Consider the following 287,322-nt stretch of genomic DNA (forward strand, 5'->3'; position numbering starts at 1 on the left):
AAGAGCCCCCCTTTCTCCTAGAGCTACCGAGCTGGTGGGATGGAAGCCCAGAGCATCTGGGGGCACCGCCACTCAGATACAGCTTACCTGAAAGTTAAGCCAACTCAGAACCAAGTGATGGGGATGAATTCCAGATTCCACCATTTGAGCCCTTAAATGCAGCTAGGCCTGGACTTCTCAGTCACTCGGGCCAAGAAACTTATCTTTTTCTTAAACAAGTTTGAGTTGAGTTTCTCTTGCAGCTGAAAGAGTCCAGATGAATAAACACAGGGAACCAGAACCACCACGCAGATGGTGGGGAAGCCACTGGGAGGATTTGAGCTGTCCACTAGAGGCACCGCTGAAGCCCACCTGGATCTCTGGAGAGGCCCCTTTTTGCCCACCAGAGACATGGCAGACCCCTGTCCGAACAACACAGATAGATAACGGCACAGAGTTTTCTTTAACTTTATCATTTATAAAGCCATACAATGCATTGCAAAGAAACAAAGCAGCTGTACAGGAGTGGGGACGCGTCAGTGTACAATACATCCATGTCCAGGATAAGGAGCATACACCAGGATTTATACACGGTGGCAGCGGCTATAGGCACGATGATACAAAATATAAAGTATATTTCCATCTATATAAATACACAGCTGGGGTGGGGGAGGATGCTGGGTGATCTTGTTTCTCCCGCAGAAGGCCTGGGAGGCAGGGAGGGTGGTGGGAAGGGATTTCTTACATTTGTTCTCAATGATGGGTCTGAAGGGAGGAGAGAAATGGGGAAACACAGCCTGCACACTGATGTGCTCTCACACACACGCACAAACAAAACACAGACACAGGAGAGTTTCAAACAGCTTAACACTGATTGGAAAACAAGCTTGGGACATCCCTCTACAGTAACTCCACTGCTGGCAAGAGCCCAGGCGTGGGATATGAACAGAGGTCCTCCAACATTTTGGACATTTGAGGACAGAGGGGCCAAGAGGGACAGATCTGCCCGAGGCCCCCACCCTGCCCCTCTGGGTGGCCCACTTCTCACCTGGGCTATCGCTGAGACTCCACCAATTGGTTGCCCTACAGGCCTCACCTCCCGACTCCCCTCACTGCTGGGCGACATTGAATTTGAAGTTCCATTGCCCAGCACCTCCAACCCCGACTCCCAAGTTCCCTAAAGAAATGAGCAAAACACACGTACACACATACATCCACACTTGCACATGCGCACACACGTCCTGTGTTACCACTGGCCAAGGAAACGCGAGTCTCAGGATTCCAGGGCCTGGACCTGGGGTAAAGGGCTGCTCTGGGACTCTGCCCCCCAACCTCTTGGAGGACCCCGAGTGTGGGGGCAGGATTGGGTGTCTCCCTTGACTCACAGGATCTCCCCAGGTCCTAAAGCTGGGAAAAAAAAGTGGGAGAAGATCCAGGAGGCAGGGGTGGTGGACAAAAGTAGGAGTGAGACTAAAAAGTGGGAGTGAGACTAGATTTGATCACACTCACCACCCTTCTGTGTCCCCTGGACAGCATGCTCCCCTGGAGCCCCTGCACAGGCTCATCAGAACAAGGCAGAATCTCCTACTCACCAACCTCCTGAGAGCCCTTTATAGGGGGATCACACTTGTCCAGGAGGGCTGCCCCTCCTGCTCTCACACAACCACTGGCCCCACCATCCCTCTCCTGGCCAGTCTCAGAAGACCCAGGGATCCTCAAAAACCAGGGGAGAAGGAATCCTGGCCATTGGTGTCCACAGCTTTCAGAGCTACTGGAGGAGACGCTCAGATGAGATGGGTCAAAGGCCTTTCCCAAACTTAGGATGTGATGTATCTGTCCCTTAAGCGCCTGGCTAAATAAGAGAGCCAGAACACCGTGATAGCAGGCTGATCAAACCGCTCACTTCCTCCCTGTTTTCCTTCTCAGGTCCCCTCTCCATTGTTTTCTCGCCCAGTCCTTCCCTCTTGCTCCCTTTGGGAAAAAGCCACGTGGAGCTCACTGGGCCCCTCCCCCAGCTGAAGGGACATGACCCTCCTCTGCCCTCTTCCCTCCAGACACCCAGCTGGACAGCTGGTGGCAGCACGGGACTGAACCTGCTGGGGTCTGCGTCGCTGCGATGTCCATGACTCCCCGGCTCTTTGTTGCCCATCTTCTCCCAGACCCTTTCCCATCCCAGACCATGTTCAAGGCCAGACAGCGCTCTCCTGGCTGACACACAGATTCAACAATAAACAACAGTAAAATAGATTCAGGGAGGGAGAAGACAGAAGAAGATAAACATTTACAAAATAATAATTAGTAAAAGTGCTTGCTTTTAAAGGAAATCTTTGGCAAGAATACACTGCAGTGCGGAGTGGTGTGTGTGCGTAGGTGTGTGCATGGGTGCACAGCCCCCCGTGACACAGGAGGGCTCTGGTGCAGGGCCCAGAGGTGGGGCCACTGTGGGGACTGGGGAACCCTTCCCCATCATTCGCCTTGAAAAGCCACACTCTCAGAAACTGACTCCTTCCGCAAGGATGCTGGGAGTGAGTCACCAGCTTTCTGGCATGAATGGGTCCTCCCGCAGGGGCACACATGGCTCAGGCTGGAGTGGAGGGGCTGGCCATGCATGCAAGGTGGGCTGTGGTGGGTGGTGAGGAAGGGAAAAGTGACTGTGAAAGCTGACCCCAGACTCAGTCCTGGGCCCCAGCCAGGCTGCTTGAAGGGTCTGATACACCGCCCAGCCTCAAGTGTGGACAGAACATCCATGCCAGGAATAGGCTCCTGGGCTCTCCAGTGGGAGATGAGATATTTACAAAGGAAGGGGATGGGAAATATCTCCTATCTTGGAAGATAATTGGGGTTTGCTAGGGAATGAGGAGAGGGGGAAACCCAGATATTTGGCTTGAATAACTCAGAAGGAAGAGCACTTTGGAGGGACTTTGGTCACCAGGCACAAGGTTTCACTCTGGGAAGCAGGGGGTGGCCAGTGGGGCCTCTGCCCCGCTCTCCACCTTCTGCAGACACCCTCCTTTCCAACTCCCTGAAACAGAACGTCCACACTGACACAGCTCCTTGGCGGAGAAAAAATACAAAAGGCACACACGCACCTATGTGTGCCATACACACCCATGTCCCCGCATGCTCACACACTCGCTCAGGTCTGCAGAGGCAGGGACAGCTCCCCACACATCCTGGGAGCTGACTGCTGGGCCCCTGGCTTGCTGAAAAGTAAGGGGGCCAAAGGGTGGGACATGTGCAACCCCTCCCAATGCTGAGCCCCACACAGTCTAGGGAAGGCCAAGGCCAGGGCAAGGAGACCCTGGCTGCTCCAAGAACAAAGGCCCCCTACACTTCAGGCTTTACTTACACATATAAAAAAGGATAGGAATTGGTTCATCCCCAGGGAAGGCAATAAAGCAATATGGAAAAACAATAAATACTTCTTGTCAATTTACCTATTCTTTTTTTAACCTTTTCTTACATTTTATTAGCTTACAGATTCTGTCAGTATGTCTCATGTATATATTATATAATATTTATATATCAGTACAATGCCTCTCTCTAGGGGACTCCCATAGGCTTAAGAATGGAGTCCTGGTGAATTTTCCATTCTGGCTTAGAGTTCTTAAATGGTGGTCAGGTGTTTTCCCAACTGTCCAGTGGACCTTAGGCCCTTTGGCCCAAGTGCAAGCCTTCTGCCCTCTGCTGCATGGGCAGCGTGGCTCAGCTAGGGAAACCAAGGCAGAAAGGGTGACAGTGAGGCTTTGGCATTGTAGGTAGGCGATGTGGTGTACAGGCAGCAGGCCCAGGAGCTCTGCTGAGGTCAGAGGGTGCCTGCAAAAGCCAGACCCTAAAACACTTACAGAGGGGAGGATAAGGACTCCAGGTTTCTGGCCGGAGCCTCGCTGAGCAGAAAGTAAGTTCCCCAGGGTGAATTCCAACACAGGGACCCTGCAGAATAGAACAGGGCTGGGCAGAGCAGCAAGACTCAATCCCCAGCCCCCAAAAAGGCATCATGCAGGTAAGCAGGTCTGAGATAAGGCTGGTCCAGGGGCATGAAACCCAATAACAAGGCTGAGAGTGGGAGCTAAGGCAGAGTCCAGGGCCCCAGCAGGAGCAACTTGCCTTTCTTGCTGCTGAGCCACATGCCTTGGGGAAGACACCCCGAGCTCAACAGCTGCCTGTTCTGACAGATCTCTTCCTATGGATACACATATCTCTACCTCCTCAAACCAAAGCTCCAGGCTTCTGGCCAAGGCAGGACAGGGCGATGCCATTGCAGACCCTCCCACTCCTGCTGGGGTCTTTGTAGAGGAGAAGGGTCTGGCGGCACCCAGGGTCACTAGAGTGCAGGTGCAGGCACCAGGAGAGAGCCTCTGTCACCCATAGCTTGGTTGTTTGTCCCTCCCCTGCTGCGCTGCCACCGCCAACCCTAATCTTTGGACAGTATGCATGTGTGTCTACAAACACATGGGACAAGGACAAGCCGAGCTGTTTATAATTCGAGTGGATAAAGGCAGATCTAGATCAATGTGTGAGGATGTGGGTGCAGACACACACCCACACGACAATATAGTGGAGGCACAGCAAAGAGACCTGAGGTGCCTTGGGTCTGAGATACTTTCAAGCGAACAAGTTCTGCCACTTGATGTCCCACGGTGGCTCTGTTTGGTTTGACAACCTACCCTACAGGTGGCCAGAAAAAGATTCTCCCAGCTTGATTTCCCCTTGCAAAGCAGTTGAGTTAGGGAGACAGAGCTTTTCCATTCCCCCAAAAAATGTGGATTCCCAAGGAGGTTTGTTCCTTCTCTTTTGAGGACATCCATCTTCTTAGGGGAGGGAGGGGTGTTAGGTGGACCTGGTTAGTTTTGGAGGCTTTGGGTTTTTGCAGTTTCCATCTACCCAGGGGAATCCAAGTTCTTCTCCTCCATCTTTTTCTTTCTCTCTCTCTCTCTCTCTCTCTCTTCCCCCTCCCCTCTGCAATTCACTTCCCTCTCCCCACGTTGCACTTTCTTCTCTCCTCCGAAATTGGCCCAAAGTCCTCCTTCTGGGTTCAAGAGTGGTCAGGATTCATGGGTCCCCTCCCCACAAGCCCCTTCCCCATGGCACTGGCCCTGGGCAAGGGGCAGGGTTCATCTCTTTTGGCCGGCATTCAGCATGACCTTGGAGACGAAGTTGACGATGGCAGAGGCCGGCTGGTTGGGGTCAAGCTCAGCAAAGAGGTGGCAGGCGTTGTCCGTGGTGCTGCCCTGCTTCCGGGCCACGAAGCCGAAGAGCCTGCAGGCGGGAGAGGGCAACGGGCATGAGGGGAGGGCAAGTGGAACCCCAGGAGGTGGACAGCAGCCCAGGTGAGCAAGCTGGTCTCAGGCCAACCTCTCTTCCCCATCCCTCCAGTAGGCCTCAGCATCAGGGACTCGGAGAGGTGCAGAAGAGAATCCTCTGTGCACTCCCCTGACCACAAGCCAAGTCCTAGAGACAGTGTCCCACCTTGTTTAAGGGTGGGCAGAAATCCCCTTTGAAGGGGTGCGAGGGGAGCTGCAGAGGATTGACAAGGCTGGATAGTGAGGGGTGGGGAGGAGACCAAAATAAAATGGGAACATTCCTAGACAGGCCTCTCCCCTCCCATCCCAGCCCTACCCCTACTGACTGCTCTTACACACAACACATATGCCAATCAGGAAAGTGCTGTCTGCCTGCAAACGGCTCAGCCTCCTCAGACACCACAAGGTCAGGGAGACAAAGGTCAAGTAGTTCACACCCCTCCACACACACACACTTATTCTTCCTGGGCTCAAGAACCTTGGAAGCCAGAAAATAAAAGGGAAGGTGGACCCCACACCCGTTCCCCACCCCCAACCGCAGGACTGGAGTGACCCAGCGTTCTCTTTGCAAAACAGAGTTAAAAATATGAGGGCAGAGAACAGAATGTGAGCTCAGGTCCCCTCCCAGCCAGCATGTTGCTAATTAGAGCGAGATGGGGAAATGAGGACAGCTGGAGATTCCTATGAAAACCCCTCTCCCTACCGCAGGACCACGGCAGCTGAAGTTAGCAAAGGGGGATTCTGCTGGTCCCTGTGTGCCTGTGTGTACAAACCACCACACACATGCACCACACACATACACACCATCACACACACCACCACACACCACACACACACCACCACACACACCACACACACACCACCACACACACACCACACACACCACCACACACACCACACACCACCACACACCACACACACCACACACACCACCACACACACCACCACACAACCACACACACCACCACACACACCACACACCACACACACCACCACACACACACCACCACACACACACCACCACACACACCACACACACACCACCACACACCACACACACCACACACACCACCACACACACCACCACACACACCACCACACAACCACACACACCACCACACACACCACACACCACACACATCACACACCACCATACACACACCACACACCACCACACACACCACACACACACCACCACACACACACCACACACACCACCACACACACCACCACACAACCACACACACCACCACACACACCACACACCACCACACAACCACACACACCACCACACACACCACACACCACACACACCACCACACACATACCACCACACACACACCACACACACACCACCACACACACCACCACACACACCACCACACACCACCACACACACCACACGCACACCACCACACACCACCACACACCACACACACCACCACACACCACACACACCACCACACGCACACCACCACACACCACCACACACCACACACACCACCACACACCACACACACCACCACACACACACCACACACACCACCACACACACCACCACACACCACCACACACACACCACACACACCACACACCACACACCACACACACCACCACACAACCACCACACACCACCACACACCACACACACCACCACACACACACCACCACACACACACCACCACACACACACCACACACACCACCACACACCACCACACACACACCACACACACCACCACACACACCACACACCACACACACACCACCACACACACACCACCACACACCACACACCACACACACACCACACACACACCACCACACACACCACACACCACACACACACCACACACATGCCACCACACACACCACACACACGCCACACACATACACACCACCACATACATACACACCACACACACACCACACACACACCACCACACACACCACACATACACCACACACCACCACACCACACACACCACCACACACATGCCACCACACACACCACACACACACCGCCACACACATACACACCACCACATACATACACACCACACACACACCACACACCACACACACACCACACACCACACACCACCACACACCACACACACCACCACATACATACACACCACCTGCATACCACCACACACCACCACATACATATACACCACCACATACACATACATACACATCACCCACACACCACCACACACATGCCACCACACACATACCATCACACACGTACCACCACACACACCACCACACACATACACACCACACCACCACCACATACATACACACCACACACACTACCACCACACACACACACCACACACACCACCACACACATACACACCACCACACACATACACACCACCCACACACCACCACACACACACACCACCACATAATACACACCACACACATACCACCACACACACACCATCACGCACACCACCACATACACACACCACCCACACACCACCACACACACACCACCACACACATACACACCACACACACCACCACCACATACATACACACCACACACACCACCACCACATACATACACACCACACACACCACCACCACATACATACACACCACACACACCACCACATACATACACACCACCACACACATACACACCACCCACACACCACACACAACCACCACATGCATACACACCACACACATACCACACACACATCACGCACACCACCACATACACACACCACACACACCACCACACACATACACACCATCACACACCACTACGCACACACACCACTACGCACACACACCACACACCACACACACACCATCACACCCATACACACCATCACACACACACAACACACATATCACCACACACATACACACATCACACACATCACCACATGCATACACCACACACACACCGCTGCACACACCACACATACACACCACACACATACCACTACACACACATATACCACACACACACAAACCATGCATACATACATATACAGACCACACACATACACAACATATACACACCACACACACAACACGCACACAAACACAACATATACACACACCACACACACACACACACACACACACACACACAATCCAGCATTTCCTACAGCTCTGCTCCTCCAGTCTTGTTTCAGGGGCCAGGAGCAACAGGGCCAAAGGCCTGGGGTAATGCCCAGGTAGTGGGGGAGCTGGGATCCACAGGGCATCCCCCAGCACCTCCCTTTCCCAGCTGGCTCAGACCCTGAGCAGGGGTGGGGGTGGTCCTGGCAGAGGGAGGAAGCATGCCAGCCCTGGCTGCGGGTGTCTACCAGGATGGAGACCTGGCAACTGCACCTGACTGGAGCACCGAGCCTGCCCTCCCCTGATATTTCTTTCAGCTGTGGCTTCCAGGCTCCTGCAATAGCCCAGTCCTGTCATCTGCCACAAGGAATAGATCCAGGCAAGAAGCCTCAGCCCGCAAGGGCAGGAGGAAGCACTTGCAAGATCCCAAGATCTAACATCTCCTTGAATTTTGCACATGAGATCCCTGGCTGGCCTCAACTCGTCCCTGTCATGATTCCCTGTTAGCCCACTGCCCTGCTTGGCCTCTCCCTGTGGCCTCTGCCCCACCCATCAAAGCTTCTTCAGCAGGAGGCTCAACTCAAAACCAGCTCCTGAAGGAGGAAAAGAGGGATTTCCAGGCTTGGGGGCCCAGTTCCCTTCTGTCCCTGACCTTCTCCCCTCGCAGGGCCCTGTGGTGAGTGAGCACAAGCCCCTTCAAACATGAAGTTCCAGCCTGCCGCTGTGGCCAGCAGAGACACGGGAGATGCAGGAACTCAAAGCACTGATGACCCTATGAAGCCTGGACAAGGCTGAACCCCACCATCCCACATGGCCTCTCCTAAGCTACCATCACTGACCATGTGATAGACTAGTCAGTCCATTCATTCGGACTGAGGCATTCTCACTAGCCTCCTCCTGCCTCTGCTCTTCCAGCCTCCATTCTCTCATTTCTTCACTCAACAAATATATACCACCTCCCCACGTGTCAGACATGGCCCTTCCCTTGGGGAGCCTGCAGGCTGGTGGCCATGAGGCCCCTCCCCTGAAATAGCCCCTCCTACTCCCATTCTCATTTTGACCTGTCCAAATTGAACCTGTCTTTGAAGACCCGTCCTTAAATATCTGCTCTTTCCACCTCTCTGAGGTGCTGATGTGTTCTCCTGCATGAGCTCCCCAGACGTAAGCTGAACTCTCTTGCTGCCTCTCCCTCCCTTGCAACTGTCATTTTTTTAACAGTGAACGTTTTGTTTTTCTAAAGCAACCTTATATGAAGTCTGCATATATAAAGGTGAAAGCAGTATTTTACAGCTATAAACAGCAATCCAAAAGCACGACATTTACCTATTATAAAGTCAATCAGTGAGGATAATAGGGCTGTTGGAATAATCCTGACAAAGTGAAAAGTAGATGACAGATCATGGTGATAGTCTCATGTCAGCTTCAGACCCCAGGTTATGCCTATATTTTGTTTGGTTTTGTGATTGTGAAAAAACCCTAGTTACTGCTGATAGACAACTGCAAAGAGCAGCAGAGCTTTCCCTCCCTTCTGAACATCAGGTGCAATCCAAGGATGCTAGGATCCTTGGAATACAGTTTGAAAATCACAGAAGCATCTTAGTGCTATTTAGACATCTGTCTTATCTGCTGTGCCAATGGGCCTCCTGAGGGCAGGGTCAGAGACCCAGGCAGGATCTGAGTCCCTTGGAGGCCCCTAGGACATGTCTGCTGGATGGAGGAATCCACCCGAAGGTCCCAGGGCCATCCCCAGAATTCAGACTTTCTGGGCTCCCACATTCTGATAAGGCTGATTTGCTCGGCCACAAGACTCACAGGAAAGCCCACCAAAAAAGCAAGAACAGAAATAAAGGCAGCTAGAATTGGGGCAGAAAAGATCATGTAAGCAATCTCTGACCCATTTCCATTGCTTCTAATAAGACTGTTTTCTGTCCACTTCCTGCCATCCCTGCTGCTTCTAACCCTGGGAGAGTGAAGGCAGCTGGACCAGACGCTGGGCCTCTGGCCTCGAGGCAGGACAAGGCAAAAGGCCTGGAAGCCTGGTCAAGCTTCACTCGGAAGCTGAGTGACCTTGGCACAAAGGTTTTTGCTGCTCTTTCCCTACCCCCAGCCCTGGTTTCTAAATGTGCCCCGTGCTTCCCTCACTGTGAAGTACAAAGGCCAGCCTGCTGGGCAGGGGTAAGAAGTCACACTTACTTAGCAGGGGCACCACCCTCTGTTTTCATCCACCTGTGGAGAGAAAGTGGGCTCAGGGTAAATCATCGTACTTTCTCCCTAGAGCCCAGCCCCACCCATGCCCAGACCCTCTACAGGAAGGTCTGGGGACAGGAGCTGCCCCCCATTCCCCCCCAATTCCCCCATTCCCCCATTCCCCGGGGACAGGAGCTGCCCAAGATCACACAGATGCATTCAAGGTCGAGAGAACACTGCAGCCTGCCTCCTGAGGGGCTCTCCCCATCATGGAGAGGAGAAGCAGATTCAAGGTCAGGGTATGGCAGAGGGGGTAGCAGTGGGCACTGAGTCCCTGGGAGGGTCTCCATATCTATAGTGGGAAAGACTCAAAAGATGCCCAACACGATTACTCACACATGGGCAGACCTTCCAGCTGAATGGAGAATGTATGCACATGCACACACACACACACACATGCACATGCATGCACCCACACAGACGTCAGTGTTAGCTGTGTGGGAGAGAAGCTGTGTACAAGAGACTTACTTTCTTTCCTGTGGATCCAGGTCACAGAAGGTAACAGTGTTGAGAGGGTAGTGGCGTCTGAAAAAGAGCCTGCAGAACAGACATCAGATAAACAGAGAATGAGTGCTGAAGGGGCTGCTTTTCCCCTCCTTCCACCAGCAGGTCAGGCCACCTTTCCACCATCTGTGGCTATCGCAGGTCCACACAACTTCTCTCTTATGAGCAAGATGGCCTGAGCTGTTGACACTGGTGACCCAAGCAATGTACAGAGACAGATGTGCCATAGAATCATCCCAAATGCTAGGGGCTGGGGAAGGAAGAAACTGGCACTGAGGAATAGGAAATGTGGGGAGGGGCTGGAAGAAGAAGCAAAGAGGCCAGGGACACTGTTAGGAGAGAGTCCAAGTGGACGGGCTCTGCTCCTAGAAAGCAGGTCCTTTTTATCAGTTGTATTTACAGCCGTATACCCAATGCTGGCAAATTCTCATAGAAGGATGGATGAATGGGTGGATGGATAGATGAATGGAGATACAGATGGATGACGGGAAAAACGGGTGGTAAGGGATAGATGAGGGATGAATAAATGCAGGGATGGATGCATGAATGGATGGATGGATGGATGGATGGATGGATGGATAGGTGCATGGATGGATGGATGGATGGATGGATGGATGCATGGATGGGTGCATGGATGGGTGCGTGGATGGGTGCATGGATGGATGGATGGATAAGTAGCTGGGTAGATGGGAGGTAGATGCAAGATAGATGGATGAGAAGGTAGATGAGCAGTTGGGTGCAAGGAATCAATCAATTGGTAAATGTGTGGGTACACGGATGAATAGATGAGTCACAGGAAGGAGAACCCCACCCAGGAGCAGGCAGGGGAGTCTTACTTTCTCTGGTTGTCAGTCAGAGTGATTCCCTGGGCAGAGACTTTGAAGTGAACGATGGTGGCAGCTGGCGTGGGGTCTGCAGCCAACGTCTCAGATGTGGCTTTAGAGATGGCCTGTGGCCCAGTGAGTGACTCCATGTCCACAGAGTTGACGAAGAGCACATTGCAGGCTGGAAGAAACCAACCCAAGGGGGAGTCATGGGAGCTGGCGTGGGTGAGGACATTAACCCAGATCCATTCTTCAGGGAGAAGGTAGCAGATAAATTTCAGGCTAGCCTTGAGCCAAGGCATCTGCACATAGAAATGTGATCTTCCCAGAGACGTTTGGGCCTGGAGAGACCTCCAGCCTGCAGGTGCAGGAGGGGTCAGGGCAGGAAGGCAGAAAGAGAGGCCTGGGCATGGGTACAGTTTCAGGTGACCACTCACCTGCCCCTTGTTTCAGCAGGTCTGCAGTTGAGTTGGCAGGGCCGGAGCTATCTTTCGATTCATCTGTGGGGTCTAAGACAAAAATTCAGTAGGAATTAAAACCCTAGAGCTGGAAAGAAGCACAAGTTTGGCTGGGCTGAAGGTGAGCTCTGCAACTCTTTGGCAGAAGGAACGCTGCTTTTCATACCAGACCCTGGCAGTCAGCCCTGAGTTAGGCTCAGTCTGAACGTTTGATGATTGCTCTAAGCAGCCAGCACACTGGTTGTGAGCTCTGGAGTCCAGCAGAACTGGGCTCAAACCCTCACCCCAGCACTTACTAAGTATCTATAAAACAAAGACGATGATCATGGTACCCACGTCACTGGGTTTTTGAGTGACTCCATGAACAGCTTAGCCAGTGCTTAACATAAAGCAAGCCTTCAAGTGACAATTGGCATTGCTGTTATTGTTTTGCATTGATATATCTTTGTGTAGGTCAATAAATCCCCTAATTCCCCTAATTCATTAAACCATTGATCCAGCATAACTCTAATTTCAATATTAATAAGAATTGAGTGATGGACATATTAGCTTGATGTAACCCACAATGTATGCATTTATCAAAACATCACATTGTACATGGTACATAATTTTTTTTTTTTTTTGGAAACAGAATCCTGCTCTGTCACCCAGGCTGGAGTGCAGTGGCATGATCACAGCTCACTGCAGCCTCAAACTCCCATGCTCTAGCAGATTATCCCACATTAGCCTCCAGAGTAGCTGGGACTACAGGCATGAGCCACCATGCCTGGATAATTTTTTTACTGTTTTGTAAAAACAGGGTCTTCTGATCTTCTACAGGCTGGTCTTGAACGCCTCACTTCAAGCAATCCTTCCACCTCAGCCTCCCAAAATTCTGAAATTATAGGCATGAACCACCATGCCCAGCCAATATTTGCATTTTTTAAGAAGTCCCCGGGATATGCTGACACTGCCGGTCTAGGCCCATACTTTGAAAACAACAGGTTTATACAATCTAAATATTAAACAGTTTTTTAATTGCTGAACTACAATGGTAAATTCCATAGGAATATAATTCAATTCGTGTCTGAATTGTCATTGGTTAATAGTGCTATTTAAGTTGTATTTGAACTTATAAGCTAATAATATTGGTCCATTACCATTAATAATTCAATGAACTGAATTGGATAAGTAGAAATTGTCCAAAAATACTGGCGGTGTTATGTGTGGGCATAGCCCCAGGAGCTCCAAGAAAGACTAGAAAAAAATCCTAGGGCCACAGCCTAGGAGCGCTTCTGAAGGTCCTATTGTTGAACAGACAGAGTGGGGAGAAGGCAGCCCAGACCTTTCCGAGACCTTGCACTGCGGGTGAGGCCAGTGACCCTCAGGTGGGCCCTGTGTTGCTGAGGGCTGGGCAGTAGAGGCCTATGCTGGGAGGAGTTCTAGGTGCCCACCTGCCATGCTCCAGGGCTGATGCGCCTCCATGAGAGAAGCTAAACACTCCTTCCCTAGCCCTGCTGTCTCACTCAAATTCTCATCCTGCATGTCCTCATGCTCTTGGAGTCCATTCCAACTTCCCACAATCAAAACAGGACTTGCTCTTCCCTAACAGCTCAGCATCCCCTTAGTCAGGGAACACCCTCCCAGCACACAGATTAGAAAGTCTGGCGACATTTAGGCACTGCCTTCCCTTTCCTGAGGCTGCTCTCTCCTCTCCTCCAGACCAACCCCCCAACACCTCAGTCTGCCTCCCCACTCTCTTCCCCAGATGCCTATCTCATCCTCCAGGACATGTCTCCTGTCCCCTACTTCTGTCTCCTGTCATCCCTGGGACGACGTGGTCTGAGGATTCCATATGAATTTCTTCATATGGAGAGTTTTCCTGAACAATCTGGCAAGTCCATTTATGTATGTTCCTGGAGTCAAGCTTTTTCATAAATTTTTTCTTCTTTTTTAATAGGAAGAAAAGGAGAGTAGTTTTGAGTTTCTCCAGACTGGCAAAATGACATGTGTCCTCCAGCCCTGGCCCATGTCCGGAGTGGCTGGCAGGATCAAGACATGACAGGGGCCAGCTCAAGGGTGTGGGTGGTGATCCAGGAGTCTCACGTTCCTACCTCGGTTTGGAATGACCAGCTTGCAAGGCAGGGCCAATGGGATGATGGAGTGCTGGTAGACCAGGGCAGACAGCGATCCTGTAGGGAGGCAGACGGCATGTCATGGGCAGTGATACTGGAAGCCAGAAGGGAAACCTCCACCTCTACCCTTACACCGATACACACAATCTTCCACTTCTTTATTACCTCTACCTCAACCCACCACCAAAGCTGAAAATTCACACCCTCTTGTTTAACAAGATCCAACAGAGAAGATTCCCAAGGTTCACTCTCGCAGTCATAAAGTTACCTAACAACTTTCCTTTGCAGAAAGTTCCTCCTAACATCGCTCCTAATGCACCCCAGTTACTGGGGCTCCTCTGAGAACAGGGCAGAAGGATCAGAGAATTGTGGGATCCAATCCCAGCTCAGTCACTTCTCACCTGTTGGTTCTCAGGTAAATGTAACTTTGATGACTCTCGTTTTTTCATGTGTCAATTCCTCCCTATTACGGAGGATGACCCCTACCAAACAGGATGGTTGTGAGGCCAGATGTGATAGAAGGTGCTGAGACTGTGACATTCACATGGTAGGTGGTCAATTAAGGCAGCTGATTTTACCATTGTTACTCCAGTTATAATGATAACAAGTCCCAGCTGGGTAGGACAAACACAGACTGCAGTTTAGCAGAGTTAGGAGCCGCACTGCAGAGGGAGAGAAGCCTCCATTCATTTTCTCTGCTGAATTTATGACAAGGGTGACTGGCAGAGCCTGTCAGCAAGAACTTGGGGTCAGACCCCTGGAGGAACCCAGGACAGGACCAAGACTCAGGCCAGACTGTAGAGATGGGGGCAGGGGGACAGCTCACCGAAGTTTGGCTCATTGGGGCAGCCCTTGAGCTTGACTCCTCTGGGGCCAGTCTCTATCAGAAAATGCCTGACCAGCTCATGGGTCATGTCTCCTGGGACAAAGAGAAAGAAATGAGGCTCAGTCCCTTCCCATGGCTTCCTCCCACCACCTCCCAAGACTGCTTCAAAACTTCCGCAGTGTGCGGGGCCAAGATGGGAGAAATGACTGAAGAGACAACGTGGCTGGAGCCCCATGGACTGCAGAGCCCACTGCTGCTCTCCCACCCCTCAGGAAACACATGGCAGGCACCCAATCGTCCTGCTTTCCCAATCTCTGACCCCAACCATCACCAAGCCCAAGACGCCCTCTTCCGAAGAGCCTGATGGGAGTTAAGGTCCTGCCCAGCACCCTGGGTCCCTCCAGCACCTCCAGGTTTAGCGACTGTAAAGCTCACCTGGTCCTGAGCCCCATTCTGGGAGATGAGGTTACCTTTTTTATTCTGCTGCATGATGGTTGGAGGTGGCGAAGACACCTTCATGGCCAGCCCGTACGCGCCTCGGAAGGAGTGACTGTCCCGGATGATGAAGGCCCCCGGCTCCTGGTCCTTGAGGAGCGCGATGGCTGCATGGGGAAGGGACAAGGAGAGAGGAGGAAGCAAGACCTTGGTGGCGCTAGTTTTACTTAAGTCTCACTGAGCCTACCGACCTTCGTTCTTTCTTAGGTGAGACGAATTTTCTTTAAAGTTAAAATTTAACTACTCCTACGGGTCTTCCTGTACTCAGGTTGGCAAACTTATTCTGTTGGGTTTTTATGTTTGTTTTTGTGAGACCGGGCCTCACTCTGTCACTCAGGCTGGCATGCAGTGGCACAATCATGGCTCACTGCAGCCTCGACCTCCTGGGCTCAAGTGATCCTCCCACCTCAGCCTCTCCAGTAGCTGGGACCACAGGCCACTATTCAGTGTGTGCCATTTTGCCTGGCTCATTTTCTTTTTCTTTTTTGTAGATTCAGGATCTCACTATGTTGCCCTGGCTGGTCTTGAACTCCTGGCCCCAAGTGATCCCCCTGCCTTGGCCTCCTGAAGTGCTGGGATTATAGGTGTGCACCACCACACCTGGCTGGCAAACTTACTCTGTAAATGGCTGGAGAGTAAATATTTCAGGCTTCGCAGGCCATGCAGCCTCTGCTACAACTACTCCACTCTGCCACCGCAGCAGGACAGCAGCACAGGGAGGATGCAAGCCAGCAGGTGTGGGGGCGCCCCAGTAAAACTTCATTTACAAAAGCAGGCAGCATCCAGATTTGACCCATGGGCTGCCGTTGCTGACCCCTGTCCCACACCCAGCCTTCCCCTGAGAATCATTCCTGTATTCCCAACTTTGTTCTCTCTCCCTGTAAAATGCAAAAACCTCCCACATCAGGCAGACAGAGAGCTAAGGTTTCATATTATCTTAGCAGACCTTTTACTTTGCCCAGGAAAACCAAGGCTTTGCTGTTTTTAAGAACCCTTCCAAGAGGTGTCTACAACCACTGCTTCTGTGTTCCCACACTTCACTGCAGGAAGTGCTTCCTACTGTCCAACTTCAACCCCAGCCCCCTCTGTGATGACCCCCTGCTACAAAGAGGACTGAATTTGCCTCTGTTCCTTGCCCAGGGAAGACACAGCAGGCCTCAGCCAGCTATGACCTCTGATGCACCACAGAGCCCAGCACTCACCCTGCTCCCTGGAGATCTCAGGCTTGTACCAATACTTAGAAGTGTCCTGGACAAACTTCACTTTAGCCCGCGTCTCCGGGCTGTTGTCTAAAGCAGGAGAAGGGAAGAAAGTGTTATGGGTTAAATTGTGTTCACCCAAAACATACATCAAAGTACTGACCCCCAGTGCTTGTGAATTTGACCTTATTTGGAAATAGGGTCTTTGCAGATGTAGACAAATTAAGATGAGGTCACACAGGATTAGGGTGAGCCTTAATCCAGTATGCCTGTATGCCTGGTGTCCTTACAAGGAGAGGAGACAGAGATACACACAGGGGAGAGCACCATGGAAGGTGCAGGCAGAGACTGGGGTGATGCGTCTACATGCCAAGGGACACCAAGGATGCTGGCAGCCACAAGAAACTGGGAGAGAGGCCTGAGACAGATTCTCCTCTAGAACATCAGGAAGGAGCCAACCTTGCCAACACCTTGATTTTGGACTTCTAGCCTCCAGAACTGTGAGAGAACACATTTCTGTCATTTATAAGCCACTAAGCACATGGTCCTTTGTTATGGCAGCCCCAGGAAACTGACATCAAAAGCCGATGTCCTCGAACACAATGCGAACACAGTGGAAGGGACCTTCGGCCTCCTCATCCATCCCCTATCCCCTGCCCGCCATCTGGGTGGCTGAGCCACCTCCTGGTGGAGGGCCTGGCACTGCATTCCCACAGAGCCCACTGAAAGCCTTCCTCCACCCCGTGTCCCCCTTTCCCTAGAAGACTGTGACTAAAGCCTTCCTACAGCTTTTCTCCCATGGCCTAAAACACTTGCTTCTAGAACCTTTCTCCACAGGTTCAGTTTCTCAACTTCAGCATACCCACCATGAAGATGAGGGCAGAAAGATCCATTTCTGCCCCCTTTTCCCCAGGCCTCTCCTCACTTTCCACAGGGAAAGCCTATGTTCTGCATCACATAGAACAAAAAAAAAATCACTTCTCTTTGGATCAAACAGGTGATGGCTGGCCTAGAATCTAGAGGCCATCTACTGCATGTCAGGCACCCCACTTCTCAGGCAGACAACACCCACACACACCCATGCCCAGACTCTGCAGACCTTGGGAATTTGTCATAGAACATTAGATTCCGGAGGGAGCTCAGACAGGACACAGTCCAACTGCCTAATTTTACATAAAATGAGAAATTCAGAGATGAGAAGTGACTTGCCCAAGTCACACAGATGGTGACCTTGGTAAGAGGCCCTAGCAGTCAGTTTAGGACCAGCTAAACTGTATCTTCCTGTCTAAGCATCAGGATGTGCGGCCCTCACTCTCAACCTCTTCCTTCAGCTTTTGGCACCAAAGAAAACACAAAAAGGGAGGGAGAATAGAAAAAGATGAGGATTCCACATTTTTCCTCTCCTGTCTTCAGAGACAGAAGTTGGCATGAAAGACACTGCAAAGTTAAGAGAGCAGATCAGGAGACACAAGTTGTGTCTCCAGTGCTTAGTCAATTTCAACCTATGATTTACACTCCCTTATGCTTCTGGGATCTGTCTCCGGGCGAGCGTGAGGGGAGAGGTCAGCTCCCTTTCCTGGCAGCCGTGTGCTAAGGAAGGTCTCTGGGTTAGGCAGCTGGGCCATGCAACTGCTGCCGGCTGCCTTTCTCTGTCTGAAGCCCCAGGCCCCACTGCTGCCGTGGCCTGTTTAACGAGCTGTCAGAGGCGGCTGCAGTCCCACGTGCCTTCCTGTGTTGACTCCAAAGGCTATTTTAAGCAGGGAAGATGGTGGGAAACAGGAAGTGTCCCAGCTACTAGAAGTTTTGCATCCTTCAAGGAGAGGGGCTGGGAACCAGATGTCCCTGGTGGGCGGCAGGAAACAGGGGGTGCAGGGTCATTCTAGGTGTCCTGGCTTGGCAGGCTCAGGGCAGGACCTGAGAGTGACGCCGGGAGAATCTAGGCAGCTGGGGCCATCTGAGGCTGCCCAAAACATTCTAAATCTGCCTCAAACGTCCAGGGCCACTGTGCACACAGTCAAGTTCAAAGTTGGCCTTTGTGTTTAGACAATGAGCTTTCTAAGTAGAGGCAAAGGTGGCAAGTTCTGGCGATAAGTGAAGAATTCACTGCACAAACCTGCATGAGTTTCGATGAAGTTGGGTCTATGAGGAGTGCCAGGCACTGTGGGCCTGGCAAAGGTATGGAGATCCAGGTTTGGAAGGCAGGTTTTCAAGGTCATGCTAAATATGACCCCCAAGATATGGACACATGATAAAGACAACTCCAGTGATGCTTGAAGACCATTAGTTTTGGGGTGGCGTGGCCTGGATTGGAAGCCTTGGCTCTGCCATTTCTTGACTGTATGATACTAGACAAGTGACAGAGCCTCTAAGCCTCAGTTTGTAAACTGGGGTTAATAATATTAATACCTACTTGACCAAGTGGCCAAGAAGCTTAAATGAGACAGTACTCAGCTCAGAGCCTGGCACACAGCATGTGCTCAATGAGTGGTAATGGCTATGAGGACGATGATAATCATAACAGTAATACTATTCATTATGATTTTTATCATCCTCATCTGTATCCACATCCTCATCTCAGCATCCACAACCACAGCACACGTATCGTAAGGATACCTCCAACTCTCCTTATACGGATAAAGAAACTAAGTCCCAGAAGTCAGTGATTCACCCAGGGTCGTCTGCCAAGGGAATGTCAGAATAGACACTGGGATAGATATTTCACTCTTGTACTTACTTCATCAGCAGGAGAGGTGAAAATGGAAGGGGGAGAGGCCCACCTGGCATGGAGTACTTGGAGAAGTCGGGCAGAGTGTGGGAGAAGGAGATGGTGCTGCCCCCGCTGGGACTGGACATGCCACTGGCGACAGGCGAAGACACCTTCCCATTGATGGTGGCATAGTTGGGGAGGCTGCCTGCCCGGTCTCCCACTGACATCCTTCGCTTCTCTGGCAAGGCTGGTGTTGGGCTCCCTTGCCGGAAGGCTGCGGAGTCTGGTGACGGGGAGGTGGCAGGGCTGCTCAGGGCAGGGTAGTAGGCAGGGGAGACAGGGAAGGAGGGCGTGGAAGGAGCCTGGTAGCCAGAGGCACTGCTCTGCCGGGACAGTGTGGGTCTCCGATCCTCGGGGGTAGAATAGCCACCATAGGCCACATGCCGGTCCAAGCAGGGGCTGCCGGGAACCACAGATCCAGACCCTCCGAGGTGACGGCCCAGGCTGGGGCTTCCAGGGCTGGCTATTGCATTGCTATGGAGACCGGAGGCCAGGTTGCCTTGGTGAGCCCCAGGGTGCCGGCCCAGGCTGGGACTCCCCGGGGTGGTGGCCACATTGTTGTGGAGGCTGGAAACCTGGTAGGCCCCTGCTGGGTGCCGACCCAGGCTGGGGCTCCCCGGGGTGGTCGCTGCACTGCTCTGGGGGCTGGAGACGGTGCTACCATGGAAGCCAGTGCCTGGTGGACCCATCATCTGGCGATGGCTCAAACTGGGACTGCTGGGGGCAGCCATGCTGGGATTGATGGCCCGCCGACCAAAGCCAGGACTAGGGGGAGTGTTGGTGCCCACTGTTCTGTGGCGCGCCTGAGGGCTCCCAGGCACCGTGTGGACGCCAGCCACACTGAACTGAGCTCGGGCCTGGCTTTCCGGAGAGGAGCTGAAATGCTGAAGTGAGTAGTCGGGGCTGCTGTAGCTACTGCCCACAGTTGGGAGAGGAGAAGAGCTCTGGTAGTTTCTCTGGGCAGACGGGCTGGGCTGTCCCAGGCTGCCTGAGCGGAAGCCAGACTCCAACAGAGGCTGGGTGGGTGTCCGGGGACCGTGGTCACTGCTCTCTCCCGATGGGAAACTCCCCACTGAAGTGCTGCAGAGAGATGGCAGGTTGCGATGTCAGTGGACAGAACTGAATGAAGGGTGGATTTACAGCAGGCTGTCTGCCCTCCCTCCAACCATGAACAACAGTAAGAATGGGCCCACTGGCAGTGCGGAAGGACATCAGGGTTTTATACGTTACCTTACAGAACCATCAGAAGAAGAAACTGAGGCTCAGGGAGGTTAAGCAGTAGGCTTAGTACCACACTGCTAATAAAAGACCAGGGTTTCAACTTAGCTGTGTCTGATTCCAAAGCCCATGTCTTCCCTACTGCACTATGCTCACTCCTGAGCTATGTCAAAGTGAAGAGCCCTCTCCTATCAAACTGGAGGTGGCTGTCATGTTATAGCCTCCAGCATCACAGAAGTTCCCAATGGAGTTTCCTGGCTCCTGTTCCTACTGGGAGTAGCCCTGCCTTGACTCAGTTTCCTCAAGTGTGATATCATCATCCTCAAACATTGACTGAGAGTGCTAGAATTGGGCTTTCACTCCTAGATGGCTCCAAAAAAGCAAAGACAAGGAATCACAGGGGAAGGTTTCACATCAGGGGATTTGAGGTCATTGTAAGGTCTGCTCTCCAGCCACTGGGGATGTGGCCACCAATGGAGAAAGCTGTCTTGCGTGGTAATGAGGCTCCTGTCATTAGGAGCATTTAAGCAGAGGCTGACAGACCTATTGGCCTGAATGTTGTAGAGGGAATTTCCTGCATTGGGAGGTTAGATGAGATGAGCTCAGAGGTCACTACCAATTCTGACTCTGAAACAATTCAGTTCAGAGGAGACTATACCTGGGGTAATTGCCACAATCAAAGGTTCCCTTGTAAAGTTAAGTCTAGGTCTGCATGGAGTGACATATGAAAGCACAGCAGTAAAATGTGATGGCCAGTGAGTTTTTTTGCTTGTTAAAGTTTTTCCATGTGGAAAATGACAGGACTGGATTAGGTGACCCTGACTCCTTCTAGACCCAAATTTCTATCCATCTATGGTGAGAGAAACAAAGGTTGACAGGGGCCTTACATAAACTAGTAGCTGTAGGGAGGGAGCAGGCAGGCTGTGCAACAGGAACCCCCCATGGGGAGAGGTCCTTACTTAGCCAATGGGCCAAAACCTGGAGCTGCAGGCTGGAAGGATCTTGTTGTGGGCTGGCCCTCCCTGGGCCAGGCTGGATAAGCTCAGGTTCACGGGGTGATATGAGGTTTTGGTCGGGGGTGTGCTCTTGGGCCAGGCAAGAGCCAAGGGCAAGGAGAAGGTCAGGGGCCAGGCTAGGGCAAAGTCTACCTTGCATCCCAGAAGGGGCCAAAGCAGAAGGCCACCTCCTGGTATAATCCAGAATAAACTGGATTCTGAGGAGTGGGAGACAGAGCCAGGCTGAGCAGGGTGAGAGAAGGAGACACTAAAATGGAGTTCTGGAAGGCTAATCCCAGGGGAGAAAGGCTAGCTTCCTGGAAAGGGCCAACACTTCAGCAGGAGGGATTTGAGTGAGAAACAATGAACAACTTCCTAATGCCAGGGCTCACTGAATGTCAACAATGGTTGGCTGGGGCAACTTAGGAAAATCCCCTTTCCTTTAAAATAGGAAATGCAACCCTCGGCCAGAGTCAGGCCTCCTGAGCAACACAGGCTGCTGCCTGTTAAGAGGCTGGGGAAGGGGAATGCTTGGCTTAGAATCCAGAAGACAGTTGCCTCTGCTCATCTGCTCCCCTAGTCCTCCCATGGTGCCCCCACTTGCAGGGGAGGCTCAGCATTGAGCCAATGTAGACTGTGCAGCAAACTGGACCCACTGGGCCTGGCAGGGGAATTTGCAGGCTCTGTGACATCCCAGGCTAGGGAGGGCAGTGGGCACGGCGAAGAAGGGATGGTCAGGGCAGAGTCTCCCCTCCTGGGGGCGACACCTCCTAGGTCCTCCTCCTTTGCCTGGCACTCGATGCCTTGCCTGAGCTGATGGCAACCCTCCTTTCCTATGCCGTCATCCCATCTCTTTGTCCCCTCCACCTTCACCCCCACTACACCAGTCAAGCAGCTCCTTGCTGCACCCCTCCACTAAGCCTGTCAGCAGGGACTGTCACCCACCTCTAGGCTTTCATCTCTGTATGATGCACTCAGAAATATGGATGCCAGCCATCCATCCACCCAGGCACCCCCTAATGGCAGGCCACATGCCCTCAGCCTCACACTCCCAACATGGCCACAGCCCAGTCCTCTGTCCCTGCTGGGCTGTCCTTCTGGAATGCCCTGTCTCTCTTTCTTCATCTTTCAACATTCTGCTACTTCCTCTACACCCTTCACAAATGCCTCCAGCCCTCAGAAATCCTCCCTGCATCCCTAGCCAGAAATAATGGCCCCTTGTTCTGAGCTCCAAGCCCTTCACTCATGTGTGGGCTTTGGGCCCATCTGACTCTCATCCTGTGCAGGGAGGGCGCCATGACGCAGGTCTGGGGCAGAGGATAGAGATGCGGGCTCTGGAACCACACGCTTCCACCTGAATCTGATTTCTGCCACTGCTTAGCTGTGGCACCTTTATGCCTCAGTTTCCTCTTCTGAAAAGTGGGAACAATAATAGTGCTCACCTCCCAGGATTGCTGCGAGGATTAAATAACTGCATAAAGCACTTAGCAAAGTGCCAGGTACCTAGGATGAGCCCACTACATAAGTCATTACTGTTGGTAGATTTTCAACTTGGGGAAGGACTTTGCCACATTCACCGTGGTACCCTTCACTCCTTCCAGCGCAGTTTTGGATGGGCGGAATTGAATGCGGCCTGGGAATTATAGGTCACTGGGCTCCCCACAGGATTCAGCGCGCAGGACATGTGCCCTCAATGCACCTTGATGAACTGGTTTGCAAGGTGCCGCCATCTGGGTATGCTTTCTGCCTGTCCACGCCATAGGCAACAGATCCAGGAGGCCTGACCCATCCCGTCCCAGTCCCAGGCCCAGATTCTCATCTCCCACCCACTGCCCCTTCCCGGCTTACCTGTCAGCACTGAGGATGGGGCTGCTGGTGGAGAGGGGGCTGGGGGAGACAAAGGAGCCACCCAGGGTCCCGTTCCTCAGGGGTATCTCGTGGCCATAGGCCTGGGTGGCTGGAGCGCTAAAGCTCTTGGGCTCAGAGTCCTGAGCTCGGGGTCCAACCACCGCTGTCCGTGCCACAGACTCCACATAGCTCCGGGGCTCTGGAAGGGGCAAGAGGACAGAGACACTGAGCACAGATCCACAGGGGTGCAGTGCAGGTCCCACCCAACCTCCCCTGGAACACAGCCTCCTGGACTCCTGCCTGGGAACATAGGAATAGCCCCCAAAGGACAGGCAGGGCTCCTGCCTGCCCAGACCCACCCTGCCCTGCAGTGACCTTTCACCAGGGCCTTGCTCAGAGGAGGGGGCCCTGAAATGGATCGCAGGCCCCGCCTCAGAACATGGCCATCAGAGACTCTTCCCTCCAAGGACTAGGAGGCTGTCCATAGCTGGCACCCCCTTTGGCTGCTCTCTTTCTTCAATGATCTTGCTCAGCACCCAGGCCCTTCCAGGTTCTCCTGGTGCCACTAGAGTCTGGGGCCCTACAGCGGGCCCAGAGGTCCATCCCTGCCTTGCCTGTATCCCAGGACAGTGCCAGAGTTCATGTGAGCTCCACCCCCTGCCCAGAATCCAGAAACAGCCTTGGCCACCTAGCAACAGGCCTGCACTGGTGAGTCTTGCCCTGTGGGGCTGCTGTAGACTCACCAGCCCCTTCAATGCCAAGACACACCCACCCCTCTCTGCCTGACACACTCAGCATTCCTCTAGAGACTGGCATCAGGGAACCCCATTCCCAGGCGGAACTCAACATTCCATCGCCCACCTCTGGCATTCCTGTAGCACTGAGCAGTTTACAGAGGACCTCATTATACACGGCACTACCTGGTGTTCAAAACAGCCTAAGAGGGGGTGGGGGACACATGCTAGAAAAGGCCATTTTACAGATAAGGATGGATGCTGAGGCCCGACAAGGGAAATGACTAGGTCCCCAGATGGCCCGACTCCCAGACCAGCACCTGCCCAACTCCTCTACGGCCTCTGAGGCCAGCTCCCGAACGAACTCCGCTTGAAAGAGGAAGAAGCAACAGAACGCTCTTGTTTACCCCGGGCCATGATCCGGGAGGAATGTCATTCCTACCACCTCCAAATCCCACCCTGTCCCTGTCTTACCCAGGAGGAACCTGGCCTGAGTACAGAGCCATACTGCCCACAACTAAGGCATCCACTGAAATCAGCCTGAGAAACTGAAGAACCAGAGTCTGTGCATCCCTCAGAAGGCCAGGCCCCTGCAGCCCCTGCTGGCCAAGACTGCAATGGTCAGAGTTGGAGAAGAGCCCCCTCCTCCAGGTCTCCTCCAGAAGACAATGCAGAGATCCCCTAACCAGGGCCAGTACACTTTTTTGTAAAGACTTAATAGTAAATATCTTAGGCTGTTGGGTCAGGCTGTCACTGTTGCAACTATACAACTCTGCTGTTGTGGTGTGAGAGCTTACATAGACAATAGGACAGTGTATGGGCATGGCTGGGTTGCCATCAAACTTTCTTTACCAAAATAGTCAGATCCTCCAGGTCCCTCCTCCAGGTCCCTCATGGGTGACAGGCCTGGGGTCCAGCTAGCTGAAATGCAACCTTCCTCCCCTTAGCCCAAAGAAAACCTTAATTTGGAAGGAGCCTAGTCACCAGGGTGCTAGCAGGGTGCTTCCAGCCTTTGCTGCATAGGGGCATGGCCTCCGTGGAGTGGCTTCCGGGGTGGCCCTCAGGTCTGACATCCTACACCCAGGCCAGAGGCCTCTCTGGACACCGGAAGAGGATGGTCCCTCAGCACAGGACCGTTTACAGAGCAGGACCCAGAGGCTGCAATGGAGTCTGCACACAGCTCCAGCCACAGCCTGCCCGTCTGTCTTTTGTCCCCATACAGAACCCCCTCCACCCAACAGCAAGACAGTGGACAAGGCTGGGGCAGTTTGTCTGCAAAGAGGCAGGCACGGGAGGTCTATTCTAGGTAGCAGGCACAAGGTGATGTAGAACCAGGCACCTTGGCACCCAAAGCTGGAATCCATGTAGGCAGTGCCAGCAAGGCCTCCTCGAAAGCCTCCCTCAACCAGCCCAGGCCACCCACCCCCCTCGCAGAAGGCCCAGGCCAAATTCATACCAAAGGCATGGATTCTGTGCCACCCAAGCACGAGGCTCTGCTGGAACTAGAAGACAATGCAGATATCCCCTGACCAGGCCCAGTACACTTTTTTGTAAAGACTTAATAGTAAATATCTTAGGCTGGTGGGTTAGGCTGTCACTGTTGCAACTACACAACTCTGCTGCTGTGGTGTGACAGCTTACATAAACAACAGGACAGTGGATGGGCATGGCTGGGTTGCAATCAAACTTTCTTTACCAAAATAGTCAGTGGACAGGATCTGACCAGCTGCCACAGTGTGCTGACCCCTGATCTAACCTATCAGGGCTGATCTCCTCAGCCCAGAGAGGTGGAGCCGTGTGCCCAGGACACATGGATAATTAGTGGCAGTGAACACTAGCACCAGAGTCTCCAGACTCACAAGCTGGCTCTGGGTGACCTAGACAGGGCCCATAGGCTCACAGGACACCCAGAGCTGGCTCTATCCAGCACTTCAGCCCATCAGGCAGAGAAGAGCCAACTCCATAGGGCTATTCCTAGTGATAAAAAGAGCAAACAATTATACAGGAAAAGTAGGATTCGGGGGATGTAAGTACCTTGCCCAGGTCACAGCTGGCAAGGGGCACAGTCAGCCAAGGAACCCAGGCAGTCTGGCCCCAACCTGCCCTTACCCACTGCACATACAACCCTCTGCAAGTCGGGAAGCCAATAGTTTCAGTGAGTGTCTTTAGTCTTGGGCAACTGGTAACCCAGCTTGGGAGAAGAGAACATCAGAGGGAGTCTCACCCACAGCCATGCAAATGACACCCAAGATCAGAGTCCACCCTCCCCTCCCGTCTCTTGCCACCCTAGGTCACTCTCTGAAAACTCTTCCCAGACCCTTCCAGGCACTCATAATGGCTACACCCAGGTCCCCACGGCTCTCGGCACCACCTCTCTCCCAGCCAGGGAGAGAAAGCCACTCTTTGGCTGCCCGTGGGCTCCCAGAGCCTGCCTAGCTGATCTGTGTGCCGAGCCCTCACACAGCACCTGGCACACAGCAGGCCCTCAATCTGCATGTGCTCCACAAAGTCACAGAAGCATGATCCTTACCCTCCAGCCCCATCCAGAGACACACAGTAAGACCTCAGAGGCACACATCCATTTTTCTCATTCCCTGAAGTTCAAGTTGAAACCTATGTGAATGACACTGTGAAGAAGGTCTGTGCTCTTCTCCAATTCACTGACGTCACTCCTGATCTACTCTCTACCCTGATCTGCATCCCTGAAGGCAGACTTTTATTTACTATGTCATCCAGACCCCCTTAGTCTCTGGCTCAGGATAGCTTTGGCCTTTGGCTAGTAAGGAGGGACTGGCAGGGTATGAGAGGGAGGGAGAGAGAAGGGCAAGGTGCCAGTGGCTACATCCCCTACCCACCTCCCTCTAGCCACACTCCAGTCAGCAGCCCTGCCCTCCAGCTCCCTCCTGGTTCCTTAGGGCCTGGGAGGATGGCTCCCTGCTCCTGATAGGGAGCACTCGGGGTGCTTTACCATCCCTCACTGCTCTGCCCAGACCTTTTAAGAGTCCATCAACTGTCCTAGGTTGCTCCATTGGAATGAACCATCAGTTTCCCACCAGGCCCCTGACCCACACATTAGGTAAGCAATTCACATTGTCCTACGCTCCACCCTTTTAAAGAAGTACAGGTACCCCTGCTAGCAACAGTAAAACTGAGATAAAGTGGGCCGCACCACCCCGTCCTGTAGTCAGGACACAGCCAAGCCTGTGGCTTGCGGGTGCTTACTTGCCATTAGACAAGGCTGGGTCTACTAACTGCTTCTGGCCTAAACACAGGCACCTGAGCTGCAGCCTGGGAGTCTGAGGGTAAGATTGCATGGAGGGCCCATGGGACAGTGTATTAGAAACCCTGAGATGGCTCGATAGGATGGCCAAGTTCTTAAGGCAACAGTCCCATTGGCCCCTTCAGCTCCTAAACTGCAGAACACCAGAGGAGTTCTCAAGACACTGGGAGTCTGAACTTGGGGAACAGGATGGCTCGCCCAGGGAGAAGCAGCAGCATCCATTCTGACCACAATGTTGGAAACAGCCCTTGTGCATTGGGTGGCCAACCTAGCCAAGGCCACTCAGACCCAGCCCCACCTGGCCCTGCCCTCACCGGGCCCCCACCTCCTTTCTCCTTCCCAGTGCATCCTCTTCCTTGGCCAGCTGGTCTGCCCTCCCACTGCCACCCCTACCTGCCCCTTCCAGTCCCAGATCATGGGGTGGAGATGAACGAAGCCCTTCCATACAATCTCTACTCCTCATGAACCCAGAGCAGGAAGGACCTTTGAGAAGTTATTTGATTTCCTGAGTTCATCTCCAGAACTGTTTAAAACCCATCTTCAGGGCTAAACATTAGTTTTCCCAAGTTTTCAGATGCAGATTTCCATAGTGAAAATGCTTCCTTTTTCTGTCTATTCCCTGGCTCTTTCTCTCTCTCCCACCCCAGGACAATATACTTCTACTTGCAAGCTCTCCCCTCACCCACCACCCGTGCACTTACTAGATACTTTCTGGGACTCAGTTTCCTCATCTGCAAAGTGGGAATGAGGATACCCACCTGCCCAGCTAGGATCAGGTGAGAAGAGGCAGGAAAGAAAGTTCTTCCTAATTCTTTCCTGCCAATTCCAGGCCCAGTGTTCAGAACCAGCCCTGCTGCTGCCCCCGCTGCTCCTAGCCGCCCATCCCTGCCTTCCTCCACTCCTCACTCGCACCACCTCTCCTGCTGTTTTCCTCCTTCCCTCCAATCCTGGAGCAGCTGCATCAGAGGCTACAGGGAGCTGGGCAGGGCGGGAGAGGTGGGGACAGGGAGGGTGCTTCATGTAGAACATTCCAGGAGCCCAAACCCTGCCAAGTGGCTGCTGGCGGTGAAGAGCAGCTGCAGCACAGGGTGACTTGGGCTCCTCCGGTCTGGCACTGTCAGCTCCTTGTCCACACCCTGAAGTGCATTTTCTGTCTCCCCAAAGACGCTCTTTGCTTGGAGAGAAGGGGCACACCCACCCTAACTAAAATCAAGACATGTGGGTGGGAAAGAAAGAAGGGAATATGGAAACCCCCAGGTCCCAGATCTAGAAGCTCAAAAGTTAGAATTCCAAACATTTTAGATTGAGCCACATGCCCCCTCCTCCCAGCCCCCATGACATCCTATTCCTACCTCAGCTCAGCACTTTTGCCTAGTATTGAAATGTCTGTTGGCATCACTCTCCTCACCAGCTGCCTTAACACATCCTTATATTCCCAAAGCCTGGCAAACAGTCAGCGCACAAAGTATTATGAATAAATGAATCAATGCATGAAAGAATGAATGAATGTAAAGTGTTTCACACAGCGCCTGGGACATAGCAGACATCCCTCAAATTATTCTTTTCCCCAAGCCGAATAATCCTGCCTCTGGCCATTTTTGCCTCACTGGCATTTTTTTCTGAATTTCCCATCAAAGTATCAGCAAGGAAATCAAGCAGAGCCTCAGAGGGTTAGCAAAGAATGAGCTTTAGTCTGACCCGGGCAGTGGCACATGAGTCAGGAAATAAGGAACTGGCTGCCCACAGCTTTGCTCCCTGCCCCTTCCCTGCTCCACTCCCCAGGCCACGGGCAGCAATTCCAACTCCCACGCTGGAATCCCAGGGCACGGTGCCTGCAGGCAGGAGAAGGACTTTGAAATGGCCACTTGAGGAAGAGACAGGAGACCAATAACTCCAGTCTGGCTCCATTACCTCCTAACTGTGACCTTGGGCAGATCCCCCAACACCACCCACAGTGCTGATGTCAGCTGCATATCTGTGACAACGATGGGTGTGGCTGAGTTAACCCCTAAGAACCTTCCCCTCCAAACTCTGTGGCTCTGGCCAGAGCACTTGGGGCCCTGTAAGATGAGAGTAACTCAGCAGGTGCAATTGGCAGATAGTTCAGTCCTGTCGAGGCCCACGCCCCTGAAGTCACCCCAGAGTGAGAGACGCAATCACCAGGCTCTGCCAGCTTGCTGGATAATCCACCCCATGGCCCTTCCCACTGGAGAGTGTTCGAGATACCACGGGTCTGTTAAAGTCAATCAGCTGCGAGGAGAGCTGAGAGCCTATTGCGTGGTCCGGCATCTGAAGCACAGAAACGTTGGCTCTGAGCTCCAGCTAATTCTAGACTCTCTCTCCCAGCTCCTGCCTTGCCAGGACCAGCAGTCAGCCTCCAGCTTGGGAGAAAGCCCTTTCCCCAAGCATGAGGCTGCAGGGGAGCAAGGAGGGGCCGTTCCCAGCAGAGGGAAGCATGCTGTGGTCCACCTGTTCTGTCTCTGGAAGCTGCCCTGTTCTGCAGCCCCTGAGCAGCCTGATGCCGTTGCCCAAACCCCAGCTGGTCAGGAGAGGGCAAAGTCTTCTGGGGAACTCCAACCCTCCTACCTGGGTGACAGCAGATTTAGAGGAGCACAGGCCATCCCCGCTTAGGGGGTGGAAAATCAAGGTGGTGTGGTCAAAGGAAAATGGGAAATAGGCCTTAGAAAACCAGCCAATCGGCCTAGGGCCCAGGTGGGAAGTCAGAACACCTAACCCATCAGAACTGGAAGTGATCACAGCACCCACCTTGCCCCATCTTCCTGAGGGGGGGATGCCAGTGCCCATAACCACACCCTGGCCTCCCGCCCAGGCTGGCACCCACTTTGTTTCACCTGCTGGTTTGAGTCCTCACTCGAGTTCTGCTCCTAGTGTGTCCAAGGCCTCCCACCTGATTATGCCCCCTCTCTGCTTCCCTGGTGCCCAGTGCAGGGCTCATCTAAATCAGGGGTTCCTCTGGGACCCATAGACATGCCAACTCCTTGAAACTGCTTTTCAGAATTACGTGCATGGAAATTCCAATGCATTATTGTATACACGGTGAGTCCATAGATTTCCTGAAACACGCAAAGTTGTCTGAGATCCCCAAAAGACAGACTTAGTACTTTCTGTGTTGATAGGAAACCAGGCAGGGCTTCCAGAGGGCAAATCGTGGCTCTAAGATGGGGGCTCTGTGCCAGGAGAATTATCCCCCCAGGGGACACTGGCAATGTTGGAGACATTTTCGATTGTCATGACTGAGTGAGAGCTACTGGCATCTAGCAGGTAGAATCCAGGGACACTGCTAATCCTCCTACAGTGCACAGGGCAGCACCCACAACAAAGAGTCATTCAGGGCCAGGCACAGTGGCTCACACCTGTAATCCCAGCACTTTGGGAGGCCAAGGTGGGTGGATCGCCTAAGGTCAGGAGCTCAAGACCAGCCTGGCCAACATGGTGAAACCCCATCTCTACTAAAAATACAAAAAAAAAAAAAAATTGCTGGGCGTGGTGGTGCACGCCTGTAATCCCAGCTACTCAGGGGGCTGAGGCAGGAGAATTGCTTGAACCTGGGAGGCAGAGGTTGCAGTGAGCCGAGATCGTGCCACTGCACTCCAGCCTGGACAACAAGAGCAAAACTCCATCTCAAAAAAAAAGGCGTCATTCAGGCCAAAACGTCAGTGGTGCCAACGTGGAGAATCTCTTCTCTGAGAAATGCCTGTGGAGCACGCCCTGGGAAAGGGGATCTGAGTCCCTCCCTGTCTACCTCTATGAGCTGCTGCACACCAGGCAGGCTGGTGCAAATGGCGCTGGGAGAGGAAGGTGCAAGAGGAGCGTTTTGGTCAACAAGGTGGCACTGCAGGAGCCCCCAGACACTGGCTGTGCCTGAGCCAGCACCTGGCAGCTACAAGCTCCCCCATCAGGACTCAGGAGGTGTCCAGGGTGGTATCTCATCACCAAGCGTTGGGGGACAGGAAGGCCATGTGCCTGGTTGCCTGAGTCCCAGTGAGGAAAGAGAGCTGCCTCCAGCCAGCCTCTTCAAGCCCTGCGTGAAAAGCCATTTCCAGACCCAGAGAGCAGGAAGCCACAGCAAATGCCACTTACCTTCTGACAGCCTGACCACTACCTTCCCCTCATCTTCCTCTGAGGGAAGACGAGAAGAGAGGTGGGAGGAAGGAGAGGCAGGAAAGAAGGGCAGGTGGTGAAGATGAGGAAGAGCAAAAAAGGAAAAAGAGAGAAAGAGATTAACAGGGATTATTTCTTGAGAAAGAGAATCTGTGGAGAAAATGGAGATGGGAAAGCTGGGGTGAGGCCAGGGCCGATTTGCGCTGTCCACAGAAGGACTCCAAGGGGAAGGCCGAGGCCCACCCTGCAAAGGACCCCAAGGCTCCGAGGCATAGTTGAGTCCCCGGCTCTCAGGAGCCTGAGCCCCTCACAGCCCCTGTGCCCAGGGCTCTGTGGGCCGAGTGTCAAGCAGGAGTGTGCTGGCTGGTGAGAGGCAGCCCCCAGCCCCCTTCTACTGATCCCCCGTGGCTCAGTGTCCCTGGCCATGCCAACACTCTGAGTGGGAGGCTATGCCCAGCCGCGTGGCTTCATGGGTCACAAATGCATGCCACTGCCCACCTACCTGGCTGGATCCGTCTTCTGGTAACTAAGGAAAAAAGTAAAGTTGACCCCAATAGCCCCCACCCAGCCCTAAAACCAGAGTCCAGGGAGCAGCTTTCTGAGTTCAGTGGCCCCACATGGCCACCAAGGGCCCAGGGAGCCCTGTCTCCCTCCACCATAAGAAGGAGAGGAGCTGGGAAATGGGAGGAGGAGGTAGGAGGTGTGAACCTGGGGTGGTGTCTGCTCAGAGGAGCACCTTCTCCCAGACAGGCCCAGGGCCCTGCCCTCTACCGTGCCAACAGGACAGGCTGTTTGACCCCAGGGAGGCCAAGCAGCCATCCTCCTTCCTTTCTCAGAGCTTGGGCTGCTCTCCTCAGCAGCAGAGTAAGATGCAGCCAGCATCGGGAGTAGGGATGGGGGATGAGCACAGGCCAGGGAGAGTCAGAAGCCCGGAGGTGGCAGGTCCTTTGACAGTCAGGAGAAGACCTGGGCTGAGGGCAAGGGGATCGAGGAAACGGCAGGCAATGATGGCCACTGCTAGTCATGGGTTTCTCTGGTAGGGTTCTGTGGGCCTGAAGAGGCAGACCTAGAGACCACTCTGAATGCCAAGTGATGCCTCGTGGATGCCAGGTGAATTCACCTGAATGCCAGGTGAATGCCTGTGATGCCTCGTGGATGCTCAGAGCAGAGCCAGCTGGGCTGCCAGCAGAGGCCCTGGCACACAGCAGCAGGGGCGTGCTTCTCTGACTCTGTGTGTGTGTGTGTACATGTGTATGTACCCAGGTGTGCATGTATGTGCGCCCATGTACGTGTACCCGAGGGCCTGAACACCTAGAATGTGTGGCTTCCAGCAGAGATCTCAACACCATCAAGGAAACTGAGACCAGGCCTCCAAAGCCCCCAGCTAGAGGAGGCTGGGAGTTGTGCAGACTCCACAAGTCAACAGACAGGAAGGCTGCAAGGAAATCTGTCACCCCCAACCCCTACACAGAGAGCCCCAACCCAGGCCTGACATCAGTGTGGGCACAAAGCTGGCTGCTGACCAGATTCTGAGACCCGGGTTTCTGTCCAGAATCACAGGAGTCCTCCTCCCCCTGGCCCCCCTCCCCATCTTCCCTCTTCCCAACTCACCTCCTGTGGGGTGCAACAGGATGTCCGCTGGGTTGTGGGGTTTCAGGCCCAGAGCAGACAGGGGTGTCTTGGCCAGACCCGGGGGGGACCGCACTGTGCCAGGAAGAAGAGGGGAGACACGGGGAGTGAGAGGTGGGCAGGAGGGCAGACACGCCAGGCAGGTGAGGGCACGCTTAGTGAGGGCTGGGGGGCTGGAGACGGTGCCGAGGAACCACCCTGAGGCCCAGCGCTTTGGGCTCCACTGCCCTTTCCTGCCTCCGTATTTCTCTACATTTGAACAGTTTAAAGGATAAAGGGAAAGACTCAGGAAATGGCAACCTTGCCTGGCTCTGGCCCCAATCTTGAGAGAATCATTTCCACCCCTAGGCCCTTAGCTTCTCGCTGCAGTCCCTTTACTTTGCAATGGCTTATACCACACACGCAGGCTTTTGCAGCTGTCTCTGACCTTCTCTATAATACTCTCTCATCCCTCTTCCTACCCTCACCCAACACACACACACACACACACACACACACACACACAGACACACACAGTCCATTTAAAACATGTACTTGGATGGATTCAGAAGAGAACAGAAGAAAATTGGGCCTCAGGATGGCACACCCTGTAAAGGACAGAGACAGAAGGAGATAATGGGCCAGAGCCACGCCAACCCTGAGACCTCAGGCCAGCCCTCGGCCAAGCATGTCCCTTGAAAAGCCCAGGAGGAGAGAACTTCTCAATGTGGGGCTCTGTCCCCCCAAACCTCAGTGTCCTGGAAGGAGGAGAAGCCTATAGTCTTCTATAGTGGGTGCCAAGAGCACCCACTCCCTACGCGAAGCCTGGGCTCCTCCCAGGCCACCCATCTGGGTTACAAGTGTCATGTAACACACAAGGTCAGAAAGGGCTGCTGGCTTTTTCCCATTAGCCAAGAACCTGGCCAGATTCAGAGCTGATCTGCAGGGTGGCTGTTATGCCCGGTCACGAGATACCTGGGTGGCAGCTGCCATGTCTCCTGACACAGCTCTGAGAAGAAGTTAAAAAATGAACTCTGTGTCTCCTATCAACGACATTGGGAGCCTGCAGAGACCACAGCCCCAAGGATACTCTGCCTGCCGAATGGCCTTAACAGATTAGCTGTGGCCCTCAGATGCCCAGGAACCACCAGCAGCAAATGCTCCACGACCCTCCCTGCCCCTGCTGCTTTCCCCAAAAGACAGTCAGACCTACAGGAATCTTACAACAATGAAAAAATACACTCTCTCTCCATGCAAGCAACATACATAACTCATTTGTGCAGGTAAACACCCACATGCACGTGGGAACAGGAAGATATCACAGGGGTCCAGATGAGTGGCACACCCCTGCCCTTCACCCTCACTCTGTCCTTGGATGTCCAAAGAACAAACACAGCATAGGGGACAAATGGGTACAAACATACACCTCCAGGTATGGGATAGCTCTAGGCCTCATGTCTCCGTCTATCCTCCCTCTGTCTTTACATAGACACACACACAAACACACACACACACACATAGACACACACAGATTCTGTTTCTACCACCGCCACACCCCCTCTTCCCTGTCATGGTGTCTTGCTCATAGACACTTATCAAACACTTATTAATGTTTGTCAAACCAATGGCGGTTGAATGAAATTAATTATGAAATAATATGCCTGGCCTCAGAGACGGTCATTCATGGAATAACCACGAAGCAGCCCCAGCCCACAGGTACGCGCATGTTTAACCAACTGGTGCAGCGGAGGCGCAGGTGGGCCCGTGAGGAGGTGAAGCGGACGAGAGGACCAGACAGGGCAGGAGCTCTCTCTTGGTTCCTCCCTTGTTCACCTCCAGCTCCTGAATTCCTCGTTCCCCCAGTTCCTGGGCAATTGGGCCCTTCTGCTGAGGCAGATGAGTGGGCGACGCTAAAGCCAGGCAAGTCTTTTGCTTCCTGAGAGAAAAATTCCACACGTTTCTCCACCTTCTGTCTTCTCTCCCTAACCCTGTGTGTCTATGGAACCTCTGACTTCTCACCGAGGTACCCATGGCTGGCCAAGAGGAGGGAGAGAAGAAGGCAAAACCCAGTTCTAGCACAGCCCAGGTGGCTTCCACCCAAGGCAAGGTGATGTCCTTTCCCTGGCCATTTACAGCTCACAGTGAATGGAAGCAGATGTCACCGTGGAAAGTGAGAGAGGTTCCCCGCAGTCACAAGAGGCTGCAGAGCTGGCTCTCACGTAACCTGCTCTAGGCTCACCCTGTCCAGCACAGCAGTCACGAGCCACACATGGCTGCAGAGCCGTTGCAGGGTGACCAGTGTGAACAGAGACATGCCATAAGTGTGAAACACACACAGGGTTTTAAAGTATGAAAAAGAACACAAAACATCCCGTTCTTTTTTACATTGATTATATGTTGAAATGCTAATATTTTAGACTGGGGTTAAATAAAACATATTAAAATGAATTTCACCAGTTTCTTCTTACATTTTATAAGAGATTGTAAAATAGCTCAATATTTTTATTGACTTATTTGCCTATTGAAAGGATATTTTGGATTTAACAAAAATGTTATTAAAATTAATTTAACCACTTTCCTGTTATGCTTTTTAATGTGACTACTAGAGAATTTTAAATTATAAATGTGCTCATAGTATATTTCCATTGGACAGTACTGCTCAAGGGAGAGCCACAGCTTCCTGGGGCCGCCAATCAGTCACAGCTTCAGCCTCCTCATGCCCAGGATGGCAGCCAACACAAGTTCTGTTGGCACAGGGGCCACATACATTGCCACATTCCTCTCCAGTACAGGACAGCCAGCCCCTAGGGGAATGCACAGACAGCTCCAGTTCTCCCTCCTCTCACCAGGGCCAGTGGATAGCTTGAGCCAGGCCCAGCCAACCTGATCCCTGAACAGCACCAGTGTCTCCTTCTCGTGCTGACCCAGGCCTCTCCTGAGTACACTGAGTCCCTTGCGGCCTGGTATTAATCCATCACTTCCTTCCCCACAACCACCTCCTCCAGTTCCTCTTCATGTCTCTTCTTCTATAAAAAGGAACACTGCCCCATGCCTTGGCTCATTTGGGTCTTGGCTTTAGATGGATGTGTCTCTGTCCTTTGGGGATCTGCCTCCCCAGTAAGTGTATAGGGGCTGGGGGCTAAATGCCTCTGCCTGGAGGCCAAGGATGGATGAGCTGGGGGCTCTCTCAGCCTGAGGGTCCTGGGTCCCTCTCTCCTTGGTAGAAGCTAAATAGGTTGCCTGGAATGGAAGAGGTGTCTGGATGCAGGAGAAATGGAGGTCAGAAACAAAGTCAAAGTCAAGTCACAAAGAGTCATGCTAAGATGGTAGGGTCTTTTGAGTGTGGACGTAAAAAGACTCAAAACAAGTAAGAAAACTCCATAATGTGGGAGCCCAGAGTCCCATGGTCACTCAGTCTGGACCCTAAAACTGGGGCGGCTGCACCCTTAGATGTGTGAGTGTGGACGACGGAGAAGACAATGGCCACAAGCAATGGAAGAGAAGGGGCCATGGGGGTGAGGAGCAGCACGTTCTGGCCCCACCTGGGGCACTGTCACCCCCAACCCTCAGGCCTGGGGCACTCCCACAGGCAGGGTTGAGCTGAGGGACTGGAGGGGACACAGGGAAGACGAGCTTTACAGGGAATTCTTACCCCCACTGGGCGGTGGGCTGCTCGGGGAGGTTCCCTCCATCTCCTCGAAGGCCTCCTTGTAGCTGTGCAAATGGGGCTGTGGGAGAACACAGGGGAGAAAAAGAGGGAAACCATGAGAAGGAGAGATTTCCCCTTCAGATGACCTGAGGTATGAGGACAGTGAGTTAACCAGCCCCCATATCCCCTCGTCAGCCTGGCTCCTCACTGGTGCTCAGGGCAGGAGACAGGTCCTGCCACAGGCAGGAGAGAAAAGATATCCACAAGCCACTTCTATCCAGAATGACTCATTAGCCTGGCTTTTATAGGCCAGTACACTCGCTCCCTCAATGTGGCCCATGGACCACCTACATCTGAATATTCCAGGGCACACATTTAAAATGCAGATTCCTGGGTCCCATCCAGATCTACTACCCTGAAATCTCTGGAGGTGGATTTGGGAAGCTACAGTTTTAACAAGCTCCCCATTGGTTGTTACTCATGATGAAGTTTGAGACTCACTGCCTCCAACTACTGAAATGTCTTAGAAATGCAAATCTTTTGGAATGAAAATTAAATCTCCTGAGAAAAACCTTATATCTGCAAAGGGTCCAAAAATAATTTTGCCACTCTCCAGGATCTAGTTTGGAGTTTTGAAATTGTGTTCACCTATATCATCCCCAGGATTCTTACCACCTTATTAAGGCACTCTCTCTAGGAATCAAAAAGGAAACTTCAATCTCAATATTAATGCAAGAAGTGGGAACATAGAGCTATTTAATGGGCCCCAGACTCCACATGTCAGAGAAGAGAGTTTGGGTGAGGACGTAGGGGGAGACAAATCACTGAATATACTGATATCAGTGCCAAGTTGACCATCAGGTTTCTGGAGATTTAAAGTGGGCACCACTACCATCCATAGCCCCAAGATACAGCTTAAGGACTCACCTCTTTGGGCCGCCCTCCAGGATTGAGAGCGATGGTAAGAGCCAGCTCTGGGGAGACACACTGGACAGGGGAGCGAACCCCAGGGCTACGAGGGGATGTGGCTTCTGGAGACTGGTTCTCATACTGTCCATCACTGGCCGCCCGCCTCCGCAGAGGGGCTGGGGGTTCTGCAGGCTGCTTCTCCCGAGCCTGTACCCCTGGGAGGAAAGCAGGGTGTAGAGGACAATGAGCATTTTTGTGTAAGAAATGATCAATCGGCCTAATCCCATCAGAGAAGGCAGTGCCTCCTAGCTCAGAGGCCATGCTGGGGCTCGCCTGTCATCCCCCATTGTCTTCCCCTCAGCCCTCCTGGGTCCAACTCTGTTCACACCCCAGGTTTTCTCGGCAGGAGAGGGGATCTGCTTAGATTGGCTCAGACTTCACCAGGAATCTCTCCACACAGAGCTGAGACCAAGAACACAAAGGACTGATACAAGAAACAGATGTCAACTACTTCCAACCCCTGGAGGCGGAGGGCCAGAGCTTCCAGACAAGGGAGGGGAGGTGGAGGGAAAAGACAGTCTCCAAGGCAACTGCATCAACCAACCAGCAACATCAAGCCTGTGGGGAAGAACTCTTGGAAAGGGCTAAATTGCATCATCTTGCAAATGGTGCTCCCAAGGAGAAACAAAGACATGACTAAGCCTTGTTACGAAGTCCCCAGCCCCAATTGGCCTCTGGGATATTTTTGGCTTTCTCTGGGGTTCCCCAACTTCATCCGGTGTACCGCTGAACCTCTTACCAACTCCCCTTATACTGGCCCCTTAGCTCCCCGCCCCCTTTTCCCTGCCCCAAAGATGGTGGCGGATCCCACCATGTCCCTCCCAGCTGAAGAGCAGACAGAGAGAAGTCGTGTGCTCCATCTGCTTTTCTGTACTTCCCATCCCAATCCCATTCCACAGGCCTGGGGATGCTGTTAATCTCACCCTCCTTCCTTCCCACTCCCTCTTCCCACAGCTGGGCTGAGGCACGGAATCCATTGCCTCATTGAGCTGGCTCCCAGAATCCTAGAAAACTCACTTCCTGGGTCCCAGAGGCCAAGACCCAGCCTGAAGCGTGGGTTTCTGGTCTTGAATATCTTCTGGGAAGAGATTCCCAGCCCTGCTTTCACCACCACTAGGACTTAACAAAGGCCTCAGGTCACATGGGTCAGCGTGTGTGCACACACACTGCACACACACTGCCAGCCCCTAGGAATGTGCCAGTACAGCCAAGCAGAAATCACCCTCATTCAGACAGAAACATCTTCTGCCATCCACAGTGAGGACTGCATGTCCCCAGGCACGCCCCCCAGCACCCCCAGTCTGGCACAGCCACAAAGCCTGCCATAAACAGCGCCGCCTGGGAAGCCTTCCTACTTGTCATGAACAGCAGGCTGCCGGCTGCCAAGCCTACGGGCAGACACACACTTACACTCACATAGGCACAGCCACTCTGAGACATGCCCTCATACTCTCCCATAATCAGGGGCTCCCATAATCGGGGGTGGGGGGCGCATCAGGAGAGCAGCAGGACTGGCATTTGCACATTAAATGCAGAAAGTACCGAGTGGTGCCCTGAGTCTCCGCTTTGGGCTCTTTATTAATCAGGGGCAGCCCTGCTGCCATCTCAGCTAAGAAAATAGCGCCCAGGATGGGGACAGTAAACTAGACTCTGACCTCACTCTGCCACTTACAAACTGTTCCACTTAAAGCAAACAAGCCCCACACCTTGAAGAGCCCTTATTCGCAGAACAGAAAAATAGGAGTCCCATTAGACCCAGCCAGAGGCTGCCAGGAGCATCTACCTGAAGGAAAGAAGGGTGTGGTTTTGGGAAGGGTGGGCAGCTTGCTGCAACCCTGCAGCAACCCCAGGCTCCCAGGCCTTAGCTCCCCGGAGCCCCCATCCCACTCAGGTCTCCTGGGCAGCTTGGACCAACACTGCCACTGATTTCATTCCTGGCAAAAACATTAGAGAGAAACAGACATAGCCATTGATTTTCTAACAATAATTGTGACAGAAGAAGCCCATTTGGGAGACGCTCTTGGGGTTTGGAACTCAGTTCAGCCCCAAGGTTAAAATAAATGCATTAGGGCTGGTCTCAGTTCCGGGCTCCTCTGCCCCCAGCAGCTCTTTCTGGCAGATCCCTCTGCCTTTTCAAGGGGTGGCCAGTTTCCCTGCTTGGGGATCTGACGTTTGCCGTTAAAAAATAGATCTGTTTGCATTTGAGGCACCGAATCTCCTGGACAAACAAAGAACATTCTGCCCAACCTTCCCAAAGCTTTCTCCACGTTCAGAGGCCACAGATGCCTGCAGCAGCTTGGGGTGCAGGGGGCACCTGACATCCGTAGAGAATGTGAGATCCTGGCATGAGGCAGTCAGCCATCTGAGGGTGAGCTGCACCTTCCCAGTCCTCTCTCCATCACCACCAGAATGGCACGTGGGAGCATTCTGACCAGAGGCAGGGAAATGGAGGGAATGACCTCCAAAGAGCTAAGGAGCTGCAGGGCAGTGCCTCCCTCTGCGGAAGGGTAAGACCCTGCATTCCACTCCCACGGGGCCAGCCCCTCCCACTGCAGAGCACCAATGGCCCCATGGCACCAATGGCCAGTCAGGGCCACTCACATTCTTTGAACACAGTGTCCCACTGTTGTCCCCCTTGGCAAGCCCAGATCCGCCTGGAGTGCCTGGAGAGACATGTTCCCTCTCTCTTGTCTTGCTCTATGGGAGGGGAGACTGGCGTGGCAGAGGGGAGAGAAGAGAGCCCCATTGTTCCTTAGCCAAGCTGGGGTGTCTGGACACAAGCTGACAACCAGTGTCATGGAGAGAACACCCTCTCTCACGTCCCAGAGGCTGACTGATAATAAAAATAGGCCTGCTCTCCCCACCTCCCTCCCTCCCGCCACCACCCTCCACCCCAGGACTTTCTCAGTCTTTGGCCCCATTCTCTCTCTCAGGGCCTCTGTCTCCTACACCCACCCAGGCAGAGGCAGGTGCCTTGCACAGACACACATGTGCATGCTTGCATGTACATACACACACACACACACACACACACACAGCCTAACAGAAATGGCAGCAGGACACTGGGATGATGGGGGTACATAGTGGGGCCACTGGGTCACCCTCAGAATCTCTAGGGCCAGCCCCTACCCCAGCAGGAGGCCGTGTGGCCAGAGGAAGAAAGGAAGAGAAGCTCCCAGGAGGCTGAGAAGGCTGGGGTACCCTTATGAAAACAAAGTATCTTTAGGACCCTAACACCCTATGTTCAAGGAGCCCTGGGCGTTCTCTAAGGGCTGCTTCATACACGGGCATCAGGCCTTCCCCACAGCCCTGCCAGGATGAGCAGTTACCCCAGCCCCAGGGTTCCACACAGGCCCCCAGACCTGAGGAGCAGGGCACCAGAGCAGCCCCCTTCCCAGGGAGGCGTCACTCTTCTGCCAGGACAGTGCTGTGCTGGACAACAGCTCACTCCAAGGCTCCCCTAGCATGAGCCAGACTGGAGGCAATTAATCCCCTTCATCTGACACACACACGCACACACACTCACACGCACACTCGCACACCCTGCAATTCTGGGAGCTGTAGCCCTGACACAGACCGATACATGTACTTTGGCAAAGCACTGCTGCCCACCGCCCCTGGATCATGCGACGAGTACCCTGGTGTCAGGCTTCATGATGTGCCTCCTCTGCACCCCCCAGACTGGCCACTGCCACCCTCACAGACCCAGCTCTTCTTTCCAGTCTTCTGATTTCCAAAAGACTGGATTCCTCAGGTCCAGGTGGCAGGGCTGGGTGTCCGACAGCATGCCTGGGGCTCCGGAAGCGAGGGGATCCGGGAGGCCACCTGCTGGGCCAGGATGCCAGAAAGCCACACGGCGATCACACTAGCAGCCCTAGGGCAAGCCATGCCAGCTCCTCTTAAGGCAGGCCCACCATCCCAGAACCTGCCCCTACCCAGGCCCAGTTGAACACTACACTCCCCACCACTGGGCTGAGAGAAGGGCAGAGGAAGAAGAAAGGAGGGAGGGGCGGTTGAAGGGAGCAGTCTGCTAGAGCCATCTCCTGATCATCCCTGGACTGGGAGAAGAAGGGACCATGGAGGCACCAGATACTGACATTGGGAATCAACAGTTCCCATTGCCCCTAGGCCTTTTCCTGGAGCTGCTCAGGGCCATGGTGTAGGGCAGGCCTGAGCATGGCATCTTCCCTGACCCAGCCTCCAGGGTCAGAGGAGCAGGGGAAGGAAGAGGTGATTCCCTGGCCAGGGCTCAACGCCTAAGGGCCTGCGTGTCCCAGAGGCCAGGGGTAGATGTTAGTGGACGGCATCATTCTCAAATGAACTACTGTGACCCCAGTGAAGCATCCACAAGGTCCGGGGCATGTCAAACCACCGTTCAAAATACACAACAGGACAGGACTATCATCTGTCCACTTCTCAGATTGGGAAATTGAGCTCTAAATAGTTAAGAAACTTGCCCAAGGTCACACAGGTGGTCTCAGGCAGGGCCAGGACCCCAACCCAGGGCTTCTGACTCTTGGCCATGGGATCAGAGATTAGGAGTGGGACCAGAGGGGGTACACTGTCCCCAGGGTGTGCCATGCTCAAGAGTGGACAGAGCAGCAGGGGCTGGGGCACCACTCTGTGTTGTGTCTGGTGGCCCCATGCAAAGCTCAGCCTGGCTCCTGCCGAGACCTAGCCCTGCAGCCCAGGCAGTCTGGCCAGGGTGGCCGGAGTGCTGGACTGTCCAGAGCCCTCCTGAGCACCCTCATTGCAAAGGCCTGCATCTCCTCAGGGGACCCTGAATGTTAGTCGAGTTATTCCAGGCATTGTTCCCAGCAGGCAAGGCCAAGGCTAGCATGAGGCCCATGTTCATGCAGAAGTGAGCTCTGGCTCATGCAGACAGGAGGGAGAGAGGGCTAGAGAGAGGAGGAATGGAGAAGTAAGTGAGGAGACAGAAGAGAGGATAGTGAGAAACAGGGAAGGAGAAGGAGAAACAGATGGAAACCAGAGAACAACAGAAGAGGGAGAGGAAAAGACAGAGAGAAGGAAGAAGGTGGGAAAGATTTGGAAGGAATAGCACATGAAGAAGGAGTGAAAAAGAAACTGATGCTCAAAAGTGGGCCAAAGAGCTGGAAAGGGAGAAGGGGGAAGGAGAGCCACCCACCAGAGAGGGAGGAAGATCGGAGCCAGTGGAGAGGAGGGGGCGGGAAGCTGCCACTGTGTCCGATGCCCTGCAGCCTGGCGTTGTATGCTGCCCACCCCCCACCCCAGGGGAGCCAGCAGGGAGTGGGAGGCAGGCAGGAAGGGAGGATATGGGGCAAGGCAGGCACCCCACCAACAGCACAGGGAACAGATGGACATGGGAAACACAGAGAGTGCAGGGGACGGGGCATTAAACAGGACAAAACAAAACAAAAACAAAGAGAAAATCAAGATTAGTTGGTGTTCTGACTCTGGTATCTGGGCACACACTGGAGGGAGGTGGGGAAGGTGTCAGACAGGAAGAGAGGGGGATCCAAGGTCCTGCTTCTCCAAAAGGCAGATGGACCTCCTGCTGGCCAGCACCACAGCGTTTCCCTCTCTTCTAACCCCAGGGTGGAAGCAGAGGTGCCATCGTGGGACCAGGAGAATTCACGCATCCCTCACCTGCTGCCATAGGCAACAGGCCTGTCCCTGGACCACCCATCTTTTCCTGGGCACCTGCCTCTCCCTGGACCCAGGTAACACACCCAGCCTGAGCCCAAGGGTCACCCTCTCTCACACCCTGGCTCCTTACCACAGCCATCTGAGTGATCCTCTTTCCTGGGGAACCCCTTGTGCTTTTCTGCTCTGGCCCCCAGCTTCTGGTCATCACCAGAAAAGTCCTTAAGATGAACCTTCTCAGATGCACTAGAAGGACCTGCTATGTTATCCTTTCCTTGCCCCTTGTTGACTTCTAACCCACCTTCACACCACAGGGGCCACATGAGTGGCCAACATTGCCCCTGCCCTGGCCCCCAGAGTTCAAGCTATGTTACCTTTCCTCTCCTTCACAAGCTGCTCCATGCCAGTTCCTATGCTGGTTCCCTCCTCCTGTCTGTAGCCTCGGAATGTGGGAGGCTTCAGGACTCCATCCTTGGGACCTCTCCTTACCTGTCCTCAACCCCTCGGTGACATTGCCCAGTGCTATGCTTAATCTGGTATGTACACGTCAACAATTCCCATATCTCTAAGTTCCAGCCTCTTCTCCTTAAACTCCTGACTCATTTATCCAACCACTGCAGATGTTTCATGGTCATCTCAAACTTAATATGTCCAAAAGTCATGTTTCTAGTGTTCCCCTGAAACCTGCTCTTCATAAATTGTTACCCATCTCAGTAAAGAGCAACTCCATTCTTTAGTTGCTCAGGCCCCAGACCTAAGCGTTGTCTCTGACTTTTCTCTTTCTCTCTCATTCCATGTGTAATCTATCAGTAATCTTGTTGGCTCTACCTCCAAAATATGTCTAAAATCCGAGCACTTCTCCCCTTTCCATGGCCACTGCCCAGATCAATAGCAGCAGCCACCTAACTGCTCTCCCTCCTTCCATCCTGCCCACCCTGGTCAATTCAGAACAAGTCAGATGATGTCACTCTTGGGCCCAAATCCTTCCTAAGGCTTCTCATGCCACACGGAGTAAAAGCCACCATTCTTACAATCACCTCAAAGACCCTCTGTAAGCTGTCCCTGTTCCCATTTCCTCTCTGAACTTGTGTCCTGCTATGCCTCCCTTGATCACTCTACTCCAGCCATGCCAGGCACACTCCTGCCTCGGGGCCTCTGCACTTGTTGCCCCATGGGGCTCATCTCTCACTGCCCAGCCCTGATCATCCCATGTAAAGTGCAGCCAGCCACCCCCTACCTCTCACTGCTTTATCTCAATGGCACGTATCACCTATCTGACATATCCTATGTATATGTGCTTATTTGCTCAGTATCCATCTCTGCTGTAAGGGCAAGGATCTTTATTTGCCACCATTTTCACAAAGCCTAGACTGGCAAGCAGCACCCATTAGAAGTTCATGTCGAATCGAATGATTGAATGAGCCTTGAACTCATCTCCTATTTTCAGAACAAAATGTAAAAAAAAAAAAAACACAAGAGTTTTCACTTCAAGCTCCCAAAGCTTGACATCAATATTTCCCTCTATCTTTATCTATCCTTTATTCTAATTTCATGAAGAGGTATCTCACCTCCTGGTTGAGCCTAATTTACCTACATGGGCTCCTAGGCCTGTCCCCTCTTACCTCCTTAGAGACCTTATTCTATCAACTTCTTTCTTTCTCTTCTTTTTCTCATCCTTCCTCCCCCCATGTCCAACCTACTCCTCTCCTCTTCTACATACAAACATTCTCATGACTCTTATATTTACAAAAAAGTTCCCAATCACTCACTATCCTCTTTAGCTACCACTCTCTCCTCTCTTATCACAAAACCACTCAAAAGAGTACTTGGCTTGCTGTCTTCACTCCTTCTCCACTCATCCTCAATCCCCCACAGTCTGGTTTCTGTCACCAACACGCACTAAAAATATGCCTTTGATGTTTTACACAGGGCTGCCTAATTTGCAAGCCCAGTGGATTTTCTCAGTCCTCCTCATGATCTCTTCAGGCTGACACTGCTAATCTCCTGCCCTTCCTCCTTGAAACCCTTTACCGTCTTGACTTCTATGATGACATGCTGTCCTGGTCTCCTGCCACCACCCGAACACTCACTCTCAGCCCCTTTGCAGCCTCTACCTCCCTTCATGGCCATTCCATCCTAAGTTCTTTTCTCTCCAAGCCCTCTGACATTGAGATCTCACATACACCCAAAGCTTTAACCATCACCTTTGTGAGAATGATTCCAAAACCTGTAGCTCTTCCTTTTCTTTCACACTCAATTCCAAAGTTCAGCTGCCTTCCATATGTCTCTCCCTGGAGGCTCCACTCTCCCCTCAAACTCAACATGTCTAACACCAAGGCTTCATCTTCCACCCAACGTCCTCCTCCTGCCTTCCTGCTTGTTAACAGAACCATCATTCTATTTCTATTCATGGAGCTCAGAATCATTTTTGATGATCCTTCTCCCTCATCCGCTCCAGCCAATCAACACATAAGTGCATTGGTTTACCCCCACAGTATCCACTGCATCATCTCTTCATTTGCATTCCTATGGTCAGCACCCTAATCGAGCCCCGCATCACTTAGGCTATCTAATAAGCTCCTATCATCTCCTGGCTCAAAGTCTCTCCCATTTATTGTCCTTCCTGCCCAGACCCACCAGACACATCATCCTGAACCTCAGCTCTGGTCATGGCATGTTCCCCCCATGAAACCACAGGAATGGCTTCCTACATTGCTGCCAGGTAAGATGCAAGCTCCTTAGTCTGGTATTTAAGATCATCCACAGACAGACCCCAGGCTACCTATCCCGACTGTCACTCACACAGACCATATGCTCTCAATCTACTTGCCATTCTCCAAACATTTTCTATGCTCTCCTGTCTTCACTGTGAACCCTCTCTGCCCAGTGATCCCATTTACTTTCAAAATCCTATCCATCTTCCAAGGCTCAGTTTAAAACCACACTTAACACTGCCTTCCCCATCACTAGCTGATAGCGATCGCTTCACCTCTCTCCTGCAGAGCTTTCTCCTTATCTCTCTTATTACAAAAGACTATTTTAAAGTTCCAGTTCTTTTTTCCCCCTATTAAACTCTAGACTCCTTAAGGATAAGATCCATATCTGATTTCCAACATGTATTGAAATCTCCACCTCTAGAGACATCTGAGATCAGTCCAGTCACAGAATCAGGGACATAAGATAACTCAGTTGGACTCTCCAACTCTGACTCTTATTTCTTTTTCTTGTCTTATTGCACTGGCTAGGACATCCAATACAATGTTAGATGCAAGTGGTGATAACAGACATCCTTATTTTGTCCCTGGCTCTAATAGGAACGCTTCCAATGCTCCACAGGAAAGTGTGATGTATGCTATAAATTTCTGGTCCCTACCCTTTATCAAATTAGAAAACTGCCCCTACCTTCTCCTCTACAACTTAAGCTGGAATAAGGCACAAGGGTGATTGGATCAAAGTGGAATAAACCAGGGACTTGAGACTGAGGTATGGAGGACAGCCAATGGGGAAAAGGCAGACCTGGGGGAGGAAAGCCAGGAGAAACCAGATCAAGTTCATGGCCATGAAGAGGTTCTCCCACAGATCTGAGCTTCCTAGGTTACTCATGTCAAAGTGTATGTTCCAGCTTCTTACGGCAGAGATGTAGACAGAGCAGAAAGAAGTAGTGCTGAAATCTATCTTCCCTGCCTCCCAGACTTTTCCACACATTGATCTTGTCTGTCTGCCTTTATCTACACAGGCACTGCAGATACCCTGAAAGGCTACTAAGGAAGTTACTCATGCAGGACCTGCTGACATAAATTCTGTCATAATGACAGGGCTTGAACCAAAGAGGCAACTTCATAGACCTGGGAGCCAAATATAACTGTCCCCTCTATACATTTCATCCCTTCTCTTGAGTCACTCCCAGTTGATGGAGGAAATGGCAACAGGGTTAGGGAATGGGAACATTGTGCCAACAGTATCCTTCCCTATCTATGATTTCATGGCAGCCAAAGCCTGAGAGGCTACAGAATATGGAAGTTGACAGTCAAGCCTTCGAAAGCTGGTAGGAGAGAAAGGGCTAAAAGGCAGTCCACTACAAGATGGGCATCCTCCCAGGGCCATTAGGGTTATGGCCTCCTCTTGAGCAAGCTCCAGGAGAGCTGCATGGAAGGGTTCTTGCAGGGGAGGAAATGTATTCTGCTCCCCCAAAGAGAAGGCTCCTGGATCCTGCCCCTCATTAGACTAGCATGTCACTATTCTTTAGGCCACCACTCCAACCTTGCAAAATATTGGGAGAGGAATTAAATTCCCAGGGAATTCAGAAAGCCCCATCCCTCTCCCCTCAATAAAACCAAGAAGAAAAGGATCTCTGCTGACAAAGCCAGGGGGGTATCTTTATCTCAGGGGCCCAGATGTGGGAGAAGGCAGAAGTCAAAGCCCATATGGACCACCCATGGAGCGTTTCATCCGAGGTTAAGAACTGCCCATCCTTTGTTCCGATGCTCAGGTAAAAGGAATTGTTACTGCTAGGCCAGCTCTCTATGGGAGGTGAGGCTGATTGCCAATTTCCATGGTGTAAATACTCCTGCAATGGCCAATTTCAAGCTATTATACCAATAGTGGAGCTGGGGACTCTGCTCTGCTCTGAAGTATAGGAGCAGGGAGCCTGTGTCCCCACACCAGGTCCTGAGCCAGCTGGCCTGCCCCAAGCTGCTTCCCTAAACCCACGGTCCATCTCCAGGGAGGGTGTTTCCTTCCCTCCCTGCAGCTGGCATGGTGACTCAGCTTCCCCTAAATTTAGGAAAAGGGGTGGAGGACAGAGACAGCTGCCCAGGCTCCTCTCCTCCTCGCTGAGCTCCCACCACCCTGTCAGCTGAGGGGCTGGCACAAGGTCCACCCAATTCCACAGTCTCTGGTCCACCCCTGTCTGGGCTCCACCTCCAGAATAAAGTCATCCAGCAGGTTTTCCTGCCAAGTTCAGCCACCCTTGTGGAACGGGCATAGGCTTAGACCAGTGGGAAGGGAACCTCGCAGCTGTCTCTCCCAACATGGCCCCGGACATGCTGTCACTTCTTGCCTTTGTCTCCCCAAAAGCTCTTCTGAGTGTCCCACTTTCCTCTCTCCCAAAAGAGAAGCCCACTCTCTGATAGGAAAAGGAGCTTTGTCTCTCAGCACCTACTTCCCATACAGGGCTGGTCCTCAGCAAAGACTAACAGGAAAACTGACTCGGAAGGGGAACCTTGGCCTCCCTGCCCCAGCAGATAGAGCCTAAGGGCTTGAGGATACCCTCTCGGACTCTTTCATGGCCTCTAGGAGTGGGACCTAAGAGGGAATTTGAGTCTACAAAGGCCTCCCTCCAGCCTTCTCCACGTCTCCCCCAAGGAACTAAAGTCTGAGGACAGACAGCACGACAGGCAATTGCAGAGTCTCCTCTCTGTCTAGAAAGTCTGTACTCCAACCCCAAAGTCACCACCTCCTGGAAGCTTTCCCTGACTGCCCTAGGTGGTAAGCTTTGCTTTCCCAGGCTCTGGGATCTTGGTCCCACCTCTGTCACCGTACACATTACTCTCTAATGAAATCATCTGTCTGTGTATCTGTCCACTCACTAGACTGTAAATTTCTTGAGGGCAGGAATTGCTTGACATTGAACTTTGAAACTTGGTGTCTGGCTTGGTGCCTATCAGACAATGAATGCAGGAAGGGCTAACTGGCTAGCATGTAGGCTCCTGAGAGCCTCCTCCCACCAGTGAAAGCAACATCTGCTTAGGGGTCATGGCTGGACCTGCACCTCCCCCCAGCAAGACCAAATAAGGAAGGGGTAGAAGGAGTCAGGACTGAATACCTCTTACCTGCTACCCTGTGGGCCACCAGCCCTTCTAAATTCAATGGCTCCTCCTCTGGAGTCCGGGAGGGGTCTGAAGTCGCTTCCTTTGGTGAGAGCAGAGGCTGAGCAGTGAGGCCAGGGAGAGAGGCTGGGGGTTGCTGAGGCCCTGGAGGGCTGTGGGTGGTAGGAAGGAAGGCAGGCAAGGAGGAAGAGGCTGGGCTCTTTGAATGGAAATCCTGGTTAGGCCCAGCCAAACATGGCTGATAGTCATAAGGTGAGTAAGACCTGCCAGGAGGGACAGACTCCAGAGAGGCCCGTGGGGCTGGCTCAGGGGTTCCCAACGAATGCCCACTGGGGATATAGCCAGATCTGGACTGGGTCAGTGGATGGGACTGACGGGAGGATCCAGAGAGGGGCTGGGAGGAGAGTGGAGAAGCCCCTGGCCAGGCCCCGGGGACACTCTGGGACTTGTGTAGTGGGGCAGCAGCGGAGGCTGGCTCCAGGTCCAGCATCAGCATGTTGAGTGTTTCGATGGACTGTTCAATCTCCTGCTGGGAGGCTGCTCGCGGGAACTCAGGGAGACTGGGGATGGGGGTCTCTGCCAATGGCTGAGGGCTGGGCCTGCTGGCTACAAGACTCTCCAAGTGGGCTCTTTCCTGCTGGCGTGGAGGTGGGCGAGGCTGCTGCTGCTGCTGCTGCTGCTGCCATGAATTCAGTCCCCTTTGCACAGCCTCCCGGCTGCTTCCCCCTCGGACCGGAGCTGGGGGCAGCTGGGGTTCAGCTTCCGAAAAGGATTGAGAGCGGAACATACCGCTGGGGTCATGGGCATAGTGGGAGGTGGTCACTGGCTGTGGCCAGGCTGGGTGGGGCCCCTCCCTCTGGTAGCCAGCTAAACCCTCCTGTGCAGAGTAGGAGGGCCGCATGGGGGCCGTGTGGCCAGCATGGGCAGGCCCCGCCCGGCTGGCAGACTCGTAGGGGTAGCCTCCTCCATTGACCATAGGCTCCATGGGGTAGGACTTATCCAGACCATTGGTCAGTGGGGACAGGGCCTCTGGGTAGCCCCCCTCACTGGTGTTGGTGACCCCGTCCAGAGAAGAGAGTGTGCCCATGCTGCCCGCACTGTGACCATCCTGGTTTGGCAATTCATCGTCCAGGATGTCTGTCTCCCGCTCAGATGCTAACGCCCCACCATTGACATGAACCTGGGCTGGGACAACGTGGCGTCCAGAGGAGGGCACAGCCGAGCCCCCTGCTGGGCGGGACCTGAGGTGCTGGGTGTGGTACATGGCGCCTTGCTTCTCTCGCTCTAAGCCAAAGCCACTCAGCAGGCGGTCCAGCTCCCGCTTCTCCTGGGGACTCAAGGCAGCAGTGGCACTGGAGGCCCCGGGGACAGGCTCGTCGGTCTTGTCGGTCTTGGTGGAGGCTGTGGAGTTGCCCGAGTCGCTGCTCACAGAAAGCGTGTGTTCCACGTGGTTGGGGGTGGCCGACAGTGTAGGACGTGTGGCATTAACAGCCCCGGTGCTGCCGTGCAGGGAGTCTTTCTTCTTCACCTTAGCATACAGGCTCCCATCTAGTGGCCCCTGCGTGTGTCCCACCACCTCTGCAAGGGACAGAGCCGGAGGGGAGACAACAGACAATAGACATTAGCGGGAGGCAGGGGTATCATCCACTCTGCCAGAGAAAGAAGCTAAGAGCTCCCATGCCCTGCATCCTAAAACCTCCTCTCACCACCCTGAGGTGGGGAAAAGGGGAGATGACAGAAAGACCTCTACCCCAGGCTTTGGGGCAGAGCCTCACCAACACTCAGCTTCAGGGCCGGGCAGTGGAGCCCAACACTGAGCAGGAAGTGCTGGGGGCAAATCGCTCCAGTCCCAAGCCTAGCTCTGGCATTTCACCAGCTTCCTGACCAGAGGCATGAATAACTCTCTGAGCCAGCCTCCTGGTCCATAAAATGGGGATAATAATAGAATCTGGTTGAACCATCTGAAATTGCCAATATTCATTAAACACACTGTGCTTTGAGTTTAAACGAGTTGACACATGACATGCTGATACCAGTTCCTGGCACGTGATGGGAGTTCAACAGCTGGGAGCCCTAACCATCACCATTATGAGTATCATTAATTCCTGAATGACCATTTCCAAAGCATCCTCAGTCCCCTCCGCCACCCCATCTCAAAAAGTCTCACCCCTGCTTCGATGTCTGGAGTTCCCACTCTGGATTAGAGGCAGAATGCCAGGAGAGTAGCCATTGCCTTGAATGCCCATAGAGGTATCAGCATGGACGGCCAGTCGCCCCGAGGATAGCCTTTGCCCACGGAAGCAGGGGGAGAACCCAGGAGGGCAGTAGGGTGCAGCAAAGGGCCCCACCATGCCCAAGGTGGTGGTGGCAGGGAGGCTGAAGGCAGAGCTGGGACTCTCTAAGACAAGCTTGCCCTCAGCTAGATTTGTCTCCAGCTCAATGCAAAGGATGTGCTAGAACCATTCAGAGATACAATGTCATTCATGCTGCCCACTGCCACATTTCCAGAGGCTCCTCCCAGCTCCTCCCCAGCACTGCCCACTCCTGATGGACCCCTACCCCTCCACCAGCAAGCTCAGCCCATACCACTCAAGACTCCAGGAAAGGGACGCGGGTCCAGGGAAGGTATGCCGGGCAGGATCACAGCAGGTCTGCAAAGACGAGCGTCCTGATCCCACTGCTCTGAGCCAGCCCAGGGGCCCCTGAAGAACGGGCCAAGGTGGGGCTCAGCCAAGCCAACAGTCCCTGTGCCAGAGGGGACACGCTTTTCCTATGCTGGAGGATGGGGGGCATATAGGGTGCTGATGCAGGGGGTTCAGGGACTAGGGCAGGAGGGGAAGCATCTTAGGGATCGTGAACACAAAAACAAGATGTCTTCATGGGGGAGAGGGTCCTCTTGTCTGCAGACAGCTCTGAGGACCCCCCTGAGCAACACTTTCTCTGGAAGGAAAAAGTGAGCGCTGGGTGGCTCGGGGCCAAAGGGCTGACTCAGGAATGAAGAACTTCCCCGCCCAGAGGAACTCAGTGATTTCACACCCTGTACAGTCAGCAGCCCAGCCGCCAGCCCCGACAGACACACACACACACGCACCTCCCCTTACTCTAATCCAGGCTCTCCGCTAGCAAGGAAAAAAGCCCCCTCCCAAAGACTGCACTAGCTCCAGCCAGACACCAGCAGTCACACACCGAGCCAGACAAAAAGACAGTAAAAGATCACCCAAATCAGAAACACCCAGGCATGAGCACACACTAGGTGCCACACAATGCCAAGAACCACAGTCAGACAGCACCGGCATGAACATGTACACACAAATACCAACAACAGTGACCACCGTGCAGTGAGCACAGTGCAAATGCCAACACTTCGCCGGGCACTCTACACGTGCATCCTCTCTAGCCATCGTCTCCGAGCCAGACAGTATTACACCCATCACAGCAAGGGAGAAACTGAGCCTCTGAGAGGGAAAACCATTTATGTGCCAACAATGCTACCTGATAAAGCCAAGATTTAAAATCAGAGCTAATTTCCTTCAAACAGTATGTAATTTTTATTATGCTACACCTCCCTCATATCACAAACACACACACACACATACACACAAATTAGAATAAACACATAACAGGCAGGAATACCCCCAAATAAATACTTAAAGCCACAAATATTTCAGAAAATACAAATGTTCCTACCATGCCCAAGGATCAGCCCTTAGGCCAGAAGTGGCAGCCTCTAAAAATAAACACTCTGACAGAAGCCCATGGCCAAAAACAAGTGATCAGACACGACCACAAAACAGGAACATCCCAATCAACATACACACACACAGACCACAGGCCAGCCATGTTACAACACAGAGAACTGGCACAAAGATGCTCCACCAGGCACTTGCATCCCTCTACACACACACACACACACACACACACACACACACACACACACACCCCAGGGACTGGATGCCCTCCTCATTTACTGACCTCTCCAGATCCACCCCTCTGCCCCCAGTTTTCCCCAAGGCTTTGGGACCTCAGCCAACACCAGCCCCAGACAACACAGGACCAAAGTATTGCAGCAGCCCAGGGCCCAGGGCTGGGGGCTGGTCTGAACTGAAAAGGGGTTTTGGCTAAAATACATTCTGAATCTCCACCAACCTGGCCCTGTGCCTAGACCCCTAAAGGCTGCTAAGATGCAGGACCAGGCACAGCTGCCTCTTCCAACCCCCTATTATCATTGTAAAGGGGTCCTCTCCCTGTAGGATGAGGGAGGCTGACCTTCATGCCCACTCTCTCCAAAGAACTGAGCTCCTTGCTACACAAAAAAGAAGAGACCTCAGCCTGGCATGGTGACTCATGCCTGTAATCCCAGCACTCTGGGAGGCTGAGGCAGGTGGATCACCTGAGGTCAGGAGTTGAAGACCAGCCTGGCCAAAATGGTGAAACCCCACCTCTACTAAAAATACAAAAAATTAGCCAGGCGTGGTAGCACATGCCTGTAATCCCAGCTACTCGGGAGGCTGAGGCAGGAGAATCGCTTGAACCTGGGAGGCAGAGGTTGCAGTGAGCCGAGATCACACCATTGCACTCCAGCCTGGGTGACAGAGCAAGACTCCATCTCCAAAAACAAGAAGAGACCCCAGCCGCCTGTTTCTAGGGGGCAAAGCACTGAAGACAGGAGCCTCTGATGCACTCATAGCTCTGGGGTGGTTCTCTTGAGGATGGGGCCCCTTGGACAAGTTGGCCGAAATCTGAAGAGCTGGCTTTCCTTCTCACTGTCCCTAGAAAGCTGCAGGCCCCCTCCTGGGCCAGGGCACCCCCTCTGCCACCTACACTGTGAGGTGCCAGAATTTCCCTCCTGGACCAGTGATCCCCTCCATCCTTTGTGCCTCCTCATCCCCCACGTTCATGCTCATGTGGTCTGAGAAGTGGGGAGCTGCAAAGCAAAGGCTGGTGTGTCCAGTGGCTTCCCCACTTAGACATGTTCCATAGTGAGAGCCATGGGGGCAAATTCAAATCAGAAAGCACATAGGCCCCTGCAGCATCTCAGTCATGACTAACAGAAAAACTATGAAGGCATCCCCCAGGCAGGAGAGAGAATTGACTACCTGATATCTCAGCCCTTCCTTGCCCCTGTGGCCAAGCCCCACTCTGCATCGATTTTGAAAATGTCAATGTTAAACTTGTTCTGTCATGTAATCTATCCCCAAGTGGGCTCCTGTTTGCAGCAACAACATCAGGAACAATCATAGCCAAGCCACTAAGGCATAGTAAGAAAATCGAACAGATGCAAATTGTTTAATTAACTCCTGTTTGCTAACTACAAATGGAAATGTCTCTTGGCCCCAGATTGCACCCTCCAGGCCACTCAGCACCTTTGCTGAGTTGTCCTCTTCCTATCCAAGGGAGGTTTTGAGAATACCCAGGCTGATCCCAGGCCTGTCCCGCCCTGATGAGGACTCTGCTGAAACCCCAGCATAGCAGCAGGATCTGTGGAGCACGTGCCCCTCCTCCTCCCACCAGAGACAAGACAAAAGTCCCCCAGCCCCCACTCCGGCACACACACTCTCATCATTCCCTTCTCGCCATCCACCACGGCCACATTAGAGCTTTTTACCGGGACCACAAGAAGCCGGAACACAATGTTGGTTTCAATCCATCAAGGCAGGAAGGGCAAAAGAGAGACAGGGGCAGAGAGGACAGGAGTGAAATAAGGTAGAGGAGGATAAGAGAGGGACTTAAGGGAGGCTGGGGAGGTGACTTTACGGCTCTTAATCTGAGGGGTCTCCAGAGCCATCCTCTTGAAGTCCCAGCAGCCACAAAGGGAGTGATCAATTCAGGGGAATGCATCTCAGATGAGAGGAGGCTGGACATCCAGAACAATGGGGCATGGGCTAGAGGGAGGGGTCTGCATGTTTGGGGGCTGTGGGCATTGTCACGGGTGACAATGGAGTGGGATAAACTGAAGCAGAAACACAAGCTGCAGGCGGCCCCAAGTGGAGAGCTCCAGGCCCCAAGCCCAGCCAGCCTGGACATCTGCTCTTGTGGGCTGAAAGGTCCAGTGTCCTGCCCATTCCTCTTGGTGGTTGCAAAACCCAAAATCTCTCCATGGCCCCACTGTCTTTGTCTGAGGATGTCTCCCTGCTCTTCTCAGCAGCTGCAGAGAGTTCCAGACTCCACCCTCGATGCTGAGCTTGATTGCACCACGGGGCCTTTATTCCAGGGCAGCCATAATCCAGATGCACGAGTCATGCTTTTGGAAAGCTCTGAGGAAAATCCCCAGCTGACTAGGGTGTGCACCCACTCCCCGGGGCTCCCTCCCAGAAAAGGGTGCAGAGATGTGTGCGGCACTAGCCATGCAGCTGAGGCTGGGATGCAGGAAAGTAAGGATGCAGCCATCTCACACACTTAAAAAAGAACGAAGGAAACAAATAGGGGATGTTAAAGTCACACGGTTTCAGGGCAGCTGTTTTCTAATTTTGATGTTCACAAGAACCTCCTCTGGAGATTGTTAAAAATCTAGATTTCAGGACCCTATCCCCAAAGACTTCCACTCAGAGGCCTGGGGTGGGGCCAGGAATCTGCATTTTTGCCAGCTCTCCAGGGGTCCTGGCACACACATGGCTGGAGGACATCTAGAGAAACCCGCCCCAGCTGATCAGCACTTTGGGCTCTGAGATCAAGAAACCCCACTTCTCTTCCTCATGAGAAGTAGGGAGGTTTAGCTTATTTAGATGTTAGGACAGACGGCCCAACCATGAAGAATAAAAGGTGCCAGCCATATTGACTGCAAGAAAGGAGTCACCTTCATTGGCAATGACTCAGTGAAGACAGACCCTTCCCTGTCAGACCAGCAGGTAGGTTTTGAATAGTGAATGAGTTACTAAGGTTTTCAGGATGAGTCCCTTCATGAAAAAAAGTCCTTTGGGTCCAAGTCCAGCAAATAACAATTCATTAAAATGCATTACCCAGAGCCGTGATGACCACCCAACGTGGGGGAAAATCAGTGCCATGCCAATAGGAAGAAGCACCGTGCCTACCCCAGACATAGGCAGTTTGGAGGCAGACTGGGCAAAACTCCTTAAAAGGAGGAGTGGGGAATCCAAGGCCACGTGCATCTGAGAGGTAGGTGAGCTTTGATGAGAAGTGAAGCTTGGCCAAGAGCCTGCCCAGAGAGCAAGTTCTGGTTGCATTTTCCCTTATCCACACACTCTGCCCCAGCCATGGGAAGAGGCAGGAGAGGCTATGGCTGGGGCAGGCACCAGGACAGGAGGGAGGGCTGGGTCCAGGAAGGCCACAAGGGATGGCTCTGGAGAGGAGACAGGGAAGTGCGCCTTCCCACCCCACCTCGGCAGCCAGACACACCAGCACTCAGAAACACAGCTGCCATCTTAATGGCCATATCAGCTTGCATTGACCACTTACCCACTCACAGCCTGGCCTGCAGGCCTGTCAGGTGAGGATTTGAGTGTGTGTGTGCAGCTTTGCTGAGTGATAGCACTCAGGAGCTAAGGCTCTTAAGCTAGACCTGGCATATCCAAGCACTCTCTACTTTTCCTCTCTCCATCCCCTGCTTTACATTTCAACAGCTCTCATCACCCACAGGGTAAAGCCCAACCCCCACGCTGGAAATGTCAGACCTTTTCCCAACAGGCCTCTGCCTACCTTCTGAAGCCTCACTTCCTTGTCCTCCATACCCAGAACACCCTCCACTCTACTCCTACTCAACTCTTCATATGCTCTTTCCCCTCTGTGCATGCTGTTCCTTCCATGCAATGCCCTTCCTCATCCTGCCCGTGAAACTCCCAACCTCCTGGGCAAATGCTTTCAGACTCAGTTCGAACTTCCCTGGGAAATTTCCCTTAATCTAACTTCTTCCCTACTGTCCTCCAGACTCAGGTAAACCTCTACGGTGCTCCTGTTGTCCCTTGTAGACATCTCTACTGTGACAAGTCACCCACAGAATGGTCATTACTGATGTCCATGTCTGTCTTCCCACTTTGCTGAGAGCTTGTTGAGGAAGAGCCTTTATCTCTCTCTCTCTCTCTCCCTCTCCCCAGGGCCGGTTCCCAGACGGTGCCATCCACAATGTGGTCTGTGTGAATGATGCCTCTTGAAGTTCAATATGTAACCTGCATGGCTGTACAGAATGGCCCTAGAGAAGAGTGCTTGTTCCATAAATGCTTCTTGCATTACACCGAGTAGCCGAGAAAGCTTTATGTAGTTCTGTCAGCCATTGAGATACTCTTCTTTCACCACCACCCAGTGAAAAATCAGGGGTTCTAGGTGGACCCCGAGTTTCTCCCCAAAGGTGAGGGAAGAGAGTCAGTGCAGCCGAAACATGAAGACATGTATTCCTCATATTCTGCAGCAAAGGCTGAGCATGGTGGAGGTCCCTGAGCCAGAACCTACCCCATGGCATCCCCTACAGACCTCTCCAGCTACACTCCAGCCCAGTGGACATTAACTTCCCTAGACCCAGGACCCCTGGGAGATCTGGTGAAATAAGGGAGTTGATGAACACCCCAAAATCCATCTGTGGATCCCAAGATACAACATATGCATCGAAAAGTTAGGGTGCTGTCTCTGGGGATCCTCTCTGTCACCCATGACTTGCATGGAGAATGCCAGGCTCCATCCAGGGGAAATGGGGCGGCACACTGAGTGGAAGCTTTGCGGCTGTGGGAGCCTAAGAAGTGGCTCAGGGTGCTCCACTGGGTTTTAACCTGCCAGGGGAAGTGATGTAAGGAAGGCATGAGGGTACAGAGGGCCCCATGGAGAACCCCAGCATGTGGCTCCAGGAAGACCCCGACCTCCTGAAACATCCTGGCATTGGTGGCAGGGACTTCCTGGGGCTCAGTCTGTGACAGTCTTGGCCTCCACCCATGCCAGCTTCCCTTCCCACAGACAGCTGGGGATTGAGGCAGCCCTTTGTTCCCCACAGCCTGCAGCGAGCTCTGGAACTTTCTCAAGGGGAATGGGCTTCCGCAGGGGCTCTGAAGATCTGCAGAATTAGAGGTTGAAGAGAAATCCCGGAACCTCTGAAGGAGAGCCACACAGAGGAGACATGGCCTCTGAAACAGCAAAGAGGGCAGGTGCCAAGGGCAGCCCAGGAGACTTAGGTGCACGTTGGGAACACGTAAAAAGATTTTTTGATAAAAATAGCTCCAGAGCCCACAACAAGCACAGGGCCTTGGAACCCTGTGGGCAGGGACAGACCAGTCCATGAGTGACAAATAGACACCTGTTTTTCTTTCCATTTAATAGCACACACCTTCAGAAAGTGAACAGGAGAGAACAAGATTTTTCTCAGGGCTGTGCTGTCAGTCTTGTCGCAGGTGGCTTTGTCCTCTAAGCAAGTGACCTCACCAGTGTCACCTACAAGCTTGCCTCTGGACCCAGGGAGGGTGGACCAGCTGGGCTTCTCCTGGCCACCTTCCCATTCTGCTGAGTCCAAGAAAAAAAGAGGGAGGCTCAAGGTCCAAGACCCACACGGAGCCCAAATCTCAATGTCAGCCTGTGGCCTTGAAGATGGAGAAAGTCAGCTTCAGACTGAAATAAAAAATAGAGCCCCTCCCACCCACCGCTGCCTCTGCTGCTCCAGGCCCTCTGGGGGACAGCAGAACTGGGATCTCCAGGGCCCGGGAGGTTGGCTCAGCCAAGAGAGCTTTTTAAAAGCCCTGGGGCTTTCAGAGCTGAAGGGCCTCAGGGGAGTAGTTAATCCCCCTGCCCACCCCTCACTTTATAGGCTGACAATGAAGCTCAGCAGGCTCAGGACCACCCAAGGTCACCCGGCAAGGAAGTACAAAACCGACTCCTGGCTCCCTATTCAGTGCTCTTGTCCCTAATGCTGCTTCAAGGTGAAGATGGCTGGGGCTGGGGGCATTGGAAGGTGGACTCTCCAACTATGTCTGTGGACCCAGAACCACAGGACAACATAATATATGGTGCTTCTGTCAAGCGATGATGATAAATGTGTCCCCGGACCCTCCTTAGGAAGGACCCGTGGCAATTGTCCCAGGTATCTTCTTACTTGAATTCATACCATGCCCTCCATAAAAAGGGAGTAGGAGCAGAAAACCTGATCGTGACCTTGACTTCAGTCCCGAGAGACCAGGGGCCTGGAGGGCAAGTGATCTGCCCTGCCCTGGATGGCCCACGCCTGCAGGGCAAATGTGAATTCTCAGACCCAGCCTCCTGACTCTGGCCTGGCCTGTGTTCCCCCCAGCCTGAAGCTATAACCCGAGCCTGGCACTCCCACCCCTACCCTCAGCCTATACGGGCAGCAGATATCACAGGCACACTCAGGATGGTAAAAATAGCTCCAGAGCCCACAACAAGCTGAAGTCCTTCTCTGCCAGGCCAGGGTGCCAGCCTGGGCACTCAGAGATCCCTGGCTAGAGGAGAGTCAAGCTGCCAAAATCTCTGCCAAAGTCAGGAGAAAGCCGTGAATGGGAGCCCACAGGAGGCCGGTGGGGAATGGTGAGCACTGGAGGTGCCCCAAAGCTCAGGCCAAAGATGCAGGGAGGGGGCGTCCTGAATAACATCTCACCAGGCTATCCATGCATCCACCTCATTCCCTCTGCCCACCCCATTCGCGCACAAGACGAACCATTACCCCCGCAAGACTTAGGACAACTCAGACACACGGCCCCCCCACCAACCCAGATACCCTCGCCCTGAAAGCTATGGCTCTTACGTGTCCCAGAAGCAAGTCCAGGAAGGGGACCACCAGGCCCGTCACATCCACATCAGACAGCAGCACAGCGGGCCACAGCCCCGCTCAGCCACAAGCCCTTCCCAGGTGGGGTCGTGACACAGCCTGCCCCTCCACACCCTCCCAGCACAGAAGCACGAGCACCCCAGCCCAGATCCAGCAGAAAGCCACACAAGAACACTCACAGGCAAAACAACTGCCCAGCAGACACTTACCCTCTGGAGGGAGGGAGGGAGAGGGAGGAAGCAGAGGGAAGCCTGCTCTGTTTTGATCCTGGTGCCCCAAGTTCCCAATAATTCCTACATGGCTGCAGCTCCAAGTGCTGTCTGTGTCCTACTCAAGCTCCCTCCGACTGTCAGGGGTGGGAGGAGCCAGTGCCGCCTGCCTGCCCATGTACACACACACACACACATACACACACACACACACACCCCACTCCCTCCCTCCCTCCACTCTCCTGCGCGCTCTCTCCCCAGCTCAGCTTGCTCTGCCTCACTCTGGCTTGTAGGAAGCCAGTGGGATAAAACTGTCTGTAATTTCAGCCAGCTGGGTCCCCAGGGCTTCACTTATCATCCTGCAGCTATGCAGTTCTTGAATGACATCACGGTGGCTTCCCAAGCCCTTCACTCCCACCGGCCGGGAGTCAGGAAAAGTGGCCAGCCCAGTCCAGCTCCAGCCCCAACCCCAGCCCAGCCCCAGCCCCAGCCCCAGCCCCTGCTCAACTCTCACCCAGCACAGTCTAGCCCAGCTTGGTCCCAGCACAGCCCAGCCCAGCCCCGCCGGGTCCCAGTCCAGCCCAGCCCAGTCCCAGTGTAGCCCAGCCCAGCCCCAGTCCCAAACCCATGGCAGCCCCAGTGCCCTGAAGAGAAGCAGGGAGAGAATCTGGGAGCAAAGTGAAACTGAGCCCCAAGCGGAAAGGCAGGGATGCAAGGGCCAGAGAGGGAGGGGAGAGAGGTCCTATGAGGGTATTGAGATTTATTTCCCCAAATTTTCCACATTTTTTTTCCATTCTCAGCAAATGGAAGGCAGAACAGATGACAACAATTTTCCAGCTGCTGAACAATAAGGTGGAAATCTCTTTTTCCCTCTCTCTCCCCCTTTCCCCTCCACAGGGCAGAGTCCAGGAGCCAGAACACTTCCTTGGCTTGGAAAAGGAAAAAGAAAAAAACCCCACAGGGTCCTGCACTTCCCAGAGGTGAACACAGGACCTGAATAGAAGGACTGGGGTGTCACCCAGGCAGGGCTCCAGGAGGGGACAGGAGCCCCAACATGAAGTTCTCAGTGCAAAGCTTTGGATTCTGGCTTGGCAACTTGACATTTTGGAGGGCCTAACTTTGGGAAGGCCAGTGTGTGTCTGGCCAGGTATATTGATCCTCCAGGCCACCTGAGATGCTTCCAATTGACTGGCTATTGGGATTCTGCTTGTTCCCATCTGTGGAAATCATGAATAGCAGAGTATCACTTTTCAGAGTTCGCAATGCCTCACCCTCATTCCCAACCACCCAGATCCGAGAGCCATGCAGCCAAAAGGCAGGTGAACGGCCCTCAAGTTCCCACCATTATCCTGGTGTGCCCTGAAAAGTGCCAGGAGTCCCTAACTGATAATAAGACAGCAAATCCCCACTCTTATTAGCATGTTGTTTGTGACTTATTTGCATATCAATTGAATCTCCCAACCCAATTCTCAGAGTGGACAGGAGGTGATCTGGGCTTTGTGGCCAGGCCAGTGGGAGCTTCAGCGACTGGTGTCTCCATGCAGAGGGCCCCAGTTAGTTTGCAACCCCAAAATGCTTCCACAGACACAGGCTTGCCCTGAGCTATGGCTACCCCATCCTCGTGCCCAGACCTTCCCAGCTAAGTTTGGTACAGCGAGATTGGGAGGGAAAGCCCTGCCAGGCACAGCCCAACTACTCCCTGTGTTTCCCCTCAGACACCTGAGCCCTCAGCCCCTCCCCATTTTCAGCACCCCTCTCTGGCTGCTGTTCTTTGAGGGTAAAGAAAGAAAATAAGGGGAAGAACAAAAATGGTACCCAGTGCCCTGTACCCTGGCCACTGACCTATCTTCACTGATGAGATAAAATGGGACAGCTCGGTGTCACAGACTTCAAAGAGACCATTAAAAATAAGGAGACCAGGGGAGGGGAAGCAGAGGGGTTCTATGCCTCAGGCTCCACCTGGGGAAGACCACAGTTTGGACAAACTATTGCAATTATCCTCCTACCTCCATAGAGCCTTCTAGAACTAACCAACAAACCTCGGGCTCTTGAAAGGTTTAAGGCACCCCAGTTCACCCACTTGTCCCCACCCCAACCAACCCACAACAGTATTAGCAGAGATTTTGTTTGCACGCAACCTTCATGTTTATTTGTCCATCTGAATATCATCTACATTATTATTTTGTAAGTTATAAAAATAAACTTCATTTAACTTAAACTAGTTCTAAGCACAATATCCATGATGTCCCAGATTGAATGTGCAAAATACATACCTTTTTTTCCAATACGCATCAAAATAAATATACCTAATATCAGTTCATATACAATTAGCAGTCTGACCCCTGAACCATACTTTGGAAAACACTACCACACAATAGTTCCTGCCAGTGGCAACCCCATCTGATGGTTCTCCACTATCATCCAGGGGGACTAGCTATACTAGAAAGCCCCCAGGAAGTTTTATAAGAACCCCGATCCCCTGGCTCCACACAGAGGCAAAACTGTCTGGAATGGGGCCTGGGACTTTGAATTTGAAAATGCTCCCCAGCTGCAAATAATAAGAGAGTCAGGTTTGGCAAAAACTGTTACTAGCTGTACTCAAATTCTTCCAGGTACAGGGATTTTACTGTCTTCCTCCAAAAGCCCAGCTCATCTTTAGGGGGCCGTAACAGTGGATTTTAGCTCAACATAGGAAAAAACACCCTGGAGCCCTCTTTTCCACTAACTGGCCTTACAGTGCCCGATGGAGTGGGTCAGAACAAGCCAATTGCCCCCTCACTAGAGCCCTTCAGATACTGAATGAGACGCGCCTGCCCTCCTGAATCTCCCCTTTGACAGGCAACCCCTCTCCCTGCAAGTCCCTGAGCCTGACATACTTTCTGGTTGCTTCTCTGCACTTGCTTCCAGTCGTTCTTTATCACTTTGAAGCAAGGGACCCACAAACAGCCCATGTGGGCGCTCTGACCTAAAAGAGGCACAACAGGCCTGTCACCTCCCATTTTCTGGAAACCATGCTTTTGTTAATGCAGCCTAAGATTATGCCTGGCCCTTCTCATTCTCATCACTTCAGCATCTGCCAGGTTAAGAACATGGACTTGGAAGTCAGACATTGGTTTGAATACAGATACTACCAACTACTAGCTTAAGGCAACCCTGAGCCAATTACTTGGCTGAGCTTCAGTTTCCTTATCTGTAAAATGGGTATACTAGTCATTGTATCTCAGTAAGTAGTGCAAAGACTGATATAACACATGAAAAGCTCTCAGCACAGTGTACAGAACACAGAAGTGCTCCAAAGGACAGACCACGAGCAGTGCAGCGTGGGCTTCCCCGTCTCCCTTCCCTAGCCCTGTGCCCCCTGAGCAGTACCTCTGTGACCCTATCTCACCAGCCCATATGTATCACACCCAGTGCTTAAGCTTCAGGACATACAATTTGGCCCACCCTATCTCTGCTCAAAAATCATGGCCTGGAATGGCCAGCACAGAGAAGAGGCTTCCAAAATGGTGCAGACTCCAAGGATGTGATGCCATTCCATTAACAAATACTGAGCCTATCCCAACACTGATTACTGCCAATGGTGTGCCTGAAAATGCATTGCCACTTCCACCTGCAGAGATGAATTCAGCATCAAGGACCACAAGGAGAGAAGGACGGGCACAACCTCAGCTGCATGCATAAATAGGAAAGGACTTCCTGGGGGCTTGGGCAGAGGGCAGGGCATGGCAAATCTTGTTCAAAAAAGAATACACTTCGTCTTACCATGTTTCTATTTGGGAAAAAAAAAAGACAATTTTTTTCTTAAAACAAACTACAGGAAATAGCAGGAGAAAAGTCTTTCCCAATAGTGGGTGGGTTAAACTAAGCTTGAAAGATGATGGTATTACTGTGTCTTCAGAGGCAGCCCAGTATCCCCTGTACCCCCTGAGGTGGCCCTGAGCAGGGCAGTTTCATAAAACACAAGTTCTAGAGGTAGGAGGGTGGGTCTGGATACCTTCTGGAAACTTCTCAGGTGCCAAGGATTCTTCAAGACCCCAGATTTGCCACATGGCACCGCACTGTGGGCAGCCAGCCCAGGCAATTTCCTAGAATCCCCGCATGGTCAAGCCAGAGGATGTTGTGAGTTCATTGGGCCCAACCCACCCACCCGATTTCATCTGTCCAAGTCAGCGAAGGGAAGAGTTTCCCACTGTCACACAAGGTCAGTGCTGGAGTGAGATTGCCACCAGGGCCCCTGGCTCTCATAGGGAGTCCTCCCCACTGCCAGATCTCAGTCAGATGCCATGAGATGGGTGCTCAGAGACTGTGAACTCTCATTACAGAAGAACCACAAATGTCTGCAGGTCTAGCTGTGCGAGGAAAGTAGGATATTGGTGGACAATTCTACAATGAAGACACACTTCCCAACTGTAGGTCAAGCAAATGCCCCCATTCCCTCCAGACCATCCTTCCAGCCAGCAGACCTACAGCTGGAGCCAGGTGGCCAGGGCCCCTCACCCACACTGAGGGGTCTCTCCAGGGAGGAAGGGGGCCCAGCCTCCCTGGTCACCCCCTCCAAGGCTTAGTCCCTTCCTGTCAAGTTCTTTCTTTTCATTCGTAGGTATAAAGCAACATTCCTGGCCTGGCTCTTTGTTCTTCCTCTTAAAGAACAGAATGGCTGAGTGCTTTGGTTTCCAAGCAGCCGGGTCCCAGAACAGAAGGAGGAAACAGAACAGAGTGTCTCCAGTGAAAGACTACTTCACACCCTGCAGGTGGGACAGGTGAGATCACAAAGATGAGAGGTTAGAGGAAAGAGAAGCACCCCCAGGTAGCCAGGGCCCCCCAGGGAATGTGTGACAATACTGCAGATATTTGGGGTTATCACACCTGGAGGAAATACTACTGGTGTCTAGTGGGTACAGGCCAAAGATGCTGCTAAACATCCTACAATACACAGGACAGACCCCCACAACAAGCAATTGTTGTGGTGGTCCCAAGCAATTGTATTGGTCCCAAATGTCAATAGTACCACAGGTGAGAGGCCCTGAGCTAGACTGAGGGATGAAGGAGCCTGGGGTGTAATAGACCGATCTCCGAACTAAGACTCAAGAGTCTTGGGTTTCAACCCCATCTGGGCCACTACTTCACTGCTTAAACTTGGGCAAGTGATTTCCTTTTCCTGGGACTCAGTTTCCAACGTGGTAAAATGAGTGGGAGGAGATAAGCTTTGAACTCTAAAACTTCTGGTTCTATGGACAGCCATCAAGGAAGAGAAAGACATGGCTGGAGGGAGCAGTCAGGACAGGAGAAGGAAGGGGTCTCCCAAGATAGGCATGGTGTCAAGGTTCAAACGTCTGGGGATAGTGGGAGGAAGGGCCCGCTGCCTGGGGTGGGCACAGCAGCTGCATATGTGATGAAAACATGTCCTTAGACCTCCCCAGGACCTCCTCCCTGCCTCCCAGCCCAGTGGACAGGGAAGACAGGGTCATCGGAGCAGGACAAGCTTCAGGCACCCTGGCAGGGCCTCAGCCTTCCAGGGTCTTCACACTTCCCATCCCAGGAAGGCAGTGGGCAGGGCCAGGCCCAGGAGCACGTTCCCTAAGAACAGGACAGGAGCCCTAGTGCCAGAGGATTACTCAGGAAGGGAATTGTCAACTCCCAGGCAGATGTTTGTGTTGGATGAGGGTCGGGACATATCCACTCACCGCCCTTCTGCTTCTCCCCACCCTTACTGCTCCCAGGACGTGGACACCATGTCAGTGGCAGTCCTCACTGAATGGGGAGAGGGTATATGGGGCTTTGGGAGCAAGGGCGAAGGAGAGGGTAGAATGGAATGAGGCAGGCATGTTATTGAGTATGTGCCTGCACGTTAATGGAAGTTCCCTTGCTTGGTTCCACAACTGCCTTTCAAAGTGGATATTGTTATGCCATCTTCCTGATAAAGAAACTAAGGCTCAGGGGTTGGGGCTTGCTCAGGATTACATTGCCAGTCTGACTCTGACATTCATGCTCTTTCTGCTTCCCAGAAAGGAAGGAGAAACAAGAAAGGAGATGGAGGAGGCAAAGGGTTAGATCTTAGAAGATCCAACAAGAAAAAAGGAGTGGAGAGTGACAATAAAGTCACAATGCTGGTTTATAACAAACTCCAGCAGGCAAGTGAGCACTGTCCCCATCAAACTGGTTCCCTGGGAATTTTATGCATTTATCCTCACAATGCTACCAGAGCTCAAAGCATTTCTGGAAACAAGTAGAACACTGCCTCAGGGCTGGTTTATAATTCACACCAATGAAACCATCTCTGCAAGTGAGGTCAATCACTATTCCTGACCCCAAACAGGCCCATTCTCTCAGCATCCACATATAAGTTGGGTTACCAAACTGGCTGGGCAGTTTTATAATTACAGCTCCCAATACTGTACGCAGTGGGGCAGAGTTGGGGTATGCATTGGGGCAGAGATCCATGTGGTTCCATGCATGAGAGGTGGCTATGACTAGAGGGGTCCATGTGGTTCCATGCATGAGAGGTGGCTATGACTAGAGGGGTCCATGTGGTTCCATGCATGAGAGGTGGCTATGCCTAGAGGGGTCCATGTGGTTCCATGCATGAGAGGTGGTTGTGAGCAGAGGGGTCCATGTGGTTCCATGTGTGAGAGGTGACTATGAGTAAAGGAGTCCCTGTGGCTCCATGCATGAGAGGTGGCTATGAGTACAGGAGTCCATGTGGTTACATGCATGAGTAGGTGCAGAGGTGGGTGGAGGATCTGGGTGGGTATCTGCTTCCTTCCCCAAATAAGCCCATCTAGGGCTAGGCTGAAAGTGACTCACTTATGCAGAGGCCACCAAACCATGGAGCACAGGCCTGCATGGCAGACAGAAGCCAGGGCACCATCCTTGGGCCTTTCTGCCTTTGCATCACATGAGGAGCGCCCATCTGCTTCTCGAAGGTTCTCAAGCAATGTACAGACAGAGAGAGGAAGGCAGGGAAGAAGGAGAGAGCTGAGAAGCTTTGAGCTTTCATATCAAAATCTGATCTCACTGCCCCTGGAGAAGGAGAAGAACACACATCAAAGAACACTTTGCTGCTAACAATTTTTTTAAGCAATCAAAGGCATAAGTCCCAGATAAGCAGCCAGGGCATCGACTGGCTGTAAAGATGTAAAGATTGGGCAGTCTGAAGCTCCCTACATCCATCAACAGCTCTGTTGCTGCTTCCCAGGGCACAGGGAGATAAGTGGCCCAGGGATTGAACAACCGAGGTCCAGTATTCTGGAGCCAGGAGTGTCTGAGGCAGGACACCCCAGGTCCCTGAGGGATAGTCTTGTGAGTGTAAATAATGCTTGAGCAAAGAAAGAGGGGCAGGAGAAAAGGGACTTTGGGGTGAGACTCCTGAGTCCCCTTTGCACAAGAATGAGCTAGGACCTTGTCAGAACCCTCTAGAAGTTGCCTTGTTTTCCCATGTCCATAAGCCATGGTCACTCATCCTACCTAGACAGATGTGTGGAGTGGAAAGGTTCTTCTCCTCAACTTTCAGAAAATCTAGCAAATCTAGTCCTGGCACCTGTTCCTGTTACTCAGATCCCCCAAAGGCAAGAGGGTTCTCCTGAATGTCAGACCTCCATCCTTCCAGCAGCAGCTAAAACTCACCTCTCCAACTCTGCCCCTAGATCTCTAACCAGCCACGGTGTAACAAACAGACCTAAAGAAAATGCTGTCTGGCTGCAGCAGCAGACTAGGAGCCAAAGAGCCAGAATTCTAAGGGGTGATTTTGGACAGGCCTCAGTTTACTCCACTGTGCAATGGCAGAGGGCAAGCATAGGTGATCCCTAAAGTCCTGTTTGGATCTGGATCCTCAAGGATACAACTCAGAGAAGATGCTCTACCAGGCACTGTTTGGATCCCAGAGCCCCTGGACTTGGCGGGCCTGTATCTCCTCTCCTGCTTGGACCTGCCCGGGTGGCTTCAGGCTCCAAACTTGTCTGAGGCTATTTCTGCAGCAGCCATGGAGTCCCTGAGGCTAGGACAGAAAAGGGGACTTACAGGAAGTCTGTAAACACACACCAGGCTGCAGAGGTTCCCAGGGCCATGCAGGGCAATCAAGAGGCTGATTTATTTTCATCAGTGAAACGCTGAAACTTAATCCCTGGAGCAAGCTGACCCGGCAGACAGCGGCAGGCAGCTCCTCAACCAGAGCAGAATTAGCTAGTCCGCAGCCTCTCAGGCCTCTCCACTGGGGCTGGCAGAGGGAGGGGACAGGGAGAAGGCTGGGGCTGGCCAGTTCAGCCACTGTGGCTCCAGATCCCTTGGGCTGGCCTCTCCCCTCCCCCATCACTGGCCTGCAAGGGTCTCCAGGACACAGGCACAGCATTGGGCAGAGCTGGACAGGCAGGCTTCCCACTTTAATTCAGTTCCTATTCCCTAGGTTCTCAAAGCCCGACTGCATGGGGCAGCAGGGCAGGGCTCCTCAGGACTCCTACTCTTGTCAGAAATGGTGAGAAATGTTATGCTGAGAAATGGTGGGTGTCAGAATCCAAGCTCTACCCCTACCTGGCTGTGTAAGCATCAGTAAGTTACTTAACCTCTCTGTGCTTGTTTCTTCATCTGTGAAATAGGAACAAGAGAACTCAGGTCACAGGAGAGTCATGAGGAGTACAAGAAATTATGGGTACCTAACAGTATCTCACATATTGGGGGGTGCATATTAAAGGAGGTGGGCGGGTAGATTCTCCTCCTCATCCCTAACCAAATCACTGTCTGGGAGCATCAATTAATACAGTCCTTATGAAGGCCAATCTGGCCCTGTCTATAAAAATTATTTCTTAATATATTCTTCTACCCAGCAATTCCACTTCCAGAAATTTGTCCTATAGATAGACTTACCCAAATGAAAATGGTATACGTGCAACGCCATTCACTGCAGCATTTTTTTGGAAACAGCAAAAGACTGGAAACAGCTTAAATGTTTCTATGATTTAAAGGCAGTTTTTAAAAACCTAGTTATTAAAACATAGCGCACACATACAGTGGAATAGTATGCAGCTGAACAAAATGAGAAGACTCTTTACCTGCCATTACAGAAAGATCTTTACAATGTATCATTCTATAAAGAGGCTGAGGCCAAAGCCAAATCCTTACTATGGCTACCAGACCCCAGGTGATCTACTCCCTGTTACCTTATCTCCCAACACAACCTCCATTCAGTCACACTGTCCTCTTCCCGGCTTCCCAAACATCTCAGGTGGGCCCCGGCCTCAGGGCCTTTGCACCTGCTGTTACCTCTGCCTGGAATGCTCTTCTCCAGATATTTGTCTGGCCAGCTTCTGTGCCTCTTTCAAGTCTTGGCTCAAGTGTTCCTCCTCAGAGGGCCTGGACTGACCAACTCCCCTTTTTAAAAATGTCAACTCTTCAATGCCCCCATTCCCAATCACCCTTACTCTGCTCCATTTTTTGCCAGGGTATTTCTCAAGTTCTAACAGGCTCTGTCAGTTATTTATTATGGTTGTTTTTAAATGTGTTATTGTCTGCCTCCACTAGAATGGAACCGCCGCATGGCAGGGATCTTTGTGTCATTCATTGTTCTGTCCCCAGCATCTAGAACAGTGAGTGGCCGGTACAGAGTAAGCACTCAGTAAAGACCTATTGAATGAAGAAGCGAATGTGACTGAGGACAGCTTATGTACTAAAGAATGTAGATGATGTGGGGTTTTTCCTTCTCTTCATCTTCTTCAATTGCATGGACTTAAGGTTAGGCCTATCCTTATGTCATTCCCACCCTCTTGCATGCTGATGTGTTTTCTCAAAGGGAGGAGGCCATAGCCTGCAGCCTGGTGGTTACTGATGACCAGTGCCAAGGAGGCAGGACCCCTGAGCAGAGGAAGTGGGTCACACCTGGGGATGGAGCCTGGCATTTAGATGATGATGGGGAAAAGGTTCACAGACACCTAGTTCTGCATAGTGGGAAGAACACTGGACTTGCAGCCAGAGGCCTTGGTTCAAAGTCCAGCTCAAGAACTGGGATGGTTGAAGGTGAACTCGGGGAAGCATTTTATAAAGTGCCACCCAAGGTCAGGTAGTGGTATTAGCAAAAGTTAATGCTTAGTAATGACTTCCTGTATAACAGTCGCTGAGCTAGGTGCCCATAGATGATTACTTTTAATTCTCAATGCTATAAGACAGGTACTAGCCTTCTCCCCACTTTACAGGTGAGAACACTGAGGCCCAGAAAGGCTAAATGATTTGTCCAAGGTCAACAAAAGGCAAGAGGCAAAGCTAGGGCTCAAGCCCAGACAGCCTGAGTCCCAAGGCCATGCTCCCAATCACCACGGGGCCTCCCAAGGATCTTCCCATCTAAAGACTATCACCTCCCAAGGACGTGGGTTCCACCCCTTCCCAGCCTACTCTAAGACACTGTCCTTAATTTTAATGGAGGCAGCCTATTACTGAAGCTATGTGAGCTCAGTGACTCTGGTAGGATTTTAGAAGGTCTTGTGTCAGGGAGAGGGACATAGAGAAGAAAGGAGATTTATAGGGGATGAATCATCCATGAGCAGCTGAGGAAGTAGAGGGAGGGTTATCAAAGGAAAAAGGACTGATCATTTGCCAGACCCCAGATCCCTTGAAGCCTTTTCCCATAAACAGCCTCAGAACTGTCCATCAGACAGAAAGCAGGGACTCAGAGAGTGGACCAAGAGGGAGGGGCTCTGCTGCAGGAAGACAGGGTGCCAGGTAGCAGGCAGGGGAGGGAGTGGGTAGATGCAGGCAGGCTCCAGGGAGGATGCCGCCTCTCCGAGGCTGATGGAGACATTGGCCCCAAAGCCAGGCGAGGACAATGAGTGAAGAAGCTCAACTTTGCCAAAGCAAATCAGCCTCTGAAAAGGCAGGGAGGAGCGCCCAAGGCCTCAATAGATCCAGCAAGGAATCATCTGGAATAGTCCAGAAAGAGGACCTTCACCATGGAGGGTTAGATGCTGCTGTGAGCTGAATGGGGAAGCTGGAGGGCTGGAGCCTGAAGGCAAGAAGGCCCACTGTAGGAGCCACACACCCATCAGAGCCAGGGGTGGCATCAACCCACCCCCACCTGCGTGGGACTCTGAGTGGCCTGGTGGAGTCTCCCCAGGCGGCCACATGGGGAGGAGGTGAGGAAAGGCAGCCCTCAGCCAGCCAAGTCCACCAGGGCAAGAAATGCAGGCTCTGTGGACGCATCTACTGCGGGTTTGGTGTGCTTTATTTTGTAAAGGTTGCTTTGAAAAACTGACAGCAAAACAAAGGAGAAAAGAGGCCCCTGAACCCCTTCAATAGCAGACGGGGGAATGGAGCCCCAGGACTCCGGTGAGGGCTTCTGGGCCAGCTCAGCTCAGCTCCTGGGAGCAGCAGGGGCCCCCGGGGAACACCAGCCCCTCCCTTGGCCCCACACTGCAACTGTTCTCACCTCCCTGGCCTCCTGCAAGGGTGCCCTGGCCCTCAGCTCACCTCCACCACCTCCAACATCCCGCTAAGGTCCCACCCACCCCACCGCAGTGACCAGAGCAATTGTGTGAGGAAGCCAGTCAGATTTGATTGTTTCTCGTTCCTTTTACTTTCCAGACTTTGAACAACGTTGTTATGCCACTTTTTAATCTGAAAAACAATTCTGCCTTCAATGCCATTTATCCTCCCAGGGGCCCTTCAAATGCAGACCCTCTGCAAAGCCAGCCCCTCTGATCATAATCATCCCCAGAAGACAGGGCACTTGCCTGAGCCCCTTACCCACGGGCTGTGGGGCAGAGTGGATACAGCACTGGGCTGACACCCCTACCCCGTCTCCAGACAACCCCAGGGCACAGCTTTCTATATCCCCAGGGCTTGCACAGTGCCCACCACCTAGCAGGGGATCAGTTAAGTAACTGGAAACAGAAAGGAAGGAAGGAAAGGAAGAAGAGAGGAAGGAAATGATGGGTGCAAAGCAGCTTTAGGTGAGTAAGAAAAAGTATTTGATTGATAGAAGCTTAAATTCCTTTTATTGGATATAATTAGAGTCAGTATCTTGGGGTCTTGACGGGTCCGGATAGCTTGCACTTGTCTACAGGTCTGGCAGGAGAGGAAACAGTGAGGGAGGCTGAGGGGGAAAGAGTACACACTCCCCTGACCCCTGCCTCGATCTGGATATTTGAGCACAAGAGAGCAGACTGTGCCCAGAGCTCCGGCTGGCTTTGAGCGTGGCTCCGGCCTTCCAGCCTGCACCCGATGGCAGCGATTACAGAGCACCAAAAGCACATTCACTCGGGAGGGTATTGGTTTACCGTGTGTTCCATGGGCAGAGGCTGCTGCCCAAGCATGCCAGCTGCCTCGCAGAGCAGGGCCAGCTAAGGGTCCGAGGGCATTGAGACAAACCCAGCGCTGCTCGACAGAGAACAGTGCAAGCAGGTGGCTGACAGATACTGGGTCAGTGGTGTCATCTTTTTACCCGCAAGGTCAGGCTTGCCTTGTATTTGAATTCTCAAGACTCTAATTGTGCCAGTGAGTCAGGAGAGGACTCCCCTCTTGAGGGAGGCAAAAGAACCGAGAATCCTCCTTAAGGAGCTGTCTCATCCAGGCCTCTATCTTGGCCTCTATGCAGACCAGCACACACTAAGATCCACCCCTCTTGTCCCTCAACATCTCTGCCCAAGGGGGCCAAGAGGACAAGAGGACCAATCTGCCCGCCACAGCTGATTCACCCTCTCACAGTTGGGAAGTTCTACCAGGAGGCTAACCCAAACCTCTCCTGCTAGTATCTCAGCCCTTTTGTCCTATATGATGTGATAGATCAAGGTCAGAAGCTTTCAGTAGCAGCTTTGAATTCCTCCCTCCCCTGCTACTGCCCCCACCACCTTGAAGTCACAGGCCAGAAGGGCTATCCCCTCTGGAGTCCAGGTGACCATTTCCCAACAAAAATCAGTTCAGGGTCGAATCTCAGGCTCTCAGCATCCACATGTAGAAACTCACCCCTGAAGCCCTCTGCTTAGATACAAGGGGCACATGTATCACTCCCCAGGAACCTTGGACTATTTCCCTGAGTTATCTGGGACCACCTGCAATCCTGCACTCCCCTCTCTTGCTGGTTTCTCCCACGTCTTACTCAAAAGTTCAGAAGGCAAGAATGTCAGAACCTGAGAAAATACATCAAGGGCAAACAGTGTGGTGCACATGAGTTCTCTCCCACAGCCCCACCCAGAGTGAGCACTGGGACTCTGCTCCCCACTGCTGAAACGTCTCACTCTCAAACCTGGAGGACACCTTCTCACCACTCTCCCATCCGGCCTGGGCCCCAGGAGATGAAGGGAGACAGGGCTACACAGGCCCGGGGCTGGCTGGAAGGCAGAACTCATGGGCTTTTGCCTGTTCTGCCATCCGGGGATCTGAAACTCGGCCTCCCTCTCTGTGTAATGGGGCAACCTTTCCAGGCTAATCCAGGCACCTCTTCTAAAGCTGGAAAGAGATCAGGCCATACAGCCTACAGCATTTTGGGCTCCAGATGAAGATCATAAAATGTTAAGTAGCAGTGCAAATCCCTGACTGGTTGTAGACCCACCATGTTGGAATCCTGCCTTCACCATTTATCCAGAAGACTTCGTTGGACAAAGTCCGTAACTTCTCTGTTACTTGCCTCAGTTTCCTCATCTATCAAATGGGAACACTATTTGTGACCAGATGTTAACGTGAAAGTACTTGGGTCTCAGTTGTAAAAGAGGCCTGAGGACAATGAATGACACATTTCAAAACTAAGGCAGAAGACCACCATGCAGGCCTTGCAGAAGAGATGACTGACATCAAGAAGTGAAAAGACCACTCACAGAATGGGAGAATATATCTGCAAATTATATACCTGCTAAGGGACCTGTTGCCAGAATATAAAACGAATGCTTACAACTCAATGATGAAAAGACAAAACAAAAATTTAAAAAGTAAACAGAGGATGTGGATGGGCAGTTTTCTAAAGAAGATCCATAATGGCCAATTCACACATGAAAAGATGTTCAACATCATTAATTCTTAGGAAAATGCAAATTGAAACCACAATGCAATACCCTTTCACACCCACTAGGATGGCTAGAATCCGAAAGACAGAAAATAAATGTGGGTGAGGATGCGGAGGAAGTCTCATACATTGCTGGTAGGAACGCCAAATGGTGTCGTCACTTTGGGAAACACTCTGGCTGTTCCTCAAATGATGACACAGGTGATCCAGCAGTTCCACTCCTGGCTATCTACCCAAGAGCAATGACAACCTAAGTCCACACAAAAACTTGCACGTACATGTTGACAGCAGCATTCTTCACACAAGCCAAAAAGTTGAAACAATGCAAATGTTCATCAACTGATGGTGATGTATGGATAAACAAAATATGGTATGGCCTACAATAGAATATCATTCAGCAACAAAAATGAATAAAGTACTGATACATGTTACAACGTGAATGAAACATTGGGTCAAGTAAAAGAAACCAGACACAAAAGACCACATATTGTATCACTCCATTTACGTAAAGTGTCCAGAATAGACACATCTACAGAGACAGAAAGTAGATTAGGGTTGGGAGTTGGGGGCAGAAGTGGGAGTGGCTGCTGCTGGTTATAAGGTTTCTTTGGGTGGGGGTGATAAAACTGTTCTAAAATGAGATTATGGTGATGGTTGTACAAGCCTAAATATACTAAAACCCATTGAATTGTATACTTTAAAGAGGTGAAGTTGTGGTATTAAATTATATCTATACAGCTATTAAGTTTTTAAAAAGAGAGTGATGGCTGAAAACTGCTTTGTGGCTCCAAATTATACCGCCATACACACCATGCACACACATACATATCAAAGGTATAAAAAGATTAGAAAGCGGAAGATTGTAAGAGGAATTGTGGAGAGCACGGTGTTTGGCGGCAGGTCCCACCTTTCTAGAGGCTTCTCCCTCATCTCAGTGGGTCTGCTCAGAGGCTCAGCAGGTACCTGCGGGCGCATGGAGGATGTGAAAGACAGGGGCCTAACTGTGCTGTGGGAACAGGGGTGGGGGCGCACTGGCCACCTCAACCCGGGTCTTTGCGGGGGCCAGGAGTGCTGACTTTTTACTTTGGACCAAGGTGAGAGAGAGCCAGCCCCTGGGCTGCCTCAAATGCTGTCCACAAGGGCCACCTGCAGGGGTGAGAGATTTCAGCAGGAGGAGGCTGGAGGGAGCGAAGGATGACTGGGCTGAGGAAGGGGGTCCTGAGCATCTGAACAGAACCACGTTCGCCACCCAAAGGGAACAGCGAATGAAAGACTTTTGGGCAGTTGGACGGGGTCTCCCAAATACCTACAGAAGTGCCTCAGGAGAGAAGCCAGAGGGCATTCAATGCCTCCAGAATCTTCCACTGGCAAAGAACCCAAGAGATATCATTTGTGTCTCTGTCTCCACACAGAGCATGCCTGTGCAACCCCACCAGGCAAGAAAGAATGTTCTGGAATGTTCCCCCTTTCTTCCCTTCCTAACCCTAAATATGTAAGTCAGGAAAACAGGAAGAAGACTTACTGAGCCTCCCCACCACCACCACCACCCCCGCCCCCCAACCAACACACACAGCTAGCAGCCAGGTAGGAGCTGACAAGGGGGAGGAGCAAGTTCACCAGCACTGGGCATATTTATTTATTACCAACCAAAAGACCTTGTATTACCTGAGAGTGGCTAGAAAAGGGATGGAACTTGCCCCAGTGTCATTTGGGGGAAGGGGAAACAGGGTAGACTTAAAGGGCAGTAGTATACAAAACAAGTAGCTTTTTAATCACATCCTACAAATTTCGCTTGTTCAGCCCAGTAAGTACAAAACAGCACCCACCTATAGGTGTTTGGGGAGGATTAACCAAGAGAACATACAGTCAGTGGTGCCTGGCACCCAGAAAGTACACAATGCTCTCATCTCAAGGTCATCGTCAGCATCAGCATCCTCAACATTGTTAAGGTTTTGGAGCTGGAAGCCCTTTTTGAAATCCATTATCCTCAATTTGCTGATAATGAAACTGAGAACCAGAGAGGGGAAGTAATTTTTCCAAGGTCACATAGCAAGTTGATGTCAGAGGCATGTCTCCTGACTCCCAAGAGTGGGGCTCCCAGAACAGAGCCAGCTATAGATGGTTCCCAGAGAGTAGAGGGGTAAGGGGAACGTGGGCTTTTTCTAAAGAAGAGAGGGCTAAAATCACGTCTGTATCTTCTCTCCTCCAGCACTTCAATAATAATAATAATAACAGACACAAATCACTGCCAGCATGGCATGCGCCACTCTGCTTTTCACATTTCATGTATATTACCTCATTGTATATCAGACAATAATGCTATAATGAAAGTACTGTTATTGAACCCATTTTACAATTAAGACATTTGGATCTCAGAAAGGCAAAGTTACTTGGCCAAGAAACACACCTATAAACAATAGAGCTTAGAACCAGATCTTCTGGTTCTAGGTCCCATAGCCTTAATTCCTAGAGATTGGTCTGTTCAACCTTATTTCCAGCTTCTCATCCTCTATGCACAACTTCCTTGCCCCCTTTGAAGCTAGGCATGGGTGTTTGGCTTGTTTTGGCCAATTAAACATGAGCGGAAGGAAAACATGTGAGTTCTAGGCAGGAGCAGTGTGCAAGCCATGGTGTCTTCTTCCCACAGCTGCAGCAGTGAAGGAAGCACCTACAAGATGAAGCTGCCCTCAGCCTAGAGTATCTGTGATGAACAGAGACCTTTCTGACCCCCAGTGGACATGTAGTATGAGCAGAAATATGCTTTTGTTGGGTCAGGCCACTGAGAAGGTGGGACCATTTGTCACTGTGGCGTAATTGAGCCTCTCCTGACTGATAGAACCACTAAGCCATGCTCCTTCCTGCTCTAAGCCCATGGGTTGCGAAAGTCTGAGAGGGAAGCCTGGCAGGCCCCTTTTAGGTCTTCACAAGTCATGAAAAGACACAATGCTTGAGCTCAAAGAAATGGAAAGAAATACTATCTACTCCAGCCCTCATATTTCATAAGAAATAAAAAGGACCTATGGAAAAAGAGTTACCAGAGACACCCAGAACCCAAATCTTCTGCCTCCCAGGCCAATATCTATCCATGCCTGTCTATCTCTCCATGTCTCTCATCTATTTCTTTCTTTCTCCTTCTTGGTCTCTGCCTGTTTGCTGTATCTCTTTCCCTCCCTCTTTCCTCTTTCAAAAAAAAAGTGTCACAGAGTCCTTGGATAAGCCCAGCTCATAAGAAGTCATCACAGAACAGGGATTCCTGGCTCCAGGCAGAGGCTCCTCCCCAACCCAGACAAAAGCACTTGGGGAGTGGACGGACACCCTTTAGAACTAGAAGATCTCCCCTGAGGGCTGAGAAGCTTGGGCACAAAACCAAGGCCCCCTGTCACCAGCCCCCGGTTCTGGTGGGATTGTCCATGGAAACAAGGGAAAGACTGATGGGCGCCAACCAGGAGAGACCCAGAAGTGGGGTGGACACCAGCCCCTCACCCTTGTCAGCCAGGCTGGGAGGTTTGTCATTCCCCTGAGTCACCCTGTCCTTTATCCCTGAGAAATCTACTTTCTGAGAGCACCCCTCACTTGCCCAACCCCTGTTCCCATCCTCTCTGTTGAGTCAAGAGAAACTCTAAACAACTGATGTCCAAGGAAGTCACAGAAAGGTGGGGGGTGGATGAGAAGGCAGGGAGGAACCCAGGCCTGGTCAGCCTGCAGGCTTCTCAGAGGCAGAGGGCAGTCCACATCCCTTGGTTCAGGGCTTGCTTCCGAGAAGGCTTGCCCCGGAACACTATGGAGGAATTTGGAGCCTGCTTTATACAGCAGAGGCAAAAACACAGCGCCACCCCTACCCATGGGGACCTGGAATCTGGGCACGGGGCGTCAGAACTCAGGCCAAGTTGCTAATGGGGCTTCTGGAGGCTGCACAACTGGTGTTAGCCAGAGCACTGAGCTGGCAGGCTCCAGATCTAACTGGAGAGAGGCAGAGGTGCCTGCAAGGAGGGAACCAGACCTCTCCCCACCACCCGTCCTTGACCTTTCCTTCCCCCCACTCAGGATCAAAGGCCTGGGGCATCCAAATACATGTGACCCAGAAAACTCCTTCTCAGGTGTGACGAGCTGAACTGTTCCCCCATTCAGATTCCTATTTTGCAATCCTAACCCCCAGCAGCTCAGTATGCCACTGTATTTGGAGATACAGCCTTTAAAGAGGCAATTAAGGTGAAAAGAGATCATTAGGGTGAGCCCTACTCCAATACGTCTGGTGTCTTTATAAGAAGAGATGAGGATAAGAATACAAGCAGAGGGAAGATGATGTGAAGACACAGGGAGAAGACAGCATCTCCAAGCCAAGGAGAGAGGTCTCAGGAGAAACCAACCCTGCTGAAATCTGGATCTCAGACTTGTAGCCTCCAGAACTATGAGAAAATTCATTTCTGTTGAACAAGCCCCTGGGTCTGTGGTGCTTTGCTGTGGCTGCCAGAGCAGATTAATAATACTTCAGGCATGGGATTCACCAGAAGGCACTGCTCTGGGAGTAAAGGGTCCCCAAGATGGCAGGCACTCTCCTCCCAGCCACTGTCCCACAACAGAGAACTTCGTCCAGTCCGAGGGTCTTTATTATTGAGCTTCCCTTTGATTCTTCACCCTCATCACGCCCCCCTCCTCCTGGCCCAGGAGCAGGTGAGCCCAAAGTCTCCACCACAGCCTTAGTTTGCTACACAGAGACACAGCTGGACCCGTCCCACCATAAACGGGCTTCCCTTTGTGGTAGTGAGCCCCTGTCATCATTAGGGCTTCAGAAATGGGACAACCATCCTGAAGGAGCCACCTGAAGGATTATGGGTATGAGTTCTGGGGTGCTGTTAAGCTGAGCTCCAAGGGAGGTAGAAAGGGATTTGGATTCCAATATCAACTCCACATCTTGTCTCATGACCCTGGACAAGATTGCTAACCTCTGCCTACTTCTGGGGTCTTCATCCAGGAAATGGGGTTGGTACAGGCTGAGCTGAGCTAATGCCAAGGAGGGTCCATACTTCGGGGTTTCCTGCCCCTTTGGCAGGCCCCCTCCTTCTCGGGTTTTATGACTAGCCCAGTCACCTAAGCCTGAGAAGTCAGCCTTCAGAGAACAGAAATTCAACAGAATTCGGGAGAGGGCTCTAAGTGTCACAGTGCTGCAAGCTGTAAACTTGAACTTGGAGCTGGGTTGGGGGGCTGCAGGCAGTGAGGAAAGGGTTAAATGCAGAGCAGTTCCTAAGATGATGGTTAAGTCAGGGGCAGCAGGAGGGCCTCCTGGGGGACCAGGAGCTCTGAGCCTGGTGCTGGCCATGCCTCATTGCCAGGAGAGGGCAAGGTGGGGACACAGGCCACACGAGAGGATGCAGGCCAGAGATGACATCTGCTGCTGACTGCCTGGCTGGGTGCTCCCTGCCCCCCTCCTCCAAGTCTCCTGGTGGGCTCCAGAGGGAATGGTCTGGCCTCTACTATCACCCTCCCGCAGTGGGCCTGAAATAGAAGAGGTAGGCAGGGGGCCACTTTCAGAAATGGCCCCAGGTCACCTTGGACACCCTTCCCTCTACCTATTTCGAGAGGCCTGCCACTCATCAGAAGCATTCCTGAGTGAGCGGCCCACACTCTTCTCTGTGGGTGGGGCCGGGGGCTCAGCTGTTGCCTGCACTGAAGTCTTGCTGAACGCCTGCCTCAGGGCAAGCCCAATGGCCTCCGGGGTGCCACACTCCAGCACACCCCCCTCGCCTAACCCTCCCTCTTCCTAACAGTCAGGATGGGTTGACTTTCTCTGTCCATGGGTGAGAGGTAGCAGCCAGAGAGGTACTAGGCTTAGTGGGACCCAGGTACTGCCACAAAACCAGATGCCCAAAGCAGGCCCCTAGGGACGTCAGCCAACCCAGGACAGCACAGGGGGCAACGCGGTGGCTTGAAACCCAGATCTGCTCTTGACTGGCTTGGCAAGCTGGGGCAGGTTACTTAACCCCTCTGTGCTCCAGATTCCCCATTTGGACACAATAAGAGTCATAGAATGGCTGGGAGCATCAAATGAAATGGCAACTACCAAGTTCTTGGTGCCATGGCTGGTGCATGGTAAATCCAGGCCTTCTCCCTTAGCCATGTCTTGCAGGCGCCTGACATGCTGGCCACAGCTGACACAAATGTGTCACGGACCCCCAAGAAAACACCACATGCAGTCCTTCCTCAGGCCGTGCTGCCCACAAGGGGCTCAAAATGATTTGTTGACTGAATTCCCATTTTACAGCAGGTCAAACCGAGGCCCCAAAGACAGTACCTTGTCAAAGGATTTGAAGCCAGGTAGTTTGGCTGCAGAGGCTGCATTCTTAACCACATACTAACTGCCTCTCATGAAGGCCGCTACAGGCAGGTAGAGGGGACAGAGGGTTGGTGAGGGAAGGCCCTGGCTGCCTCTTCTGCCCCCTCGCCCTTCCTTTTTTCCCTTCTAATCCATTCCCTCAGACAGAGGGATGGAACCAGCGGGACCTTTTGGTCAGTTAAAGGTCAGCTCATCCTGCAAGGACAGAGGGGCCCTGTCTGGAGGCTGAGAAGCTGGCCCTCTGCCGAGAGGGGGAGCCGCTCTCGGCTCTGCTGTCCCTGGGCTGCCTCCCACTCTGACCGTCTGCTCTTCTTCCTTCCCCCACAGCCAAATACATCCTAAGCCCCGTCTTTCCTACATCTCCTCGCCGTTAATTATTTTACCTTTTATTTGCCTGGCACTTTATAGTTTACTAAATGTTTTTACATTTATCATCGCATTGACTGTGCACCAAGGAGAGATGGAGAGACAGTAAAAATTCTTTCCAATTGCCAAATGTTCTTGTTAAAAATGCAAACATCCCCAGCACAACGACCAATTAGGCTGGCAGCCACTGAAACCTCAGAACAAATTCGCTCCAGCCTCTGCTTTCTGCTTGGCCGCTCAGCGCCCGGGGATGGAGGAGTGCTTTTTGCAAGCAGCCTTGGGGGTCAGAGGGGCCTGGTGGGGTGTCTTGGCCAATCCGAGGGTGCTGGGCCCCTGGGGGAGGAAAAGGGGTTGGGAACTGAGGCAGGTGTGAGGACAGGCCATCCACTTTTCAACGTTGCACGTAAAAAAATGTGCTCTCAGTAAGTCCCCAAATTCTAGTCCAACCACCCTCCCTCATCCCACTTCTCTCTGAAACCTTGTGCTCATTCTGGTGACCCCAAGGTCAGAGGAGAAATCTTTATTCAAGAAAAGGCCCAAAGATTTTCAGAGACGAGTCATCAAATCCAAAACCTTGGAGAAGGAGACAGAAGACAGCGCCGTGTAGAGGAAAGAGGGCACAGGGAGGCCCCCAGGCCTACCTATCTCTAACCTAGCTCTGCCATGGGACCCAGGGGCCCCAGGATGGCACAGCCCCACCCAGGACTGGCTTCAGCTGCGAGGAGAAGCCAGACGCTGGTTGCTGGCATCCTTGAAAGGGCCATCCTGGGTCATGGGGGTAAATCAGGAGGTTCTGCCTCTGGGAGGGGTCTCAGTCACCCCAACTGAACACAGATGGGTGATGGGCTGGACCCTCCCGAAGGTCCTCCCAGCTCCAACATTCTGCAGTCCTACGACCAACTCAAGAAAAGAAGCTTGTGGCCAAACCCCAGGCAGGGCATCTCAAGAGTTCCTGGGCTCTGGGCATGCTCACTTTCGGAGCCCGCCCCACGTCTCCTTACACATATGCAGATAAACCACATAAATAAATAGAGTGCATGTAGAACTCTCAAGAGACGACCTGAGTTGCAGTGGACCATTTGACATAATGTTAGGTTTGTAGCTAAATTAAACATGTATTAATTTCAATTCTGCTGCTTTCTTTTCAAATTTCAGAGCCTATCAGTTTGTTCCCAGCTCTCAAACATTTTTGTTGGCTGTTGATGAAAGCTTGTAGGCCCTAGATCCTGTGTCTCTGTTCCTAGTACTCTGACCCCAGAGAACTCAGGCAGCAAGCCTCAAGAAATGCAACAGTGGGTTTAATACACATGGGACAAATGCTGTTTTTGCAGCACAGTGGGGGGTATCTCAAGCTCCACTCAAGGCCACATCCTCCAAGGAGCCTTCCCAGACCACTCCAGCTCTCAAAATCCCTCCCTGCCAATCCCAGAGAACTCACTGTCCACAGAACTTACTTGGCTGTAGCAACACACTTCCACAATAACCCCCTTGTGGCCATTTTGCTGCCTTCTTTGGCTCTGTCCTCACTTTTATTTAATACATTCATATATGTGCCTTATCTTCCCCCAGTGAACTGTGAGCTCTCAGAGGTACCTCACACTTCCCCTCTGCCTCCTCTCGAACCCAGATCTCTTGAAAGCAGGCCAAGAGAAGCAAGGTCATGTGAGCAGAGGCTGTGCAGTTTGGATAGGGGCTGGGAGCCACTAGGTCCCACCTACCCTCCATGCCGTCATCTCGATGCCCACTGAAGTTGTCGTAGGAGTCCCAGCGGATGAGGGGGTCGGAGGTGTTATAGTCCACAGACACGCTCGGCCCGTTCTCCAGGTGCTCCATGCCTAAGTGGGATGGGAAAGGCAGGGGCAGTCGGGGAGACAGTGCAGAGAGGGAAAAGAGATCAGCAGCTGGAAAAACAGAGAAAGCCCACAAGCTCCCCAAAAGAGGCTCCCTGAGGGACTTCTCGTTTTCTTGAGCGTGGTGGGCGGGACCAGTGGCTTAAGCTGGACTGAGAACTGGGAGTCTAGTTTCTTACATTCTTGAAAAGGCTCATGCCAGGTCATAGGGGTAAATCAGGACAGGCACTGAAGAATGAAGACCCCCTGGAAGAAAGCGGGGAGGACCCCTGGCTGGGTGTCTGCCTCTTTTTCTTCTGTGTCCCTGGGGCTCCTGAGGCAGTGCCAAGAGACTAGAAAGTCTGCCCCTAGAGTCAGACCCTGGGGGTGGGGGGCAGGCTGCTTATGAGCTACGTGGGATCAGGGACAGCAGGGAAATCACAGCCCCGACATTGAAAGGACATAAAGCCTCCAAAGGGTCATCCCAGGCATGGCCCTGCCCCCTCTTAAAATGCTCTCCACTCCAGACAGAAACCTAGGGGGCACGGCAGAATCTCCTAGCCATCCACAGAAAACCCAGCTTAGCACTGGGACAAACACCTAATGCATGCAGAGCTTAAAAGTAGATGATGGGTTGACAGGTGCAGCAAACCACCATGGCACATATATGCCTACGTAACAAATCTGCACATTCAGCACATGTATCCCAGAACTTAAGGTCAAATAAAAATAAATAAATAAATTTTTAAAAACCTGGCTCAAAGACAGCATAGCTCCTAGTCAAGTCTGTCAGGGTGAGTTACCTTCCTGGCTTGGCAGTCCTTTCTTTAGTCTATCCAGAGTCCCTCTGCCCATAACCTAACTTCATCTCCTTTCATTCCATTCTCGAATAAGATGGTGAACAACTGGTCTCCACTTATAACCAGTCTAGAGGCTTCAAGGTTATTATTAAACCAGCCTTCAGGTTGAATCACCTCAGTTCTCATAAATACGCATCATCTATCCAGCACCTTTGTGTGCCCCCTGCCCGCCAGCCACTCCCTCCATCTACCAAGGACCTTGGTCTCTGAATATAACAGGCTGATGACCTAATGGGACCAGAACAGTTTATCCAACCCAGTGCCTCTCTGTCTGCTTTTTTATTTTTATTATCCAGAGATTAAGTCACTGGTTCATGTTTAGCTAGGGGTCCACTCTGAAACCCAGATCCTTTACTGATGGCCTGCCTCTCAAAAATAACTTGATCACTGTGGAACAGACCAGGGGTGGAAGGGTGCTGGGGATAGGGTCAGGATAAAACGAAGGAGTGAGGGAATGAATTCTAACTTGGCTTATACCTTGAATTTTCTCTGGCCCATAAGAAAATACAAACTCCACTTTGCCATACTCTGGAAATCGATCATCTGGAAAAAGAGAAAGAAAAATAAAAATAGGCAAAAAGTCCCAAAAAGGATTCCATAAAAAGTTTTCTTCTAGAAAATATTAAAATACCATATATGTACATGGTTAATAATATAATAATAATCAATGTATATTTATACATATATACATGAAATTATATCTATACAATGAAATTAAGTCTCCTGCCCACTCTAGCCCCTGTCCTACTTGCCTGAGGTAATGAGGTAACTGATTCTAACTATTTCTATTTCTTTTCCACTAGCAATTTACCTCTAAGACTCTAAATAATAGCCACTATTTTTATGCCACTATTTCTAGATACCAATTTTATTTTATTTTATTTTATTTATTTTGAGATGGAGTCTCGCTCTGTCGCCCAGCCTGGAGTGCATATTTATATTTTTGAGACAGAATCTTGCTCTGTCACCCTAGATGGAGTACAGTGGTGCGATCACAGCTCACTGCAACCTCAATCTCCCAAGCCAAAGTGGTCCTCCTACCTCTGCCTCCAGAGTAACTGGGACTACAGGTGCAAGCCACCACGCCCGGCTCATTTTTGTATTTTTTAGGGAGACGGAGTTTTGCTGTGTTGCTGAGGCTGGTCTCAAACTCCTGGGCTCAAGCAATCCACCGGCCTCAGCATCCCAAAGTGCTGGGTCTACAGGAGTGAGCCACCATACCCAGCCAGACATGAATTTTAAATAACCTCTATGGATTGACCACTATTAATATGAATAATTTGGTTCACTTATACTACTACCCCTACTTCCTGTCTTCTTAAATCTGATTAGATTATTGTTTTTATTTATGCTATTGATTATCTTTGAAACTTTAAATAAGATAGTTAAGCCTCTATTTCTTTTTCTCTTTTTAGAGACCAGGTCTCACTCTGTTGCCCAGGCCAAAGTGCAGCAGTGCAATCATAGCTCACTGCAGCCTTGAACTCCTGGGCTCAAGTGATCCTCCTGCCTCAGCCCCTGGAATAGCTGTGATAACAGGCACACGCCACCATGCCCGGCTAATTTTTTTATTTTTTGTAGAGATGGGGTCTCACTATATTTACCAGCCTAGTCTTAAACTCCTGGCCTCAAGCAATCCTCCCACCTTGGCCTCCCAAAGTGCTGGGATTACAGGCATGAGCCACCGTGCCTGGCCATGCCTCTATTTATTGATATGTCAATTTTCGATGGTATCTCCTGACTCCCACTATGTAAGAGGAGGAAATCTGTGACCCTTCCTTCTCTCAACTTCTGCCCAATCCCTTATTTATTTTATCAGCTATGCCTTTATTTTTCCTTGTTAAGACTGTTATCATTTACATTCTGTACTGTAATTATGATGGCATCTTCTGGCTCCAGTGCAAGGAGAGCTCATTAAAGAAACACCCTTCTACATGAGCCAGACCACACTAAGGAGATCTGGACCCTCCTCCAAGCCCCAGGTCCAGTCTTTCTCCGCCTGAGCCCACTCTGGACACAGATCACTGCCCACTGCATGTAGGAAAAGAAGTTACAGCAAGGATGGCATCTGCTCCATGGGACACCTATCACGACTGTGCGTGTCTCCATCACTTCAGGCATCACTTCATAGTATCATGTTTGTGTGTCTCTCACTGAGGAAACTGTGAACTCCCTGAGGGTAGGGCCTGACTTCTTTCTGTTCATATCTATAGGGTCTAGCACATGCCCGACACATACAGACACACAAGTGATGCTTGGTGGGTGGGTGGGTGGATGGATGGATGGATGGATGGATGGATGGATGGATAGATGGATGGGTGGGCAGATGAATGAATATGTGGATGGATGGATAGATTAATGAAGGGATGGATTAATGGATGGATGAATGGGTGGGTGCGTAGATGGATGGCGAGGTGGATGGATGGACAGATGGACGGACAGACGGATGGATGAATGGATGGATGGATGGATGTGTGTAAGGATGGATTGGTGGATGGAGAGAGAGATGGGTAAATAAATGTGTATTTATATGTCCTAGGCATTAATGTGATATAGATAAAACTTCCAATGGATAAAAGAAAGAAGCAAAAGCAAACACCAAACCTTTCCCAACCACCTCTTCTTCTCTCAGAAAATGGTTCCCCCTTGCTGCTGCCACACCCCTCCACTACTGCTCTTCTGCCCTGCAGGGTAATTATCCCCTGCTAGTCTGCCTCCCAACTCAGCAAGATTTTTGAGCTCCACCAAGGCAGAGACCATGCCATGTTTTACTTTGTATCCCCGGCACTTGGTACAGATCCTAGCCCAAAGCAGATGCCCAGTGAATGTTGAAAAAAAAAATGATTGTCAGTAGGACACATGTGACAAACTGGGAGGACAAGATGAAGGAGAGACAGGGAAAGTCATAGAAGGCTGCAAGATATAAAACAGCCCAAGGACTGGGAGGAGTTTACCTCCACTTCTACTAATAACTGGAATTCCCAGACCATCCAATCTCAACTCTCTCCCAAGTCTCTCTCAACTCTCTCCCACCATCACCCTGAGACTAGACAGACCACATGGTCCAGAAAAGATGGTCCCCATACCCACCATATCGTCTCAAACTGAGCTCCTCTCCCTGCCACAGGGGTGCCCACCCCCAGCTCCACTCAAGGAGCGCACCTTTGAAAGCATCATCAAGGTCCTCCTTCCCAAAGACAACCCCCAGGTCATGGATGGCACAGGTGTGGAACTGCACACGGAAGATGACGTCTCGGGCTGGGCTTCGGAACTTCTTGTGGTAGCACTTCAGCTGGGTGGGAAGACGGGCAGAACCAGTCAGGGGCCTGAGGCTGGGAGGTCAGGTCCCAGGGAGCCTCCTTATCAGCTCCGCTGACTGAGCCCCCAAGGCTCACCCCAAACCCGGTGAGAGAGAGCTCATCAACACCAAACAGGATCTCAGAGTTCTGTGGGGAAACTTCTAGAACAGCAGAGAATTGGAGGCCAGTCTTGGCCTCTGGGGACAAAAATGTCCTCCCAAGAAGTTTCTACATACAAGTCAGAGTGCAAAAAGTAAGATGGATTTAAATGGCAGCAGGAAGAACTGAAGCTAGAATTCAGAGAGTCCTTGTCACCAATAAGAAGCCAGGAGGTAACAGCTCACACTGAGTGATATTTCCCTGGAGATGCTCCAGAACAACAGCTAAGCCCAGGGTGAGAGACACAGACTGTGTGAGACTGGAAGGTCTTCCAAGAGCCCTGAGAGCCTATGGTTCCAAGCCTGGCAGCCCAGGAGGAGTAGCTGTCTTGTCCCAAGAGGCAGGAAAGGAGTAAGAAAAGAAGGGAGAGAAAATAAACAAGGATGGGGCTTGACACAGAGGGACAGCACTCACCAAGATGTCTCCCTTCAAGAGCAGTCCTGGCTCGATGGTGATGCAGACGCTAGTCTGGCTGTCTCCTGGGATGTTGCTAAGGGAGAGAGGTGGGCAGAAAAAGAGAGGGCTGCTGGAGGGGAGATGAGGGAGGGGCATTTTCTCCCTGCTGCCCCTACGCCACAGGGTTAGTGGGAAACCTCTCTGACTCTGTCCTTTCAGCCCTCTTGAGAATATTCTCTCCTCTCCCCAACCTTCTGACCTGGTCCTTAGCCCTGGGCCTTGGGCATCTCTGGCCTCTCACGCCCATGTAATACTTACTAGATGCCAGATGTGTACACAGGTTGCATGGCCTGGTAGATGCGGAGAAACGGCCGACATCCTGTAAAAGTGGGGTGGGTGTTAGCTAAGACGGCAGAAACTGGCAGGCAGGAAGGGCAGAGGAGACAGTGAAGGGAGAAAGAGAGGAAGGAAGGAAGAAATGGGGGAAGATGAGGGAGGAAGGGGAAGGAGGAAAAGAGGAAAGAGTAAAAGAGGAAGCAGAAAGGGGAAGAAATACCAACTTTTCACTTGTAAAGCAAATTAAATTAATAAAAACATTGCCCATCCAACATCATTGGCCAGCAGACACTGCAAATAGATTGGTGCTTAGAAAAGTTTAGGAAGCAATACACTTGAGAGTCCAATGGAGGCCTTATGACTCTGCAGCTCTCGGGCTGTCTGTTACTACCCAAGGTTGCCTCTTAGAGAAGATGGAAGATGAAAGGGAGGAGTTGGCAAGGGTGGAGGTCAGAGGGCTCAAGGCAGGTACCTCCTTTAGACTCAAAGTTGGGGATGCCGTGCATGATCACGTGGTGCAGAAACAAGGGCTTGTTGTTCATTTTGATGGAGCCGGAGAGCAGGCCACTGAAGTAATGCACGTACCTGTAGCGGTGGGAGAAGCAGCTTCAGGGAGTGCGGTGGGTACTGGTGCAGTAATCCCTGTTCTCTCTTTTCCAAGAACATTGCCCTAGACCACTCACCTACTCTACCCTCTCCCCAACCAACATGGTCCCCCTCCCCAACCAGGCCTCCCTCCCAGACATGCCTGCCTGCTGCTGGGAGCCCTAGGTAGGAAGAGTGAGCAGGTATACCAGACCTAGAGCTGGGTCAAGTCAAGCATCCCACTTGGAGTTCGCCACCGCCCTCTGGTGGTCAACCTGAATATCTCTTTCCTGCTTCACTCCCAGCCCGAGAATCTCCTGCTGGACCAAAATTTCCACCCCACATCCCTGACAGGCATCATTTAGCTGCACAAGGCAGGCCCAACCACCAAACAGCTTTGACACCCTCACACCCCCAAACAAAGCTCAAATCAAGCTTGCGCTCATACTCACAGCCCCAGTTCTGCCCACAGATCCAGTAGCCACAAGTGATAGTCTAGCAAATAGTGAGCAAGACTTTAATGAATGTAGTTCTTCACTTTCTCTACATCATACTAAAGTGCATGAAGTCCCTCTCTCTGTATCCTTGAGTTTACTTGGTATTCGAGGTAACTAGCTTCTAATAAGTATCTATCTCTAGGGTCAACATCCCCCAATTTTTTTGTTTTGTTTTTGTTTTTGAGATGGAGTTTCACTCTTGTTGCCCAGGCTGGAGTGCAATGGCACAATCTCGGCTCACCGCAACCTCTGCCTCCCGGGTTCAAGTGATTCTCCTGCCTCAGCCTCCTGAGTAGCTGGGATTACAGGCATGCGCCACCATGCCCGGCTAATTTTGTATTTTTAGTAGAGACAGGGTTTCTCCATGTTGGTCAGGCTGGTCTCGAACTCCCAACCTCAGGTGATCAGCCTGCCTCGGCCTCCCAAAGTGCTGGGATTACAGGTGTGAGCCACCGCACCCAGCCAACATCCCCCAGTTCTTTAACAAAGATCTGTTGGAAGAATGGAAGGACTAACCCACACCCTCTCCTTCTAGACAGAGAGGATAAATAAGGTCCAGGAGGGGTCACTGGACTCCAGAGACACACAGCAAGAACACACAAAGCTGGAAGTGGATGGGGAGAGCAGGAAAGAAGTCTGGGCTCCAACGCATCTGCCCAATAAACTAGAGATCGGTCATCTGCCCAATAGAGATCAGTCCTTCTGCGTCGATTGGTCGGCATTTTCCCTTTTCTGATTGGCCATGGAATGACAAGCTGAGTCAGCTAGACCAATCAGAATGTATTCTGAGGCTCTGCAGGAGCCAATAGTAGCTCTCTGAAGAGGGTGGAACTAGAGCCCACATGACCATGATAAGATCCCCTCCTGTCTCTTGGCTCCTTGGCCCACCTCCAAGCCTGTGGGCCTCTGTCCCTGGGCTTGGGTGGGGCCTCCTCGGACTACTCAAGTAAGATAATCTGATGGGCAGCACCCGCTCCTATTCAGGCCCCTGCCCCATTACTCAAGCCGGAAACCTGGAATAGCAGTTCCTATCAGATCTCTGGATCGCGCCAACAGGATGTGTCTGTGTTCGGGGGACAATGAGTCCGGGGGCGGGTGACAATGAATGAGAGAGCTACAGGCAAAGCCCCTCCCTCTCTCTTTCCCTGGCCTCCTCTCCTCCATCTGCTCCATTCCCTGCAAGTGACACTGACAAGAAGGCAGGAGGGTGGCAATAAATGCATAGTAAACCCACAGTTGCACTTCCACATCTGGGCTCAGAGAGGTGACCCATCCACAAGCAGAGGCAGTGTCAGACAGGAGCCAGGCAGACACGCCCCAACTGCCTGCTATGCAAGCATATGTTGAACACGAGGTGATATGGTTTGGCTGCATCCTCACCCAAATCTCATCTTGAGTTGTAGCTCCCATAATTCCCTCGTGTTGTGGGAGGGACCCAGTGAGAGATAATTGAATCATGGGAGTGGTTTCCCCCATTCTATTCTCGTGGTAGTGAATAATTCTCACAAGATCTGATGGTTTTGTGAGGGGAAACCCCTTTCCCTTGGCCCTCTCTCTTCTCTTGTCTGTCACCATGTGAGATTTGCCTTTCACCTTCCGCCATGATTGTGAGACCTCCCCAGCCACGTGGAACTGTGAGTCCATTAAACCTCTTTCTTTTGTAAATTGCCCAGTCTTGGGTATGTCTTTATCAGCAGCATGAAAATGGACTAATACACCAGGGATTCCTTAAATAATCCTATTCCTGAGAGGTGACACTGATCCCTGGTCTTCAGGCCTTCACTACTCAGACTCAGAGATGTGACTCTCTACCCATTCTCTCCAAGCCACACTGTGCCATTGGAACAGCATGCTTCTCTCTTAGTATCCTTATCCTTCAAGGTCAAAGGCCACACAGTGATTATAGTCAGCAGACACACATGGCAAGCCAGAGGCTGACAAGGCAGTGCTTGACCAATCATTCTTTCTTCCCTGAGAAGACTCTCGTTGATCCACAGCTGCTGTCTCCAGGGCCCTAACCAGAATTTTCTGCACATAAAGACATCCCATTTCTGGTTGCTGACTCTGAGGCTGGCTATCAACTGTTTTGTGCAACTATAAGGTGCTGGGTTACCTGAGGACTCACTCACTTCTTGGGCTTCCAATTACAATGGCGGGAATAGCCCTCAGCTGGGACAGCACAGTTCTAGCCAGCCAAGCAAGGTGGGATGATGGGGCATGTGTTGGGACCCTCAGCATGATGAGGCTGGAGAGCTCCAGGACTCACAGCTCCAGGCCCTTGTTGGCCCAGTCAGTGTGCTCAGGGGCTAAAAAGGCAAATGGGATGCTTTGGCCTCCAGGCCCTTGTAGTCAGTGCTATTCCCTCATTCTGGATCCTTTATCCCGTGCATTCACTTGGAGGCTTCCTTCTCCCCACCCAGATCTCATGTTACACGTCACCTTCTCAGAAGGCCCTTCCATTTGAATCAGCCCTCTTTCCAGCCCCATCACTCTCTAGCCATCATAGTTTGCTTTTTCTTTGCAGCTCTCATGACTATCTGAATTGTTTCCTTATATGTGTAACATCCACTAGAAGCTGAGCTCCATAAGCCCTTGCCTGGCGGATTCAGCACCATGTCACCAGTGTGCAGAATGGTGCTGACATCACGGCAGGTGGCAGGCCCACAACTCCCAGCAGCAAACAGAGCTGGGCCTGCGTCGCACCATCCAGGTCTCCAGTTTGGGCTTGGGTTTCCCATCATCCTGGCTGCAGCCTCCCCCAGAGACCTCCTGCCCCTGATGCTGCCTGTGCCTTCCTGTGCATGAGATGTCTTTGAGCAACATGTCACCCATGGAGCAGGATCCCTCAGGACAGTGGGTCACACAACCAGGAGGCACTGCCCTAGCCCAGGCATTACTAGGCCTTCACGTACTTTCCAGTTCTGCCACTACTCACTATAGACCATGGCCAAACCCCCTCCCTCGGCTCAGCTTCTAATCTGCAAAATGGGTTGCCTAGATCATCACACGATAGCTCACCATGATTCCAGTTTAGGCTCAAATTCACCCCCTCTAAGAGGTATTCCCTGACCATCCCTATTAAAAGAGCCCCGTTCCCCTATCAGTTCTCGTGTCTGCAGTGCCCTCTTTCCTTCCTAGCCTCATTGCTGTCTGACACTGTCTTGTTTGTATGGTTATTTGTTTCATGTCCACCTCTCTCATTAGGTATCAGCTCACCAAGCGAAAGGACTTTTTCCTGTTCACCCAGATATCTCAGTGCTTGGAGCCATAGTAGATGATTTAAATTTTGCTGAATGAATAAATCCATCCCTGCCCTGTTTCCTGCCTGGGCTATTGTGAGACTCCAATGAGACCACGTGGTTGAAAGCTCTCAGTAAAACTGTCTAAACTCTCCCAACAGAAGGTGACCCTTATCATGAGTGTCTGACCTCCCACAGCAGGGGGCAGTGATGCAGTCTCCCGTAGACTCATCCAAGCACTGAAGCAATCCTGCTTCCAGGGCCAAGAACAGCACATGCCTTCCTAGACCAGCGCCTTCTTATCCCCAGACTCATGCTTCCCCATGAAGGTTGCACTGCTCTCTAGCACAGGCCTCAGAGTCAAGTGCTGTGCCAATCTGCGGGCACACACCACAGGCTGGCTCCCGGGCTCTCCTGTGTGCCTGAGCTCACACCACTGCAGGCTGGCATCTGAGAACTTGCGCCTGGTACACCACCACCTAGGCACAGCTATCCCATCCCTGTGAGTACACAAGTCTAGTCCCCACATAGAGTGAGTGCACACATACATGCAAGGGGCTGTGAGCCCCAGAGACCCACCTTCTTTGGGATGGCTGGCCAATGGGCACAATCTTATCCTCATAGAACCGCTTCATTGCAAACCGGTCCAGAGCCTGGTCCGCACTGCAGGGAGAGACAGGTGGTCAAAAGAGGCAACTCCTGCATCCAAGAGCCGCTTGTTTTCCCCACCCCTGCTCCCTCAGACCTTCAGAGCACTCTGGCCAAAGAGCACCTTTGTCCTGGAGGGAAGACAAGCCTCTTCCCCCTGCCATCCTGTGCCAAGAATCTTTCAGGAAAAGAGTGTTTCAGCATCTCTCCAACTGTGCAGGGCCATACTCAGCCCAGGCTTTAAAGCTCAGCAGCCTGGGAGCCCAGCTCAGGTCTACCACTTATGAGCCCCGTGTCCTGGTACAAGTTCCTGAATCTCTCTGAACTTCATTCTCCTCACCCATCAAATGAGGGTGATAATTGCCCCTTCCTCAAAGGTGACTATGGAGATGAAGTGAGGGAATATCCATAAAGAGCTTGGCACTCATGGCACACAGTAGGGGTACAGGAGTGCAGTAAAGGTGCAGCCTCATCTTTGCTTATCATTAAGCAAAGGTGAGACTGACTTGGGTTGCTCGAAGTCCTAAAACTACAGCCTCCTGGCAGGCCCTCCACAGAAGATTCTACCCATCCTCACAGAGCACTCAGAGAAGTCACTTTGAAATGAAAAGATCACGAAGCTCCAGTGACTTCCCATCACTCTTAGAGCAAACCCCAAAGTCCTCAGTGAGGCCGCGAGGCCCCACGGCTCTGCCACCTCCCAGCTTCCCCTCCTCTTCCTCTTCCCTCACTTGCTCAGCTTCAAACACCTCAGCCCCTCGCATTCCCATCCTTCCTCTCCTCTCAGTGTGCAGGGCTCATCCTACAGGCTTGATAAGGCTCAGCCCTTTCCATCCTGGTCACTCAGGTCTCTGTTCCAGTGTCACCTCATCAAGAGGCCTTCTCTAACCATGGACCTGCCTCGCCACTGCCCTTCTTGAGTCCCTTTACTCTTTCACGATAATTATCACCTATTACTAATGTATTTGTTTATGTGTTTAATGCCCATGAGGGCAGTGGCCTGGCTTTGCCCTCTGCTGCATTCCCAGGACCTAGAACAGAGCCTGGCACATTGTCTGTTCAATATTTATTGTTTTTTTCTTTTTGAGACAGAGTCAGTCTCCCTGTCTCCCAGGCTGGAGTGCAGTGGCACCATCTTGGCTTACTGCAACCTCCCCGCCTCCCAGATTCAAGGGATTCTCCTGCCTCAGCCTCCTGCGTAGCTGGGATTACAGGCACCTGCCCCACCATGCCTGGCTAATTTTTGTATTTTTAGTAGAGACGGGGTTTCACCAGTTGGCCAGGCTGGTCTCGAACTTCTGACCTCAAGTGATCCACCTGCCTTGACCTCCCAAAGTGCTGGGATTACAGGCGTGAGCCACTGCGCCCAGCCATATTCCTTGTTGAGTGAATAACAAAACGAATGGGTGAATCCCTCTGCCTCCCTGCAGAGTGGGATTGGAAAGGGAGTCAGTGACTGGATGTTCTTTATTCTTGTTCCAAACACCTAGGTAGGAAGAGGGCCCTGTTGTCCAGAGGCAGAGGAATAGATGAGACAACTTCTAGACTGTTTTGCCAGACCCAGATCTCATCCGACATTTCTTTCTGACTCCCTTCCTGCTGGCCCAGGGAAAAAGAAGGCAGTTTGGCAAGGAAAAGTGGCTCCGAGGAGCTGGTCACATGGGGTGCTCAGGACAGGGCCTGCCTCCCAAGGCTGCCCCACCAGAACCCCTGATAGAGAAGTGGACTCTCCTCCCTCCCACCCTCTGTCCACAGGCTCCTGCCTCAGAGCCAGGGGCCCCTTCCCCTGTCCTCATCGCTTCTCATTCCCTCTGTGCGTATCCCCTCACTCCAGGGAGCAGAGAGGCTGTGGGTGGATGAGAGGAGGGGGGTCACACTGTCGATGTTCAGAGGATGGGAGGCTCCAGGCCCCTCTTACCTGGCAGAAATGTTGCTGTAGTGCATGTAAGCCGCGATGACAACTCCTATCCTGCCTCGGTTTCCCTGAAAGAGCCCCAAACACAAAATCATTTATTTCTAAGGCCAGCCTTGCTGCCCCAGAGCTTATCTAGAAGCCTTGGCGGAAAAGAGTCAGGGCTGGAGAGAGGGGTGTGGATTTAAGGGAGAACATAAGGAGGAAGGGGGCCTCAGGGGAGGGAGGCAGGTGGGGACTAAGTCTCAGAAAAAACACAGCTGATCATCCACTGCCGTGGACATAAGCTGATGTCCCCTACACTTCTTAGAAGTGCCGCCCAAGACAGAATCTATTATCCTCTAGAAAGAAAAATACACACAGACTTATAAGCTCGCAAAATCCAAAGACATAGGCAGGTACACACAATCATCCAAGGACACATTCAGGCACACACACGTGCGCATGTGCACACACACACACACACACACAGCTCTGACCTTGTTGTGTAGAACAACGACATTGTGAGGGTCTGCATTGAGCCATGTGTCCATGGCCTTACAGATGCTGCAGATCTTCTCCAGGGCTGGGGTGTGGAGGTCGGGCCAGCCAAATTCCAGTACCTGTGGCCCAAGCCATGAGTGAGAAGAGGGCAGAAGCCCTGCAGAGCCAAACAAGCCAGCGGGAGCCACCTACGCCATGTGCCAGTACCTGGGCAGTGGCCCGCAGCTGCTGGTTCCTGCCAGGACTTGGTTCCTCCCTGCCCACTGGCCAGCGAGGAGGCAGGGGAGTGAAGGGCAAAGGCCATGCATGACCCAGTGCTGGGGACCCTGGTCCCGGGTCTTGGCCCTGGCACTGACTCACTGTGGGGCCTTAGGCCTCAGGTCCTCTTCCAGCCTCAATTTCCCCATATGTGTGTTAAAAAAACAAACAAACAAAAAGAAAGGCTTGGAGCTGATGACCCCAAGGTCCCTACCATAGGACTGACCTCAAACATGCTGAGGGGCCCCAAGCACTGTCCTCAAGCTCTTCTCCTACGGACAGCCCTGAGGCCTGGCTCAGGCTGCGAGAGGAAAAAGCAAAAGGCTGTCTGATGTTCATGACTCTTTTCTAGGCCCTGGTCACACAAACCATCCACTTTCCAGGCCAGCCAAGAGCAGCCTTAAGGACACAAAGGGCAGACCTGAATAGCAGGCTTCGGGCCTCTCAAAATCTTTCTAGACTCACCAACTTTAAAGTAAAAGAGAACTCTGCAAGGACCCATAGAGCACACCTAATCCAGCCAGGCCACTTTCAGAGGGGCACACTGAGGCCCAGAGAAGTCCGTCACCCACCCAGGATCACACAACAGCATGTACCAAACTCTCAGAGCTAGGAGCAGATGCCCATGGCAAAGCCCACACACAGCCCCCGAGCAAACAGAATAAAAAGCAGCAACAGGTCCAGGCGCGCTGGCCCATGCCTGTAATCCCAGCACTTTGGGAGGCCAAGGTGGGCAGATCACTTGAGGTCAGGAGTTTGAAACCAGGCTGGCCAACACGGCGAAACCCCATCTCTACTAAAAATACAAAAATTAGCCAGGCATGATAGCATGTGCCTGTAGTCCCAGCTACTCGGAAGGCTGAGGCAGGAGAATCACTTGAACCCAGGAAGTGGAGGTTGTAGTGAGCTGAGATCACGCCACTGCACTCCAGCCTGGGCAACAGAGGGGGACTGCATCTCAAAAAAACAAACAAACAAACAAACAAAAAAACCGGCAGCTGGAAGGTCGAAAGCAGCGGCTCCCAACTGCTTTAAATCCAAAAACTAAACATCTCACAACTCCAGCCTCACCCAAGTGATTCTGTGTACTCCCCAGCAGGCAGACCTGGGTGGAAAGTCACTGCCCCAAGCTTTGCTTTCTGTAATTGGCATTGTGGAAACAATAAGTAGATCATTTTCCATTTTCCAGATATAAGTTGGCACTCTGACAAACTGTCACAGCATTTTCCCCAAGATTATTACGTGGGAACCCCAGAGAGGGAGTCCATCTGTTCTCCTTCTCCTCCCCTACCCCAAAACAGCCCCTGGCTCACCTTGGCATGGAGCTTCGTGATGTCAGGTCTCCGCTCAGAGAGGTTGAACAGCTAGAAGGAGAAAAAGGAAGAGAGCATGAGGAGGTGAGGGTGAGGAGGGCGGCGAGGAGAGAGAGAACCATGGCCTGCTGGTCCCAGAAAGGACCGTGGCATCATTGCCAACTTCCTCTGAAGAGCCCACGACAGCATCCAGCAGAGCGTCAATGTCCTCTCACGGCCAGGGGCCTGGCCACGAAACAGCCATGAGCTCCCTGGACCTCCTGTGCCTGCTCTCGCTCTCTCTCCCCGATAGGAATTCTATCCATACGTGAACATGCAGGTGAGTCCCAGCAGACACACCGTCACGAAGAGGAACTCAACTGTAGGTCCTCAGGATGAAAAGGGAGAGAGAGAGAGATGTAGACACTCAGCCACCCTGCTCCATGAGCAGATGTCCCGAATGGAAGACGAGAAGGGGATGGAACTTGTCTCCAGTTCCGCTTGCCTCTCACCACACCGAACGGGAATCCAGCTGTGTGAGATGATAACTAGTTGGCAATCTCTGGTTTCCACTTCATACCTTGACCCTAGAACCTCATCCCATGAGGTTGCAACCTCTCTGTCACCAGACTTCCTCCATCAGAGGGGCAAACCATCCTGGGTGGGCCCAATCAGACCCTTGACATACCTCTCCCAGCACATGCCTTTCAACGCCTGACCACTGGGGTCCCATTCCTGACCACTGGGATCCTAAGGAATTCTCCAGTCTCTGGAATTCCTGCCTCTACCTCCGAGGGGGACATGCAGAACTTCCCACCTCCACCCCACTGCCTAGGAAACTCAAAGGCACTGTGTCATCTCCTGGGGAGAAAAGGGGACAACCCAGTCTGGAATAGGCAGGATAGAGAGAGGGGTGGCAGGGCACCAAGTCCCATAGAACCCTGGACTCCTAAAATCAGAAATAGGTGGATTTGCATCCACTCTTGCACTCTATAAAGGAATACACTATATTATGGTACAATAGCCATCACTCAATGAATGTCTGCCACCTGCCAGCCTGTCTTAAGGACTTTACATCTAACAGCTGGCTTAATTCTCTCAACAACAATAAGAGGTAGACCTTAGACCCACTTTACGGACGCAGAAGCTAGGCCTTAGTGAGGCTAAACAGCTAAGATCATGTAGTTAGTAAAGGCAGAGCCAGAATTTGAACCCAGGACTTTCTGAGGTTTAAAGCCAAGCTCTTAACAATGCCCCAATGCAGCTAACAGGTGGGTCTCTATAGTGGTTGAATAGTATCCTCAAAATGTCATGTCCACCCAGAACTTCAGAATACAACCTTATTTGGAAATAGTGCCTTTGCCAGTGTAAGTAGTTAAGGATCTCAATATGAGATCAACCTGGATCTAGGGTGGACCCTAAGTCCAATAATTGATGTCCTTGTAGGAAGAGAAGACACACAGAGAGACACTGAAGAAGGCCACGTGGAGATGGAGGCAGATTGGAGTGATGCGCTACAAACCAAGGAATCCCACCGCAAGCTAGGAAAAGGCAAGAAGGGATTCTCTGCCATAGGATTCAGAGGGAGCACGGCCCCGTCAACACCTTGATTTCAGATTTCCAGCCTTCAGAACTGTGAGAGAATAAATTTCTGTTATTTTGAGCCACCAGATTTGAGGTAGAGTCATCACTTGGTGTCTACGAAGGATTTGGATCTAGGACCCCTCCACCCCGCCATGGATAGTGGATACCAAAATCCACTGTAAGATGCTCAGGTCTCTTACATAAAATATGTACTATTTACATATAACTTGCATATAAAAAATGTACTATTTGCATATAACTTATGCATATACTTCCGTAGACTTTAAATCATCTCTAGGTTACTTGTAATACCTAATACAATATAAACGCTCTGCAAATAGTTGTTCTGCTGTATTGTTTTTATTTGTATTGTTTTTTATTGTTATCTACTGTTGGGTTTTTTCTGAATATTTTCAACTCATGATGGATTGAGTCCAAAGAGGTGAAACCCATGGATAGAAAGGGCCACCTCATTTGCTACAGTGGCCCTGGGAAACTAATGCAGCCTCCTACATCCCACCTCAAACACCCTGGGGACAGCCACCTGAGGTTGTACAGATCAGATCTGTGGGTCCAGTCCACAGGCACCTCCCTCTAAAATGGACCTGAGCCCTCCTCTGGGGCCAAGGATGGATCAGCCTTTCTGCGTTAGTGGAGACCACCGCCAGCACCTCTCTCCCGTGTGCCAAGGTGACTCCTCTGGGCCAGGCCAAGCCAGGTGCCAGCAACCCAGGGTCCCTTAAGACACATGTTGCCAAGACTCTGCCCTCAGATTTCTCAGAGGCACCGACCCTGTGCCAGCTCTGCCACTTCCTGACCCTGCAACCTTAGGCAAATAACCCCACCTCTCTGTGCTCTGGCAAGTGCCTGCTTGCTAGGGCTGCTGCAAAGGTTAAGTGCGTGGAAAGCAGTTGGAACAGGGCCTGGCTAGTAGCAAGCGCTCAATAACCTGAACTCTTATTGGTACTCTCTTCTCCTGGCCAGCACACACATGCACACACAGAGTTCCAGATGCTACATTCCAGCTGCAGCACACTCCTTAGAGGAGAGCTGGGCTGGAGAGTGATTGAAGACTCAGGCACGAGAGCTGCCTGAGGGGAAAGGCAGATAAACAAAGAGAAGAGGGCGTGCTGGCACAGGGGCTGGTGGCAGGGATACCAGTCATGTAGAGGTGGTGAGCAGATGGAAGCATAGAGGGCACAGGACGATGGGCACGAGGCTCCATCCTCACCAGGTAGTTGCCTCCATGTTTGGACTTGAGCATCTGCGCCACCTCACGGAGGTTGCTCCGGAAGTTCTCCTCATTGGCTGTGCTGGGGAAGGAGACAGCGATGATCCTCTCTGTGACGTACACCAGGTCCAGCTCACAGCTGTCCTCCATGGTCCGGCTCACACTCATGTTTCTAGGGAGACAGCAGGCAGCGGAGGGTCCATATCAGAATCCAGCCCACAGGGAAGGCCCCAGATAGCTGCACCCCATACACACGCTGTGTGACCCCCATATGCAGCCCAGGGTGCTTGGCTGCTCTTCAACCCAAGGCCAAGGCCACAGGCTTCCTCTGGCCAGGCCAACGCGGCCGGCTTGGGAGTGCCGGCGAGAACAAGCTGGGTAGGGCTGGCAAGGACCTCAGGCCATTTCAGAACCAAACTGTGATGACACCAATTCTTGGTTCCCATCAGTCCTTTGGCCACTGCCTTCAACCTGTGACTCCAGAGCTCAGAGCCAGGGCCAGACTGGCCCAGGAACCCAGGAGCTCTGGCTCCCAACACTGGCTGCCTGGCCAGGCAGAAGTCTCCCGAAAGGCCCCAGACTGCTCTGGAAGAGGAAGGAGAGCCTGCGCTGGGCGCTCTCCAGCCCTGGAACGGAGCCTTCCCACTGCCCGCCCCTAGCTCTCGAGCTGTGGAGTGGGCGGGAAACCTCTCAGGGGAGGGGGCATCTCAGGTGACACGTTCACCTGGGTTCCAGGTAAGCCAGACCACAGCACACATTCCAGCCCTCCCGGAGGCAGGCCAACTCCTGCCCTTTGTTCCTTGGCCTTCTCCCCACCTCTGGCAGCTCCCACTGCCTGCCAGAGCTGCTTCTTGGCAGCAGCCTCCCTGATTTCTAAGGGCCCAGAAAACAAGAGGGCACGGAGCCCTTGTTGCTGCAGTGGCGGGCAGCCACCAGCACCATGCGTTTTCCGGAGAGGTGGGGAGGCCCCTGGGCTGGCCATCCTCTCCACTAGGCACTGGGTGAGGAAGGGAGGGGCTCGCATCTTTACATCTCTCCCAACTTTTCTTCCAGAGGAAGGGTCCAGGATGCCCACTTGGGAAGCCCACCTCTTGCTTCTAGAAGCACCTCCCCCATCCCTCCAGCTTTTTCCCCAATCATCGACCTCCTAGTGTCTCGCTTCCCCCTCTATCAAATGCAGGCAGCACTGACATTTCATTCTGCTAACCTTTCACCACAGCGGGATAAAGTGGAGAGTGGAGGGCAGCGAAAGGAATACCGCTGGGGTATTTAAAAGTGATGAGGGCTCTCTGGCACTAGACAGAACAAGCCCCCAGATGCTGAGAAGCCATGAGGAATCCAGACCTCCACCAGGGTTCAATCCCAGTCCAGGTGGGGTGTGGAGATGGGGCAGCCAAGGATGAGGCATGGCAGGACCTCTCTGTTGGGATGACAGGGGCCTGAGTGGGACTGGGGACCAGCACCCAGAGGTAAGGAGCCCGGTTTGAGTTTGACTCTGAGTCCCGGCTACTTCTTGTCCCTATGGAAAGCTTCTCATTGCAGCTGTGGGGGAGAAGTTTCTATCTCAAGCCAACTGCCTACCCAAGGACAGTTCTTGTAGGTGGTGACCAGTCTGGGACAAGAAGCCACACGCACACATACCTGCAAGCAAGTGGGTGTGAGGGCAGGGAGCCTCAGCTAACTTGCAGCATCCCCTCCTCCCCACCCTCCAAAACCCCTCTCTGTTCTGGCTCCAAGGAAGAAACTAGAATGTCAGAAAAACTCGCAAGCCAAGCTCCTGTGATTTCAGCCTCTCCCTCAGCACAGGAAGGGGGGGAGCAAGAGGGGCCGTGCTGGTGAGGGCCATGAGTCAGAGGTGGCCCATCTGGGGCACTGACCCGCCCCTGTCTACAGGCTGGATCCCAGGAAGGACGCAAAGGCAGAACAGTGCCACCAGCCGGACAGCCTCAGCATCACACTCTGCATCCACCTGCCCAGGTCTAAGGGAAGGAGGGGATCCTCTAAGGAGCCACCTCCAGTCTGTGGACAGCTGGCAGCTGGGCCAGAAACTTCCAGGGGCTTCAACTCTACTGCAGGGCTGGCATCCCCAATCATCTCAGGAGCCTCAGTGGGTAAAGGTGAGGCAGAGAGGGCAAAACAAACTCTCTGGATCGCCAAGACACAAAGTCCCTTGTGCATCCCCTTCCCCCGGCCCCTGCCAGCCCAGCCAGATAGGGAACTTCCCTTTCATAAATGACTCTGCCCAGTCAGAATCCTGTCTGCAGAGAGGAAGAGATCCAGCACAGGCCTCAATGCCCATCAGCCCTAAACGCAAATCCAAGTGCTGCCTCTTGGTGGCTGTGTGACCTTTACAAGTCACCTCATCTCTCTGAAATGCTGCTCTACCAAAGGGAATAAAATACGTACCTTGCGGGGTTGTTGCAAGGACTAGATGAGCTCATGCAGGTAAATAAAGACTCAGCTCAAGGGCTGGCTAAGAGCTCAAAACACAACTGTTGCCAACGGCATGTGCACGCATCCTCTCCTGTGCCTTTCACGTTTGCCCACACTCCCCACCCGTGGCTTTATGGCTGCAGTCTGGGGGACCCAGAGGCAAGACTTAACAGGAACACCCACAGTGACCCCCCTGCTTGCACTCCCGCCCCCTGCCCCCACGGGCCAGGCATACCTGATGGGCTGGAGGTGGGGCTGGACACTCGGGGTGACCCTGGTGGAGCCCTGGGAAGGAGAGAAGAGAAGCAGCATTATGCAGGGGTGGGCAGGATGGCAGGAGGAGCACACCAGAGAGCTGTCCACGGGGGCAAACACGATCCTCTTCTTTCCTTGCCAACATTCTGGCCCTGCCACCCTAACCCCTGCAAAAACACAGCCTGCCCGAAGCCAAAGCCATCAACACTGATTCCACGTGAGTGTGCCTGCCTGTGTGCAAGCCCCAGAGGGACAAAAGGAAGAAATCCCAAATGCTGAGGAGTGCACCCCACTGGGCTGGTGCCATCCACACTGAGGGCACACTCAACAGTTACTGAATCAATGGAAACACATTTCACTTTGATTCACTTGCCAACACAAGAGAAACCCCAGGAGGAGAATACGACTGCTACCACAAAAGGAGCGATGAGAGTAATGGCGCCCCTCTGTCTTGCCACCATCACCCCACACTTCTCTGCTTGAAAGCTGTAACATCAAGTCATTCAATTGAGTTTAGAGACCAGAACAGGCAGGTGGAGCATGCAGGAACCAAGACGAGGCCTAAGACAGTGAGCCATGCTCCTGAGGGCCCACTCCCCACTGTCTGTGGCAGACAGTAGCCATCTCACCCACTCCCCTTTTCACAGCTGTCGAGTGGTACAAACTTAAGCAAATGGGCCCAATCCATCCCAGGGCAGCAGGATGGCATGGCGGGTGTGAAAGCACAGGGTCAGAGGCCCACAGACCACAGAGTTTGGATTCCAGGATCCTGCTGGGCAGCCCTGCCAGTTACTTAACCCCTCTGAGCCTCTTGTAATGTCACATGTAAAATGGGACAACCTTCAGGCTGGCAGTGAGGATCCAAAGGAGTTATGCATATAAGGCACTTTGCATCATGCCTGGTATTCACCAGATGACAGCTGTTGTTTTTGTTGTTACTTTTGTATCAAGAAAAATGAAAAGGGTACTTACAACCAAACATTCACCTCTATAGAAAATCAACACCCTGCATCGCCTCTACCCATCCTTCCAGTCACCTCACAGGATGCAGAATTGGGAAGGCCAGTTTCTAGATTCTCAGACCTCCTGAGCCCATTGACACCTTCCAAACACCCATGTGCCTCTCAGAAAATGGTCTTTTCCTACCACCAAGTTGCAGCCTCTTCTTTAAAGAGACAGGACCACAATCTGCCAAGAAAGGAAGAAACTGAGGCACAGAATAACTTACCCTCAAGTCCCTGGGAAGTTGACGGCCAGGCAGGATTCACACTCCAACCTGGGGCTTGACCACGGGGTCTCCAAGAAGAGGAGCCCCTGCACCCCTCTCCTGGCTCCGCAGTGCCTACGAGGCAGGATAGGTGGGTTCCGAGGTCCAGCTCCCAGCTGAGCCCCAAGTTAGAGCAGCTCTGCTAAGAGGGGGACCCTCCATCCAGCTGTCCAGAAGAAGGCTCTGCCCAGAGTCCCAGCTGCCTCGGACCAGTGAGCAGCTCCTCAGCAGTGAAGGAGGGAAGAGCCAAGTGGGGCTACTGGGGGGAAGTTTCTAAGTCTCACAGCTCTTCTGGCCCTGAGGACTCCAGTTTGCATGAGTCAAGCTTGGGGGTGGGGGGATTAGACAGGGGTGGAGCTGGGAGTCAACGAGTGACTGTATTTGGTTTTCAAGACCCAAACCAGGCTGTTCCAAAACTGCCCCCTCAGAGGAACACAGAAACCCAACAGTTCATCCATCTCCATTTCACTGGTCCCTAATGAGGAGTCCCTAAATCTCCCCAGGCCCTAGGCCCTGCTCCAGGCCCCAGGGCCACCCTGCTATAAATAGCCCCTCGAGTTTCATCTGTTGCTGATCCGTAGCCACTTTTGGAGGAAGCCACCACAGCTGCTTTGAACAACTGGAAGCCACAACGGTAGCCAAGACGTGAGGTGTGGCCAGGAGCATGGGACCAGACCCAGGGAGCTGGAGAAAGACAATGGGCCATATTGATATGGGCTTGGCAGGGGGAACTGGGGAACCAAGGGGGGCTGGGAGCCTGCAAAGGTGCAGGGGTAAGCAGGACAAGCAGGGCAGGAGACCTGGCTCCCCTTTCCTCACCGCCCTCTTCCAAACATTACAACACTCCACATTCCTCAGCCTCCCCACCCCAAAAAAAGCCAGTGAAGATAAATAAAAACTTGGCCCAAACAGAGTCTGGCCAGACCGCCTCCAGAGGTGATAAGGCAAAGTCCAAGCCCGCTCTGCTCCACCGGGCGGGGAGGGGAGGGGAGGCATGGGGAGGAAGCCACCCTGGACAGTGACCCCACTGCAGAGGATGGGGGACGAACAGCTGGGACTGTCATCCCCTGATGAATCACTGGGCTGCCCTCTCACTGACGGGGCTTCCTGTTTTCTGCAAAGTTTGGGGGCACGTGACCCTTGCTGGCGGACAGCAGACATGCACGGTGACACGTCTGAGTGTCAGTACACACAGACAGACAGAACTCAGAGAACAACAAATGGGCTGGGGCGGGGGCACAGCATGTCAGCAAACACACCCTACTGCTCCAGAAACACAGGTGACCTCACACCAGGCTAGAGATGGTGCCTTTGGAAGCATGCCTCATCACGTAGGCTTTTTACAAGCACAGTGGGAGTAACACAAGGCATCCGGTCATCCCTGGGCCTCCAATCTTCATGCTCATTCTCTCATTCAGCAAACATCCACCGAGTGCCACCAGCTGTGTGCCCAGCCATGTTCTAGACACCAGGGGACAAAGGAAGTGAAGTCCCTGACCTCAGAGAGCTTATATTTTACAGACCATGATATTCATCACCATACCCAGTGTGAGGAGTAGAGGTTCCGTCTCATTTATCCATCTGTAAAATGGGCACTGCACAGTGCTCACATAATCTTCTGCCTACTCCGCGTGGAGCCCCTAGGGAAAACGACTACAGGACTTTACAAACTTTATAAAAAGAAAAATAAGCTCTCTGCCTGCCTGTAATCCTATTCTTTTCCTCTCCGGGGATCACAAAGCACCTTACCCAAATGGCTTTGAACTTCTTCCTGGCTCCTCTCAAGACACAGGTTGATTATAGAACTTTTCATCCAACTCTCTAAACACCAAACAGAACTCTCCCCATCCTTACCTCCAAAACATAGTCCTTCCTTTGCTGAAAGGGCACCATGAAAGGAAATTCGACAGCCTCCCAGACAGAGTGTCTTACTTTTCTCACTGTCAGGAAGTTCCTCCTGGTATCTAACCCTCATCCTTCCTGCTGCAGATTCAGCCAACTCTTTTTGCCTTGGTCCTCATTGCAGGCAAGAGTGGATCACCACTCAGACACTACTGGGTGGCTCAAGGTCTATGACCCCAGGTTCTGTTATCTGCTGCCTTCTTCCCCGTCATGAGGCAAGGAGCACGAACCCCCAGCCTTGGGTGGGGTTGGTTTGAAGCAATGCCTCTGTGGGAAGAGCCCTGCTTTCCTTTGAGGTCCACAGACCAAACACAACAGCTCAGGACCAAAAGAAAAGCCATTTCCTGAGCCCAGATCCCCAGAGGGGCACAGTTGGGAGGAGGGTCTGTAAGCGAACACCAGGGGCCTTGTCAGGCAGCCAGAGATTGGTGACCAACCTACGTCAGGGGCCCGGCCCCATTCCTACATCTCCTCTGGGGGCTGTGGCCAACCCCCACATAGCACCCCCTTCAGCCACACCCCTTCCCCTCTCCTTCCTGCCCACTAGCCTGGATTTTTCCAAAACAAAGTACGACACAGCACACTGTCCACAAACTCCACTACACACCAACTCGGCAGGAGGAAAACAGCCATTCCTGCCTGTGAGTCCTGGGCCGTGGGCCAGAGACAGCAAGGCAGCTTGACAAACAGCCACATTATCACAGCAGCAGGCCCAGGTCCTCCTCCCCCGGGGTGGACTGCTGGAGAGTCCCGTGGCTGGGCAGGGGACTGGCTCAATGACCCTGGAGCCAACCCAACCTGAGACAGGTGACAGGAGCCTTACAAATTAGGTTTTCTCTCCTCTTTTACAGTACACAGGCCGTTCTGGTAGCTGCTCACTTGCTTACCTTTCCAAAGCTCATTTTGTCTCTCCTCCCATAGCCAGACAAGACAGCACACTTACCCACCCCGACACACAGGCACAGACACATCCATCCCAGATCACCAATACTTTCTTCTAAAAAAAGCCAAAGAGCCTCAGTCACAACTAAACGGCCACCTCTTTCTTCCCTAGGACCAAGGTCGTGCACACTCTTGCAATCAAAAGTTCTTCGTGACGTCTAACTTCACTGTCTCTTGCTGTAGCTCTAGTTGACGGGATCCATCTGGCCCAGACTGGGGATGTGGGGACAGCAGCTCTAGGATGTGGCTCCTGAGTGTGCCCAGACCATTGCCTAGAAGGCTTGGTTCACACACCATCACCCTGTCCCCTTGCCAAAGGTTAGCAGTTCAGGATAACACCAGACCCCAGCAGCAGTCCCAGGAAGGGATGGAGTGGCATTCACCAAATCATTCAGCAACGCCAAGCCTCTGCTTCCTCATCTATAAAGTGGATTCATAGCCTCTGCCATACAGGGGTGTCAGGAGGATCGCAAAACACCCAACATAGCTCCCAGCCCTTAGTCAAAATAACAGTAATAAGAACGGCTTACATTTATTGAGCACGTATGATATATTTTGAGTACATTAAACTTGTACATCCTTGGTAGTAGGTACACACAAAAAATTAGGTTCCCCCTGCACCCCAGTCCCAGAAACATCACAAAGCAGGACAAGGGCCCCTCCCCAGTATCAGTACCCCACGCCCAGAGGAACTCACGCATACCTTGAACAGAACCTTCCCCACTAATTTAAGAGGCATGCTCCCTGCTCCACCTGGAGAGGCCCCATGCGGTCCATGGGATGCTGCCTCTTTGTAGGGCTGGACATGCAGGGCTGCCCCAGGGCAATGTGGTGGTGGCAGTGGGCTCACCACAGGAGTCAGGCTGCCTATAGGAACTGCCCCTCCTGCTCCCGCAGCACTCCCTCCAGGGCCCTCCCTACCCTGGGTCAGGCAGCTGTCAGATGATAGGGCCTCGTGCCATCAACATCTACCCCTGTGCCAACCACCAAAACCACTCCCTGTTCCTCTGCAGCCCAGGGCGGGTGAAGACGGAGGGGCCAGCACAGTGGGTACTGTCAGAGAGGGGCAGGGAAGAAAGGAGAAAGCCCCACTGTGCTGGGAGTCTGCCCCTGGGGTGTGGAGACAAGACCAACCCCAAACGGGGCTCAAAGCACGTCCTGGAAGAGACCCCGAGCCCTTCTGTGGGATCCTTCCATTTCAGGCATCCGCCCCTTCCCCTCTCCCCAGAATGGGAGGCAGGAGGAGCCCATGGGGACCCGTGGACCCATCTCCCAGCCTCCTCCTGAACCAACAGCATCTAAGCCACACAGTGGAGCTTGCTATTTTCTAAGACTCTTGTCTCCAGGGAAGCACTACCACTTCCCCAAGGACTAAGACCTCCCCAAAGAGTGAAGGCTCCTTCTCTGCCTCAGCCCTCAGTTTCCCTTGCTGTGGTTTTACGCATTTCCCCTTGCTCCCCATGGCCGCTCATCACACACCCTCTCTCCTCCCACCTGCCCTGAGCACCGAGGCCTGGCGCAGTCGCGGATGAATGAGCTCTGGATCTCGCTTAGATGGAGGCAGCACCAAAGGCTGAGGCCCAGCCTGTAAGGAAATGGGCCTGCCCACAATGCCAACCTCTCCTTCTAGAGAGAGGTAAAGGAAGCCCACGAAACAAGGCATTATCCACCTCCCACCCCATTCCCCCGGCCACCAGGGCCCAGCCCCATCCTTCTTCTCCCCATCCACACTCACGTTGTCTTCGAGGCTTTTCCGTGTGTTTCCACCCCGGGAGGCTCCTTCTCCCTGCAGACGGAGAAAAGGCAGTCAGAGAGGGGAGGCAAGAAAAATAATCAAAATGCACCTTGCTGGGTTTGTCAGGAGTGGCAGATGAGGAGGTTGGCAGAGGGGCCTGGGAAAGAACTTTGGTCTTTGTTTCACATTTCTTTGCCCATATCAAGGCCCCCTCAGAGCTAACCAAATCCTCTCCTTTACAACTCACAGCCACTCCTGTGGGAGATACTATTATTCTCATTTTGCAGAGAAGAAAACTGAGGCACAGACAGGCTCATGCCTTGCCCACAGTCACATAATTAGAACCTTGGCAGAGTCAAGATTTGAACCGAAGTCCTTCATCTCCAAGCCCATGATTTCCTGCTGGCCATCGCCAGGAGATCTCTCTCGGTAGCTAACCTCAGTTTCCCCATGGCAGAACCCACCTACTTTCCTCCCTTCATCTTCCGCATAGCCTTGAGGAAACTGTCCATCTCTCAGCTAGCTCAGAAAGACCTGTTTGGAAAGATCTGCCTGACTTTCTTGCATTCTGCATATTTCATAAGGAAGCCCACATTTAACCACCGGCTGCTCCCTCTCAGCTCCCACCCTGCCCCTCCCTCTCTGCCTGCCCAGTTGCCTAGCAGCCCATTTCCAAACACACAGGGATGGTCAGATGCCCTTCTCCCAGAGTCAGCAGCCGCCCCACTACTTCCCTGCAAGTTCCCCAAATCTACTCCGGAAGCATTTCCCCAACCACATCTGTCCACTCTCCCCCAATTCCACTCTCCACTTCCAGCCTTCTCACACCTGCCCAGGCTGTTCCAGCTCCCCCACCACCACCTGCCATCACTCACCTTGTCCACTACATTCTTTGGTGCATTCTCAGTGGTGATGGGCTGTGGACAGAAGGAGAAACAGCATGAGCCCTTAGGGCAGACATCCCAGGGATGGGCTCTCTCCCCATGGCTAGTGGCCCTGATGGGCAGAATGCCCCCTGAGACAGGGATGATGAGGCCAACCCAAGGCTCAGGCATAATCTGGCTGGCCCCAAGCACAGGAGGGAGAGTTTGACATGTGGAAAACCATCCTGATAGTGCTAGAACCATCTGGTTCCACAAACCTTCACCAAAGACCCACGCTCAGTGCCCGGCGCCAAGCCTCTGGTTCATACAGTTGCTGACCCCACAAATTGGAGAGGTCAATGACCTACAGCATCTCATTTATTCCCAAGAATCCAGGGAGGTGAGTACCATTAATACCTTTTATCCCCACTCTACAGATAAGAAAGTTAAATGACTGAGCCAACATCATCAACTCTAATAGAGACGGCAGGATTTGAACCCCATCTTGGGGCTCTAAGTGAAATCCCAGCAGCCTGAAATAGTGCAGCCAGCCAGTCTCATTACTTCAGTGGGCTTTCAGGCCACCCACCACTGGGCCTCACACACCTCCATTTCCAAGCACAAAGGCTCTGCTTCATCAGCCCCAGCCCCTAAACTCTTCTTGCCTGTTCCCACATCCAGGTCTTTACTTATGGAATGCCTTCCCTTCTTTTCCTACAAGGAGGGCTCTCTTCCTCCAGTTAGCCCTCCCTGGCCACCCCAGCAAGTGGGATCTCTTTCCCACCTCTGAACTCCAATCACCTCCCTGTCTGGTCCTTAGTGTATGAATAATCTCATCATGGGAATAGATGACTTGTTTCCCCAACTATTGTTTTATTTGTGATTCTTATTCCACCTTCATCCAAAATAGATTCTAAGCAAAATTTGGACCAATTCATTTGGAAACTCCCTCCTACCAGGGTGGATGTATGCATAGTGGGCCATCAATAAACTCCTGTTGGCTGATCCCATCTCTCACTCTGGCACCCTCCTTTCTTCACTCAGGGCAGCAGAAGGGCTTCCTACTAAAGATGGTTTGATTTCTCCCCATAGCAAGAAGAGAAACTTCTTATGCCAGGTTCACCTCCTGATCAGAATCTAGGGCTCCATTTCCAACTCAGTGAAGTGGTTATGGGGCCCTCAAATTGGGCAGAAAGGCCTGAGCACAACTGGAATGGTTCTGAAGCAAGCCTTGACAAGGACAAGTGTGACCCAGGTTTAAGACCATGTGTCTCGGCACAAGAGGCGCCTGCTCCAACCCCATCCCTGAGAGCTGAGGGATGAGCTGCTCATGTCCAAAGGCAGGGGAATGGACAGAATGACCCTCTAAAAGGTTCCGGCGTCAGGGAGGAGGAGTGGGCACAGATAGGCACGGAGGAAGAGACTGGGCTGAGCGGAGGTAACAGTGCTCTCTCTGGAAATGGCCCAGACTCATCTACCCCTACTGCCTGGAAGACAGGCGGCTGAGGCCAAAACTACTCTCCAGGGGATGAAACTTCCTGAGCAGTTCAGGGCCAAGGCAGCTGGGGACGGTAGAGGGACAATGGGGTCCAGGCACAGGGGTTGGGGGGACAGGGGCCAACCCCTCCCACACATCTCCTCCACTATCCTCCCTGCTGCTAGGTACACCACCTTCTCTCCACTTGGAGTCCGAGGATGGCTCTGGAGGAGGAATAAAGATGGCACATTCTGCCCTCTCTCAGCTCAGCCCTAATCCTAACCCACTAATCCCCTAACCCACTCAGGGTAAGTCAGAGCTCGTGGAGCTGCCTGCTTATAAGGACCAGGTGCTCCCCTCAGCCGCCAACAACCCAGCCCCACCCACCCCTCTACCAGGGACCACCCCCCACACCCCCCCCCCCCGCTAAAGCAGTGTCGCCCACCCCAGGCCTTCTCTACCCTCCAGCCTTTCCCTTCTTTTCCAGGGGCTCTGTCATTCCCACGTGGAGACCTGAGGTTGGGCAGAAGAGCCCAGCTGCCTCGTCTCAGAGCCGCTCTGGTCTCCTGTGGGAAGGAAGGGAACAGAGGGCAGACCACAGCGGAACTGAGATGCAAACCCAAATCCCCCAACTCCAAAGCCCTCACTCCTGACCTGTCCGCTACCCAGCCTCCTAGAATGGACAGACATGGAGTAGGGTGGACAAGCTAGAGATGCTACACCTGCCCCAGGCCCGTTCAGGGCCCAGAAAAGCCTCTCTTCCCCTCTGGTTAAAGCCTCCTAATAGGCCTCGACCCTCAGCAGAGCATGAGCCCAGGGGTCTCAAACTTGAACATGCATAGCACCACCTAGAGGGCTGTTGACACACAGGTGCCTGGGTGCACACACACACACACACACACACACACACACACACACACACAGTTAGACCTACGGTGGGACTTAAGGACGTGCATTTCTACCAGGTTTCCAGGCAACACAGGTCCCAGATGCTTCTCCGAGAACAACCAGCCTCAGCTAACAGCTCCCTTGCCTCCAGGCACGACAACTCCAACTCGGAATCAGCTTGGGAGCAGGTGGCAGGATTTGGACTGACTGCTCCCTAAAAGGCCTTGGCAGCAGACTGCCCGGGTCCACATGCTAATTCTCTCGGCTGCTACCTAACTATGCAACCTTAAGCAGGTCACCTTGTCCTTCCTGCTCCTCAACAGGCCCGCACAGGGTTATTTTGGGGGGATCAAATGCAATAAAGCACATAAAGCACTTAGAAGAGTGCAAGACACTAGAAAGCTCTCAATACTTGTCAGCTATCACTATTGTTTATCGTCTCTAGCCTCGGGGCAGCACCTCATACCCCTGAGGCCCAGGCCCTCTCCAGCCCACCCTGCCTCACTGTGACCCTCTTGCCCCAACCCTCCTGGGTCTGGCATGGTGCACACAAGGGAGCTGAAGTCAATATTAGAAACCACAGGCCTCAGCAGTGCAAGAGAAACTTTCTCCTCCTGCCAGTGATCATCTGAGCACCATCCCCTTTGCCCCCACCCCTTCCCCATGCCAGCTGGAGGCCGGCCACAGGGCGACGCTTGCCAGAGTTCAGATGCCTTCAGCTTACTGGTTGAGATGCTTTCTGAGGAGCTAAAAATTTCCAAGCCCCCACCCCCTGCACCATCTAAACATCCTAGTTGTCCTGCAGTGTTTGCAAACACAGCCAGCATGCATGCTGCCCGACCCTCCTCTGCCCTCCAACCCAACTCTCCCAGGATTCAAGTCCTATCTCTCTGTTTCCCAACACTTCCAGCCTTGGGGCTACTGGGAAGGAAAAAGGCATGGGACTGGTAACAGGAGGGCAGGATCCCCTGAGGCTGCCACTGCCCCAGGCCCTGCAGGGAGGCCGGGGCCAGTGGGAAGCCCTACCATTGACACTGCCTAATGAGTCCAGCTGGCACTCCCAGGACCCTCTGGAACCAAAGCCCCTGACCTTCATCTTCACTCCATTCCTGGCCAGGATGTTTCTACAGCTACCACATACACATACACACACACACACACACACACACACCATCCTTGCATGCCACTCCTGGGGACATCAGCTCTGAGAGGGACTTAAGACATCATCTCCTCCATCCCCCTGTTTCACACATGGGAAAATTGAGGTCCAGGGAGGTCTGATCTGCCCAGCCTTTCATGGTGAGGTTTGTGGCATGGCTGGAGCTGGTTCCCAGGTTTGTAAAGCCCACTGCCAGGCTCATCTCACTGCCCTCACCCTTGGCCCCCAGCCATCCTGCTGGCAGGGTGAGCTGGTGCCTCCCTGCAGGCTCTTCTTTTCCTTCCTCCTCAAGTCAGCTGCAAAGGGATGAAGTGGGTGGAGCCCAAACACAAACAGACCCCTATGTCTGTCTCCACCCACTGCCCAGTCCCAGGACAAAGCCTGGAGCTTAAGGTCCCCAGGCTTTCCAAAGTGAGAGCAGCTGACTCACTGTTCCACCAGGGGTCTTCCAGAGTCCCCCCTTACCTCCCAGGAGGGACAACTCAGAATCCAGCTTAGAAGCAGGTGGCAGGGTTTGAACCTATCACTACCTGAAAACCAAGCCCTGCTCTTAGTGGGCTGCTCTGCTCTAGCGTCCCAAAACCAGCAGTTAGAGCAAAGCAAGGTGGGGACTAGGGTGAATGTTGGGGCACAACATTTAAGAAGGCATCGCTCTCACTCTGAGGTCCTGCGAGTGCACTTGCATAATCCTGAGAGTGATGACTCCTCAGATCTTGCACCCTAGAGGCCTCACTCTCTGGCCCTCATCCTGGCCCTGGCTCTGAGATGCCTTTTCATAAACTTATTGCAAGAATTACAACTATTCATTTAGGGCTGGCAATGCCCGGAACACAGTACTGGGCTCTTTGCTTTCCTGATCACCAGTCCTCACAACCACCCTGGGAGGCGAGCATTACCGCAGGGTACAGTTTAGGAAACTGAGGGCCTGGGAGATGTAGTGACTCACCCAAGGTTCCACAGCCAGTCGGTAGGAGAGCTGCTGTTTGAACCTTGCTCCTCACCTCCCCATCATGCTATCTCCCCTCTCCCTGGCAATGATCTCCAGGCAGTTCCTCTGATAACTGCCTTCCTGTGGGGAACAAGCTTTCTGAGAACTGAAGGCCAGTTATAGCAGGACTTCTGTCCAGGTCCTCAGTAGGAAGACACTTCTTAACCATACTTCCACAGAAAGAACAGGAACTGGGCTGCAGTAGGAAAGACTGAGATCAGACAACAGAGAGAACTTCCTGAATTCGAGGGGTCGGGAACCACAGGGTGGATAAGGGAAGCTCCACATCCTTTCCTCAATTTTTTTCCAAAAAAAGACACATATGCCCTCTCCACACATGCCTTTACCCTCCCCCACTGCACGGGCCCGAGGTGGGGCCAGGAAGGGCCTTTCTGCTGGAAGGTTGGGGGGTGGCTGCCAGGACGGCCTGGAGGCTCACGCAGGAGGACAGGTCAGTGGCCTGCAAGGAGGGTGGGCTGGGAAAAATGTATCTGTGCTGCTGTTTTAGAGGAAGGAAACAACAGGGTGGGGGAGGTTCCCAAGCCTGAGCCCAGGGCTGAGGGGAAGGGGATTGGGGAGGAGGGTGCGCAGAATGCGGGCTCAGCCTCCGGAGGAACATTCCGTCCGGAAATTCCTTACACCCTGCCCCTTTCCACCCTCCAACTCTCCCGTCTCTTGCCCCCTGGGAGGCCTGGAATCTGGGGGGCTTGGGGGCCAAAAAGACCACCCCATGACCAGATCTACTGCCATGGCAATGAACTGCGAGGTCACCATCGCACTGCCTATCAAGAGGGGAAGGAACTGGGAGCTGGCAGGGAGGGCTAGCGAGGGCTGGAATGGCCTCAGACCCAGAACCCAGAGAAAGTTATTCTAGGCTCACTTGTTTCAAAAATAGAATCATAAGCAAATGCAAGGAGGGGGCTAAAAACAGAAGGGAAGGGCAGGGAAACAGCGTTTATGGGGCACTTGGAGCATGGCAGGCTGTGAGATGGCACGTTAGAGGTGTGGCCCCATTTAATCGTCCCCACATACAGACCTATGAGAGCCCTCTATCAACAGCCTAATCACGAAAACAAGGCAGCGGCAGAAGGCAGCAAAGGGAGAGAGCGCTTTCTCCGTGCCCCGTGCCTCCCAAGGCATCACCTCCCTTCACTGTCATAAGCAAGGGCTCTAGAAGGAGCACTTTGAACACCTTTCTGCAAATGAGGAGATGGAGTTTCCAGGGAGGGTGGCCGCTCAATGTGAGATCAGATCTGCGCCTCCGAGTCTAAGACCTCTGAGGTCTGCACCTCTCAGAGCCCTGTGCTCTCCCCTCGCTCAGTCTTGAGGAAGTGGGAGCCGATGGGTGAGGGCTAGAGAAAGAGCACTGAGCAGATGGGGCTGGCAGAGGATGCTGGCAGTGGAGCCTGGGACCCTGAAGTATATCTGCTCAGTTGCTCCAGGGGCCACATCCCCTCCCAGCAGGCCCAGGCCACCAGAGGAAAAGAATAGGCTCCATGTGATTAAGGGGAGAGTTATGTCTGATTTCTCCACAGGGGAAGGATCTAGCCAGACCACACCTGTCCTCAGCCCCTTCTCCTAATTCACCCCAAGGGGCCCAACACCCAAATCCTGACTGAGGCTGTGCAACTGTGGACACCCCCAATGCAGCCGGCTTGCACAGGTTGGAATATTTTGTGTTCCCTCTTGCCATGTCCTTCAGTGGATATGGCTCTCCTCCCCGACCTGGCCAGGGCACTGGAAGGCTGTGCCCTTCCTCCACACCCCTCCAGCCACCCTTGCCTACAGCCTTGAAGCCACACTGAGCATCTATACCAGCTCAGCCCTCCCCTGGCAGTCCCTCCCTGCCAAGCCACCCTGAAACTGGCAGCAGACTCCCAGCTCTAACACCCTGCTTTGGGTCACTTCCCCACTCAGGGACCCAGGGTAGCCCTTAGTGCTTAGCACATCAAGTTCAAGTTCCCCAGTGTGGTTTGTGGACTCCTCCAATATCTGGCCCCTTCTCCCTCCAGCCACTCCACTGCTTGCTCTCTCTTCTCCAGCATGCAGCCTCTGTTCACAGCTGCTCAGGCCCACCAGGCCTGTCACGCTCGTCCCTGCCCCCATTCCCGCACCCACACTGCTCCCACCACAAGCCCCAGGCAGGGCCACCAAGGGTTGTTTGGGCCCTGGTGATACAAGATTGCCTGGTTCTCTCTTCCTGCCAGCAAGAGAGACTTGCCCAAAACATTTACACTAGATTGCCTGGCCCTCTTTCAGACTCAGCAATTGGTACCAAGGTCCTACGCCCTTTCTGTTTCAGCCCTGCTACCTTCCAAAACGCCCTCCCTCCTTCCCTCCTCTCTTCTATTTGTTCCAGACTTAAACTAGGCTAGAACAGAAGGCAGGTTTCCCCAACCACCACAGCACAAGCAAATCACTTCCTCCCCTGAACACCAAGGCTACCACCTCTGGTCAAAACCCCAGAGTCAGGCACTATTTCCATAGTGTGGTTCTCTCTCTCCCACTGAACAGAGGGTTCCCTGAGGTCAGAACCCTTCACCCTACTTGGGCCTTTCAACGTGGGGATTACAGGGGAGGTATTCAGCACATTCAGGGATGCCTGGACCTCTGTGGATCTTGTCACTTTGTAACGCAGCCAAATGACAGGACCTCAGTGAGCCTGAGGACTTCTACCCAGGCAGCTCCCTGTGGAGCTGGTGCTTCCATCAGCATGGTGCCTTATACCTGATAGGTATCAGTAAGAAGGTTTTGGGTTTCTTTGTTTTGTTTTTGTTTCTGTTTTGTTTTTGTTTTGACACGGAGTCTCGCTCTGTTGCCAGACTGGAGTGCAGTGGTGCGATCTCAGCTCACTGCAACCTCTGCCTCAGCCTCCCAAGTAGCTAGGACTACAGGCACAAGACACCACGCCCAGCCAATTTTTGTATTTTTAGTAGAGACGGGGTTTCACCATGTTAGCCAGGATGGTCTCGATCTCTTGACCTTGTGATCCACCCACCTCAGCATCCCAAAGTGCTGGGATTATAGGCGTGAGCCACCGCATCCAGCCTAAATGCTGTTCTTTAAGGAGCACTTTGAACCCCTTTTGGCAAATGAGGAGCTGAGTTTCCTCCTCTTTCTGAGGACCTCTACCTACCAAGTTCTACTTTGCAGAACAATGGAAAATGAATCCATTTGTCTTTCAACATATTCTCACTCCCATTCTGTGCCCATCCCACGTCTTCTCTCTCTAGGCTAAGCAGCCCTAGGGGTTGCACAAGTTGGGGTTTTCAACCTCCCTCCCCATGCTCAGCATCCTCTTGGGAATGCAATGCTCAGAGTTTGCCCCTCCCCTTTGACAATCAGCCATTTTTTCAGGATTTCCCAAGGATGGCCACCCATGGCCTGCCCAGTGCCTTGGGATGAAATGCATCGGGTCGGAGTTCAGGCTGACTGAAGTGACTGTACATCACCCTTGATGGAGCGAGCCCGCACACTGAAGCTGAGTGCTCCACTCCCTTTCTCTGCTTCCAGTTAACATCACACCCTTCTCTGCTTCCATGAGGCAGCACAGTGCCTCAGATCTGACACTGGGAGACCTTCAGAAAGTCACTTAAGAAGATCAGGGCCTGTTTCTTTATCTGCGAAAGAACAGGATGGGACTAGATAGCGTCTAAAGTCCTCTCCACCCTGTGGCTCCAGGTCTACTCCATGCCCATCTGTCTTCAAGAAGCACTGACAACTGTGGCAGAAAGGAACCCTGAAGCCCCAGCACACAGAACAGTGCCTGGCACTGAGGGGTCCTAAGCCCAGGGGGTAGGTGCTCAAGAGATATGTATTGGTAAGATGGCTGGATGGTTACATGGATGGACAGACCCTCCCTCAAATCCCAAGCCTACTGGCAAACAGAGAAGCTAGCTGTTTAGAAAGAGGGGCTCAGGAGAAACCCATCACCCGGCAACATCGGGTACTTAAATCAGGAGCAAGCACCGAGGGCAGCCTGGGGAGAAACACAGACCAAGAATCCACTCCTGACCCAGCCCTGCCACTGCGAGCTGTGTGACCATGAACAAGGCACCCAGTTTGCTCCATGTACAGTTTGTTCCTGTCTTCTCAGGGTGGGCTTGGGCCTGCCAGGCTTCCACACAAGTCACTGTGAGGTCCCAACGGCCCCACGTCATGGAAAAGGCTTTGAAAACAGCAAGTGCTATGCAAGTGACAGTGACGTCAGTTATTATTCATGCTTAGGAGGGTGAACTCTGGTGCCAGACCACCGTGTCAGAATCCCAGCTCCCCCTTTTAATAGCTCTGTGGCCTTCAGCTTCAGTTCTTCATCTGTGACATTGGGATCATCACAGCACCTCCCTCATTGCACTGTAATCAGGATTAAATCAGTTTATTTTTGTAAAGTGTTTAGAACGAAGCTCGGCAGATATGAAGTTCCAGTAAAGGGTTAATCGCTCACTGTTGCTATTACTATTATGAGTGAAACCAGCCTCCTCGGGCTCCCATGGTGTCCCCCTGCAATCCAAGCATGATTTCCTACTGGGCAATTCCTATTCCCCCATTCACCTCCTCCCCTCCAGACCCCCCACCCTGACCTGCAGACCTCCAAGTCATTCTACAGGGACGTTCCAAGCCCCTGTGCTGGGCCTGCCTGGGCAAGTAGAAGCAATGTGCACATCATTCCACCCCCAGTGCAGCTCTCCCGCACACAGAAGACCTGACATCCGCCGACCTTGGTGGCCAACCCATTTGGCGATCACCCTTGAAAAATTCTTTTGACTTATTTTTCAGAAGTTGAGAAAAGCTGCTTCAGCTCTTTGCAAGGATCAGGAGTGTCCGTGGCAAACAAGCCCTCTTGCCTCTCCATCCTGCCCCACCAGTGCCCCACAGGAGGGTGGTGACCCTAGGTCCCTTCTACCCAAGGCCTTGGGCAACATCTGTTGAGTAAGATGAAAACATGGTTGAAGATTAAGCCACTTTACCCTGGCTGGCCCGGGCACAGGTTGGGAAATGTATTTGGCTGGCAGGGCCTGAAGCTGGGCAGAAATTCTATGTCTGGGATGAGAGGTCCTAATCCCAGGGGTTGGAATTTAAGCAAGATCAGTGAGAAGTCCAGACAGAGAGCTGGAACTCAACTGAGACATGAAGAAAACACAACACACAGAAGGACAGACACACCATGAGGGACAGAGAATGGGCAGGGAGGCCGGAGAGCAGCCTACCGAGGCTGAAGGGCAGGCAACAAATGGAAAAGGAAGGAAAAATACAAACCCGCCCTTTCCTCCCTCTTGTGAACCTGTTCAAAGCACTTGCCTCGCCCGCCCGTGAGGAAACAGGTGCTGAGTGCTCCTGGGGAAGCCAAACTTTCTCCCGGTTTCCCCTGGGCCACTTTCCCACTCCCCAGGGACAGTAGCAGAGCTTCCAGCTGAAGGCAGCTGCCACCCTCCCCCATGGCCCCCCACCTTTAGGACTCAACAGCCCCACCCATTCACCAGCTAGGGAACATGGAGTCATAGCAGTCCTGTTTATTGAGTACCTAATCTGCCAGACATCGGGCTGAATGCCTTCCTTCCAGCCATTCAAGAAACATATATAGAGCACCTACCGTGTGCAAGGCAGCGGGGACACAGCACCGAACAAAATAGATAAAAATTCCTTGTCCTAATGGAGTTTACATGCTGGCATGGGCAAAACCCCTTAAACAAGATAAATAAGTAAAATGCATAGTGTATCGGGGCGATGCATGCTGAGGGGCAGTGGAAGCATGGAAGGGAGACTGGGTGCTGGGGAAAGGGAAATGCTGACACTTGAATAAAAATTTGAGGTTCGGCCGGGCGCGCAGTAGCTCATGCCTGTAATCCCAGCACTTTGAGAGGCCGAGGCGGGAGGATCATTTGAGGTCAGGAGTTCAAGCCAACCTAGCCAACCTAATGAAACCCCATCTCTACTAAAAATGCAAAAATTAGCAAGGTGTGGTGCTGTGCGCCTGTAGCCCCAGCTACTCAGGAGGCTGAGGTGGGAGAAATGCTTGAACCCAGGAGGTGGAGGTTGCAGTGAGCCAAGATCACACCACTGCACTCCAGCCTGGGCAACACAGCGAGACTGTTCTCAAAAAAAAAAAAAAAAAAAAAGACTTGAGACTGGGGGAAAAGCCTTGTGGGTATCTGTGGGAAGAGCATTCCAGGCAGGGGGAATAGTAAGTGCAAAGGCCTGGAGGCATCATATATGTTCAAGAACCAGCAGGAAGGCCGGGCGGCTGAAACAGAATGAGTGAGGTGCTGAGAAGGAGATGAGGTGAGAGAGGAAAATGACAAGACACAGGTGAACGAGAAGGAGCTGAGGCAAAAGGAAACCTGTCACGTAGGGCTGCTTGGGCCAATGGAAGAACCTGAACTTTTGCTCCAGTGAGGTGGGCCAGCATTGAAGGACTTGGAAAACATGAATTAAATGGATTAATGTGCTCACTTTGGTCTTTTGGCAGGCTTACAGCATAGGTACCGTCACTAACTTCCATTATGAAGAAGAGAAACGGAGGTCCAGGGAGGTTAGCAATGTCAGGGTCGTACACCAGGGAGCAGGGGAGCTGGGATGCAGAAGGAGGTGGTCTAACTCCCTCGCTCTTTACTGCTGGGGAGGCGGGTTGTGACTCAGGCAGGGGAACCTCTGGGAGCACCGTCTGGTGACACAGCCATTTCACCACCAGGTGGCTGATCCAGCCTCCTCGAAGGGCAGAGCCCCCTGCACAGGTGGGGCACATCACAGAGACACGCAGCCTTGCTCAGGCACGAGTCTCTTCTGGATTCTAACTGCAGTACCCCCAGCTGGAATGCCAACCTATTCCCTTTTGTCCTAACCTCTGACCGCTCTTCATGTAAACAAAGCTCATGAGACTCCTGGCAGCCAGACATCTAGCTTCTGCCTGGTGGTCCCTAAACCCTGAACCCCCAGCCTCATAAAGCAGCCAAGGACATTCTGTTCTTAGCCACAAGGTGGGAGTTCAACTGGAATAAGGAGAAATGTACACTCACCCCTCCCCGCCCGCCCTCCTCGGACTCCCATGGTGTCCCTCTGCAATCCAAGCGCGATTTCTTGCTGGCAGTTCCAAGCCCGACTGCACTCCACCCCCCAGCCCCCGCTGTTGCCAGATGACCCTCCACTGGGCTCCGTGTGAATAACACTCCACATCTGCAGCAGCAGGGCTGGGCAGCACTGAGGCCCGGGAGAGCCTGGCCCTAGTGAGACCAGGGAAGGAGGGACCACTGCAAAGAAGGTAAACAACCCCAGCAGGGCCTGAGCCCGAGCGTGCAGAGCAGTGACACTCAGAGTCCCAAGCACTTCTGTGCACTTCATTTCACTCCATCACCACCCTGAATAGGGAGGGAGGGAGAGGCAACACCCATCAACATGGAGGGGCCCCTTGGAGCATCTCCACAGCAAGGAAAATTGAGGTCCAGAAAGAAACAGGATGGGACCAGCCCCTTGTCATACAGCAAGTGGATATTGATGAAAGGAATGAGACTCTGGCCTGACTGAGCACCCAGTGTCTGGGCTGAGCAAGTCACAACAGAGGTGTGTGAGGTACCTACAACTGCCTGGGCCCCAGGACAGCCGCGCCCCGCCCCAGGCTCCTGCCGACATTAGTACTGCCACAGGCAACTCCACAGCCTGATCCGATTGTGCCCGCAAGGTGTCCTTCCGGGACACACCCACACACCTGTACACAGGCACACAGGTGCATGCAGGCAGCCCCCTTCCTTCCCCAGCAGCCCCCAGAGCTTTGTCTGCCTCTAGGGCCATGGTAGGGAGGAAGACCTCTGAAGGGTGAGAAGGTGGCGAGAGGCAGGAAGGAAGAGTGCCCAGTGTGCCAAATCAGCCCAGCTGGCATCAGGGTGGAGCAGGGCCCTCTCTACAGCCCACAACTCACAGGGATCCCACCCCAGTCCAGGCTATGGTGCAAGCCTGATTCGGGGGTGACGGGAAGAGGAGTGGGGGAAATGGAAAGGGAGCAGAAAAGCAAAGTCAAGCCAAGGGGCTTAGGGGCAGAACAGAGGTCGCCTGTAGGGAAAAACTGCCCAGGTGAATGGACTCTGAGGGTCATCCCCCGCCTCCAGCCCCAGGGTGCCTGACCCAGGACCAGGCAGGCAGAAGGAGATGCCGTGGCAGCCCCTGGTCCTCTGAGTCCCGGGACAACAGGCACCTGGCCAGGCCTGGAGACACACAAGATGCCCTTTTATGGGTTTTTCTAAGGACGCAAGTCTCAAGGTTGGAAATAGCAGGCACTGCATCTCATCAGAAGGGACCTCATGACTCATTTCCTCCCAGGCCCGCTTCGGCCCAGGGAGGTCGACCCTCCTCCTCCACCTAATTGTCCGACACCCCAGTTACCAACATATTTGGGTCTAAAGAAAGCTGCAGCTGGGAGCTGCGGAGGGAGGGGAGGCAGGGCTTGCAGGGCAAGGAAGGGCTGTCACTCACCACCAGCTCATGGTTGGATGGAGGAACGCAGGGGGCAGCCACCTGTGGAAGGAACAGAGAACGGGCAGGTGAGCATATCTTGTCTCTAGAGACAGCCAGCACCTCCTGAGGTCACCCCACACCTCCCCCTGCTTCATTCCCTCACATGGGCTGACACCTTCTGGGTTGAGAGTTCTTCAGCAGACTATGGAGCAACACAGAAAAACTACTCCAGCAATAACGCCTGGGAAAGGGAGCGGGGGCCGCAGAAGGCAAAAATGAAATGAGCGTCACAATTAAAATTCTGTGACAAATATGCACATGCTGGGAGACTGGAGATCACTGCACCAGCATTTCAATAACAGAAGCTTCAGGTAATAAGAAGAAGGATTTTTTTTTTTTTTTTTGCTCTATGTCCTGAATTTTCTACAATATGGTAAAATTCATTTTACATTTTTAAAAACTGTGATTAGGACCATCATCAGAAAAGGGAGAGTCACCTCCTTGGTTCTCCCCATTGCTAAGGGATCTCACCCAAAGGTCAGAGCTGCAGAAGGCTCCTACCAGCTCTGGCACTTTCCCGGAGCATGCATGAAATGGGTTGGTAAAGGGACCCACCAGCCCTTCCAAAGAAAGCCATGAGTGTGGCTAACACATGTGGAAGGCTTGGAGAGGCAGAAGCACTCTCTGGGAGTGAGCTATGATCTTCACCAGTTTCATGATCCTCATCTTCCTCTCTGATCCAGAGAAGGAGATGGCAACTTGAACCTCCAGACAGAGGGAAGAAGGGAGAGGGGGAGAGTAGAGGGGAGGGAGGGAGAGGGAAGAGGAGAGTGGAGGGGAGGGAGCGAGAGGGAGGAGGAGAGTAGAGGGGAGGGAGGGAAGGCTCCATCACTCCCTTCTCTGAGATAACATTCCCCTGGCCAGGCCTGGCAGGCGAGCCATTACCCTGACAATTAGCAGGGGCATTTATCAGAGACTGAATGTGCTCCTTTTTTCTAGCCAGGACACGTTTTTCTTGGAGCTCAGTCCTCAACCTTGGCTCCGATTCCCAACCTGAACACCAGGCAAGGGGCCCACAGTGGGCACAGAGTGGGAGACTGTCCCTCGGGCATGAGGTTATCTGGGAACAAGCCATGGATGTCCAAAGAGGGGGTAGCTGCCTCCCCCAGACAGTGGGCAACCCCTCCCCACCCACCAGCCCGGTGGAGTGGTGGCAGCAAGAGCTCTCAGCCCAGCCCCAGCTGGTACTGACTGGGCATTGGGCACCCTAGCTGAGCCCTCCCTCCAGCTGACCGCATGCTGTCATCCCAGCAGCCCAGGGATTCCCCAGGCTTGACACAGCAGCCCAGATAAGGTCAGCACCTGTGGGACAGTGTGCTCCAAGCTCTGGAAGGGGCAGAGGTGGCTGGGAGTTGGCATTCCTGGGTTTTTGACACAGTCGGGCTACAGACTCCCTGCCCAACTCATTCTCCAGCAAAGAGGCCCAAATGGAGTCCTAGCATTTATTCCTCTTTGCTCCACAGAATTCTAGGACTGGTGGGAGAAGAACAGGGGGCCAAACAGAACCAACAACAATAATACCCAATACTATTGAGTGTGTACTAGACGACAGGCATGATTATAAATGCTTTACCTCTGTTAACATTTTTAATCCTTTCAATAACCCAGTAAGGTGGGTTACTATTGTTATTCCCACAGTTGCGGTGCGCGGGGCATGGATGGGTTAAATTGCCTAAGGTCACACAGCTGATAAGTGGCCGAGATTTGAACCCAGGCAGTCTAAGTCCCAAGATGAGATGTGAAGGGAAGCTTATCACTCGTGGCCCCAATTTCGGAAGAATGAGGAGACACAGGGGGAACAGAACTGCCCCCAGAAGCCCGGGGTCCTTAATCCACACCAGCACGGGGCTATGAGTGATTGTTTTAGAAGAGGCCTCTGAGAGACAGAGTCCAGGGCTGGGGGAGAGGGTGCCAGGGTAACAGACTGGGAGGGAAGGGGAGGTCCCCAGAGCTGGCTGTGGCCTGCAGGGCTCTCTGCTTACCCTGCCCACGAGACCAGGTCTCAGCTACGGGGGACACTGCTGTCCCTGCCAAGCACAGCACCAAACCCTGCTCTGGGGACTGGGAGGTTTCAAGGTCAGGGGCCAGGGCCCCAGGGTGCCTTCTCCCAACCCACTCTGTCACCATGGGTCCCTCAGTCCTGGGGGAGGGAGTACAATTCCCAGGACAGCACCCTTGCTGTGTTCTTTTTCTGAGCTTGGGCTGGGCAGGGACCGCGAGCCAGGCCAAGCTGCCAGAGGATGGGCTGATGCCTGCCACTGCCAGGGCCCCAGGTTCCACCAGTCCCCTCCCTCACAGGAGGTGTGTTTCTGCTCTCCATTTAGAAGCTGGGGATTGGAAAAGGGAGGGAGGGGGTTATGGCTACATTTTGAACCAGCAGCAGAAGAGACAGGTGTTCTCTGAGACGAAGAGGAAGGTCTCCCTCCCAGACCTACTCTCAGGCAGTGGACAGGAGGGGGCCCAGGTATCCTGACCGCAGGTCCCTTCCCTGGCCTCCCGAGGCAGAGGCACCCCCTAAGAACCTGGCCCTGCGGGGGAGCTGTCAAGCCCCAGCCCGAGGGCCTGATGCCTGGGTGCCCCCTCGTGGCCTGCCACCCCCCACGGCGTCCTCCATCCTCCATCCACAGCCGTGCATTCCAGGCCCACTGGCCGGCCAGCCCACTGACTTTGTTGTGTGTTTCAGTGTTTCTTGTCTCTCTCTTTTTTTTTAAGCAGAGAAATGTTTCCTTAAAAGGCTCTCGCCTTCCCTCCGGCACCCTGGCCCCTGGCCACCCTCTCAGTAGCCTGGAATGTGCCAGGGACAGCCAGGGCCCCCTGCCACTCTGTGGCCCATGCCCTGTGGCCCCACAGTCCTGGAGTCCCCAGGAGGCCCAGGTAAGGAAGCCTCCCTCTGCATGGGGCAGACTCTGGGGGTGGCTATAGGGGGTCTTGGTGCCAGCGCTGTCATAGGCTCACTTCCCAGAGCTGTCAGTGCAGGATTCCAGGGCTCAGAGCCAGAAAGTCAGCCTCAGGTAAGCCCCCTTCCCCCAGTGGACCTCAAGCAAACCATTTAGACATTGGGAACTGACAGGGTGTCCTGCTCAATCTTTTCACTCTCAATAACATAGCAATAAAAGTCACAGCAGCAAATAAACTCCCATCACCCTTGCTCTGTGCCAGGCACTGTTCTCAGCAGTTTGCATTAATTAACTCATTTAATTCACGTAACAATGCTGAGCGTTGTCATTATTATCCCCATTTTGTGGATGAGAAGACTGAGGCACATAGAGGCTAATGAGTTGGCCAACAGGAGGCACGATGCAAAGTCAGGGTCCGGGTCTGGAGACATGCTCTTGTCCTCTATGCTAGAAACACACACATCCACGGAGCCATCCACAGCCACAGGAACAATGCTCACGGAGTGAGTGCACTATGTCTACACTCAGCCCTTTGCTCACACTAACCAAAGCTTAGTTACTGTACCAAGCCCTTTGCTCTCATTGGATGCTATTACCCCCAATTCACAGATGAAGAAACTAAGGCACAGAAAGGTTAACAATTTGCCCAGCACTGCAGCAGAGCAGTCTGGCTCTGGAGGCTGCGAGGTGGAGCCCCGGGGGTGCAGCTGGAAGGTGAGCATGGTAGCCTCCCAGACCAGGGCTGATGCCTGGCTCGTCAGCCCCCACACCCACTAGTATTTTCTCAACTTCAAAGATCCCTGAGCACAATGCCAACAACAGGGCACACCCTTGCAGACTCCCCCAGGACATGAGGGAAAAAGCACTAGAGAGCAGCCAGCCCAGGCAGGGAACTCCCTGCGTGACCCAGGCTCTGCCCTCTTCTCCCTCTTCGTTCTATGCTCGGCCCCCTTGTCCGGGACCCGAAGCCACACACAGAGTTGGGTTCCCCTCAATCCCTCCAACACCTAGTTCTGTTCTTCCTTGGAGCCTGTGAGTACGCAGTTCCCTCTGTCTGGAATGCTCTTCCTCCAGCTGTCTGCGTAGCTGTGTCCTTCCTGTCCTTCTGGCTTTGGCTTAAATGTCACCACTCTAATTTGGCTTAAATTAGAGACCCTCCCTAATTCCCTTATGTTTCTCTCTCTCTCTCTCACACACACACACAGCCCCACATGATATTCTCTCTCCCACACTCATATCTCTGCCTTCACAGACCTTATTACAATTTGTAATTATAGGTGTGTGTGCTTCCTTGTCTATAATCTGTTTCCTCCTCTAGAAAACAAGTGTCATGAGGGCAGGAAGCACATCTTATCCATCAAACTAGTCCAGCACAGAGCCAGCACACAGTAGGTACACAATAAATGTCTGTTGAAGAATGAAAGTGATTCAAGGTCTAAAGAAAGGAGGCACCTGTGGCCACTTGTGGCAACAATCGCTGCCATTTGTTAAGCACCTACTATGCACCAGGCACTGGGGCTAATTTTGTCATACACCTGATCTCTCTGAGACCCTCTAAGCCCGCAGAGTCAGCAATATTGCTCCCATTTCACATATGGAGAAACACAGGCTCCACAAGGTCATGAAGTTTGCCCAGGTTAATCAGCTGGGAAGGAGTTTAGATCATAATCCCACTACACCTGCATTTGTGAAAGACAAAATTTCTTGAGATCTTGGCCCTTTGGGTGTCTGGTGCAGTGGTTATGCAGTGGTGGCCCACTGAGGTTTTTGATCAGTCTCATCACAAGACCTAGGTTGTCTCATCATGGTATTTCAGGTGACTGCAGTTATAAAGCTGGGGGTACACAATTACCAACCACAGCAATATGTGTTTGTACATTTCCCTTTTGCTTACTTCTTTATGAATACGGTTCATCTGCTCATAATTGTTATACCAGTGTGACTATCATTAAACTCCTGAGTGTTTATGCTTGCAAAAAAAGTGCTATTATTGCCTATTTTATTGTATAAAATGGCCTATGAAATGTTCTGTCGTGTTTTTACATGTTTCTCAAACCAAACCCCTTTTAAAAATGTAAATAAATATCTTTTTTTTGTGCGTGTGGCCTGTGGACTCCAGGCATTTTTATGGTCTGTGGACTCCAGGCACTGCTCTTTGCAGGTCAAGAGAAAACCCAGGCATCTGCCTAGCACTGCCCCTCTCACCTCCCAAACCTGCAAGTGGCAAGACCAGGGCCTCAACTGGGTGACACTCCTGTCCCCAGGCCACCAAGAAAGAGCCAACCTCTCAGCCTTGGTTATGTAAAATCCCAAACTCCTAAGCTTGCCCAGCCCTCCAAAGGGGCTCACCACACACACTCACACTCACCTGGCCCCTGGGACTGGAGAGGACAGCTTTGCCCCCAGCTTAAACGAGACCCACGTGCATCTGGGCATTCAGCATCTCATATAAGACTGAGTGGAAATGGGGTCCCCCCACCATCTCCAGCTAGTCCCTTTTTCTTTACTGTGGTAAAATGCACATAACATAGCACTTACTATTTTAACTATTTCTAAATGTATTCGGTGGCATTAAGTACATTCACGGTAATGTACAACCATTACCATTATCCATTTCTAGAAACTTTTCATCATCCCAAACATCCTCACACTCACTAGCCCTCATTTCCCCTCCCCCAAACCCCTGGTTACCTCTAATCTACTGTCTTTCTTTATGAATTTGCCTATTCTAGGTACCTCCTATAAGAGTAATCATATAATATTTGCCCTTTGATACCTGGCTTATTTTACTTAGTGTTAGAGGCTGAATTCTATGTCCTCCTTCATATATTAAAGTCCTAACCCTCAGTAGCCTCAGAATGTGACTGTATTTGGAGACAGGGTCTTTAATGAGGTAACTAAGTTAAAATGAGGCCCTAATCCAATCTGACTGGTGTCCTTGTAAGTAGAGGAAACAAGGGCACAGAAATATACCAGGGAAGACCATGTGAAGGCACAGGGAGAAGGCGGCATCTCCAAGCCAAGAAGAGAGGTCTCAGGAGAAACCAACACTGCTCATACCTTGATCTCAGCCTCTGGATTCCAGCCTCCAGAACCATAAGAAAATTCATTTCTATTGTTTAAGTCACCCGGCATATGGTATTTTGTTATGGCAGCCCAAGCAGACTAATACCCTTAGCATCATATTTTCAAGAGTCATTCATGTTGTAGCATGTATGAGAACTTCTTTTTAAGGCTGAATACTGTTCCATTGTACAGATTACACCACTTCGTGTTTTTCTATTCATCCATCCATGGACACTTGGGTTGCTTCCAGAGAAGTTCTTTGCTGACACCCACCTCACATCCCTGCCCCAAAAGTTACATGGGAGGGAAGGAAACTGGGGTTTGTAGAGCACCCACTGTGTGTCTCTGAGCTGGGTGCTTTACATACCTTATTTTTTGCGATCTTCTTGACAAGTTTTTCAGGTAAATGGGCTCGGAGAAGTTAAGCAATTTACCCCAAGTGGAATAACTAGTGGTAGTCATTGTGGCAGCAAGTGTTCGTTGCTAAGCTCTCTGCATGCCAAGCACTGTTCTAAGCTTTTGTGTATACATCGCTTCACTCCTCACAACCACCCACGAGGCAAGCATTAGCATCCACATCCTCCAGGGTCTCAGGCAGTCCTCTCAACAATTCTGCCAGACCAGAGAAGGCACAGCTTCCAAAGGATGGTATCAGGGCTCACCTAGGTCTGCTGGATTCAAACACCTGCCTTGCCCCACCTGTCACGCTGCCTCTACAGTGGGACAGGGCCCATGCTGTGGCAGAGGTGCCAGGGCTATGGGATCACAGAGAAAACTCAGGGGCCCCAGGCAGGCTCCATGGAGCAAGGGCACCTGAGCCTGGCATGGAGGATGCATTGCTTCTGTTTATCCACTGTGTGTCTCACCCACTACCCCTGAAAGCCCCGAGAGCAGGCAGCACATGGGCCATTTCCATTGAGAAGTCCCCATGCCTGGCTCAGAGCCTGATGCCCACTTGGTGAGTGGATAAGGTTTTGAAAGGTAGAGATGGGGAAAGGACATTTGGGGGTAGGAATTACACATTAAAAAGGCATGGAGGTGGGAATGCTTGGCGTGTTGAAAGAACCACAAGAAGCCCCCCTTTGGCTGGGACACAGGATGGGTGAAGGAAAGGAAGAGGAGCCTTGAAGCAGGCATTGGAAGGGATGAAGGGAAGAAGGATGGCACAACTGTCTTTCTAGGCTTGACCATAGGCAACCTTGAATGCCCAGTGAAGGAGTTAAATTTTAGCCATTGGCACTGGGGAGCCAGTAAAGGCACTTGTGTAGGAGAAGGACCAGGCTGAAACTATGCTCCAGATAAAGATGTCCAGGAGTAGGGTCTGGGGGAGCTGAAGGGTGGGAAGTTTAAGGCAAGCAAGGATGTATAGTCACACCACTAATAACAATAAGGGGAAGGAGAAAGTGGGGGAGAAGAGGACCCTATAACCCAGAGACAAGAGGCCATCAGGCACCCTGAAGCCCAGGGGCCCTCCTCTCCACTCTAACAAAACACACATTTGCAGTGACCCCCATCCCCACCCTTGACTTCTCTTCCTCACCCAGAGCATGGGAGGGTGCCACTACCCACTCTTAGAGCAGACCTGGCATGCCCACAGCTCTGCCTGCTGTTCACCCTCTGGGCCCTGCCCCAGGAACCTGTGGCCAGGAGGCAGGCAGCTTCTGAGCCCTGTTCTCTGAAATGATACCAGAGCGGTCCAGAAAAATCCAGACAATAATCCCAGAAGGCCCCAGTCTCCATGCCCATATGAAGAAATAGGCAGGTGACCCTCCTATCTGTGGACAGTCCAGCACTTCAGGGCTCACACCATGAGTCCACTAGAACTCAGGAAGGCCCCAGACAGCCCCCATTCAACCTGGTAAGGCAAGCTGGGAGGCCCAGGGGAGAGGGCAAGTTGTTAGCCTGCCAACCAGGAGGGAGGCAGGCCTCCTTCAGGACCTGAGGATGCTCAACAGACAAGGAGCTGCAAAAATGCCAAGGCCATGGAGGGAGGGTGTGGAGACAAGATTACGAGGCTTGCCTGAAAGGGCCAGAGGTCTCAAGGGTCTCAGCACAGCTCAAAGACACTGGCCTCCCAGGCTGAGCCTCAGGCCCTCAGAAGGAGGGATCCTGGAGAGAAGGTGGCCACTGCCCCGGCCCATTTCCTCCCCAGGCCTGTGCCCTCCCCGCCAGGCAGCTGGCCTTCACCGGGGCTTGCTCCAGCCTCTCCAGGCTCCCTGGCCTGCTAGTCTGTTTCCTTCCCTTATATAGAGTTCTGTTTGGACCAGGAAATGAAGTGCATCAAGTTCCTAGAGGCAAGAAGGGGCCTGTTCCCAGCAACACCAAGCCAGGGCACACACACCCAAGCCCTGAGTGTCCCTCCAAAGACAGTGGGGACAGGGAGTGGGCCTGGCCCTTTCCCCAAACCCAGCACAGTCTGGGACCCAGAACCTGGAGCAGACAGGACACAGGGGAGTCCCAGAGGGCTGACTCACCAAGGCCCCAGGCCCCACCCCTCCCCAAATCCTCCTGAGCTGAGCTCCTCTTAAATCACTGGCCCCATCAACCTATCCCCAAAGCTCCAGCTGCCCACTGCTTCCTCTTCCATTTCCTCTTCTTGTCTCAGGATCCTCTTCCCCAGCCCCACTCACTGACCCCCCAGCCCACTGCTAGGCTCCCTGTCCTGCAAGGCACTCGAGATGGGCTCTCCAGACAGGGGAGTTCCTCTTCAGACAAGAACCTCCCCACCTCTAACCACACCCACACACAGAGCAGCTGCCAGGTCCACATAAGGGCCACTCAACAACCAGACCTGAACGAGGCAGGGAAGAGCAGGTGTGCCTGACCCTTCAGGAGCCTGCGGAATGTGGAGTTCTGGGCAGCTTCAGTCAGAAGCTGACAACAACAAGGGGAACTCGGGGGGACCAGCAGGCCAAGCTGTGGGACCCATGCGCCTCCCAGCCACTGAAGCCAGGCCCTCCCAAGCCAGCCTGGAAGAAGGCACGACACCATGGCACCCAGATGGGCCTACCCCAGGTGAAGGCAGGGAGTCTTCTCTGGAGATTAGCCTCCAGACAACCCAAGCAGGGATCTCAAGGGTCCCGGCTCAGGGGCCACACTCACCCACACCCCCAATCAGGGAAGCTGGGAGAGGTGAGGCTGCACACTAGGCCGGACTTCTTAGGAGCATGTGCTGATGAGCAGAGGGGTCAGAGACATGGGGTTCAGCAGAGCCGCACTGAGTACCTACGGAGTGCCAGGCCCAGGGAGCACAAGACAGCAAGCCTACCGGGGCAGGGTGAGAGGGTCCCCGCAATAGCCAGGACAAAAGGCCGGGACAGGCAAGGCCACAGGGAAGCACCAGCAGGGGTCAGAGGGCACTGAGGGGCCCAGGGCATGACCCGTCAGCATCCTGGTTTCATGATCCTGCCCACACTCGGCCACCTCCTGGCCTTCCTGCATGGCACTGACAACCCCTGCCACCACCCCCATCTCCACCCACCACCCCTCCCTCAGCCCTCCACCCCCGACCCGCCCCGGCCACCAAAGTTGTTCAAGCCAGAGGCCCGTGTGTCTGTCTTCCTTCATTCTTTCCTCTCCCTTCCACCAAGCCTAGGCAACTCCTCCTCCTAAATACCTCTCTGAGCCACATACACCCCTTCTCAGGTCCTATTAATCATAGAGATTATTGCAACAGCCTACAACACTGGTCTCCCTGCCCTCCGCCTTGTCCCCTCCACCCCATTCTCCATTTGGCAGCCAGGGAGCTATTTCTAAAATGCACATCCAGCAGTGTCACTTCTCTGCCTAAAGTTCTTGCATAGCTCCCAGCTCACGGGAGAAAGTCCAAATGTCCTAATATGGCCGTCAGGCCCTTCGGGACCTGGCTATGCCTCCCTCTCCACTCCCATTTCTCACCTCTCCACCTCAAAGCCCTTGCTCTGGCCAGAGAAAATTATGTTCAGGTCCGCTTTCATTCAATACGGCGCACTCTGAGCTAGGGGCTATCAGTCCATTTCACAGATGAGGAAATGAGGCACTAAGAGGTTGCATTCTCAGCCTAAGGTCACACAACCAGTAAATAATGGAAATTGAACCAAGTTCTGCCGCGGCTGTGTCCGAAGCCTCAGCTCTGCCCAGGACCACACCACCTTTCCCAGTCGGGGGTCACAGAAAGTTTCATGGAGAACATGGCCTTTGAGATGGGTAGGGAGGAGAGATGCCAGGGGTCAGAGAACACAAAGAGACCAGTTGGCTGTGCCCAGGGCACACAGGGCCAAACAGAGAAAGGCGGTCAGAGAGGCAACCCATGCCACACTGCACATGACCTGGAGGGCCAGGCTGAGGCCAATGTCCAGGACCCTGGAGTGGCCTCATGCCCCCAGAGCCAGTGAGAAGCCATGGGTGAGGTGCAGGGCTGGAGCCCGAGAGTCCAGCCTGGAAGAGGCTCTGAGCTGGGCAGGGAGCAGAGGAGAGAGATTAAAGAGGGGATCCGAGGAACATAAGAAGATGGAGGGGCAGGAAAGTGGGGCAGTCAGAGCTGCTGAGGCACGTGGCCGGAGGACTAGGGAGAAGCCAGCCGCCATGCTAGAAGAGGAGGTGTGAACAGGCAATATGGAATGCAGGCTTCAGAGTCGCCTTCTCCAGCAACCCAAAAAGCAGGAAAACCCCACCCCTTCTCCCTGACCTATTCTGAAGCAGGGAGGCTGGGGGACAGGGCCGGCAGCACAGAGAACAGAGCTTCTAGGAAGTTCCTAGAAGAGCTGCTCAAGGAAAGGGCTGTGGTCTGTGGTCATGGTTCTAGTGGAACTCGTGTGAAAGGAGGTGACAGGCGTGGGGAGCGAGACCACGTGTTCACTCAACAATGCCCACTGAGTGCCCCTCCATGCCAGGTTCCCAGCTCTGGAGACAGATGAATGAGGATGGCCCCGCCTGGGAGGGAAACTTGTGGCCCGGTGGGGGAGACAGGCATGTAAACAGAGAATTGTAAAACAGCCCCAGTAATGCTATAATGGAGGTATGAAGAGGGCTAGGATTTCACTGGGATTCAAGTCCATCTGTTTTTCCACCCAGAGCGAGGCTGCCCACCCCACCCCCTCACTTTCCACCAAGGGTTTCTGTTTCTAGATGGAAACTTGAAGGGACAAAAGTCTTTGACCTTAGCTGTGCTAGAACAGTAAGGCAGGAAGGGTGCATGGGAAAAAAATCTAAGAGCAGTGGGAAAACCCAAAGAGCCAAAGGTCTCAGGCAGTGCTGAGGACCATGCCAACCACCACGGGGACGTGTGAGGGTAGGTGCGGGGGGCTAAGCCTGGACCAAAATAGAGAATTCTGGGGCTGGGGCCACACTCAAATCCACACAGACATCAGAGACCCACACAGACATCAACCCCTGTCTTCTGAAGCTAGGCCATCGTCTGTTTGCCAGCCAGGACAAGGGCGTAGAGACCTCTCCACTTTCAACACCTGTAGAATTACTTGCAAACCACAGGTGTTCACCTCCCTGTTTCCTAATTTCAAGGATGCTGTTGATTGTATGTAGCATCATCAACTGAATAACAGTTTTTGAGGAGGAGGGAAGGCTACTTGAATTGTACACATCGATCCTAAGGTGCATTCCATTTTCGGAAACGTTAAAATGTTTTTTAATAAAAGACATCTCAGATTTGAAGAAGTGCCTTACATTTTTGACTCTTCGGGTTCCCTATGCTGCCTGTATCACTGTCCTATGTGGTGGACAACCAGGAAATCCTTTCTGATGTTTACCTATGTCTCCTTTCAAGAATTTAAGGCTGGCCAAAATGAGGAACAGAGTGGAAAGCAACCCAGCCACATATTACTTAGGAAAAACATCCCACATCCTCAAAGCTGATCTATGGCCTTATGTTCCCTGGACGTCCCCAGAGGTCACTTTTTCTCATCGCCTGACTCCAGACAGCTTTGCACTAAACCCAAACCTGGTACCTGGGAGCAGATTCAGCTCCATGAGATCGTAACTCCTGTTTGCGGGTCCTCATTTCCAGATTCCTGAACACACTAAGAGGCTATGAGTTTCTAACTACAGGGTAAGAGGAGGGATAGAAAAAAACCTGGACTGGGAGTCAGGCATGGGCTCAAATGCCAGTTTTGCTACAGACCAGCTATTGATACCTTATTTAACTTCCCTGCGTCTCAGTTTGCCCCTCTGTAAAATGGGGGTGAGATCATCTTTGCAGAGAGGCTGGAAGTATTCAATAAAGTTGACTTAGGTGCCATCAGTAAAATTGTCTGGAATATAGAATATGCTTAGGAGATGTTACTTCCCTCTATGTTAACCTGGAGGTGATTAATGGCATTTTCTGCACCTCAGCATCCTCATTTACAGACCAGTAAATTCTATGCACTGGGCTCAGTTCTAAGCTTCTTATGCGTCTCAAAGCACGTAATCTTCACCTCACCCCTGTGAAGCAGGTCCTATTTGTATCCCCATTTTACAGAAGAAGAAACTGAGAAACAATAGAGGGAGAGGAAGGAGCTGATTTTTAAGATCCCATCTATTGTCAAAGTCAAAGAAAGCATGGGACACTGTACAATGTGAGAACTTTCCATCAAAAAAATCCACCGTTTTTCCTGAGCTCTGAATTCTTCCATGCATGAGCTTCAGTTATCTGAAAATTCACTCATGTGGAAAACTCCTGGCCCCTAGATGGCAGCGACAGGAGGCAGTGCAATTATTCTGCACAATTAGCGCGCATCGGGGACTGGTGTTCTGGAACCCCATCTGCTCTGATGGACGAGGCTGCACCAGGAGCCCCCGGAAGCAGAAAGTCCCGAGGGCAGGACAGCCCAGCTCTCTGTTGCTCCTTGAAATCCATCTGGGGCCGAGTGGCAGGAAGCCCCCTCTCATTTCCAATTATCAGGCAACAGAGGCTTGACGCGCAGCCAGCACTGAAGGCCAGAGTAGGCCTGGCTGTCACCAGCATTGTTTGGCTCCATTTGACGCATATCCACCCTTCGTAATGCTTCCTTGCTCCCAGGCAGACCTCAGAGATGCACGTATCTGAAGCCAGGTCTGGAGGGGAAGGAGGAGGGCAAACGGAGGGGCGGAAGAAGACCTGGCTCTCTGACTCGGAAAACACTGAGAGATTTTAAATGGATAGAAGACAAAGCTGGCATCAGCTAAAGACCCGGTGACCCAGACACTGCAGCCCTGCATACACACAGCTCAAAACAGCCCAAGGCACACACAGCGCACACGCCTGACCACTGCCAGACCCAGATACAAAGTCACCCCCTAGTGCTTGGGCCCCACCCCAACCAGAGCCACACAAACAGAAACACATCAGCACCGCCAACACATCCACTGGCAGGGGCACTCTGCATGGCCCCAAGCACAGCCAATTCCAGGAAGCCAGAAGGGGAAAGGAGCCCATATGTACAGACTGGAACAGGGGGAGCATGAGCCAGCAGAGATGGGGGGAACAAGAGCAGCCCAGGGCCCCTGAAGCACACCCAGACCTCCCAGCTCCTTTCAAAGTGCCCACTGCAGCCTTGGCAAGCAGCAAATTCTCCTCACACTTGCCTGTCCCATCTGAGCCCCACCCATCCTTCTGGAAGAGCAGGTGAAAGGATAAGGCACACGGGCAGAAGCTGGGTGGGAGGTGTCAGAAATGGAAGAGCAGGTGCACAAACAATAGGGTGGAGTAGATAGGAGGATACGCAGCCTGAACATTATGGGGTGGAAGCACAGGTAGCTGGAATTTTAGGGATAGAGGTGGTGAGGAAGGGCAAAACAGAGTTTAGGGCTCGGGACAACCATATTATTTGAACACATACAAAGAACATGTACTTCATACAGATTATCCCATTTAATCCTTCCAACAAGAGATTCAACAAGCAGTAGCCTCTTTTCACATATGAGGCTACTGAACCTTACAGCGGAGAAACGTGTTGGCCAAGGTCACACAGCGATGAGTGGTTGAGCTGGGACTCAAACCCAGGACAGCCAGACTGCAAATTCTACACTCCTTGAGGCAAGCCAAGTCGCCTGGATGCTTGGAAGACAAGACAGAGCAGCGATGGAGCTGAGGGGGTGTGAAGGCATAGGTGATGGGAGGGGCTGATCCAGAGAAGCACAGAGAGGCAGAGGGGATGAGGTGTGGCACCCTGCTGGCCGGGACCCCCAGCTCCTAAGGAGGACAGGGAGGGAGGAGCTCAGGCTGCTGTGATTCAGTGGCTGGGCCTCCGGGGAGAATTTCCGGAGCCCCAGACAGCTCTGTGCAGTCTAGGAGCCACCTACCCAGTGGAGACACTGAGCCATTACTCACAACTGTTACTCACTTTGCCTCTGCACCCCCATCCCCAGCACATCACTTCCTCCCACTCTGTTCCCTTTAGGTGGCCAAGGCAGGCAGCAGATCTTCCCCAGTCCCCTCCTTTGCTTCATTGGCTCCAATCCTGCCAAGTGTATCCCCACCTGAGTCACTGGGACAGAGACGGGAGATTCTGGCCAGCCCAACCCTGACAGCTGTTGCCCTCTGCTCTGTTCCAAGAAATCAAGCTGCCTGGAGGAGTGGTCACTGGGCAAAGAACGTTCCAATTCCAGTGCTGGAAGGACCTCCCCAGCATTTCAGATGGCATCCCAGCAGATGCCTGAAGAGCCAACAGGATCCCACCTCGATGCTGGACAGCTCTGCCAAAGGCCCCAAGACTAGGAGCCTCTCTGTTCAGAAAGATCCATGCACTTACAGAATTTCAGCACTGCTGAAAAGAGAGAACGCCCCTAACTCGAACTTCTCATTTCGCAACTGAGGAAACCAAAGCCCAAAAAGTGGAAGCAATTTGCCTAAAGTCACACAGTGCCAAAAGGGACTAGCAGGCCACCTGACGCCCCTGCCACGGGTCCTTCCGCGGCACTACACAGACCTCTCTCTCTGCCCCAAGTCAGAGCAGGCCCCTGAAGTTGACTCTCTCACCCTCCTGTTGCAAAGCAGTGCTGAAGACGGGAGATCTGAAGGCAAGGTGAGGAGGGGGAGGAAGGAGTTGCAGCCAGACAGCGGTTACTGGGGAGGAATCACTTTCCAACAGTGAAGGGGCACTGGACTCCAGGCCACCTACTCAGAACAGTCTGCCCAGGAGGCAGGAAGATGGACTGCAGGCCCTCCGGAGGCTCTGGAGCTCAAGGGCCAGGCCCTCTGGCAGGAGATGATGGGAGGAATTCTTAGGGTCCCAGCTGGGAACTTGGGAGAGTCATGGCCTCCTCTCCAATCACCTCTCCTCCCCCAGCCCCCACCCCTCACCCTGGCTCACCTCTGCTCTCCCAGGGCTCCAGCCTGGAATCCAGACCTGACCACTGCCTCCACTCCCACGCTTGGCCTAGCTCAGCCGGCCACAGCAGAGGCAGCCACATGTGTGGTGGTGGAAGCAGCTCGTGAGCCACCGAATTCCTTCTAAGCCTCCAGAGGAGCCTCATCTATCTCTTGTGCTCTCCCCTCCCACTCTGGGTAGTTGCACTCATCCCAGCCAAGAAACCCCTGCTGCCAGCCCCACTCTCTCCCACTGTATCAATAATAGTAATAACCATAACAAAAACAGCAATAACAATCACCAAGGTTTATGCAGAACAGCCTGCATGCCAGACCCGCTCTATTTGTTTCCTGCATTTTACAGGTGAGCAAAGGGAAGCACTGGCAGGTCAGGTAAGTTGTTCATAGTCATATAGCCTGCAAGAGGTGGGGTCAGGATTCACACGCAGACCGTGTGGCTGCAGACACTGTGAAGTTGACCCCCACATCACACTGCCTCATGAGAAGTCATTGCTCTAGGAAATAAACGCTGCTGAAATTCCCTCTTCTTCATCAACACACAGTCCCTGACCACCTGCGACATGCCAGGCACCTGGCCTTTGAGACACTCAACATTCCATCTAGCTCTGGACAGGCAGCCACTCTCTGCACTCACCAGGCCACGTAGAGCCAGGCTGGGCATGGCTGCCTCCGAGCAAACAGGCTCCTCCACCCTGACCAGGGAACACTCCTGTTTGTTCATTCATTCATTCATTCAACAAACAGTGAGGGGCTACTATGTTCCAGGTCAGATGGTAAAGGAGGCCCCCAAAGGATCCTCTCGGTGCCTTAAAAATATAAGCTGCCTACAGTCTACCCTCACTCCTGCCTGCTGCAGTTCATCCATCCCAGGGCTGCGTGTGAAGACTTGCCAAGGATGGCTCTCTCCTGGCCTGAAGGATCTCCCAGGAAGGAGATTTCAGGGGCCTCCTTGGCCTCCCAATCCAGGAGGGGAAGATGGTATGCTGGAAGGAAGCCCAGAGGGATCAGGGAGATGAAGTGACTTGGGAGAGGATTTTCCAGCCCCAGGGCTGAGGAATTTGAACATAGGATTCCAGGAACCCAGGCCCTGGCTTGAGGCCTGCCCCTAGGACTCCCCTGCCCAGTACAGCCGTCACAGTGGCCCAAATGCCCTTCCTAAATCACAGTCTCATCATGTCTTCCCTGTATTAAAATCCCCTGCCGCTCCCCTCTTTAACCTGCCTCAGAATATCGCCCCATCTTGAGCCCCAAGCAACAGTTTCAGGCTCTCCCCAAAGCCATCCTTTCCCACGCATGCCATTTTAAGCCTCCATATACTGTGGGTTTGCTCCATGCCAGGCACTGGGCTGAGAACTTTACAAATAGCATCTCATTTCATACCCACGCTAGCACTACAAGGTTGGAAATATGAATCCCATTTTACAGATGCAGACACTAAGGCTCAGACCCATGTAGCAGAGCTGGGAGGGAGACCCACGCTTGTTATTTCTCCTTACCTGCATGCCACTGGGCCTCTGCACATGCCTTCCCCTGTGCCTGAAGAAGTCTTTGCCCCTTTTCCTCCCTGCAAAACTCCTTGACAAACTTCAAAATCCATCTCAAATGGTACCTCTTCTCCAAAGCTTCCTCTGCTCTGCCAGCTCACGTGAGCTGCCTCCTGCTTGACGTTCCCACTGCGTTTTGCAGCAACACTCTGTCTACTCCCCTACTCCCCCCACTAGATCGTGTCTCCCGGTCTTTCCAGCCTCATACCCAGCACCTTAACTGGCATAGGGTGGATGCCCTCAAAGGCTTTTAAAGTGAACAATCCAGCGGCCCCGTGTGCCCAGCTGGACTCAGCTGCTGCCGCACAGCGTCCACAGTGGGTCCACAGGCACTGCCCCGGACCCAAGGAGCCAACCCCTGGGGCTGGCCCATCTCTGCCACCCCCAAATCATAGCCCGCACCCCAGCTCATGTCCCTGGGTGGAGGCTTCTCCCCATGCCAGCCCCCCTTCCTGGCTTGGCGGCCCCTCTCACTCAACCAGCTCTGCCATTTCTGGGAGTCTCAGCCGGTGATTAGGGCCCTAATCAGCAGGACTTCCTGCCAGCGACTGCCAGAGGTGGGGGCAGGGTGGGGAGGGAAGCAAGGTCAATCCAAGGTGAAGTTCCACAGCGTTGGGACTGGGGGACGCCCAGCAGAGGCCCCGGGGAGATGGACTCACAGACCCCCCACCCCTGCACCTTTCAGCCCTTCATTTACAGTTGAGGGCACTGAGGCCCAGCGAGAGAAGGGACTCAGGTGGGACTCCTCCAGAGGCTAGGGACAGAGCCAGGCCTAGACTCAGATCTGCTCACTTGAGGAGCACTGCTCTCCCACCCAGATGGACCCAGGGTGGAGCCCCTCCTTCTGCTTCCCCTGAAGCCCTCTTCCCCACCCCTATCCCCTAACCCAGCACCAAGCCCAGGACTGAACACAAAAACTGCTCCCATACAGGGTGGCTGGAGACCAGCTGATTGTCCAGGTCTGGTCAAGGTCAAGGGGTAAAGATGAGGCCCACCTCTACATGAGAAATGGCCTAGAAATTGGGCAGAGGTGAGCAGGGGCCAAGGAAGGGAAGCAAGATAGGGCCAGGCTGAGCTCAGGAACGCTCCCCAGCTGTCATCATCATCAACCCAAGCCCATTCTTTCTCCAAAAAAAAGCTTAATGCCTTTTGCAGCTGCAACTGGGTGGGCCACGGGTCCGGAAATGGAGTTCACCCCCGACCCAGAGCAACCCCAGCCTCCCTGGGTGGGAACTGGGTTGGGTGGAGAATACAGCTTGGCAGGCCTTGAGGGCTGACCCCTGCTAATGAGGAATGTCAGGGGCACCGGAAAACAGGAGACCCCAGAGAGGGCAGAGGCCTGGGATGGAGAGGGATTGTGGCCAGGAGCCCTACCCTTGCACGGGTTCAAAGCTCTCAGCTTATATGGCATACAGGAAGAGTGGACATGGTTCTCCCCTACCCACTACCAACAAGGGACTGAATTAAAGCTGCATCAAGAGGAATGCCAGTTAGATTTTGGGGGGACCTAGAGGGCATAAGACACAATAATTTGAAGCAGTTATTTGGGGATCCTACTTTAAAATGTAGATGCCACATCTATGGGTGTAGCCCATGGTCCAGGGCAGGCTTCCTGGAGGCCAGGTGAGGTCCTTGCTCAGCCTGGGAGTCTCCGATTCTGTGACTCTCATCAAGGCATGGGATGGGATCCCAGAAGGGGAGCTCAGGCTGGTTTATAATAATGCATCTTGTTTACAGTGATGGCAACTTTCTCAGAGTCCTCTGTAAACACAGATCTGCATGGGCTCCCTGAACAGACAAGACCTCCGGAGGGCCGCTCAGCTCCCTGTCTGCCCTCTAATTGCAGAGAGAGACAGAGTGGGGGAAGAGAAGATTCTTCCCTGGGATCTGATGCTAGGACCTCTTAAGGGAAAATGACACCAGCATCTTCTCCACTCTCTGGTCCCATAATTCTCTTCATCTTAGAGATGGAACAACAAGACAAGAGAGAGAGAACTCCATCACCACCACCACCAATAATAATAATAATAATAATAATAATAACTAACCTTCATTGAGCATCTGCTATGTGCCAGACACCGCCCAAAGTGTTTTAAATAAATTAACTCGTTTGATCCTCACAACCATACCTTGAAGCAGATATTATCCCATTTGATAGTGAGGAAACTGAGGCTCACAGAGGTTCAGTCACTTGCTGAGACCACAGCTGGTAAACCGGGTCATCATAAGTTGATCCCCAGCAGTCTGGCACCAGACTCACATTCTCTGCCTCAAGACAGACCTCTCAGTCCAAGTCTAACAAATCCTCACCAGGCCTCATCAAAACCCTCACCCCTCTGCCCTCCATTAGCCAGCCATCCGTGTTGAGCGGCACTCTGCCAAGCACAGCAAGGATCACCAGAGAGGCCAGAGGTGCAGGTCTGCCCTCAAGGAGCTTGTAATCCATCCAGAAGACAGGTGAGCAAATGGGAAACTTGCAAGGATCACAGAACGCTGTGGGGTCCCATCTTCTCTGCAGGAGAAGATGAAGGTCTAGGAAGGTCCCTGGGGGAAATGGACCCAGGTCTGGGGCCCCATAGTGGCTAAAGGGCCAGAATTCCCCCCAGCCATTCCTGTGACCCCTCACCCCCATCAGCTCCCCAGGCCCCCGCCTTGCTGGTCCAGTCCCTCCTGTCTCCCACACCCAGGGCTGAGCTACAGGCTTCCAGGCCTAAAAAGGCAGGGACTGCAGAGCCCAGACTAGCCCTGGAGGCGGTAGCGCCAAGGACCGGCTCAGGCCCACCCACCACCCCTCCCACATGGGCTCCAGCTCCACAGAGACAAGCCTCTCCCCTTGAGGGAAGTTGAGGTGGGGCAAGTAGGAAGATGGCCAAGGCCACCAACCTGGATAGAGGCTGCACTGGGGCTCTCTAGCGTCCAGCAACCTCCCGGACAGGAAAGCGCTCCAGACCACTGGAGGGAAGGAAAGGGGGAAGGGCCAGTGTGACCTTGCATAATGGAAGTGTCACCAGGGGATGTGGGCACAGCCTGCCAGGCTGGCCACCCTGCCACCCCCACCTCCTTGTCCCAGCTCACTTATGCCCACACCTCTGCATGCCTAACAGCCCTAGAAAGCTAAGAGCCATCTGGCCAGGGAGCTATTGAGCCAGGGGCCATTGGTGGATAGTAAGGGGGACAAAGTCTAGGCCAGTCCTCCCAAACCCCAGTCTCCAAAAACCACCCTCTCCCTCCACCCACTTCTGATTTGCTTTATTTGGAGGCTGGTAACTGGGAGGGCTTTCCTGCCTATCTCCTCTGTCCCCCACCTCCAAACATATCGCTCAACTGGGCCTCAGTTTCCTGGGGTCAAAGAGGCTTTTGGCTCCAGAACTGAGCCAAGAAACCAGAGGCACTGGCAGCCGAGAGCCTTTGCCTGTCCCCCTCGCTCCTGCCCTGGTGCCCCAGGCTCACGGCACACTCAGGTCTTCCGATCCTTCCCTGCACAACCCTCCCACCATCACTGAGTCTCTTTCAAACCCCAGGAAAGAGGGTCGTCATTTAGCAACTTCATGTAGTCCCTGACTGGAGAAGAGGATTGGAGTTAGACATCGGAAAGGACCTCCCTCTCAGATGAAACCAAGACTGTGAGGGGCTCCCCTGGTCGGAGGCGGTGGCTGAGTTGGGTGATCTCAATCTCCTACTGTGTCACCCTCTCTGGTCAGGAGAAAAGGGGGCACAGGCATCCACAGAGGGGCTGTGGAGGAGGCTGGCTGGTGTAGGAAGGATGGAGTCCAGGGTGGGTTTCAAGCCCACCCGGAAGCACTCACGGGCACTTCCATCATGGGAAGCCCAAACCTGTTTGGTTTGGGGAAAGCTTTGGCCCCAGCCCCCTCTGGTTCTCCTCTCACTGCCCACCTCAGGGAAAGCAGGTTTGGAAAGGCCTGTGAGAGGTGACTGCTCCTCCCCCACTCACCCTCCTAAGAGGCCCTTGAGAACAACTGCCTTGCCTTGCACCCCTCACCCCATGCCAGTTACGCAAGCCACTTGATGCTGCCCGGACAACCCGCATTATTTACAAATGTGGAAACTGAGGCTCATATGAGACCCATGCCTGAGTTTTTCTGCATCTCAGATCCTGGCACTGCCCTTGGTCTACTATCTCCAGGCTGGCTAGGGAGGCCTGTTTTGGGGAGGCCAAACTGGGCAGGGGTTCAAGATGCCCAACATCCCAGCACCCACCCCTGGTCCTTGCACACCGGCCCCAGAGCCCCTCAACAGGGAACATGGGCTCTAACTGCAGGGATTGGGGGTGAAGCCTGTGGTGCTTGCCATCCCCTCAACTCCACACTGTCACGCAGCCCACCACAGGCAAGGGGCAGAGTGGGCCAGGAGGAATAGGAAGAACCTCAGAACCTTTGCAGGAAGCAGCTGGGGGCGGACCTGGTAGGCAGTTGAGCCACGGGTGTGAGGGAGGGGCACAGTGCCAGGGCAGAGCGTCGGGCTCTTGGTTCCTTACACATTGGCAGGAAGGAGGGGGCCCCTGTGAGTGGTCTGCGCCCACGCCCCAGGCCAGAGGACACAGCTTCCTGATCCCCCATTCTGGTGTCAGAGAACTCCCCGACTCCAAGTATCCCAGGCCCTCAGCATCCCAAGAGACCATCCAGGTCATCGCCTCTAACCACATCCCAGCCCAGGAATCCTTCCAAGCCCTTATTCGGCCTCTGTCTAAACTCCCCCCAGTACAAGATGCTCTCCACCTTACAAGATAGCCCATCCTCCTGCTGACCCACCAGGGTCCTTAGGAAGCTCTTCCTTCACCTGAGCCAAGATTCCACCTCTGAGGCTCCTCTCCCTTAGACCAAACAAAAGTTCTTTCTGGCCCCCCTTGACTCCTGCTCCTATCTGGGTAGAAACAGGAGCCTGAGGGTCCCCAAACTCCAAGGCTTCAGCCACAGCCCATCAGAGGCCAGAAGTCGGTCTGCAAAACAATAACATCTTCTCTGAACCCGTAAGCATCCCACCCCAGCCCCGCTCCACCTGGCCACCAGGTTCTCTGTGCTTATACTTCCTGGACACCACCACCTCCCTGGGAAATTCTTCACTGGGGCTTTGCGGGAAGTGAAGTGTGAAGAAGCATGGGATGAGGGATGGGGAAGCAGAGCCAGAAGGGCTCAAGGCCAGGCGCCTGGAAGCAGAGGGTCCCAGGTTGCCTCCTCCACCGCCAAGAACCCTCAGCTCCTGGTTACAGTGCTGGCTCCCAGCCCTGGTGCTCGGCCGGACTGGCCGAGACCCTCCCCAGCCTGGTCCAGCCCACTCCTCTCCAACTCCCTGCCCTCCATGGGCAGCAGAGTCCAAGCCAACCCCAAGTTGGGTCTCCAGTGCTGATCCCATTCGGGGCTCTCCCCCCCACCTCTCCATCTCAATCCACATCCTCCCTCACTCCCTTCCACAACCCTGGGCCAGAGGTGTCAGGCAAGGGGTGCCCCAGCTATAGCAAGTACTGAGGTCCAAGGAGAGCTGGATTCAGGCTTACAGGAGTGGCCACCAGCTGGCAGGGTCAGGTGCAACTTGAGGTCACATCTGAGCCACCATGGTCTCCACCCACCCCAGGCAGCTTCAGGAGGGGAAGAGAGGGTGCTCCCCCTACACCTTCCCCACTGCTGCCACATTGAAGAGGCAGCTGGGACTTCCAGAAGAGAAGCCCTTGTCTCCAAAGACCCTGGCACCCTAGTTTCCAGGTCCCCCTCCTATTCTCACCCCCACAACCGCCTGCCTGCCTGCCCTCCTCCTCCATCTCCTCCCCACCCAGCACCCATCCTGTCCCCCAACCCCATCCCCTCCCCTGCAGGGAGCCCAGCCTGGGAGCACAGCAGGCTTCTCCGGGTCCCCCCTATCACCCCCACCCAGTTTCCTCTTCTAGAACAGTAGCCAGCCTAAAACATCTGGGCAGGCAGTCCTGGCCCAAGTCCTGGATTGGGGGTTGGGGGACAGACACTGAGGTCAGCTCCGTATGGATTCTCCAGCCTGGGAACGGGTGGCAGGCAGGGCATCAGAGTCAGAGGACAGGAGGGGTGGGGGGAGAAGGAGGAGCAAGGGGAAGGCAGCTGCCCCTGTCTGTTCATTAACCACCTGGATTAGCCATTTCTGCCCAGAGGGGTGAGGAAGGAGTTAAGGGCTAGTGGTTGGAGAGGGCAGAGGGGGCACTCCTGCCAGTCTGTGCCCATGGGCAAGGGAGCAGGGCCCACACTGAGGAGTGGAGATGGGAAAAGTGCTTTGAACCCTAACCTTGCCAGGCCTGCCAGCCCCTCCCTGCAGCCAAGGTCAGACCTCAGGGAGCTAAGTGAGCCCCTAGAAGAAAGGTGCCCTCACAGCAGCTCAAGTGGGCGGCAGGGAAAGAGATGAAGAAGAAAAAATACTCATCCCCCTGCAATGGGCAGGCAAGTAGCAGAAGAGACCCCCAAGCTTCCCCCTCCCTTGGTCCCTATGTCCCTCCCTACTCCTGCAGCTGGCCTCAGTCCCAAGCAGCCACTGACACCAGCAACTTCCCCAGCAAACAAAACTCCTTCTGACTGGTTGCTCTCTCAGAGCAGGGACAAGCCGCACCCCAGACATCCCTGCCAGAACCACAGAAACATCTGAAGACAGGGGACTGACAAGGTTGGCCTCTGAACAGCTTGCCTGACCCAGAGACATGGGAACAGGCAGGCTGACCTCACTTTCTCCTAATCTGATCTGTGGTCTTGACAGCATCAGTATCAATAGCCCAGCAGCCCTGGCCGGCTCCATTTCCCTCTACACACAAATATACCACGCACACTCACACACACGTACACCATCACACACGCACACTCATTCACTCACCTTTCCTGCAGAGGAGCCACTAAGTCAGGTGGGTGTCTGGGCCAAGGGACTCCCAGGACAGGGGCGGTGGCCAGTGGCGGAGGCAGCGGCTGTGGCTGGCAAGAAGCTGGTTTCCCCCAGAAGAAGGCAGCGAGTGAGCCTGTGTCCAGGCAGGGAGCGGGGTGCAAGGAGCAGAGCTGGTCCCAGGGCCACTGCTGGGATCAACTGAGCAGAGGGCTCTGCTAGTCGGGTTCCCTCCCAGGCCAGCCCAGGGGGCGGGCCAACAGTGCACCGCCTCCTTCCCAGAGTCAGCCAGCAGTGGGCCCCCTCCGCCAGCCATGGCCTCCTTTAACCCCTGCAGTGCTCTGCTGGCTGCACTCTAGCTGGCTCTGGCAAGGCCGTGTCAGGGCACAGACACCTGGGGCAGGAGATCACCAGGGAATGTGGCTGCCCCTCCTTCAGCCACTGGCCCAGCAGCCTCCCTGGGGACAGGACGGGCAGGGCCAGAAGGCTTGGGGGACAGGGGTGGGGAAGCGGGCAGGGAGGGGTCAAGACTCTATAGAAAAGACACAGGTGCAGAGAAATGGCCAAAGGGCTTCTGGGTGGAGAAGAATGTTTGCTGAGATGGTGATGATGATAATAATAATAATATAGCAACTCTCAGCTTTTCTACAGCACTCTGCTTTCCGCTGTTTCCAACTCATTTTGTGACTGGAGGCCAGGAATCTCACTTCTGAACCTGCTTTTTTCTTAGCTGTCAAATGTAAGATAGTAATCTCTGCTGTTTTCTCTGGGCTGAGTTAGGACATTTGTGACTGTACATTCAAAAGTCATTTAAGCTGAGCTCCAGTTAATGAAATACATGCTTCAACTCTCTTTGAAATGGATCAAAAAATAAGATGGATTGGCAGAAATGTGATAAAGCAAATATATCAAAGTGTTCATTGTAGGAGTTTACCATATAATCATTTCAACTTTTGTACATGCATGAAGTTTTCCATGATAAAAATAATGGGGGAAGTGATGTGAAAAGTTTAGAGCACCATATGAAAGATAAAAGTGAAGAAGCAGATAGGATTATTTAGAAAGGAAGGGGAAAAGTTATTTGCTACACACCTATCAGATGCTGGCCACTAAAGACTATTAAGTCTCACTTAGTCTTCTAATCACCCGGTTATTATAGCTGAAGATCGTGACCTCGGAGCACAGAGGTGACTTGTGGAAGTCCAAGCAGGACTGTGTGGAGGACCTCACACCTGAACCTGGCTGGCTCCACAGCCAAGCTCCACACCACTCAGACATCCAGAGGTTGAAAGGCCCTTCCTTCTCTTCCGCATCTGGGTCAGTGGCCTGCACCTCCGAGCCTCAGTTTCCTCTGCGACAGAAAGGTCTTTAAGAACTTTTCCGGTCTTAACACACACTAATTTTATTAATTCAGCCAAACCCTTCCCCAGGCTTCAGTTTTCCCCAGAAGTACAATGACAGGGGAGTCCCTGAGAGGGGATATGATTTTGGAGCATGTGGGGCCAGAGCCACAGGGAGATGGCCAGTACTTTGGAGGGCTGCCTCGCCACCAGTCAGAGACAATGAAACCCTTGGGGATAGGGGAGAGAAGGACAGCTTCTCAAGACCTTATATGGGGAGGGCAGAGATAGAAGCATTGCTCCACTCATCCTCTGCCTCCAGAGCAAGATTTCGTCCTCTCCTAGCTGGAAAGAGGGTCTGGGTTCTGAGTCCCAAATTCCAGCATCCAGAACCCACCAGCTTCAACAGCAGCCTCAATCTGTGAGAGTGTGGATGCTGTCCACAAATGGCAAGGATGGTGAAAGCAGATGGACTATGGGGACACTTGGCCTAGTCCTCCCTAGCCGTCGGCCCAGCCTCAAACCAAGTCTCCCACTCACTGGCCCCAACTCTATGGCAAAGGTGACCCCAACAACATTATCCTCCTTAACCCCTACCTGCTACCCCCACTACAGACTAAGGGCTCCTCTGGGGCTTGGGTCAGCTCTGCTTAGATGAGAGAAGTTAGAGGATCCCGGGTCAGTTTCAGCTCTCTAGAGGTGGATGTGGGGATTGTGCTATAAAATTAGAACCCCTCCCACTAGCAGGTACCCAGAACAGCAGAATCCTCCATCTTCCCCTTCTCTTCCTTCCAACCCACATCCGCATTATCCCAACGGATATCAAAGTGTCCCAGTTCCCCACTGCCTGCTACTTCCAGTCCAAGCTCTGCAGTGGAACATCCCAGCCTTTCCAACCTTGTCTCCTTCCATCCTCCAATTTTGACGGTCAGGCCTTTCTCGTACACCATTCCCTCTCCTCCCTATCAGCATTCAGGGCTCAATTCAGAAGCCATCCTCCCTGGATCCTTCTCCAGACTCACCACTTGGTGGGCACTGTCCCCTCTTCTGAGCACCTGCGGCTTCCGCGGCTCACTAACGCCCTGACATGCAGTGGGTCAGATGCACTTCTATGGCTCCCATTTTTGGAACGATAAGGGATTTGTTCATTGTCTCCCTTCCCCTTTCCTCATTTGTTCAGTGCCCAGCACAAGGCTGACACATAGTAGAGTCTCAATAAGTGTGGAATGAATAAATGAATGATGAAGAGATGGATGGATGGATAATCAGTTCATGATTGAATCAAACGGCATTTTAAAATGCTTAATACAGCACTAGGCTGTACCAAAGATACTCATATGAAGACTTTTATTTTTGAAGCTATATAATCGCAGGCAGAAACACAGGCTTTGCTAGGACCCAGGACATCCCAGACACGTCCCACAAAGGTCTGTGACAGATTGGGCTGGGAGAGGGGGCGACCTGGAAGACCCCTCCTCCAGCCACTCTCAGGAGACTTTGGAGGTTACACTATCCATCCCCTACCCCATCATCACCCCTCTTTCCAGCCTGCCTGCTCCAGCACCTGGGTATAGAACTATAAACCCAGCAAGTCCCTTGAAACCTTAAGAAAGGAAGTCAACAAGCTAGAGGATTTCACAGAAAAAGAGCAGCCTTCCTCCTTAATTCTAAGAGCTGTCCCGCAGCCCATCATCTACCCTCAGCTCTCCCCAGTGTCATTTCCACCATCTCTCTCTCTCTGTCTCACACACACACACACACACACATACTCTCTCTCTCTCTCACAGACACACACAGTAAAAACTGCTTTCTGAACAAGTCTGCTCAGCCCCCTGGCTCCCTCCTCCCAACTCTTCCTTCCAAGCCCCTGAGGACCAGGGTTCCCAGGGTCTCCACCTCCCATCCCCAGCCTCCTCCCCACCTCCTTAAGCCAACCCATGCTCCTCTCCTTGTCCCTACCTCCCTCCCTCCCACCCCAATGCAGGATTGCACATCTGGTTCCAGTTGCGGTTGGTCCCTTCAGGGGTAGGCCTGGGGGTTTCTCATAAAACTGAATAATACCAGCCTTGGAGCCCGATGGAACTTGGGGGAGGGAGGGCAGGAGGCTGAAGGGGTGGGGGAGCAAGAAAAGAAGACAGGGAGAAAAGAGGTGAGGAGACACAGAACCGAGAAAGGAGATGGCAGTGCCTGGCATCGAGCAGGCGCCCAGTGGATGCCTGTGAGCTGCAGACAGAGGCTGCAGAAACAGATGGCAGGAGAGCCAGGAGCAGAGAGAATGGGACAAAGAGGGTGTCAGAAACAGAGACCCAGAAGGAGGAAAGAGATGGAGCTGGGGGTGGCGGGACAGAGCCTGGAGCAACAGAGAGGCCATTGAGGAGAGCAGGGAGCAATGAATTGTGTGTGTCGGGGCCAGGTGCTGAGTTAGGCACTTCCACTGGAAGAGAAGGGACGCGACAGAAAGGGGACAAAGGACACAGAGAAGCAGAGAAGAAAGGCGAGGAGAAAGTCAAGAGAAAGATGGGGCAAGGTCCAAGCTTCGTGAATCCAGTTTTCCCTGGCCTCTCAGCCCCAGCCCCACCCAGGGCCCCTCAGTGGCCGGGACAGGAAGGGGAGTTCAACCCAGAGATGCCTTCATTTGTTCCTTCATTTCACTTTAATCAACATTTAAGCTCCTGCCCCGCGCCAAGCTTTTCCCATGTGCACTCCACACAGATGCGCGTGAAAACGTGGAAGTGGCTATGATTCTCACCTCAGTCTTAGAGATGGGCTCAGAGCAGTGAAGTTAAGCAAAAGCACAAAGCGGCTAATGAAAGAGATAGAATTTCAATGCAGCTCTTCCAACTCAAGCCCATGTCACCAGGTAACACAACTAGGAATTCCAGGTCCCAGCACTACCTCCGGAGGGCACCACATCACCCGACTCCCACACTCAAGGAGCCAGACTCTCAGGTTCTTACAGCACTAAGGTGAAGTTCCCCTGAGCTGCGCTAAAAGCTGACAAGATTCCCAGCAGGGAGGGGTCGGTTCCCCAAATCTTCCTGTGATGGGTGGGAAGTGTTAGTCTCTAGGGCAATTACTGGAGCCGCCTCCTCTAGCACCCTGGGCCCTCACTCTCTTCTTCCCCCTCCATCACAGAGAAGGCAGGGCCACATGCCCAGGTCCCAAGGGGAGAGGCCACTGGGGCACCGCTCTGCTTCCTTCCCAAGATGTCCTGGGGCAGAGGCTATTCTGGGCCTCTGAATCCTGCTAGGCCCAACACACCCCATAGGGAGCCAGGCCCCAGGGGCCACTCTAGGCATGCGATGTCTATGCATTTGAGCTGTACCTTCCCTCTTCTGACCATGCCCTCCCCCCTACAGCTAGAGATGAGTTTGGGCTGTCTCCCAGGGTGCTTCCATCTCAGGATCACCCCCTAGTGGGGCCTCCTCACTAGGGCTCACTCCAGAGATGACCCCAGAAGCCACATTCACGCTGCTGCCCTGAAGCCCCCCATCCTTGCCCTTCCTTCCTAATGTCAGGTCTTCTTCTATGTCTCATCCTTAAAACTCAGGCCAGAAGGAGGCAGGAGTAGGGGCACCCCCTGCTCACCACTGTGTCCTCTATGACATCTCATTGGCATGCATTTGCATTTGCATCCTCTCTCAAAGTGCAGAAATGTGCACAGCACCAGGCCCTTTGCTGCACACCCCCACCTCGGGAAGGAGAAGGGCTGGGCTTTCCACATTCCAGCTTCCTACTCAGATTTGTACCATAGTGTCAGGGCAGAGGATGGAAAGGGAAGGAGAGTCGGGGGAAAATGGCCCACCAACAGCTTATCCCCAAGGCACACACTGGCAGCCCCTCCCTCCTCTCACCCTGCCTGTTTCTAGCCAGAAGAGCACTTGGGTCCAGCACCAAGAGCCTCAGACTAGGAGTCAAGGCCTCAGGTTCCAGCCCAACTCAGCCTCCAACGCCCTTGGTGACCAGAGGAAATTCTCAGTCCCTCTTGGCTTCGATCTCCTCATCTGATGGCCTTAAGGTCTCTTGGAGATGCCCGGAAACATGTTTCTAGGCAGACGTTGGTCCTTGGCAGAAAGTACTGCACACAAACCCCTGTCTCCCCTGAGAAGCATAATTTTAAAGCAGGAAGGACCCTGGGGCTCTAGCTGCCTCCAGGGCAGGGTTTCCCTTGGACCTATCCCTGCAGAGACCACTGGCATCAGCCTGGATTCCTTCAGGGAGCCCTCCTTCCCATAGCATCACACCTACCATCCCAACCCCATTATTTTGAGGCTTCTAGACCGGATAACTGGGGAATCCCCAGATCTAGACTATCTGTATCTCAGGAAGGTGTTGGCAGGATCCCTGATGAAATTCCTGGAGACAAGAGAGAAAGCTGAGTAGATTCCCAGCCAGCAAGCAAAGGGGTGTTGATGAATAGATCAATGTCAACTTCCTGACTTGCCAAAGGGCTCCATCCTCTGCCCTGGCTTGTTCAACATACTTATCAGTAACTTAGGTTACAACTTAGAAGGGAGGCTTACCAAGCACACCAAGGAATAAAAAAAAAGAAAAGAAAAGAAAAAAGCACAGGAAAAGCTAAGATGCTGAAGTGAACTGAAATGCAAAGCTGACTTTATAAATGAGCCAGAATTAGCAAGCGACATTTTTCTTGGGGTAATGTCCAAAACAAGGGTTCCAAAGCCATAAAAAACCTGAATCGATAAGAGTTCATACAGCAAAAGGTCTAAAATTTATTGAAAACAGAAATTCAGTTTAGCTAACAGTAGGATATGCTTGCCCCCAAAAGGCACAGGCACTTTTGGTTGTATTAATGGAGGTATAGCATCTAGACCAAAGGAGTAAGAATTCTACTCTGCTCCACCAGACACCATCAGAAATGTCAGTTTCTTTTCTGTACCCTATAAGCCAAAGAGCATCCAGAGGAGGACAGCAGTAGACACTCAGTAAATATTTGTTGAATAAAAACCACAAGGAAAGGTTAAAGAAACCGAGCCCAATTTTTATTTCAGATAATAAAAAACACAGCAAGCACCATCAGCACCTTGAAAAAATTGTCTTGGGAAAGTGAACCATGGCAAATGCCACTGCCCACGTACACCTCCACTGCCTCTCTGCCCCTTCATCTGTGAACTCCTTGAAGCCTAGGGCCATTTCCCATTCATCTCTGAATGGCCAAGAGGTAGAAACTACCAGGAGCAGCTGCTAGGAATAGGATAACATCCTGACAAGGCCAGGCCTGTGGGCCCTGGTCAGTGGGGAGCGTGCTGGCCACACCCCAAGAGCTGACCTTTAGCCAAGCTGGCTCCTGGGCTGGGGGAGGTGAGGAGGCCTGGTTGGTGGCAGAACACTTGGCTCACATGTGCTGTCCCAGGTAGGCCCTGGTGCTGGCCAGCTGGTTCCCACTCCCTAGGCCTCCCCTCCTGCCACCATCTAGTAGCCCTATGGAGACCGATCCTAGCCAGGCATCCTCGCCCAAAGCCCAGAGCTGTCCACTGGCCCAGGTCCAAGTCTGGTTCCTCTCTCTCTTCTTCTCTTCCTTCTTCTGTTCCCCTCCCTCCTCTGCTGTCACCTGCACGGCCCTCTTCCTCCTCTGCACTCTTCTGCGCAGCACCTTCCTTCCCCTCCCCTGCTTCAGTTTACCCCTCGGCTCACATTCCTTCTCCCTGAGCCCATCCTCCAGGGCTCTGCTCATGGCCAATCTCCCTGCCCCGGGCTCCGAGGGAAAATCTCCCCGTTGCTGCACCCTCCTCCGCTCCCTAGAGTTTTTAGTGATGTAGCACTTTCAGGGTTGGAGAGATCTGGAAACTTCCCTCCTGAGGACTTCGGATCCACCCCTATAGAAAATAATCATCACCTTGCTGCACTTTGAAATGGGGAGCTATCCCTCCAGGGGAAAGGGAATCACAGAAACCTGGCCCCATCCTACCAGGAGTGGAGAAGAGATCCCAGGCTTTGGAAGTGCACCGACCACATCTGAAGCTGTGTAACCTCGAGCAAGTTATTTCACTGCTCTGAGTACTGAGTGCAAGATCTGGCCTAGAGCAGCTCTCCATAAATGTTAGCTCCCCAGACATTCTCCTTCAAAGAAGCCATCACCACCCCCATCCCAGAATTATGATTCATCTCTCTCTCATGTATCTCCCTGCTTAATAATGCTCAGATTTAGTGAGTGTTTCCCAATTGACATACTGTTCCTAGAGCTTTGTGGGGATTAACTCATTCTAATCCTGCCAGCACCCCATTGGGTATTGACCTTTATGAATCCCATTTTACAGAGGAGGAAACTGAAGTTCAGAGACATCAGCTATGTTTGCTACTCCTCTCCTAACTACAGCAGCTGCAGCAAGCCGGCAGGGCCTCAGGGCCTGGCTGGACCACATTCCAGCATATCAGGGCTCTCCTTGACCTGACAGGGGCTCGCCCGCCCCTGCCTACACACCCCAGGCCCTCAGGGCTCACTCCCCATCCTCAAGGCGGCTCCCACCACTGGGGGAAACCTGCTTCCTGGAACCCTTGGTTTTGCTTCAGGGAACAAATCTCCCCAAAGCTTTATTCAACACACACATACACACAGCCACGCAATCACTGGAAGTCTCCCATAGTGGTAGCTTCAAAGGCTAGACGTCCCCAGGTTTTTCAGTTTCTGTACTCTTCCACATGCCAGGTGCTCAGTGGTTCTTTCTCTGGTTCTGATCTTTTTCCAGTTGGCTCCATCCCATCTGTCACTCACCCCTTCATTCCACAAGTACTTTCTAAGTGCCCGCAGTGGCCCAGGCCCTGTGAGGCCCTCCAGGCAGAACATGAACACAGCCAGATGGGCCCCTGCCCTCAAGGAGCACTTGATCTAGGAGAGGGAGCCGCTGAAGGAACAAACACAAACACACAACACAAATCGTGCTGAGTGACCTGAAGGGAAAGAACAGGCGGCCGGAGGGAGAGACATTTAGATCCCAACAGCTGATGGGCACTTAACATGTGCCAAGCCCTAGTACAGCCCCAGTGCCTGCATTCACTCATTCCCTCCTCTCCCCATACCTGGGAGTAGATGTTATTCTAACCCTACTTAGTACAGTTGAGAGAGCTCAGACGCAAGAGGTGAAGCCACTTGTCCAAAGTCAATGATAATGACACAGCAAATAAGCAGGGGTGATAGGACTTGATTCCCAAGTTTGTACTCTTAACCACTACGTCATATTGCCTCTAAGAGGCCCAGAGAGGGTTCATTAAGGCCCACTTCCCAAACCGGTGACTCTCCCGCGCCACACACACACACACACACACAAAAGCCAGCAGCAGCCTGCCCAGTGCAGAAGTCAGCAGGCCCAGCCTGGTGAGGACCTGGACACCACACTGTGATCTTATCCATGTACCCAAATGCAGCACTGGCTTCACCAAGATGGCGGTCCCCAACCTCCAGACTGTCAGCTTGTTCTCCCACTCGGATGGCGTGGACACTTGACCTTTACGCTGGTAGGCTTCAAGGTTGCTGGAGGGACTGGCTAAAACAACATGAATGGGGCTGATGACGACCCCTTCCCAGCAGGGCTTGCTTGAGAAATGGATCCTGGTCTCATGGATGCGAACAGGGTTGGGGCAAGAAGGGCCCCCAAATCAGGGAAACAATCACTCCAAGCCCTCCCCAAGGCCACCCAATCAAGGCTCACAAAATGTTGAGGATTTAGAGTTGAGCAGCCCAGTCCTCTCCTTGTAATGACGTGGAAATGAGGCCCAGGGAGGACAGGTATGGAGTCCCAAAATCAACATAGGGAGGAGCTCAATGACGTCAACCCTAGACAGGGCTCCAGCTCCCAGCCCAGTGCTCAGGCCTCTGCATCACACTGGTCCCCAGGAGAGGAGGTGCTGGCCTGGCCATCTGGGGATGGAAGCAGGAGCCTCACGTCCGTTCCTAATGTCCATGAGGAGGGAAAGAGCAGCTCGGGCCCCTGGGGCAGTGAGGGATCTGCAGGGCCCAGATGAAGGATGCTTGGGCTCCAGGAGCAGCACACTCCTGCCCTCCACTAGATGATCCTAGCAGAGGCTGGGGCGGAAGGGGTGGGAGAGTGAGGGGCAACAGCTACAGCCCCGCCCTCTGGGTGCTCCTCACCAGGGACCCCATGGGTGACTGTTTTCTTGGAACATTGTGTTCAGGCTGTGAGCCTTGGCTCAAGCAATCTACCCTGGCAAATCTCCAGCTGCCTGTTTAATAATGTACAGCCAATCGGCCATTAACTGCAAATTAAAAAAATAAAAAGAAAGAAAGAAAGAAAAGTTTGGTGGTTATTTCTGTTGTTGGGTTTTGGGATTTTTCTTCCAAGTACTTGGTGGTGGTTGTGAAAAACAAGTCTCTGGCCAGCATTCAGGCCAGTCATAGCCTGCCCTGGCTGGGGGACCCTGGCAGGTTCCACTTGCCTTTGCCCACTCCCACCCACCTCACTGAGCCCAGGTGCCAAAGAGCCCGTTCCCACCTCCACAATCCTGGTGACGCCCTGGGTCAGCTACTCTAGGGGAGCCACAGGGTGGCCTAGGAGGACCGAGGGAGGGGACGTGGGATGTGCTGGCAGGCAGAGGGAGCCCAGCTCTAAAGAGGCCAGTGCTTCCTAGGAATTCCACTCCCGTCTGGCCTGTGTCAGGAGCAGAAGGTAGAGCTGGCATGGCAAAAGCAGGTGTGAGGAGCTGAGTGAGACACCAGGTGGCCAGCTGTCCCCCTTGGGTACCTCTCCTGGGTTTCAGCTGTTTTCCATGTGGGATTCAAGACTTGCAGTCCGTTCAGGGGAACCCAAAACCAGAAGACTCAGGAGAGCATTTAGGGCCAGAAGGGGAGACACTGATCCTGTAAGAAGATTCAAATAGAATGGTCCTGGGCCATCTGCAGAAGCTGGCTAGGGCTAATAAGCCCGCCAGGCTCTCCTTGTCTCTCCAGCCTGGCAAGGTGCTGCCTCCCCAAACTTCTAAGCAGAGCGAGGCAGTGCCACATGTGGAAGGAGGCAGGAGCCAGGGGCTGGGCTCCTATGGCTCTATTCTGGCTCCCTGGTGACCCTGCCCAGTCTCATGCCCTCTCTGGGTCTCCATCTTGTTGCTATGCTGCAAGCGAATGAGCTGCGGTCCCCCATCCTGTGTGCGAATGTCAGCCAGAAAGGGACTGCCAAGGCGAGATGCAGCGCAGCCAGCATGGACCCTAATCCTGATGATGATGGTGATGGCGATGATGCTGATGATGATGATAAGCTATCATCTATGGAGCTCTGAGGGTGCTCCGGGTACTCTATCTGGTTTATTCCTCCTGGTAACTAAGCAGGTACTGTGATTATCACCACGATAAACAGGAAACTGAGCTTTGAAGAGGGTGTCACTTGTCCCAATGTCACAAGGCTAGGGAGTGATCAAGGCAGGAGTTGGACTCAGGCCATCTGGCCTCAGGGCTCTTTACCATGCTGCCTTAGAGTCCAGTCAAGGAGAGTGGCGCAGACCCCACTGTCAAGAGCCCCAGCAGCCCTTCCTGCCCTGCCTGCACATCGTGCTGCTGACCTCTCCTTCCACCATCCAGCCTCCCAACCACCTCTTGGGCCTTTGCTTCCCTTGTGTTCCCTAGGCCTCCTGTGGGCTTCCTGCACACATGGTGCTCACACACTCTCGTGAGTAAAGGACCCAAAGATCCACACTGGCAGATACTTGCCCCCACACAGGCACATTGCCACACATACACATGCACAGAAGGGTCCTCAGACACACAAAAGATCCATGCACACACTTCCGTGAATGTACACGCACACACACAGGCAAACTCGTGAGCTCCACCCAACAGCAGCTGGGTGCAGGTACCCATGGGCTGTCTGGGAAGCCAGAGCCAGACAGGTGTCTGCCATAGTCCCCAGGGGGTTACTCCAAAGATGAGAAACTGCTGGCTAATAACACTGCAGCACATTCCTGGGCCAAGATAAGTGGCTCCAGGCATCCTCAGCACGTTCCAGCCTCAGTGTCTCACCCCCGTGGGTTCCACGCCCGCAGTGCCAACTGGGAGGAACTGCAGAAGGTGGCACCACCAACACAGGTGCCCTGGCCAGGAACCAGCCACTCTCCCTTCTAGCCAGCTTCCCCTTCTCCAGGGGCCCCAGGACCATGTGGGTCTCAGTTTCCCCTCAGAGACATCCACGCAGGGAAGGAGGGGAAGGTCTGTATTCATCCTGAGAAGTGGGCCCAAACACGAGCCTTCCTCCCGCACAGTGCCCGTCCACCACCAGTCCCTCCAAGTTGGGCCAACACACACCCCACTGTACTGCCTCAGGCACCAAGTACTCAGTGCCTGGGCAGATCCTGGGCAGCAGGAGGTTACAGAGCCCCTCCTAAGCAGTGGGAGGCGGTCAACACCTTATCTCATCATGACTGTGGCTATTTGACAGGTGAGGGGACTGGAGCTCACTGAGACAGCACCCAGAATGTGAACCCAGGTCTTTCAAGTCCTAAGCCAGGGGTCTGTCCATGGCCTCAAACAATCCTCCCTCCTGGCCAACTCTTGGAATTGAATATTTTCAGTGACACTGGGTAGATCAGGGACAATGTCCCTCTCAGGGAAAAAACTCGTGTTCATTACAGGCTCAGAGACAGGGGACTCTCAGCACACATAAACAGGTAACACTCCCACAAAATGTCAGGCATCTGGGGGTTGTTCTGGGGCCTCTGCAGCTGCCTTGAAGTGGGAGGGGTGTCCTTGGAACAGGAGATGGGAGGACATGAGCCCCCCCCCACCAAGTCCCAGAGTCACGGAAGGCTCTGGAGGAAATGGGAGCTGTGAAGTCAGAGAAAGGGGCTCCCCCATCCAGGGGTCAAGAGGATGGGGTCTTTGAATTTTGTTTTTTTGTTTGTTTGGCTTGGTTTAAAAAAAATTTTTTTAATAGAAACAGGGTCTTGCTACATTGCCCAGGCTGGTCTCGAACTCCTGGGCTAAAGGGATCCTCCCACCTCAGCCTCCTAAAGTGCTGGGACTACAGGCATGAGCCACCGCACCCGGCCACTCTTTGAACTTTGGGCTATGGATCAGGGTGAAGGGCTGAGACCTGGGGAACAAGGGAGGCTCCTGGAGGGAACATGAGTGATACAGAGTCCTGAGGGGCACAGCAGAAGGGGGAGTAACAAGGACACAGAAGAGTCAGGCAGGAAAGAGAAAGAACAAAGAAATAAAGACAGGGAGGGGGATCTGAAACACCCGAAGGAGCAAGGCTGCGGGGAGAGGATGGAGACACAGGCGCTGGAAAGTCCTGTGGGATCCTGGTGGTTCCAGAGAACAGCCCTCGCTTCAGTCTCTTTCACCCCCTGTAACCTGACAAATGTTCTAGGGCTGCAGTTCTAAAGTCTGTGGACACCCACACACTCACACACACACAACTCACACACATGCACCCCTAAATCTCAAGTGTCCCTCTGGGCAGCTCAGTCAATGAGGTCTAGAGCTGTCCCAGGCACTTCTCCAATGAGAAAACTGCGGCCCAGAGAAGGGCTGTGGCTTTCCCAGAGGTTCCTTGGATCCTGGGGAGATTGCTGGGAAGAGGACCTATGTGTCCCCATGGCCTCAGTTTCCTGGAAGACAACAAGACCAGCCAGTCAAACTGAGGCATGAGGCCTCCTAAGAAAAGGAAGGAGAGGAAGGAAGCAGCTCAGGGACTCTGGGACGTGACTTTCCCAGCCCCAAGGAGACGGGATCAGGGAGGGTCAGAGCAGTGACCCAAGCTTGACAGCAGCTCAGAGAGGACAGGACCTTGGCTAGCAATGAAAGCACAGGCTGGGGGCACGAGGAGCAGGACCACGGTATGGAGCGCAGCTGGAAGACGGGGTGTGTTCCCACGAGGCCACCCCCAGGGCAGCCCGCCCCCACCCCAGTAAGGCAGCTGTGCTTCCCAGAGCCCAGTGGCCCCATGGTGGCCAGCCCCTTCCGAGCCAGCCAGGCAGCCTTACATGGACATCTCAGGGACATGGTGTTTATGAGATGAGGCATCCAGTGAAGCAGCCACGCAAGCTCCCCCTCCCTGCCCAGCTTCACTCCAAGGTGCCGCGCTCCTCCCACTGTGTCTCTGCATACACACCCAGCCCCTTCCAGAGCCCCCTCTCCTTCCTGGGGACAGGGCGGTGGGACTGGCAGGCTAAGGCTGTACATGAGAGGGGAGCCAGACACTGGACTCCTGATTTCACCAGGAGTCCAGTGAACAGCGACTGTTGTCATAATTACCACTGTCATTCTCCATCCCAAGCCTTTTAGGTTTGGAGCCTAAAAGGAAGTGGGAAGGGTAGGAGAGGGGTAAAAACCATGAAATAAAGACCCATCAGAAACAGTCAGCATGTATCACCAATTGGCCGGTGAAGATGGTGGCAATGATATATGTCAATATATGATTACTATGGAAATAGACAGAGGCCTGAGAGAGCACAGCTTCTACGTTCTTCTGCCTGATTCAAAGAAACCAATCCAAATAAGACATTTTTGAGATAATTAGAGAAAATTGAACACAGATGGGGTAGTAGCAGATCATAAGAAATTATTATTAATGATGTTAACTGTGATAATGGTATTATGGTAATGTTAAAATAAAAAGGCCTTATCTATTAAAGATGCATACTGAAGTATTTAAAGTAAAGTGATATAATGTCTGGGGTTTGCTTGAAAATTACTCCAGCAAAAAAAAAAAAAAAAAAGGTGGGGAGAAGAGGGAGAACAGATGAAACAAAAACAGCAAAAAGTGGATGGTTGTTGAAGCTGGGGGTAGGTACAAAGGAGTTCATTGCATCATTCTTGGTACTTCTGTATAGGTTTTAAATCTCCATAATAAAGAATTCACACACACACACACACACACACACACACACAAGGAGGAGCTCATCTGATTCCAAGTTTCCTAAAGTGTGAGATTCAAGATGATCTTAGTTGGAAACATAGCACAACAATTTTATTTTAATATTTATGTATTTCAAGAAAAATTAAAAACATATCGTAGATCAAGACCATACCTTCTATCACTTAGAATAGATAAAAGGTTAAAAAAAAAAGCAAACTGGGTTTTTTTAAATGAAGTGAGCAGTCGTGTAGGATGGTGATAACTGACATGGTCAAATGGGAAAGGAGAAAATGCCAGATGCCGTTTGGAAACAGTGAGCTCACCCAAGGTGCCCCTTCGTGGGAAGCTGACATGCAGTCCCACACGGCAGTCACGCACCCTCTTCCCAAACCGTCATCTGCATCCTGAGCATGCAGGTTCATGGCTACATGGGAGATATCAGTCACAGAGGAAGAGCACGCTGGCGGTGGGTGGGTAGATGGCTGGGATGGAGAATGACGATGGTAAATGATGATGACAGTGGCTTTTCACCAAGGGTGGCTCTGGACTAGTTCTTCACTTCCATTTTCTCCAATCCCCACATAGCCCTCATGGGTAGACCTAACCATGTCCATTTTACAGACAGGTAAAGTGTGACTGAGAGAGGAGAAGTGACCTTCTCAACGCCCCAAGACCAGTGGGTGGCAGAGCCGGATGTTGAACTCACATTTCTTTGACACCCAAGCCTGCACTTGTTGAACCTCCCAGGCAGGCAGGTAAGCAACCAGTCCAGCGGGAGCCTGAGGCCCAGCAGATGGTGGGTTAGGGTTAGGGTGGGTTAGGGTAGTGCCCTGAAGAAGGCTTCCTGCTTGCCCAGGTTTCTAACTCTACACTTCTAGGAAACTGAGGATGGGAGAATGAGGAACTCAAACCTTCTACAAGGTTCTCAGCACCCAGAGATGCCCAGCCAGTTTTCATGGCAGCCCAGGCCCCAGGCCACTGAGCAAGTCTTGCCTCCCATTCTTGCATCTTCTCTCAGGACCGGGGTCCTGTGTCCTGGGATGACACAGGCTGAAGGGGGACATAGTGCTGCACTGTGCGGGGAGGGGGCTGTTGGGACATCAGCAGCCCAGGAGTCCTGGTTTCACCCATTCCTTAGCTGTGTAATGTAAGGCATGCGCTTCACCTCTCTGAGCCTCAGTTTCCCCCTCCTCCCCACCTTACTTTCTCTGTTCCTGCTAAAACTGGAATGGTAGTAATAGCAACTTCTTCATGGGTTGTTTGAAGAATTTATTGACACAACTCACATAAAGCACTTAGGATGGAAGCTGGTGTCTTAGCATGGAACCTTAGCATGGAACCTGGTATCTTAGCATGGAACCTTAGCATGGAACCTGGTATCTTAGCATGGAATCTTAGCATGGAACCTGGTATCTTAGCATGGAACCTTAGCATGGAACCTGGTGCCTTAGCATGGGACCTGGTATCTTAGCATGGAACCTTAGCATGGAACCTGGTGCCTTAGCATGGAACCTGGTATCTTAGCATGGAAACTTAGCATGGAACCTAGTGCCTTAGCATGGAATCTTATCATGGAACCTGGTGCCTTAGCATGGAATCTTATCATGGAACCTGGTGCCTTAGCATGGAACCTTAGCTTGGAACCTGGTATCTTAGCATGGAACCTTAGCATGGAACCTGGTATCTTAGCATGGAACCTGGTGTCTTAGCATAGAACCTGGTGTCTTAGCATGGAACCTGGTATCTTAGCATGGAACCTGGTGTCTTAGCATGGAACCTTAGCATGGAACCTGGTATCTTAGCATGGAACCTGGTGTCTTAGCATGGAACCTTAGCATGGAACCTGGTGCCTTAGCATGGAACCTGGTGCCTTAGCATGGAACGTGGTGTCTTAGCATGGAACCTTAGCATGGAACCTGGTGCCTTAGCATGGAACCTGGTGCCTTAGCATGGAACCTGGTATCTTAGCATGGAAACTTAGCATGGAACCTAGTGCCTTAGCATGGAATCTTATCATGGAACCTGGTGTCTTAGCATGGAATCTTATCATGGAACCTGGTGCCTTAGCATGGAACCTTAGCGTGGAACCTGGTGCCTTGGCATGGAACCTGGTGTCTTAGCATGGAACCTCAGCATCAAACCTGGTGCCTTGGCACGGAACCTAGTGTCTTAGCATGGAACCTTAGCATGGAACCCTAGCGTGGAACCCGGTGCCTTAGCATGGAATCTTAGCACAAAACCTGGTGCCTTAGCATGAAGACTGGTGTCTAATTGCTTAATAAATGATAACCACTATTATTACTATTATTATGGACTATCCCACCCAATATCCACACTTAAGCCCTTTGGTATTCAAGGTTCTGATGAGACTGGCCCAAGGGAAGCAGCTGGGTGGGCATCAGCCGGAGGACACAGAGGCAGCTGGACGCCTCTGTGGGTGGAGGGAGAGAGGGGCAAGTGGGGGCCTCAGCTCTAGCCTCTCCAGGAATGCGGCTGGGGCTGGGAGGGTGGGAGTGAGGGGAGATGCCTCGCCGCTGAGGTCAGGCCCTATTCAGAGCTGGCAGAGTGTTTATCATCATCCTCACGTGTGAAGGGAGGAGGGCGGAGAGGGAAGCCGGCAGGAGGAGGAGGAGGAGGAGGAGCAGCTGCAGAGGGTCTAGAAGGGACTCTCAGTAGGGCCACCGCTGCACAGCCCCTCACCTACCCTTGTACTGGGGTCCTAGGAGACTCCACCAGTCCCTCCACTAACTCACTCAGTGAGTGGGGGGCAGAAGGAGTGTCCCCGACTCATTGACCCATCCAGGAACAGGACATCCACCCCACAACATGTACCATTTACAAAGCTCTTCACAGCAACCCTGCAAGCCAGGTGTTATTTTCATTATCCCTATCTTACATTTGAGGAAATTGAGGCTGCGGGTGGTCAAGTGTGCTGCCAAGAATGCTCACTGAGACTAGCCCCATCTCCTGGTCTCCACACAGAACACAGAGGCAGCTGGATGCCTCTGACAGTGGAGGGCAAGGGAGACCAGTGGGGGACTCAGTCTCAGCCTCTTGGGAACATGGCCAGGTCTAGGAGGCTGGCTCCCAGGGGTGGATGCAGGGCAGGGGGCATGTGAGAACAGAAGTGGTCTTAGAGGGCACAGATGGCCCATGCTGTTTTCCCCAGGTCCATGCCAGACAGGCTGGGACTCTAGCACTCGGCCTCCAGGTACCAGCAGCCCAGCTTCTGATCCACACCTCCAGACACACACCCCACCAGTGTGGGAAGGCTCAGCCTTTCCCTGCCCAACACAACCATTTCTGTCCTTGAGATTCCAATTAAGAGAGTCCCAGCTGCTCCTTCAGTCCCCTGTCCCCCTTCCAGGCTCCCTACCACCAGAGGACGACCCCTCCTTAGGACAACCCCAATTCCCTCCAGCTGCAGTTCGATCTGTTTCCCCCCTAGGCTGTTCTCCAGGAAGACCAAGAAAAGCACCTGGTTACCCTCAGTGACTGTCTGGTAGCCACTCCTCTACTGAATCACGAACCACTCTGAGCCTCAGTTTCTCCTCGTGGAAAAAGGAAAACAATTGGCACCCAGGGAAGCAGTAGGATGCCAAGGCCCTATCAGTGAGGGAGGTCTTTGGGATGTATGTAGGGTTTTCCCCTTGCAGGAAGGCTCCTCTCTCCCTAGCTTCCATGTCTCCCTGCCAAATCCGGGAAAGCCACATACTCCCTCTCCTCCCATCCTCCCCCAGCAGCCTATAGAACTTCAGGGAGCTCTGTCCAGTTAGGGAGCCCTGCTCAGTGGCTTTCGATTCAAATCCCAGAGGGTTTCCCACCACCATCTCAGGGTCTCTCTCTCTCTCTCTCTCTCTCTCACACACACACACACACACACACACACACACACAGAGGCTGAAGCTGTAATTCCTGCCTGGGCTCTATGGTTGACCCACTTTGGTCTGCCTGTTACCCTCTTCCAAACTGATCAGATCAGAGAGAGGAACCACTTTGGTCGGCACCACCTTAGCCTCTCCCTAAAGGGAAGAATATCCCAGGTGTGTCCCCAGGAGGAGTGAAAACTCCAGGTCCAAGTCCTGAAAGTACCTGAAGCCAAGCCCTTGGCTTTCTCACTCTGGCTTAAAGGCAGGCCTTTAAAATCCTCTGATCCCCTACATACCCAGGAACAATGCTTCTCCCATCTTACAAATGAAAGGAGGGATTTGCACAAACCCTCACAGAGAGTGGGAATCAAAGGTCACAGCTGAAAACGAAAGATGCCAGGACCTGAATGATACACTTTCATCCCAAATCAGCCCGGTGGGACCCCCCCATTCTTCATTCACCCAACCCATGTTGACATAGGAAATGATTTCCATACTCCCGAGAAAAGAACTTTTGCTGAGTGTGATGATGAGTTCTCTGTATCAACTTGACTAGGCTATAGTACCCAGTGATTTAACCAAACACTACTCCAGTCTACAGTCTACAGTCAGATTAATGTCTATAGATTAATGTCTACAGTCAGGGAACTTAAGTAAAGGAGGCTAACCTTGAAAAGGTGGGTGGCCTCCTCCAATCAATTGAAGGCCATAAGAGCACAAACTGAGGTTTCCTGAAAAATAAGATATTCTGCCTCAAGAATCTGCAACATCAACTGCTACCTGAGTCTCTGGCCTACACACTTCACACTTGCCAGGCCCCACAATTGTGTAAGCCAATTCCTTATAATAAATTTCTTAATATGGGTTCTGTTTCTCTGGAGAACCCTGATGAATAAAATGAGTAGATAAGAGAAGTCAAGAACCAGGCTGGGTGAGGTGACTCACGCCTATAATCCCAGCACTTTGGGATGCCGAGGCGGGTGGATCACCTGAGGTTGGGAGCTCAAGAGCAGCCTGACCAACATGGAGAAACCCCATCTCTACTAAAAATACAAAATTAGCTGGGTATGGTGGCGCATGCCTGTAATCCCAGCTACTTGGGAGGCTGAGGCAGGAGAATTGCTTGAACCCAGGAGGCGGAGGTTGCAGTGAGCCGAGATCGTGCCATTGCACTCCAGCCTGGGCAACAGGAGCGAAACTCCATCTCAAAAAGAAAACAAAAAGTTAAGAACCATGGTTCCTACCAACACAAGGAGCTCCCATTGGCCATGGCTAGATCAATTGGATCCAAGAAAAAAAAATGACCATATGAGTTTATGATAAATAAAGTGAATGTCAGGGTGTCCATACTGACAAATAAATAATGGAATAAATCAGTAAAATGGGGATAAGGCACCATTCTTTACAGTAGAATTCCAGTTAATAAATGTAGAAAGAATGATGGAAAGAGAAAATCAAACACACCCAAATTGAGGGACATTCTTCAAAATAACTAACCAGCACTCTCCAAAAGTGCCAAACTCATCAGCAACAAAGAAAGACAGAAGAACTGTCCCAGATAGCAGGAGACTCAGGAGACACGATGACCACATGCAATGTGGGATCCTGGATTGGATCCTAGATCAGAAAAAGGGCAGTGGTGGGAACACTGGCCAAATTCTACTACCATCCTCAGATTAACGTCAGATCAATGTGAATGTCCTGGTTTTGATAACCGTGCATGGTTATGTAAGATGTCAGCATTACGGGGAGTTGGGTGAAGGATATAAGGAAACTCTGTACTATTTTTGCAAATTTTGTGTAAGTTTAATCATCTCAAAATACAAAGTAACAAAACAAAAACTTGGGTTCTAAGGAAGGCACAGATTAGGGTCAGATGAGGGTCAGAGGATAGTTCAAGAATTAAGTCCTTGGAAGGGGAGAGGAGTTCAACCTGAGAGGTCCCAAGATACCCCCAGGAATCAGACAAGGGATGCTCAGACTAAGAGGGCAGAGGAGGAAGAATGCAGACCACCCAGGGAGCACGGAAAACAGAACTGGCCCAGGGATAATTGGCACAGGTACTCCGGCACGGAGTCATCACCTGGAGAGAGCCAGACTGCATTTAATGACAATAACCATGCCACCGCCACCACACCACAGCCATCACAGGTCACTGGCTATCATGCACCGGGAGCGTAAAAGCACTCTCCATACCTAGCTCATCTAATCCTCACCACAAGACTGCAGGCAGGACTCACGACCCCAGCTTATGGACCAGGAAGCTGAGAACCTGCGCACTTGAGAAAATGGCCCAAGGCTACTCAGCTATAAGCAGGGGAGGCAGGAAACAAATCGGCTCTAATGTATATTTCCAAATAGCTAGATAAGAATAATTCCAGTGTTTCTAGCATGAAGAAAAGATAAATATTTAAGTTGATGGATATCCCAATTACACTGATTTGATCTTTACAAATTATATGACTGTATTAACTTATCACGTGAGCCATGAAAATATGTACATTTACCGAAAAAAAAAAAAAAAAAAGGCCAGGCTCAGTGACCCACACCTCTAATCCTAGCACTTTGGAAGGGCTAAGTAGGAAGATTGCCTGAGCTCAGGAGTTTGAGACCAGCCTGGGCAACACGGTGAAACCCCATCTCTACTAAAAATACAAAAAAAAAAATTAGTTGGGTGTGGTAAAATTTCTTAAAAATCAGCTCTGACTCCCCAGGCCCCAAATCTTAAAACAAGAGACTTTGACTGTTTCCAGTCCAACCTTCCTCCCCACAATGTAAGACAGCTACTGAGAGCTCACCACCTCACAAGACGGCCAGTCCAGTGGAGAACATTCAAATTGTCTTCCCTGGAGGTTCAGGAGGCCTCAGTAAAGCAAAACATGACAAGCCAGTCTACACTCACTTCCTCCACCCAACCCAACTGCAGCCTCTGTCCTCAGACTTTATTCACAGAGGGGTGCTGATCATAATTGCTAGCATTTATCTATTGATCTAAGCACTTTGTAGGCATTAATGCATTTAATTCTTACAATCATCTTATGAAGCAAGAACTATGTTTATGACTATTACAGATCAAGAACTCAAGTCACAAAGAGGCTGTGCAACTTGTCCAGTGTCAGAGATAGTGAGTGTTGAAGAAGAAGAAAAGTCAGACTTGGCACTCAGCTCAGATTCTCTCCCCAAGCCTCTCCCTAAGCCTGGGCCCAAGTCCCCGGTCCTGGTTCCACCACCTTACTGGCTGTGTGAGCGCACTGCTCAACCATCTGAGGCGTTTCCTCCTCTGTGCCCTAGCGATTATATTAATACCTATCTTGTAGTGTTGCTGTGAGGATTAGATTAAATAGATCCTGTGTGTGCTAGGATATAGGAGTTTTGGAAGCTGTGCACTGATGTGGAATTCAAGCCAGTGTGAGTTCTGTATGCAGACGAGGGCTCCAGGGCTTTCCTGCTGCTCCTCCAACCACATGTGACCCACGAGTGACCTTCCTCCCCTGCTTCCTTGAACAGGACCTAGTCTGAACCCAGACACCCCTGGACACCCTCGCTTGGGTGTGCCAGGCCAGCGCCAGAGGAAACAGGCCAGGGGGTTAATCTGTGACTCGCTCTGTGTTCCGCTGTGCCCCAAGACACATACACCCCTCTCCTCCTAATGGCCCCCCGCTAACATCCCACCCACCTGCCCGCTGCAAGGGGCATTGGCCAAGTCACTCATCAGCCAGGAGCCAGAACCCCCAGAGAGAGGGAGCAGGGGTGTCAAAGATCCTTGGCAGGGCGGAGCAGAGATAAACAACTGCGGGGGAGGGGAATACGCAGGGCCAGCAGGTGGCTGCAGGCAGAGGAATCCATTGGAACAGGGTAAGGGAGCACGAACCACAGTCATTCCGTGGAGCTGCCCTGGCCTGCTGGCTGGTGGATTTCTGGGGCACTTAGCTGTTTGTTATTTCTGGGGCACTTAGCTCTTTATTATCCTAGGATCTCAGAAGAATAGAACAAGAGTTATCTATTGAGCAAAAGCCTATCACATGCCAGGATTTTACCTACATTCTCTCTAATCCTCCCACCAACCTTGCAAGGTCAGCATGATATCAGCAAGATATCAATGTCACCATTTTTATACAGCTGAGGAAACCTGATTTCAGAGTGGGAGTGACTTGCCTGATACAACAAGGTTCATGTAAATAGCAGAGTCAAGAGCCTCCTAAGCCGGAGGCCACAGGGACTCCAACTGCATGCACCAGGCCACCTCTCCTGCTGTCCAGGCTCAGGAAGTGGGTAGTTCTAGGTCAGTGGCTTGGGAGGCTCAGAGAACTACAACTGAGTCTGAGCCTCCAGGCAGAGCCCAGCAGCAGAGAATGCTAGGTTCTCATAAGGCATCCTGGGCCTCCCTCCATACCAGCAGGTTCTCTCAGCCAAGGTGGAGCCCCAGGAGGCAAGGAGCTGCCACTCACCACTGCCAGGCTCACCACACCCCGGAAGGCGGCCATCCACCAGCAAAGGCCTTGCTCTCCCTGCTTAGCCAGCTCAACGGGCACCACAGACCCCCCGAGCTAGAAGCCAGAAGCAGCCAGGGTGGCTGGTGTGGACCAGGGGTCTCCTCCCACCTCACCAACAGAGCTCCTAACCTGAACTGGACCTTCTGCCCTCCCCTGGCACCACACCACGAACCCCGCCCTCCTAGATCCCTCACCTGCTCAGTGGGACTCCACTGGTCTTTGTTCCCTCTAGCATGCTTCATCCAGCATCCTGTTCCACCAGGACACCAGGACTTTCCTCTCCTCTCTCCCTCTCCATTCTCCATCTCCCATTTGCCCTTCTCTCTGCTCTGGGCTCCTACCCTCCCCCTCTCTCTAATCCTCTGGTCTCTCAGATGCAGCAAACCCTTGTGTGATGTTTACACAGCCCCAGCGTCAGAAACGCTGAAAAATATGAGACCTTTGGGGAGCCACATTCCAGGAAAATGAGAAGCCAGTCACAGCTCAGTGTCTCTTCACCCCCAGCCTTGCCCCTCCCTGCTATGGGGAGCAGGCTGCGTGTGTGTGCGTGTGTGTGTGTGTGTGTGTGCGGGTGTGTAAGGAGACAGAAAGAGAGAGAGAGACTCAAAGATGTCAGGGGAAGTTAAAGCTTCTTGCAAAATTGTTATAAAGCAAGAGAAAGTAGCTTCTCCCCCAAAACCTACCTCATCCTTGAATCCATCCCCAGCTAAGCTGAAGCCAGAAGAACAGAGACCAGGGGAAGCAGTAACTTCCCCAGGGCCTGCATCCAGTTAAGTTGAAGAGGCATTTCCCGGGGCAAACACGGGCTCCACAAGTGCTGCCAGGGACCCCAGCATCAGATGTTGGAAAATAATGCAGATCCCTAGGTCTAACCCCAGATGCACTGAGTCAAACTTGACAGGGCAGGAGTATGCTGAACAGGCTCACCAAGCGATGCTGAGGCTCACTGAACAGCACAAGGGAACACTGACCCATTGCTCTCCCCTAAGCAATGATAAAGTCAGAAAATCATGAAGTCACAGCTGTGGGGAGTAGAGGCTGAGTGTGGAACAAGAAAGGTCCATTGCTGTACTGAAATCCATCAGACATTACAGCCAGACTCTCAGACCCGAGCAGGAAGCCCACATCACTGCCTGCTGGTTGCATAACTGGTGTTAAGACTTTCCCTTCAATGGCTCATCTGACAGTGTGAACAATCACATCTGCTTTATATGTGGTATTTCAAGGATTAAACGAGAAGAGTGTCACGTAGTCACCATGCAGGGGATACTTAATAAACAGTGTCTATAGGCTGGGTGCGGTGGCTCACGCCTGTAATCCCAGCACTTTGGGAGGCTGAGGTGGGCGGATCACGAGGTCAGGAGATCGAGATCATCCTGGCTAACACGGTGAAACCCCATCTCTACTAAAAATACAAAAAAATTAGCCAGGCTTGTTGGCAGGCACCTGTAGTCCCAGCTACTTGGGAGGCTGAGGCAGGAGAATGGCATGAACCCAGGAGGCGGAGCTTGCAGTGAGCCGAGATCAAGCCCCTGCACTCCAGCCTGGGTGACAGAGCGAGACTCGGTCTCAAAAATAAATAAATAAATAAATAAAAATAAAAAATAAACAGTGGCTATAAGCAAAAGTAAGGAAAAGGTAAATTCTTTGAAAAGATCAACAAAATTGGCAAAACTTCAGCTAGATTGATTAAGATTCAAAGAAAGAAGACTCAAATTACTCAAATCACAAATGAAAGAGGGGACATTACTACCAACCTTTCAGAAATAAAAAGAATTATGAAGAAATACCATGAATAAATCAGATAACTAAGATAAAATAGACAAATTCCTAGAAAAGCATAAACTACCAAAACTGACTCAAGAAGAAATTAGAAATCTGAATAGACCTATAATAAATAAAGAAATTGAACTGGCAATCAAAAAACTACACGCAAAGAAAAGCCCAGGTCCCGATGGCTTCACAGGTTTAAATGTTCTCCACAAACTTTTAAAGAAGAATCAATATCAATTCTTTACAAATTCTTCCAAAACGTAGAAGACAAACAAACACCTCTCAAATCATTCTATGAGGCCAAAACCAAAGATATCAAAGGAAAAAGAAAACTACGTTCCAATATCTCTTTCGAATATAGATGCAAAAATCCTCAAGAAAATGCTAGCAAAGTGAATCCAGAAACATTTAAGAAGAAGAATTATACACCATGACCAAATGGGACTTATCCCAGGAATGAAAGGTGGTTTTAACAACTGAAAATCAATTGATGTATTATACTGTATCAATAGACTAAAAAAACAAAAACTACATGATCATCATTAAAAGAATTTGACAAAATCCAACACCATTTCATGATTTCAAAAACATTCAACAAACTAGGAATAGAAGGAAACTTCCTCAACCTGATGAAGGGCATCTGTGAAAAACCCACAGCTAATATCATGCTTAGTGGTAAAATATTGGATAGTTTCCTCCTAAGTTCGGGAACTAGACAACGATTTCTGCTCTTGCCACTTCTAGTAACATTGTATTGAAGTTTCCAGTCAGGACAATTAGGCAAAAAATGAAATAAAAAGCATCCTGGTTGGAAAGGAAAAACTAAAACTATATTCACAGAGGACATCATCTTGTATGTAGAAAATCCTAAGGAACCCCTTAAAAACTATTAGAATTAATAAATAGTGATGATTGTAAGATAAATCATCACTACACAAAATCAATTATATTTTCATATACTGACAATGAAAGACCTAAAAATGAAATTAAGAACAACTCCATTTAAAACAGCATCAAAAAGAACAAAACACTGAAGAAAAACTTCACAAAAGAAGTAAAAAATATATACTCTTAAAATTACAAAATATTGTTGAAATAAATTAAAGAAGATATAAATAAATATAAACATATCTCATGCTCATGAATCAGAAAACTCAAAATTGTTTTTTGGTGTTTTTTGTTTCTTGTTTTGATCAAAGTCTCATTCTGTCACCCAGGCTGGAGTGCAGTGGAGCAATCTCAGCTCACTACAACCTCCGCCTCCCGGGTTCAAGAGATCTTCCTACCTCAGCCTCCCGAGTAGCTGGGTTTACAGCTGTGCACCACCATGCCTGGCTAATTTTTGTATTTTTAGTAGAGATGGGGTTTCACCATGTTGGTCAGGCTGGTCTCGAACTCCTTACCCACCTCAAGTGATCCACCCACCTCGGCCTCCCAAAGTGCTGGGATTACAGGCATGAGCCACCACTCCCAGCCTCAAAATTGTTAAGATGCCAGTACTCCCCCAGTTGGCCCACAGAGTCAATGCAAACCCTATCAGAATTCCAACTGGCTTATTTGTAGAAATTGACAGGCTGATCCTAAAATTTCTTTAAGGGACACAGAATAGCCAAGACAACCTTGAAAAAGAATAAAGTCAGAGAATTCACACTTCCCAATTTTGAAACTTAATACAAATGATGCCAAGATCATTCAGTGGGGAAAGAATGATCTTTTCACCAAATAGTGCTGGAACAAATGGATAACCACATGCAAAACAGCATTTACCTTACTTCACATCATATATAAAAATTAACTCAAAATGGATAAAAGACCTAAATATAAGAGCCAAAACTGTAAACTCTCAGAAGAAAACAGGGGTAAATCTTTGTGACCTTGGATTTGGCAATAAATTCTTAGATATGAAAGCAAAAGCACAAGCCACTAAAGAAAAAATAAACTAGACTTCAACTAAATTCAAAACTGGCTTTTAAGACAACCAGAGAATAGAAAAAAAATTCAGATCATATATTTGATAAGGAATTTGTATCCTGAACATATAAAGAACTTTTACAACTCAATAATAAAAGACAAATAACCCAATTTTTTAAATGAACAATGTCAATAAACATTTCTCCAAAAAAGATACACAAATAATCAATAAACACATGAAAAGACACTCAACATCATTACTCATCAGGGAAATCAAATCAAAACCACGATGAGATACCACTTGACATCCACTAGAATGGCTACAATCAAAAAGTCAGATAATAACAAGTGTTGACAAGGATGTGGAAAAATTGGAAACTTCACATATTGCTAGCAAGAATGTAAAATGGCACAGCTATGTTATGGGTTGAATTATGTCCCTCACAAAAGATGTGCTGAAGTCCTAACCCCCAGCACCTTTTTGAAAGTAGGGTCATTACAGATGTAATCAAGCTCTAAAATGGGGTCATGAGGATGGGCCTTAACCATCTATGACAGTTCCGGATAAAAAAAAAATTTGTACACAGAGACACATAGACACAGAGGGAAGATGATGTGAGGACACAGGGAGGCCACCACGTGAAGACAGAGGATGGGTGATGCACCTACAAGCCAAGGAACACCAAAGATCGCTGGAAACCTCCAGAAGCTGGAAAGAGGCAAGGAAGGGCCCCTGCAGGTTTCAGAGGGAGCACAGGCCTGCCAACACCTTGATTTTTGACTTCTAGCCTCCAGAACTGTGAGACAATACATTTCTGTTGTTTTAAGTCACCTAGTTTGTGATACTTTTTTAGGACAGCCCTAGAAAACCAATATAAGCTATTGTGTAAAACAGCTGAGCAGCTCCTCAAAACATTAAATATAGAGTTACCCTATGACTCCACAATTCCACTCCCAACTACACACACCCAAGACAAATGAAAACAGATGTCCACACAAAAACTTGTACATGAATCCTCATGGCAACATTAGTCATAATAACCAAAAAGTGAAACAACCCAAATGTCCACCAACTGATGAATGGAAAAACAACATGGGCTACACTCATATAATGGAATATTACTCAACCATAAAAAGGGAGCTACAGCATAGATGTACCTTGAAAATATTACGCAAAGAAAGAGAAGCCAGTCCTGAAGACCACAGCTATGAAACCATCAGAATCGGCAAATATATAGAGACAGGAAGATTAGTGGCTACTGATTGCTGGGGTGGGGTGGGGGAGAGATAGAGGGATTAGGGGTTCAAGCTAAAGGGTACAGGGTTTCTTTCCGAGCTGCTGAAAATCTTCTAAAATTGACTGTGGTGATGGTCACACAACTCTGTGATGATACAAAAAAAATCATTGAATTGTACACTTTAAATGGGCGTATTGTGTGGTATGTGAATTAGTTATACCTCAATAAAATTGTTTAAAAAAAAAAAAAAACAGGAAAGAAAGCCCTCAACCCCAGGAAGCACTATTAAATACATGAGATTGTGCTAGCGCTGGCCAAGAAGACAGAGCTTGGTCTCCAGAAGCCATAGACCAATGGTTCTCAAATATGGCTGCAAAGGAAGTGCACATGGGAAATGTTATTAAAATAAATTTTATTAAGATATAATTTACATACAACAAAATGCATCCCTTTTAGGAATAGAGTTCAACGGGTTTTGACAGCTGCATGCATAATTACCACAATCCAGATAGAGAACAATTCCATCCCCCAAGGAAGTTCCTTCACACACCTTTGCAGCCACCACCACTCCCAACTCCAGGTAACTACTAATCTGCTCTGTCACTAGCGATTTGTCTTTTCCAAATTGCATTAAAAGGGAATCACCCAGTATGTGCCCATTCTTTCACTCAGCATGACGTTTTAGAGGTTCATCCACACTGTTGCACGTAGATCATTCCTTTTTATTGCAGTGTAGTATCCCACTGTACTATGACATCGCAATTTCTTTATCCATTTACCTGTCATTGAATATAAAGGTTCGTTCCAGTTTGGGGCTATTGGAAATAAAGCTGCTATGAATATTTGTGAACAAGTCGTCTTTTCACAGACATGTGTTTGCTTCTCTCGGATAAATATCTTAGAGTGGAATCTCTGGGTCATACAGCAAGTGTATGTTGGATTTTATAAGAAACGGCCAAACTGTTTCTAGAGCAGCTGTACCATTTTACATTCCCACCACTGGTTACCACTTTTAAAAATCCCAATGCCCGGGTCAGGTCGTAGCCAAAACTAATTAAATCAGAACCTCCAGGGAGTGGAATACAGACATCGGTGTTCTTAAAGCACCAAGGTGATTCTAATGTGCAGACAAGACTTCAAACCACTGCTAGAGATCTCAGGGGCCATTCGGCAGGCAAACAAGCGAAAGACATATCATATTTGCCCATAGAATTTCCTCACTCTTCCTTGATAATAGAGAGAGAGAAAAGAAGAAAAAACAAAAGCAGTGTCTATCCAGTCTTCACACCACTGCCCTCAGAAAGCTTTGTTGATCTCTCAGATTCTCTCCACCTTACAGGAAGTAGGAGGCCAGAAGAATACAAAATAATAAGTACATATTAGCAACTTTTTAACAACTGAGTTTTGAGCTTAGCATTTTAGTAGGGTTACCATTCCCAGCCCTCACAAGAGCTCTACAAGATAAGTACTACTAGAATCACCATGTTACAGATGAAGAAGCTGGGGCTCAGAGAGGTTCAGTAACTTGCCCAAGATCACACAGCCAGTTATTGATGCAGCAGGGATTTAAACTTAAGTCTGTCTCCAAAGTCCAAGAGCTTAAACACTCCACTAGGCTCAGAGCCATCGATGATCCTGGGGCCATGAACCTCCTCCCACTCAGGTATTTCTGGTAGCAGGAGAATACAAGCCTCCAACCCAACTGTAAAAGAAGGCTGCAGGTGTGTTTACAAGACTAGCAGGAAAGGTAATCTGCAATGAGACTGAAAGGTGGGGGTTAATTATGGGATTTCCTTTCCTTTCAAGCTTAAAGGATGAGATTTAAGCCCTTTTGGTACAGGGGAGGAGACCAAGTTGTTGCTGCAGCCTCCTCCCTCCGCCTCAGTTGGTACTTGGGACTGGAAAGAGGTAACAGAGAGCTAAGGAAGGAAGCCAGTGGGTAAGAAAGAGCCACCCAAGAGGCTGAAGCCTGGGCCATCTGCCTGCCCAGCAGCTGCCTGGTCCTTTCACTGAACTCTCGTCTGACCTGCAGCGGACAAAGGGTATTTGGCTGGAAGACGCTGCTGTTGTCAACTGAAACTGCTATTTCAAAACAAGGAGTGAGGATCAGCAGGGAGGAAAGCATTTTTCAAAATGTATCCAGGGTCTAGGGGAAACTGGGTGCTTGCCACACAGGAACTTTCTGTACTATCCTTTGCCACTTTTCTGTAAACCTAAGACTATTCTAAAATTAAAAGTTTACTTAAAATAATAAATACATAAATAAAAGTTATTTGAAAGTTATGGAGTCATATAGCAGGGGACAGAAGAGAAAAGCAAAAAGGGAGAAAAGCTGCTGTATACACACACAGCACATGTGCTAACATAAAAGTGGAAGGCAGGCAGGGTGTGGTGGCTCATGCCTGTAATCTCAGCACTTTGGGAAGTCAAGGCGGCCAGATCACTTGAGCCCAGGAGTTCAAGACCAGCCTGAGCAACATGGCGAGACCCTGTCTCTACAAAAAGTAAAAAGAAAATTAGCCAGGTGTGGTGGCGCACACTGCAGTCCCAGCTCGGACTCGGAAGGCTGAGGTGGGAGGATTGAGGATGGCTTGAGCCCATGAAATTGAGTCTGCAGTGAATCGTGACCACACCACTGCACTCTGCCCTGGGCAACAGAGTGAGATCCTGTCTCTGGAAAAAAAAAAAAAAAAAAATGGAAGACAAGTCCTGGGCCATTCATTTTAAATCCTCAACAGGAGAGAAACAACTGGGGACAGATAAGGACCCCAATGAGGGGTAAGGGTGGGAACTAAGGGAGACTGGGAATTTGCTTCCTTCAGGAGATGTAGAATGGGGTTTCCATGAACTACAGTAAGATTCCTGGCTCTGATCCAGGCCCCTCTCTCCAGTGTCTGATGCTTTCACGCTTGTTCTCTCTCCTCACCTGCTCCCTGCCCATTTAACCCAGAGCAGACCAGAATCACATCGAAGGCCCCTATGCCAAGGTGCCATTAGCCAAGTTGGGCACCATCATGGGGCCTGGATGTTGGATCTGTACAATGGGGCCACCGTGAGCCCTGCCCACCTCACAGAACTGCAAAGACGAGGGAAAACATGTTGTAGATTACAAAGTTCTGTGTAGACAGAGGTGACTAAGGGTTCATAGCAGGTCTGCTCCTAACAGTCCCAAACGGGAAAGAACCCAAATGGCAATCAACAGTGGAATGGATAAATACATTGTGGTTTCTTCACATAATGGAATACAACATAGCAATTAAAAAGAATGAGCTCCTGCAACCCGCAAGAACACGATGAGCCTCCCAGACATAATGCTGAGTGAAATACGCCAGATACAAAAGCAAACATACCGTGTGATTCCATTTCGATGAACATTCAAGAACAGGCAAAACTAATCTCTGATGATACAGATAAAGATAGCAATTACCTTTGGGGTATATTGACTTGAAGGAACATAAGGGTTGCTTTTTGGGTGCTGGGAATGTTCTAGATCATGATCTGGTTCTCATGTATGTACAAATCTATCAGGATGTACGTTTGAGTTTTGTATAATTGAGAGTGTGAATTATACCCCAATTAGAAAAAGGAATATGATTAGAATTATTATTTGCAGCACCCTCTGTGTCAGAAGATAGGAAGGTTTTTGGGAGGGGTATTTAAAGTGATTTTGCTGCTACTTCTTTCCTGCTTTCCTCCATCCCCTTGGCCTCTCCCCAGAAAGGAAGACTTGTTTCTCAAAATTCCTTTATTCTATCCTTTTATCCCTTTATAGGCACTCCTACTATGGACTAGGTACTATTCGGGAAGCTGGGGTGGAACCTAGCTCTCAACCTTCCGATGGGCAATCAACACATAGATAACATTGACTATGAGCCGGCACCGAGGCTCTACCTCTACCAGCAGAAACATTTTCTCTCAAGCACGTCCAAGTGGCAGAGAGCTGGGCACAGAATATCTGGGATCCTTTCCAGGCTTTGACTATCGTTCCAAGAAAGGAGAAAGGTGCCTACTATATGCCAATGTGCATTTAATCCTCTGCAACCCAGCTTACATATCTAGAAGGCAGCAGGGGTAGAGTTCAAACCCAAGTATGTCTGATTCCTGTACCCTGGCCTTCCCAACACACCCACGGCCTCCTAGCTGCCAGGTCAGCATTGCCCTGTCTCTGGGCATCTGTAGTGTCACCCTCCAAGATGGCCCCCACTGATTCTTGCCTCATGGTATTCAAGCCCTTATGTAGATTCTTTCCACACTGAATAAGGCTGACCTATGTAACCAATAGGATATTGTAGAAATAAGTGTGTCTTCCAAGGATAGTGTATAAAAGACATTGTGGGTTCTGCCTTGCTCTCTCTTGAATCATTCATTCACTCTTGGGAAACCAGCCACCATGTTGTAAGGACACTCAAGCAGCCCTATGGAGAGGTCCGTGTGGTGAGAAACTGAGGCTACCCGGCAACAGCCAACCCCAACTTGATAGCCACATGACAGAACCACCTTGGAAAACGATCCTCCAGCCCCAGTCAGGCCTTGAGAAGACTGCAGCCCCAGCCAACATCTCAGCTGCAACCCCATGAGAGACCCCTAGCCAGAACCAGTCAGCTAAGCCACCCCCAACATCCTGACCCCCCAAAACATTTATTATTATGAGATAATAAGTGTTTGAAGCTATTTTAAGCTACTAAATCTGGGGGCCATTTATTACACCATATCACTCTGTATACATAACACAGGCCCTGTCAGAACTATCGCTTCGTGCTGCAGGAACAGTGAGGGTGGCGTGTGAAGGCATTAGGAACCAGCCACTTACCAGAGGAGTGACTACAGCAGGCTGAATAGGAGAGGACCAATATCAGCAAGAAACCCCAAGTGCATGGGGGGACTGTGAAAAGGAGACCAAGCAAAGCTGAAACCCTGGAGCCATCTTTCCTAGAAATTTCTCACATACCTCGTCTATCTCAGTAAGTGAAACCATGTGCACCCAATTACTCTGGCCAAAATCTGGGAGTCATCTTTAAGCCCACTCCTGCTCTCACACCCAAAATCCGATGGCTCAGCGAGGCTCCAGCTCTCCCTCAGAAGGCATCCCAGACCCAGCCCCTCCTCACTGCCTTTCTGGCGAGCACCATGGACTAAGCCACCAGGCTCTCTCGAGTGGGCAACATCAGCAGCCTCTTGGCCCATGTCCCTCCTCCCACCCTGGTGCCTGCTCAAAGCCAGAGTGGCCTTCTCAGAGTGGAAATCCAATCACGTCCCTCCGGCCCAAACTCCCCAGCACTCACTACTCTCCAGCCCTCTTTCAAGCGTAACAAGTTCCTCTCACCTCAGGGCCTTTGCACCTGCTCTTTCTCCTCCCCTACATCATCATCTGGGTCCCACCTCACATGACTCTTCCTCCAAGGAGTCTTTCTGGGCTACCTTAGCAGAATTCTCTAACCCATTGCTCCAGATCATTCCCTTCAAAACTTGCTTGCCTATTTAGTGACTGTCTCCCCTATTAGATTGCAAGACCCATGAGGGCCAAGACCTTCTCTATCTGTTCACTTAGAACAGCATTTGGCCCGTGGAAGGAGATTACTAATGAATCCTGCCTAGAAGCAGGGGATGGACAAGATGACCTCCAAGTTGACAAGGCTATAAAATCCACAGTATAGAGCTCTGCTGTGGCTCTGTGGCTCCTGCTGCCCTTCCCAGCAGGAGGAAAAGGCAGGGCAGCAGTAAGAGCTCTGGTATCAGAGAAAGACCCACCAGCTGGGTGGAGCGCTCACCACCAGTGGGTCCCATTCCCTATAGAGGAAACTCCTATACAAAGCCCATCTGTCTGCCTGGTTGCTGCCCTGCCAGTCTACCCTCTCCCCCACTTAGTTGGCCTCCTTGGGCAGGGCAGAGCAGGACTGCGGCAGCCTGGTGCATTCTGAGCCCCCAGCACACGTGAGAGACTCCTCAGGTAGGCTATGCCCCCAAAAAGTCATCTTTGCCATTTGCCTGTTCCCACGCACAAGGCTACTGCATGACAAGGGGCCATCTGTCATATCTTTCTGGGCCTCTCTGGGCCACCCATCTCCCCCAATCAGACCCTTCACTGCCTGGAAGTTTATCCCCTTATCCTTCCTAAATATATCCTGCTGCTGTCAAGAGATGGAAAGCAAAAGGAAGAATGGCAGGCAAGGATGGAGAAATGCATGCCAGTAGGCAGTGAGAGACAAGGAGAAGGAAGCACAAAGGCCCAGGGACAGAGAGCAGGTGAAGAATTACACCGGGACACCTTGGGGAAGTCACTCAACGTGGGGCGCCTCAGTTTCCTCATCTGTAAAACAACAGAATCTTTTGGCCAATGTTTTATGCTCTAAAGGAATTAAAAGAACAAAGTCTGATAATGCATGTGAAATGCTGTCTAAGACCCAAAGCACTGTACAAATGTCCATTGCTATTAAAAGAAAAGGTTGCAGGAAGGGCAGTACGAAGGGGTAGACTGGGGAGGAGCAAGAAAACTGGAAAGTTCTGGAGTTTAAGGCAAAAAACTCTGCTCTGGACAAACAGAACAAGGAGGGAGGTGGAAGGAGAAGCAGAAACGTACTCTCCATCCAGGGGAGAAAAGGCTGAGAGAGGCCGCAGGAAAGGAGAAGACAAGGGAAGGGGCAGAAAACCCACTGCATGGAGGTACCTGCTGCAAGCCAGGCCCTCTGCACCTCTGCAAGGGGAGCATTCCAAGCTGGAGTCTACAGATGGAGACGCCCTCCAGCAAGGTGTGTGCTCGGCTTTAGTAAAGTTTCTTTGGAGGAAGATTCCTCCCAGACCTGCTTGATCCATCAGCACCCCTTCCCCAAGGTAACACTTGTCCCTCTAAGCTCCCAGTAGCTGAGCATCAGTCATGACATTTTTGAGCACCCACCCTGTGCTAGGCACTGGGCTGGGCACTTCACATACATTACCTCATTGAATTCTCACAACAGCTTTATGAGGTAGGCTTCTTATTCCCATATCCTTGAGGATGAAACAGAGACTCAGAGAGGTACATAACTTGCCCAAGGCCACCCAGCTAATAAGAAGCAAAACATGAGATGCACCAGATACAGGTCCTCAACTGCTCAATGAATGCTCCTTCTGGAAGCATCTTCTCCTTCTACTCCCTGAACTCCTTGAAAGGTCAAATATGAAAAGCAAACGTAGGGAGTGAAAGGGCAGGGAGGGTTACAAGCAACAATGGCAGAAGGTGCAGACATTGGCGGCAACTGAAAGGCAAGGAATGCCATTTCCACCCCTAGGCAGAGCTGAGCCCATTGGACAGAACCATTTCCTTCCCAAACTCATAATCCATCTTGGTGCCAATCCCCCACTCCCTGTTATTCCAAGAAGCTGATATATGACTCCTGTGTCCAAACCTCAGTGGATACATCAGGGGCTGAGCCAGCCCGGCCAACCAGGGCCCAGCAATCCCTCCAGTCTTCTTGCCTCAGTTTCCCTTTCCCATCAAGACCAGCCAGAAAATACTCATGGGGAAGCTGAGGACCAAAAGAAGACCTGGCCAATAAAGAGGAAGGGACAGTCTCTCAGGCGGTTCCAGACCAGCCAATCCTGACCTCCGACCTCATTCTCCATTTATCCCACCCACCCGCTTCTCCCGCCCTCGGGGTCCTGTGGCTGTGGACACCGAGGTTTTCTAGGTTGGCCAAATTGAGCCAACTGGGGCTCTGCGCGGCCCGGGGTAATTGAAATGGATCCCCTCCCCCTTTCCCTCTCCCCCTTGAGAACTAGCAGAAACACCTTCAAAGGCCGCTCCCTGGGAGCTCGGTCCCCATCAGCCACCCCCGGTAACCGCCCAGATTGCGCGCCGCGCCCCCTACCCAGATCCCCGGACTCCCCAGCCCGCCCCTGCCCCCGCCCCCGGGCCTTCGCCTTCACCTTGACCTGCGCCCGCTCCCAGGCCCAGGCGCTTTGCATAAACAAAGAGAGGAGGAGGGACGCCCCAGGCACCGCCCCCGCCCCGCCGGCGCCCCCGCTCCAATCTGGGACCCCCGAGCCAGGCCTGTCCCAAGTCCTCCCGGGCCCGCCAGCCCGCGGCCCCTTACCTTGGCCTGGCATTTCCGATGACAGGAGAAGCTGCAGACTGCAAGAGGGCGAGACACAGAAAGAAAGTTTTAGCCGCGAGGTATGAAATGGAAACTCCGCGAAATCTCCTCCCACCCCAGCCCGCAATCCGCGCTCGGGAAGGAAGGAGGGAAGGAGGGACGGAGGGAAGGAGAGAGGGAGAGAGGGAGGGGACGGAGGGGAGCGGCTGCCGGGACTGCGGGGCGGGAGTGCCCGGGACTGCGGACCCGCGGCCGGGGAGGCAGGGGGCTCCCAGAGCCAGAGCCCCTCCGGGTGCGGGAAGGTGGGGGGAGCAAAGGGGGGGGTCCCCCACTGGACCCCTGCCAGGGGCAGAGGTAGCCCGGACCCGGGCCCCACGCCAGCCCCACCAAGGAATAAGGGGGGGCCTTCTCCCCTTACACACACACCAGGCAGGCAGACGACATCGCAAACCACAATCACACTTACTCTGCCCCAGAGACAGACACACAGACCCAATTCAGAGTCCAGGAGAGGGCCCACGCATATACACATTACACCCACACACACACACTCACCCAGAACCACTCCCACCCATCCACACAGCCATCCACGCACACACACACAGTCTCACACACACAGATTCATCCAAGAAGAGCCCTGACTCAGGGCACCAACACACACAATTTTGTGGGACACCCTCAGTTGCAGCCTGACACAGATTTGTGGACACAGACACGTGAACAGATGCTCACATAAACTTCATGTGCATGACTTGAAACACACAGACACACACACACACACACACACACACACACACACAGGACTTGCTCTTCCTCCCATTACCAGAAGCTGGAATCAAATTTCCTATAAGGTTCCCCAAGCCTGGAATGTCCCCAGCCCTGCCGCCCCACCCCCCAGGGCTCTGGGACTCCACCAAGGGATTTGGTGACCTCCCTGCAGATCTCATGGGTGGGTGAGGGGTCTCCCGAGTTGGGTTTTGCACTGCTTTGGGTCTTGTTGGCTGCCCAGGACCTGCTAAGGCTGGGGGGTTAGGAACTCTGGTTAGAGAACTGGGGAGGGGGAGATAGGGGAGTGCCCTGACTCCAAATCCTCAACAGCCACAGCCCAGGACCACAGCCATCCACCTCCTTCTCCTGGATCTATTGCACCCCACCCCCTTCCAGCTTTGAACCAACCTGATTCTCAGCAGAGTGCAGAAAGGGAGGTTGAGGCACAGATGAATGCCCGGAGCAGCCCAGGGAGGCTCCGGGGTTCCCCACACTAAGGCTTCTGATTTGTCTGAGGCAGAAGGGGCTGGGCATGGGGAAGGGGGAGAAGCTGGGAAGCACACTGGGTGGTGCCTGGAAAGGGACCTTGGCCACTGGCCCTAACATGGGATCTTCTTCTCTCAGAACCTAGTCCTGGCCCAGCCCAGGCCTGTGACTCACCGGTGCTGAGCAAGGTTTTCCTGACCCCACCAGCCACCCAGCCTAGCTCAGGGACATCTCCACCCTGGCTACAGCAGGACATACTCCCCACTCAGCCACACAAGCGTTACCCATCACTCTGGCCTTTCTGTTTCTCCCTCTCCCTCAGCACCACCACCAGCCCGGGTAGCAACTCCCTCACTTCACAAAGGTGTTCCCTCTTGGACACCAGCAGCCGCCCTTGCCCCACCCCATCCAAATAGAGGAAACTTCCCCTTTGTGGGTCCAACAGTGTGGGCTCCTTCCAGGGGGACCTGCCTCTCTCTCTCTCCTACACACACACACACACACTCAGAGAGAGAGAGAGAGAGAGAGAGAGAGAGAGAGACAGGAGCCTGGTACACAGGAGAGGCTTAATAAATGTTTGCTGAGTTGGACCTGTCTGAAGATATCCCCTGTGGTTTATGCGCACCCCCATTTAGTCATGTCCCCCCCACTCTCAGATCGTTCCTGAGCTGTAGACCGCCACCTCAACATCTCATGTTCAACCAAAAAGGCATCTCTAAGCATCCACCCCAGTCTAGACATGAGGGACACAATGGGGGCCGGGACTCCACCTCCCTCCAGCATGCTCCATGCTCTGACAGTTCCCAGAGTGCCTCAGGGCCTTGGCACTTGCTGTGTCAGCTGCCTGGTACACTCCCCCTCACCCCAGCACCCCATCGTTCCCTGGACCAAATCCCTCTTATCCTTCGGGAATCCACCCAAAGTCATCTCCTCAAAGAGGCCTCCCCTGACCACTCAAATTAGAGTAGCTTTCCAATTATTGTTTTTCAGCACCCCGGTTATTTCCTGGTTATTTTCTGAAGTTGCCCTGGGTAACTTCTCTCTAATCTATCTCCCCACACTACACTCAGAGGGCAGAGAGCATGCCTGTCTCCTTCGCACTGTCACCCCAGCAGCTAGGACAGTGTCTGCTTCAGGCCCATGAGACCATACAGCATCTTTGTGCAAACTAGAAGGAGGCCCATCCCCTGGGCAGACCAGCCCCGGGGACAGACAGATGGGCTCATGCACAGTGTCTTTGTGGAAATGGTGAGAAGGTGCCCTTTCTCCAGGCACATCAGCCCTGTGCCAAAATGCATGGCTTGGTAGGCAAAGGGTGGGCTGACTCCTGTGCTCTCTCCGGTAGGCACCCTTGGCAGTGCATGGCCTGCCTGACTGTACAGGGCAGCCCTGCCTGTCACACAGTGGGCACACACTCAGCAAATGCCCTCAAGTGGGGGGGCAAATGGAGAAATCATCAGGTAATTGCAATACGCTATGCTGAGTGCTTCCTGTACACTGGAATGCAGAAAGCTTGTCCTTGGCAGCTCTACAGAGGGGAACGAGGGAAGACCACTCCCACCCCAGCTCCCAGCCCAGAAGACAAAAGCTTAGCAAACTGAAAGCAAGTGGCAGATGCCAAGCAGGACAGGCTTGACCAAGCCCCCATGAATGGATATTGACACCTGCAAAAGCAACCGCCTCCAACCCCAAGGAGGCCCGCTTGCTGAGTTTCCTCCAGGGAAGCCCTCTTTGCGTGCCTATCCACCTGTCTCACATATCCTCCCAAGGGGCAGTATGTCCTCCTCTCTAACTTGCATCCATCTTGCTGTAATCTCAAGTTTGGGCCTGTCAATCTGCTGGCCTCTCACTTTCAGATCGATGAAATATTCAGATGTGTTACAGAAAGGGAAACTGTGGCAACCAGCCTTGCAGGTAGCTGCCAATATTTCTTGCCTCTGCTACTCATCATGCCCTTCTGGAGTCCCCTCCCACACTAAATAGGGCTGATTTATGTAATCAGTCAGATATTGTAGAAATGACAGTGTGTGACTTCTGAGGCTAAACCATAAAAGACACTTTGACTTCAGCCTTGGTCTCTTGGATCACTTGCTCTGGGGGAAGCCAGTGACCATGTCGTGAAAACACTCAAGCAGCCCTATGGAGAGGGCCATGTGGTGAGGGGCTGAGGCCTCCTGCCAATAGCCAGCCCCAGCTTGACAGCATTACGTGAGCCATGTGGGAACTGGATCCTCCAGCCCCGGTCAGGCTTTCAGATGAATACGGCCCCAGTGACATCTTCACTGCACCTTTATAAGACACTCTGAGCCAGAACCACCGAGCCAAGTCACTCATGAATTCCTGAGCCATGGAAACCATGTGGAATAATAATTTTGATTTTTTTTCTTTTCTTCTTTTCTTTCTTTTTTTTTTTTTTTAGACATGGTCTTGCTCTGCTCTGTCACCCAGGCTGGAGTGCAGTGGCACAATCTCAGTTCACTGCAATCTCCATCTACCAGGCTCAAGCGATCCTCCCACTTAAGCCTCCCAAGCAGCTGGGACTACAAGCATGTGCCACCACGCCCTGCTAATTCTTGCATTTTTTGTAGAGAGAGGGTTTTGCCATTTGCCCAGGCTGGTCTCGAACTCCTGAGCTCAAGCAATCCTCCTGCCTGGGTTTCCAAAAGTGCGAGGATTACAGGAGTGAACCATGGACCCAGCCTGTATTTATTTTAAACCACTAAGTTTACGGGTAATTTTTTATGCAGTACTAGATCACTGATACCAGAACGCAAGACCCATCAGAATGCAAAAGCCAAAGGTAGCAGATGCTGGGAACCAAGGCCAGAGGCCACCTCCTGGGTCCTACCTTGCCCCTTGGTGCCTGCAAACTCTCGCTTTAACTCCTTCCTCACTTCCCTTACGCTACCAAGTAATTAGTCATTGTGTCCCAGAAAGTAACTCTTAAGAGGCTAAGGTATTCTGTAACAGCCTAAGACACCCCCACCACCAATGCCACCCACCCCTTCCTCCCTTCAACTGAGAAAGGGGAAAAACCCAGGTTCCAACCCTGGGAACATCAGACACTGCTGGGGAGACAGCCAGTCTGTGAGTGACAGGGACCAGTCTATGAGTGACAGGGATGCTCACTCCATAGGTACCATTTCTCATCAGAAGGATGGGGACATGCAGGGAGAAACAAGAGCAGGAAAACCCCAGCCTTCTCTTCTCCTGAGTCCTCCCCCAGATACACATGTCAGGATGGGCCCTACCTGAGCAGATCATGGCCTCCCAGCTACTACAGAAGGCCCCGAAATTACAAACCCACGTATGCACCCTCCTGAGCCAGTGACCCTGTCCAACCGGAGCTCCATGGAGCCCCAGGAGCCCTATCTCTGCCCACGATGTCAGCACTGCCCCTGCACAGCAGGGCCCAGTGGTGGCCTGAGAGGGAGCAGAGAGCCCCTTAGTGGGAAGGGACCCTTAGATTACTCTGCTGGGGTGAAGAACTGCACCCCCAGCCCTTGGCCCCAGCTCCCGCCCCAGCTGGGCTGCCGGTACTCTGTCCTGGGGTTACTTCCTGCCTCTCGGGAACACAGGAAGCCAACATTGTTGGGATCTAAATGGCCTTTTCCTCCTGGACTTGGGTCGGAAAATGAGCACATAGCCTCAGTGTGCACCTGACCCCGGCGATAACCACTCGCATGCCCGGTCCGGCTTCAGCTCCTTCCCTGGCCGGCACAGAGGCACAGGCCTGGCCACCTGCCTGCTCACCAGCCACTCACCCTGCCCTGCCGGTTCATCTCCAGGACCTGGGCTGGAGGTATGCAGTGGTTAATTTAATGAATCAACTTGTCTAGGCCACGGTACCTAGATATTCGGTGAAACACTATTCTGGATGTTTCTGAGAAAGTCGGCTGGTTTTATTTTTTAGATGAGATTCACATTTAAATCAGTAAACTTTGAATAAAGCACATGACCCTCCATAATTTGGGTGGGCCTCATCCAATCAGTTGAAGGCCTTAATAAAGAAAACCAACCTCCCCAAGCAAGAAGGAATTCTGCCAGCACACGACTCTGGACTCGAGCTACAACAGGCAGGGGTACCCCACCTGCCAACCTACCCTGCAGATTTTGAACCTGCCACAGCTCTACAATCACGTGAGACAATTCCTTAAATAAATCTCTTTTTTTCTACACACATCCTGTTGGTTCTGTTTCTGCAGAGAACCTTGACTGATACAAGGTGTCTCAGGGGATGGTCGGGGGACATGGTGTGGCTCTGAAGTAAGAACAGGAAGAAACCTTCCAGATCAAGCTTGTCCAACCCGCAGGCTGCAGGCCACATGTGGCTCAGGATGGCTTTGAATGCGGCCCAACACAAATTCGTAAATTTCTTAAAATATTATGAGAGTTTTTTTTTGCAAGGCAGGGGGGCACATAAGATGGTTTCTTATATGCACCCAACTCTTTCTTTCTTCTTTTTAGTCTTTCTTTCTGAGACAGGGTCTCCATCTGTCACTCAAGCTGGAGTGCAGTCGTGTGCTCATAGCTCACTGCAGCCTCGACCTCCCCAGGCTCAAGTGATCCTCCCACCTCAGCCTCTGGAGTATCTGGGACTACAGGTGTGCACCACCACACCCAGCTATTTTATTTTTTTATTTTGTGTAAAGATGGGGTCCTGCTATGTTGCCCAGGCTGGTATCGAACTCCTGGGCTCAAGTGGTCCTCCCACCTCAGCCTCTTTTTTTATTTTTATTTTTCCCCCAAGACAGAGTCTTGCTCTGTCACCCAGGCTGGAGTGCATTGGCATGATCTCGGCTCACTGCAACCTCCACCTCCTGGGTTCAAGAAATTCTCCTGCCTCAGCCTCCTGAGTAGCTGGAATTACAGGTGCTCGCCACCATACCCAGCTAAGTTTTTTGTATCTCTAAGTAGAGAATGGGTTTCACCATGTTGGCAAGGCTGGTCTCAAACTCCTGACCTCATGATCTGCCTACCTCGGCCTCCCAAACTGCTGGGATTACAGGGGTGAGCCACCACACCTGGCACCATTATGAGATTTTTTTTTTTTTTTAGCTCATCAGCTATGGTTAGTGTTAGTGTACTTTATGTGTGACCCAAGACAATTCTTCTTTTCCCAAGGTGCCACAGGGAAGCCAAAAGATTGGACCCCCTGTTCTAGACCATCCCATCCAGTAGTGTTCAAACTTTTATTTTTACAGCCACATTCCTCAAGCAGATGGGCTCCTGTGTGGAATCACAATGACGCTGGTTAAGATTCACTGAATGCTTGCTATATATCAGGCTCTGTTTGGAGCCCAGCATATATATATATATAATCTCATTTAATCCCACAGTAACCTGATGAGGGAGGTACTGCTGTTTGTCCCATTTATTTTTATTTATTTATTTATTTATTTATTTTTGAGATAGAGTTTCACTCTTGTTGCCCAGGCTGGAGTGCAATGGCGCAATCTCGGCTCACCACAACCTCCACCTCCCAGGTTCAAGCAATTCTCCTGCCTCAGCCTCCCAAGTAGCTGGGATTACAGGCACGCACCACCATGCCCGGGTAATTTGGTATTCTTTTTTAGTAGAGATGGGGTTTCTCCATGTTGGTCAGGCTGGTCTTGAATTCCCAACCTCAGATGATCCGCCCACCTCAGCCTCCCAAAGTGCTGGGATTACAGACGGGAGCCATTGTGCCCGGCTTTTGTCCCATCTTAAAGTTAAGGAAACTGAGGCTTAGAGGGGGAAGTAATCAGCCCAAGTTCTCACTAGTAAGGGTCAGAGTGGGGATTTGAATCAGAACATCTAAGTCAAGGGCGGGATCACCACAGGATCCTGCCTCCTGATGGATTTAACTCCTAAAACCACAGCTCCTCTGACTGAGGTGGGCAGGGGTCCCAGAGCCCTGACCCCTTAAGATTCCCTTGGATTCATCTCTTTCTTACCCTCTTTGGCCCCTAAAGCTCCTCCAAAAACCTTACAGCTCCTTCAGAACACAGTTTAGAGCCTCTAATCTCATTAAATAATCCCACCTCCTCATTTAGGGAAAAGGGAAAGCCAGACCCAGAGAGGTTAAGCATCTCACCTGGGGTCACACAGCCAGGTTGTATTAATAGCAAGCTAGGGCTAGAAACCCAGGGTCTTCCCACCCTACCAGGCTACCTCTGGTGGCTCCAAGGAGGCCCTCAGACACAGGGCAGAAGCTAGGTTCCCCAGTGAAGTAACAGGGGGAAAGAGTTCCTAGAAACAAGGTTTCCCCAAATCCAGTGGGTGTCGGCTTCTGCACAGGCTTGTCCTGTTAAAGGACGGATCGTCTTTCCAGGTGCATCCTGCCCTAAGGAAACTGCAGGTGACTGTCCCCCATTCCAGGCTCACCAGAGGCATTGAGAAGTGAAGTTTTATCCAAGTCTGGGTCCCAGATCAGGCCCTGATGGCAGCCCTCGGGCTGCTGAGCTGCCATCCTGGTCTCTTCCTGTGGGTTTCGGCCTGGTGGGAGGTAGAGCCCTTGAGCAAAGCTCTAAGTCCACACAGCCTCCCTCTGGGGCCTCCAGTGCACATGGACTCCCATAGAGCACTTCCCTAAGGACCTGTGGGAAGCCGACTATTTGGACTGAGGAACTCCTATACATCCCTCAAGACCCAACCTGCACATGCCTTCCCTGCTGAAGCCTGATAAGAACATCTCTACTGAGTCAGAAACGGCCCTACACACACACACACACACACACGCACCTGTGTCAGCTTTGGCACCGTGCTGCATGATTGTCTGACTGTGTCTGTCTTCCCAGGTAAGGGGCTGGCTCTCAGCACCAGGACCTGGCACAGCATCTGACCCAGAGGACAGCTCAGTTCATGATTACCAGATGGCTGCACACAGCGCGGAGGAGGTGAGCAGCAGCCTGCGTGGGGGAAGCTATCCTACCTCTGCAGACTCCAACCAGGGAGTTTTCCAGGCCCTCCCCCTGTCAGGGCCTCAGCAAGTATTCTTGGTCCAGCCCCCTTAATCATAGATGAGGAAACTGAGGCCTGAGTTATTAATTGATTTATCCAAGATCACAGAGGTTGTGAGAAGCAGGGCCAGAAATAGAGCCTGGGCCACTAACAACGCCCCTGCACCTGTTCTCCTGCCATTGTCTCATCTGTCTCTGCATCTTTCACACAGAGCCTTCAGTCCTAGCATGAGGACCCATCTTACAGGCACACAGAACCTCAATGCTCCTCACAGCAGCCCCCCAGAGACCCAGGACAGGGTTCATATGCAGGAGTTCACAGGTCCGGCGGAACCCCTTTGCCTGTACATCTATGACGCCCGCATGTCCACCCTCTTAGTTTCCTATCTGCCTTATTCATCTTTGAGTCTTCCAAAACCAGGACCAGACCCCAGGTTCCTTTCCTCTCTTTCCCACCTCTTTTGGACATATTACATCAAATGGGAAATGCAAGAGGGAGGGAAACGGAAGAGCGGCCCAAGCTATAGGTCCAGGCAACCAGGGGGAGACAGGCCAAACGCCCCAGTGTCTCCAGATCTAAAAGAGCTTCCTCACTGCCCCCTGCCTCCAGCAGAACTTTCTTCAATGTTGCAAGTCCCATGGAGACTGGGAATCCAGGGCCTTGACATTCCATGCGCCCCACCCCACCTATCACCCAGAGCCACTCATCAAGAGAGTTGCCATGTTGTAGCCAAGACTTGAAGGCTGAGAGCAGAGTAAACCCACTGAGTCAGGCTCAGTGAACAGACATGAGCTGGAGTTTGGTCCACACATGCCCCCTCAGCCAGGGAAAATCCCATACAACCATATCGGGTGGCCCTGGATGGGTGGGTAAATGGATGGATGAGGGGAACTATCAACCTCATGCCATCATGAGCTCCTGACTCCAAAGCACAGACAGTGGCTTCACTCCTGCATCTCCCACCAGTGAACCCAGTAGCCCCAGCCTCCTCCCAGGCCTGGAGATCCCAGTCCCTTTGCTGAGGCTGCACACATGACCTATACAGTCAGGAGTCTTCCTCCCTTCTCCCTATCTGGGCCTGGCCCCTGCACCTTCCATGGCCCAGTCCTGACACCTGCTGGTCCTGCTACAGTGTAGCCCTGGCTTTCTTCCCACCAAACTCCCCACCCTCCAGAGCCCAGCCAGAGCTGCCAAACCAGTCTGTCCACCCACCCTCCCCTCCGGTTCACACCAGCAGGGCCAGGCTGAGATCTAGGTGAAACCAGGGCCATGTCTTGCTCACCCTGGGAGCCTTCTGTTCACATGGGGTCAAATCCTCTCCTCAACCCAAGCCCTCAGGCCAGGTCAGCTGGGGAACCTAGAGCCATGGAATGTGAGGGCCACCGGAGACTGCAGCCAGAGACATGCCCAAGGTCACACAGTGAATGTTGGCAGGACTTCCTTCTGCCCCCACCCCCAGGCTTCCTCGTATCACCATACTGGGAGTCCCGGGAGTGACGGGAAGACACTAGGGAAGGAAGGAACCGTGGGGAAGGGCCAGGGGCTAATTTATGCATCTTCGCAGGGCAGGGTGTGGGGCTGTTATGCAAACAAAATGCAAAACTTCACCTCTAGCAATTCTTCTGTGACTTCTCCCCTGGCTCCAACCCTAACTGCCAGCAAGTCCCAGCCAGACCTCCTGGGAGGAGGGTGACACCGCGTGGCTGATTTTGGTATTGCAAAAGTCCTGGTTAGCCACTTTCCCTCCCCCTGAGAGCCCACGTCCTGAAATCCCCACTCGGGCCCCACTCCTGGGTGCCTTGACAAGCGACGTGACCACTGCCAACCTCAGTTTCCTCCTCTGTAAAACGGGGATGACACAAGCACCTTTTGGGGGGTGTGACCATCAGATGAGGTCATGCCTTTGAGTGCTTGGTATGCAGTAAGCGCTTTAGAAATTGTTCAGTGGGCTCTGAGGCCCAGCCTCCCAGCCTGCTGGGACTTTGACATGGAGGGAGGGGCAAGAGAGAGAAGCCAGGGAGAGAAAGCCTCATGAGCAAAGGCTCCGGGCAAAAAGGGCATGGCCTGCTTGGCATATTTGACATGCCCAACATAGTGAGGAGTCATGAGAGGTGCCAGTGGTTTGAACATGGAGTCAGGAGCAGAGGAACATGCGGCAGAGAGCTGGGCAAAGGCTGAGCCCACCAGGCCTGGCAGCCAGGGAAAGACGTCTGTACTCTGTCTTGGGGATTGTGAGGGACCCCCAAAGGCTTTAAGCCAGGAGCTGACATAATTGGGCTTATGTTTTTAAGTCCCACTGGAAGCTGGTGTGGACAGTGGGTCACAGAGAATAGGTCAGGAGACAGGAGAAGGCAAAGGTGAGTCAGTCACCCACATGAGAAATGATGACAGTGGAATTGGGAGGGGATGATGCCAAGAAGCTCGGGGACTCCAGCTGTCCTTGGGAGGCCCTGCAATTGGTGGGACGTGGGGGTGAAGGAGAGGGAAGCATCAGATGGGGCAACGGGGTGAGTGAAGACGTCAGCCACTGATATTGGGTGCAGGGAGCTCCTGCTGATTTCACTGTGTGATCTGGGACAAGACACCAACTTTTCAGGCAATAATGACAGCCAAGCCCCAGGCCATTCCAGGAGCTCATGAAAATAGCGATTGAAAAGCCTGGCAGACAACAGGTCCTCCACTGAGTCTGATTCGGGGCCTCTTAAAGTCGCCTCTGAGCTGCCACAGGAGAGGGCTGGGGCGTCCTTTCTTTGCAGAACTCCCAGTGCCAAGCACATGCCCCCACACGACTTCCACACACCAACCACATCCCATCCACATGCCTCAAAACACGTCAGCCATGTGACCTCAATGCACCTGCCACAAACCCTCCACACAGCTTCTACATACAGACCACATGCTATCCACACACCAACCACACACCCTCAGCACACATCATCCACACACCAGCCACACACCCTCAGCACACATCATCCTCACGCCATCCACACACCAGCCACACACCCTCAGCACACATCATCCACACACCAGCCACACACCCTCAGCACACATCATCCACACACCAGCCACACACCCTCAGCACACATCATCCACACACCAGCCACACACCCTCAGCACACATCATCCACACACCAGCCACACACCAGTCACACACCCTCAGCACATATCATCCTCACGCCATCCACACACCAGTCACACACCCTCAGCACACATCATCCTCACGCCATCCACACGCCAGCCACACGCCCTCAGCACACATCATCCTCACGCCATCCACACACCAGCCACACACCCTCAGCACACATCATCCACACACCAGCCACACACCCTCAGCACACATCATCCACACACCAGCCACACACCCTCAGCACACATCATCCACACACCAGCCACACACCCTCAGCACACATCATCCACACACCAGCCACACACCAGTCACACACCCTCAGCACATATCATCCTCACGCCATCCACACACCAGTCACACACCCTCAGCACACATCATCCTCACGCCATCCACACGCCAGCCACACGCCCTCAGCACACATCATCCTCACGCCATCCACACACCAGCCACACACCCTCAACACACATCATCCACACACCAGCCACAGACCCTCAACACACATCATCCACACACCCTCAGCACGCATCATCCACACACCATCTATACACCAGCCACACTCCCTCAGCATACATCATCCACACACCAGCCACATACCATCCACACACCAGCAACACACCCTGACCACGACCTCCACATGCCACCACACACCAGCCACACACCCTCAACACATCATCCACACACCATCCACACATAGGCCACACACCAGCCACACACCCTGACCACAACCTCCACATGCCACCACACACCAGCCACACACCCTCCAAACACATCATCCACACGCCATCCACATGCCAGCCACAGACCCTCAACACACATCATCCACACACCAGCCACACATCGTCAACACGCATCAACCACACACCAGCCACACGCCATCCACACACCCTCAACAAAACCTCCACATGCCACCACATACTAATCATGCATCTTCCACATGCCACTCACATGCCACTCATATACCTTCTTCATGCCACCCACATGAAAACCATATACCTTCTTCATGCCATTCATCCTCATACAAGCTGCATGCCATTTCCATGCTACCCTCCACCTGCCATGCCCACCACACCCACCCACATGCTTGTCATCCAGTGAGCTCAGCATCCTCCACCAGATGAGAACAAGGCATCAGGTTGGGACCCCAAGGATGTGTGCACAGCAGAGTCCCAGCCTGGCCCAGGCCCAGCCATCTCATTCCCCTGATGGGTGCTCCCATCCCCCACAGCCCAGACCGCTGCTCACCTTTGCAGGTGCAGCCTTCCTGGGTGATGACCTGGCGGCAGATCCCACAGGGCTTCACCTTCTTGAAGGTCTTCACCTTGAAGCGGTGTGTCTTGGGGGCCTCCAGATCCTCTGGCTGTGGGAGGAGAGGCACAGAGTCAGCCCTGGGTAGAAGGCTGGGGTCCTGGGGAAGGAGTAGAGGAGCCTGGGGGAGAGGTAGGCAGGGACAGGGAAAAGGATGGCAAGAGCCCCTCAGGGTCCAGAGGAGGGAGGAGGGCCCAGGGACAGAGAAAGGTGTGGGGTGACAGGATGTTCATCCCAGACTCAGGTGGGGCCCGTGGCCTGAGTCCAGACAGCAGCTGGAGAGTCCAGCTCCAGGGACCTGCAGCCCCCGCATGGCTTCCTACCTTGGCTTTTTTTCATTTATTATGAAGGCATGGCTCACACACAGCAGACTGCACTCATTTTAAATGTATCACTCGATACGTTCCACACATACACCCCACAGAGCCACATCCCCGAAGACTCCCTCATGGCTCCTCCCAGTCAGTGTCCCCTCGCCCCAAGGTTAATACTATTGTGGCTTCCATCACCAAAGAGTCATGGTGCCAGATTTTTAAACCTCCTCAAGATGGAATTATCCAGTGCATAGTCTTGCGTTTGGCTTCCTTCACACACCATGAATCTGAGGTCCCTTTGGGTGGCTGCATCCAACACAGCTTCTCCCTTGTCTCTGCCGTGCGCCGTCCCATTGTGTAGATGCAGCAGGTTTATTTGTCCACTGTACTGCTGATGGGCCTTCGCTTCTCTAACCCATGGCCCCACAGTGCCATTTCCCCTCATTCTCTCCCCATTCCACCCTCTCCACCATCCCCTGCCCCAGCCCGGAAGGCTTCTTCCATCTTTATTTTTATTTTCAATTATTTGCATTATGAAAACACAGAGATGTGACTATCCTTTTTTAAATGACACCACCTCATGCATGAGAGGCAGGCTGGTGGCCCAAGCCTTCCTCTGAGCCTGACTTACCATAAAGCCCTGGGTCAGTCACCACTCCACCACTACCACAGGCCTCAGTTTCTCTCTCTGTATGGCACCACACCCCTGGAGCTCTGATAGTCTGTCCTTTGAAATCACATATGGGAACATGCTCTAAGATGCAAAGCCCTGCACAGACACTGCCCACCTTGTGGGCCCCACTGCGGGGCAGGGGGGCCTATTCAGAGGACTCCCCACAGAAAGCATCCCCTGCCCCAGGCACTCACCCTGGGGTCTAACCTGATTCCCTTCCCAGCTGTAGCAGGAGGGGGCAAGACACAGACACCAGCAGCTCCCTCTCTCCCCTCTCCCAGGCACAGACCTCTCTGACACCCCTCCACACACATGGGCGCACACACAGAGACATGATCCCAGCCTTGCAGTGTGCAGAGCAGGTGGGAGGAAAATCCACTCATTCCTGTTCCCCTCCTTGCACCTGCTCCAGAGCCCCCTGGGTCTGAAATAGAGGCTGGAGAGGAGGACTGTGAGTCCAGAGGAGGGAGAGTGATGGTATCCCACACACAAGCCAGCGTGTCTAGGACTCCTATCTGAAGACACTGCAGAGGTGAGTCCTGAGTGACAGAGACTAAGCCATAGAAAGACAGAGAGAAAAACAGACAAAATGAGACTGAGTCAGAGGCAGAAAGCCAGAGAGGCAAAGAGGCAAAGGCATAGAAAGAGAGGGGGACAGAGAGAAAGAGAAAAGGACAGGGGAGAGAGAGGGGTGCGGGAAGCAGACAGGACAGAGAGAGAGGTGCAACAGACAGACAGAGAAGAAAGAAAGACCAAGATAAAGGCAGACAGAGACATGCAGAAACTAACAAGGGGGTCAGAGAATGAAAGAGAGACAGAAGGACACAGGAGCTCCCAAAGGCGAAATCCAGGAAGATCAGAGCATCAAAATACATGATGATAGGAATGGCTTAAATGCGTCTTTGCTGACGATCAGAAATGCAGTCATCGCCACATAATGACAGTGGTCCCATAAACTTATGATACTGTATTTTTAGTGTCCCTTTTCTACATTTAGATATGTTTAGATATATAAATACTTACCACCTGTTACAGTTCCCAGCCTACAGCGTTCAGTACAGTGACATGCTGTGCGGGATTTTAGCCCGGGAGCTACAGGCTATACCGTACAGTAGCATAGGTGTGCAGTAGGCTGTACCGTCTGGGTATATATAAGTACTCTCTATAGTGCTTGCACAATGACAAAATCCCCCAACAACACATTTCTCAGAATGTATCCCCATTGTTAAGTGACTCATGACTGTAACTGAATAAAAATTTGATAAGGCACAAGATACTTACGTCATCTCCAAGCACCTCACCACATCATACTTAGAAATTACAAAGAGGAAGAAAGTAACTTTTCCTGGCTTCCTCCACTTTAATCAAGTGATCAAAGTTAACATCACTGCAATGGTAATGGGATGATGAAGCCAAGCTGGGAGCAGGGGTGCACTGAGAACAGACGCCGCTTCTGCGGTATCCCTGCCAGAAAGCCTCAACCTGAACCTAATCATGAGGAAACATCAGGCCAACCCAAACTAAGGGACAACCTACACATTAAACGTCTTGGAATCTCCGAAAGTGACAAGGTCATGAAAATCAAGGAAAGGCTGAGGAGCTTTCCAGACTGAAGGCAGCAAAAAGACTTGGCAACCGAAAGTAACGGCAGCTTCTGAACCAGATTCTGTTGATGCCCACAAGGACATCACTGGGACCACTGGCGGGACTTCCCTGGGTCTAGACTGAATGGTATTAAAGTATCCATGTCAATTTCCTGATTTTGATAGCGGGGCTGGTCAGGTAAGAGAGTCCTTGTAGAAAAATCAGGTAAGTATTTAACGGTGGTGGGGCATCATGTCAGCAACTTACTCTCAGAGTTCTGGAGGGGACAAATGTTCTTTGCACTGTATTTTCAACCTTTCTGAAGTTGGTTAGAAATTCAAAGAGAGAAGCAGACAGAGACGTCAGGGATGGGGGAGCAGAGACAAAAGCCCAGGCTAGAAGTGGGGACTGCGGAGGATGGGGAGCTGGAGCCCAGCAGTGCCCCCTGGTGGTCAGGGAGGCCTCTGAGGGGTAGATCCAGCCAGCCACCTCCTGGGTTCTGATATTCCAGAGAGCTAGGTTCTAGGAGCTTTGGCTGGGGCTGGGGTGAGGGTGGGGCAGGGTACTGCCCAGCTCTGGGCCTCACTCTCTGACCCCCATCCCACAAGAAGGGGCAGGTAAGTCTCCTCTGTTCATCTATCTCACTTCCCCTGGTTTCCGTCTTGGGCCTGGACTTGGGGGACTTCCCTTAGATTTCTGCCACAAACATTCCAGGGTGGGGGCCCTGGTCAGTGTCAACTGCAGCAGTCCAGGCCTGGGGGTGGGGGAGGTGCAGAGAGAGGACCTGGGGTTCAGTTTAAGTGCTGTCTGGGGGAGGCAGAAAGGAAACCCTAAAGCCAGCTCTCCTGGTACGACTCTGGCAACCCACAAGCCTGTCTCTCCCACCCCACAAAGTCAGGCAAAGCTTCCCATTGCCACTTACCCAGCAAACTTCCCTCCCCATGCCCCATATCCAGCCCTTTTCCCAAACCCTAGGGATATAGGCCTTCTTCCCAAAGCACAGTTGGGGCAGCAGAGTCTCCCAGAAGAGAGCCCTGGCAGCCCAGTGACCCCATGGGTGGCATGTGCAGCCTTCCAGAACAGCTTCTCCCAGGGGCCCCAGTTTTGCCTGCCCTGCCAGCCCAGCCCCAAGAAATCTGAGTTTACAAAATATTTCCCCCCTGGGGCCTGGAGGGCAGGGACAGGGCTTCAGGTCCATCTCTGCCCTTGCTTAGGCCTCTCTAAGCAGCCACAGGGGATGCCCCAGGACATTCCTGCCCCTCAGCCCTACTGAGTTCTGGCTCTGGCTGAGCGAGCACTGAGGGAGGAGTCTGGAGAACTGCCTTCTAGGCTATGTGGCATTGAAAATATCAGTGACCTTTCCTGAGCCTCACAGTCCCCACAAGAAAATGAGGAGTTTGGACCAGACAGTCTGAGTGTAGAGAGAGGGGGAAATGACACAACATTCCCTTTGGAAGGAAGGGACTGAAAGTGATGGGGGTGGGACTTGCAGATGATTCAGAGAGTGGAATGAATGAGGAGACATCACTCCTCCAAGGAGGAGGCTGTGAAACTCTGGTAGGAGCGAGGGACTAGCTCTGCCACCTCCAGGCAAGTGGCCCCCAGGCTCTGCTGGCATCCACTTAGTTCCGCTGTGAAACAGGGACACTGCGCTGGTCTTGTTGGAACAGCCGTCCCATAGGTTTGATGTTCCCAGGATGCTAGAGGAGAAAGTCTAGGGTCGGTGAGCCTCCTATCCTCAAATATATGAAGGAACAGTTATTGTAAGTAGGCACCAGACATCATCCGAAGTTCAGAAGGCAAAACCAAAACCAGGGGGCAGGCACTGCAAGAAGGCATAACGAGACTCAGTGGGAACAAAAAAAACTTAACAATCAGATGCAAAAATATGGGCTAAGAAGAAAAGCGGGGTGCCTGGTACCTACCCAGCCCTCCCCCCGGGTTGTTCTGCAGGTACAGGCAGACGATGTAAACAAGCCCCAAAAAGTGCAAAGTGCTTTTCAAGGGTAGTGGCTTGTTAGGGCAATGATCGTCACTTTTCCCGACAAGTGGCAGACGGCCTCACGGAGCACACCCCGGGCCCTTCCTTTGCTGGCTCCAAAGGAACCTACCTGGGGAAAACTCAGGGGCAAAAGGAGACACAGCCACAGCTGGGAGCTGCCTGGTCTCTCCACACCCACACCCCTCAACCCCCACCTCTCTCAAGAGCCAGGGCCCAGGAAAGGGGAAGGGCTCCAGCCTATAAGTCCTTCTTCTCCTCCCTCCAAGCCCAGAGCTCTAGCCCCCACCCTGCGACCAGCCCACCCAGCATCAGAGGGCTTTCGTGGCCCTCGGGGCTTCCTCTCCCTTCCCTCCCTCCATGCAGCCCAGCTTTCCTGCCCAGGCCGCTCAGCCAGAGGGGTGTGGCACATCTGGCTTGGACAGCCTTGGCGAGAGTCCTTGGCCCTGGAGTGGGAAAGTCTGTTTGTTGGTTCCTCCCTGCCCCGTGGGGGCAGAGCAGCAGTGAGGGTTGGGTGGTGATGAAAGGGGGTGATAGACCCCGGGGTCCCCAGCTCCTGAGCTCCTCCTACAAAACTCCCTCAGCACTGCCTCCCACAAGCCTTCCTGTGGCCAAAAAGCCCTGGATGATGTGGGGAGAGGGCCAGAGTCTGCAAGCCAGAGAAGGGGATCTCCACACACAGGCCTAGGACAGACCTGGGAGGTCAACTCCTGTCGCACTCACTCAGCCTCCTGGCCATCCACTGCCCCATGCCCCCTCACCCTTAGGCTGGGAGGCCTGGTGGGCATCCAGCGTCGTTTATGTGGGGAAGGCTCAGATCCCCAGTGGGGCTGCAGGCTGGCTTCTGGGAGTCCCACGGGCACCTCAAATCCCAGCTTCCTCCAACCCCACTTCACCTTTACACACACAAATCCCCCACCCCCATGCCCTAGCCATGTTCTTGGCCTGACCATGTTGTTGGTCGCCCCGGGTGGAAAGCTCTGAGTCACTCTCAACTCCTCCCGGCACCTCCCCCACCCCCAACTAACCAGTTGCCAAATCCTGTGAATTTTGCCTCCTAAACACTCATCATCCTATGCTTTCTAATCCTACTGCCTCTGCCCTATATCAGGCCTTGGCACTTCTCCCCAGGGCTGTTGCAGCAGCCTCCTGGGCCCCGACACCAGGCTGCTCCCACCCATTGCCCCTACACAGCCTCCCAGGATCACAACTACAGCTCTGTAAGGTCTGGCACCTCCACTCACCCCAAATGCTGCCATGTCTTCCCAGATGTCCAGAATAAACCCTGCCCTCCCCGGAGCCAGCAGGAGAAGAAGTATTGGTCCCTACCCAGCCCACCCTGCCAATCCCAATCCCCAAGATCCACTTCCCGGCTCCCTGCCCTGTGTCCACCCAGGCTGCTCCACGCTCTCCAGCCACCCGCCACCCCACTGCACCTCTAAGACTCTGCCCAGAATGCCCTTCCTCCCCTCTTTGCTTGTCCAGCTTCTAGGCACATTCAAGGGCTTGATTCAAACCTCATCCCCTCAGCAGGGGTCTTCCCAGATACCCCTGGACCCCTGTCAGAATCCATATCCCTACCCGCTGTCTCATTTTAGTTTGAAAAGTGCAAAAGCTTTGGAAAAGATGAACACGCATGTTCCCTTCTCCTATGATCACACTCAGAAATTCAGCATCAATACAATCCCACTGTCTAATACAGTCATTCTACTGCCCCAAGAATGTCCATGAGAGCCGGGGCATTGTTTTCGTTTTCATTTTGGATTCAGGACACATTCAGGATCCTGAACTGCCTTTAGTGGCTGGGTCTCTCATCCTTTAAACTAGACACGTTATCCACCTCTCATTTTTCTTTCTGACACTGATGTTTCTAAAGGTTACAGGACAGATGTTTTGCAGAATGCCCCTCGATTTGGATTTTGATCATTTCCTCATGCGTCAGTGCAGGCTAAAATTCTGGGGAGGAATATGATTACCTTAGTGTCCCCTGCTTTTCCCAGTCGCTCTTTCTTTGAACCTACAGCAGTACTTGCTGCAGTCTAACGGCCCCTGCACTTGTTACCTGGGCAAAGTGCTTAACTTGCTCTGCCTCACTCTACTAATCTGTTCAATGGACCAATGACAGTCACCTCCCATAGGCTGTTGTGAGGATGAAATGAGATTATGCCGTAAAGTCGGTGGAATGGGGCCTGGCGCATGGTGAGCGCTCAGCAGCGGTGAGCGATTCGTGTTGTCTTTTCTGTGTGTGTCAGATTACCTGCCAGGTAGACGTGTCAGACACACATCTGCTCTGTGTCCTCTGAGTCTAGCACAAGTCTGAAAAATCACATGGGTGAAGCTACTGCCTGGCCTCTGTTTTCTGTAGTGAAATTATACCCCATTCCCATGAACCAGCCCTCAGAAGAGAGAGAACGTGGGGCTACACTTGTTACAAGCTAAGATACCAGGTGACCAGGTACTGTCATCTTCTGGCTGAGGAGATGCTCTTGGACTCCAAGCACCAGGAATCGCCAAGGAAGGAAGAAGGGCAGACAATGACATTTCCCCAGCACTTCCCAGGCCACTGCCCAAGAGCCTTTAGCTCCTGACTCAGTTTCCTGAGTGAGATAGATGAGTTCTCTCCATCAGTGTCTCTCTCTCTCTCTCTCTCTCTCCTGAGCGAGATGAGTTCTCTCCATCAGCATCTCTCTCTCTCTCTCTCCTCCTTCCTAATGCAGGTTGCCCACATTTCTGAATATCAAGCCCATTTTCTGCACTGAAACGAAATCATGTCCTGTCGTGGAACTGCTCAGAGATGGGGCTAGTCTGAGGCCCCATCAGTGGGGCCAGGCACTCTAGTGAGGGATTGGACTGGATTTCCTCATTTAATCCTCACAATGACGCCCTGCGCTGGAGTGAGGAACTTTCCCAGGGCCTTTCCTCCATGGCCCTGGGCCTTGCTCTGTCGCCTGGGCTGGAGTGCAGTGGTGTAATCATAGCTCGCTATAGCCTTGACCTCCAGGGCTCAAGTGATCCTTCCACCTCAGCCTCCAAGTAGCTGGGACTACCAGCGCATACCACCATGCCCAGCTAACTTATTTATTTTTCATACAGACATGGTCTTACTATGTTGCTCGGGCCAGTCTTGAACTTCTAGGCTCAGGAAATCCTCCCTCCTTGGCCTCCCAAAGTGCTGGGATCACAGGTGTGACCACTGTGCCTGGCCAGATTCATCTTTAGATCTAGTTTAAAATTCACCTCCCGCGGAGTCTTTCCTGACACCTTCTCCCTACAGTCCAGGTTAGGTCCCCCTTACATCCCCCAGAGGTTCCCTCTTGGTAACACCCATCCTGCTTGCAATCATGTGCCAGTATGTGCAAGCAGCTTGAAGAGAGCAGGCCCTCCATAATAATCTGTGAAAAGGATGGAAAGCTGCGTGGGGGGTGTGGTTAGAAAGCCAAATGATGGGATGCTTCTTCCATCACACGACCTCCCCAACACCGTGCCCTGACCCTGGGCTGCCCGCCACAGTCCTCTTTGCTGACTTAGGGCTCATGCGTCATTCTTAGGGCTTGATTCTCACGGACCCCACATGTCCTGCCCCAAAGCATTCCCAGAATGGAGAAGCCTGGCAGAGGATGCAGCAGATGGGGTTGGAGGCTTGACTCTGACTTGCTGGGTAGCCTTGAAAATGTGCCATCCTACAAGAAGCACTAACATTTCTTGAGCTCTTACATGTGAGAGACACTTTTCTAAATGTATGTGTGGATTAGCTCATTCAAAACCAAACAACCCTATAGGTAGGTGGGGAAACCAAAGCACAGAGATGTGAAACTACTTGCCTATGGTCACACAGCTGTCAAGTGACAGGCCCGGGATCCAGCCCAGGCATTGCACTCTCGGCCAGCATGCTACACTTCCTTTCAACACTGCAGAATAAAAGGGCAGTGCTCTTCCCAATTTTGTGCCTCACACATTACTTTGCAAAACTTTGCAAAAGGAGAGTCTTATTTCAGACCCTGGCGATTCTCATGCAGCCCAGCCTACCTCCCAAACCCACAGTCAGGAGGCCCTTACAGGTCAACCAAACTAGAGAGAACGAGTTCAGGACCAAAGAGTCAGATTGATGTCTGCATGGCCGGAATTGTGCACAAGGAATCCAGAGCTCCTGAGGCCCCTTCTGTCAAAAATGTGTGCTTAGCACTGGGCAGGACACCAACTCCAGGAAACAAAATACATCATCGTCTGCAGCTGGATGTGGCCTTAGAGAATAGAGCCCAAATTTCAGTGAGGTCCAGAAAAGTCGAGTGACCAGCTTGAGACCACTTAGCTGGCTCAGGGCAGAGCCAAAGCTGCACTTGACCCCCAGCCCCTGCCTGGTGGCTCTTTCAGCCTCACCCTGAGCCCCTTCCCAGTTCCTGAGGACCAGCGAGTCCCTCTGGAAGGAAGGGCCTCCACCTCTAACTCCACCAGCACAACATCAAAAAGCCTCAATTGCTAGGCATGCAATTATTTTCTAAATAAACCGTACTTGAATATGTAATAGCAAATGGGAGCACTTGATGAGAAAATCAAGTTATGCATAATAAATAGCTCTGCTCCTCAGCTAATAAAGTGATTTTTATTCCTAGGGCTTGTTAAAACTATGCACTACAGATATATTACTTCTTAGACGACACAATTGCAGCTTTCCCCATACAGGAACATGTGAACCAATAGATGCAAGCACTCACTCTAGGGCACAAGAACTATCTCAGTCAGTTCCTGGCCTCAGAGTAGCTGGTCAGAGTCCCTGGGCAGTCAGCCCAGGAGTAGAGCCCAAGGAGTAGAGCCCTGTCCCATGACACCCTTCCCAGGGAGATCCTCCCCCAGCATCAGGTCTGGGATACAGAGGATCCCAAGAACCAGGCAGGAGACTGTGGAGTTGGAAAGGGGCCAGCATTTGCTGAGCACCTACTGCATGCCTACATACCTGATCTTTTGATATCTATTGTCTCTTTCCCCACCCTAGCCATACAAGGAGTATATTATTCTCCGCACTTTACAGATCAAGAAATTGAGGCTCATGAAGGGAACTGCTTTACCAAGCCTGCCCATACCAAATGATGGAAATAGGGTTTGAGCCTAGTCCTATCTGGTGCCAGGACTGCTTCCTCTGTCCAGTCCCTACTGCCCCAGTCTCTGGCCCATCCTGGCCATGGACATCACAGCCAGCCTAGAAAGGATGGGGACTAGGAGAGGAGAGGAAAAGGAGACAGGGGAGGGACACAGGCTTTTCTAGTCTTAAAGACACTCAAGGCCAGGCGCAGTGGCTCACACCTATAATCCCAGCACTTTGGGAGGCTGAGACGGGAGGATCACTTGAGGTCAGGAGTTCGAGACCAGCCTGGCCAACACGATGAAACCCCATCTCTACTAAAAATATAAAAAATTAGCTGGACATGTTGGCATGCACTTGTAGTCCCAGGTACTCGGGAGGCTGAGGCAGGAGAATTGCTTGGACCCAGGAGGTAGAGGTTATAGTGAGCCAAGATCATGCCATTGCACTCCAGCCTGGGTGACAGAGTGAGACTCCATCTCAATTTAAAAAAAAATGAATAAATAAAAATAAAGACACTCAAGGAGGCAGCACTCACAGCTGCCTTGGTCCCCAGACTCTTCCCCTTACTCTCAGGGAGGGTATAACACCCATAGGGCACTCTACCTGCCAGGCACTGCCCTGGGGAATTGGATACAAAATCTCATCCCTACCTCTCTGTACCCTGTTTCTCTGCAATCCTCATTTCACCAACGGGAAAGCAGAGGCTCACCAGGATGAAGCACTTTTCCCAGTATCAGTCAGCTGAAGGGATCTATAGAGCCCTCTCTCCAGTCACAGCAGCTCGTCACCCCTGGAGGTCTACCTGCCATCCTTCTTGTGTCACCCCTGGACGTCTACCTGCCATCCTTCTTGCTGCAGAGCTCCCTCCTGCCTACCTCTGTCCTCAGCACAGAGACGAACCTGGCCAAGGCTCCCATTTCCCAGATGTCAACACCAGCCCAGTAAACCACAAATGCATCCTGTGTGCAGGCCTCCCCAGTCACTCTCAATCTATTAATCCAATCCATCCCAGCACCCCGGCCCAACATGCCACCCAAACCACCTCATTCCAGGCCCCCTCCCCCACCCTTTCTTTCTTTGCCCAGAGGACACCTGGCTGCCCGAGTTTGTGTTCCCACAACTTCCCCCAGCATGGGCTTGCCTGGGCCAAGAGGGCCCTCCCGAGGACTGGCCAGAACAAGGAAAGGGACAGGAAAGGCCACATCTGGATCACAGCCCTGAAGCCCCCTCCCCCAAACCAGCCATCACTCTCTCAGAGCCCGACAGTAACCTCAGCCAGGGACGACTTCCTCGCCCTCCTGACCCCATGCATGCCTTTGCCTGGCCAAGACAGCCCCACAGGAGCCCCTCTGAGGAAGGGGTCCTCTCCTCCTCTGACCCCCAGCCCTTCTGCAGCAGGCAGCCCTCTCCCATCCCCCTTTACCCAGGAGCCTCAGCCCAGGTCTGGCCTTAAGACTTTTAACCTTCACCACGTGGCCCCCAGGCCTCTCTGCTGGCCCCCCTGGCATCCCCATCCTGAAACCCACCTCCCTGAACCTGGAGCCAAGAGAGAAAGGGGGAAGAGCGGGCCATGGCTCCCTCCTCCAGGATGGAGAGGTCTTGGTAGCAGGGGAGGGCTGTGGAGGAAGGGATGGCAGTGGGTGGAAGCTGAAACTGGGTGTAGAAGGAATAAAAGGGATGGACTCTGAGAATTCTCCCACAGCCCAGCTCTTCCAGACTTAATATTTGGGGCTACTATTCTTTGCTCCCCAGCCCCACCACTGCCTCCTCCTCAAGCTCTTGGGCTCAGCAACTGAGAGGGGGCGGTGAAGAATTTTCACCCCATTGTAGGATGCAAGTCGGGAGGAAAGGCTCTAAAGAGAAGCAAACTTCTCTGTGGCCTCCTTCCACTTACAGCTCTGGGACTCCATTGGGGGGTGGGGGGGTGGGGCAGGGGATGTACTGACCCGGGACCCTGGGCCTGGGCCCTGTTGGTGGGGAAAGTCTTCCGGCTGAGGGTTGCTCAAGTCAGTCTGTCCTTCTGTAGGTCAGAGACAGAAAGGCCCCTCCTTCAAGACTGACACCCCCCCGACCCCGGGCTCTCAGCAAAAGGATAAGGTGGCAGGGGCCGGTGGGGGGCGGGGGGTTTGAGGAAGAGTAACGTCGCAGCTAAAGCAGCCAGACCTACCCAGAGCATGCAGGACAGACAGATCCACGTCATCTTTGCCGGGTCCCGTCCCTGAGGCACGCCCAGGGCCTGTGAAGAGCCCCTGAAGCTAGAGTCCCCGCGGCGCTGGCAGAAGGGCTCTCTGAGTCCGCAGCTGCTCCGGCTCCGCCAGCATCTGCCGGGCCTCTCGCCCTGCTGCCTCCAGCTCACCCTCCCTCCTCCTCCTCCTCCCCCCACTCCACCCCTCGTCCCAGCCTCCTCTCTCCTCCCTCCTCCCAGGCTTCACCAGTGGCCTTGAGGGTCAGGAACCCTGCTTTGCAGGGGGTGTAAAGGGGACAGGGAAAAGGGAAAGCTACCAGAGGCAGGGCCCCCCCAGGCCGTGCCCCCCACCCCCGGACACACAACCCCTGTGTGCCACCAAGGCTCCTCAGTCTTCTGATCTGGTGCTGGTGGGCCTGGAGTCCTCCCTCCTCACTGCAGACCCCCGCCCCTGGCAAACCAGCCTGGGGGCCTTCACTCCTGGAACCCTCCAGACCACTGATGGATGAACAGACAGCCCCAGGCCCGCACAGTCGGCACACTCAGGGTGCCTTGGCCCCTCCCCTTCTCTGAGTACCCGTGCCTGCCTTCCCGGCCTCCTCGGAACACACATGCATTTGCACACACAGACTGGGACAGACTCTGGTGCCCACGCGCCAAGCTCAGAGCCCAGGACAGGCCTTAACACAGAAGAAATCGGGCCCGAGACTGGGGAAGAATGGCCCTGCCCCCAGGCTGTGGGTTTCATTCCAATTTTTTTCCTATTTCTTTTTTTTTTCCCTCTTCTTTCTTTCTTTCCTGCAAACATCTGTCCCAGCCTTTCCTGCCCTTCTGAAAGGGAGCCCCGCTCCAGGCTCCCGCGAGAGTGTGTTTTTCTTGACTGTACCCGGGGCCAACATTTGGTTTGCATTTCCCCACTTCCTCCCCCTCCTCCCCTCTCCCCCTCCCTGGGCCCAGTTCTCCCCTCCCACCATTCCACAGGCCTATTTCTTCCCCACAGTGTCCCCTGCCCACCAGCCCTCCCCTCCCCTCGCCCCCACCTCTGCCCAGGGACAATTGTTGGGGGTCTAGAGGGTGGAGAGGAGGCTGGGTCAAAACCCAAAAGTATTCCCACGGAGCACTAAGGGGGAATCCAGCAAAGTCTGCCCCAGGCCCTCATTGTCTGGAACCACCACGTTCCCCTCCAAAAAAAACCCTTCCTCTTTGAGCTCTGGCCTTGGCTGGACCAACTGAGGGTGGGTGGGGGCCAGTGAATCACCCGCTCTGTTCTTTGGAGCTGTCCAGGAGAAGGAGGGAGGGCTCAGCCCCACACCCTCCTGTGGACACACACACACACAAGGACACAGTCCAACTCACGTCAACACATAAGAGCCCTCCCAGAGTAGGCACATGGAGACCTCGTTCCTAGACTGAGTCACTTAGCAAGAAAAGTTCTCTTGCCTGGCCTCCTATGCATACTGTGCTATACATGACCCGGGGCCACATGCACGAAGGGTTACAGATCCCCTGCCTCCCACCCCCACTCACCCAAGGCCATGCCATGCCGCTCTCTGTCAGCACCACATACCGTGCAACTACCGGCCTCCTCTTTCACAAGGACCTGCCCAGCCACTTGTGCCAACTCCCAGCCCAGGGACCACCCAAGACATCTACCTGGGAAACCCCAGAATGAAGGGGAAACACTGACTCTTCATCTGAAAAAAAGACTGCAGTATTCAGATACACAGGTTGTCCACAGCACAAGGGACTAACCATCTATTGTTTGGTGGTTCTGAGAAGTCAGGGGAGGACACTGAAGTGAAGTGTCAATTTCCAGCCCTTCCTAAAGCAGGTACCTGAGTGAAGAGTCTTTGTTCCGGTAGAGGAGTCAGGGTCCTCTCTCCATACTTCTCCAAGTCCTCCAGAGCTCTGGGGCTGGGAAAGATCCTGCCTCTAGCGTCCTTCCCTGCCAGGATCATAATGCCCCTCTGGACCCCCTACTCTAAGCCTACTGGGGCTTCACTGACATTTTAGCCAACACTGAAATGAACCAGTGTTCCACATGCAGTTGGCCCTGCAGTCACAGCTGGGGATGTCCATAGACAGAAACCTCTGCAAACCCTCCCGTCTCCCCTGGCTGGAGCACCAGGCAAGCAAAGGGGAGTGGTCTTCAGGAGGCCTCTCTGAGAGCCCCTGAGCCCCTCCTCAGCCACTATCACCAGCTCTGCCAGGCTGCCCTTGTCCCCTGACAAGTTCAAGCCTTCAGCCAGCTAAGCCCTGACATCCCAGTGCCCACTCACACCCAGCTCCCCCCTGCCTGCTCCCACAGCCCTTCACTGCTGGCGTCACTGAAGACGCCTCCAGGCAGCTTTCTCTGGAGTTCTGAGAAATCACCTTGGGGCTTCCCAGAAATGCTGGAAAATCAAACCAAAAACCAAGTCACAGTGACACCAACTTGTCTGGCCTCCTACACAGCCCGAGGAGGCCCTGCTGCTTCCCCAGGCTCCTCAGCTAGGACTGTGAATGGAAGTAGGGGACCCTAGTGCTGGGGGTTCCCTTGGAGAAACCCTCCCTCCAGAATACCCCCATCCCTCTTCTCCAAGCCTATGGGGTCTCTCCTGTATATTAATCGCTTATCATCAGGATGTCCTTCCTGCTAATTAACCACCATTTTCCCTGTTGAATGTTAAACTCTGCCGACTGAGGTGTCTCTAACTGTGTGTAATGACCCTGTTCCAGGCTTGTCAGCCTTTATTCCTCCTTCACAGCCTGGTGTCTCCACCCCAACCCACACACGGGCAAGGACGTGTCCTGTGTTTTGTATCCCCAGAGCCTGGCATACAGCAGGCACCAGACATGGTTGAAGAATGACTCAATCACTCAATCAATTAGTCAATGGATCCTAACATATTTTCCTACTGTAAGCATTCACTGCCTCCTTCCCAAACCTTCCTTTTTTTCCCTTCAAAAGGGCCTCAGGCAGCCCTGCCTGTACACTTTTGCCCACAATTTCAGTGCCACCCTATCTGCAGCCACCTCTGCCTGCTGCCAATGCCCCATTGCCAAGCTCTAGCCAGCTGCAGACTCTCCGCAGGCCTGGATGGTTTCATTCATCTTGGGATCCCCACCCTGTGCCCAGACCCCTGTCTCACACACAGCAGACATGGAGTACACACTGGAGGACTGGCCGGGGCTCTACACTGGCATCCCAGAAGCCTCAGAACCTAGCCCCAACCCTGTGCCATCCCCATTTCTGCCTTCCCGCTGCATGCAGAGACCTCCCTCCGCTCATCCCTCCAGCCCCCTGCTCAGCAGCCAGCTGAAGAAACAGAGTCAGGTCTGTGGGCTGTGGTGCTGGCCCTGGGGCTGGAGGAGGGTGGAGCCAAGGCAGAAGGAAGGGTGAGTGTGGTCAGGAATGAGCTAATGGCCTTAGAGCCTGAGCCTGGCAGGCCCCTCCCTGGGCCTCAGTTTCCTTTACCTGTAGAATAACAGGACTGGTGGCCTCCAAGGTCTCTTCCAGCTCCACCTTCTGTGATGACACGAGTTTCCCAGGCCAAGGCCCCAGCCCCATCCAATTCACTCTTCCTTTCCTTTGACTCTTGTCCACCAAAATATTCTTACTGATGTCCACCCCTCTCCTACCAGGGCGTTAAGCCTTTCCTTTGTCACCACTGGTCACAGCATCTGAAGGTAACAGAGCATTTTAAAGCTGGAAAGGTCTTCAAGCTCAGCTGCCCAGGGATCACAGTAACAGCCTTTGGGGGTCACCTAGAAGTTCAATGAGGGGAGCGGGCAAGGGGTCACAAGGGCCTGGTGAGGACAGGCCCCAGCTGAGGGGGATGCCCACTCCTTGGTTCCCCACTATAGCATGCAGCAACACAAGCCCACATCTCCACATGTTTTGATCTGCCATAGAACCCTCAACTCCATATTTTATATAAAATATTTTTACAAAATTGAAAAAATACAAATTTGAAAGTGTTGGCTTAAAAAAAACCACTCTGAAGGTCCAAGCGAATGTGTTTGCCAGGAGGGTTAGTCTCGGGGCACCTCTAGCCTAATCCAGCCCCCTTGCTTAACAGACAGCCACACTGCGTCAAGAAAGGTGGCGTGACTCATCAGAGGTCACAGAGCCCATAAAAAGCAGAGATCCAGTCTCTCAGTTCCCAGACCCTGGATTTTTTCCCTAACCCCTGCAGCCTGCCACCTCTCACAATGGGGCCACTCACACTGCAGCCTTCCTCCCAGACCATCCTGAGGGGCCCACATCCAATAGGTAAGGGCAGACCTGGCAATGGGGTTCTTCACCAGTGTCCAGGTAAAGATCCCAACAGCACGAGACCCAGGAATCTACACGAAAGCACTCAGCTCCTGGACCTCCACCCTCTCAGCCCCTCAGATTCTGGTACTCTCCCCCTTCCCCAGGAAAGATTAATACCAATTAACTAGGCACTTGGCTTGCTGCATTGTCTTGAAGGCTCCTACTAACCCTCATTTTGTAAATGCAGAAACTGAGGCACATAGAGGTTCAGAAACCAGCTCAGGGTCACACAGCTAGTATGATGTGTGAAAATGGAGCTCAGGTCATCTGATTCCACATCTCCCATGGATGGAGAATGTTCTTACAGCAATACGGCCACCCCAGGACTAGGGGCTATGCTTCCATGTTGTGGTGACATCTTAACTGTTCTCTCCACTCACCTAAGGGCTGACCCTGAGGCTCCGGAGGGGGGCGGGTTCAGCCAGGTCTTGCTTGGCAGGAGAGAGTGGGGAGCCAAGGATAGTGCTACTACATGGGTCAGGATGAGACCAACTGGCTCCCTAGTGGCTCCAGAAGAGTCAGCGAGGAGAGATCTGGGTGCAGTCAGGGTCTGTCCCCTGATGCCCCTAGGACCTCCCTTAGGTAAGCCATGTTGCCTCACCCTACCCCTCACCCTCATACACCTCAGCCTCTGAGTCCCGGGTGCCCAGACCTCTAGCAGAGGGTGCATGAGTGGGAGCTCAAGTCCCATCCATGCCCTACCCACCAAGCCCCGGCATGAGATGCATCAGCCCAGAGCATGGAGCACTACATTCTAATGCCCACCAAGGCACGATGTGGTCTGGGGGAGGCCCTGCCCTCAGCCTCCACATCCAGCACTCCTCTAGTACCAGATTGAGGTCACTCTCTTGCACTGCAGAAATGTGGGTGCTCTCTGAGAGAGAAGACAGAGCTCCAACCAGGCCCTGTGTGAGCCTCAGTATCCCCAGCTGACACGAGAAGGAGCCTCACTCACACCCCTTCCCCTACCGCCCCTTCCCCATCACCCTGGGCAGGGACGTGTCTGGGCCCAATCCCAACAATGCTTAATAAGATCCTTCCCAGAGCTCTACTCCACAATCTTGATCTCTTCCCCAGCTCTAATTTCCTGCCTGACTCAGGCCCCTCAAAGGCTGGAGGGAGGCAGCTGCAGCTGCTCATCCACCCCCGACCCCCAGTCGCCAGCTCAAATCCTGGCCCAGAAGGAAAAGGAGAGTGGAGTGAAGTGGTTCCATCATCCTCTACCTCCGCAAATGGGAAGGGGGTGTTGCTAAGCAGTCTGGGGTCCAACTGACCTGGTCCTGGCCGGCCATTTCCCACTTCAGGCTCCTTTTCTCAAATCTAGAAATCCAGACTCCATGGCATCTGAACTCAGAACCCAGTGGAATGTGGACAGGGCTCCAGCCCTGTGATCTGCAGCTGCAGGGCCTGCCTCTCAGCCAATCCCTGAGGACAATGCATTTTGCTGGAAGATTTCAAAGCATACCTTGGGTAACTGGAACAGAAGCCTGCTGGCACCTTTCCCCACTGCGGAACAGCAGACAGGGAAACTGAGGCTCAGAGGTAGCACCTGGGAGAAGGAGCTAAAAGTCCAAGCTCCTAATGGAGCAGAAGAATCCTTCCCATCCATTTGGATGGCAAGCATGGATACTGGGAGAAATCTCTCCATCCCTACATACTCCAACTCTGGCCTGCCTAACGGTCTGCAAGATCCCTGCTGGAAGCAGACAATAACAATGATAATATCCCTGTTTTTTTTTTAATCAAACACCTGTTATGGAGTAGGCACAGTTAAACACTTTAAATGCATTACCTCATTTAATCCTCACAACGCTCCAAACGATGTAGATATTTTCATTATCCCCATTTTACAGATGAGAAAACCAAGATACAGGCAGATCCTGTAACTAGCCTAAGGTCTATAGCTGGTAAAGCCAGAATTCAAACCCAAGTGGCTGGCTCCATAGCTGGGACTCTTAACCAGAATGGTGGACTTCCCCCTCCCCTGTGACAGGGGACCGTCCCTGCCCCAAGAGAGTGGGTCGGAAAGCCAGGACTTCCAGTCCCTGGGATCCTTCCCCTCATTAGAGGCTCCTGGGGTCCTGGGGGCTCTAGGTCATGATCTTGGGGTTCTCCTTGCCCTCCAGGGAGAATTTAAAGTTACACACAGTTTTTCCAATTCCCTACTTTGTAGCTATGCCCCCACCTCCACCTCCACCCTCACGTCTATACTCCCCCCACCCACACACATACACACGTTACACACACGCTGAAGGCAACATCAAGCATCCTCTCTGAGAATCCCAGGGAGACCGATGCTCAACCAGGACACGCCCACCCACAGCACTGCAGGTTCCCCAGACCCCTGCTCCTGCCCCCAGCCCAGCTGCTGCTCCCTCCCTGGCGCCCCAGCCCCCATCCTCTCCCTGTCCAGTTCCCTGGTCCCTCCATCCTCCTGAATAAGTGGGAAATCCCTCCTGCCATCCCCCAGCCACCCCATTCCCGTGTTCATTTCACTTCCTTACCTCGCTGCCTTAACTCGGTGGCTTCTAGGGATCGGGGGGCAGGGGGCATTTCCAGGAACCCACCTTCCCTTCCCACGGAAATTTGAGAGGGATGCTTAAAACCCCAGGAACTTTACTCCGTATCCCCAAATCCGCCGCCCTCCCACAGACTCCGGGGCTATCCTTCAGACTTCTGATCCAAGCCCAAGACACCCAGGGGTGTGCGCTGGGGGAGGGGCAGCAACTCCCCTTCCCGGATCCCAGCAACCTGGGTGGCGACTCCCCCGGAGTCCCAAACTCTACTGAGAACCAGGCTGACGATGGCCGAGACGGAGGGTCCCTGAGAGTGGAGGGTAGTAAGTCAGATCGAATGCCCAGGAGACTGCGGGAGGGAAGCGTCTGGGAGGGGGGGGGCGGGGGGGGTCGGAAGGGGCCAGGTGTGGCCGAGAGCATTTACCTGGCTGCGGAGGCAGAAGCGCAGGGGCAGGAGGCACGAGAAGAGGTACTTGCCCCATCGGATCACGCAGGAGAAGCACCAACTCAGCCGAGTCATGCTGACCCCGAGAGTGGGCGCCTGGGGCGCGAGGGTCGGAAGAGGTGGACCCGCCGCTCCTGGCGCAGAGTTCCGGGGTTGGGGCGGGGTAGGAAGGCAGGCGCCCTGCCCTACCCTGTCCCAGGTCTCCCGGAGGCTCAGCCCCGGAGGAGCAGCCCGTGTCCTGCTGCCCCCTCTAGCGGGAGGAGCGGCGCAGGAGGCCCGCGGCGCGGCCCGGACTGGGCTCCATCTCCGGGGAACCCCCACGGGGCGCGGGCAGCAGGGGGCTTACACCCTCAGGGACGCTTCCTCCGCGGCTTTCTCCTCCCCTGGCTGCGTGACAGCCTCCGCCTCCTGCTTCCCGGGCGCGCTGCGGGGCGGGTGCCGGCACCCCGGCAACTTCTGAGGTTCGGGGAGCCGCGCGGGGGAGGCGGGAGGGGACCCGGCAGAGGCGGCGCCCGGCGCCGGGCGTCCGGCGTCCACCTGCGAGGAAGAAGCAGCAGCCGCGGGAGCCGGGGCGGCGGCGGCGGCAGCATTGTGCTCCTGGCTGCAGTGAGGGTGTGAGCCTGCGTGTGTGAGTGAATGCGGATTCCCTCCAGAGCCCACTCCAATTCCCATATTGCTCCCCAGAGCATAATGTAATTAACTTAAACGGAGGCCTCCGGCTTCCATGACCCAAGTAGACACATCCCTGTTCCAGGCGTGCACGTGGGGACTCTGTGCACAGTCTGGACCAGCTGTCCAGTCCCACCTCCAACCTCTGACCCTGGTCACACACTCCGACTCCTCAGCCAGGATCTCTCTCTATCCCACTCAGTGTGAGGGCGCTCAGACGTTCAGCACATCCAAAGAGGCCCCACAGGTTGGAAGGGACCCTGCCTGGGAGAGAGGAGAGCTGGACCAGCACTCTAGGGCTGGAGCTGCAGCCGCCTGCTCTGGGTTCAGGGCCTCCACTTCCCATCTTCTCCCTTCTGCGTGCCCTTGCCTACCTCTGCTGTGCTCAGCTGAACAGAGGATGGGGGCCTCTCAGGAATATTGTGTGAGGTCATCCTATTAGGACCCTAGAACTAGGAAGAGGGAAGGAAAAAGAGGGGAGGCGGAGGACTCTGGAGAGAGATGGGGAGAGACACAGAGACAGGGAGACAAAGGCAGAGAGAGGCAGGCAGAGAGTGCGGAGAGCTGGAGGGGCACCCATGAGCATTGCCCCGGGGTTCTGTGGCTGCAGAGAAAGTGGGAGGGCAGGCAGCCAGCCAAGCCGGGAGAGAAGAGGGGCGGAGGAGCTGCCAGGGGGCCTCTTCCGCAGCAAGCGCCACTGGAGCCCAGCCAGACCCCTCCCCCATCCCCCTGGGGCTGGGCTGCCCTAGCACCATCTCAGGGCCATTTTTCCAGATGATGCTGCCTCCCTGTCCCCTTCCTCTCCTGCACCAGCCAGGGTCCCTTTCCCACTGTGTGGGCGGAGGCCCTGAAAGTTTCTCAGCTAGCTCACCCCTGCCCCCAAGCTCTCCTCCGCCTGCCCCCCACGACAGATTCCTCAGGCCCTGCCCGTCCCCATTGCAGCTCCCCACCTCGAGACAAGGCAGGGGGGTCCAGCATTTGGAGGAGACTAGCAGGACCCCAGGGAGGGAGAAGGAAGAAGAGGTTCCTACTGGCGAGTGGATAGAGACGGGGGAAAGAGAGACATTAGGGGCCCTCAGCCTCTAACAAGCCCTCCAGCAAGGGGGATCACTCAGCAACCACCACACACGCTCTGGATAAAAGCTGGAGGGGGCATCAGGGAGGTAGGAGGAGAGGTAGTGTGATCCCCACACTAAAGTGAGCCCATCTCCAACAAGCCGGGCCTTTGTTCACGCCCACAATCTCCAGGGAAGCCCCAGCACTGCTGAGTCCTGTTCCAAGTCTGCAGAGGGGGCCTTCCTCCTCTTCCAGGGGCCTTCAATCTCTATAGCTTCCCTACTCCTTGTCAGAGGAAATAGATAAAGGGAAATAGATAAGACATGAGACAGAAGGAAATGGGGTTTAATGCATCGCAAGTAGAATGAAGTTTCATCCAAAGGAATCACTTGTGGAATTTCTAAAATAGGAGGAAGTTATTCAGACAATATTGGCTAAGTGTGGCCCTGCCTAGATTAAGAGAGGAGGACAACATGCCTTTTAAGAAAATTATCAAAACCTTCTCAGCACTTGGGCATGAGAGACACTCAACAAACAGAAGGAAAGAAGAGTGAGCCGGTAGAAAGGGAAGGAAGTAATGATGGCATTCAAGGCTTCCCCGCCTGAAGCCAATGATGAACTGAGCTCAGAAGGGCAGAGTCCATTTCCAGCCACTGCCCAGCATGAGGTGCCTCAAGCCAAGGACACTCCAAAGAGAGAGGAGAGAGTCCAAGGCTCACAGGGACCTGAAGCCAGGCCTGCCACTGCCTGGAGGGTATCCCAGCTTCCCACTTCCAACTTCTGGCCCCCCACCCCCCATACCCCATATAGCTTCATGCCAGGTGCCTCAATACCTGAAGGTCAATGCCATACTGCCACAAGTACTCTGTTCTGTTTTTGTCACCAAGGGAGGTCAGAATCCCAAGGATAACAGCTGCAGGGTCCCCAGACCCTCCTGAAGCCACTCCAGAACCTCCTGAAAGATTCTAGCCAGGACCCCCTTTGCTTCTTCTTTCACCAAAATTCACGTATGGGAGTGGGAGAGTTGGGTGGGGGGTTCTAATCCAAAATGATCTTCTCTCAGTCTTGATCCCTTTTCTCCCTCAAGACACTCAAAGCATCAGAAACTGCATCAGGCCATGCACGGTGGCTCACACCTATAATCCTGGCACTTTGGGAGGCTGAGGCAGGCAGATCACTTGAGGTCAGGAGTTCGAAACCAGCCTGGCCAACGTGGTGAAACCCCATCACTAGTAAAAATACAAAAAAAAAAAAAAATTAGCCGTGCGTGGTGGCAGGCACCTGTAATCCCAGCTACCTGGGAGACTGAGGCAGGAGAATCGCTTGAACCCAGGAGGCGGAGGTTGCAGTGAGCCGAGATTGCGCCACTGCACTCCAGCCTGGGTGACAGAGCGAGACTCCATCTCAAAAAAAAAAAAAAAGAAAGAAAAGAAAAGAAAGAAATTGCATTCAGCACCTGGTAGGTGCTCAGTCCGTCTTCCCTCCAGGTCCCTGAGCAGAGATGCAAAGCTCCCCACAGTGGACCAGACACAGATGCTCAGACACAGGGAACCATGTATTAGAGGCCAAAACATCCCCCCTAGGGAGGGATCAGGGAAGCCTGGGCAGGTTCTGGGCTGCCCTGGGGGCCTCACGCCAGATCACATGAAGAGATCTCTCTGCAGCCCCCATGCGGAGGTCCAACAGTGGCCCCCAGCTCCTCGCATCTCCCTCCCCAGTGCTACTTTTGAAGAGCTGGTCACCATCCTCCCAGGTTAACCTATCCTCTGGGGACTGCTTGTCCCCCTGCTCATGTGACATGGCCCTCTCCAGGCTCCCACAAACCCTGGACCTGCCTCCAAGCCTTAGCACCCCTGCTTGTCCTCCCTCCCGCACCTCTCCTCAGCCACAGAGTCCAGACTGGCAAGGGGGGCTATACTGGGGGTCTGGCCAGGAGTTGGAGGAGGAGGAATGACTTCTCCACACCCCACCATATCCATGCAAGCAGAGATCTGGATTCTGAGTGCAGGCCAGGGAGGAGGCTCCAGAGTCTATGGCCAGGTGGGATGGAGTCCATGTTTGCAGACAGTATCTGCTCTGGGCCCTTCTCCCCAAGTTTGCCCTGGATCTGGGTTAGGAGGGCCCCTTATTCCCCCAGAGAAGCAAGAAAAGAATGGGAAACTTCCCAGAGGCAGCCAGCACAGGTGTTGGGGAAACAAGAGAGCAGGTCATGGGAGGAGGGCCCACCTGGCTCAGGGCAGGCACAGAGCCCCCTCTGTCACAGGCCCTCAGGCCCACAGTTTCCCTGGCTGGTTTTGTCTGCAGGGGCACAAAGGCAGCTCCTGTTAGGGAGAATCACTTGGGCATCTGATCGGAGACTCCAGCTCTTGCTTTCACACCCACAGACAGATGCACAGAGACCACTCCCAGGGGACCCCCCAGCCTTTCTCCACCATTAGATGGGAACATCACTGCAGGCCCACCTCTCCCCCACCCGCTGGAGAGATAGAGTTTCACCACTCTCCCAGTCACAGAGAGTCCTCCCATGATTCCCAAGGGGCTGTCCCTCGGGTACCAACTTCCAAGCAGGTTCCCAGGCCCCTCAGCACCCACACCAGGGATGGATTTCACCAGCTGCACGCATGGGTGAACTGCCCAACCATATACAAGGCACGGAACTCACACCCAGCCTCTCTCCATACAACAGAATATGGGTTCTTGCGGAGCTGGACTCTGCAGGAGTCTATCTAATATGGACTCCGTGTCAATGACTCCTGGGCCTCCTCTGATCACCCCATTAAAGTCCTTCGATTGCTTTGAGCCTCAACTCTATGTGACATCAATACGTTCATTTCTTCCTAGCACTTACAACTGTTTCTTGTTGATACATTTGCTGGCTTCTTCCCTGTCTCACCCCTTTTCCTACCAGAATGCCAGTCCCAGAGGCCCTTGGCAGTGTTCATGCCTACATCCCTAGTACCTAGCATGGTACCTGCAGGTGGCCCATAATCATGAGTTATTCAGCAAGTTAAAGGATTGCAGGAGGGAAGGAAGGAAGGAAGGAAGGAAGGAAGGAAGGAAGGAAGGAAGGAAGGAAGGCAGGCAGGCAGGCAGGCAGGCAGGCAGGCAAGGCCAGGCCATTTCTGTTTCCAAATCCACTGGCTCCCTCCCACAGCTGGATTATGGGCCAGTAGGAATTGCCATTTTCAGGGTTTTGCTGTCACTGTAGTCAGGACCATGAGGTCTTTAGGCACCTCCACTCCACACACCCCCTGGTGAGAGCTCCCATCTCCCTGTTCTGAAACAGCTCCCCAATATAGTACTGATTCCGGTTAAACTTGAACCCCTGCCCCTGCCCCTGATTTACATGAGGACACTGAGGCCCAGAGGGGTAAAGTGAATTGCCAGGGGTCACACAGCTAGAAAGTGGCAGTGCCAGAACTGGAAGGAGGCCCTCATTCCTGAGTCACGGCTTTTCCATAGCACAGCCTTATAGCCAGAAAAGCAGAGAGAAGGGAGAGGAGGGAGGGGGAGGGGGAAAGAGAGGGGAAGAAATGTTTCTCCTTTCATAGATATCCCAAGGAGGTGAGTCCCTAAGTTCTCTTTGTCCCCTTCACCACTACTAGCCCAGGTCTCTGATCTCTGACAGGCAGGAAGTTCCTGTTGATACCTAACCTCCATCCCCCCTTTCAAATTCCAGACCATTTCCTCTTAGTCTGTCTTGCCTGAGGAAGGAGAACAGCTTGATCACTCTCTTCTGCACAATGAATGCCTTCAGACCCTCGCAGCTCATTATTCAAGCCCCCGTCCCCATCCCACCCCCACCCCCCTTTATTCTCAGGGCTGAGAATCCCAGGTCCTCTGGGCCCCTTTCCAAATGACTTCCATCACCACCCAGCAGCTGACATGATAAACGGGAGGTGGGGGCAGGGTGGGATAGGCCTGGAGTGATGGTGGGTATCGATCCATGGGGATCCCACAGGCCAGAGCATCTGGGGATGGGGAGTGGGACAGGGGCCTGGGGTTGTCTTGATTAGCCCTCTGCCCTGGTGTGTTCCTTGCAGGGCCCAGCATGGAGACTGCAGACCTAGGAGCTGGGCGCTGGGTCTGAGCCCAGGCTCCCACAATGAGATTAAAGCAGGGACTGTCTAATTGATTCTGATGGAACTAGGAGAGAGAGTGAGATGAATGGAAAGTGCAGGAGAAGGAGGAAGGAGGGCCAGGGAAAGGGGGAGGGCAGGGGAGGGCCCAGTCTGGGAAGCCCAGTGGCATCAGCACTAGCTAATACAATTACCATCCACCCCCACCCCGAGCCGCTCCCGCTGCAGCCCCCTCCCCTTCCTGGGAAACCAGCCCACTGGCCAGTCTGCTCCTGAACTGGACAGAGAGGGTGGTTGGGTTGGGAGGCACAAGGGGAGGGGAGCTGAGTTAAAGCTCCCAGTCCTGGGATCCAAGATGATGCAGAGAGGCTGCGACAGTGACAGTGACTGGCAGGGAGCTAGAGACACCAGGAGGGAGAGACAGGAACACAGGGGAGATACAGATGGATTATCAGGTCCCCGCCCACTTCAGGTCCATCTATCCAGCAGCTCCCCTCCATCTGGCTCGCTGCCACCCCACCCACCTCTCTCCCCTTAGATCATCTCACTGGGCTCCTCCCCAGGGCCCACTCCCAGACAATGGTTACTGCAGTGTGAGAAGGAGTCTGGGAAATAGAACCCCAGGACTCTCCAGTGCCCCACTCAGCCCGGGGCCCTCAGTCCATGCCCTGCAGATAGCCAGAGAACTGTGATAAGGACTGATGGCCGGGGGGACCCAGGTCACACAGACAGATCCCAGGTGGACCCAAGACTGAGATGAGGACAGGAGGAAGGGAATGGACCCTCCCAGAAAGACAATCCAAAATAGGAGAGGCACTGGGGCTGAGACCTGGCGTCAAAGACTGGAGATGCGAGCAAGCGCCAAGCCAGTGTGAGTGGTGAGAAGAAAACAAGCAAAGCAGCAGGGCAGGAGGAACATGAAAGGAAAGGGAGACAGGGAGGAAGGTGGGAGGCTCCTGAGCATCCATAAAGAGCAGCGAGTGGTAGTGAAGGGCCAGCACCCTGGAGAGGGGAGAAGAGTAAAGGAATCAAAGAACGAGGAGAGAACGCAGCTGGCCAGCCAGGGAAACTGAGGCACAAAACAAGGTAGACACAGCCTCACATTGAGGCTCCAGAAGCAAGCATGCCTGGGAGCTCCCAGTGACTCCTGCCTCCCCAGGCTCAGATCACAGAAGAGACAAACCCAGTGGGGAGTATGGACTGAGACCCTCAAGACCCCAGCTGCAGCCCCTGTGATCAGGAGCCACCCTGGCCAAGGATCTCATGGAACTTGATTTCTTCCTCTCTTTCCCACCCCAAGGATCCCAGACCCCTCTGTGATCCACTTGAACTTGGCTTCTGGCACATTCTATGCTCACTCTGGCTGGTGGCTTTAGGGCAGAGCAGAGCAGGCCCAGCCCCAGGCAGACCACAGATGAGGAGGTATTTGATGGAACATCCCTTGGGCAGCCTAGCCCCATCCCTGCCAGGGCCCTGCCAGCCCTGTGGATGGATAAGCCTGGGGCACTGCCCCTCTGGGAGCCTCAGTGTCCTCATCTGCAACTTGGCTGCTTCTGTGTTTGGTTTTCTTTCCTCCCAGAGCAGTTGAGAGCATGCAGAAGAAAACATGTGAGTTGCTTCATCTCCACTGTCCCCACCCTCACCTCTCAAAGAGAAGGATCCAGGTGCAAAGCCAGCAAAGAGACCAAGGTCAACTCCTGGCCCTGGCACGTGTGGGCCATGTGACCTTGGGGAGTTATTTTTCTATGCTGAGCCTGCTTCCTCTTCTGTAAAATGGAGACTAGGTTCCTAACCTCATGGAGTAATCGTGAGGATTAAATTAAATGTGAACATGCCTGGCAGGGGACCTGATTCATCGAGGTACCCTCGGGAGCTACTGAACAATATCTCAACCACAACCCCTCCTGGCTCTGCCAGCTGCACACTGCCCACCCCACACCCACTAGACAGACGCTCCCCACCAGAGCCCTCAGCCAGAGCACACTGTCTGGAACACACAGTTCACACCACTGTCCAGGGAATGAACGCCTGAGGGAGAGGAGCCAGGAGTCCCAGAAGGTTGAGGCCAAAACAGCTTTGTTAGGAGATCCAGTTAGCAGGCTAGAGGAGAGGTAGAATGGAGGCATATGAAGAGGCTGGAACCCAAGAAAAGAGAGGAATTGGAGGGTACAATGCCTCTCAGTCCAAGAAGAGAAAGGAGGAAGCACAGCAACGATTTCCTGAGCCCCCGCAGCCCAACTCAAGACAAACACCAGGAAACAGGCTAGGACTAAAGCAAAAAATACTCAAGTCAGACATTAGGCAGAATTTCCAATGAGGCACCACACTGCCACAGAGGCCTCTCTTTTCACCCTATTATTCCCATACTGTTCCCCATGCTCTTCTTCTAAACTCCAAATGAGGTCTGAGTCTTCACTGTCCCATGACACAGCATAAAATCTCAGTATCAAAAGCCCTGGCTCAACTTAGCAAGAAAACAGGCTGGCCCTGCTGGCCCTGTCCCCAAATCTCCAATCTCACTTAGCCTGGAACTCACTGTATGAACTCTCTTCCAGAAACCAAAACCTATTTCCAGGGCCATCTTAGACCCCATGGGGAACGAGGCCGCTTCTCGCGCAGACATCTGCTCCCATGCCTCAGAGCCCTTTCCCCAATCAGGCCTCACCTGGGCCACTCAGATTGTCCCCTTCCTTAAGTTTTCTGTCTCTGAGGGGCAGACTGAGGTGCACAGGCTGAGGATGTGAGGCGGGAGCTGGGAAGCAACTGGGGAACAGGAAGGAGTCTGGGACTTGGATAGAAAGGGGACAGACACATTTTCTTTGTGAGGCCAAAGGAAGAAAGCAAACATTGGCCTGGAAATCGATGAATTAGGCTGGGCGCGGTGGCTCATGCCTGTAATCCCAGCACTTTGGGAGGCCAAGGCAGGCAGATCACCAGGTCAGGAATTTGAGACCAGCCTTGCCCGCATGGTGAAACTCCATCTCTACTAAAAATACAAAAATTAGACAGGTGTGGTGGCACGTGCCTGTAGTCCCAACTACTCGGGAAGCTGAGGTAGGAGAATTGCTTGACCCTGGGAAGTGGAGGTTGCAGTGAGCCGAGATCACACCACTGCACTACAGCCTGGGCAACAGAGCAAGACTCCGTCGCCAAAAAAAAAAAGAAAAAAAAAAAGGAATTATATACAATGTACACAGACACACATAAAGCACATGTCTCCCGAGGGACAAGGAGGGTCCCCTGGAAGATAAGGGTGAAGGCTGGGACCCTATAGACGTGGAGTGAGGGACTGTGAGAGAGAAGAATGGAAAAGGGAAGAGCTGGATCTCCCAGAAAGAGAAAAGTTCATGCTAAAGGAACTTTCTGACCATTCGTGGACCCCAAATGACGGTGCTGACATGCAAACTGGATGCAAAAGGACATGCAAATGAGGTAGCTTGCCAGATAATTCTTAGTCTATGTCACCTTGACTATAATGAGGTGACACTTTGGGGGCTGCCCTGCAGGTAGGAACTACCCCTAATCCTCCTCCATGACCACCCCATCTCCCTGGAAAAAACCCCTCTTTCCCTCCAGGCTTGGGCACCAAGGAGGAGGACTCACGGGGCCTCTTTCCACCCTTGGGTCTCTTTCTAGGCCCTTAGGCCTCCTCATGCCTTTGCCCTGCCCACCCTAAACTTCCTCCTTCTGCAAGGGGCTTGCCCTTTCGCCTCAGAGCAGGGAGGCCCTGGGGAGAGATTTCTGTTGATGAAAGGAAGAAGGGAGTCCATAAAGGGGAAATCAGTTACAATCCTGAGGTCAGGTCAGGATCTAACTCCAGTGCCTCCCCAGTGTGTCCTGTTCTCTGACTTCACACCCTGGCTGATTGAGAAGTGCCTCCTGATACCTGCCCTCCCACCCTCCTGCTGGCTTCAAACCTCACTATCCTGTCAATGGCCCCAAGATCACACCTAAGACCGGGAAGAAGAGAGTCCAGAGTAGCCATCCCCCTGCCCGCTCCCCCACTCCCTGGCTGCAGCCTCCCCACTGCCCTACTCTTTTTTGCAGGTAAGAGAGCCAAGCCCAGAAATGTGAAGTGGATCCTCCGGGTGCAGTGGGTCGATTGAACACACATGTTGACTCTCGCTCTGTCTTAAGCCCCCACTAAAACAACAATAAGGGGTTCCTTTTTTCTATTATTGAAGCATAAATCCAAGAGGGAAAAAAAGGAGCGGAAAGAGCAATGAGAGCGAGCAGATGTTCAGCAGTGTGCAGGACCCAGCCATGGCGGCTGTGGGGGTGCTAAAATATTTCTGTGCCAGTGGGTGAACAGCCACAGCACCCCACAGGCCCAATACGCCAGCCCCTCCCCTGGATCTGCAGGCCTCTCTTCAATTCAGCAAGGAAAGGGCCAACTCCTGGCTCAGCAGGGGACCTAAGGACCCCTCCAGCCTTGCAGTCCCGTCCCTAGGATCACTGGTTAAATAACTTGATTATCACCTCTGACAACAGTGTCAAAATTCTGGGAGCCGGGGAGTGACGGGCAAATAGGAATCATAAGCCTGAGAACGCTGACCCCTGAGCTGCCTGGGGAACCACCGAGAAGCAGCCAGGTTCGCTGACAGCAGAGAGCCCCCAAAGGCTGAGGATTGGTGGCTCAGATGCTTTTGGGGATAGGGTAAACATGATCCTAAAACAGGAAGGTTGGTAGAATATGGAAGAAGAACTTCTGTGTCCAGCTGTCATCCCTGACCCTGGGGGTTCTGAGTTAAAGGCCTGGGGGCTAGCAAAAAGTGAGTGTTTGCTACCTGACCGTGACCTGCCCCAGGCAGAAAAGTGGAGGCCCAAGAGCAGGAACCCAAAGATACAGACAGGAGTTCCCCCAATGAAGCACTCAGCCAGACACCCCAGAGCAACCAATCCCCACTTGACTATCCCTTTACTAAGGGAGCTTGCAGGGTAAGGGAGGAGAGCAAAGGCAATTCGGACGAAGCAAGTGCAATGCAGGAAGAAGCTGCAAGATAAGCAACCATTTACGTCCTCAGCGAGATGAGAGAAGACAATGCATCCACGAAACAAGAACAGGAGGCTATTAGATAGAAAGAACATTCTGAGAACAAAAAAGGCCTTGGAACTGTTAAAGCCCAAGTCCCTGGCAGAGCCCTGAATAAGCCTGTGCCAGGCAGCCGCTGACCCCAGCCCCTTGCCCCCGACTCCTCACCACACTGGCAGGAGGCCAGGCCCTCCTCTGAGAGCTCTGCACAGCCCCTGGGGCTCAGGACCTCCTGATAGAGAATGAGTCCAAAATCTAGAGACCAGAGGGGAAACGGAGGCCCAGGCTTGGGAAGGGCAGGCCACAGGCCTGGAAGGAAGAAACTGAGGGGCTGGGGCAGGGAATGAAAAGGGATGGGGACTGCTGAACTGAAGAGTCTGCAGAAAGTCCCTCTGAACTCTGTCACCCATGGACCCAGCAGAGATTGCCTAATAGCACCCCCAAGAGGCAGAAAGCCCCCACCTTCCAGGTAGGAAAGTTGATGCCCATAGCCTAGAGCGAGTAGAGCAGGCTGATCACTCAATCTACAACGCAACTGCCGCCTGGCATCTGGAGGGTCTGTGCATCCAGTCTCGTGGCCTGCACTGGGGTTCGAGTTCTGCCCTTATCACATACCAGCTAGGACTCCAGGGTGGATCCCGGCACCCCGCGTTCCTCTCTCTGCCCACGTGTTGCCCACCAGTGCCAGAAGTTTCCTCCCAGGAGTCGCTGGGGCCAGGCCCTCCATCCAGGCTTCCAATTGCAGCAGGGTAGGGGGAAGGCCTCAGGGCCCCAGCAGACATGTCCCCCAAGGAGACCAGGAGGGACCTGGAAGGCTAGACCCTGTCTCTGCCCCAGACTGCCCTGAAAGCACACCAAGCGTGGTCTATTTTTAGCCAGGACCCAGCAGGCAGCCAGCCACCCAGTGCTATTCTAGACTGTGGATCAGCAGGCTGGCCAGGGTGAAGGGGCACCGTGGCTGAGGCTGAGGAGTACCTCCAGAAGACCTCAGAGCGGGGGAAGGGCAGAGGGGGTTGAGGTGGGAGAAATCTAGGGAAGGCTGAAATACCGGGAGGGCAGAGGGTGAAGGGGCTTCCCTGGCACTGGCATCGGGGGGCGAGGAGGAACAGACCTGGCCTCTTCTCAACACCCAGGAAGGCAGGTGGCCTGGTGAGAAAGAGGAATAGGCACAGGGAGAGTGAGCTGGAGGAGGAGAGGGGGCAGGAGAGGGAGAGGAGAGAAAGAGACAGAGGAGTAGGCAGGGAGGCAGAGTGACAGGGAGACTCAGAGAGAGGTGGAGGTAACGATGGTGACAGCCCCTACTCCTGGGCAGGAGAGTCAATGTCCTGGCCCCTACCCCACCATGCCCAGGCCTGACGGCCTCCTCTCAAAAGCCCCAGCCTCCTTTCTCCCACTAAGGCCACTCAGCCTTGGTCTGGGAGGCCCAAGACCCCTCTCTGCCCTACAAGTTACATATAAAAGATGTCAAGCTGGGATGTGGACACGCACACACGCACGTACACACATACACACACACAGGCACACACGGCCTCCTGGGAAGAGGGGACAATGAAGAGGGGACAGGGGTGTCCCTTTGTCCCCCTGCCTGGCCTTGGGAGCACAAATCCACACAAAGAGCTTCACAAAGGGCCTCTGGCTCACAGATGGGGAGATAAATGGGGGGAGGGGCAGAGGGGAGCCCCCAGAGCGAGAAATACCCAGTCAGTGGCTCTGGGAAGCAACATGGAGGCCGTTCTCACAGCCCAGAGGCAGCTAAAGGGCTTAGGGGGAAGGGGCAGCAGGCAAGGGTGGGGGGTTAGGGGTGGCAGAGATGGGGGATGGGACTCCATCTCTCAGGGGTGGGGAGAAAGCTGGGCCAGAAGTCACCTCCTGGTGAGGGGGCAGTCAGAAGAGCCAACCTGAAGGATGCTACTGAGGGAGAGGGAGCTGGGCTTCCTCGCCCACCCTGAGCCAGGGGGCAACAGGCCCAACCCCACCCCAACCTCAAAGAAGGTGACTGCCACAGACACTCCCCTCACGTGGCCTCACGTCTGGCTGGAAGAAGGGCCAGGTGCCTTCAGGCTCAAAGGCCAATCTGGGGAGGAGGTCCCAGGACAGGGGCAGTAAATTAGTCAAGTAAGTCAGTGACCTCTTGCTACCAAGGGACCATTGAGAACAAGAGGAAGCCCTCCCCACTAAAGGGTCTAGGCTGAGGGGCCTGTGCTTCTCAGCAGAAAAGGCGAGGAGACACTGGAGAGACCAAGTGCAGAGGGCTGGGAACCCCGAGACCAGGCTGTCATCCAACTCTGCACCAATAATGGAGAGACTGTGGGTAAGCCACCTTCCTGGGCCTCAACTTCCCCTCTGTGAAACAGGGTAATTATGCCTGCTCAGGTCCCCCTTCAGGGCTGCTGTGAGCATCATGTAAGACTCTTTAATTTAAAGGCATTCATTATTATGATTGCTAACTGCCTTCTGGCCTGCCTGCCAAGTCAGAGACCCCCAAGCCCAGGGCTCTCCTCCATTCCCGGCCCCACTTGTCTCCTGGCCAAGTCAGCAAGTGAAGAGGTCAGCTAGATGACCTCAAAGGCCCCTTCCAGAAAGAGAAAGAAACTGATGTTTCTTGAGCACCTACTTCATGCTGGGAACTTTACATACCTTAACCACCTTAATGATCTCACTAACCCTGTGAGGTAGGTGTTATCATTCCCATTTTCCAGATGAGGAAACGGAGGCTCACAGTATCAGTCGGTGGCAGAGCCCAGACTTGCTGCCAGACCAGCCTGCCCTGGTCAGATCCATGCTTTTCCCCCACCAGCCCTCCTTGTTTTGTTGCCGTGAGGCTCTGAGCTCGTCTGTCCCCACCCTTAATCCCAATGCCAGAATCCCAGAGAGAAGCTTCCGAAACAGCCCCCTCCCACTACACCCTTCCCCAGCTGACCTCAGAAGTCAGCAGACTTCAGAGAGTGACAAAAGAGGGCAAGGAGATGCCCATGAGGACAGAGTGCAGGCAGGTACCAACCACACTGCCTGCCCACTGTGTCCCAGAGCTTGGCATATGCTCTATACTCCGAAGCTGACACTTTGCCACAGCAGCTGAGGTGGGCTCTAGTCTGCCCATTCTACAGGTGATGAAGCTGAAGATCGGAGTCACTAAGCAGTTTGCCCAGGGCACCCCACTAAGAGGTGGTAAGAAAGGACTCCGAGTCCCCATTCCCTCTGCTACAGTTTCCCCTCTGAGTTGAAGCCTTGGGGACATAGTGTGGAGTCACTTCGGGATCAAAGGGGTCTTGGGAAGGATGCAAGAGAACCACAAAGAAACCACCCACCCCCCCATCCCCCCACGGAATACTACCTCCAACACACTCATGCCCCTGCTTGCTTTGCTGCAATCCCAGTAAGAGGCAAGGGAATAAATTAGCCCTGCTTAGCATATTGAGTGGCTGGGGTTGAAGAGGCTGTCTGGGTGCCTCACACATCTCAATGCAGTCTGCCGGCGGCTGCAGAGGTGGGGAGCTGATGGGGGCAGTGGAGGCAGGGGACAGTCTGGCCTGCTCTGACCTCCCGCAGATGGCCTCAGCTCAGTGCCCAGAAATAGTCTCTCCTGCTCCAGCTTCATTCCCCTAATGGTACTGCAGCTTGGCAATGGCTCTGAGCACCCCTGCCCCACGCATCAGCCAGCCCAGGCCAGCCACAGAGGACACCCAAGGTTATTGTCAGGGGGAGGGTGAAGCTGCCCATTCTCCCGTAGCATGAGCTTTGGTGTAGAAGGCTGTGTCCAGGGGAAGAGAAGATGAGTACAATGCCTATTCCTGAATGCCCCTATCCAGAACCCTCTGTACCCATGCCTCAGTTTCCCCTTAGCACAGAGGCATCCCAAGCAGAAAGGAGAAACGGGGAGGGGAACAGAGAGGGTGTCAGAGGCCAGATGGGATCAGCCCCCTAGTCCAAGCAGCACCATGTCAACTAAAACAACTGAGGAAAGGGATATTAACTCAACAGCCAAGAGCCAGCCTAATGGCAGGAGGGCAGGCAGCCAGGTTGAGCAGGCCTAGGCCTGGAGGGAGCATGATAGCCTGGGGCCCAGCTTGCTGCCTCCTTCTAGGTGCTTGTGTCACCCCTACCCACCCCTCCCATGCTACCTCTGACTCCCTGGACCAAAGGCCCTGGACCTCTTCATGCCTCAAAGCCCTGCAGCAGCTACAACAATGCACCTCGCAGACCTTCTGCTGCAGGAAGCAGAAATGACGAGGGCCCCAGCTGCATACTTTATTTATTTTATTTTATTTTTTGAGACAGAGTCTTGCTCTGTCACCCAGGCTGGAGTGCAGTGGCATGATCTCATCTCACTGCAACCTCTGCCTCCCAGTTTCAAGACAGTCTCCTGCCTCAGCCTCCCGAGTTGTTGGTATGACAGGCGTGCACCACCATGCCCAGCTAACTTTTTGTGTTTTTAGTAGAGACTGGATTTTACCATCCTGGCCAGGCTGGTCTCGAACTCCTGCCCTCAGGTGATCTGCCCACCTCAGCCTCCCAAAGTGCTGGGATTACAGGTGTGAGCCTGTAATCTCCTGGCCTGGCTACATACTTTAAAATCCATTGCTGTGTTTGCTGAGGCCAGGCCCCCCACAGGCTTGTCCCTGCCATTGGCAGAGTGCAGTGGCGATACTAAGGCAGATCCCTGCCTGGGAGACAGGGGATTTCTTTCTTTTTTTTTTTTTTAATTTCTGTTATTTAGAGATCCCCCAGATTGGAATGCAATGGTGCAATCATAGCTCACTGCAGCCTCAAACTCCTGGGCTCAAGTGAGCCTCCTGTCTCAGCCTGCCGGGTGGCTGGGAATACAGGTGTGATCACCCCACTGGCACTAGGGACGGTCTTTCTAGATCAACTCCACCTCCACGGTTCCCTGTTGGCTTTGCCGAACTCCTCTCGGAGTGCAATGAGGCTAGGACGCTTCCTCCAGGCCTCTTTTCCTCTCTCCTTCCCTTGGGGTCAGGTTACATTGCGGTGTGAGGCTCTCCCAGCCTCCCCTGGCCCTTTCATTTCAAAATCAGGCATTTCCCCTAGTAAAATCCTCCATTCAGTCCCATCTTGTTTCTCAGAGGAGTTAAACTAAATCCCTTAGATAATGACACCACCAGTAATAACATCTTGATTAAGAGCTGTCAATATGTCCCACACTATACTAAATGCTTTTAGGACAGTGGAGGAAACCAAGGCACAGAGAGGTTACATAAGATCTTCATCAACACACAGCCTTTAAGTAGCCAAGCCCAAGTGGAACTCAGTGTAAGCTCGAAGGCCGCTTGTACACCTACTCCCTCACACTATAACACAGATGCCAGCCATCCCTACCGCCTGCCTTTTGGGGGAAGAAAGAGGGTAGAAAAGTGACTTGAGGCTCCCGAGGAGTGGACGAGACAGACTCACAAGAAGACACAGATGGAACACGAGAGTGACAGAAGGAGAGAAAGGAGGCAGACAGGAGACCAGAGGAGACCAGGAGCCTGCTCTGGGCCCGAGAATCCTGACCCTGCAAGTGAAAGCTCCTCTACCTCCCCAGGGCAGGCCAGGTTGGAATATTGGGCCCAAGGAAGCAGTAGAGAAAGGAAAAGGTGGCTGTAGGGCACTTTCCCACCCAACCACTTCTGGCCATCCTTGACCAAACACTCCGCATCCCTACCTCCCTCCAGCCCTTTTCCCACCCACTGCGTATGTCAGGAGGCTGCGCTACAGGTGCCCTTTGCAGCACCCAGATCAGGAGACTCCAGTCCCACTCTTCCCTCCTCTCCTCCCCCTCCAACCCCTCAAGGGCAGGGCAGACATGCCTAGCCTGGGTCTAAGGTCCCAAGAAAGCCAGGCCTGTCCCTTGCCCATCCCCCATGGGAGTGACGTCTGGGTTGGCAGCAGGTGAAACTGAGCCAAGAGGACATGGCGGAGGGCCAGCCATACGAGGTGAGCTCTTGGCTCAGATACTGGCCTGGCGGGCTCAAGTTCTTGGGGCTACTGGCTGGGGTGTTGAGGGCTTGGTGGAGGGGAAGTCAGGGAGGAGGAAGGGCAGCCGGCTTCTGGGGGCCCACGAAGGGAGGAGAGACTTTACGGCAAACACAATACCTGTAATGCACCCCACCCCACAAACACACACACACACACGCTCGTTCTTGTTTGGCCCAGCCATGTGAGGACACCCACCAGCTGCTCCAGTCACCCTACACCCCCCTGTCGTCTTCCACCCTGAGCCAGGGATAGTTTAAATCATCGGTCCCTCTCTGGGGGGCCTTTCAGGGACTCCACGGCCTACACGATAAGTGTAAAGCCCCAACTCTTCAGCTTGGCATCAAGGCCCTTTGCATGTAGACTCACCTCTTTCCCAGCTTCTGATCCTGCCTCTCCCCCGACCCTACTCTGCACCTACACTTAACCACTCCACTCCCTGAAGGGGCCACATGCTTCTAGCACCTCTGCACCTGACTGAAATGGCCTTGCCCCTCCCTCTGGGAAGGTGAACTCCTGCTGAAACTTTTAAGAACTTGTTCAAAGTGTGGCCTCCTCTGGGAGGGCTTTCCAGACTGTCCCAAGCAGAACAGGTCAGTCCCTGCTCTAGAACCAGGTGAGAGCCCTCGGCACATTGTCTCAGGGTGATGTGTTGGACCCTCTGCCTCCCGCACTGACTTCCCAGAAGAGGTTGGGGTAGAGATGTCATGTGTATGCATGGGGCTTGGCAGAGGTGAGGGGACGGTGGGAGTGGAGGGTGGATAGGGAAAGAGAAGGTGGCAGATGAGTGGAGGAAGAGATGAGCAGAAAGGCAGAGGGGCTGAAAGGTGAGCAGACAGGTGAGGATTCAGAGGCTTCCCCAGTGCATAGCCAGCATCCACCCAGAGGCTCCAGGCCAGAGGCCCTGCAGACTGCAGGCTGGGCCAGAGGACTCTAAGGAATCAGGAGACTCTCCAGGCCACACTGGACCCCTCTCAATTTCAGCCATGGCAGGAAGAGGTGGGTAAAGTAGGATTTGGTGGCAACGCTCAGAAGTTCCTGGGAAAGGATGCTGGCAGGAAGGCCCAGACAAGCTGGCCCGGAGGACACCGCTTTCCAGCATCCTGGTGACTGCCACCTCTGCCAGCCCCAGCTGGTCACCAGGCTCTAAAGTCTTTTCTCATGCTCTTCAAACCTCAAAAAGTCCTTCTGTCAGTTGACTTCACCTGACCCTGCACACATTCTTATCTGACTTCCAGCCATGCATGAGCTGGCCCCCACTGGCCTTACTCCACCCCCCATCCCCATACCTGCACCCTCCTGCTGGGTGCCCAGAGAAGCTCAGGCCCAGGTGGGCCCAGGGGAGACCTCTATTTCCCAGACAGAACAGCTCCACCCCGTACAGCAGGCCACCCGGGCCTATCACCACCATCCTCTTGCACTTGCCCTATCTGCATTCTCTCTCCTGTCTGTGGGGTCTCTACCTGTCCACCTCTCACCATTCATCCAGCCATCCCTTGGGCAACCTTTATTGAGTATCCAGATGTCACAGGTTCTTTGCTAAGTGCCTGGGATACCAGGTTCACTAAAGCTTGGCACTGGCCTGAAAACCCTGGCTCATGGGCTTATACTGGGGAGGCACACTTTAAACAGACAGCAGCAGAAGCACCCAGCACTCTCATATCCCAGGCCAGAAAAGGACCCTAGAGCTTGGGGTCTTCCATCCCCTATCCTTGAGGTAGATTTGCAGCTTCCTGCTCTGGGCTTTATAGCTACTCAGGCTGGGAGGCAGAAGGGCTGGCCAAAAGCACCAGGCTGGGGTCTTGGGGGTGGAGGTGAATTTAAAAATCAGAGCTGGGACAGTCAGCAAGGGGACCTGGCCCCTAAGCATAGCCTGGGTCCCCTTTCCTCCCCACTACTTGGCCTCTCTGAAGATGGCAGCCTATACTTCCCACTCACAGGCTGCGGCCCCTCTGGGGTCTGCCTTAGCTTGCCTGCCCTTGGCACCAGGCTCTGTCCCAGTGCCAGGAGCCCTGGGCAAGTTCATACATCAAACGAGGAGGCAGTGGCTGGCTTCTTTCCCTTCCGGAAATAGCAAACAAATAGAGGGTGCGGCCCTATCTTCAGCCTCACACCCTCCTGCCCCTGCTAGGGACTCAGGCCTGCACCCAGAGAGTGAGTAAGACTTAGAGAGGTGATCGGTGGACCCCCACCCACCCCACTCCAATGCAGGACTCCAGAGCTTCTTTCTCCTTTCCCTCCTGAGGCACAAGGCCAGGGGGCAAGTGAATTGAGAAGAATCATTACAAAGGGACATAAGAGGATGCTAGAGAATCTTCTCCCATCCCCAAGGCATCCCTCACCCCCATCATCAAGGTGCTGAAGTTCTCCCTTCATTGAATGATTCCTTTGATTCCGAGACACGTGGGTCTTCCAGAGACATCATCAAAATGGAGGGATACATATACCAAACAGAAATCTGGCTTCATGATCTTCAAAATACATGCATGAAAGTGTTCTTAGCAGTGCTATTCACAGTAGCCCAAAACTAGAAATGACTCGAACGCCTGTCAATAGCAGAATGGATAAATGGACAGCGTGTCTTCACACAGTGAGACCCTGTCCAGCAATGAGAAGGAACACTCAAGACCACACCCAGGAATATAGATAAAGTTCACAACCATGATATTGAGCACAAAAGAATACATATGATGTGCTCCACTGATTACAAGTGCCATTCATTTATTAGACATTCTAGAACAAGTAACTCCCTGTGGTTAGAATTCAGGATCGCGCACTGCCCTCCAAGGGGGATTAGTGACTGGAAGGGGCAGGAGGCACATTCTGAGAGCTGGCACTGTTCTGTTTCTAGACTCTGCATGCCAAGTATGTGAGTACGTGCGTGTGTTCAGTCAGTGGGAAGTTTGTACACTTTTCTGTGTTTAGGAAATATATCAACACACTAATACAGACAAATGCCTTCACAGCCACCCTCTCTGTGAGATGAGAGGGGTTATTTTCAACTTCCTCCTGCTCCTCGTCCACATCCAAGCCATCTCCACGTCCAGTCCTTTCTCCCAAGTTAGTCATGGCCCCACTCAGCCCTCTCCCTGGCTGACTGTCTCTAACTCTGACCACCGGGCACCTCCCTGCCTGCCCTGCCTCCCAGGCACCTTGCTTTGACTCTCTCCCTCCCAATCCATATACACACAGCATGTGTGCTAGGGCTCCCGGGGAGCCAGAAGCAGCCAGGAAAGCCTTTGTCCACTTCTATAACAGGTCCCGGCTCTTCTCCATGCTGGGACCTTCAAGTCGGCTGCTCCAACCACCTGGAATGCTTCTTCCTCCCAGCTGCTCTTGCTTCAGCTCCTCATTCAGATGTCACTTCCTTCACCTTCCCGGTGCAATCCCTCTGGGATCCTCACCCGTCACATCCTGAACTTAGCCTCCATAGCACTGTCTCCAGTCAGCTCAATGACTTGTTTGCAGTCTGTTCCATCTCTCCCACTGGATTGACAACCCCCTGAGGGCAAGGACCCGAGCTGTCTGCTTTCTGCCCTATCCCCAGCCCCAAGCTCCATGCCTGGCCTATAGCAGATGCTCAAAAATGCTTGAATCAGTGTTGAATAAATGAATGGCCAAGCGCATCTGCCTTACAGGCAGCCTCTGGGGAAAGCAAAAGTTGCATCTGGGGATGAAACCCTCACTTGTCTGGACCCAGGACTCCTGGGATGTGGTCCCAGCACTGACACTCACTTCTAGTGTGACCTTGGGCAAGTCACACTGAGGACGCCCCCTCTGGTCTTCAGTGTGCTGTTTTGAAATACAGGGGGTGGATAAATCAGGGCCATAGTGGGGCTTGAAGAAATATATGACATTGTGTATGTTTGCACAGTGGCTGTATGTCTGTGTGTGTCAGTGTGTGTGTGAGACTGTGTGTAAGCATGTGTGTATGCATGTATGTGTGAGCATGGGTATGAGTGTGTGAGCATAAGTATGAGTGTGTATGTGTGTGAGCATGTGTGTGAACTGTGTGTATGAGTGTATGTATGAGTGTGAGTGTGGGAGTGTATGTGTGTGTATGTGAGTGAGCATGTGAGCATATGTGTGTGTATGTGTGTATGTGTGAGTGTGTGAGCGTGTGTGTGTGTATGAGTGTGAGTGTGAGCATGTCTGTGTGTGTATGAGTGTGTATGTGTTGTGTGAGCGTGTCTGTGTGTATGAGTGTCTTGTGTGAGTGTGAATGTGCCTGTATGTGTGAGTGTGTCTGTGTGTATGAGTGTGAATGTGTGAGCATGTCTATGTGTGAGTGTGTGTTGTGTGTGAGCGTGTATGAGTGTGTGAGTGTGTCTTTGTGTATGAGTGTGAGTGTGTGAGCATGTCTGTGTGTGTGTATGAGTGTGTGTTGTGTGTGAGCATGTCTGTGTGTGTATGAATGTCTTGTGTGAGTGTGTGAGTGGCCTGTGTGTATAAGTGTGTGTGTGCATGTGTGTGAGCATGTCTGTGTGTGTGAGTGTATGAGTGTGTGTTGTGTGTGAGTGTGCCTGTGTGTATGAGTGTATGTGTGTGTCTGTGTGTGTGTGCACCTTCTCCCTGGCAAGAGCACCCATAGGTTACATCAGATTCTCAACGGGATCTGTGTCCTCAAAAGGCTCAGAAGCACTAAGATCCTTTTCAGCTCTGGGGTCTCTGATTCTACATAACAAGAAAGAGAGGAAGAGGAGGTCATCCAACCCATGGGGGAGGGAGTCAGACCAGATCCTAGAACTTCCAAAAGGGTTGCAGGCCCCACAACAGGAATGCAGGGGAGGCTGCAGGACCAGGCCCCAGGAGAACGTCTAACCTCAGTGGTTCTCCGGGCTGAAAGAAGCAGAGCCCAGAAGAGCTGACTGCAGAAACGGAAGAGGCAACAGCAGCCAGGAGTCTCCTCCCCACTGCTCCCGCCCCATCCACAAGCACCCACTTGTCCTGGGATACAGCAGAGAGCAAGGAGGCACGACTGGCACCCGGAGATGCCCCCCAGGCCCCTTGGCACCCAGAAGGCTTGGCTGGAGGACTCAGGAGGGTGCCAAGCCCCAACCTCTTGCTCCTGAGGCTGACATGTGGGACCATAGGAGGGCTCAGGGTGTAGGGCAGTTGTGGGACCTAGAGAGGCCACCTGGGAGGGGCAGGGCCCACAGCTGCAGGCACTGACAACCCAGAGCTGGACTTGGAGGCCTAAGAGCCAAGGCATGCACCCTCTCAAAGCCAAGGGGAGGAGCAGGAGCCAAATGCTGGCCAGGGGAGAAAGAGGAGTGGGCAATGGGGCCTGGGGGACAAGGCAGTCCAGGAGAAGGAGGAGGACAGCCTGCTTGTGGAGGAGGAGGCAGCATGACAGGGGAAGGGGGCGATGTGGCCTGGGTAGGAGAGGGCTGTGCTGAGGGGACAGGAGAATAGCGAGGCTGGGTGTGGACACAGGCAGCAGGAGCTCAGGCTGTGGTCAGGGAGAGATGCTGGGCCTACGGCAGGGCCTGGGGCAGGAATGGGGGGTGTGTCTGCAGCAGGACTGGCAGTGGGTGCGCCCTGGCAGGCAGCCCAGATGTCTGGGTAGCCACTGACTCTTGGCTTTTGAGGGGATCAGCACCCAGGAGATGTTTATCTGCCCCAAGAACAAGGGTATCACCCCTCCTCTAGTGAGGGCCCAGGTGATGGGTGCAGGCTGCTCTTCCCTAAACCCCTGAAGGGGGGAGCCCCGAGCAGCAGCAACCCTCACTGGAGCCAGAGTCAGGGCACAGCAGCTGGGATGGAGCTTGATCCCCACAGACAGAGGAGGGAGGGAGTCACAGGCGAGCTCCAGGCTCTCCCAAGAGGCCGCTTAGAAACCAGCTCATCTGATGCAGACACTCATCCCCATCCCTCTCCCTGCCACTGTCACACACCGGCACACACACCCTCCCCTCCTTCTCCCCTTGATCATCCACCTCCAGAGCCCCGGCTCCTCCCTCCATCACAGCCCCACTCCCTGTCCCTGTCCCTGCCCACCTTTACCTGGCCCAACAGGCACCCCCCCATCCATGTCAAAGCTGGCTGTGTGGGAGGTGGGGAGGCAGGGACGCAGGGTGAAGAAAGAAGACCCACCAACAGCGAGTCCTGAGGTCACAGGGACCTAGAGAGGAGTTACCCATCCCTGGTGACCCCAAACACCTCCTCCTACTCTCCCAGGAAGAAACCAGCACCACACCTATCCCAGGCCTGGTGGTTCCCTGGCAGACTCCTCCAGAGCAGACACCTGCCTCCCAGCTCAGACCTGTCCCCACTGCCAGGTCAGCTCACCACTTGCTAGTCTCTGAGACTTACCCAGCACAGAGAAGGCAGGGGTGAGAGGCCAGCCTGTCCCCACCATCCTGGGGAAGTCCTTGCTCCAGTGGGGCCCCCACCCTCCTAACTCCAGAGTCCTCCTAAATGAAGGGACACTGCCAGAGCTGCCCCTTGGTCCAGCTCGAGGAAGATTAACTCTTTCCCTACCTTGCCCCAGCACTCCAGGCCTGCCCCTCCTGGGTGACTCCTAAACCAACCTCACCCAACCTATTTGCCCTTCTAGGGGTCAGGTCCTATATCACCCTCCTCCCAAGGGCACAAGAGACCCAGGGGAGCCCTCTACCCAACTGGAGGCCCCTTCACCCGGTCGTGGTCCTTCCTCCCCCTTGGTCCACCTGCCTTGCCGCACTTCCCAAGCAGACTAGCACTGTCCTGGGCTGGCTACTTAACCTGTGTCAGGTGCCCTGGGCTCTGCCAACCGCCAGCTCCCGACTCGGGGCGTCGTCCCTCACCCATTCCTGCAGCCCCTACCTGAAGCGGTAGCTGCCTTCTCTCTGCACAGGCCAAAGCCCCGGGCTCCCAGCACTCAGCCCGCGCCCAGGGACTCCCCGGGGGCTGGGGACCGCAGAGTGGTCCGGGCCGCAGCTCTTCGCAGCACACCAGGCTCACAGTGCAGCCCATCCGGCCTGGCGCCCCGGCGGGCAGGGGCGGAGACGCGGGAGCCCCAGAAGCCGGCCCGCCCCCAGCCCTTGCGACAGCTCAGCCCAGAGCGCCTGCGACATTGGCAGGCGAGCAGCAACGACCCCAGCCTGGCCCCGACAGAGTCCCTGCCTTTATGTCCAGCAGCGACAGGAGCCCCCACTGTGGGGCCTAATAAGGGTCTGCAATACAGGTCCAGAACACAGCCAGTGATGAAGCCCACCTCAGGGAGGGGAGAAGGGAGGGCGGCAGTGGTGGAGTCCTTGGGACAGGGACTTCAGACAGTCTGACTTGGGGGGCAGGGTGAGAAACACACCAAGAACGTGACAGAGGGACAGGGAGAAGATAAAGGCAGACAATGAGGAAGAGGCAGAGATGAGGGACAGAGATGGGGGAAGCAGCCTCCGCATAGGGGATATAGGTGCAGGACGGAGCCGAGGATAGAAACCCTCGGGCATCCCTTGTGCTGGTTTTTAGATGCGGTTCCTGGGGTTTGTGAAAACAGCCGTCCTCCCAGGCCCCTGCTCCTCTGCCCCAATACTAGCCCCTGGAGCAGCCCAGCCTGGAGAAACGAGGACCCGGCATGGAAAGACCCCAGCCTCAAGGAGGCAGAGCACAGCCAGGGTGGGGGACCCCAGCCCACCGGGGAAACCCGCCTGGCCCATTGCTGGGCACAGGATCTCACTGGTGGTCTCTCATCCATCCTTTTGGGAATGGGATCAGGCCTGGGGGGTCGGCACTGATGACCAGCACTCAGGGGGACCGCCTCAGCTGACTGAGGTGGAGACAGGAAGGAGGAGCGTGGTGGGACCCTCGCCCTGCCCTCCCCACTCTGGAGCGCTGCCTCACAGCCCAACCAAGTGACACGGAAGAGACAACCACAGGAATAGCAGCTGCGGAGCTCCATGGCCTCCCTCTGCCCCCTGGTGGTGAGAAGGAAGAAAAGCAAGAGCAGGTGCTGAAAACGAAAAGGAAACTAGCAGCAGTCCCAGCTACCACAATGGATCAGCCCTCCTTTGGCCAACAGGTGACTCTACCCCAGGTGGGCCTGAGAGGACCCATCCCCCATCTCAGCATTCTGCCCCAGTGACCTGGATCCTGACTCTACCACTTCTTCCTTGCACAGTCACTAGGGACGGACTCTGGCAGCAGAGCCGCGCTGTCGTGCCCCAGCCAGCCAGGCTCTCCTGGGCATCACTCCCCTGGAACTTACGGGGATAGAAGGGGAGTGATGCCAGGAGCCAGGGGAGAAAAATGCATGGCAGAGATGAGGGAGAGGAGGAGACACATGGAGCCGTTCATGGATTTCACACAGGATCTGGGTTGGAAGGGGCTGCCGAGACCATCAGTCTAATCTTTGGTCTACAGGTGGGGAAACTGAGGCTCAAGGAAGGTGAGTGATTTGCCCGAGATCACACAGTGAGTGTGTAGCCAGGCGAGGATGGAGACCCAGGTCTCTGGGCTCCTGACCCCGTCCTCCCTAAATCCCATGCTCCACCCACCTCCCTCATTTACCTCCATTTCCCTCTCCCCTTCCCTCCACTGTGTCCCACTGCTGTACCACTGCCACCCCACCCCAAACTCCAGCAGCCACAGCCTGGGAGGCAGGACACCTGGGTTTTCCACTCCATGCCTGGTCTTGACTCTAGGATCTCAGAATAAGGCCACCTGCTGTCAGGGCCACAGTGTCCCCGTCTGGGCCCCAGGATCCATTGGGAGGAGAAGAGGATGAGATCCCCCAGGAGAGAGGCAGTATTAAAACCAGGCACCCTGCTCCCCACACACACGCAGCATCTGCTCAGCTGCAGCCTTGGGGCCGCGCTTTACTTCTGCACCCTCTCCTCAAAGAACACACATTTTCCATTCAGCTGGGGCCCAGGAAAAGATGAGTGGGTGTCTCGAGGAGGATGAGTACCCGGGTGAGGCTGGGGGCCCTCCATGGGGAACATGGGAACACTCCCAGCCTAGTGTCCACATGGCATGAGCCCTCACGGGGTTGCTCACACCAAGTCAGGGCCCAGAACACAGGCCCTGTGGGCACACACACCTGAGTTCAAATCCTGGGAACCTCTGTGATGCTGGATAAAAGACTTACCCTCTCTGTACCCCAGGTTCCCCTCTAGCCTCCCAGGGTTATGTGGGGATTGAATGGGACAAAGATATTAAACAATTAGCACAGTGTCATCGCCCAGGGACTGCTCAATCGGTGGAGGCCACACCATCATCTTCACACCATGACCTACAAAATAGAGCTGGGATTTTCCCTTGCTGTGTGGCCAGATATAAGTCTTTCCCTCTCTAGACTTTACACAAAGGAGGCTCTGCATCCTCCTTTGTGTAAGGAGAGAGTTGGGCAGTGAGACTCAGGGTTCTTCCTGGGCTCACAGTCCAAGTCACAAGGAATCACATTATCTAGCATCCTACGACTGGGTTAAATTAAAACAGGGGGTGAGAACGAGTGAGTCTAGAAGTCTAACTCTATAAAAGGGACCACAGGTCCAATTTGAACAAACAGTTGAGTTAGGGATGCTGCTAAAGTTAGCCACTGGGTGGCCTAACAGATCTCTTAGATGACGTAAAACTTTGGGTTTGATGTGACAGAACCAACACTCCCTCAAGTTACCCACAGAAGCTACTGGCTGTGAAATCCTAATTACAGCATAATGCTGCCAAGTGAAAGGGGTAGGCATAAGCAAGGAGAAATTAAGAGAGGTAAGAGATTCACCACGATGAGGAGTCTTCTTCAGTGTTTTGGGGAAAGCTGTCCACAGCGTGAAGTCATCAACTTCTCACTCTGGTTTGCAGTTTAAGTATCTGTGGTTATGGCATCGGGTATTTTGGTGAAACTCTGTGTGGCACGCACATCAGGCATGAAGGTTTTCCCTTGAAATTTACACTAAGTTGCCCAGCTCCAGCTTATAAGGCTTCAGGAACAGAGCAGTTCTTGTTCTTTGTAATTCCATGGGAGAAAATTGGATTGGAGGAATCTAGAAGGAATCAAGATCCAGTCCAGTCTACAGGTAGATAATAAACTGAGGCTGGGCGCAGTGGCTCAAGCCTGTAATCCCAGCACTTTGGGAGGCTGAGGCGGGTGGATCACTTGAGGTCAGGAGCTCGAGACCAGCCTGACCAACATAGTGAAACCCCATCTCTACTAAAAATACAAAAAATTAGCCGGGCGTGGTGGCAGGCGCCTGTAATCTCAGCTACTTGGGAGGCTGAGGCAGAAGAATCCCTTGAACCCAGGAGGCAGAGGTTGCAGTGAGTGGAGATAGCACCACTGCACTCCAGCCTGGGCAATAGTGCAAAACTCCGTCTCAAAAAAAAAAAAAAAAAAGATAATAAACTGAAAAACAATGAGCAGGGCTACAATCTAATAACAGGCACACTATAATTTTTCTTCTGAAACATAATTTTTCTTTCTACAGTCACTCTCATTTCTACCAAAGATAATCAAAGTAAGACTAATTTGTTTGCAAAATAAGTTTAGCCTCATCAAACACAGCCTGACTAATTAAATAAATGCAGCAAACATAGCAATTGACCACAGAGGTTTTCTTTTAAAGCTTGCTTTGTTGGAACTTTTGATAGGAAATCTCAAATTGGATTTTTTAAAACCTCTTGAGGCTAGAAAGCCAAACCAAGGCAGACTTCAGACTTCACCAGCAATACCTATAGATTCCTTCTCTGGACATTTTCAAATATGATATCCCAGTCAATGCCCTAGTAATATACCCAATACTGTCAATATATCCTGTTATAAAGAGAACCGATTCCTATAGAACAGAAGCAAATCACTATATTACCATACCAACAAGAATACTCACAAATAGTTTCTGAATTCTGGAAGGATCCTATATGGAGAAAAAGTAAGTGTTTCCATTTTTGTTCACAAAAGTACATTTGGCCAAATTTCTGTAACCTATAGATAGTTTAAAAGAAAAAACAGTTTCCTAAACTATGGCAAACAAAATATTTAAAGAACCAGCAAAGTTTCAAATAAAAATTCATAAAAAACATTATCCTCCTCAGTTCATTTAACCTCATGTAATTAACTTTGATCTGCTTGATCTTGGTTAAGTTTCATGACAGCATCAGTCTCTTCCTTAGAGTTATGGAAATTCTTACCCAGTCCAATGGTATGATCTTAAAGTTATCAAAAACCTTTCCATGAAAGTTATCAGAGTCCTTTCCATGAATCTCCTTGAACAAATAACACCTTAGAATTACAGCTGCTTGAATAAAAAAAAAAAGTTTTCAGAAAAACACCAGAAAAAAAAGCAATTATTTGTGGACAATATGTCTTGAAATGGCCATAGTTAAATATCTGATTTGTGTTTATTATGATGATGCAACTAAGAAGGAAATTTGGGCATCAGAGACATAGACAGAGCTGAGTTTGCTTTTGCAAAGTGCTCCATTGGTAAAAATGCAAGAGTTTTGGGTGATTCATGGTGAATCTGTTTTCATTTTAATCATTACATATTCATTTTAAATTAAATTAACAAAAGTGAATTGATTTAAAGAATATTACACTTCAGCAGACATGGCCAAAATGTGAAAGGTGGTTTAGAGATGATGGAAGTTTGGAAGACCCCAAATTAGATGATCATGTTATCAGTGAAGAGTGCCCTCAGCGGCTAGTAACAAAAATCTGACTCCCAGTGGCTTAAAAACATAGCGGGTGAGGGGTTTTTGGTGGTATTATTTTACACATAACGTTTGCTAATGTTGGTTGGGGGCTCAGTAACTTCCAAGGCTGACTACCCTCTTTCTGATTCATTTGCCCTTTTCCTCATGGCCCCATGATGGTTGCTGCAGCTCTAGCAGTCACAAGCAAAAGGAAAGAAAAGGGAGAGAGGGTGCCAAGGAGTGTCTTTCTTTCTCTTTGGTAGGAAAAGCGAGGGCTTTCCCAGAGCTTGCAGCAGTCTTCTCCTTGACCTTCATTAGCCAAAATCATATCCTTGGCCACCACTAGGTGTAAAGAAGGCTGGGAGAGTGGGCAATCGGTTGCATAACTGGTTTAGACCATCCTCATCCAATGGAGGTTCTATTGGTGAGTAAGGAAGGGGCATCACAGCACGATAAACCAACATCAGTAAAAGCAAACTGAGAGTGGCTACTGTCTCTTTAAACTTCCTGTCACTATTTATACATGAAAAGAGAACCCAGCAGGAGAGTATGATCTACCTTTAAAAATAGGCTTGCCAGTGGCAGAATTGTAGGCATTTGTGGCATGATAAATTTGACATTTGTGGTAGGGCAAGATTTACACTACCATTAGAGGATGGTTGGGAAGGAACAATGGCAGGCAGACCAGGTGGGCTATGTGTTCAGGCATACCTGTGGTATGAGTGTGTGACCAAAAGCAATAGACAATGAATCATGGTGGTGACACATGGTCCATGAATCACAGTAGAAATGTCTCCCATTATTTATTTCCACAACCGTTGATTGAGCACTTACTATAGTCCCTGAAAGAGAACACAAAGATGAATGGAAGAGGATTCTTGCTCATAGGCTGGGGGAGGGTGGACTTGTAAACACATCACTGCAGTATAGTAGGGTTCATGTTATAATGGAGAATTGATGAAGGTGCCAGAAGACTCAAGCCAGGGAACAGACATTAGCTGCCGGGGGAAGCTAAGGCAGGTTCCCAGAGAAGCCGTTCTCCATTACTGAGATGGGGGGAGCAGTGACCTTGACCCCAGCTCTTCCATTCATGGACTGTCCCAGCTCTATGGTCTCTCTGCTAACCATCCAGACTCTGGGAGTGGCCTATGCCCCCAGCCTCAGAGCCATTTAAATCAACTGGTCATTGGCACTGGTTGTGCAAAAAGTAGCTAGCAGCAAAGGAGCGTTCATTTTCCCATGAAATCCCCACCAGACTACCCCAAAGAAGCCTGAAAAGTAAGTAAAGATTGTGTGCCTGTTGTCCAAACGCAGCTCAAGTGCAGTCTTCCACCTCCTTCCCACTGGATTGCCCCCAATTTGCTCCTAGAGAGGACTCCTTCTGAAGTCTCTGCTGTAAAGTGAAATCCTTCCCCCTTTATTCTTATCAGACAGTTGCAAGCTTTCACAGGTGATCTACCAGGGAATTTAGGAATAAACAAATGGAAATAAATTCAAGAAAAGGAAAAGAATAAAAATGATCATCCATAGAGTGGAAAATTCAGATAATGGATTCTCAACCCTAGCTTCACACCTGGGACCCCCGCTTGGTCATATGGACCCTGGCAGTCTGTAATCACAAGTCTGTGATCCCTTGACTTAACTGTTCTTCTCCAGATGTAGACATGGCTGGGACTCAGAAGGGAGGTGTCGTCTGACTTGGTTTCCCTATTTCACCTTACTCATCAAGTGCCCTCTAACTGTTAAGTCACTCTGATCTCTGAGCTGTGGCTCCTACAGTTGGACACACCTGGCTGGGGCCTCAGGAAGGAAGCCACCTTTGCTTGCTAGGATTTTCTTTGGGGTAGGACAGCTTGGCTTGACTTTATTTTAGAAAACGTGTTCATTTCTGTGGGACCTGAGGATTTCTGATAAACTGGTTGCCCTCCTCCTCCCTTATGACCACGTACTAAACTCTGACTTCATACGTGGAGGCAGGTGAAGAGAAGGCCACAGCCTCTTCCTCCCCTCTTATTATACCTCGCCCTTTTGTGGGAAGAGGCTGACAGTTTTCCAATTTGATGTTTATTGCTTTGCCCTAAGACTTTGTCTTTGGTGAAAATGCAAATACTGGTAGGGAGGGAACATACTAAAATGTGTGTATCTGAGTGGGCTTATCATAGATCCTCAGGTCTGGCAGCAAATAAAAGGTGGACGACTCTGTCCCTCGATTTGCAGATGAGAAGACTGAAATCTATAGGGGTACAAGACCCCACTCAAGGTCACGAGACTTATTAATGGTAGAATCAGGATAGAACGAGAACTAGATGTTGGATGTCCTTACAACCAATCTGAATAGCTTTCCAAAGTCTTTCAGATGGTTCTCTAGAGAACCATCTGAAAGGACGTTTACACTTCCTTTCTTTGTGCAAGTTTTGTTTTCCCTGGAATTGATGATAGGATGTTCCATGTACTTATCATGACATCAGTCCCAATGTCTCCCTCAATACATTCACATTCATTGGATAATCTATTAATTTTTCTTTCTCAAAGACCTCTTTCTTGGAGATCCTCATTGTCTTCTTCCAACCTGGACAGTGACTCTCCATGCCTACTCTTCTTCCCCAGATTGCTTTGGCTATATTTCTAGATAAATTTTAGACACTGCTTATCAATTTCTGTATAATATCTAACTAGGATTTGGATTTGGATTGTATAGAATCTATAGATCAAGTTGGAGAAAATTGACATCTTAACAGTATTGCGTCTCCCAGTCCATGAGCATAGTATCTTTCTCCATATATTTAGGTCTGAGATATAATAAAATTTTAAAGAGTTTATTTGAGCAAACAACAGCTCATGAACTGGGCAGTTCCAAACCAGAAGCGGTTCAGGAGCTCCACTGAGGGAATGCAAGAGAGAGGCTTTTATAGGTTGGACACAGAAGTACAGCCAAAAAAAAAATGATTGGTTACATTTATACAGCTGCTTTATTTGGTCTATCCTGTTGGGAAGTCCCTATTATATAAGTTTGTTGGTTACTTCTGAATGATTGAGATAAGTTTTGTTTTTCTTTAATATAGGCATTTACAAGAAATAGCTTAAGTTTCACTTATGTTTTCAAATCAAGCAAGCTTGAGATAATTTGTAAGGCCTGCCTGGTTTTGTCTTCTCAGGGATTCCTGAGGCCTGATCTCAATTTCAATTTACTTTAACAGTTTTCCCTTTTTGGTCATCCTTTCAGCAAGCTAAGAGTATGAGCAAGCAGTATAGCGTTATTCTCAGTTACTGCTACTGATGTAGTCACTGGAACAAAGAGTCCTGTAGATGCCATCATCATCAACAGCTACCCTGGGATGTAAAATCACATAGTCAGCACTATCCAAAATTGCATAGTCTTTGTAGGCTTGAGTAGTTGGGCTGTTGACTTAACCAAATTGTCTAATCCTTGATGGCAATCATTTGATGAGTGAGTGGCTGGTGGGAACCACCACATGAGAGACTACAACACACTTGGGATATAAAGGCAACGACAATCAGGAGAATAATATCCAAGGGCTGAAAAATTCCCTGGAGCAAAGTTTCCAGAATTTCATCAACTAAATAAATCAATAAAGGAGGTAGTACCTGATTTAAAAAAAACTTATGTTAGTTTCTTAAGATCTTTAATTTGGGGGCAACTATTTCTGATTTGTTAACATAGAAACACCATTTCTTATCAATATGAGCCTGAGTTTTTCTTGTTAAGTTACATAGCTTGAAGAGAACTCAGGGTATGTATCTATGAAAACAAAAGAAAAACAGAAGTTAATATTTCGAGCAAAGTATGGTCTTAGTTTTTTAGTCCAGAGGCTAGTTAGTTGAGATTTCTAGATTTGAGTTTAAAGCATCTTCAGAAGATGAAATCAGGATGGCAGCTGCAGTCTGATGGATTTACCTCATTTGTAGCTTGAATGTCTCTGGTTATGTTGTTGGGTGTTCTGGTAAACTCTCCAAGTGATCTCCATAGCAGCAAGCATGAAAGTTGTTCATACATAATCTGTTGTAGTGATTTTTCTGAAGCTAAAATCATCCAGCTTCAGCTTGAAGGGCTTGGGAAAGGGGCAGTTTTAATTTTTAGTGAAACCAGGAAAAATCAAGACTCAATCCAGTTTATAGGGAGATAAAACTTCAAAAAAAAATGAACAGGACCAGAATTTGATAATGAGTGTGTTACAGTTTTCTACTTAAATACAATCTTTATTTTAGTCACTCCTATTTTTACCAAAAATAATCACAATTATTTTGTTTCTATAAAATAAATCTAGTTTTGTGATTGGAGTGTTGCTTTTCTGGCTGGAAACCTCTGTGGCCAGTGGCGCCTTTGCCCAAGTTTTGGTCTTGCATCCAGGGAGAATGAGGTAGGCAGACAAGTGGAGGGTGAGCAAGATGAAGAGAAGGTTTATCGCATGTTAGAACAGTTCAGAGGAGACCTGCAGTAGGGTAGCTCCTCTCTGTAGGCAGGTTGTCTCATTGAGTCTTCAGCTCTCAGCAGAGAGGAGGCCCTGGAATGGGTGGCTCCTCTCTGTAGGCAAGTCATCCCAGTGAGTGTTCAGCTCTCAGGAGAGAGGGTAGGTCTTCTCTGCAGCTGGTCATTTGGTCATCTTCCACTCTCAGCAGACAGGAGGCCCTGAAGAGGATAGCTCCTCTCTGCAGCTGGTCATCCAGTTGTCTGCAGCTCTCAGCAGAAAGGAGGCCCTGGAGAAGGTAGCTCCTCTCTGCAGCTGTTCATCCCGACATCTGTTCTGCTCTCAGCAGAGAGGGTAGCTCTTCTCTGTAGCTGGTCATCCCAACATCTGTTCAGCTCTCAGCAGAGAGAGTAGGTCCTCTCTGCAGCTGGTCAACCCAACTTCTGCAGTTCTCAGCAGAGATGAGGCCCCAGAGAGGGTAGCTCCTTTCTGCAACTGGTCATCCCCACATCTGCTCTTCTCTGGCTGAGTCTGGGGTATGCATTGTCTTCAGATGGGGGAAGTGCATGCTGATTGGTCCATCAGCAGCCACAGGTGGGCACAAGAAAAAGCACCACAAGCTCCACCTCTGGTCCACAGGACCGGCAGCCCAGCCCCCAGACTTTGAAGGTGGGGCTTCGCCAGGGACCCACCACCTTCCTCCCAGGAGCCTGTCTGCCTCCTGCCACCAACCATGGCATCCAGGCTGCTCACACGAAGGGGCACCTGCAGGCCAGTGCTGAGCTGCCCTCAGCCCCATCTCAGCTTCCCTCCCAAGCTTGTCAGTGCCCAAAGTCCAGAAGGGGGCTGAGGAGGCAGGGGGCTGGTGTCCCAGTACTGCTCTGAGTGTGCACCCACCCAGCAGGGCTATGACAGTGCCCAGGTTCACATGCAACCTTACTCCATGATCGGAGTGGGCACCGGGAGTGGGGAGAGACCAGGCAGCAGGAGCAGGCACTTCTGAGCCTGCAAGGGTCAGGGAGGCCTTCTGGGGCCTCCAAAGCACAGAGATGCCAGGATCTACAGCTAGGCTTGGGCAGCTGCTGTGGCACCCAGGGATGGGGCTCCTGCCTGCTCCATGGAGCAGAAGGCCCAGGCTGCACCTCCTCACTGCAGCCAGTGTTTTGGCAGTGGCCAGATGAGCCACTGCTGCCATCAGTTTCATGAAACTTGACCTGAATATGTATGTAAATGCAAGAATAAAAATTCTATATATGCTATAAAATATGATACTATCCAAGGTGCTTCATTGTCTTTGTATCAGTCAATCTTAGTTAGCTGTAATGAGAAATCTCAGATCAGATTTTTTTTATGTTAACTTTTATTTTAAGTTCAGGGTACATGTGTAGGTTTGTTATATAGGTAAACTTGTGTCATGGGGGTTTGTTGTACAGATTATTTTGTCACCCAGATATTAAGCCTAGTACCCATTAGTTATTTTTCCTGATCCTTTTTCTTTCTCCTCCCACCCTCCATCCTCTGATAAACCCCCCAGTGTGTGTTGTTCCTCTCTGTGTGTCCATGTGTTCTCATCTTTTAGCTCCCACTTATAAGTGAGAACATCAATATTTAGGTTTCTCTTCCTGCATTAGTTTGCTAAGGATAATAGCCTCCAGATATCCATTTTCCTGCAGAGGACATGATCTCATTCTTTTTTATGGCTGCATAGTATTCCATGGTGTATATGTACCACATTTTCTTTATCCAGTCTACCATTGATGGGAATTTAGGTTGATTCTATGTCTTTGCTATTGTGAATAGTGCTGCAATGAACATATGTGTAGCTGTGTCTTTATAATGGAAGGATTTCTATTCCTTTGGGCGTATACCCAGTAATGGAATTGCTGGGTAGAATTGTATTTGTGTTTTTTGGTCTTTGAGGAATTACCACACTGTCTGTCTTCCACATTGGTTGAACTAATTTACACTCCCACTAACAGTGTATAAGTGTTCCTTTTTCTCCCCAACCTGGCCAGCATCTGTTGTTTTTTGACTTTTTAATAGTAGCCATTCTGACTGGTGCCAAGTGGTATCTTATTTTTTGTGGTTTTGGTTTGCATTTCTCTAATGATCATTGATGTTGAGCTTTTTTCATATGATATTTGACTGCATGAGAAATCTCAGATTAGACTTTTTAAAACTTCTCTAGACAAGAAGTCAAGCAAAGAACTTGCCCATTTATGTCCTATTACAAACAGAGTATGTTTTTATTGAACCAGTGCAAATACCCATATTGCATATAAGAATATTTAAGAAGAGTTTCCAAATCCTGGAACCATCAGGTAGGAAGAAAAAGATAAATGTTCCCTTTCTATTTACAAAGTACATTTTATCAAATTAATGTAAGTTATTGACAGCTCAAAAAAAAGAAAAAAAATTTCCCTAAATCTAGAAAACAATACATTAAAAAAACCAACAATGTTTTAACAAAAAGTAATAAAATGAATAATCATTGTCATCAGTTAATTTAGCCTCATCTAATTAACTCTTTTGTTTTGTTTGATATTTTATTAATAGTTTCATGAAACTATCAGTTTTCTCTTAGAGTTTTGGAACTTCTTACCCAGTCCAATAGCATAATCTTAGTTATCAGACACCTGTACTTACCAGTCTTTTTTCTACTTTTTTTAAAAATTGGCAAATATGTACATAATAATGATACATATTTATGGGGTACATAGTGTTTTTTTTTTTTTGAGGCGGAGTCTCGCTCTGTTGCCCAGGCTGGAGTGCAGTGGCGCAATCTCGGCTCACTGCAAGCTCCGCCTCTGGGGTTCGCGCCATTCTCCTGCCTCAGCCTCCCGAGTACCTGGGACTACAGGCTCCCGCCATGGCGCCCAGCTAATTTTTTTTGTATTTTTAGTAGAGACGGGGTTTCACCGTGTTAGCCAGATGTTCTAGATCTCCTGACCTCGTGATCCGCCCGCCTCGGCCTCCCAAAGTGCTGGGATTACAGGCGTGAGCCACCGAGCCCAGCCCATAGTGATGTTTTGATGTATATAATGTATAGTGATCAGATCAGGGTAATTAGCACATCCATCATCTCAAGTATTTGTCATTTTCTTGTGTTGGGAACATTCAATATCCTCTCTTCTAGCTATTTGTAAATATATACTATTGTTAACTATAGTCATTGGACAGTGCTAGAGACACTAGAATTTATTCCTCCTAATTGTGTATCCTGTAATTGTATAGGGAGAGTGTAGTCTCTCACTACTCCCCCTGCCACCTGCCCTTCCCAGCCTCTAGTAACCTCTCTTCTACTTTTCACTTCTATGAGTTCAACTTTTTTTAGCTTCCACATACGCGTGAGACAATGCAGTGCTTAACTTTCGGTTCCTGTCTTATTTCACTTAATGTAATGTTCTCCAGTTCCATCCATGTTGCTGAAGCAATCATTTTCTATGAATATCTTGCAATGTTGTGTCATAGCTGCTTTCAAAATCTTTCAGGAAGAAAATTTGGTTAGTCTTAAAAATACAGCATTATAAGACAATCATTAGTTTTATAACTGATAACATTATACCAGGAAATATGAGACTTCTAGGAATTTTATACAATTTCTAGAACACTCATCAATGACAAATATAACTTAGAGAAAGTTCAGCATCACTTATTATTTGGCAGTGCCTCTCATGCAATTTAACACATCAAATAAGTCTAATTAGTTTAACTTCCCTCTTGTTACAAGGAGATAAAATTAATTCTTTTGACATATTTCAGGGACCCTTCTGGAAACTCTCAATGTTAATTTGAGATCCAAAAGACTTAATTTAGAATGTGATTTTGGGGAGCTGTCAAAAATGTCAAAAGGTTTAAAACACTTGATTAAATAGGTACACAGGTCACTGTGAAACAATACCAAAGTGACAATGATTTCAAAGGCAAACACAAAAAGTTTCATTGTGGTTAAAAACAAAAAAACAAAAAAAAAAGTTTAGCTCTCTTAGTATTGAAAAGATTACACTTTTCTTCAATAATAAAAGGCTTTTAAAAAGACAACATAAAGTACAAAAAATTACCTTGATTAAACACAAAATCTGTGTTTCTAGGCCAATTATTTAACAGATAAGGAAAAAAAACCTTTCACATTCACAGGGAGACCAATACTCCAAGAAAATGTGTCCTTTTAACAGAGAGAAAACCTAATTCTAACTTTGCACCAGTACATCACCGAGTTTTTTTAACTTACAAGTAAAATCTATCTAATGTTAGTACTATGACCACAAATAAAGTTCTTCTTTCATAGACCTTCTGCAACTTTCTGTATCTATTCATTTTTTTTGTCTTAGTCTTTTTCTCCTTTTTTATTCCGGATCAATAAGTCATCTTGCTTTAAGACAAAATTACTCTCTTTTTCTCTTAAGGAAAACACGTACATTTTATACTTTTCCTTATTAAAAATACATCTCACTTTTAAAATACATTTTTCATATACATATTTGAGTACAGTTGTTTTCATTCATCCTTTGTTTTTAGTAGTTTTAATTACATGTATTAATTAAAATTCTTTACCCTTAGTAGCCTTAATATCTAGTGAAAATTAGGATGTACGTGGTTTCATTGGCTTAAATCCTATTTCCCCATAGCACAGGATATGCTTACCAGTGCACCCAATTATCTCTAGTTCCTCTTTAATAACGAGCCTAAAGTACATAAGCTTAAACTTACGTTTATTTAGTGATTAATAATTTTAGTAGTTTATCTCATACGGAAATGATCTAGATACTTAATTTATATGTATATTTTCATATTTAATTTTAATCTAGAAGTCTATCCTATTGGAAAGTTCCCAGTTATAAATTTTAAGTCTTTCGGCTACTTCTGATGGGTTGAACTTATAAGTTCTGTTTTCTATAGTATGAGCATTTATATTTATTTCTGCTTTCAGGTCTTCGAGGGATTGCCACACTCTCTTCCACACTGGTTGAACTAATTTACACTCCCAGTAACAGCGTATAAGCGTTCCTTTTTTTCTGCAACCTTGCCAGCATCTTTTATTTTTTGTCTTTTTTGGTCTAAAGTGGTATTTCACCGTGGTTTTGATTTGAATTTCTCTAATGATCAGTGATATTGAGCTTTTTTTACACGATTGCTGGCCACATGTATGTCTCCTTTTGAAAAGTGTTCATGTCCTTTGCCCACTTTTTAATGGGGTTGCTTTTTCTTGTAAATTTGTTTAAGTTTTTTATAGATGCTGGATATTAGACCTTCGTCAGATGCATAGTTTGCAAAAATCTTCTCCCATCCTGCAGGTTGTCTGTTCACCCTGTTGATAGTTTCATTTGCTGTGCAGAAGCTCTTTAGTTTAATTAGATCCCATTTGTCAATTTTTGCTTTTGTTGCCGTTTTTTGTGTTTTCGTCATGAAATCTTTGCTCATTCCTATACCCAGAATGGTATTTCCTAGGTTGTTTTCCAGGGTTTTTTTAGTGTTTCTTATGTTTCTGAAGATATTATGGTTTTTGTAAAGATTTATTTGATTCCCTTTATTGTCTCTGTCTCTTTACTTTTGGTCTAATAAACTCAGTTACCACTTATCCATCTACTTCTGATTTCTATTTTTTTAATCAGTTATCTTTTCTTCACTTTCTCTTAATCCTTGTACCTTGTAGGATTATGCCTTTTTAAAAAAATCCCTTTAGTGTCATTTTTAGTGGATTTTTGAGAGGAAACAGAGGTAAACATGTTCATTAAATTCTCCATTCTTAATATAAAATGCCTCTGGATTTTTAAAACATGCTTATTTTAAAAATCACATTCAGATTGCTCTGTTATCTCTAGTCCTCAGTTGTGAAATCTCCGATGGGTTAAGTTGGCTGATTGTTGATTCTGGTGGTTGTTAGTTCTTTGTAATATTTAATCATGAATTTATCTTTTGAAGAGCATATTTTCATGCAATCTTGCATTTGCCCTTGATTACAAAGAAATCTACATGGGGGAAGTTTCATGGCTGTACTGGCTGGGGCACTACTGGGTCATATGGTTCACAGCATTTTTTGTTGTTGCTAAATTTCTTGGCCCTGAGTTTCCACACCATTCCAAATGGCAGGTTTGGGACCTCATCACTTGATACTCAGGCTTGGGATTCTAGAGTGTTCCTCAAATGACCTTCTTTTTCACATGGCCTGGGGCAGGCAGCTCACTTGTGGATCATGTCCAGAGTTGGCAGGTGTTTTTGCCTGGGAAAGTCTCTATGTCTCCTTCATCTTTGAAGGATAATTTTGCTGAATATGATATTTGAGGTTGAAAGTTTTTTCCTTCAGCACTTTGAATATATCATCTCACTCTCCTGGCCAGTAGAGTTTCCACTAAGAAGTCTGCTGCCAGATGTATTGGAGCCCCTTCATATTTAATTGACTTCTTTTTTTCTTGCTGTTTTTAGGTCTTTTTTTTTTTTTAGATGGTGTTTCACTCTTGTTGCCCAGGCTGGAGCGCAATGGCATGATCTCAGCTCACTGCAACCTCCGCCACCCAGGTTCAAGCAATTCTCCTGCCTCAGCCTCCCAAGTAGCTGGGATTACAGGCATGCACCACCACACCCAGCTAATTTTTTGTATTATTAGTAGAGAGGGGGTTTCTCCCTGTTGGTCAGGCTGGTCTCAAACTCCTGACCTCAGGTGATCCACCCACCTCAGCCTCCCAAAGTGCTGAGATTACAGGCGTGAGCCACCATGCCCAGCTAGGTCCTTTCTTTATCTTTAACCTTCTTTATCTTTGAGTTTGATGAATAGATGCCTTGAGATAATCTTTTTTGAATTGAATCTGCTTGCGATAGTGACAAGAGACAGACAAATTCCTAGTCAGACAGGGATGGGTCCCTGGTGAAACCTGACCTTCAAATCAAGGACAGTTTAAAGCCTGAAAACCCAGCTGCTAGTTCTGGATAGAGTCCATGACTGGAGAACTTCTATCCTCATCTCACCCACTCTCTCTTGATTGGCTACTTCTGGATGATGTCTTTTAACCAATCGAAAGGTGTTTTTTCCAAAGCCACCTATGGACCAATCAGCAAGTATTCCTCCATTCTAAGCCCATAAAAATCCCAGACTCAGCCTCACAGATGGCTACCCCACTTTCAGTGTCCCCTCCTGCAGCTGAGAGCTTTTCTTCTGTCACTCAATAAAATTCTTCTCCGCCTTACTCACACTCCAGTGTCCACATATCTTACTCCTCTTGATCACAGGACAAGAACCCGGAACTCACCAAGCTACAGTAGGCAGGAGTGAAGGAGCTGTGATGTTCCTGGCTGGCTTGATGAGCTACAGATTACAGGGGTGAAAGAGCTGTAACCCTCCCTTCCACTTGCCGAACTGCAGGAGCAAAAGAGCTGTGACACTCCTGGCTAGCTCACCAAACTGTGGGAGGTGGGAATAAGAGCTATAACCCTCCCTCCTGCTCACAGAACTGCAAGAATGAAAGAAGCCACTGGGTGCCACTCCCTCCTACTTGCCAAACTACAAAATCCACAGCATTTCGTGTTCTATGACCTTCTTATAGCTGGATATTCACATCTTTCTCTGTATTACCACACATTTTTTTTGGCCTGGGTTTGGTAGCCAGACAGTGTTATATTTGTCTCTGCTAGATGTTTTAATATCATAAAAGTATGAGTTTGACCTAAGAACAAATGTACAGATGAGAGTACATGCAATGACCATTGTTTTCTGTATATCAAACACAATTTAACCTTTAGTGATTTTCTTTGACAGGAAAAAGACTTAAAATAATGACCTGCTCTAATATCTCAGTTTTCAAGAGTAATCTAGGTAAAATTATTTATAAATAAAAAACAAGGTATATATAAATGGAATAAACATTTATACATAAACTTTTCATATAATTTAAAATCTTGAAGTTATGTTAAAGTAAGTGATAGATATTTATAAAATATCTAGGTAAGTTCTTTTCATTTTTTAAATTAATTTTTGTGGAGATGAAGTCTTATGATATTGCCCAGGCTTGTCTCAGACTGCTAGGCCCAAGCTATCCTCCCACCTCAGCCTCCCAAAGTGCGGGATCACAGTCCTGAGCCATTTCTAAATAAGATAAAATGCTGAAACATTAATTGTTAAACATAGCTTCAAGCTTATTTATTTTTGACTTCTTAAATATTATAAAAACACGAAAGATATTTGGGTCTATTAAGAAAACGTCCTATACCACATTAAAAATTGTTCTTTAAAAACATGTTTTTAAGTACTATAAAGCATACATTCAGGGGATGTTTATATATAACAGTTCAGAAAAGTACTTATTCCTGGGTTTTTACTAAAAATTAAGGTTTCTAAAATTAAAGTTCTAATCAATATATTTAATTCTGTATACAAAATATACAAAAGCTAATTTTTGCAAGAGAAAAAATATTAAGTGGTTTCCATAATAATGGGAAAAAGAGAACATTCTTGTCCTAAGATAAAATGACTGGCTGTTCCAATATTAAAAAAAAAAAAAAACACAGAAAAGTGTAGGGCAGTAATGAGACCTCAAGAAAATAATGGAAGACCTAAGCAAGTTGGGGAGGGTTTATGAAGGATGGTTTTGTAAAGGGAGTTTTGTGTGTGATTAGGTTGTCTGGATTTTAAAAAATGTTTCTAAGTTTTCTAAAAATTAAACACTGACATCAGGGGTACCATGGCACAGGGCTGGAGACTGGTCTTCTATGTTTGAAACAGAAAGGTTTTCTTAAAATATTGATCTGCTTTTAGTAAACAACAACAACAACAAAAACTACAGGAGGTTTGGGGTTTAATTCTGAATTCTGTTGAATTTTCAATCATCTTCTAAACTACACCTTTTTTCTGTTTTAAATTTTCTACATAATTTCAACTTAGAAGTGCTGTCTTCCTCATTTAAAATGATAATTTCCTTTCTCAAGGTAGAGTTTTCCTCTTAAAGCTTTTCAGATTCATGTCTCAGGGGTTCGGCATTTTCACATCTCACTACATGTGACTTACAGGTCATACGTCACTGCCTCCTGCTCTTCTTCCTTGAAAAGGTACATCTTTTTGCTTTACTAAAGTGGTGACTGTCCCCTTCAACATTTGTCAGTTCCTGTAGCTTTTTCTTTTTTTATTTCAGACTCTACTCTTGTGGCCTGACCCAGAATGTTTGTCTTAAAGGCCTAGAAGGATAATGTGTCCTCCAGTGTAAGTCGACTCTCTACTCAGCTCTTCCTGATGTGTCTAAATTGTTCTATGTAACCAGACAATTTCATGTGCTTTTACTTTTCCTAAAAGCCATGCATTCCATTGCCCAAGGTATTGGTTTTCTTGTTTACCTTTTTCTCCTATAATATGGTATACACTTCTAACCTTGGACATACTCTTACCGTGTCTAATTACCTTTGTATGAGGTTTGCCTTCCAGGTTATCCAAATAGGCTTCCCATAAAGACAAGCAGTTATACTGCAGGAGGCTTTTCTTTACCTTTTAAGTAATTTGCCTAAGAAACAGAGATTTCAAGTTTTAAGATAGTTTCTTGCCAGACACAGTATTGACCACCTGTAGTTCCAGCTACTCAGGAGGCTAAGACAGGAGAGTTGCTTGAGTCTGGGAGTTCAAGACCTGCCTAGGCATCATAGCAAGACCTCTATCTCACTTTAAAAAAAAAAAAAAAAGATAACGTCTTGTGTTTTGTGCTGTTAATATTAATAAACTAATATTAGGTTTTTTGAAAGTCATCCCTAACGCAGGTCTAAGGTTTTTTTTTTTCTCTCAGCTATGTAACATTTTATATTTACTCTTAAGGTATTTTTATTATCCTTCTGATTCAATAAATGACTGTTATTTCAAAATGACATTTGATTCCACTTATTATTATTATAGTTATTATTATTTCATAAACATAAGGCTCACCCTGTCACCCAGGCTCAAGTGCAATCGCATGATCACAGCTCAGTGCAGCCTTAAACTCCTGGGCTCAAGGAATCCTCCTACCTCAGCCTCCTAGGTAGCTGGGATAACAGGTGCAAGACACAGTGCCTGGCTCATGATTCTATTTTAATTAAATGTTTTAAGCCTTTTAACATCTTTGACAAACTTCCCTAAAATAGAATTCTAATTTAAGTCTTTTTAACCTAACATTGACTTTGGGATTTTCTAGTTGGGCCCTTGGAAAGTCTCAAAGGATGTGTCTCTTACGAGGCTTATTTAATATGTTTAATTGTATGAAAAGCACTGTCAAATAACGAAATGATATTAAACTTCTTTTTTTTTTTTTGAAACAGGGTCTCACTTTGTCACCCAGGCTGGAGTTCTGTGCCATGAACATGGCTCACTGAAGCCTCAACCTCCCAGGCTAAAGCAATCCTTCTACCTCAGCTTCCCAGGTAGCTCAGACTACAGGCATGCGCCACCACACCTGGCTAATTTTTTTTTTTTTTTTTTTTTTTTTTTTTTTTTTTTGAGACGGAGTCTTGCTCTGTCGCCCAGGCTGGAGTGCAGTGGCGAGATCTCGGCTCACTGCAAGCTCCTCCTCCCGGATTCACGCCATTCTCCTGCCTCAGCCTCCCGAGTAGCTGGGACTACAGGCGTCTGCCACCGCGCCCGGCTAAATTTTTTGTATTTTTTGTAGAGATGGGGTTTCACCGTGGTCTTGATCTCCTGACTTCGTGATCCGCCCGCCTCGGCCTCCCAAAGTGGTGGGATTACAGGCGTGAGCCACCGCGCCTGGCCGCACCTGGCTAATTTTTGTAATTATTTTGTGCAGACTGGGTTTTGCCACATTGTCCAGGCTGGTCTCCAACTCCTGAGCTCAAGAAATCCACCTGCCTTGGCCTCCCAAAGTGCTGGAATGACAAGCCTGAGACATCGCACCTGGCCTAAACATCTTTTAAGTTATATTCATGTGGATGTTACTGAGAGAAATCTTCATCTTCTAAAGATTATATGAAATTTATAAAAGTCTGATGGTCCTGGTGTGATGCTGTCAGTCATGATTCTCATTTTTGTCTTAAAATGCTGTTTGCAATACAAATGACAGAATTCCTTTTCAAATGTTGAACTTTCATCAGATTTCAAGCATGGCTATTCTAAGTTTTTATCATCTACTGTGTTGATTCTTCTCTAAAGGCATCTGCAATCAGATTCATAAGACTCTTACAAGTACTCTTAAATACAGGTTTTTAATTACTTTAAGATCATGGACTAGGGTCGGGCATGATGGCTCATGTCTGTAGTTCCAACACTTTGGGAGGTCGAGGCGGGAAGATCACTTGAGGTCAGGTGCTCGAGACCAGCCTGGCCAACATAGCAAAACCCCAACTCTACTGAAAATACAAAAATTAGCCAGTTGTGGTGGCGTGCACCTTTAATCCCAGCTACTCAGGAGGCTGAAGCACAAGAATTGTTTGAACCCAGGAAGTGGAGGTTGCAGTGAGCCAAGATCACACGACTGCCCTCCAGCCTGGGCGACAGAGTGAGACTCTGTCTCAAAAAAAAAAAAAAAAAGATCAGTGGACTAAATAAATAACATTTCTAAAACTCTAACGAGAAGAACTGATAGGTTCATAAAACTGCTAATCAAAATCAAGCAGAATAAAAATTGATTACATGAAATTGAATAACTGATACAAATTATGATTTTTATATCGTTTGAAATATTGTTAGTTCTTTACTTAAATGTCTTGTTTTCCAGATTTAAGAAAAGTTTCTCTCGTAAGCTATCTGTAGTTTAACAACAATTTGGTGAGGCAAATTTTCACGAACAAAGGTGAAAACATTTGCTTATTCTTCCTACTTGATCCTTCTAAAATTTGGAAATTATCTGTGAGTACTTTTTATTTTATGACAATATAGTTATTCACATAAGTTCAATAAAATTCTGTTTCCTTTATAGGAAGATGCAATTTAAAATGTTAATTATATTATCAGGGTTAGATGAAGTTATCATATTTTAACCTATTTCTGGGTACTGCAGTTAAAATCAGAAGCCTGCCTTAATTTGGCTTCCTAGTCTCAAAATTAAAAAAATAAGAAGATACAAGGCGAAGCACATTGGCTCATGCCTGTAATCCCATCACTTTGGGAGGCTGAGGCAGGCAGATCACCTGAACTCAGGAGTTCGAGATCAGCCTGAGAAACATGATGAAACCCCATCTCTACTAAAAATACAAAAATTAGCCAGGCGTCATGGCAGGCAACTGTAGTCCCAGCTACATGGGAGGCTGAGACAGGAGAATTGCTTGAGCCCAGGAAGTGGAGGTTGCAGTGAGCCGAGATCGTGCCACTGCACTCCAGCCTGGGCAACAGGGTGAGACCCTGTCTCAAAAAAAAAAAAAAAAATACAATCTAAGATGCAATCACTGTTTTTACTACACTTACATAAATAATCAGGCCAAACCTGATAAAACTAAATTTGGTGTTACTCTGATTATCTTCAGTAAAAATTGGGATGTCTAGAATACACTCGTTATTGCTTTTGTATTGTAGTCCAGTGCATTGTTTTTGATTTTTTGTTATCTGTCTGTAGAATGGACTGTATCTTAAATTCTTCTGGGTTCCTCTGATCCAATTTTCCCCCATGGAATTACTAAGCAGGAAATTACTCTTTCCTAAAGCCCTAAACTAAAACTAAACAACTTAATATACATTTCAAGGAGCAAGACTCATGCCTGATGTATGGGTCCACCCAGAGAGTTCACCAACCATCCCTGCCACAATGCCATCATCAGAGATATTTGAACTACAAAACTGGCAACTTCATGCTATAGGCAGCTTTTCCCAAGGCCATCAAAATACAACTCCATATGGTAATACGACTCCTACCCCTCTCACTGACTACCTTTCCACTTCACAGGATAATGCTATCATTAAGATTTCACAAATTAGATACTGCTATGAGTAACTTGACAGAATCTGACCTAAAAAAATCCTTCAGTCCACCTGGAGAGTATCTTCGGCAATATCCCAGCACGAATTTTTGTTCGAATTGTCCCTTTTCTAGAGTTGACACTCTCTGCTTTAATTCAGCCCACTCACGGAATGCTACACAATGGCTGCAACAGGTTTCAATTTGATTTGCCTAGTTGGTTGCCTTGAGGCTTGGGCTTTTGGTTCAGAACCATTGTACAAATTGGATTTATTATATTGTTGCTGGGTTTTTTTTTTTGTATTCTGCTCTGTAAGCTCTGCTTTTATTGCCTGTCTAATCTTTGCAAAGCCAGTTCTCCCAACAGGATAATGTTAGCCCCACACTTCAAGATGATTGCTGATGCCTGCCAGAAAAATCAGATAGAACTTGGTGCTAAACTCCAGGCAACTCTGCCCTGAGAGAGCTTTTTTCCCCCACTTCTGGTCTCTCTTGCCCAAATGTGGCCCGGGTCCCTGACACTGACTCTTGTACTTTCCCCTCAATGTAAGACCACAGGGATGGGCTCATCCTGGCATGAAGGACAATGAAGCCTAACTTCAAGATGGTTACCCAGTGATGCTTTCAGACAACAATCTTGATCAACAGGTGGAAATATGAAAATTGATTACATAAATTACAGTTATCTTGTCACATACAACTAAATTAGAGTTGAGTGTCCAGAGGAGAAAGAAGCACTCAGTGCACAAAGGGCCTGACCAGGGATTACATCACAGTTCAGCTGCCAAAATGACCTGCTGTAACCTTAAGACCAGGTTTACCAAGTAGCTGCTGTGATTTCAAGACTAGTTTTATCCAGGCCAGGTGCAGTGGATCACACCTGTAATCCCAGCATTTTGGGAGGCCGAGGCAGGTGGATCACTTGAGGTCGGGAGTTTGAGACAAACCTGGTCAACATGTTGAAACCCCGTCTCTACTAAAAATTAGCCAGGCATGGTGGCTTGCGCCTGTAGTCCCCAGCTACTTGGGAGGCTGAGGCAGGCGAATCTCTTGAACCCAGGAGGCCGAGGTTGCAGTGAGCCAAGATTGTGCCACTGCACTCCAGCCTGGGCAACAGAGTGAGACTCTATCTCAAAAAAAAAAAAAAAAAGAGAGAGAGAAGACTAGTTTTACCCAGCGCTGTCCTATCTATCAGAGCTTGTCAACTCCCAAAAACCTTTGCTTAATGCCAATGAGTTTTCTTTCAAAACAATACTTAACATTTCTCTTTCTAATAAAACCTGCAACTTTCCCTTTGTTGCAAAGACCACCCCAGTCTGTGTACACACCCTGAATTGTAATTCTGTCTTGCCACATAAAAGGTTTTGTTTAGAAATTCATCTCTAGATTTTATGTGACTTTGATACTTCCTAGACATTTGTCTGAACCTTTATAAATCTACATATATTATAATTTTTTATACAAATGGGTAAGCCATTTACTACACATGCTGTTCTACATTCCTCCTTCATTCCACATTATTTCTTGAAGAACTTTCTGTGTCCGCTCATATACCTACCTCATTAATTTTTTAAGGTTCTTCTTTAAAAACAGTTTTATTCAGGTGTAATTTACCAACTATAAGACCCGCCTGTTTTAAGGATACAATCCATTGTTTTTAGTAAACTAACAGAGCTGTAAAACCATCACCACAGGTTACTTCTGTCACCCCAAAAAGAACCGTTGTGACTATTTATAATCAATCTGTGTTCCCAACCCCAGGCCCAGGCAACAAGTCATCTGTTTTCAGTCTCTGCAGATTTGCCTTTTCAGGAAACATTTTAGGCAAATGGAATCATATAATATGTGGTTCTGTTCTGGCTTCTTCCACTTAGCAGAATGTTTTTAGCTTTGACTTTAAACTACTGCATTCACAGTATTCCATGGTGTGGCTGCAACTTCAGAGTGTAACTAATGAATTCCCTATTGATAAACATTTGGGTTGCTTCTAATCTCTGATTTTTGTAAATAAGGCTGCAATGAATGTTCTGTACACATTTGTCCAACTGAGCAGGTATTTCTGTAGGATAGGTTTGTAGTAGTATAATTCCTGAATCAGAGATTGTGTGTATTAAAAGAGAGATCATCAAATTGCTTTCTCTAAAGCTTGTACCTATTTATCTACTACCAGCAATGCATAAAAGTATCTTCTTCTAATCTGGTGAATTCTCACTCCAAAATTACAAGACGCAAAAGCCTGCACTCCACTCTGTGCAGTGGGTCCTCAAAATGACCCGAGTTGTCCCTGTGTTCTTCTGATCACTTTCTCCTTAGCTTTTCCTTTATTTTAACGTTTTAAAACATTTTCATTGTGAATAGCATACATACTACAAGTTAAGAAAAAGTTACGTTTATAGCCTAAGGAATAATAATACACTAAATCCCAAGCATCTATCATATGGGTAAGGAAAGAGGGCATTACCAGTGCCTTCAAAAGCCCCAGTGTGTTTCTCCCTTCCCCGACCCTTTAATAAACATCACCTGAACCTTTGTGGGAACCGTTCTTTTTCCTTAGAGTTTGCACATAAGTTTGTGTGGAGGGATTTTTACTGAGTCAGCATGATAAGATAGAACTATGTTTCCCCAAATTCTCTTCCTTTCGCATTTCCAGGTCAGTGGGGGGCCAGAAGGGACCTCGTGTGTGAGATCTGGAAGCGGGAATTGGAGCAGCAGTTTCATTCTGCTTCAGCTCAGGAAGGTCAGCGCAAGGTGCCAGACACCACCATATGATGGGTGTGTGCTTGTGGGGGAGAGGGAGAGAGGGAGGGACACTCAAAGTGGGTGCTGCTGGCTGACCTGGAAGAGCTCTCTGCCTTTCTGCTACCTGATCAGGGGGATTTGGTGAACTTACTCAACCCTCTGCACCTTCTAAGTCCCACCCCTGACACTCCTGACTACTGCTTCACCCAAGGATATGAGATGCCCTAGAGCATCCCAGAACACATTTCTTTCCATGATGCGTGGTCTGCAGCAGGAAGCTTGGGTTGGGGGTGAGGGGATGCAAGGCTGGGCTCCATCTCTATTCTATCCTTCTCTTTATGACACAACAAATAACAAAGAGATTTACTTCTTGTAAAGACTCTCACCCAAGACCTCTGCTCACTCTTGCCCCACTTCTCTGTAGCAGTTTGGAAGCTTTTGGTTGGAAGAAACAAAATAAACACACAAAAGTGGTTTAAGCAATGAAAGACATTTAATGATCTCATTTAGCAAGAAATTTCAGCCTTGGTTCTTTGGCAAAAGTACCTTTGGGGGCCAAGGTGTTTTCTTTTTAATTGAGGTAAAATATACATAAAATTTTACCATTTTAGACATTTAAGTGTACAGTTTAGTGGCATTAAGTACTCAGACATTATTGTACAACTATCACTACTGTTTATCTTTACAACTTTTTCAACATCCCAAACATAAACTCTGTGCCCATTAAACCATCACTCCCCATGCTCCCCTCCCCTCAGTCCCTGGTAATCACTGTTCTACTTTCTGTCTCTGTGAATTTGTTCACTCTCAGTACCTCATGTAAGTGGAATCATAAACTATTTATCTGTTTATGTCTGGCTTATTTCACTTAGCATGAAGTTTTCAAGGTTCGTCCGTGTTGTAACAGGTATGAGTACTTCATTCCTCTTTCAGGCTGAAGGATACTTCGTTATGTACATATCACATTTTGCTTAGCCATGCATTCATTGATGAACATTGTACACATCACATCTTGTTTAGCCATTCATTCATTCATTGATGAACATTTGGGTTGTTTCTGCCTTTTGGGTCTTGTGAATAAGCAGCTATGAATATTGGTGTACAAATATGTGTTCAAGTCCCTGCTTTCACTTCTTGTGGGTCAATTCCTAGAAGTGGAATTGCAGGATCATGTGGTAATTCTATGTCTGATGTTTTGAGGAAAGATGCCATACTGTCTTCCGCAGTGGCCACACCATTTTACATTTCCGCTTGCGATGCCCGAGAATTCCACTTTCTCTGCATCTTTGTGGACACCTTCTATTTTATGATTTTTTTTCTTCTGACATTAACCATCCTAATGAGTATGCAGAGCTGTCTCACTGGAGTGTAGATTTTCACTTCTTAGAACATAGAGTGCCATGAGCTCAAGGACAGGATGGACAGAGCTCCAGCAAGTGATGTAGTAATTATGGCAAGGGGTGAGGCACCAGGGCAGGCTTTCTAAATCATGCAAGGGAAACTAGTAAGAACGTGGCCTCCTCTGCTTCCTGCGACTACAATGGGGGCTGCACTGACAATGAGACCAAGAAGAACTAGTGGACATGAGGCTTGGAATGCGACTGTGAAGAGAAGGGAGGAACCCCACAGGACTGCACTTAGGCAAGAGGTCTTAGAGAGTAGTGGAAGTGTGCCCTGAAGAAGAGCCAACAAAGGAAGGCCTGATGTCTTTGGGCAGGGAGTCCTTGCTGATCAAGCCATGTATGGCTATAATCTTGAGGAGTCCATGGCGAAACTTCTGCCCAATGAAGGCGTAGATGAGGGGGTTGAGGCAGCTGTGAAGGATGCCCAGAATCTCGGTGGCATCCAGGGCCTGGTTGATGTCGTTGCAGCGCTCACAGGTCTCATTGGTCATCTGGGTTCCCATGAGGGTGTCTGCCAGCAGGACCAGGTTGTAGGGCAGCCAGCAGAGCAGGAAAATGAGGACTACAGCAAAGATGACCCGCATGGCCCGGTGCTTCTGCCCCATATGGGCCTTAAACAGCGTATGCAGGGTGAATCTGTAGCAGAACAGCATGATCGCAGTGGCATGATGAAGCCAAAGGACTGGGGCAGAATCCGTAACAGCATCCGCCATTTTGCTGTATTGTTGCCCATGTCCTCATAGCAGACTGGGCTAACATAGGGTGGGTAGATGGTCCTTCGGAAAAGTAAGATGGGTAGGGACAGTAACAGGAACAGGTTCCACACACCCAGACATATGAACTTGGCCAAGTGGCGCTGCTGGGTCAGTGTGCATGTGGCATGGACAATGGCCAGGTAACAGTCCATGCTGCGGCAGGCCAGTAGTAGAATACCACCGTAGAAGTTGACTTCCTTCAGGAGCTAGACCACCTGGCACAGATTGTGCCAAAAATCCAGCCATTCATCTTGGAGGCAGCCAAGATGGGCAATGTCAGGGAAAAGAACAGGTCAGCCAAGGCCAGGGTCAGCAGGTAGACATCGGTGACAGTGGCTGACTCAGCTGAATAAGATGACCAGCATCGGCAGGGAGTTTCACATCACATTCAGTAGAAACATCAGGGCATAGATGATGATCAAAACATAATTGATTTCTAGGGATTCTGGCCAACATGGGGCAGAATCTAGTAGAAAAGGGGTAGGGTCATAGCTGAAACTGTAATTACTAAAATCTCCACTGAAGATGTCTTCCCACATGTAATTTTCCCAGCCAAAATTTTCCATTTTTGAGGTAAACTTAAATCCTGGCCTATAGAAGAGAGAAGAGGATTATTGCACAATAAACCTTACCCAGATTCTTGCCTATCCACCCAAGAAACTGGGATAGGATTCTTTGTGTTGGCTTGTATATTACATGGAAGTAATTTTCACCTCTAATTTGTATATGGCAGGTAGTCTAAAGTTTTGAGGCAATGTTAGTGATAAATGCCACAATTTGTCAAAAGACTTCCATACTGATTCCCTTCCATGCTGGACACATATTCTTGCATTTCCCATGACATCACAGTCTCCCAAAACTTTGTAGAACATTCCCTGTGGATAATAACTACAGGACACTCAATCCTACTTGGATCCCTCAGTGGTGAGCACCTTCAGCTGTCAAGGCTGGGTTTAATGTTCAGAAACATGAGATGCCACTCAGTTCTTAATCAGGGGACTAAGCAGCCACTCCAATGGGGTTGTACCCTCAAAACAGATCAAGGTTTGACTATAAAAGTGAGGGATGAATCTCTTTGTGCACCCTTCTGAAAGTTATTTTGAAAGAAATATTCTGGAAAACAGTTTGAACAGTAGCATGGAGTTTTGGAAGGCTCGAGATAGAAGAATCTTCAGTTAATTAGTAAGGCCCAGCATTTCTCTTTTGGGTAGAAGGAGGTCTGCTCTGGGAATGTGTGTGTACTTTGGAAAAGTATATTAAAAATGATAAGTGGGCCAGGCGCAGTGGCTCACGCCTGTAATCCCAGCACTTCGGGAGGCCGAGGTGGGCGGATCACAAGGTCAGGAGATCAAAACCATCCTGGCTAACACGGTGAAACCCCGTCTCTACTAAAAATATTAAAAAAAAAAAAAAATTAGCCGGGCATGGTGGCGGGCACCTGTAGTCCCAGCTACTCAGGAGGTTGAGACAGGAGAATGGCGTGAACCCAGGAGGCGGAGCTTGCAGTGAGCCAAGATTGCACCACTGCACTCCAGCTTGGGAGACAGAGCGAGACTCCGTCTCAAAAAAAAAAAAAAAAAAAAAAAAAAAAGATAAGTGGCCGGGCGTGGTGGCTCATGCCTGTAATCCCAGCACTCTGGGAGACAGAGGCAGGCGGATTGCCTGAGCAGGAGTTTGTGACCAGCCTGGGCAACACGGTGAAACCCCATCTCTACTAAAATACAAAAAATTAGCTGGGCCCAGTGGCATGCACCTGTAGTCCTAGCTACCTGGGAGGCTGAGGCAGGAGAATTGCTTGAACCCGGGAGGCAGGGGTTGCAGTGAGCCGAGATGGCACTGCTGTGCTCCAGCCTGGGCGACAGAGCAAGACTCTGTCTCAAAAAAATAAAATAACATAACATAACATAAAAATAAATAAAAAATAATAAGCAAGTGGGCTCCCTGATTCTCCCCGTGTGTGGAAACGTAATAGGTTATTTGGGGAGCTCTGAGCAGCCATGTGCTGCCATGCAGGATGAGCAGACACAGCCAGCCTGCACCCCAATAAGAGGGAACGGCGGCAGGAAGCAGAGAAAACACGGGCTGCACTACCCTTGCTTGGTGGCTCTCCAGCCTTGCTGGGGACCCTCCCTGTCCTGCACGTGTGTGCCTCCATCCAGCCCTGACTCCCCTGTTCTTCTCATTCAGTCCATCTCTGCTGGCTCTGCCCTTGCTACAGGGACAGGAGAGATCCCACTCTGGGGAAGCCTGGGTGTAGAGGGTGGGCTGAAGCCATTCAAAAATGTTATCCCAGTTTCTCAAAGAAGAAGTCAACTAAAGCAATCCAGCTCCCTAATTAGCTTTTTTCTAAACCACAAAATAGATCACCCTCTGGCCATTGCCTTAGAGTCTAAGGGATGACCATCCTACCACCAACCAGGTCCAAGTCCATAACCTACCCCCAAAATGGAACCCAGTGACAGAGAAAAACCAGAAAGTTAAAGGTCCCAGAACCCACTTCACACTCACCAGGCTGGGCACAGTCAGAAAAAGACGCCCAAGAACAATGTGGGTGAGGAAGTGGAAAAGTCAGAACTCTCCCACATCGCAGGTGGGAATGTAAGATGGGGCAGCTGCTTTGAAAAACAGTTTAGCAGTTGCTCAAAAAAGTTAAACACAGAGTTACCACATGAACCAGCAACCCCTATCCTAGGGATATACCCAAGAGAATTGAAAGCTATGCCCACACAAAAACTAATGTTCATAGTGGCATGCTCCAGCCTTCAGGGATTAACCAGCAGGCAAGGGGCAGAGTGGGCCAAGAGGAATAGGAAGAACCTCAGAACCTCTGCAGGAAGCAGCTGGGAGCAAACATGGTAGGTGTTGAGTCATGGGTGTGAGCGAGGGGCACAGTGTGAGGGCAGAGCATCAGGCTCTCGGTTCCCCAAAACTAGCAGGGAGGCGGGGCCCCTGCAAGTGCTGTATTAGACAAAATAAGCTCACCACCTTACACGTCAGCCCATAAGGCAAGGTTCCTAGGAAGCTCTTCCTTCACCTGAGCCGAGCTTCCACCTCTGAGTCTCCTCTTCTTTCAACCAAACAAAAGTCCTTTCTGACCCCTCTTGATACCTGCTCCTATCTGGGTAAAAACAGGAGCCCGAGGGTCCCCAAACTCCAAAGCTTCAGCCACAGCCCATCAGAGGCCAGAAGTTGGTCACAAAACAATAGTATTTTCCATGAACCCATAAGCACCCCACCCCAGCCCCGCTCCACCTGGCCACCAGATTCGCTGTACTTACACTTTCTGGACACTGCCATCTCCCTGGGAAATTCTGCACTGGAGTTTTGCGGAAAGTGAAGCGTGAAGAAGTATGGGATGAGGGATGGGGAAGCAGAGCCAGAAGGGCTCAAGGCCAGGCACCTGGAAGCAGAGGGCCCCAGGGTGCCTCCTCCACCACCAAGAACCTTCAGCTCCTGGTTACAGTGCTGGCTCCCAGCTCTGGTGGTCAGCCAGACTGGCCAAGACCCTCCCCAGCCTGGACCAGCCCACTCCTCTCCAACTCCCTGCCCTCCATGGGCAGCAGAGTCCAAGCCAACCCCAAGTTGGGTCTCCAGTGCTGATCCCATTCGGGGCTCTCCCACCCACCTCTCCATCTCAATCCACATCCTCCCTCGCTCCATCCCACAACCCTGGGCCAGAGGTTTCAGGCAGGGGTTGCCCCAGCTGTAGCAAGTACTGAGGTCCGGGGAGAGCTGGAGTTGGGGATACAGGAGTGGCCACCAGCTGGCAGGGGAAGGTGCAACTTGAGGCCAAGTCTGAGCCACCATGATCTTTACCCACCCTAGGCAGCTTTAGGAGGGGAAGAGAGGGTGCTCCCCCTACACCTTCCCCACTGGTGCCATGCTGAAGGGGCAATTGGGGCTTCCAGAAGAGAAGTCCCTGTGCCCAAAGACCCTGGCACCCTAGTTTCCAGGTCCCCCTCCTATTCCCATCCCACAACCGCCTGCCTGCCTGCCCTCCCCCTCCAGTTCCTCCCCACCCAGCACCCATCCTATCCCCTAACCCCATCCCCTCCCCTGCAGGGAGCCCAGCCTTGAAGCACAGCAGGCTTCTCCGGGTCCCCCTTCATCACCCCAATCCCGTTTCCTCGTCTAGAACAGAGGCCAGCCTAAAACATCTGGACAGGCAGTCCTAGTGCAAGTTCTGGATTGGGGGTTGGGGGACAGACACTGAGGTCAGCTCCATATGGATTCTCCAGCCTGGGAACGGGTGGAGAATCATCTCATCTTTGTGAGATGAGAGGGGCCATTTTCAACGTCCTCCCACTCCTTCTCACCCACACCCAAGCCATCTCCACATCGAGTCCTTTATCCAAAATTAGTCGTGGCCCCACTCAGCCCTCTCCCTGGCCCACTGCAGGCAGGGCATCAGAGTCAGAGAAGGAGAGAAGGGGTGGGGGGAGAGGGAGGGGCAGAGGGGAGGCAGCTTCAGTCTGCTCATTAACCACCTTGATTGGCCATTTCTGCCCAGAGGGGTGAGGAAGGAGGAAGGGCTTGTGCTGGGGAAGGTGCAGGGGGCACTCCTGCCAGGCTTTGCCCAAGGGCAAGGGAGCAGGGCCCATGCTTTAGAGTGGAGATGGAGACAGGGCTTTGAACCCTAACCTTGCCGGGCCTGCCAGCCCCACTCACTCACTCACCTTTCCTGTAGAGGAGCCACTGAATGAGGTGGGTGTCTGGGACAAGGGATTCCCAGGACAGGAGTGGTGGCTGGTGGTGGGAGTAGCAGCTGTGGCTGGCAAGAAGCTGGTTTCCCAGAAGAAGGCAGCGAGTGAGCCTGTGTCCAAGCAGGGAGCGGGATGCAAGGAGCAGAGCTGGCCCCAGGGCCACTGCTGGGAGCAACTGAGCAGAGGGCTCTACTAGTGGGGTTCCCTCCCAGACCAGCCCAGGAGGCGGGTCAGCAGTGCACCGCCTCCTTCTAGGAGTCAGACAGCAGTGGGCCCCCTCTGCCAGCCATGGCCTCCTTTAACCCCTGCAATGCCCTGCTGGCTGCACTCTAGCCGGCTCTGGCCAGGCTGTGTCAGGGCACAGACACTTGGGGCAGGAGATCACCAGGGAGTGTGGCTGCCCCTCCTTCAGCCACTGGCCTAGCAGCCTCCCTGGGGACAGGAGGGGTGGGGCCAGAAGACTTGGGGGACAAGGGGGGTGGGGAAGGGAACAGGGAGGCATCAGGGCCTTGAGAGAGCCAGGACCGCATAGAAGAGACACAGGTGCAGAGAAATATCCAAAGTGCTGCTAGGTGGGGAAGGATGGTTGCTGAGATGATGATGATGATGATGATAACAATATAGCAACTGTCATCTTTTCTTTTCTTTTTTTTTTGAGAAGGAATTTTGCTCTGTCGCCCAGGCTGGAGCACAGTGGCACAATCTCAGCTCACTGCAACCTCCACCTCCCAGGTTCAAGGGATTCTCCTGCCTCAGCCTCCCCAGTAGCTGGGATTACAGGCGCCCACAACCACACTCAGCTGATTTTTGTATTTTTAGTAGGGACGGGGTTTTGCCATGTTGGTCTCGAATTCCTGACCTCAGGTGATCCTCCTGCCTCAGCCTCCCAAAGTGCTGGGATTATAGGCGTGAGCCACCACGCCTGGCCAACTGTCAACGTTTCTACAGCACTCTGCTTTATGCTATTTCCAATTCACTTTGTGATTGCAGGCCAGGAATCTCACTTCTTTTTTAGTTTAACTTTTTATTTTAAAATTATTATGTGTTTACAGAAGAGATTCAATGACGGTACAGACAGTACAGGTCTCACATACCCTCCACCAGCTTTCCCTAAAGGTAACGTCTTACATTACATGCCACATGTGTCCAAACTAACTAATTTGCATTGCTGCAATGCTATTCAGAGGACTGTGAGCCTTATGAAAATGTCACCATATTCTGAAATGTCTGTTATCTGTTCCAGAACCCAATCCAGGATCTCACATTACATTGGATTGTCGCGTCTTCATAATGTCTTTCAAAATGTGACAGATTTTCAGTTTCCTTGTTCTTTCACAAACACCACACTGTCTTGATTACTATTGCTTTAATGGTAATTTCTAGACTCTGAGAGCTGAGGATACCGATACACCTATGTGTTCAGTCAGTGGGAATTTTGTACACTTTTCTGTATTTACGAAATATTTCAACACGCTAATACAGACAAATGTCTGAAGCCGCCTTGTCAGTCACCGTCTCTGTGAGATGAGAAGGGTCATTTTCAACTTCCTCCCGCTCTTTATCACCCATGTACAAGCCATCTCCACATCCGGTCCTTTCTCCCAAGTTAGTCGTGGCCCCACTTAGCCCCCTCCCTGGCTCATAATGTCTCTAACCCCAGCCACTGGCACCACCCCGCAGATGGCTGCCCCACCTCCCGGGCCCCTTGCTCTGCCTTCTGCCCTCCCAATCCATATACACACAGCACACATGGGAGGGCTCCAGGAGAGCCAGGAGAGGAATGGGGGCATGTAAGTAGCAGGACTGGCAGTAGGAGTGCCCTGGTAGGCAGCCCAGATGTCTGGGTAGCCACTGAGCCTTGGCTCCTGAGGGGATCAGCACCCAGTAGATGTTTATCCACCCCAAGAACGAGGGTATCACACCTCCTCTAGTGAGGGCCCAGGTGATGGGTGCAGGTTGCTCTTCCCTAAGCCCCTGAAGAGGGGAGCCCCGAGCAGCAGCAACCCCCACTGGAGCCAGAGTCAGGGCACAGCAGCTGGGATGGAGCTTGTTCCCCACAGTTAGAGGAGGGAGGGAGTCACAGGCAAGCTCCAGGCTCTCCCAAGAGACCGCTCAGAAACCAGCTCATCTGATGCAGACAGACACTCGTCCCCATCCCTGTCCCTGCCACTGTTGCACACCAGCACACACACCCTCCCCTCCTTCTCTCCTTGATCATCCACCTCCAGTGCCCCTGGCACCTCGCTCCATCCCAGCCCCACTGACTGTCCCTGCTCCTGCCCACCCTCGCCTGGCCCAACAGGCACCCCCCCATCCATGTCAAAGCTGGCTGTGTGGGAGGTGGGGAGGCAGGGACATGGGGTGAAGCAAGGAGACCCACCAACAGGGAGTCCTGAGGTCACAGGGACCTAGAGAGGAGTTACCCATCCCTGGTGATGCCAAACACTTCCTCTTACTCTCCCAGGGAGAAACCAGCGCCACACCTGTACCAGGCATAGTGGTTCCCTGGCAGACACCTTATCCAGAACAGACACCTGCCTCCCAGCTCAGACCTGGAGGAGGGCAGGGGGCTGGAGGACAGCAGGGGACTGGAGGAGGGCAGTGGACTGGAGGAGGGCAGCGGACTGGAGGATGGCAGGGGGTTAGAGGAGGGCAGGGAACTGGAGGGAGGCAGGGGGCTGGAGAAGGGCAGGGTGCTGGAGGAGCGCAGGGGCAGGGATCCTGGACAGGGCTTCAGACAGACTGAATTGGGAGGGCAAGAAAGAGACCAAGGGTGCAAAGTGAGACACAGGGAACAGAGAAAGGGAAGGAATGAGGGAAAGACAGGGACGGGAGACAGGGACATGACACGGGAGACAGAGATGGGGGTTGCAGCCTCTGCATGGGGGATATAGGACGGAGGAGAGGGCAGACAGGCTGGGGCATCCCTTGTGCTGGTTTTTAGATGCGGTTCCTGGGGTTTGTGAAAACAGCCGTCCTCCCAGGCCCCTGCTCCTCTGCCCCAATACTAGCCCCTGCGGCAGCCCAGCCTGGAGAAACGAGGACCCGGCATGGAAAGACCTCAGCCTCAAGGAGGCAGAGCACAGCCAGGATGGGGAGCCCCAGCTCACCGGGGAAACCCGCCTGGCCCATTGCTGGGCACAGGATCTCACTGGTGGTCTCTCATCCATCCTTTTGGGAATGGGATCAGGACTAGGGGTTCGGCACTGGTGACGAGCACTCAGGGGGACCGCTCAGCTGACTGAGGTGGAGAAGGAAGCAGGAACGTGGTGGGACCCTCGCCCTGCCCTCCCCACTCTGGAGCGCTGCCTCACAGCCCAACCAAGTGACACGGAAGAGACAACCACAGGAATAGCAGCTGCGGAGCTCCATGGCCTCCCTCTGCCCCCTGGTGGTGAGAAGGAAGAAAAGCAAGAGCAGGTGCTGAAAACGAAAAGGAAACTAGCAGCAGTCCCAGCTACCACAATGGATCAGCCCCCATTTGGCCAACAGGTGACTCTACCCCGGGTCGGCCTGAGAGGACCCATCCCCCATCTCACCATTCTGCCCCAGCCCACCTGCCTCTACCACTTCTTCCCTGCAGCGTCTGCGGTTCCCCCACCGCTGTAAGCCAGGTTCCCCCTCCAGGCTGCTGGGCTGGGACTGAGTCACTTCTTCCCAGGCTGTAAATCCTGGGACTGCTGTGCAAGGCAGAGTCACTAGGGACGGACTCAGGCAGCAGAGCTGCGCTCTCATGCCCCAGCCAGCCAGGCTCTCCTGGGTGAGTAGCAGGGAGACCCCTGGAACTTACGGGGATAGAAGGGGAGTGATGCCAGGAGCCAGGGGAGGAAAATGCATGGCAGAGATGAGGGAAAGGAGGAGACACATGGAGCCGTTCATGGATTTCACACAGGATCTGGGCTGGAAGGGGCTGCCGAGACCATCAGTCTAATCTTTGGTCTACAGGTTGGGAAACTGAGGCTCAAGGAAGGTGAGTGATTTGCCGGAGATCACACAGTGAGTTCATAGCCAGTCCAGGATGGAGACCCAGGTCTCTGGACTCCTGACCCCATCCTTCCTAAATCCCATGCTCCACCCACCTTCCTCATTTACCTCCGTTTCCCTCTCCCCTTCCCTCCACTGTGTCCCACTGCTGTACCACTGCCACCCCACCCCAAACTCCAGCAGCCACAGCCCGGGAGGCAGGACACCTGGGTTTTCCACTCCATGCCTGGTCTTGACTCTAGGATCTCAGAATAAGGCCACCAGCTGTCAGGGCCACAGTGTCCCTCTCTGGGCCCCAGGACCCATGGGGAGGAGAAGAGGATGAGATCCCCCTGGAGAGAAAGGCAGTATTACAACCAGGCGCCCGGCTCCCCACACACACGCAGCATCTGCTCAGCCCCAGCCCTGGGGCCGTGCTTTACTTCTGCACCCTCTCCTCAAAGAACACATATTTTCCATTCAGCTGGGGCACAGGAAAGGATGAGTAGGTGTCTCGAGGAGACTGAGTACCCAGGCAAGGCTAGGGGCACTCCATGGGGAAGGAGTGGACACCCCCAGCCTAGTGTCCACATATCATGAGCCCTCACGGGGTCACTCACACCAAGTCAGGACCCAGAACACAGGCCCTGTGGGCACAGACACCTGAGTTCAAATCCTGGGTACCTCTGTGATGTTGGATAAAAGACTTACCCTCTCCAACCCCCTGTTTCTCCTGGTCTAAAATGGAGTTAATAACCTCCAGGATTATGTGAGGATTGAATGGGACAAGGACATCAAGTGTTAGCACAGTGTCGTCACCCAGGGACTGCTCAATCGGTGGAGGCCACACCATCATCTTCACACGCTGGCCTACAAGATAGAGCTGGGATTCTCCCCCTACTAGGTAACTTGCTATGTCACCCAAGATTAGTCACTTTCCCTCTGTAGGTTCTGCGTCCTGCTTTGTGTAAGGAGAGAGCTGGGCAGTGAGGCCGAAGGTCCTTCCTGAGCTCACAGTCCAAGTCGCAAGGAATCACATCATTTCCAAGTACCCATGGCAGAAGAGGGAGCCATCCTCAAGGTCACCAAAGACCTAAGAGGTGAGTGTGTCCTGAGAGGTGTTCTGGGACTGAGTCATGGGAGAAGTCAGGGTCTGGGAGCCCCTCCCTCAGTGACCTGACATCTGCCATCCTCCCAGCAGCTGCCGTCTCTGCCATCCTCCAGGGCTATGGGGATGGGCAGGGGCCAGTGACGGACACCAGTGCCGAGCTGCACAGACTCTGTGGCTGCCTGGAGCTGCTGCTGCAGGTGGGACCTTCTCCTCCCCTTCCCCATCCCTCTCCCCAGACCCAGATAACTGGTGGGACATTCCTGGAAAATCAGGGAGGAGCCACAGCCCCCTTCCTTACCATGCACTGTGTCATCTCCCTCTCCCTCCTGACACCTAACCTCACTCTTGGAGTTTGTCACTGCAGCCTAAGAAGTGAAGTGGGACAAAGCAGGGCTGGAAGGGACCCGGGCCTGGTGGTGGGACCCAGGCCTGGGGGCAACCCCCACTGCTTAAACCTTCAGAGGCATTGATGTCCTAGGACTGGCCCTTCCTGCTGCTACTCAGAGCCCCAACTATGACCAGCACCGCTTTTATTGAATACTTGCTATGTGTCAGGCTTCAGCCTCTATATGCCTGGCTTTATGCAATCCTCACTCTCGCCCTCTGAGATGCTTGATGTCCACCCCCCAACACCCCGACACACATCTTCCTACTTCTCCGACTTCATCTTTTGCCACCCTGCCACTCATCTACTGCACTTCAGCTCCCCTGGCCTCTTGGATCTTCCTGGAGCACACCAGTCATGCTCCTGCCTCGGGGCCTTTGCTCGGGCTCTCCCCTCTACTTAGAATGCTCTTCCACTGGAAGGCACAGCATACTTTCTCAGCTCCTTCAAGCAGGAAGGCTTTTCTGGGCACCCTAGATTTTCAACACACATGCCACACACACCACACACCACAGCTACCACAATGGATCAGCCCCCATTTGGCCAACAGGTGACTCTACCCCAGGTCGGCCTGAGAGACCCATCCCCCATCTCACCATTTTCCATTCTCTTTCCTGCTTTATTTTTTTCTCCGTAGCAGTCATCACTATCTAACATACTCGATGCTTTACTTATCTCATCTGTTTGTTGTCTTAACTCCTTTGTCAGGGCTGCAGTGTCCCTCTCTGGGCCCCGGGACCCATCAGGAGGAGAAGAGGATGAGATCCCCCTGGAGAGAAAGGCAGTATCACAACCAGGCGCCCTGCTCCCCACACACAGGCAGCATCTGCTCAGCCCCAGCCCTGGGGCCGTGCTTTACTTCTGCACCCTCTCCTCAAAGAACACACATTTTCCATTCAGCTGGGGCACAGGAAAGGATGAGTAGGTGTCTTGAGGAGAATGAGTACCCAGGCAAGGCTAGGGGCACTCCATGGGGAAGGAGTGGACACCCCCAGCCTAGTGTGGATCAAGATGTAAGTATCAAGATGTAAGTTCCATGAAGTCAGTTTGTTCGTAGTTGTATCCCCAGACACACAGAACAGGGCCTGGAATATAACAAGAGCTCAATAAGGGCCTCTGAATGAATGAATAAGAACACTGAGGCTCAGGGAGGTCAAGCCCCTTGCTCGTGGTCACACAGCCAGTAAGGACAGGGCTGGGTCTGGATGCCGGGTGTGTCTGCAGGAGCCCTCTCCTCCAGTACATGTCCCCTCAGCAAGCTAGAATGCAGGGCGTGTTCTAGGAGGAAGCATTTCTACACTTTCTTTGCCTCATTTTGGTTCTAGTTTGACCAGAAAGAGCAGAAGAGCTTCCTGGGGCCTCGGAAGGATTACTGGGACTTTCTCTGCACTGCCCTACGACGGCAGCGGGGAAACATGGAGCCAATCCACTTTGTCCGTTCCCAGGACAAGGTATCCAGGGCCAGGCAGCGAGAAGGCTGACGGGGTGGGGGTGGACATAGGCCTGCTCCTTTTCCCCCACCCTGCTCTACCGACCATAGACCCCTCACCTGCTCTGCATGTCTCCTAAGCCCTGCCCACAGCACCCCTCCAGACACCCTTTTCCTCCCATGGCCTCAGGTCCCCCTGTACCCTTCCCATTGCCAAGCACTTCCAGTCCCCTCTCTCTGTGTTACCTGGGCGCCCTTTGTCCTAATACTGCCCCCCATTCTGCCCCTGCGCACTCTGCAGTTGAAGACCCCCCTGGGGAAAGGCCGTGCCTTCATCCGCTTCTGCCTGGCCCATGGGCAGCTGGCTGAGGCCCTGCAGCTTTGCCTCCTGAACTCAGAGCTCACCAGGTGGGGCTGTTGGGACATCCTCCTGCCGATGCCATCTGAGCCACTTTCCCTCCTTTGTAAAAGAGCCCTCCTTTACCCCCCACAGATGGCTTTCTATCAAGGACAGTTACAATGAGAGTCATGAAGGAAAAAATCAAGGGAGAAAGGGCAGAGGGAGGTTGGAACCCAGGAGTCCTGGGAGCATCAGGGTTCTTGGGCCTCCTGCTCCTGAAGGGCCACAACTCTGCCTGGGGAACAGCCTCATGGCGGTGTGTAGTGGAGGCTGCTTTGTTGAGGTTGAGCTGGGGTGGGGGTGGTTGGGGCAGGGGGAAACAGCACCAGGGTCAAAGGCCAAGGGTTCTGATCACTGTTAACACAGGGAATGGTATGGATCCCGGAGCCCTCTGCTCTGCCCAGAACGCCAAGAAGACATCCTGGACTCTCTCTATGCTCTCAATGGGGTGGCCTTCGAGTTGGACCTCCAGCAGCCAGACCTGGATGGAGCCTGGCCCATGTTCTCAGAGTGAGTGGGTGCAGCCAGGAGAGAAGTCTCTTTTGACACCTGGTCCCATGGCCACCAAGGGTCCCAGGCAAGCCCCAAGCCCTCAGCCTCCAGCCCCATCTGTCTCTGCCTCCTTTTGCTCCATGACTTTGGATCCTTCTAGCCCTCGATGCTCCCAGTGCAAATTCATGGCATAATGCTGCCTAGAATGTGCACTCACTAACGACTTCCTGGGTGGTTGAGGTGGAGGGCTGGAGGATGAATGGATAGCGGGATGCTAGGAGGGAAAGTATGGATGAATGGAGGATGGGATGCATGAGGGTGGGTGGGCAGGAAGGAGGAAGTGTCATGGGATGAATGTGCTAGTGGAAAGATGGGATACCCTCCATCTGAGGACCAAGCCCAACACTGAAGAGAGGCCCAGGGTCCCCCTGCCTCTTTCACTTTCAGGTCACGCTGCTCCAGTTCCACCCAAACCCAGGGAAGGAGACCCAGAAAAAACAAAGATGCCCCAAAGAAGGTGCCTCTGCCCTGCCTTCACTCTGAGTTGCCTCTTCCCCATCTCCTTGGCATCCTCAAGTTGAGTAGAAACTGAGCTTCCCCCTCCGAGTGTACAGAGAGCCCTGACCCTACTGGACAGACAGAGCAAGAGGCCAGTGTGTGGAGCAGGGGACTGGGGAGCTGCAGAGGAGGAGAGGGCTCCTATTCCTGGGGTGGCGGGGACACTGGGAGAGAAAGGGAACTCTAGCACCCTCTGCCGGAGCCACTGGGCCCAGACGAGGAGAAAGTGCTATGAGGGGCGGGCCACTGAAAGCTTCAGGAAACAGATGAGAGGGACACCCTCTGCTGAGTCCCCTGCACTGGACAATTGACACACGACTCAGTTCAGTTCAAGAAGTGACTAAAGACCCAGGTTGCCTGGTTGAATTCCAGCCCCACCCCTTACAAACTATGGTTCTTGAACAAGTTACTTGTCCTGCCCCATAGGGATATTGTGAGGATGAACTGACACAACTCACATCCAGCACTGCACAGGGCTCCTGGCTACATGCTCCCCGCACGACAGTGTGTGGTCACCGTCATTGTTGTTATCATCATCCCACAAGCACATTTTGCACCCCCACCAGCTTCCAGGCAGGGTACAGATACTATTAATTCTCTGGTCCGAAAAGTTCAGGGTCTCTTCGTGGAGATAGACCATAAAAAAAAGCATTGCAATATACAAGTTCAGTGTAAGTGACACAGAAATGAACAGAGGAACATGGGAGCACAGAGGCTTCTTGAGAGGTCGCTGTTAGCTGAGTGTTGGTCTAGTCGAGATTTCATCACAACCCTAAAACCGGGTATTATCATTCCCATTTTGCAGATGAAAAAACTGAAACATGACGTGTAGTTCAGGAGGAAAGATTAAAGGAAAGGAGTGGGAGGAACTTAGGGGGAACCAGATCAATACCAAGACCCAGGTGCAGGAGGGAGAAGGATGTGGGCTGCGGGAAGGGACAGAAGGACATCAGGATGCACTGCTGTCCCTCACCAGACCAAAGCATGGTGCTCAGATCACCTGGGTGTTGCTAAAAGTCAGATTTGGGGTTTGATAAATCAAAGCTTCCAGTGAGAGGACCTGGTACCTATCTATTTAGCAAGCTGATTACATTAGCACTGTGGCCTAATCTAATGGCACCAGGTCAGTGAATTGGTGCTGAGAGGGATGACTGGTTTTGGGTCCTCTCCACAGATCCCAGCCGCATATGGAGGGCCTGAAAATGTCCAGATTGAGGACTCACACACCAGTCAAGCCATCTGTCTGCAAGATGCACCCAGTGGACAGCAGTTGGCAGGGCTTCCCAGGTCCCAGCAACAAAGGCATCTTCCTTTCTTTTTGGAAAAGAAGGGGGAAAATTCCAGGCAACATAGGTACCCCCAGAGTATGTGGGAGCCAGAAGGGGAGGAGCTTCAGCTAGACCAGGAGGAAAGAGCCCCATGGGTTGAGATCTTCCTGGGGAACTCAACACCCAGCACCCAGGGACAGGGGAAGGGGGCTATGGGCACTCAGAAGGAGGTGATAGGGATGGAGGCTGAGGTCACAGGGGTTCTGCTGGTTGCAGAGGGTCAGAGAACAACAGAGGGGACTCACAAAAAGGAAGCAGAGTGGAGTCACGTCCAGAGGCTGCTGATGCCCAGCCCCAGAGGGGCTGTAGAGGGAGCAGTATCAGGGAGCAGGCAGGGGTCGGGGGGCTCTAGCATCCTGGGGGAGCCCTGGGTCCTTCAGGGACACGCAACAAAGGAAGACTCTACCGTGGAGAATCCACAACTGCAAACAGAAGTGACCCTTGTGGCCAGAAGGGAGGAGCAAGACGAGGTGTCCCTGCAGGACGAGATCAAGGTGAGAACAGTTGAGCTCCATACCTGGTTATTTGCCCCTGTCTGACCTGGCCCACAGATGAGGGTCTGCAATGGTAGCCTGGGACCATTCCCTCCCACGGGTCAATTTTTATTGGCCCACTCAGGATTATTATTTGGGGATGCCTTTGAAAGCCATACATTCTTCAGGTCCCCACAGTCCCCGCCTCTCCCTATTGCCCCACGCTAGACCCACTTTATTCGGCAATACTTCTTGCCCAGCCCCAGTAGGCTTTGGAGTTTGAGATCCCTTCCCAGCGGTTCTTCCAGGCAGTCACTTCCTCTCTCCAGTTCCATATCCTCATGATGGTAAGTCTCTTCCCCAAATCTAAGTTCTACTGTTGCAGAGCCCACCTAGTTGCTCCTGTGGTGGATGCTTCTCCTGGAGGTCACTCAAGATTGTCACCAAGCCTCCCTTCGGCCTCCACCCAGGAACTTGCAAGTTTCTGAGTTTACAACTTCCACCCTTCAGTGAAGGAAGAAACCGTGGCCCAGGCACACCCAGAAACAGGGCCTAGGACAGAGCCAGGCATCACAGCTCCCAGCACTGTCCCCAGCCCTGCCAGGGCATGGCCTGGGGTCTCTCAGGAATGTTGTTCAGGTCAGCCCCAGCACTGGGGTCTCTGCCCTTCTCCTTCAGCCTCCTTCTCCCCTCCTTCCACCCCACAGAGCCTCAGACTTGGGCTCCGGAAGGCTGAGGAGCAGGCCCAGCGCCAGGAGCAGCTGCTGAGGGAGCAGGAGGGGGAGCTGCAGGCACTTCGGGAGCAGCTCAGCAGGTAACCTTGGCAACCCACAGCACAGGGCACCTGGAAGTGCTCCCTGAGTCCTGCTGTCAATCACGATCAAGCCAGTGAGGTCTTGTGAGAACCTCCCATGCACCAGGCCCTGGACTGGGCACGCCTTTGGGATCTGAGGCCTGCAGGGCATTGCTCCTGATCCCAGGGCTCCACCCTCCCTCCTCTGTGCATCCCTTTCTCATAGGTCTCCCAGAGCAGAAGCAGCCCCAGGAAAGGCCCCGCCTCCTGGCCTGCTTCCTTCCCACCCTCACCCCTGCCTCCCTCTGCTGCCTCCCCTGGGCAGCTCCTCTCTCTTTTCCACCCTCTCTGCCTCCCTACTCCACTGGACTTCTTTCCCCCATCTCTTTCTGTCTCCCTTTTTTACTCAGTTTCTTTGTGTCTCATTTGCTTCTTCCTGTTATGCCACCTCTCACCCTCTCATAATCATAGCTATCATTTACTAAGCATTTACTACGTCCCAGGCACTGCTGTCGGTGCTTCTGCGTAACACCCTTATGAGATGAGTTCTATAGAACCCCCATTTTATAGAGGAGGAAGCTGAGGCTCAAAGATGCTGCACAATCCACCCACCATTGGCTAGTTAGCAGGGGAGCTGAGATTCAAGGCCTGCAGCTGACTCCAGAACGAGTGGGCTCAGATGCCCCCCTCAGGCAGCATGTCGAGTGCCTGCACTTCAGTCTCTCCGTTTCTCCTGCTCAGTGTCTCTCACCATCCAGTGTCTTCATCTTCCGTCATCACATTGACCTCAGGGGCCCACAGCACGCTGTCTGTCTCTACCATCCCCCCTCAGTCCTCAGTCTCTCAGGTCTCAGTTTCTCTCTCTCTCTCTCTCTCTTTCTTTTTGTAGACACGAGGTCTCACTACATGGTGCAGACTGGTCTCAAATTCCTAGGCTCAAGCTTCAGCCTTCCAAAGTGCTGGGGTTACAGGCATGAGCCACCACACCCAGCCCATAATTTATTTTTTAAAGTTTCTTCTCACTGCAGAGATCTTCCGTGGCCTGACTCAGCCTCTCTGTGTCTCTCTCCTGTGGTCTCCGGGTGCGTCAGTCTGCCCACCTGCCCCTGTCTCTCCCACATGGCTAACACCTGCCCCAGGTCCAACAGACACCAGTCGGACCCCAGCAGAGCCTGAGTAGCTGTGATTCAGCCTGAATCACTGGGAAGCCTGCTGGCTGTCTGCTTCGCAGGTGAGAGAGGCCCAGGAGCCCAGAAACCAACCCAAAAGGACCCCCAGGCTCCTCCCACTCCACACTCAGCTGAGCACACAGTGTGGTCGCAAAGGTTTCCATGATTCAGGGCCAAATGACCATGGGGGTTCTGCCCACACAAGAGTCTTCAAGGGTTCAAGGCAGTCTGGGAGGAGCAGCTGGGAGGTTGTAGAGAGATGGCCTGGCCCTGGCTGCTCCTTTTACTGGGGGCCCTGTCTCACAGACCACAGTGCTCCGGCCACCTGTCACTCATCATTCAGTCATTCCACAAACACCCTGTGCACCCACTCTGAGCCAGGCCTGTCCTAGGTACGGGAAATCCTCTCACAGACAAAACAGGCCAAACGCCTGCCCTCATGGAGCTTGCATTCTAGTGGAGGAGGCAATAAAAGTGATTAGCAAGTAAAGTACCTAGGATATCAGATTGGAATAAGTTCTAAGAAGAAGACATAAAGCAGACAAGAGGAATGGGACATGTTGGTGTGGTATTTTACATTTTAATAAGGTAATATGGCCAGGGAAGACCTCCCTGTAAAGGTGACATTGACCTAAAGACCTGAAGGAAGTGAAGATCAAGCCCTTTGACTATTCGGTAGAATGTTCCAGGCTGCGGGAACAGCAAAAACAAAGGCCTTGATGGAGGATGGGCAGGGCAGGTTCTAGTAACATCCAAGGAGGCCTTCCGGGCCCCAGTAGAGTGAGGGAGGAAGAGGATGTGGGAAAAGGTCAGGTGAGCCAAGGAGGCAGGTTAGGGATAGCCTGCAAGGTCATCGGAAGTGCCTTGACTTTGACTCAGAGGAAGATGGGAGCCACTGAGAGCTCAGAGTAGGAGAGAGACTTGACTTTTTTTAATGTCAAAAAGATGTTTACATGCTTTTTCAAATGCTTAACAATTAAGTGGTTTTTGGTATATTCAAGAGTTATACATCCACCACCTCAATCAATTTCAGAACATTTCCATCTCCCCAAAGAGAAACCCTGTACCCATTAGCAGCCACTCCTCATTCCTTTCCCAGCTCTAGGTAACACCAGTCCACTTTCTCTATAGATCAGCCTGTTAGAGGCTGGCATGTTTTTTGTTGTTGTTGTTTTTTTTGTTTTGTTTTGTTTTGTTTTTGTTTTTGAGACAGAGTTTCGCTCTTGCTGCCCAGGCTGGAGTGCAGTGGCAACATCTCGGCTCACCGCAACCTCCGCCTCCTGGGTTCAAGTGATTCTCCTGCCTCAGCCTCCTGAGTAGCTGGGATTACAGACACCTGCCACCACGCCCAGCTAATTTTTTGTATTTTTAGTAGAGATGGGGTTTCATCATGTTGGCCAGACTGGTCTCAAACTCCTGACCTCAGGTGATCCACCCACCTTAGCCTCTCAAAGTGTAGAGATTACAGGCATGAGCCACGGTGCCTGGCTTGATGTGCGTTTTAAAGGCCCCTTGGAGCTGGCCTGTTAGCAGGCAAGCTGAACACAGGGAGTCCAGCGAGGACCCTGCCATGCAGGGGAGAGTTGGGGTGCTCAGACTGGGCTGGCAGCATGGAGCAAGGAGAAGCTGCTGGGCTTTGGATGAAGTGTGAAGTAGAACTTCCTGAGGAATTGGATATGCTGTATGAAAGAAAGAGAGAAGTTGAGAATGACTCTAAGCTTTTTGACCTGATCAGCTGGAAAGCTAGAGTCACCATTAACTGAAGTGTGTGGGCTGTGGCAGGGCAGGTTTGTAGGGAAAGTTCAGAGCTTGGTTTTGAACACGTTACGTTTGAAATACCTGTTAGACATGTCAGACGGGAGCCGCTGGGCAAGCAGTTAAGTGTGGAACTCAGGAGGGAAGTGTGCGCTGGGAGATCGATCCTGGAGTCCTCAGAGTAAGGACGGTGAGTAACAGCTGACCCTGAGGCTCAGAAGAGGATGTGCTACCCTGATGCCTGGGAGCCAGGAAGCAAAGGACAAAGCTCACTCCCGGGAAAGGAGCCCGTGGGCATCAAGCTGGTGAGGAGTTCCTCAACACAGAGAATAGAAGTGCCGAGGGACCCATTCATTCCATGGACATTTAGTATGCTTCTACAATGGCCGTGAGCAGGTGTGGTGAACAAACTTGGCCCAGCCTGCTCTAGAAGACCTGGGACAGATAAACAGATAGCAATCCAATGGCCATTGGATAGATGCTAGGGGAAAAAAACAAAGCCAGGGAAGGGCGCGGAGAAAGACAGGATAGTCATTCAGACTGGGGTCCAGAAAGTCCTCTCTGAGGTGACATTTGAGCAGAAGCCCCAACCACATGAAAGACTGGACCATGCAAATATCTAGTGAGAAGTGCTGTGGCCAGGGGAATGTCCGGAAGACATGCGTTTGTGGACAGGCAGGCCAGGTGCATAGGGGGTGTGGCTGAGCAGAGGAGAGAGGGGCAGAGCCAGAGCCAGGGGCCTCAAAGGCTGAGTGAGGCGCCGGAATTCTTCTCTGTGCTACCAGAGGCTGGGGCAGCGTTTAGAGCAGGGGCGTTTCTCCGTCTGACTTCTGTGTTTAAAGGCTCGCTCAGGCTGTGGTGTGGAGGACAGTGGAAGGGTGGTAGAAGTCCCGTGCAGAGCACAGGCTGGGGGCAGAGGTGAGCCACAGCTGACCTGAAGGCGGCAGGCTTCAGGCAGGCCCATGGGGCTGTGAAAACGGACTTGGGCTGAGACATGGGGCTTCCAACATCCACCTCACAGCTTTCTAGCTGTGGGCCCCTGGGGACAGTGGTCTGCCCTCTCTGGGCCTCAGGTCCCTGATTTGCAAAAGGAGACGGTGGGATAGCTAAGGTTCCTCCTCCCAGCTCAGATGCTCATGGGGCCATCTTTCCAAGCAGGTGGGTGTCCTCTGCGCTGGGAATAAGACCTCAAGCAAAAGAAATTAGGACAAGCATCAGCCGAAGAGGTCCTCAGGATGGGGAACTAGGCAGATGTCACATGACCCCCAGCCCCTGCACAGCAGCACTGAGCTCCTTGGAGTCCTGCCAGGCTCCATCAGCATCCTTCCCTCCCTCCCTCCCTCCCACCTGCTGCCCACTTGGCACCAGTGCCAGGAATCACTGGTGATCAGGGCCTTACCTGGGTGAAGGTGTAGGGAGGCAAAAAGAGTTTTGATCTGGGCTGGCCTGTGTCCAGATTTCTGCCCCCTCCACTCATCAAGCTGTGTGACCCTGGGCAAGTGTCACCCCCTCTCTGAGGTTCTACTTTTCTCTCTTGTAAAATGAGGATTATATTATCTGTCTCCTAACATTGTGAAAACTAAATGAATGGGGCTATAAAACACTAAGCTCAGGCCTGGCATATAGTAAGTGCTCAGTAAACTAATTCCTTCCATGCTTCCATGTCCCCTCGTGTGCTAGGAGTATCCATCACCCCCTGATTAAAATACTTCAGGGGCTCCCCATTTCACTGAGATTAACATCTACTTTTCCTGGGCCACTGACAGACAGCTCAGGTCCTGCCCACCTCCCCACTCTTCTCCTACCTTCCCTGCCCCCCACTGCCCTTTGTGGCAGCGCAGATTCACTCATCTTCTTGCAGTTCCTCAAACAAGCTCAGCTCCTTCCAACTTGCAGACCTTTGCATGTGCCCATGCCTGGCTCTATATTGCTGACTTTTTCATCTTCTGGGTCAGCTTCCATTTCACCTTGTCTGAGAAGCCTCTCCAAGAACCCTCCCTGGTCTCTGTCTTAGCCTCTCGTTTGTCTCTGTCATAGCACTTAGTTTCGTTATTTTATGAGTCTATCATTTATTTTACCCCTGCCCCAAACACTGTAAGATCCATAGGCTCTGCTTTATTCCTGGCACCTAAACATCCCTTGGCACACAGTAGGTGCTAAGTAAGTGTTCTCTCCCACCCCAGAGACACATGTACACACCACGGTGATCACATTAAGGGCCCAGGATCACAGGGCAAGTAAACTGGCTCAGGAAAATTAAAGTCAGCAGCTAAGAAATGAGGTGCCAAAAGACTAGAATGTTCATTAAAATTAAAAACATGGCCCTGCTTCATGCCTGAGCAGCAGAACGCTCTTGGGGTTGCAGTGACTGAACTCTTTGGAATGTCAGTGGCTGGGCTGCTGACAGTTTGATGTCGTGGCCCACCCAACTTTCTTCCCTGCAACATGCTAAAAGGGGGTGTTTTAAAATTACATGTTCAATTTATTGTCAAGCCTCTTGCAAGCCTCTTCCGCTCAAACACACTCAAGCCCCAGGACACACACTGGCACAGACACGTACATGCATCCTGAGCGCTGGGACTCTCACGCATGCCACCTGCCATTGCAACGCCCTCCCAGCTGAGCCAGGGGCCTCCCAACTGAGCCAGAGGCTGGGCCCTGGGGCCAGGTCTTTTTTATTTCTCCAGTGGTCTTCTTGGAATCTTTCAGAAAACCACTACAGACAAAAAGAAAAACCAAGAGTGGAGCTGAGAAGCCACCAAGCCCAAAACTAAAACAAATTTAGGAAAGCCATATTTTTACTATTACTTTTTTAATTGAAAAGACAAGGTAACATAACTTTTTAAAATATTTTAAAGCAAAACACCACCCTAAATCCTTCACTGCTCCCCTTCCACACACAATTATTTCCAGCTGGGCACCGACCATCCAGCCTGGGTTCCAAGGCGTCTGCCTTCCCTCCAGAGAGCTGCCATGATGGTGAACACACCTTTCAAGAAAGTTACATCTTAAATGGAAATGTTTAAAAACAAAGCTGGGAGGAGGAAATGTTGGCTCATCCCCTCCCTCTAAAGGAACACTCAAGGCAGGGCCCTGTTTTCATTTCTCTGAACGGTTGGTGAGGAGTCTGTTCGTAGGTGTCAGGCCACACACACTGTGCAGTTCAGTGTGTGGTGTGTGCATTGTATGTGTGTGTGTAAACGCACACACATTGTGTGCATGTTGTGTTGTGTGTCTGCATTATGGATGTCTGTTGTGTGTGTTGTGCAAGTGTGTGTTTATATGTTGTGTTGTTTGTGTTCTGTTTATGTGTGTGGTGTGTGCATTATATATGTGTTGTGTGTATTGTGTTGTGTGTGCGTTATGTCTGTTGTGATGTGTCGTGTGTTGTGGTGTGTGTACGTATTGCATTATATGTATAAATTATATGTATGTAGCATTGTAAGTGTGTCTTCTGTGTTGTGCGTATGCGTTCTGTTATACTATGTGTGTATTAGGGTGTGTGTTGTTTGTAGGCATGTGTGTGCTGTGTGTTGTGTATATGTTGTGTTGCGTTTTGTGTTGTATTGCATGTGTGTTGTGTTGTGTATGTGTTGTGTGTGTATTGTGCGTGCATGTTATGCATGTGCATTGTGTTGTGTGATTGTGATTGTGTGTGGTGTGTACGATGTGTTGTTATGTGTGCGTTATGAATGTAGGTAGTGTTGCGCTGTCTCTGTGTGTGTTGTGTTGTATGTGTTGTACTGTGTGTTTTGTGTTGTGCACATATGTTGTGTTTTTGTGTTGTGTTATGTGTATGGGTTACATGTGTGTTGTGTATATATTGAGTTGTGTGTATGCGTTATGCTGTGTGTTGTGTATGTGTTGCGTTGTCTATATGTGTTGTGTGTGTGCCGTGTGTTGTATTGTGTGCGTTATAATATGTAGGGGGTGTTGTGTGCTGTGTGTTCTATTGTGTGTGTTATAATACGTAGGGGTTTTTGTGTTGTGTGTATTGTCTTGTGTGAATATGTTGTATGTGTTGTGTATATGTGTTCTGTTGGGTGTTGTATCTGTTGTTATGTGTTGTATTGTGTGAGTGCATTGTGTGTGTTGTATTGTGTTTTGTGTTGTGTGTATGTGTTGTGTTTTGTGTGAATGTTGTTATGTGTATGGGTTACATTTGTGTTGTGTTGTGTATATGTTGAGTTGTGTATGTGTTATATTGTGTGTGGTGTATGTGTTGTGTTGTGTGTATGTGTTGTGTGTAGTATTGTGTGTGTTACAATGTGTGGGGGGTTGTGTGTGTTGTGTGTATTGTATATATATGTTCTGTTGGGTTTTATGTCTGTTGTGTTATATTGTATTATGTGTATGCATTTTGTGTGTGGTGTGGTGTGTGTTGTAGTGTGTGTGTGTGTGTGTGTGTGTGTGTGGACTTCAGCTGCCGGGGGCATCACCAGCGTCTCCCATGGGCTCCCTCTCTGGAAGAGGCTCAGCCTAGCTCAGGCACAAAGGCTGAGCTTTGCCCCCTGAGAACTTAGTCTTCCTTCTGTACCCAGGTGTCAGGAAGAGAGAGCCGAGCTGCAGGCACAGCTGGAGCAGAAGCAACAGGAGGCTGAGAGGAGGGATGCCATGTACCAGGAGGAGCTTGGAGGGCAGCGGGACTTGGTCCAGGCCATGAAGAGGCGGGTGTTGGAACTGATCCAGTAAGGACGGGGACAGTGGGAAAGGGGAAACAGATGGGGGAACGGTAAGGGATGTGGAGCCCGGAGCGTGAAAATTCTACTCCACTCACAACTCCCAAGCAGGGTTCTAGACCTTTTATATAAGCTAACCCTTCTGTTTCTTTTAGCCACTCCCTGCTGTTATCCCCATTTTACAGAAAAGGAAACTGAGGGTCAGAAATAAGGCAGACTTGGCCAGGCGCAGTGGTTCACACCTGTAATCTCAGTACTTTAGAAGGCCAAGGTGGGCGGATAATGAGGTCAGGAGTTCAAGACTAGCCTGGCCAATGTAGTGGAACCCCA

General features: G+C 51.8%; 2 protein-coding genes and 1 pseudogene across 29 annotated transcripts in view; 1 reads left to right on the forward strand and 2 right to left on the reverse strand.

The window, feature by feature from the left end:
- Positions 1–433: 433 nt before the first annotated feature.
- On the reverse strand, positions 434–213,572 carry TNS1 (tensin 1). Of its 22 annotated transcripts, none has more exons than XM_054680157.2 (36): positions 213,143–213,572; positions 194,005–194,119; positions 181,440–181,477; positions 122,248–122,289; positions 109,288–109,329; positions 108,413–108,463; positions 102,547–102,596; positions 99,879–100,050; positions 97,085–97,135; positions 95,510–95,632; positions 95,037–95,101; positions 93,050–93,133; positions 88,622–88,734; positions 88,132–88,192; positions 87,832–87,907; positions 87,122–87,251; positions 84,437–84,502; positions 82,989–83,105; positions 49,685–51,259; positions 43,375–43,461; positions 38,187–38,383; positions 37,263–37,338; positions 33,614–33,706; positions 32,505–32,528; positions 31,982–32,020; positions 23,867–24,065; positions 19,816–20,885; positions 17,042–17,128; positions 15,815–15,946; positions 15,345–15,434; positions 14,498–14,575; positions 12,384–12,455; positions 11,959–12,127; positions 11,087–11,155; positions 10,565–10,597; positions 434–5,238 (listed from the first exon to the last, which is right to left on the reverse strand). In XM_054680157.2, exons 1-36 carry the CDS (start codon positions 213,236–213,238, stop codon positions 5,094–5,096), a joined length of 5,727 nt encoding a protein of 1,908 aa, XP_054536132.2. In that variant the 5' UTR covers positions 213,239–213,572; the 3' UTR covers positions 434–5,093. The 22 variants fall into 22 exon arrangements, with proteins under 22 accessions (XP_054536132.2, XP_063647728.1, XP_016805958.3 ...); XM_063791658.1 differs by having other exon boundaries at positions 15,345–15,437; XM_016950469.4 differs by lacking the exon at positions 213,143–213,572 and adding an exon at positions 205,885–206,035 and having other exon boundaries at positions 15,345–15,437.
- Positions 213,573–263,134: 49,562 nt separating this feature from the next.
- On the reverse strand, positions 263,135–268,649 carry LOC470643 (C-X-C chemokine receptor type 2-like; annotated as a pseudogene).
- Positions 268,650–271,900: 3,251 nt separating this feature from the next.
- RUFY4 (RUN and FYVE domain containing 4) overlaps positions 271,901–287,322 on the forward strand; it is a 22,480-nt gene continuing 7,058 nt past the window's right edge. Inside the window, exons 1-12 of one of the 7 annotated variants that reach the window (XM_063790302.1) lie at positions 271,901–271,949; positions 272,041–272,217; positions 272,403–272,427; positions 273,369–273,520; positions 273,622–273,728; positions 275,242–275,367; positions 275,647–275,753; positions 276,112–276,255; positions 276,685–276,754; positions 277,970–278,617; positions 279,304–279,410; positions 286,855–287,001. In XM_063790302.1, the coding sequence (XP_063646372.1) occupies positions 273,475–273,520; positions 273,622–273,728; positions 275,242–275,367; positions 275,647–275,753; positions 276,112–276,255; positions 276,685–276,754; positions 277,970–278,617; positions 279,304–279,410; positions 286,855–287,001 (1,502 nt within the window). In that variant the 5' untranslated portion in view covers positions 271,901–271,949; positions 272,041–272,217; positions 272,403–272,427; positions 273,369–273,474. Of the gene's footprint in view, positions 272,218–272,349; positions 272,428–273,368; positions 273,521–273,618; positions 273,729–274,624; positions 274,930–275,241; positions 275,368–275,646; positions 275,754–276,111; positions 276,256–276,684; positions 276,755–277,969; positions 278,618–279,303; positions 279,411–286,854; positions 287,002–287,322 lie in introns of all 7 variants that reach the window. The other 6 variants (XM_063790299.1, XM_063790303.1, XM_063790305.1 and 3 more) reach the window with 6 other exon arrangements.

Source organism: Pan troglodytes, chromosome 13 (assembly GCF_028858775.2).
Source record: "Pan troglodytes isolate AG18354 chromosome 13, NHGRI_mPanTro3-v2.0_pri, whole genome shotgun sequence".
NCBI classification, from domain to species: Eukaryota; Metazoa; Chordata; class Mammalia; order Primates; family Hominidae; genus Pan; species Pan troglodytes.

What these genes read in the sequence shown, in the direction of transcription:
- TNS1 (XM_063791658.1), bottom strand. Translation starts at nt 213,238, where the DNA reads ATGACTCGGCTGAGTTGGTGCTTCTCCTGCGTGATCCGATGGGGCAAG. An exon ending in CCCCACCTCCAGCCCATCAG is followed by an intron (nt 100,051 to 102,546) that starts GTATGCCTGGCC and finishes CTGTCTCCCTAG; the next exon opens with AAACATGAGTGTGAGCCGGA. An exon ending in GAGGGTGGTGCCCCTGCTAA is followed by an intron (nt 5,239 to 10,564) that starts GTAAGTGTGACT and finishes TCCCGCCTGCAG; the next exon opens with GCTCTTCGGCTTCGTGGCCC.